We start from the raw sequence: 288,358 nt of genomic DNA, 5'->3' as shown, positions 1-288,358 counted from the left end.
CCTGACCCGAAGTCAGACGCTTAACTGACTGAGTCACCCAGGAGCCCCCCATTTGTTTTATTTTTTAAATTCCACATGAGTGAGATCACGTGGTATTTGTCTTTCTCTTAATGACTCACTTCACTTAGTATTATACTCTCCAACTCTGTATTATTGCAAATAGCAAGATTTCATTTTTTATTATTGAATATTTTATAATTTAATATATATCTATATATTTATATCTATGTCTATATATCTACATGTAGATATGTAGATATATAGACATAGATATAGATATAGGTATAGATATAGATACATAGATGTATCTATATCTATATATCTATATTTATATCTATATCGATATCAATATAAATATAGATACATATCTATGTATCTATATCTATATATCTATATCTATATCTATATCTATATCTATATCTATATCTATATGTATATCTATATCTCCATTCATCTGTCAGTGGCCACTTGGGCTGCTTCCAGAATTTGAATATTCTAAATAACACTGCAATAAACATAGGGGTGCATGTATCCCTTTGAAATAGTGTTTTTGTATTTAGGGGTTAATACCCACTGGTGGGATTGCTGGATCATAGGGTAGTTTTATTTTCAGCTTTTTGAAGAAACTCCATACTGTTTTCCACAGGGGTTGCACCAGTTTGCATTACCAGCAACAGTGTACTAGGGTTCATTTTCTCCACATCCTTGACAACATTTCTTTTTTTTTTTAATGTTTATTTATTTAGTTTGAGAGAGAGAGACCGAGAGAGAGAAAATCCCAAGCTGGCTCCATGCCATCATGCAGAGCTGACACCCAGCTGATCTCACAAACTGTGAGATCATGAGCTGAGACAAAATCAAGAGCAGGAAGCTTATGACCTTCCATGCACATTTGTTGTTTCTTGAAGTTGCTTATTTTCTTATTGTTGTGTTTTAAGAGTTCTTTGTATATTTTAGATAGTAGTTATTATTTTTTTAAGTATTTTTAATGTTTATTTATTTTTGAGTTGGGGAGAGGTGGGGTAGGGAGAGAGGGAGACAGAATTCCAAGCAGGCTCCGTGCTGTCAGTGCAGAGACTGATATGGGGCTTGAAATCGCAAACTGTGAGATCATGACCTGAGCTGAAACTAAGAGTTAGAAGCTTAACTGACCGTGCCACCCAAGTGCCCCTAGGTAATAGTTTTTCATCACATGTGTCCTTTACAAATATTTGCTTCCAGTCTGTGCCTTGTCTTCTCATTATCTTGACACTGTCTGCCGCAGGGCAGTGTCGGAAATAAGTTTAGGAATTCCCTGAGCTTGCATGGGTTAACAAGGCTTAGGGCAGAAAGCCACCACAGGGTGAAAGCGCCTCCAGCATCAAACACAGCTTAAGAGTGGAAAGCTGCTCCCATGGGATGAAAGCATCCGAGAAAGGGGAGAGGCAAAAAACTGCCACAGCAGGTAGAAATGCCCAGAGCTAATTAGCAAGAAAAATGCCTTGTTAACCTTGGGGTAGCATGCTCTATCTGTCTTAGCCCCTAGACAAGTTAAGCTAAACAGACATGGTGCCTGGCACCTGCAGAAAATAGCCATCTGCTCAGAGCCAGGACTTTGATTTGTATATACCTTCAAAACCCCTTTCTCTCACACATATGAGTTAATGATCACTGTTTTATTGTCTCTTTCTGCACGTCCATCACGTTTGTAAGCCTTCTGATCCTAATAAATATAAATCAAGGATCCTTACTCGGGGCTCTTGTCTCATCCCGGATATTAGCCTCTCTTGTATTCAATTCTGCATCCACTCTCTTGCTGGACAAGTGTGAACTCCAGACTCAAAGTTTGCAACAGAGCAGAGGTTTTTAATTTTAATTAAGTCCATTTTATCAAAGCTTTTATTTATTTATTTATTTATTTATTTATTTATTTATTTATTTTTAATTTTTGTGTTTTATCTAAAAAGTTATTGCCAAACCCATGGTCAAGTTAAGATATTCTCATATGTCATCTTTTAGGAGTTTTATACTTTTGCATTTTATAAGTTAGTTCTGTGATCCATTTTGAGTTATTAGTTTTGAAGTGTGTAAGGTCTGTGTCTAGATTTTTTTTTTGCATGTGGATCTATAATTTTTCCATTCCCTTTTTCTTATCATTTAACACTTTGGGACATGTATTATAACCAGGTTCCAGACTCCAAGTAAGTACTTTGTAGTTGTTATCTATTTAATCATTGCAATGATTCTATGCATAAATATATGTATATTCCTATTTTTAAAAATCAGGGCACCTGGGTGGCTCAGTTGGTTGAGCAACCAACTTCGGCTCAGGTCACGATCACAGTCTGTGAGTTTGAGCCCCACATTGGGCTTGCTGCAGTCAACCTGTCAGTGCAGAGCCCTCTTTGGATCTTCTGTCTCCCTCTCTCTGCCCCTTCTTCCACTTGTGCTCTCTCAAAAATAAATAAACATTTAATCAAAAAAAAAAAAAAAAGATTCTCTCTCCCTCTGCCTCTGCCCCTCCCCCACTTACACTCTCTCTTTCTGTCTCAAAAAATAAATTAAAAAAAAATTTTTTTTTAATGAGGAACCCAAGGGTCCCTGGGTGGCTCAGTCGGTTGAGCATCTGACTCTTGATTTTGGCTCAGGTCTTGATCTCACATTTAGTGAGATTGAGCCCCATGTCAAGGGCTCTGCACTGACAGTGTGGAGCCTGCTTGGGATTCTCTCTCTCCCTCTCTCTCTATGTCCATACCCTGCTCATGAGCACATGCATGTACTTGCTCTCTCTCTCAAAATGAATAAGTAAACTTGAAAAAATGAGAAAGCCATTTATTTTACTTTTTAAACAAATGCACAGTGCTTATTAGTGCTAGAAATCATACTAAGCACTTCAGAAATATTAAATTTCTCAACCCTCGTATTAGCCCTCTGAGATTGGGACTATGATTATCCTCAATTTTCAGAGGAGAAAATTGAGAGACAGACAGGTTAATTATTTCACACAAGGTAATACTTTTAGTTTTTGGTGGAGAAGGACTTCAAACCATGTCATTCTGAAGCCAGACAAATCCTTACAGTGGTTCAGTTACTTGTCTAAGAATGAACAGTTAATAATGAATGAAAAAGATTTAAATCAAAGTCTAATTGTAAGTATCACCATTAGACTCAAGTAAGAGAAACTTCTATCCTGGGTCCTGCACTTTGGAGGGCTTCCTCTCTGGTCCTCCGCTGACCAGGCTCCCTTCCATGCACCTTGATCCTACCTCACCTTTCAGAACCATATTACTAGCAACTAGCACCCAGAATTGCCATTTCCAGCCCAAGCATGCCTATTCCTGCTTTTGTGTCTCCTAAGACCTTAATCTCCTGTTAGAAACAAACTCCGAGGTGTGAAAGAATTGGGCACAGCTTGGACATGCAAGCTTAGGACTTCCATATGGGTAGAAAAGACACCTTGCAATTCAGAACACACAGAGGGATGAGAAGAAAAGGGGATAAGCCGTGATCCAGAAGTCTTCATCCTCCTCTCTCCATGCTGCCATGTTTCAATGTAAAACTCCATAGTTTGAGCATTCTAAATTTGAAAATACGGTCTTTCAAGTCGTTATGAGGAATATTTACATAAGAAGATAAGACATGTTTTATAAATCGCTTAATTCTGCAACGTTTACCTATTTAGATACATGACCTACATTTGAATTCTTGCCTGTGCTCTACAAAGTTTTGCAGTGTACCTATCTATATAATTCCAATAAACACACATTTCTAATCCTTATGCTGCTCTGCTTCTCTTTCACAGTTTCACAAAATATTATTTGTGAAGTTTGGTAAATGAAATGCCCTTCCTACAAATTTCTGTGATACTATGTTTTTCTTAAAGGTATCAAAACTTTCTAGTTATTTCACTATGCTAGCAATCCATCTCATTCAAAAACTTTTAGTAATATTAAAGAAATAGTATATAAGTTGATCTGAAAAATGCTTACAATTTGCCACAAAATGTAACTTTAGAGAAAAATCAATATCATATTAGCACAAGGTTTAGCAAGAATATATGAAGGAGTCAAACATACTGAGATTAGCACAAAGAATACGGAAGAAAAGACAATTACGCAAGGTCAAACTACCTTATTAGAGATGGAATTCCCAATAAAAAAAAATTAGTCTTTCCACTGTAAGTTAATATACCTACATTTTGAAAAATGGACTCTGAAAGGGCTGGTCACACATGAGTAAACCGATGCTTATAGCCAACCCAGTAGATTAAAGCTGTACACTTTGGAAAGGAAAAAACAATTATTGGAAAAGTTCAGAAACTTTTACTACTCCATTAAAAAGTTTTCTATCTGGTCATTTTTAATAGCTTTTCTATTGGAAGACTTTTATTTTATGAAGGTCAAATGGAAGTGATGGTCATATCTAGTTCTTTAAAAACATTCCAAATTATATAGGGAGAGGTCAAACAAGAATGCTAAATCAGATTTCAGCTTATTCTCTCCTTACAGTCTGTTTTCTGGGCATGCTTCTATTTCAGGGTCCAACTAAACTGCCTCGTTAGGGCCAGATGCAATGATATTGAACAACACCTGTCTTCCTAAGTCTGGGTCTTTGCAACAAGAGATCATCATCTATCCCTATTCTATTGGGTAAGTTCAGGTTATTGAGTTTGAAAGGCATCCCTGGACTTGGGCCCACTGATTCCAATTTCACTTTCACTATTCCATTCATTATGGAAGTTAACAGCATTATCATAGTATCCAATATTCGTGCTCCACTGATAGATTCCAAAGCCACTTTGGACCAAGCTTGAAACAAAGATCATAGACGTATAAAGCAGGTTACATTCATACCTCTCAGTTAAGTTCTTGCCACCCAGCAGCATCCTTAAGTCTAATTCCCTATGATATCTACATTGGGATGCGGTGATATTTCTCAACGTCCCAGCTCACTGTATTTACTGCTAATAGTAATAGCTAACACTTACATAAAACTTGTTGTGTGCTGGACATTACTTAAGCATTTTTAACTCCTTTAAATTATGATAATCCTATGAGGTGGACAGGATTCTTCATTTTTACAGATGGGCTCTTTGTTCTGTTGTCCTTATCAGGTCTTTCACATTTTATTCAATTATGCATTCATTCAGCAAATACTTAATGAGCCTCTGCTCTGTGCAAGGCACTGTACTGGACACTAAAGGAAAAATAATAACAAATATGTATATACATTCTCTATCCTTGTAACCAAAGGTGTTCACTTCTTGGGGTGCATTAGACTGAACACAACCCAAGGAAGTATTGAAAACAACAAATTGTATTACTTGTTATAAGTAAGGAGTCAGGGAGATAGCTCTCAAAGCACTGTCTCCCCTTAGGGTTAGAGCAGAAAACTTCTACTCAGGGTGCTAGGGAGCTTGTATATACATTAAGATGCTTACAAACATTCTATTACTTAGGAACTTAAGTTTAGCCATGCATGCTTAGCATGTCTACATGCCAGTGCATACCTCCTATGTCCAAAACCTGGCATTAAATCCCGCCCATATGAGGAGATCTTAGTATTATAACGGCCAGAAGGTAACTTTAGGGCAACTCAGGGGGCTTCTGTACAGGCCTTATGCTCCAATCCTGCCCAAACTGTCTCACCCAAGGGGATATCTGGTGGAACACTTGGCCCTACCTCTCCTTGTTGGGAACTGCTTCTTCTGCAAAACCAACACATTCTTCTCTTGCTTCTGGCCCTTCCCTCTCCTCCCTTTTGCTGATACCTTTTAGTCCTCTGATCTGAGTAACTCTGTTCCAACCTAAGTTAACACCTGCAAAGAGTAAAATCTAGTGGGGGAGGCAGACAAATAAACCACCAGCCACAGGGTAAGTTCCAATAGATAGGTGCAGAGGGTTCTTTAGGGTCAAATCTGACCATCTGAATCATACCAGGAGAGTTTTACATAAGAAACACCTAACGTGAATTTAGAAGGACCAAACACTAGTTAATTGGATAAAAATGTTTATAAGGACAGAATTTGTGTGGGGGTGTGGGTGCAGTACTTGGCATTTAAGGAAACAGAGGAAACAATATGTGCAGCAAAGACTTTGGTTATTGGTAAGGAAAAGTTTTATCTATGGCAAAATTTGTTTTGATGAGATGGACTTTTAATCAAAAAGCAGGTGGGAGGTTTGGGTGTTGGGGAGAGGGGTGTGCAGAGGTGGGGAGTGGCAGTTACTTAGCTAGCAGGAGAATCCATCTTACTGCCCAACAGCCATATCTCCAAGAGGTTACTTTTGTCCATACTTATCTAGTTGATCATACATTTCTTTGTGAAATAAAAATACATTTGGGGGTTTATAATAAACATAATAAAAGTTATGATTATTGATTTTGTAAGTACATACCTGGAAGTATAACCCTTGAAGAGAAAGAACATGAGAAGGAGAGACAGTGGGGCAGGGTGCGGGGGGGGGGGGGGGGTAGAAATAGATTCCCGAGAAACATAGGGAGGTTTGCAATCATTTATGAATTAAGGGATACATAAAGGTCTTCTCACCACTCATCTTGGAGATTCTTGTTGAGAGTAAACTCTCTTCTCAATCCACTAGCTTGTTAGCATCTAATTCACTCAAGTTTGAAGAAATGTATTGTTTTCCTAACTGTCTAGTTTTGTTACCAATAGCAGATACAAATATGGCCCCACTGTCTGACAAAACCTGTTACTTTGTATAATTTACATTCATTTTTACTTAATCCATCTATGAACAGTATTATTTCACATGGAGTTAAGTATAAGTATACTATATCGTACAGCATTCAGGATCACAAGCTTGGTAATCAGAGAGACCTGGTCCCATTCATTCAGACAGTTCAGGCTAATCTCAACACAGCCATCATCTCCATGAACATCCCCAACAAAGCTCTTGGTAATCCCCTGTCTTGTGGTTTTGTTTTCCCAGGAGTAGAAGTCACATCAGGCTGGCTTCCTCAAGTGTGAGTCAGGCATCAATTCTCTGTGACTCTCACTACAGTAAACATATTTTAAAGTTCTCCAAGAGGAACTTTTGATCAAACGTGGAGTCAGAAAACAGCCCACCCCTACCCACCACCATATGGACACTTGTAATACACCCACAGCTCTCCAGAGAAAGCTCTTCACCAATAACCTCTCCTCTCTTGATCTTTTTCAATCTTAGAAGTGCATGAAGGGTTTCACAGGTTATAGAACAGCTTGTCTCCATTCCCTTTGTAAAATATCTATGGGTGAAGGGGATGTGTTTGATCTGACACTCACTTTTGTGTCCTTAAAATATCTAAAAATGAGCCAAGAAGAATGCATTCTTAGCATGTTATTACATAAGAATTTGACATTAAATCCAAACTATGAATTTAAACATTTATTTTAGAAATTTCTGACATCGTTAAATTATTCAAACAATACTAAAGTTAAAATAAAAAATTTTCAAGATACCTTTTAAATATCAGCACTGGGCTCTAGACCCCTCCCCCCCCCATATTTTTATACACAGTAGCATAAAAAAATCCAAGTAATTGTTTGAAATCAATTGAATAAAAAACTTAAAGCAAAAGCATGTTTATAGGAGAATCATAGGTCAGGAAGAGACCCAGGAAATCATCTTTTCTTAGTATAGTTTTGCTCAGATTGTCTTATAATAGTTTCTAGTGAAGGCTGGTCCATGTTATTTAAAGTCATCATAAGTCACCTAACAGTGACACTGAAATAGTTGAGCACTAACACTCATATATAGCCATTAAGGTACTTAATCATTCTATGGTTCCTCAACAGGAGGTATAATCTGATTTGAAAAACAGAGGTTCTTTCTTTGATGGATTCATAATCCCCTATCTGACATTCTCGAGGGCACATTGTTCTGGAGTCCGGAACTGTATGATTTTGGAAAAGCAGTAAAGTGCATAATCTGGGTATTACATTCTACCCCAGACGGGTCTAAGGCAGGATCGTCCACCAAACACATTAATATTACTGCAGTGAGATGTGTGACCATTCATACAAGTGGGAAAAGTAAAGACCATTAATAGATTCAGACCAAATCATTTCATGTTTTGCCACGAAATCTTACAATTTTCTGATACTTTTCAAAATTGTAGAGATGGGGCTGTGAAGGCATACCACCTTGCAACAGAATACTTAATCAGCTGACCACAAAACACAGAACACTTAGTTAAACAGACATAGGAAATTTCGGGGTCCTATAAAAAGAAAATGAAGTCGCTCTCCCATAATAAGTAATGATTTGCTCATTGAAAGTAACTTAAACCTCTTGTCAATAAAACTATAAAAGATAATTTCTCTTCCTAAAGAGAATCCTGAGCAAATTGCACAGAATGCCCTAGGACTAACATAGCAAGGGACACACACAAGACAATAAGCAAAATCTAGAAAACTGACGGAAAAATAATTTTCTTAACCACTTTAGTGAATGAATGGATTCCATCAATTTTTCAGGGCAGAAGAATGAATCGGAATTAAAATTATTACCCTATTGTATATGTTATAGTTCTGAATGTATGAATATTTATAAGTTCACTCTCTAGGAACTAATGTGGTGTCTTCAGTCTAGAGCGGGAGTTAAGCCAATCATTAGGAAAGCCTGAACTGAAGAACCTTTACGTTTACGTGGATCATGCAGAATCCCTCTCGATTCGGCAGCTAAACGTTTAATGCCAGAATAGGCAGATCTGGGGGGTATAATTCTGAAATGGGTGCTGCCTACCGTCCTGCCAGACTTCCTGTGTGCATGTGTCTCTTATTTCAAGAGCATGAAGGTGTAAAACAACACGTAGAATTAGATAATTCATTAGCAATAAAGTGATTTTTATCCTTTCCAATTCCAAGAGATTGATGTTCGAGATAAAAGCACAGTTATGGCAGACCTAAACAATGGATATAAAAAAATAAGGAATATAAAACTGGGGGTGGAAAGATGTGGAGAAAAACAATATTAATTTCTTCTTTTTCTAGGATAAAGTAATTGTGTGCAAAATTTTAACCATAAGCTTCCAAAAATGATGAATATAATCATGTGCTTTCAGGGAAGTGAGGCCAGATGCATCGATAGAGTTTAGAAATTCCCCTTATTTTATAATGAATATTGTGATTTGTTTAATACTATTTTGGCATAAGAGTTTTAACTCTATCCTTTGAAATATCTATGAGTACTACACAGAGGTGTAATAAATTTGGGGAGGTCCATGTAGATTTTAATGATTTCTATTCTGTCTTTATTTTGCCAAAAAATTTCAGAGGTAAGTTTCTTTGTTTTACAATTTTTTTTTAAGTTTAGTTATCTGTTTTTGAGAGAGACAGAGAGAGTGTGAGTTGGGAGGGGCAGAGAGAGAGGGAGAGAGAGAATCCCAAGCAGGTTCCACACTGCTAGCACAGGGCCCAACACAGATCGAACTCACGAAACTATGAGATCATGACCTGAGCTGATACCAAGAGTCAGACACTTACCCGACTCAGCCACCCAGGGGCCCCAAGTTTCTTTTTTTTTTTTAAATAAATCTTGAGATGCAGAATTTGAGATCACTAGTCTAAGTAGAAAGTGAGGCCAATTAGTTAAAATTTTACTGAAATGGAGAACATTCATAAGGCAAGACCATTTCCATGCTCCTTTGAAAAAAGTGTTTCATTGAGTGGTTGCCAAAATTTTGTACGATATGAAAAATGAAAAGCACTGAAACACGTACTTTCTGTGATTCTTTTACATCAAGGTAATTTTAACAAAAGTACTTTTCTCAATATGATGAATTAATGAAGGATAGACCACTTCAAATTGACTTATATCATTGAATAGCCTTCATATTTCCATGTTCCCACTGCCTGAGTTTCTCAAGCTAGTGTCCAAACACCCCACAAGACGCAGGATACACGAAGCAAAAACAAAACCATGAAATATACCTGAAGAATACATTTTTCTGGAAAATTTCAGGACAGTTAATTTTATATTAAAACAAGATATATTTTAAAGGAAAATGAAAAATCTACATAATCTTCTAAAATAGAATTCTAGACTTCAAAGGACAACTGCGGCGTGGATGGGGCAACTCAAATCACATCCCAGAGAATGGTAGCCTAGAGCAATGACACAGGAGGACTTGAGATCTTTCCACAATGGCATAATGTCTCTTTCCGCCATTGCCAAACAGAGAAAATAAAAACAATGTTCCTATTTAGGAAAGATTATATATTAAAGATGAAAGGAAAACTGCTGTTTTCAGTGTCTTTAACATGCAGTTGAAGTGAAAACGAGAAGTATCTTCTAAACTTGTTCCAACTAAGAGTGTTTCTCTAAGCCCCCCATTTATGGACATTATGGAGAAGTCCCTGCTCCCAGGAGTCCTGAGATTACACATTTACTTTTCTCTACAAAAAAAAAAAATTTTTTTTTGGACAGAACATTTAAGATACATGACCTTAGATTACATGATCTTCAAGGATAAGGAATCTGATTTCTCTGTATGTTCCCAGAGCCCACATGGTGTCTGAGCTCAACAAATGTTTAATTACAGTGAATTTTCTTCACTTCTCTCTATTTAAATATCGCAAAACCCAAAAATACATAAATCCATTTGCAAACTTTTCACAAAAGCTCACACAGAGATCTGGTATTCAAATGATTTTCTTTCTTACTGGCTTTTTCTAAATGTTTTATTTATTTCTGAGGGAGAGTATAAGAGCAAGCAAGGGGCAGAGAGAGAGTGGGAAGGGTTGGGGGCAGAAGATCTGAAGTGGGCTCTATGCTGACAACAGAGAGCCTGATGTGGGGCTCGAACTCATGAATGGTGAGATCATGACCTGAGCCGAAGTCCAATGCTCAACTAACTGAGCCACCCAGGCACCCCTCTTATTGGCTTATTGGCTTTTTCAAAACTGAATTTTCTTCAAAATTTTGCCCCTCTGCGAAGCAGCTACAGTGGCCTGAAGTAGTTGAGGGTTTCTTGATGGCCCCAGAATTTTCTTGTCAGAGAGGCTCTGGGGTGGCAATCAGGTGACACAGGAAATGCAAAACTTAGAAGAGCAAGCCCTTCATTCTATTCTGTTTCTTTGGACGATTCCACTATAAATGTAAATTTCTAGTACTTTGTATGTAGCAATACTGAAGACTTTTTCTAATAATTAACTAGAAAAGCTGGGAATTTAGAAGAAAATCACAATGAAGAAGGAAGCCTTAGAATAAAAACTTATTTTTTCTAAAATATTCAAACTATTAAAATCAAAATAACACACTAATTATAATTAGTAACATTAACACTTCAAATAAAAACTAAGTAAGGTAAAATATTTTTCTTTTAATTTAAAGTAAACCTTACTAAATAGTTTTTAAAAATAAAACTATTCACAATTATAGCATTCATTTTCTTGTTGCCAATGTAACAAATACATATATGTGATTGCATGTGCATTGTTTCTATATACATATATATCTATATGCAAATTTAAGAGTGATGTGAACTCCTGAGTACTGTAAAATGATTCTTAGTTTCCGTGTACAATGGTTTTCAATACTGTGCTAGGTTGTAAGTAATCATAAATTGGAATACAAACAGAAGCAAAAGAAAAATGGACATTCAGCACTACCATGAAACGGTACTTACGCATGCAAGAACTGTCTACATTCATCCTATCTTAGAAAAGTAATATGACATATTAGTTAATTTGTCTTTTCTCTTAAACAAGCATTTCTGCACCTCAAATCATCCTTGCCCTCCAAAACAACGTGTTCTTAATGGAAGCAGTGGCACGAGGTATGTATCTACACAGTAGGAATGCTATTATCTTATTCCAAGGACATAAGGCAACTGATTTTTTAAAAATTCCATAGGATCTGGATAAGGTTATTCACAAGTGTCTGGCATATGAACACCTCTTGCAATACTCTAAGGGTGTCTGTAAATATTCTTTCACTGGATATTGGAGTCCTGCTGAATAGAATGATATTCTTTTTTAACCAGGTCTTCCTTCACATTGAAGACTTTCTAGAATTCCTAAAACCTACCAACTCAATGACAGAGGCATCTCCAATCATTTGTGCAACCATATAGACTCCCACAGATTTCCTAAAGACTCCCACACTTGGTTTTACAGTCTGCATTGAAAAACGCTATCTCCTACAGTGAGTCAAGTTAGAGCTAAGAACTATCAAAATTTAGACACTACCATCGAGTGACTTAACTGAAACTGAAGCCAGTAGACAAAGTATTTAAGTTATAACTCGATGAATGTCAGAAATAGTTAATGCTTTTGCACAGTAAAGGAGATACCAGCGATCAGTGGTGGACATGATTCCCTCTGACCAAGCAGAACTTCATTTTCAGGGGGATTGCAAAGCACCAACGGTTCATTAATCATTATTAGTATTGTTGCTTTCACTCATTAATAGATGTTGACTACCGTGAAGTCATGTAGATCCAGGAAGGCAAGCACATGGAATCTATATACCACAACTCTCCCAAGGGACATGTGACAAACTATTTAGTCCACATGTTAAGTCTTCAACGCCTTTACAAGAAACACTACCTCAGGTCTAGGCATTCTGGAATCACTACAATGTGAATGAAGAGCAACAGCACCACGGGCTTTATTCCCTGGCAGAAAGAGACTGACTGCAACGTATCTGACAGGTATGAATTTAATTACCCAGTCTACTCTAAGGACCTACTTCGGAAAGGTTATTTACATCAAAATTACTGAGGTAACATGTGCTCCTGCTCCAAGCAAGGTGGAGTAAGCATGCCCCATCGTATCACTCACACTGACTGTAATTATAAAGTGTGTACAGAATGCATGGAGCAGCTCTTTGAGGACTCTGAAAAGGAAATGGTAGCAGGAGGACCGAGAAAGATCAGCATTTAAAGGGCGATTGAACCATGAGGCGGTTTACCATTTTTTTCCCTCTTTGGTATATCCTCAACCTAGACTCAACAGAGCCTTAAACATGGACATGGGCAACGATATGGGTAGTAAGAGCTCCATAGGGAACCCTCTGTGAGCTGGAACAGGGTTTCTTCATGCTGGTGGGAAAGGGGGTATACAGGTGGAGGTGGGGGTGGGGGTGAGGATCCCGTATTTGTTTGTTTATTTTCTCATCTTCTAGGGTCTCCCAACTCCCAAGCAATCCTGAAGTAATCTTGGTGACAACAGGGCCCACAAGACTAAATCTTTAAGGAAAGGGGAATTTTCTCTCTGACTGGAGGTCCTAAGGGGATGGGACAAGCCCCCATTCCTATCTTCCTGCTGTTTGGTCCTGAACGAGGGCATAGCTATGGAAAGTGTATAGCGTGATAAGGTAAATAAAGCGCAGATTTCTAGCCAGAGGACAGAGAAAGGAAGCCCAGAGAAACAGAAAGGACTGGAAAGATCACTGAGAGGGAGAAGTTCAGGAAAGCACCTCATACAGCTGTGAGATGTGCATGCATGGATTGGATACTAAATAGCATGCCAAAGATGTTAAGAGTTGAATTACAGGATAGATCACTACCAAGATCCCAACTAGTTGCTGGATGGTGCATACATGAGACAGATCACAATAATATTGTTGCAGGATTTTTTTTTTACCTCAGTACCTGCGGTTGGTTGTCTCACCACTTTGAAGAATGAAGAGGGGGACACAAAATAAAATGAGCAGCAGGCAAAAGTTTATTAGAGTATAAGATCAGAAAGTAAGAGTAGTATGAAAGCTCTCTTTACAGAGAGGGGGTATTCGAAAGTGAATACCCCCAACAATAGGCAAAGGACTTTGTTTTATAGGGTTTTGGTCGCCTGCTCCCTTCCCCCTTGTTCCTTCTCAGGTTCTATTCTTACTGGCTTGATAGCTCTAGGTGCTTGGTTGTCCTGATTGGCTCGATTCCATTGTGTGAGGGATCACACTATGGTCATACTGTCCTTCGTATAACATAAGTTTTATGCTTTCTCTATTTTAGTTAGGTATTGTGATGGTCAACCTCCTGAGGGAAACCCGAGGGGGAGTGGGTGGTGACTGTTACATTCCTAAGAGGAACCTTATGCCGGAGGGAGTTTGCTCAAATGCTCCCGACATTGTTTTAAAATATGTGTTTTTCAGGGCTCCTGGGGAGGATCAGTTGGTTGAGCTTCCAAGTTTGGCTCAGGTCATAATCTCACAGTTCATGGGTTGGAGCCCCTCGACGGGCTCTGCCCTGACAGCTCAGAGCCTGAAGCCTGCTTCAGATTCTGTATCTACCTCTCTCTCTTTCTCTCTCTCTCTCTCTTTCTCTGCCCGCACCCAGCTTGTGCGCGCTCTCTCTCTCTCAAAAATAAATAAACATTTAAAAAATATATGTGTTTTTCCCCATTCAGGGACCTCAGGTCCTAACCTTTTCCCCTCTGCCTATTATATCCTACCTTTCCCTATCATAATATTACTAAAGCTTTGAAAATATAAACGACATTGACTCACAGAAAGCTGATTAGAACTTGTAGCCTTAATCCAACTGGGTCAATTACCTGCTAAAACAAAAATATCCACATTGCTCATAGGATATAAACATAAACCTGAGTTCCATATACATATATTTAAAATGTCCAAGATACAACTCAAAATCACTTGCCATACCAAGAGCAATGAAAGTGACATTTCACATGGAAAAGACAATAGACACCAATGTCTTGATGACAGCAATATTGAAATTACTACAGAGACTTTAAAGTCGCTTTTATTAAAAAATTCTCTAAGAAGTAAAGGTAAAGGTTTTGAAATAGAAAAGAAAGAGAAAATAGAAAATACCAGCAATAAAAATTGGGTGTAAAAAGCCAAGTGAAGGGCACCCAGGTGGTTCAGTTGGTTGGTCGACTGACTTCAGCTCAGGTCATGATCCCACGGTCCCTGAGTTCCAGCCCCACATCTGGCTTACTGCTTCAGATCCTCTGTCCCCCTCCCCCTTCTCTCTGCCCCACCCCCACTCTGGCGTGCTCTCTGTATCTCTTTTTCAAAAATAAATATTTTTTAATAACACCAAATAAAAATTTTAGAATACTAAATACAATAACTGAAATTAAAAAAAAAAAAACTCATTCAGTAGTCTCAGTAGCAGAATGGAGATTACAGAGGAAACAGTGAGCTTGAAGATAGATAAATGGAAATTGTGCAATCTGAACAACAAGGCGAAAAAAAAACAGTGAAAAAAAATTTTTAAAGACTCAGGAACCTGTGAGAAAGTAACAGAAGATTTAACATCCATGTTATTGGAGTCCCAGGAGACTACAGAGTGTAGAAAAACAGACTTTAGATTTTAAGGAATAATTTGTGAAAACTGCCCAAATTTGGCCATAGATAAGAAAAAAAAAAAAGCTCAGCAAATCCAAACAGGGAAGGCAAAAACAAAACTCCATGTCCAGACACACAGCAATCAAACTGCTAAAAACCAAAGACAGAGAAAAAAAGTGTTTTAAAGTCACCAGATGAATGACATACTATGTAAAGAGCAGTGGTGATTTTTTCCCCACAGGGTACATTTGGCAAAGTCTAGAGCCAGGTTTAGTCACGACAGAGGGAGAGGTGCTACTGACATCTAGTGGGTAAAGGCAAGGTATGCTACTAAACTCCTTGCAATACACAGGACTGTCTCCCAAAACAAAGAAGAGTTGGGCCCCAAATATCAATAATACTAAAGTTGAGAAACGCTGCTTACAGGGGAAAACCTATTCAAGTGACTCAGAATTTCTTATCAGAGTCCATGGAGGCCAGAAGGGAGTAAAACAATTTTAAATGCAAAGAACTGTCAACCTCGAATCTATATACAGTGAAACATCCACCATAAGTGAAGATGAAATAAAGATATTCCCAAATGAAAAAATAGTAAGACTTGTTCCCAGCAGACCTGCTCTTAAAAAGCTGTGTTGAAATATGTATCAAATATACTAATGACAAATTTAAATGTGATATTCAAGATGTTCAAATTGGAAGACGGAAGGAAGGAAGGAAGGAAGGAAGGAAGGAAGGAAGGAAGGAAGAAAGGAAGGAAGGAAGGAGGAAGGAAGGAAGGAAGGAAGGAAGGAAGGAAGGAAGGAAAAGAGATATGGAGGAAAGAAGGAAGGAAAGGAAGGAAGGAAGGAAGGAAGGAAGGAAGGAAGGAAGGGGATACAGACAAATGAAATAGGGAAAAAACAGGAAATCTAATGCTGAATAAAAGAAATCAGTCTCAAAGGTTACATATCATATAATTACATTTTTATTATATTCTTGAGCTAACAAAACTCTGCCAGAGAGCACCTCAGTCATGGTCTAGAGTTAAAGTTGGCAGGCAAGTGCATAGCACAAGGACATTTGGAAAGGAGATGGCATTTTCCTGTATCCTGATAGTGGTTGTAGTTATACAAATCTATATATGTAGTGAAATTTCGAGAACTATACACCCCAAAAGATCACTTTTACTGTATATAAATTTCTAAAAATATAAAATTTAAAACTCTTGAAAAAGAAGATAATATAATCTATAGTAATATATTTAAAGCACATTTTTTTTAGTCAGGAGAAATTTTTGTTCCAAATTTGTGAATCAGTCCACAGAGATATTGCCTAACTACTGCAAATGCCTCCAGGGCTTAAATCTTTTTTTTTAAACTGTTACAATTAACAATAAAATAACATTAATATTAACAACATGAATATGGAAACAAATGAAAATGAAAACAGGACAGTCCAAACCTTCTGGGATATAGCAAAGGCAGTCCTAAGAAGAAAATACATTGCAATCCAGGCCGATCTTAAGAAACAAGAAAAAGCCCAAATACAAAATCTAACAGCACACCTACAGGAACTAGAAGCAGAACAGCAAAGACACCCCAAGGCCAGCAAAAGAAGAGAAATAATAAAGATTAGAGCAGAAATAAACAATATAGAATAAAAAAAAAACCAGTAGAACAGATAAATGAAACTAAGAGATGGTTTTTGAAAAACTAAACACAATTGATAAACCCCTGGCCAGACTTCTCAAAAAGAAAAGAGAGAGGACCCAAATAGATAAAATCACGAATGAAATTGGACTTATCACAACCAATCCCTCAGAAATACAAACAACTATCAGAGAATACTATGAAAAATTATATGCCAACAAACTGGACAACTTGGAAGAAATGGACAAATTCCTAGACACCCACACATTACCAAAACTCAAACAGGAAAAAACAGAAAATTTTAACAGACCCATAACTAGTGAAGAAATTGAATCAGTTATCAAAAATCTCCCAACAAATGAGAGTCCTGGGCCAGATGACTTCCCAGAGGAATTCTACTAGACATTTAAAGCAGAGTTAATACCTATCCTTCTCAAGCTGTTCCAAAAAATAGAAATGGAAGGAAAGATTCCAGACTCATTCTATGAAGCCAGCATTACCTTGATTCCCAAACCAGACAGAGACCTCATTAAAAAGGAGAATTACAGGCCAATATCCCTGATGAACATGGGTGCAAAAATTCTCAACAAGATACTAGCAAATCGAATTCAACAGCATATAAAAATAATTATTCACCATGATCAAGTGGGATTCATCCCCGAGCTGAAGGGCTGCTTCAATATTTGCAAATCAATCAATGTGATATATCACATTAATAAAAGAAAGGATAAGAACCATATGATCCTGTCAATAGATACTGAAGAAGCATTTGACAAAATACAGCATCCTTTCTTAATAAAAGCCCTTAAGAAAGCTGGGAGAGAAGGAACATTACTAAACATCATAAAAGCCATACATGAAAAGCCCACAGCTAATATCATCCTCAATGCGGAAAAGCTGACAGCTTTCCCCCTGAGCTCAGGAACACAACAGGGATGTCCACTCTCACCACCGTTGTTTAACATAGTGTTGGAAGTCCTTGCATCAGCAATCAGACAACAAAATGAAATAAAAGGCATCAAAATTGGCAAAGAAGAAGTCAAATTTTCACTTTTCGCAGACAACATGATCATCTACATGGAAAACCCGAAAGACTCCACCAAAAGGCTGCTAGAACTGATACATGAATTAAGCAAAGTTGCAGCGTACAAAATCAATGTACAGAAATCCGTTGCATTTCTATACACCAATAATGAAGCAACAGAAAGAGAAATCAATAAATTGATCCCATTTATAATTGCACCAAGAACCATAAAATACATAAGAATAAACCTAACCAAAGATATAAAAGATCTGTATGTTGAAAACTATAGAAAACTTATGAAGCAAATTGAAGAAGACACAAAGAAATGGAAAAACTTTCCATGCTCATGGGTTGGAAGAATAAATATTGTTAAAATGTTAATACTACCCGAAGCAATCTACACATTCAATGCAATCCCAATCAAAACTGCACCGGCATCCTCAAAGCTAGAACAAACAATCCTAAATTTGTATGGAACCACAAAAGACCCTGAATACCAAAGTAATATTGAAAAAGAGGGGTGCCTGAGTGGCTCAGTTGATTAAGTGTCCGACTTCGGCTCAGGTCATGATCTCATGGTTCGTAAGTTCAAGCTCGGAGTCAGGCTCTGGGCTGAGAGCTCAGAGCCTGGAGCCTGCTTCAGATTCTGTGTCTCCCTCTGTCTGCCCCTCCACTGCTTGCACTTTGTCTCTTGCATTGTCTCAAAAATAAATAAATATTTTAAAAAAAATTTTTAAAGAAAAAGAAAAACAAAGTGGGATGCATCACAATCCCAGACTTTAACTTCTACTACAAAGTTGTAATCATCAAGACAGTATGGTATTGGCACAAAAACAGACACACAGGCCAATGATATAGAATAGAGAACCCAGAATTGGACCCACAAATGTAAGGCCAACTAATCTTTGACAAAGCAGGAAAGAATATCCAATGGAAAAAAGATAGTCTTGTTAACAAATAGTGCTGGGAGAACTAGACAGAAACATTCAGAAGAATGAAACTAGACCACTTTCTTACACCATTCACAAAAATAGACTCAAAATGGATGAAGGACCTGAATGTGAGACAGGAAACCATCACAACCCTAGAGAAGAAAGCAGGAAAAAAACCTCTCTGACCTCAGTTGCAGTAATTTCTTGCTCAACACATCTCCAAAGGCAAAGGAATTAAAAGCCAAAATGAACTGTTGGAATCTCATCAAGATAAAAACTTCTGCTCTGCAAAGGAAACAATCAACAAAACTAAAAGGCAACCAACAGAATGGGAAAAGATATTTGCAAATGACATATCAGATAAAGGGTTAGTATCCAAAATCTATAAAGAACTTACTAAACTCAACACCTGATAAACAACTAATCCAGTGAAGAAATGGGCAGAAAACAAGAATAGACACTTTTCCAAAGAAGACACCCAGATGGCCAACAGACACATGAGAGGACGCTCAATGTCACTCCTTATCAGGGAAATACAAATCAAAGCCACACTGAGATACCACCTCATGCCAGTCAGAGTGGCTAAAATGAACAAATCAGGAGACTATAGATGCTGGAGAGGATGTGGAGAAACGGGAACCCTCTTGCACTGTTGGTGGGAATGCAAATTGGTACAGCCGCTCTAGACAACAGTGTGGAGGTTCCTCAAAATATTAAAAATAGAACTACCCTATGGCCCAGCAATAGCACTACTAGGAATATATCTAAGGGATACAGGAGTGCTGATGCATAGGAGCAAGTGTACCCAATGTTTATAGCAGTGCTTTCAACAATAGCCAAATTATGGAAAGAGCCTAAATGCCTATCAATTGATAAATGGATAAAGAGGTTTTCATATATTTTCACTCATACATGGAACTTGAGAAACTTAACAGAAGACCATGGGGGAAAAGAAGGAAAAAAAATAGTTACAAACAGAGAGGGAGGGAGGCAAACGAGAAGAGACTCTTGAATACAGAGAACAAACTGAGGGTTGATGGGGAGGGGGGAGAGGGAAAAATGGGTAATGGGCATTGATCAGGGCACTTGTTGGGATGAGCACTGGGCGTTATAGGTAAAGCGATGAACCACTGGAATCTACCCCCAAAACAAAGAGTACACTATACACACAGTAAGTTAGCCAATTTGACAATAAATTATATTTTAAAAAAGAATAAAAATTGTTGTAGCATTGACGTGGATGACCAGCACTTTGTGAGTTTCTTATTTGCTGACATGTGAGCCAAACTAGCACATTAGACATGAAAACTAAGACTATTTCTGTATACTCACTGGACTCTCCAAACTTAAAAGTTTTTCAAAAGCACTATTCCTAGTTTAGAAAAAAATATGGCAAAACACAGAAAGAACCATGTAGGCATTCAAACTCTTTGATGCTATAATTCTACTCATAAGATTTCTTCATAAGGTGCCATATATAGACTAAATGTGTTCCCTCCCCAAATTCATATATTGAAATTGAATCCCCAAGTGATGGTATTTGGAGGTGGGGCCTTTCAGGGGGTTATTAGGTCATGAGGGTGGAGCCCTCAAGAATGGGATCATGGCCCTATAACAAAAGCCCCAGAGAGCTCTCTCAATCCCTTCTGCCATGTGAGGACACAGCAACAAGGCAGCTGCCTATGAACCAAGAAGCAGGTTCTCAGAAGACACTGAATCTGCCAATGCCTTGATCTTGGACTTCCCAGCCTCCATAACTGCGAGAAAGAAATTTCTGTTGATTATAACCCTCCCAGTATATGGTATTTTTTGAAAGCACTGTATGTATTCATTGATTAACTGACAGAAGGAAGGGGAGAGGGAGGGAGGAAAGAAAACAAAAAGACACATAAATATCCCATAAAAAAGTAAAAGTTGATATGCTAAGTCAACAGAGTGTAATATAACATAATCTTTCATAATTATCAAGTCTCTTAAGACACAGGAGAAAGTTTATTAAAATTTCAAAATCAGAAATGCTGTCAACATAATGACTACAACTATTTAAAATATGCACATGTATGTTGAATACAAATCAAATTTCTTCTGTGAAAGTGAGACTGTCATCAGGAGAGCAAAATTATGGAAGCTTTTTTCTTCTTTTTGAAAATATTATTCAATTTTCTATACTTCTAACTGCAATGATAAAGGAAAGCACTTCAGTTTAGAGCATATATGGCTAACTAATTTATAAACTTGCATACACAAAGATATTTTCTTTGCTGATTAAAATAGTTTACTTTAAAATAAATCTTTGGGGTGCCTGGGTGGATCAGCTGGGTAAGCACCGACTTCGGTTCAGGTCATGATCTCTCAGTTCTGGGTTTGAGCCCCATGTCAGGCTCTGTACTGACAGTTCAGAGCCTGGAGCCTGCCTAGGATTCTGTGTCTCCCTCTCTCTCTGGCCCTCCCTGCTCATGCTCGGTCTCTCTCTCAAAAATAAATAAACGTAAGTTTTTATTTTTTTTTTATTTTTTTTAAATTTTTTTTTCAACGTTTTTTATTTATTTTTGGGACAGAGAGAGACAGAGCATGAACGGGGGAGGGGCAGAGAGAGAGGGAGACACAGAATCGGAAACAGGCTCCAGGCTCTGAGCCATCAGCCCAGAGCCCGACGCGGGGCTCGAACTCACGGACCGCGAGATCGTGACCTGGCTGAAGTCGGACGCTTAACCGACTGCGCCACCCAGGCGCCCCAAACGTAAGTTTTTAAAAATAAATCCTTAAAAACAAGTGCCTTAGTAGTATACAAATAGGCAGAAGAGTCATTTTTAGTAAAAAGAAAATAAATTTAAATAGTATAAGTTATATATAATTGACTTAGTTTAAAAAACATTTGCCCATGATAGGTTACAGTCAATAGCATGTTTGACAGCAAGATAAAATAGGCAGTAAAAGGCTAGCTAGCCTTAATAAATGAATAACATTCAAGTTTAGCTACTTTTACTCAAGATCTATCTCAATAGACTATAAATGTATAGAAAAATCGAAGAATATGCATTTCTAAGGTTTTGGGAAGTGACTTTTATACATGTGAAAGTAGAAAGTGATATACAGATTAGCCAAACTTTGTGATATAAAAAGATTAAAATATACAGCAGACAAGACTGCAATTAAATATATGTGTATTCATGAAGAAGGAACATGAGAACTCAATGGAAACTCAGAATCCTCTCTATATATCCAGTTATACTCAATCTCTCTACTTCTCTCCCCCCCCCATGCTCTCTCTCTCTCTCTCTCTCTCTCTCTCTCTCTTGTTATTATGTGTTAATCATGTGTATTGCCAGAAGCTGTATTAGTCATGCAAACCAAAAAGTGGTAAAGCTTTAGGCCTAAAATAGAAACAGCCTCACAGTCTGAACCTGATTATACACAGCCCAGTGACACAGCTGAACACTGGGGCACTTCAGGTCACCTAGAATACACCCCCTCCGTAGTTGAGGAAGCTGAAACCAAAGGAGGGGTTTAAAAAAATCATTTTTTTATTTAAAAAATATCAATTTTATAACAAACACTCTGAGATATTATATTCTCCATTTCTCAAATGAGGATAGTGAGGCTCAATTTATCACGATTCCCAAGATCACTTGCTCATAAGAGAATGAAACTGGCTCTCTTCCTCGTAATTATTTCATTGTTCTTTCCCTCTTTCTCTTTCTTTGTCTCGGTCTCCTTCTCCCCCTTTTGGTTCTCCTGCTTTACATAAAAATGATGAAGATATGAAAAACCAAATCCATTTAAAGGAATAAAATAATATTGCCATTCAAGCTTCAATTTCCATCAGGTATTTGTTACCAGAATCCCCCAAAAGACCAGAATGTGATGCCTGGGTTTCTACTGGACAAAACCAAAAAGGCAGCCGTATATTACAACTATGGTAAACAATGGAGCAGTGAAAATGGCAAGGAGCCATAGGATGTAGGCCACAACATAGTCATTCTGTAGAAAAAACCTATCCAACTGTGCAACATACTCATATTTGGAGATAGGAGGCAAAGTGAAAGGTATAAACTATACTTAAAGTCAAAGAGAATCATTTCTATTCCCATATTCCCTCCTATCTTGGCAGCTGCGTGAAGCTGCTGAATGTGCAACATATCCTGGCTGTACACGATTGAGACCTCCATAGCAGGTGCAGCACAGATCTGCTATTCGTTATCTGTTCATTATTTTGTTTAATGCTCATTTATTTATTTTGAGAGAGAGAGAAAGCACACAAGCTGGGGAGGGGCAAAAAGATAAGGAGAAAGAGAATCTCAATTAGGCTCCATGCCGAGGCTCAATCCCACAACCGAGAGATCATGACCTGTGCTGAAATCAAGAGTCAGATGCATAACCAACTGAGCCACCCAGATGTTGCCTTATCTGTTCATTATTGAACAAAATGTAAATAAAAGATGGAGAAATAACTTTAAATACACTAATGATCAAAATATTCTAATCATTTATTTTATTTTTAACATACTGTTTGGGAAATGGTGCCTTTGTTGTTGGCACAGGTCAATAAAATGTCATAATTAAATTATGTACTCCAATATCTGATTAATTAAAACCAAAGCACTCAAATGACCAGAGAGTCCAACCAGTTGTAGTCCGTCATTTTACTATGTACCACAATGGCCAGATGCATAATGCATTGATACCCAAAATAGCAACCTTCAAATCAATGATGAATATTAGACTTTTTTCCTTTTTAGATTTTTGTCTCTCAATCCCCATATGCCTAGGGATTATGTCTCTATTCACTTCCTTATCAAGGATGTGTTTCTTGGGTGCTTCTAACTTTGTTTTGGTAAACTTTACAGTTAAATTTATTATCATTTTATTCATTCATAAGGGGGTACATATCAATGAAATTTCCAAAATATGCCTTTGTAAAGATTTTTAGTGTGGTCTTTTATCAGTTGAGAGAGTTTGAGATATCTTTAATACCAAAAAAAACCCCAAAACTTCGATAAGAATTGTCAATTACATTGATACTTATCAATGAAATATTTTTTTTTGGTTAGTAGAAGTGACCATTTTGGGTCCACAATCATCTTTATGTGACTTTTTAAGGTAAAGAACAAGAGATCTTCAGAGTCTCATGGAAATTTAAGAATTTATTTACCTATAGAAAACTGAAAATTTAACAAATAATGACTTAACATAACAGGTGTTTGATCTCAAACTTCCAGCCTCAAAAACTGTGAGAAAGGCATTTTTGTCATAGTTAACTTCTCACTATTGTTTCTGAGCTACCCAGTCTAGGGTATTTTGTTATATCAGCCAAAATATAATGCTGGTCCAGAATGCTGGTCCTGAGAAGTTGGGGTGGTTTTGTAAGGTTCTTCCTCTCTGAACTTTCCTGATAGATCACCTCCTCTGGGTTAAATGGTTCCTTTCCTGTTTCTGACCAGATATAGTGCTACTGGTTTTAATGAGCAGAGTTATGTCCTTGAGGGACTGGAGCCAGGCGAGATGTCCATAATACCTAAGAGCTGGGAGTCTGAGATGGAAGGCAGAGCAGAGAATTCTTCTTGGTTCAGTATCCCTCCAAGAGTTAACTACAGAGGGCCTGGTTTCAGGGGAATGGATACCTTACCTTTACAGCCACCTCAACCAACAAATTCCCTGACACCCTCAATTCAGCGGCAAAGTTCTCTCATAACTTATTTAACAAGTTAACATGCACATCCATTAATGACCATTTTGAAAACTCAAAAATGTTGAAAGCTTCAGGGACAGTAAAGTTGAATTCACTGTAATGATGTAACTTCTGAAACTTAGACCCCTTTAGCAGGAACCTTGAAAATCTCCTTTAATGCAAACCCGCAGCTATATATACATGATATCCAGAAAGAAACACATTTTTTTCTCAGCCTTAGGGACCATGTGCTTGAATTCCCTTGGAAGTGCACTTAAATTAGCTGGACTACTCATGATAAGAATATATCATGGTTCACTATACAGCTAGACCTACTGTAGATCACTAAAGTTAATATGTAGAATAAAAATGTATCCAATCTATGCAACAGGTATGGGTTGGTCTGAAAAGCATCCATGCTGAAGGACTAAAGGGATAATATATTTCTGATCATTTGCTCCAGTACCTATGACTGACAGCTTTAATTATGCTATTACAAAAATTGTCTCTTGGGGGACTAATGAGATTTTTGTTCTGCAGTTTCATCTGATACAAGTATTTGCAAATGTTGAGAAGTAAATTAGCTTACTTTTCAATTTTTCTAGCTGGCTGATTTAGAGTTATAACAAAGTGCAATGAAATACAAGAAACTTTTTGCCAAGGCCAGCTCCACTGATAATAAAAAATTCCGTCATTGTAGCCAAGGAGTGAATTTTGCACCCTAACTGGCATGAAGTGGATTTTCATTAAGTGTGTATTTCTGTGTGTTTATGTGCACGTGCACACATTTCTTCATTCTTTCTACTTTTTACCCATCTTCTTCTTGATTGCTGCCTTCAGAGGCTGACTTGCATGATCTACATCAATAGCTTTTAGTACCTTCTGGCTTCCACTTGGATTTACCCAAAGGGTACTCCTGAGCAGTTTTCAAAGAGTAAGATCATGGTACTGCTTCCACTAGCTAGCTCCTTTCAAGTAATTTGTGTATCTTAATGAAAGATCTTTTCTCCTATCACAATGAACATCTTATTTGACTCTGTCCATGGTCCTGCAACAATTTCTTCCAATTGTCCCTTCAGGCCTGGATCAGGGAGATAGTAAACAGTCATACTTTGTGATCTTTATGATGCAGTAAGTCTGGAAATTTCTTTCCTGCCACCTAAGTAGCAGCAGGAAGGAGGAACAAAGGAAAAACAGTGCCTTCTCCTGACAAGTTTCCAGATATCAGTGGGAAATAGAACACAAGATGGCAGCACCTAAGAATAAAAAAGTTGCTTCCTGCTGAAGGATTCATTATAGAAAGGAGATAAATGATTATCAAGAGGACTACCAGGAAAACATCTACTCTGAGCAGGAGATTGCCCATCACCAGATATCATAAAGGTTCTGGCTGTCAGACAAGTAGAAATTTCTCCACATAGGAGTTTCCAGTAGCTTTTTGTGAATTTTATGATTCTGAACATTGACCCAAAGAAATAAGCATCAATAATATTTTGCCCTTCTAAACTAATCTGAGCGTTTTATTGCTTCTTTGTTAATTAGCTATCTTTTTAATAATCATGCATAGTATTTGTTTCACTTCCATACCTAATAGTTATACTCATCCCAGTGAATTCAGCTTCTTTGGATTCATATCTCACATAACTTAATACAGTAGAGATTCCCAAATTCATATAAAAAAGTGTTCTCCTAATTGATTCCTGGGTAATACCCAGGAGTCCAACCAATATTTCATCACTGCAAGAAGCAAGAATGGCCCAATTCATCTATAATTGTGTTAAAACCAGGCACCTGATCCACAAGGGTAGGCAGCGCAATGAGTTGGTTAAGAATATTTGATTCAGGGCCATCAGGCAGATTTGGCTCCAGTCTTGACTTTGACAGTTACTGGATATGTGACTCCTTGCAAGTTATTAACATTCAAAAAGCCTCAGTCTCATCACCTATAAATAAGTAAATCTGTATATGGAGACAATACTTACTTAACAGGGTCATTGTACTTATCACATGAAAAAAATGCAAGCCAACTGAGCACAGAACCTGGTACACGGTAAAAGTTTGACAAATATGAACTATTGTCATCTACCGGCGATGCCTTAAAGGAAGCCTGAGACTGAGTGAAATGAGGACTCCCATCTTACTTACCAAAGCAGCTCTGCTATTATTCAGTTTCCATTCATTTCTGGCTTTCCGTTAAGATTCCATCTGAAGTGATATTTTCACTATGAAAAAAAATGAAAATCAGTACTTCAAGAAAGTAATAATAATCTACACTCTTTGAGTTTTTATCACATTCTAGGCACTATTCTGAGTGCTTCCTGTGCATTAATTAATTTAATTTTCACAGCAAAACTCTGTGAGAAGTACATTTATCTACACTTTATAGATGAGCAAAATGAGACACAAAGATGGGTAATTTGATCAAATCTACCCCCTTAATCACCTGAAGAGCCAGGATTAGAAACCAAGAATACTAGCACCAGAGCCTGCACAATTAGCAGGCTCTATTCTTTCTTTCTGAGTATAAGCCATTCTCTAGCAGCCCCACATGCTTCTTTTTTCCCAGTGTTTTAAAGGGAACAATTACATCATTCACTTTATTACCTAGAACAGGATACGGACTGGCAATTAAAGATTTGAAAATTCAGCAATCCAGGAATAAACTATGGTGGCCAAAATATTTCCAGCAGCCTATATACATGTAAAATACTATGAACTATTCCAGTGAGTAGTCATAAACTTTAAAGTCAGGCAGATTTGGTTCAAATCCAAGATGTGGCCACAGTAGCTGCATATCCTCTAATAGAACTCTTAAAGTGACCAGCACTCAGCTATTTACTGGCATAAGAATTTAGAGATTGACTGGAAAAAATACCAGAGGCTTTAGAAGCCAAAGCATAAACAATAAAAAGTGTCTACAGACATGGCTAAATGCCTCCCCAAATCACTGGTTTAGCAAACCCCTACCTGATGAGACAAATCCCATTTTCTATTATAAAAGAAGAATATTCCAAATGCTTGTTTTCCTGGTCTTTCTTCCAACTGAAGCTCAGGGATGTAGTCCAGTCTCCGGTCTCCTCTAATCACATATACATCCTAGCTTTTGAATCTTATGTTAATAGTGCAAAAACCAGTAACTACATAGAGTCTATTCTGCAAAGGGTGCCATCAGTAGAAGGGTTCCATCCCTGGTAAGCCACACTGCATATCTAAAGATAGTGCCATGGATCGGTTTTGATGGTGTGGGAAGAGTAAACTGTGGTAACTATGACCAAGTCAGTGCTGTGGCATCTAGACCAGTTCTTCAGTGTCATTTGGGGAATTGTTATTGGCTACATAGTTTCTAGCCTTGGTTTTGTACCATTTAGAGATTCTGACAGCTGGCAATAAGCTTTTGATATGTCTTCTGCTTGGAGTAGTTATTACCGTTGCTTGTACTTAATAATGCTGACTGATACAGCACCTAATGCTGATTCAGATGTTTCAGGAAGATTTGACAAATGATTATGAAATACATATAACTTGTTTCCAGGTGGGTGTTCTTGCTCTGTTCTCTACAGAGGCTGGCCAACCCCTTATTGATGTCTACTTATTGGAAGAGAAACGTCATAGATAGGTATTTCATGTTGTATTAGAGAAACAGATTCTACTGATTCTGATAGATAAAGATTGTCTTTAAAGAGAAAAACTAACTTGATAGAAAAAGAAATTGTGCTCTTTGCTATATTTTGTTGTGAATTTTATAAGGTTCCTGTACAATATGGCACTGTTATTCCTGAAAGATGGTAACTAGTCCAGTGCCAAACTCATAAAAGGCTCTGGGGAAAGGCTTCTTAATTTGACTATATGAAGCACAGTATATGAACATTCCCTAAGCATATTTTTACCACTTTCTGAGCAGAATGTTGCTTTGGCTGGTGATTTTAGAATAGGAGCTATTCTGTAGAAAATCACAGAGCATAACTTTTCATTCAGAAACCTACAAATCCGCTTCTTACCACAAGATGCCTTCTGTGGTTCAGAGCTTAGGGAAAGGGGAATGTGAAAGATGCTAGGATGTTAGAAAGAAGACTCATTTATCTCTCTGAAGTTGTGCTTTTAAGCCAGGATCACACACTCCTTAGGGGGCAAGAGAGCATCCAATAACTATCAGCCTTGGGCATCCTATCTTTTTCATGGAAATACACTTAATTATCTCACTTGACCCATACTCTTACTTCTGCTGTCCCACCCAGGGAATTGTGATCTTTTGTGTTTCATGTTTTATTATCAGCTTTGGGTATACTTGGACATTAGGATTCCTTGGCTTTGAATCTCTAAGCTTCTTAGAAATTGATTTGCACTAGTGTGAAGACTTTTTCCTCATCTGGATGCTTCAGATGCCCATCCCTCCTGACTCCATTTTATTCCACTACATCCTGGCACAAATTCAGGGAAAGGATGACTCAGCCTGCTCCAAAAATCAAAAAGGACATCAAGTACCATGCTCATCAATGAGAAAGCCTGCCACTGAAAGAACAAAATCTCCAATTAAAACCAGTTAAAACAACACTGGCACTTTCTATCATACCAAATCAGAAGTCTAGAGGTAGGACATGCTAGTGTTGGAGAAGCCTTTCGACATTGTTATCGAAGATCCAAACTCTTTCTGAATTTTCCCTCTGCCATCCCTGTGCTGGCAATGAATCCCAACATGACAGGGAGATTGCTGCCACAGCTTGGGGCACAACAGCTTTTCAAGCAGAAAAAAGGAAGCATGGGTGAATTGGTGGCAGGGAAGATGATGGAGTAGGAGGACCCTAAGCCCACACCATCCCAAAGATACAACTAGATAACACACACATCAGTGTAAATAACCCAGAAAACAACCTGAAGGATAGCAGAACAAACTCCACAACTAAATTTAGAGGCCACATCAAAGAGGATAGGAAGGGAAGAGACACAGTGGGGAGTTAAACAGACCATGGGACTGTCTGCTGGATGGAGGGACCCACAGGCACAGAGAAGGGAGAGAAAAAGAGGATCACATGGAGAGCCCACACAAGGAAGATTAATCTCCATAGCATTTGGCTTTGAAAACTAGAGGGGCTGAATTTTGAATTCTGTGAGTTCTTTCAACATTCTTAAAGCTTAGAATGTTAAAAATCAGTGGACTCAGTTCTGGAAGAGCAGGAAGGGCATAGGAAGCTAAGTCCCCACCCTTAAAGAGACAACACAACAAATAGTCTGTGGAGATACAGCATAGAAGAAGCAGTTTGAAAATGTTTGGGGCATATAGGAGGGAGAGTTATTTACTAATCTCAGAGAATGTCCTAGAGGGACAGAGATCCCTGGGAGACTCTTCCAGGAAAAAAGGAGCTGGCTGGCACCATTTACCTCCCCCATCCCCCAACATAAACACATTGCCACCTGCAAAACCCAGCCTGGTGCTGACACTCACTACCTAACTTGCTACGAGTACTGCACTCACCGCCCCTGCCTCAGTGAATTTGCCCTTTCCACTCATACTTGCCTCAGTCCCAGCTCTATGAGCCCCCTCCCTCTGAAGACCTCCATAACCATTGTGAACAACATAACTTCTGACCCACACACTTTTTGAAGCTTCATTCTGGCTGCTGCGGCAGTTGTTGCTGCTGTGGCGGATCCCCTCCCATGGAGGACAGGCATGCACCTTGTTAAAATTGCATGCCTTGCCCATGCACATTTTATGGATCCAGTCAGCTGGCCCTGGTCTCAGCAATGGTGGCACATCCCCTCTCAGTAGTGCACAAACTTTGCAGGCACTATGTGACCCATCCCCCCAGCACATTTGGATCTGTCCCCTCCAATATACCCTTGGCCAGAGTCCATTCAAACCAGGATCGCAAGCCTGGCAGTATGCAAGTAGTGCCAACAGGGGCCAGCACCACCAGTCTAAAGTGACTCCTGTTATGGGGAGAAAAAAAGATAACCATTATACACCAGTTAGATTGTGGCCTCAGCAGCAGGGTGGGGCAGACAGCTTTTCTGATTATAGGCCCTGCCCACCAATAAAGGGGACAACACAAGGGAAGTGTCCTGCAGTTTGGTGCTACTGCATGTCTGGTAAATTACTCATCTGACTCAACTCAAGACCAAGGCAGCCCCAGATTGATCCACTAACAATTCAGGGATGAAACAGTTATCACAACAGGCACTGCAGATCACGGCAAAGACGGCTCAGCCTTTGTGCACACAACACTCATAGGAGACACCCATGAAGTGCTAAGTTTTGGTAAGAAAGAACAGGACAAAACCATAGCAAGAGACTTAAATCAAACAGAGATTAGTAATATGGCTGATAGAAAATTAAAAGTAATGATCATAAAGACATTCCTTGAACTTGAGAAAAGAGTGGAGAACGTCAGTAAAGTCCTTAAAAAAGAAACAGAAAAAGAATCAATCAGAGATGAACAACACAATAAATGAAATTAAAAATATACTAGATGGAATAAAGAGCAGACCAGAGGAAGTAGAAGAACAAATCAGCAACCTGAGGACAGAGTAATGGAAAGTAATCAAGCTGAGCAGGTGAGAGAAAAAAATTATTCAAAATGAGAATAGACTTAGGGAACTCACCGAATCCATCAAGCATAATAATATTTGCATAATAGGGATCATAGAAGAAGAGAGAGAAAAGGGAACAGAAAATTTATTTAAAGAAATAAAAGCTGAAAACTTCCCAAATCTAGGGAAGGAAGCAAATATTCAGATTGTGTCAGGAGACACAAACCTCCCCAAACAAAATCAGGAGGTCCACACCAAGATACATAGTAATTAAAATGGCAAAAAGTAGTGATAATGAGGGAATTGTAAAAGAAGAAATAGAAAAGAAGACAGTTACATAAAAGGGAAACCTCATAAGGCTATAAGGAGACTTTTTAACAGAAACTTCAAAGCCAGAAGGGAGTGGCATGATATATTCAAAGTGCTGAAAGGGAAAAAAAAAAAGTGCAACCAAGAATACTGTATCCATCAAGGCTATCACTCAGAATAGAAGGAGGGATAAAGAGTTTCCCAGACAAACAAAGCTAAAGGAATTCATGACCATTAAACCAGCCCTACAAGAAATATTAGAGGACTCTCTCAGTGGAGAGCAAAGACCATAAGTAAGAATAAGAAAAGAAACTAAAAGCAGTAAAAACAAGTATATCTTTAAAAATTAGTCAAGGGACTCACAAAATAAAATGACATAAAGTATGACACCATATACCTAAAATGTGGCAAGGAGAGGAGTAAGCAACCATCAACTCAAGGTAGACTGCTATATAGAGAAGATGTTACATACAAACTTAATGTTAACCACAAATCAAAATCCAGTAATAGATACGCAAAAAAATAAAGAGAAAAAAACCGCAACTATATCACTAAAGGAAGCCAATGTATCATGGGAGAAGAGAGCAAGGGAAGAAAGTAACAGAACTACAAACACAACACAAAACGGGTAACAAAATGGCAATAAATACATACCTGTCAATGGTTACTTTGAATGTCAATGGACTAAATGCTCCAATTAAAAGACAAAGGGTGATGGAATGGATTAAAAAAAACAAGAACCATCTAAATGCTGCCTATAAGAGACTCACACCTAAAGACACACGTAGATTGAAAGTGATGAGATGGAAAAACATTTATTTTGCAGACAGATATCAAAAGAAAGCCAGAATAGCAATACTTATATCACACAAAATAGACTTTAATACAAAGACTGGGATAAGAGATAAAGGACACTATATAATAATAAAGGGGACAATCCAACAAGAAGATATAAAAATTATGAATATTTATGCACCCAATGTGAGACCACCCAAATACATAAAACAGAATAAAAAACATAAAGGAACTAACCAACAGTAATACAATAACTGTAGGGGACTTTAACACCCCACTTACATCAATGGACAGATCATTCAAATAGAAAATCAACAAGGAAACAGTGGCTTTGAATGACACACTGGACCAGATGGATTTCACAGATATGTTCAGAACATTCCATCCTAATGCAGAAGAATACAATTTCTTTTCAAGTGTACATGAAACAGTCTCCAGAATATACCACATATTACACCACAAAACAAGTCTCAACAAATTCAAAAAGACTGAAAACATACCATAATTTTTTTTCTGACAACAGTGTTGTGAAACTAGAAATCAACCACAAGAAAAAAATATGGAAAAGGCACAAATACATGGAGATTAAATAACATGCTACTAAACAATGAATTGGTCATTCAAAAACTCAAAGAACAAGTTAAAAAATACATGGAAACAAATGCAAATGAAAACACAACAGTCCAAGAACTTCAGGATATGGCAACAATAATTCTAAGAGAGAAATTTATAGCAACACAGTCCTACCTCAAGAAGCAAGAAAAATCTCAAATAAACAACCTAACCTTACCTAAAGCAGCTAGGAAAAGAGGACAAACAAAACCCCAAAACAGTAGAAATAAATGATATAGGAACTAAAAACATAGCTACAACAACAACAACAACAACAACAGCAACAACAAACCAGTACAACACATCAATGAAACCAGGAACTGGTTCTTTAAAAAGATCAACAATATTGATAAACCTGTAGCCAGACTCATAAAAGAGGTAGAGGACTCAAATAAACAAAATTAGAAATGAAACAGGAGAAATAACAACCAACACCACAGAAATGCAAACAATTGTTAAAGAATATTATGAAAGATTATTTGCCAAAAATTTGAACAACCTAGAAGAAATGGAAAATACCTAGAAACATATATCCTACCAAAACTGAAGCAGGAAGAAATAGAAAATTTGAACAGACTGAATATCAGCAATGAAATTGAATCAGAAATCAACAAACTCACAACAAACAAAAGTCTAGCACAAGATGGCTTCATAGGCGAATTCTACCAAATATTTAAAGAAGAGTTAATAACTATTCTTCTCAAACTTTTTTGAAAAATAGAAGAGGAAACAAAACTTCCAAAGTTATTTTATGAGACCAGCACTAACTTGATACCAAGACCAGATAAAGACACCACATACAAAGAGAACTACAGGGGCACCTGGGTGGCCCAGTACGTTAAGCTCCCAACTCTTGATCTCAGTTCAGGTCCTGATCTCACAGTTTGTGAGAATGAGCCCCGAATCAGGCTCTGCACTGACAGCAGGGACCCTGCTTGGGATTCTCCCTCTCCCTCTCTCTGCCCTTTCCCTGCTCACACATGCTCTCTCTCACTCAAAATAAATATATAAACTTAAAAATATAAAAAATAAAAAAAGAGAACTACAGGACAACATCTCTGATAAACATAGACGCAAAAATTCCCAACAAAGTATTAGCAAACCAAATCCAACAATACATTAAAAAAAATCATTCACAGTGATCAAGTGGGATTTATTCTTGAGAAGCAAGAGTAATTCAATATTTGCAAAGCAATCAACATGAGACATCACATCAATAAGAGAAAGGATAAAAGCCATATCATCATTTCAAAAGATACAGAAAAAGCATTTGACAGAGTATAAATCTATTCATGATAAAAATCCTCAATAAAGTATGTTTAGAAGAAACAGCTGTGTGTAATGCCTTCATGAAAAGCTCACAACTAACATCAGACACCATGAGAAAAATGACAGCTTTTCCTGCAAAGTCAGAAACAAGGCATGGATGTCCACTCTCACCACTTTTATGCAACATAGCACTGGAAATCTTAGCCATGGCAATCAGACAAGACAAAGGAACAAAAGTCATCCAAATTGGTAAACAAGTAAAACTTTTACTATTTGTAGATGACATAATACTATATGTAGAAAACCCTCAAGACTCCACCAAAAAACTACTAGAACTGATAAATGAATTCAGTAAGGTCACAGGATACAGAATCAATGTACAGAAATCTGTTGTATTTCTATACACTAAAAATGAAGCAACAAAAAGTGAAATTAAGAAAACAATCCCATTTAGGGGCACCTGGGTGGCTCAGTTGGTTACGCATCCAAGTTTAAGCTCAGGTCATGAGCTCACATTCTGTGAGTTTGAGCCCCATGTTGGGCTCTGTGCTGACAGCTCAGAGCCTGGAGCCCGCTTCAGATTCTGTGTCTCCCTCTTTCTGCCCCTCCCCTGTTTGCACTCTGTCTCTCTTTCTCTCAAAAATAATAAATAAAGATTTTTTTAAAATTAAAAAAAGAAAGCAATCCCATTTACAAAAATCCCATTGCACCAAAAAGAATAAAACACATAGAAATAAACTTAATCAAGGAGGTGAACTTGTACTTTGAAAACTATAAAACACTGATGAAAGAAATTGAAGACAACACAAAGAAATGGAAAGATTTACCATGCTAATGGATTAAAAGAACAAATATTGGTAAAATGTCTATACTATCCAAAGCAATCTACATATTTAATGCAATCCCTATCAAAATACCAACAACATTTTCACAGAACAGGAATAAACAATCCTAAAATTTGTATGGAACCAATAAAGACCCAGAATAACGAACATAATCTTGAAAAACAAAAACAAAACTGGAGGTATCACAATTCCAGACTTCAAGTTATATTACAAATCTGTAGTAATCAAAACCATATAGTACTGACACAAAAAGAGACACATATATCAGTGGAACAGAGTAGAAAGCCCAGAAATAAACCCACAATATATGGCCAACTAATCTTCAACAAAGGAGAAAAGAAAATGCAATGAGAAAAAGACAGTCTCTTCAACAAATGGGTTGGGAAAACTGGACAACTACACGCAAAAGAGTGAAATACCACTTTTTTACACTATACACAAAAATAAACTGAAAATGGATTGAGGACCTAAATGTGAAACCCGAAACCATAAAAATCCTAGAAGAGAGCACAGGCAGGCATTTCTCTGACATTAGCCATAACAACATCTTTCTAGATAATGTTTCCTGAGGCAAGGGAAACAAAAGGAAAAAAATAAACTATTGGGACTACATCAAAATAAAAAGCTTCTGCACAGCAAAGGAAAAAACCAACACAACTAAAAGAAAACCTAAGAAATGGGAGAAGATATTTGCAAATGACATATCAGATAAAGGGTTAGTATCCAAAATATATAAAGAACTTATAAAACACAATACCCAAAACCTCAAATAATCCCATTTAAAAAATAGGGAAATGAACAAACATTTCTCCAAAGAAGACATACAGATGGCCAAAAGACACATGAAACATCACTCAACATCACTCAACGTCAGGGAAGTGCAAATCAAAACCACTATGATATACCACCTCACACCTGTCAGAATAGCTAAAATCAAAAACTGATGAAATGAAGTGTTGGTGAGGACGTGGAGAAAAAAAGAACCCTCGTTCACTGTTTGGGAATGTAAACTGGTAAAGTCACTTGGAAAACAGTGTGGAGTTTCCTCAAAAAGTTAAAAATAGAACTACCCTAAGATCCAGTAACTGCACTACTGGGCATTTACCCAAAGAATACAAAAACACAAATTCGAAGGGATATGTGTACCCCTATGTTTATTGGAGCTTTATTTGCTATAGCCAAATTATGGAAACAGCCCAAGTACCCATCGATAGATGAATGGATAAGGAAGAGGTGATATATGTGGTACATGGGTACACACACACACACACACACACACACACACAGTGGAATATTATTCAACCATAAAAAGGAATAAAATCTTGCCATTTTTGCAATTGCATGGATTGACTTACAGTATATAATTCTAAGTGAAATAAGCAGTCAAATAAAGATAAACACCACATGATTTCACTCTTCTGTGGAATTTAAGACACAAAACAAATGAACAACGGAAAAAAAGAGAGACAAACCAAAAAATAAACTCTTAGCTATAGCAAACCGAGGGTTACCAGGGGGCAGGTGGCTGGGGGAAATGGTTGAAATAGGTGAAGGAGATCAAGAGTACACTTAGCTTGATAAGCACTAAGTAACATACAGAATTGTTGAAATACTGTATTGTACTAATATATCAACGCTAGTTAAGTACATTGTTAATTAAAATTAATTAAAAAAAACCATGTTTCGACACTGACATAAAAAGAAAAAAGAAGCATGGACAAAACAGGTTTCTGCTTGCATGCTTTTCCCAGGAAGGCAAATTATTTCTAGGATATCCCCCACTGGGATTACCTTACATCTCATTGGCCTCCAACTCCCAGACAAAAAAATATCACGATACTGGGCACCCTACAGACCCATCTGGAATCCCTTTAGCAAGAAAGGAAGAGACACATTTGGATGTGCAACCACCCTAGCCCTGAGCAGGAGTAGAGAAAAGCATGGTGGTGTATGCGCTATCCTTGTTCTTTCCACCCTTTTCTCAAAAAGTAACCAGGAAAAAAAGTCAGAAGTTTGGAAACAGAATTCAAGTTTTATTCAAAAGGGTTAGTTAGTATTCGTTCCTTTGCAAAGTGCAGTATGCAGTCTAAAATTGCAATCTGCTGCTTACAGGAGGAGCCCTTTGGTTACTCTCCCCTGAGAAATCATCTTCAGGTACTATAAGCAACATCTCTGCTCTTGTTTCCTCTCATCATTCTTGGGCTGCAATGTAAGGCAGGGGTGACAAAGCAGCTGAGACATCCACAGGAAGGAGATGAATCACACCAGCGCTTTTTCTGCAGGATGCTGGAGCACAGCGCAGCCCATTATGGGGTGAATGCTGCATGTGGAGAGAAATGAGCCAAAGGCGGATGTAAACCTTGTCTCGTATGGGCTGCACAACCCCGAGGAACCCACGGTGATAAATGTTAAAGAAGAAAGAGGGACTCAGCTGAAAACTATTCTGACTGCACCACAAAAAAAAAAAAAAAAATGCTGCTGACTTGCTGGGATCTCTGCTAAAATACAAGGCTTTAGGATAGACATCTAAAACAGAATTTATCGCAGCACAGACAGTCCTCAGTCAATATCCGTACCCACATAACACATTTTGCCATTGTCTATGTGAATAGAATAGGTCGGGCTGAAATCATCGCCACACAATAGACACTTCTCTGTGAAGCTTTACTTTTCTTGGTATCATCTACTCCAGAAAACAATCCTCAACCTGAATCACCAGCCTTATTTCATCTCAAATAACTACGTTTTATAAATCTTTTTTTTTTAATTTTTTTTTTCAACGTTTATTTATTTTTGGGACAGAGAGAGACAGAGCATGAACGAGGGAGGGGCAGAGAGAGAGGGAGACACAGAATCGGAAACAGGCTCCAGGCTCTGAGCCATCAGCCCAGAGCCTGACGCGGGGCTCGAACTCACGGACCGTGAGATCGTGACCTGGCTGAAGTTGGACGCTTAACCGACTGCGCCACCCAGGCGCCCCTATAAATCTTTATTAAAAAAAAAAAACAGCTCAGCATTGTGACAGCAATTGCTTAAGATAGAAAATAGTAATAGTATAACAATGTACAGGAAAAGCTTTCATTATTGTTTTATTCATCAGACTGCAGAAAATGGATACTAATCATATTGACAATTTGTCTTTGTAATGTTAATTTCCTATGTGCTAAACACCTTGCTTTTATATATTATCTCTGTAAAAATCCTTACAAATAACAAAATAAAGTTCAAAGAGATTTTCCCAGGATTAGGCAACTAATAATAGATGGAGCTGGACTTCAAACCCAAGTTTGTCTGATGCTAAAGCTTTTTTAATTGCTATCTTTTAATATACTGTTTCATATGTGCTAGTAATTCCCATAAAACCAATGATACTTCAGGCCATCAAAAATGCCAAACAGGAGGAAGACAGAAAGAGGACAAAGCCACAAAAAAGAGGACGCAAATCTTGTCCTGTGAGGAGCACGGAAAGGGGCAGGAGTAAAAGACTGTTAAAAAGTCCCTATAACATGAGGACTGACTGCTGAGAAATGCTTCTTTAAATAGTGGGGGAAAGTACATAAGAAAATGAAAACAACATGTGATCTTAATAGTGGCAGTATTCATCAAGCAATTCATATCATTACCTTGAAGTTCTAGATTTTCGTCAGCCCAATAACTAATAGGAATATCTCAACAATATTTCCAGATGTGTCTATGAGGGTGTTTTCAGATGAAGGCAGCACTTGAATAAGTGGACTCAGTCAAGTAGATCAGGCTCTTCAGGGAGGATGGGCATCATCCAATCTATTGAGGGACTGGATAGAACAAAAAGTGAAGGAAGAAGGAATTGACCCCTTTTTGTTTCCTGCTGCCTGCTTGAGTTTGGGATATCTCATTTCATCTTTGCTGGCCCTCAGACTGGGATTTAAACCATTGGCCCCTAGTTCTTAGGCCTTCAGACTAGGACTGAATTATGCCACCAACTCTTCTGAGTCTATAGCTTACAGATCACAGATCTAGGAAATTCTCAGCTTCCATAATCACGTGAGCCAATTCTTCGTAATAAACCCTTCTCTCTCTCCCCACTCCTTTCTGTCTCTTTCTTCTCTCTCTCTCTCTTTCTCTCTCTCTCTCTTGCTCCATATTTATACATGAAAAACACAGGTTGCAAAGTATGTCCTATTCTATGATACACAAATACACATCACATATCAGGAGTTGTCACATATCAGATACCACTGACAAAAACTGAGGTGAATAATGATTAGGGAAAAAAGGAACTTTTTGGTTCCTATAACCTGTAAGTTAGACTTCAGGGTACTAGGGTTGGAGGTGATAAGGTTTGTTGGCCAGAAAAAGGTGAATGGATTGAGGTACTGAAGAAGGGTAGGAAGGTCTGCTCAACAAGCTAGAAAAATAATAACTACTTCCAATTGAATAGATGAAATAGATATTTGGTTAGAGAGATAAGTAGATGGACTAACACAGATGGAAAAAATAATAGATATGTAACTGAATATTAACAGCTATTTTACCTGGATGGTGATATTATCAGTGAGAGTCTTCCTACTTGGAAGTTCTCTATGTATGGAGGATACTTTGCCTGTCAACCCCCATTCTACTCTTCTTTGATTCGTAGGGTCTGGAAAGCTATCATCTAGATCCCCCAATATTCTTGCAGCTAGCATTCTGGATGCAGATTATGTGCCACCAGTACTTGAGAGAGATTTGGAAGGCAGAATGCAAAGGTGACCGTTTCCCTACCTCTCTTGGCTGTTGTTGCTGGTGATATAGAAATGTGAGACTTTCCTGCAGCTGCGCTCATGTCCTTGCTCCACTACTGTGGGCATGAAAACACCAAGTGACTCCTAGTCTAACTTCCTAACATCTGGATCACAGCTTCAGCTGCTCTTTCTCCAGGGTGGGAGGCAGTTGTGACAGCATGTAGCAGTGTGGCTGCTTCAGAGATAGGAGCTTCCCTTGTGGATCAGCTCTGAATTATTCCAGAAACCAGTCCAGAAAGTCAGGCCCAGAAACTGTTCTTTCAGCCCTTCCAACAACTGTGAAAGTACTTAATATCTTGTATTAAATCCCTTTCCGCTGAATATACTTAATTTCTGTTTCCTGCACACAACCCTACCGAGTCACCTATATTTCACTTTATTGTGACGGTAAGCATAGCTACCTTGTATAACAAAACTATTTCTTTTACATCTCATTCCATTTCTTTCCAACACAAATTTCTCACTTAAGTTGGCCTTTTTACCACTCCTAGAAATGCCCTTTGTTTGTTCTTCCGTGTATGCATTTGTACTGTCTGTGTCTCCCTTTTGTCTGCTCAAGCCTGAGAGAAACCAGGACACATAGTGCAGCAGCGAAGAGTTCTCACATTCCTGCCACAGCCCCCCACGCCCGGCAAAGCAACAGCAATCTGTGTAGAGAAACTGCAGTGGGCTATCTGACAGGACAAAAACATGGTGAGATGGTGTGCTAGGAAATCCCCGAGCCCATAAAAATGTTAGGTGGATGGGGCTCCTGGATGGCTCGGTCAGTTCAGTGTCTGACTCCTGATTTTAGCTCAGGTCATGATCTCCCAGTTCGTGGGATCAAGCCCCACACTGGGCTCTGCGCTTACAGCACAGAGCCTTCTTGGGATTCTCTCCCTCTCTCTCTGCCCCTCACCCACTCATTCTCTCTCTCTCTCTCTCTCTCTCTCTCTCTCTGAATGGATAATAAACTTTAAAAAAAGATTTTCAAAAAGTTTAGGTGGAAAGAGACTTTTCAGAAGTCTAGAACTTCTTCTTGAGCTGGCAGACACAAGAGCAAGGATGATTCAGAAGTGTATGTTTGTATAGTCTGATCTCTATGTATGATTTCATTATTATTCTTCTCCCAACACAACTGTGAATTTGAACAGTGCACACTGGAAATGAAAATCTTCTATGTCTCTTTGGCTATGATTCATTTCCTCCTCTTTGTTCTTATAGAAGAAAGCTAACATTAGATTGTATTATTTTGCATCCTTCTTAGTTTTGTTTTTTTTTTAAGGTAAATGCATGTAGGAAAAATACAATCCACCTTACAAAGTATATCAAACATGTAAAAACAAAGGAGCGTCTGAATGGCTCAGTTGATTAAGCTTCTGACTCTTGATTTCAGCTCAGGTCATGACCTCATGGTTTATGGGATTGAGCCCTACATCAGGTTCCATGCTGATAGCCTGGAGCCTACTTATGATTCTCTCTATCACCCTCTCTCTCTGCCACTCCCCTGCTTATTCTCTCTCTCTCTCTCTCAAAGTAAATAAAAGGTATTTAAAAAAAAACATATAAAAAGGGAGTTTCTGACCTCTTATCTTTTTGGCCATCCCAGTATGCAATCCCTCTGCCCAGGGATAACCACTGTTGCCAATTGGGACAAAACTTTTGTGACCTCTTTTGATGCATTTACATACATTACTTTTTTTTTTTTTTTAATATGCCCACACTGTACATACTCTCTGCTACTTGATATTTTCTTCTCACAATATATCATGGACATATTTCCATATCAGTACTTATTACACTACCTCATTCTTTCAAAAGGCCTCATGTGGCCCACTTTATGTAGTTTATTTAACCTTTATCCTATTAATCAACTTTGAGATCACTTCCTCATTTTGATTAAACAATGAGGTAATGTGTGTCTTAGTACAGCTGGAATTCACTTGACTGAAAAAACTATGTAAATGCAGGTTTCATGTGCCATCTACCAAAAAAAAGTTGTTAAGAACTACTTAATTTATGTATTATGAGGCTTGAGGATGAATTATTATTTTTGTTTGTAGTTTGATCTAAAATCTGGGTAGGCAGCAAAGTGATGATTTAGTATATTAAGTGTAAAGATCTTGAACCTTTTTCCTCCAGTAGACTAAAAATAGATTCATGGTACAAAGAGCTCATTAACTACTTATGTTCACAGATGAAATTAAGAAGATTAATGTACTTGAAATACAGAATGTGTCCCACGCCCTGAAAGCAAATATTATCAGTGATTCAGTAAAAAGATCAAAAATGTAATTTGAAATAGATGATTTCAGTTATCAGAGAAAGTAGTACATCTGAAACAAGTTCTAGGTATATCCTGTTTCAAGTGTATCCCAAGAAGGGGTTGGAAATAAGAGTTTAAGCTGAAATTAATGGTACAGATAATGCTAGGCAATCACCATTCTTTAAAGTCCTAAACATAATGAAACTTAATTCCCAAAACTCTAAGGAGAACTCTAATCCCCACCTCATTCATCATTGACCTCAGAATACAACCAGCATGGGAAAGAAAGACAGATCTTTTTTTTTTTTTTTATAACAAATCATACTTCCATAGAATCCCAAAGCTCAAAGAGACTTCAAAAGCCACCTAACTGCCCTGTTGGTCTTGTAATTCCCTTTTCTTCTCCCCACCAAGAAACTACGAACTTAGGATGCAGGCAGTTCCTTACCTACTACAGAAATTTACTCTATTTTCAGATACTGTGTTTTTAAAATCTTGGATTTAATTTCTCCTGTAAGCTGTTGGTTTTAGATCAGCTCTTTGGAGCCCCTCCTCCACATGACAGCCTTGTAGATACCTGATGGCAGCTATCACCTGCATCCTGACATTCTCTTAAGGGTAAACAGCTCACCAATGGAAAATACTCTGGACTTTTCAGAAGCCTCTGATTTTTATCGTTGATCATTCACTCTATCAATCTACTAAAATTGATAGAGAGCTTCCCACATGTCAAGCGTGACACTCTTCTCTGGAAATACAATAGTGAGAAAAGCAAACACTCCTCTGTCTTCATAAGGCTTATGTGAGTTAGGGCAAAAAAAGACACTGATTGATATGTCCGCCATAAATCATGTCCAGTTACAGAGGGGAGTGCCATTAAGGAGAGGCACTCAGTGCTGTGTGAGCACATAGTATAGAGCCTTGATCTAAACCTCGGTGATAGATCGGGCTTCCTGGAAAAGGTGATGTTTGAGTTCGATCCGAAGAACACGTATGAGACACAAAGGTGGAGACATGAGAGAACAGCTTTCCTGACTGAAAGAAGACTTGTACCAGACTTCTAGGAGGAGGGAGCAGAGAGTCTGAGGAAGGTGGTGTAGCAAGTGTGTAGAAAATGATTAGAAAGAATGGTATGAGTACGCCTGGAGAAGTGCCTTTTGGGTGTGGTTAAGGTTTGTTTGGGTATTTAGAAGCCATGGGAGGTTATCGAAGGGTTTTAAGAACAGGAGTGAAATAACCAAATTTGCACTTATAAAATATGGCTCTTATCCTGTGAGAGAAAACACATGGAGGGAAAGCAAGAAGGAAGGAAAGTCAACTATTGGCAGGCTACCGTGATGGTCCAGTAGCAAAGAGTAGATGATGAAGGAGATGGGCTGGCTGGTGAGAAAGAAATAGATGCTTTAGGAGATATTTAACTGGCAAGTGTTTGGAATGCCAAATCAACCAGCAACAATTTTTAGAAAATAATTTTTTCTAATACAATTTTGCTTGGTTTTATAAAACAAAGTTACAAAGCAGTTTAATTTTAATTTCCTATTATTTTGCAAGATGAAAGGCTTGAATACTGAATGTACAAAGATACTAAAACTAAACAGCAGTTTTTGGAAGTCCACAAAGCACAATAAATAAATAAATAAATAAATAAATAAATAAATAAATATTTTTAAGTCCACAAAGTACAGCAAAAGAAGCGTTTCAACACATTTCTTTTTTCTTTTTTTCAAAAGTTTTTTGATGTTTAGTTTTGAGAGAGAGCGCAGGGAGAGCGGGGGAGGGGCGAAGAGAGAGGGAGAGAGGGAGACACAGAATCTGAAGCGGGCTCCAGGCTCTGAGCTATCAGCACAGAGCCCAACAAGGGGCTCGAACTCAGGAACCAGGAGATCATGACCGGAGCTGAAGTCAGACGCCCAACTGACTGAGCCACCAAAGCGCCCCTACACATTTCTTTTTTATTATTTGGATACATCAGAAACTGTATCTGTGGGTTTCTAGGTATGTTAATTTACTATCTCATCTTCTTGAGAGAATCTTAGAGAAAGAATAAAAGGAAAGGAGCAAGGAATTTGAGGTGAGTAGTGCTTATATATTTTTTAGAAGTATAATCATGAAACATATGAGGATAGAGGGACAGCAAAATAAAACATTTTAAATATAATCTTTCTTTGTAAAAGCTGTGAATGATAAAAAGTAGAGTCAGAAAGCATTTCTTTCTTTCATGTGCTGGTCAGGTTCTTTTATTGTACAAGCAATACACTGGAAGTTTAAAATTAAAGCTCCTGAAGTTACTGAAGAATCCCAAACAATGGTGTCAACAATACCCTTATTATAAATTCTCAGGTTCGGTAAAATTGAAGTTGCCTATTTGAAATGCAGACGTTGTTTTTTAAAGATTGGTCATCTAGCACCATCTTCTGGCTATGTGATAATTTTCTGTTTTCTTTCTCACTTCAAATCGTTACTGTGTAAATATTATGATGGAGGCGCCACCTGCTGGATTTTTTTTGTCTAAAAACAAACACCCTGAAGAGCTGCTGAGACATTAGATGATTATCTGCAAGGGCAAGACTTCTACTTGCCCTAGAAAAAAAAATGATATTTGCAAAACAGCTAGACCTCCTGATTCTAAGAAGTATTCTAAAGTACCCACACATAATATTCTAATAATCCAAAGAGTTATTATGTATTTTACTTATTCTTACGGAGAAAGAAGCTATATATTCCTTTGGCAACCCATTCTCAGCTCTTTTGTTATCCACATGAAACCTTTAGACACATGAGAAATTACCCACCCATTAGTTAAAGAGGAAAATAAAATAATACTGGAGCATACTTGAATACATTATTCCTTAAATTTTACAACTCTAAGAAATAGTATTATCCCTATTAGCCCCACTGGAAAACTGAAATGTAGTTTAGCTGCATAAAATACCTTATATCAAAATGGAACACAGAGAATTTTGAACCAAGGTATTTTTAGAAGAAGCCTCTTTTTCTTCTACCCTGTTTTCATTGCTACTTAATAAGATTTAAGTGAATGTAGACTCTCTATAAATATGATTATTTAAAGCCTATTAAAGGATTTTCTTAATGTTTATTTATTTTTGAGAGAGATAGAGACAGAGTGCAAGCGAGGGAGGGGCAGAGAGAGAGGGAGACACAGAATCCAAAGCAGGCTCCAAGCTGTCAGCACAGAGCCCGACACGGAACTCAAACTCACGAACTGTGAGATCATGACCTGAGCTGAAATCGGACGCTCAACCAACTGAGCCACCCAGGCGCCCCTAAAGCCTATTAAAGGATTTTCTAATCTCAATGGATATGTTTCCTTGTCAGAACTTTCTAGCTTTCGGTCAACATCATTTTATACTCTTTATTAACTTTTTTACAGGTTGAATTCCACACTTTGTATTTGTCATCCTGGGCTTCTTTCTGCCTGGATATCTTTAAAAACAACGATGAATTTACATCTTCCATATTGGTATCTGGACAAAAAAGACCAAAGAAGGAAAAAATAATTTGTCACTTTTTCTAAAGTGTTGATTAGATTCAACTTAAAATAAGAATGCTAAAATTTCTGAGTTAAAAAAAAAAAAAGAGATGCTCCGTTAATTTGCAACACTAGTCATATTTAATGTGATTCCACTTGAGTTTTTTAATTATGCATTTTATATGTCCGCTTAACTGGTAATATGTGCCAATCAGAATCCTCCCCAAAAGCTGTGAGTGAGGACTTTCTCCCAGGTTGTGGGTCAAACTGCAAAGGATGATAGTTTAGCAGGATAGAGGAGGTGCTAGAGGTCCCCATTAGCTACAGAAAAATCTATTTTCAGCAAGACAAAGGCCAACCTGAAGAGTGAAGCATAGCTCACAGAAATGAGTAATTATTATTTGACCGAATGAAATTTCCTCCTGTATTTCCTACTCATGCAAACCGAAAAAGAATCCCTTTCAGTTTGTCACTTCCTCAATGTTTCTGTTCTCGCCACTGAAAGAATACTACCTAACACAAAACTCCAGAAATATTTATTGACTTAAGAAATGTTGAATGGGATGACCTTCATTAGTTCTCCTAAGTTCTCCGAGCTTCCTCTTTTTAAATTCCATTATAAAATCCATGGATTCATACTTTACTTCCCTCCCAAGGTTTACGGAGTTCAGATGAAATGAAGACCACATGAAATGAAAGATTTCTCATTATAAAATTTGGAAACTTATTATAAATGTGTTATATAAATATAAACCTATCATACTGTTGAAGAAATCAATCCATGCGCCCAGCAGAGCGCTTTTTAAATATGGTATATGTTCAATAAAGTTTAATCTGTACGCTGTCAGTTCTAACACATGAAGATAGGAATGGGGAGCTTTCCAAAGGACTTATTATTTAATACAGCACTGTCATTCAATGTTATGACAAAGAAAGTTGATTAAGTTAGTGTATCAGTATAATGATCACTGACATCTGTATTTGACATACAGTAGGCACTTGAAAGAAAATGCTTCCTAAGAAACATTGCATTTACATTTTTTTTTCTCTTTTGTAGCAAAGTAAAGTCATTGTGTCTGGCACTGCAAAGTGAGGATCATTTCCCACACTGATTTTTCAGTTCCTGCTAACTGGACAACATCTTCTATGAAATATTGATTCAACCTTTAATGTTCTTGTGATTGTATAAAAAGAATTACCAAAGCAATTCATATTTATTTCTATGTTGTTAAGTACCCAAGGCAGTCTTGGTAGACTAATTAAAGATCAAAGATAAGATGGAATCAGATATCTTAAAAGAATTACTTCTTCAAGTAAAGATGAGCATAACTTAAATAAGGTTATATATTTCTCGCTTAACAAACAGGTCTGTGTTCTATGTGAATCTCCTATTCTGTACTATGTATTTTCATGTGTTCTCAAAATAGCAACTTAGTGCAGAAAATTGCATGATAGCCAAAACTAGAGAATATATGAAGAAGAGATTTGTGATCCCTGTGAACCTGAATATATCTTACAGAGGACAACAGTTTTAGCATATTTACCTCTCTCATCCAACTTTCTCCATCAAATGAAATTTTAAGACTTTTATATACTGTTAGAGGAGCTCTCTCCATCACTACAGCTTAACTCTTAAATCTTTTCTCTGAAAATAGTTTGTGGTTTTTTATTCAACAAGTATAAACTCAATAATCCAAAGTCGCAAAAAAAACAAATTGAATAAGAAAAGTTTTCAAATGAGTCTTTTATTTTTTGTCCCCGTAAATTCAAATAGAACAGTGTGAACATAGAGGAAAATGGAGAGTAAAGGGAAGCTAGGACTTACTATAACTGACCATGAGTCTTGAACATTACTGACTCTAATATCAAGTTACTTTTAATAGACAATTCCTAGAAATGCATTCTGTCTAATAAAGATACATCCAGTATAGCCATTTAAGGCATGCCCTACCCAGATCTAAAGCTAAATAGGGGCGCCTGGGTAGCTCAGTTGGTTAAGCGTCCAACTTCAGCTCAGGTCCCAGGTTCTCCCAGTTCGTGGGTTTGAGCTCCTTGTCAGGCTCTGTGCTGACAGCTCAGAGCCTAGAGTCTGCTTCAGATTCTGTGTCTCCCTCTCTCTCTGTCCCTACCTCTCTCGTGCTCTGTCTCTGTCTCTTAAAAATGAATAAACATTAAAAATATATAAAGTTAAATACTCAACAATTATGAAGTGTGACTATAAATCATTCATTTCATCTTTGCTTTGATGATTACCTAAAAAATAATGTAAGATTCTTAAATTTGGGGTTGTTTTTCCCAACAGAGAATTAATTGCCAATGCAGATGAGTAACTTATTAATATGTCATCTTTAGATTCATAACATTTCCAAGAGGAATCATGAAGCTATCAGCACTTTTGGAAGATTTCTCCAGATAGAAATTAGGCCACAAGGGGGTTTTCTTCCCCTTTCTTAAGTTCACCCCTTGTGGGGAAAAGATCATTTAAATTTGGCTGTGAAAGCTGATCATCATTAGCAGAACAAGTCTTTTTTGTGTTGTTGATACTCCGTTCAGAAAACACTGAAGATCCAGCCTACCCTTCAGTGTAAAGATCTGCCTTTCAGGGTAATGGAGGCAAGGACTAAGGATCATATAACCTAGACTTCCCCAAACCAGAGCACAGATGACAAACCAAGAAGAGGGGGCTCCTACATTTTTCTCCAGGCTGACTGTATGTCACGAAAGGTAAGTCTGCTCATACACTTGAGGGATGCAAAAACGTTACGCTCTGTTAAATTAATTAAACAAGGAAGCCATGAGCCTGATGTGGCTCTCATGCCATGGCGGCCTATATAAGCAAACCAAAATCTAAACCGTAAATGCCTCAAGGTTACAAAGTCAAGACTCTAAAGACAACCAATCACAAACCGCCAACTAAGCTCTAAGCTATAACCAAACAAATGATTTCCTTTCTTTGCTTCTGCATTTTCTCTAGAAAAGTCTTTCCTCTTTGCTCCTGTGAGCTGGCAATCCTACTAACCACTTCCTAACCACTGTCCCATTTGAATTGATTCTTGCTCAAATGAAGTTTAAACAATTTTAATATGCCTCAGTTTCTTTTAACAACAACATTATTTGGAGAGAGAGAGACAGAAAGAGAGAGAGAGAGAGGGAGAGAGAGAATGTGTGTGTGCGTGTGAGTGAGTGTGTGTGTGTGTGTGTGTGTGTGTGTGTGTGTGTGTCTGATGATCAATAATTAAGACTGGGTTCTTTCTGATAAGAAATTGTGCTTACACTGCTAGGAATTTATCCAAGGGGATACAGGAGTACTGATGCATAGGGGCACTTGTACCCCAATGTTCATAGCAGCACTCTCAACAATAGCCAAATTATGGAAAGAGCCTAAATGTCCATCAACTGATGAATGGATAAAGAAATTGTGGTATATATACACAATGGAATACTATGTGGCAATGAGAAAAAATGAAATATGGCCTTTTGTAGCAACGTGGATGGAACTGGAGAGTGTGATGCTAAGTGAAATAAGCCATACAGAGAAAGACAGATACCATATGGTTTCACTCTTATGTGTATCCTGAGAAACTTAACAGGAACCCATGGGGGAGGGGAAGGAAAAAAAAAAAAAAAGAGGTTAGAGTGGGAGAGAGCCAAAGCATAAGAGACTGTTAAAAACTGAGAACAAACTGAGGGTTGATGGGGGGTGGGAGGGAGGGGAGGGTGGGTGATGGGTATTGAGGAGGGCACCTTTTGGGATGAGCACTGGGTGTTGTATGGAAACCAATTTGTCAATAAATTTCATATATAAAAAAAAATCATTAAAAGAAAAAAAAAAGAAATTGTGCTTACAGTCTTTTTCAAACATTTTGAATTATAATATAGGATTGATAAAAAATTAAACTATTTCAATTAAGAGAAAGAGACATTTTAGAAGGGCAAATAAACCCAAGTTGTTTGTTTTGGCCAACGTGACCATTTAAACTTTTAGAGATGTAGCTATAATAGCCAAATGTCTACTTGTAATATTTAATTTAATTTTTTTACACATCCACATTTGAAACCACATTACATAAACAATATATTAGTTTAAAAATATTGTTTATTTCTGTCCCCACATTTCATTAGACAGTTTTATTCAACCTCTTTGCATGCATTTTTAACGTCACTGTCTTAATTGTTGCCAAAGCCACTTTTTGAGCAGTTTTTAAAGATATTAACTTTTCATTCCCATCTCAGTGCCTTGAAATACAGCCCTTTCTAAATTCTAGTTTGATCCTATTACATGTTACTGGAAATTTATCCAAAGCCTAAGTACTCTTTCACGTAACATTAGAAGTTGTTTGTTCTGTTCATTTGTGCTGTAAGTGTATATTAAAGATCTCCAAAATACAGCCACTTATTTATTCAATTGATCTTTAAAGTGATCTTTAAAAGACTTGCTTACGACTTTTAAAAGAGATAATTACTAAATTACTTTGTTTTGCCAATTCATATAGGGGACCTTGATAAGTATCCAAAGCTGGCATTCAAGTCCATTCCCAACCAATACATTTTTCTGAAGAACTCTGTTTTTTCAAACTAAAGGGGTCTGAAATACCAAGACTTCATAAAGATTCTGGCATAAAGCAACTTACTCTTTTCTGAGGAATAATTTTTTTAATTCTTTTATCTTGACTCAATTTAGGGATATATATATATATTTTTTTTAAGTTTATTCATTTTTCAGAGAGAGAAAGAGAGAGTGTGAGCGGGGGAGGGGCAGAGAGAGAGGGAGACACAGAATCTGAAGCAGGCTCCAGGCTCCAAGCTATCAGCACAGTGCCCGACGCAGGGCTCAAACTCAGGAGCCCAGCCGTGAGATCATGACCTGAGCCTAAGTTGGATTCTTAACCAACTGAGCCACCGGGGCGCCCCTCTGAGGAATAATTTCGAGGACAGATCTGGCTTTATATTGGGGCAGTCATGATAGGTGCAGAGTCAGCAAAGGTAAGGAGGCTGAAATGCAGACCAAATGTAAAACTACTTAGGAGAAAGTTTAATTGAATGGCAGCAAGGTTCATGGCATAAGACACGAAGGTGTGCTATAGAAAAGAAAAAAAAAACTGTTCTTGACAGGTTGGAAAAAGTTGAATCTAAAAAGATGTAACTTACTATATGGACAAACTTAAAGTCTATAACCTACATTTCACAATATAATTGCCTAGGTACAGAAAAAAAAGAACATCTGTTATAAACTCAGTACAGACAGGCAGAAAGATAGACAATTTCTCACAAACTTCGGAGGCTAGGTTTAAGACCATTTAGCGCAATTTGCAGGTCGTAGGGCCAAAGAAAAATGCAGGGCTGCTTAAAAATTAAGTGTTTTAAGACAGCAAGAACAGAGCATTAATCTTTTGAAGCATGACTCCCTGGGTGACTGCATAGACCCTGCAACCGTGAAGTTGGCCCTGCCCTGGCTATTATTTTAAAGAGGACTTATTCAGACAGGACTCCTATCTACCTGCTCAGCACAAAAACTTCAGCACAAGCACAGAGCCTGGAACAAAAGAGCACTCAGTGGGTACAGATATCTGTTGAATGAAAGAACAGTCCAGAAGAAAGAGTGGTGACCCTGTACACATCTCCTTACTAAATAAAAAATAGCACTCTGTCATCAAAAGAGAACAGACTTTAATCGTAAGACATATTTTCAGTATTCAAAGAATATTATGACTTGAAGAGGATTTACTCCCTCAAACTTTATTTTAAAAAATAAAGTCATTAGATAACCCTAAATACCCAAATTAGGCAAAGTTCTTCCATTTACTTTGTAAAACAGTTTCACATCAAAAGGTAAACAGTTGCATTGAAATCAAAGTAAATAATTAAAGTTTCTTAATGCCCCAAAATAGATTCCATGACCCACTGTAAACCCAGAAAATGAACAAAACCGAAAATCTGTGAATAATGGTACAAATTAGATCAATGTTGATATTCTATCTATATTTCTGCATAAGTTGTTTCATTTATGTGGAAAAGCCTACAAGTTAATTCTTTAAGAACTTGCTCTGGTTTTGTATAAATTTACAAAAATAAAACCTAATTATGGAAACATCAAACAAAGAGGATGAGCTGTTTTTTAAGATGTGAATGAAATATTTACATCTTTCTATAAATTCTGTTTTATGGAAACACTATAACAGTGAATCTTACTTGCATTAAGAAACTGCATTTAAAATCTAAAACAAAAATCAGCAAATGTTCCTTAGGAAGAAAATGAGGAAAATAATTGGAACGTGAAAAAATTGTGATTTAAATATGGATACCCAGGGTTGTCAGTTTGTGACATTATTAATATGTCATGCTTGAAGTAATATAAAATAATACTTAGTTATTCAGAAATAACTACTATCTTTAATATAGAATCCTCCATTATGAATGGCACATTAAAAAAGAGGGTCTGGTCCCACAAGTAAATAAGTTGGAGAAACATTGTATACTATACCTTTGTATAGTATATTCATAATTACTTCAGCATATTACCAGTTCTGAGTGGCCCTGCAGTAAAGTTAGGTGTTTACCTTTGTTTAACCTTTGTTAGAATGCCCCAAACTTATTTGAACTTGGTACCTATTTTTATGTAAGGGGAAAAGGTGGCTTATTTACTTGTTTTATTTTTCACATAAAATTATAAACACTTTGAAACGGTAGTTTCTGGAGTTTACTTTGAGAATTATAGCTCTATACCGATCAAACATGAACAAACAGGAATATTGACTATGCTTGCATTTAGTATTCAGGAGTTTTCATAATTTATTTTACAGTTAAATTTTATCCATTTCTACAAAGGTAATGTTTATGCAAATGTACTGCCTGAACTTGGGAAGTTAATGCTCTTGCCCTTCTGGCTCTGCCTTATACCACACTTTGAGTTTTGTGTCTGATGCAGGACATTGGCTGACTGTAGTGTAATACAAGTTATCAACCTGGATAATGGGGAGGCTTGAAACTGTTCTCGAAGATGTATAATCCAAGGACTGCAGGTGATGTGGGGCACGATGGTCGCTGTGCCACATTAACCTGTTGTCTTTCGGCTCCAAACCTGCCCTTCCATATCCTACCTTGTAAATAAAGCCTGGGCTAGGACTCTGCATATTTTATTTCTCTTTAGAAATAAAAAGTTGGAGATCTGGCCAGCTGGAGTCCTGGTAGGTTTAGCCAATCAGGGGGTGAGGATGCTGGAGGGAGATAGGAAGGTGAGTGGAGTGGAGAAGGATCTCACTTGTGCCTGTTTTCTTGCCCTCAGTTGTCACCTCAGCAGTGACACTTCACCTGGCAGTAGCCTTTGTTTACAGCAACAGTTGTTTCCAGTTTCTATCTTTTCTATACAATCAGAGTTGGTCTTACAGCACCTGCCAGATAGTGGCTCCTAAGAGATCTCTGATCCCCAGCTGTGAAGGATCCCCCCACCAAACCAACATCCAGGGGTACCAGTTCAGCCTGTCGATATTCCCCTCCTCAGAGGTCTGATTCCCAATTTGTGGGCTCCCTCCTCAAAGCCTGTAGAGTCTGACAACCTCAGCCTCTTCGCCAACCTTATCATCATGTAGAGGAGAATGAGTTTATTTTATGAGGCCCATGAGGACAGAACTAGAAATAGTGGATTGAAGTAAGAGGGTTACAATAATTAGAGGCGCCAAAAACCTGAAGGGACTGCACTGAATTCCCTATCCATTAATCACAAGGATTTGCCACAAAATTAACATATTAACAGAACATGTGTCCTTATTACTACTCCCAACACACTGTTTTACTTTTTTATTGTTGCTAGTTTGTCGACTTTCCTTGAGGGCAGCGAATGAGTTTATTTATCTTTGTATTCCCAGGACCTAGTGAGATCTGTAATAGTAAGTACCCAAAACATATGTTCTTGAGGCAACATGGCATATTAGAAAAATCACAGGATTTCCAATCAGTTTCTGGAGCGTGATCATGAGCAAGATCACACAATTTTTCTAAGTTGTATTCTTCCCAGAGAGGAGAGTTGCAGGAAGGAAGTGGCCAATGGTTTTCAGCACCCTGGGTGAGTAAGATTATTTAATTTTCCCAAGCCTAACTCTTCCAAGAGAAATCTCTGCAGCTTCTAACACGAAGCAAATGTCATGTAATAGAAAATGCCCACTGGATTCAGTAGGAAGATCACCAGAGACCTACTTTGAAACAAGTACCAATGGGGGTTGAAGGTTGCAGTAAGCCAAATATTGCATTAGACGTAAAGAAGAGGAACGGGAATCCGATCTCATCCAGCAGCTTTTAGGATTATTTATTGTAAATAGAGGGGATGGGCAATAGTTACAATTAGCTGTTGTTCAAAGGGCTTTGGTTTATTACCTTAAATAGGGGATGAGTTGAGCATCTTGCATTTAATTGTTTAAAGAAAACAGGCAAGATACAGATGTTAGCAAGGGGAGGGAATAATCTAGAGCAAGGTCTCTGAGGAGGCTTCTAAGAGGAAAATGGCATGGGAACAAAAATGAACAGATTTGTTCGAGACAAAAACAGAAGGGCAACAACTTTTTCAATTTAATGGGGTTACAGGGGAAAAAAGAATAATGTGGATACAGACAATGTTACAGACTTACAGGTGGGAAGGAATTGAGGTAGCCCCAGTCTGGGCTTTTAAAAGCAATTGGCGGCCCAGCACCATGATCAAACAGCACAGGTCCCGTTAGTGGACTCTGTGTATTTAAGTCCCAATGCCTAACCTCGGGCAAGTTGTTTAACCTACTAACGCCTTCTTTTCCCAGATGACAATAACCATGCTCTTGTTCTCTCGGGTTGTTGCAAGAAGTTGATGATTTAATATATATGCACTCATCTAACAGTGCTGAACATAAGCTCTACTGAAGCTTTAGCCACTCTCGGTGTGTGAAGCAAGAGTTGTCCTACCTCTGCTGAAAGTGTCTGGAGGACAGTGGGCTCAGAGATTTCAACAGAGGAGAGACAGTTTGAAGGAACACTGCCGAAGGCAAACATAAAAGAGGTGGGAAGCAGTGGTGAAGACCCAGTTTAAGTTGGAGATGATGTCTAGGCAATTGTGACAATTCTCAAATTTCCCCCTCTTTAGCCCGGTGATTGACAGGGATGAGGCAGATAGCTGGATAGACCCAACTGGAAGTCATGACGGAAGAACAACCAGGAGATGGAACTGAGAACCTGATGACAGGCTGAAGTGAAGGACCATGGAAGTAAGTTAGAGGTCCACAGAAAGAGGGCAGAGTTGAGGACTAAACTCTGTTTATTGTATCATGTGCTTGTCTGAGCAAGAGTACTGGCAGAACAGGCAATTATGGTAACCCAGCAGCTCTGATCCCACAGTGGCACTGGGGGGTGGGGGGAGGGGGCCGCAGGGGAGGACAAAGAGAATTGTGACGCTGCCGGGCGGGGCTCCGGGGTGTCACGTGGTGTTCCCCTCAGTGACTTGGTCCTGGTCAGGACCAGGGGCTTTTGCCTAGCGGGGGATGCTCCAAAGCTCAGCAGCATGTGTCTGTGCTGTAGGGGGGACGAAGCCATCCAAGTGAACCCCGTGAGTTCTCCAAGACCCCAAACCCAACTTGTCTGCCCCTTTCCCGGGCCATGTGCCTTGGACACTTGGGATTACTGATCACTGGCGATTACGCCCAGTGTGGGCACTTTGGTGCTGGGGGCTGAGAACCCCGGGTGAGGTAGACAGGCTAGATCCTGAGCCGGTTCCTGAAGGAGGAAAAGCCTCCCTTTGTGCCCACTAGAAACCAGGCACCCTCAGTCGTTTGTCCCGGAGGTGGGATGGGGCTTACAGAAGTGGGGGTGGGGCAGAATAAGTTTCTCAATATTGAGATGGGGAGGAGATTGCTTTTGGGTCTTTGGGCTAAACAACTGGAGCAAAATGAGGGGAGCGGAAGGTATTTAAAGCACAATTTAGAAATTAGTGGAAGGTGTGGGAACCCCAGAAAGTAAAGCCAAGCTCCCTGTGTCTCAGAAAACCATACTACTTGCTGGGGTTCCTTAATCATCCTGAGGACCAGCAGAAACATAATTTTCTGATTGCTCATACCTGTCTTTCCTTCCATGATAAATCGCAGTATGCTACGTGGTCTTTGTGGTATGATTCAGAGCTGACTCTTTTTTCTCGTGATATTATTGCCATCTTCCACTCTGATTTTCATCTTCATGTTCTTATTCTGATCCTGCCTTTTGCAAATTGAGATAATAAGCATATATTACATAAATAAAAAACAGTAGCATAGGCTTCCCATTATAATAACTGAATAGTTGTTTGCTCATGATTTTTATGGTTTTGTTTTAATTTTACATATTATGTAGGAAGGGCCAAGACAGCAACACCCTTCAGATGTCACCGCACGGCAGGTAATGTTTAAATAAATAACTCTGGGGACATTGGGTGGCTCGGTTTGTTGAGTGTCCAGCTTCAGCTCAGGTCATGGTCTCACGGTTCCTGAGATCGAGCCCCACAGCAGGCTCACTGCTGTCAGTGCAGAGCCCGCTTCAGATCCTCTGTCTCCCTCTCCCTCTGTGCCTTCCCCACTCATGCTGTCACTCTGAAAAATAAAAAATAAATAATTCTGGGTACTTCAAGATTGTGACTTTATCTTGTTCCTTTACGTACAGGGGTCTCTAATATGATAGAACTTTTACTAGCTAGATACTTCTGGGTTATCTTTCACAGACTGTGACTACTATTAAAGTGAGAATAACCTAAATGCTTTGTATTCTTGGTTTTTTTAACATAATAGGAATAGAATGGCTGGATAATAGGACAAGACAATGTTTCATTGTTATAAAGTAATACCGTGTAGGTTTCAAAGCAATTATACCAATTGCACTCCCACTGGAAGTGGATAAAATTTTTAGTACGCATATACTCTGCATCCTAATACTCTTCCTCATCTTCAAAGTGTTCTAGTTTGATCCCTTAAGGTCTCTGTTACTTAAAGATGGCATAAAATGGGAACATAAAAATTTCTGCTTGGCATATGCAGTGTTTAAGGTAACTAAAGAATGTGCATAAATTTTGTTTTCTTATTTCTATAAAGGAAATTCCTTTGGGGGTTTTAATGACATTATTTTCATTTTATTGTTTTTAAGTTTTTTTGTTTGTTTTGAGAGAAAGAGAGAGTCAGAAGCAGAGAGAGAGGGTGAGAGAGAATCCTAAGAGTTGGGCACTTAACCCAACTGACTGAACCAACCTGACTGAACCAGCCCCATGCCCCAAATGAACAACACTTCAAAATAAAACACACACACACACACACACACACACATATATGTGTATATATATATACGTGTATATGTGTGTGTGTGTATATATATATATATATATATATATATATATATATATATGAGTCTGGGATCCCATAGTTGGTGAAATGGGAATCGAGAGTAAATAGTCTCGGGCCCCTGGGTGACTCAGTCAGTGAGCACTCGACTCTTGATTTCAGTTCAGGTCATGATCTCACAGTTTGTGAGAGAGAGCTCCACGTGAGGCTCCATGCTGACAGAGCAAGGCCTGCTTGGGATTCTCTCTCTCTCTCTCTCTCTCTCACTTTCTCTCTCTGCCCCTCCTCCATTCTTCCTCTCAAAATAAATAAACTTTAAAAAAGAGAGAGAAAGAGAGAGAGAGACGAAACAGGCTCATTTGAAAACTCTAGGGATGCTCTAGGGTGTTTTCTTCATCTAGGAACCACACATTTGAAAAAGGATTTTTTTCCTACTTTTACATAGCTATGTACTGGTTGTATTTATATTTTTTACTGACATTAAAAATATACAATCAGCATGTTAACTTTTTGTTATAAAAAGTATTATTTGTTTTCCTTCCTTTTAATTTTCCAAAAGTTCAGAGATAAACGTATTGAGAATATGCAAAACCTAAGGAAACAGAAGAGGAAACTTAGTAAATGGTTTACAAGACCTGCTCCTATTCCAGAACCAGGACTCCTAGTAAGTACAACATAGAGACTTCACTGAAATCAACAGCTCCTTAAATGCAAAAACACATCCTTATTTTTAATTTATGCAGTACTCTAAATTTTGTGTTTCCCCTTTCCTTTGAGAAATGTGTAATAGTAGTCTGGGAAGTCGCCTTAAAACTCCTCTAATCAAATTCTCATCTATTATTTAAATCTCTTTCTCTCTCTCTCTCTCTCTCTCTCTCTCTCTCTCTCTGGCTGGGTAAAGTGTACTTTATTGATGGTACATGACAAGGTAGGGCTCTTTAAGCCCCTCTCCTTCTTCAGGGGCTCGACGATGGATTTCAGCCCAGGAGATTTTCAGTGTGTCGGCGGATGAGTTGGGGCAAGGACTCCCCGGCAGCTGAGGGCTTCTCTCTTCCTCTTGTCCTCTCCCTGGGTCTGGGGGGTTCTCATTCTTTGGAGGACATGTGGACCATAAGGTCTACCACCCGGATGCTGTAGCTGAGTTCACTGTTGTACCAGGAAATGAGCTTGACAAAGTGGTCCCTGAGAGCAATGCCAGCCCCAGCATCAAAGGTGGAAGAGTGGCTGTCACTATTAAAGTTGCAGGAGACAACCAGGTCAGTGTAGCCCACCCTCTTGATGTCATCATATTTGACAGCTTTCCCCAGGCAGATCAGATTCATGACTGACACACTGGGGGTGTGGACACGGATCATGCCAGTGAGCTTCCCATTCAGCTCAAGGATGACCTTGCACACAGTCTTGGTGATGCCAATAGAAGCTCCTCAGCCATCATGCCACAGCTTCCCAGAGGTCCAAGGTCTTTTGGATGGCAGTTATGGCATGGACTGTGGTCATAAGTCCCTCCATGACATGAAAGTTGTCATGGATGACATTGGCCCAAGGGGCCCAGCAGCTGGTGATGCAGGAGGCATTGCCAATAACCTTGAAGGAGTTGTCATACTTCTCATGGTTCACACCCATCATAAACATGGAGGCATTAGCAGAAGAGACAGATATGATGACCTTCTTGGCTCCACCCTTCAAGCACGCCCCAGCCTTCTCCATGGTAGTGAAGACACCAGTGAACTCCACAACATATTCAGCAAGAGCATCACCCCATTTGATGTTGGTGGGATCTTGCTCCTGCAAGATGGAGATGGGCTTTCCATCAATAACACATTTCAGTTCTCAGCCTTGACTGTGCCATTGAATTTGCCAGGGTAGAATCATCATACTGGAACATGTAGAACATGTAGTTGAGATCAATGAAGCAGTAATAGATGGTGATGATATCTGGTTTTTCAGAGTTAAAAGCAGCGCTGATGACCAGGAACCCATTATGTCCAAATACATTTATTTTAACCTTCACCATTGTATCTCAGGGACCTAGCTGGCACTTCACAAAAAGAAGTGGCTCTCTGTCCAATGGGGAGAAGTAGAGAGCCTATTTAAATCTCCTTTGCAGATTGTTTCCTGGAGATGATGAGGTTTACTGAAAAGACTAAAATCTTATATACCACATCACTCTGGTTTTCAGTTTTTGCTTTACCATATATGGCCTTGACTTCCCCAAATCATTACTTAAATCTTTTGGATTGTATTATTTAGAAAATAAATTACAAAATCTTCTGCCAAATAGTTATTCAGCCTAGGCTTGATCACTTGCAACATCAGAACAACCTACACCAATTACAGCTTATTCCATTTTTGCATATATTTGACGTGGATTTATTTATTTATTTACTTACTTACTTATTTACTTACTTATTTATATATTTTTTTAGTTTTTTTTTTTAAGTTTATTTTACTTATTTTGAGAGAGAGAGAGCATGGGAGGGGCAGAGAGAGAGGGAGAGAGAGAGAGAATTCCAAGTAGGCTCCACACTGTCAGCGTGGGGTCTGGTGTGGAGCGCAAACTCACAAGATCATGACCTGAGCTGAAATCAAGAGTTGGATGCTTAACTGACTGAGCCCCTATTCTTGACAAGAATTCAAAAGTGCTTCCACATAACATGTCATAATGCCTCCATGAGACTTTTACATGTAGTATTAATTATATTTCTTGTACCCAGACATGAATCCAATTGCCCTCCATTTTAAAGCCCTTCAGATACTTGAGAACAACTGTTACCTTCCTTCATATTTAGGCTTTTTTTCAGGGTGAAAATCCCCATTTTCCTCATACATTCCTCTTTCAACTTAGTAGTGAGCCCTGGCCTTATTCAGGCAATCTCCAGGATTAGGATTATATTATATTTTATTATAGAAAAAATTGGGAAAAATGTTATTTCCAATAATTATGATTTTTTTCCTGTTGGTTTTCTTTTTGAAAGAAAATATTTTACAAGCACAACTAATGAATAATTATGTAAAATAGGAATTGCTAACTTTAGCTCTTTATAACAGAAACTCAACTTCAGTGGTTTAATCATATTAGAGTATATGTTGTCTCCAAAGAAGAACTCCTGACCTAGGCAGTCTACAACTGACATGTTGGCTCCAAAAATCACGAAAGAAGTCCCAGGTTCCCTCTGTCTTTATGATCCTTCAAACTTCTCATATGATTTTTATTCTCATGGTCTCAAAAAGGCTTCCACAATGGTAGACACAGTGTCTACATTCCAAGAGAAAAAATTATAGGACAGAGGACAAAAAGCTCATACCAGCAGTTGAGTCAACTATAATAAATTTTATCAATAAAATTAAATTACTAAATTCTAAAATAGAAAGCACCAGGCCCAGATAGGTTCCCTGGTGAACTCTACCAGACATTTAAAAGGGAAATTACGCGAGTTCTCTACAATCTCTTGCAGAAAATAGAAGCACAGAGAAAACTTCCTCACTTATTATGTGAGGCCAGCATTACTTACTCTAATACCTAAACCAAAGACATTACAAGAAAAGAAATGACAGACTACTGTCTCTCAAAGCACAGATACAAAAATCTTCAATAAAATATTAATAACTTATATATATTGTTGGATTTAATTTGTTTTTATAGTTTTTAATTGTCCCACAGTTCTTAGGTATTCTATTCCCTTTTTTTTCCTCTCATCCTTTTTTCTCTTTTCTTTTTAGTTTGGATAGGTTTTTTTAACATAGTGTCAAGCTCCAATTCTTTTCTCTACTGTGTCAGTCTACTGATGAGAGCCCATCAATGGCATTCTTAATGTATGCCAGTGTTTTAGATTTATAGCATTTGCTTTTAATTCTCTCTTAGAATTTTCTTTTTTTTCCTTACATTACTCATCTGTTTTTGCATCTTGTCCATTTTGCCAGTAGAGTCCTTAGTGTATTGATCATTTTTATTTCATTTTTAAATTCTTTTTAATGTTTATTTTTGAGAGACAGCAAGTGGAGGAGGGGAAGAGAGAGGGGGAGGGACAGAGAATCCCAAGCAGGCTATGCTGTTACAGAGCCCAATGTGGGCTCACATGAACTGTGAGATCATGGCTTAAGCTGAAATCAAGAGTTGGATGCTTAACTGAGCCACTCAGGCACCCCTGGTCATAATCAAACCTGATCATTCCAAAATCTCTACTATATCTGAGTCTGGATCTGATGCTTGCTTTATCTCTTCAGGCTGTTTTTTGTTTGTTTTTGTTTTTACTTTTTGGCATGTCTTATATTTTGTTGTTGTTGTTGTTAAGGGCCAGACATGATACATTGAGTAAGTTAGAAACTGAGATAGACAAACCTTTAGTGTGAGATTTTGTGTTTATCTGGCTAGGATTTAGGCTATGTTTTCTGTGTGCTGTACCTGTAGTGTCAGAGGTGAAAGTTTACTCTGGTGTCCTTATTTTTGTGTCTCCTCTTGTATTTGAGTTCCCCTGGAGACTCTTTCTAAGCAGGAACTGAAGCTTGCAGCACTTTACGTTGGACTTTTCTGATACTGTATAGGAGTCTTACTAATGTGGTGGTAAACTGTGGGGGAAAGAGAAGCCTATTATGGCCTATGATTAGGTCTCAGGCTTTTAGTGAGTCTGTGTCCTTAGAACTATTGAGCTACATTTACCCTTAAGTGAAACAGGGAGTCTATAGGGAACTGGAGTTGGGTATTTCTCTCTGCCATGTAGAAGAGTCTGGATTCAGCTATTCCCCTTCCCCAGGTCAGTGAGGGTTTAACAAAGCCCAAATTGTTTAGGTTCTGATAAAATAGTTTCCCTTGAGGGCCCTATTAAGGAGAAGAGAGAGCCCTGGAGAATTTCAAAATAGTTGCTTTTCCCCTCCTACTGCTGGATGCGAAAGGAGGTTTTCCCCTGATTATCACAGTAAGACCTGGTGGGGCTCCTGCAGGCAAAACTCAAGGAAATATGGGGGCCTCCCTAAGACTGGCCCCCCACCTTGAGTTTTTAACTTTGAAGCTTATCCATACTGAGGTGCAGCAATTTGTCCATTAAAGTTTGAGTGTTCCTATTGGGATAGTGTTGGCTCCAGGAGCATCATTGGTCTCTCCAGGTTCCAGGACAGCAGTGTGTCCCATGACCTCAATTCTCTGATGGATGTAGAAGAGTTGTTGATTTTCAGTTGGTTCAACTTTTTTCTAATGAGGATGGGACTGATGATTTCCAAGTTCTTTTACATGTCAGTCTGGAAACCCCCACTTATATTTCTTTTGTCCAAATGGAGTCACTGGCCACCCCTAGCTGCAAGTATGTTTAGAGTGGTGAAAAATTCAACTGGCTTCTTTGATGCTCTGAAGAGAATCAAGACTCCATTAGCATGGAGGAAAGTGCCTTCCTTTTCCAGGCTGTGATGGTCTTCGTTCTAAAATTCACCCTCCTCTTTAGTTTTGGACTAACTACAAATTATTAGTAACAGTTTAACCCTTCAGCATCCCCGCCCTTTCATTTGTCTTTGCACAGTCAAAGGAGCTTTCGGTTGCCACCTACAAATCCAGGATCCTCAACCTTACAGAGTTACTGCACTGTCTTAAATATCCACAGAGCTCTTTCCTTGCTGATAGGCTAGTGTTTGTAATACCGCCACATAATCATGGCCTCTTAGATATGCATTGAAATATGCTCGCACAACGTATTTTACATCGGAACAGTTATGCCTTGGGAAAGTATAATAATAAGGGATGTGAGGGAGAAGGCAGCAGTGATTCTTGCAACCACCTTCCTAGAGGGTCTGGCAATTGCCACTACTTCCGAGCCTTTTAACTTTTAATTTATGTACACACATTAGTTTGGTTAATTTTTCCAATCTCATTGCCAGTTCAGATATCTCCTGCCAGGAATCTTCTCTCCTTGTGACTTGCCCCTCAACAACACACCGTTTAGGATTTCTCCATTAAAAAACTCTTTTTTTTTCTCCCTGAGCTGCCAGATTTTTTTTTATAGAAGCATCTACAAAATTGTTCTATATCAATTATCCAACCAACTTACTTGAGCTTTCAGAGACAACTAAAATGTCTCCAAGTAAATAAAAATATAGAATATAAAATGTATGACATATGAGAAGCCTGAGTTCAATCTAGTACTTATTCTCCTTACTACAAGGATTCTGGAATTGTCTTCAAAGAATCTAGATATTTTCCTTCGGCAGTATTAGGTAGTCATGAGAGCTCTTATATCCTGTAAGAGAGAAAATGCACCCTTCTACCAAGAAAGAACATCAGGGGCCTCAAAGCCCCAAAGTACACCCTAGGCTAAAGGGCCTCTCCCCACTCCCCACAGGGTAATAATAGCAGGGAGGTACTGTGAAAACCCTGTTCTAGTGTTTCTTCTATATGTTGACCAAGAGGTTTACTGTATCATATTAAGGCTTGAACTCTCAGTGCTTCTCAAATGTGGTCAGGCCCAATTTTGTCTGATTTGGCTTGGTTTCGTCTAATTTCCAAATCATTGTGGACACGTGATCATTTTGTAACACATGGTCAAAATGTCACAGCATTTTCAAATTGTTTCAAGTGAACGTAAATGTTTACTCTCAATTTGTCTAACTGATCTTGTTGCAAAGCTGTAATGACAATAAGCAAACCAGACCACACAGGGTAACACGGCATTCAACTGTACTGATCCTTGCACTTTTTCTTCTCTTACATCTTCTGCAAATTGCCGGGTTGTCAACGGCATCCCTACTAATACCCTCTCCTCTTTTTCTTTATTCTTAAATTGACCTTTGGCTTCAGGAAAATATATAACAACAGTATTTGTACAACTTAAATGGTTCGGGATGAAAATAAAAACCTGAGTCCATACAGGTAAGTATTTTCAACATATGGGGTGTGCCCAGGCGAAGAGAGGATATGCCTGATAAGGCTAGAGCACCTAGATGTAAAAAGTTTGAAAGGTGTTTTTGTTTTGGTTTTTGTCTGTCTAAAGTCTCTATAACAAAATTATCTCTTAATTATATCATTACTAATCATAATCATGGATATTAAAATAATCCTGAAATAGTATTTGATGGTTAAATTCCTGCCAATACTGGTATATGAACTCTATTTTCACTTATTTGTCCCTGTTGTTCACTGTAAGTCATTTCAAGACTGAAAACACTCTCAACGGATACCAATAATATGCTTTCGCAACCACAAGCCATAAGACTGGAAAAGAAAAAAAAAAAAAAAAACCCTATGCTTAACATCTCCATCATATCCATTATGTTTAGAAACGACTTTAACCCTTCCTCCAAACTGTTATTTTTCATTTCTACAAATTCTTCCTGCTTAGAGTTAGTGTTTGTTACCTGACTCATAGGGGAAAAAAAATATTTATATCATATTCATTCCTTGTAATGAGTTATTTGATAATAGTGCCTTTCATATTTGGTTATTATCTGAATGTGACATTGCTATAATTTAGAATAGCATTTCCAGTTCTTTATAAAATTCTTTTTGTATAAGAAAGTATACTCCCTCTCGAGGCCTTTCCCAAATAATTTATAGCTTTATATAAAATTTTCTTTGTATACATTTTAATTGAATCTATTTTTCTTTATGTATTTTAATTTCTTCTAGTGGTCATAAAGCTGGAATCTGTACAGAAGAAATCATGCCAGACCATAACATGCAGATTTATAACATCAAGTGGCATCTCATAATTTGACTTCATTTGAAAAATAAAGGCAATACTCTGTCATTTCAGCAAAATAAATGCAGTGCAACCATGTAACATCCAAACCACAGGGTCTAGAATTTTATTAAATACCATAATTCATTATCACCATTTTTTTCCTGTGGTAAATTTGGGATTTTCTGCTTTTTCAACGAATAATAAAATATACAGGTCCTTAAAAATTATATACTCCTGTTTAAATTTCTGCATGGAAATATATCACCTATCTAAAGATTTAGAATTATGCTTTAACAAAAGGGGAAAAGATATTTTCTCTGCTGTATATATAACGACTTGTGTTTAAATAAAACGTTTAAAATCTTTACACAGTCCCTAAGTTTATTTATTTTGAGAAAGAGAGAGTAGAGGAGGGGTAGAGAGAGGAGAGAGAGGCTCCCAACCAGACTCCACACTGCGAGGGCAGATCCCGATGTGGGGCCTGAACCCATGAACTGTGAGATCATGACCTGAGCTGAAACCACGAGTTGGATGCTTAACTGCCTGAGCCACTCAGACTCCCCAGAAAGAGTTTTAATATAACTAAAGCCTATACTATATCTCCATACTGCAAATGAGCTATCATGTGATTAAAATTTTCATTTAAGGTAAAATTTAAATACTGAATTAAATTTTACTTTTATGTATAATAATCACATCTATCTTTGTAAAATGCTGTCTTAATTTCATAAGTAATTTCTAACATGCAAATAGAATTATCACAATTATTTTATAAACAAAGTACTGACTGCTGAATTAATAAACATTATATTTGATAACTGATTTGCAGTTTCCAAAATAAAATTTAAAGTAAAGTACAGGGAGGGGTCACCTGGGTGGCTCAGTCAGTTGAGTGTCTGACCTCAGCTCAGGTCATGATCTCGCAGTTCAAAGGTTCCAGCCCCACATCAGGCTCTGTGTTGACAGCTCAGAGTCTGGAGCTTGCTTCAGATTCCGTGTGTGCGTGTGTGTGTGTGTGTGTGTCTCTCTCTCTCAAAAATAAATAAACATTAAAAAAAATAAATACATAAAGTACAGGGAATTCTTATTCTGGGTTAAAGGAAGTTATTGGAATTATGCTTTCACAGTAACAACTAGAAAACAGGACAAAAGACTAAAAACAAAATTTCAGAAATTAGGCAAAAGTCAAAAAGGGCTGTGATCTCTAAGAGAGCAGAAACAAAATGAATCCCATTTACTGCCTAGAGAAGTGTTCCAGATCTTGATGCAGAGAAGAGGACCATAAGCAGAGCACAGTAGTTTTCCTGAGGTAAAGATGAACTCTGAGGAACAAAGATAAGAATTCAGGAATCCTGGGGTAACTGGAAGTTGTAAGGCCAAATTCCAGAAAGTAAGGAACTACTCAAAGTACTTTGTAGATCTGCAATGGCTTGTATTGAGTCTTTGTTGAATGTTAAACTGCATATGCATACGGTGAAACTCAAAAAGATCATACCTGTTTACTCTCTGTCTACTATCAGTGTCCAATGTCTATTATCCAATCAAAATTTCTAGGCATGCCAAGAAACAGGAAATTGTAACACATAATCAAAAGGAAATCAGGCCATTGGAAACAGACACAAAATGTAAAGAGATGACAGAATTAGAAGAATTAAACATCTATTATAAATATGTTGGCTGTGTTCAGCAATTTAAAGAAAAACATGAATATAACAAGAATGAAATGAAAGATATCATATTATATTATATTTTACTATTTTATTTTATTTTATTTTATTTTATTTTATTTTATTTTATTGAGAGAAAGACATAGCACAAGCAGGGGAAGAGCAGAGACAGAGGGAGACACAGAATTTGAAGCAGACTCCAGGCTCCAAGCTCTCAGCATGGAGCCCAACATGGGGCTTGAACTCACAAATGGTGAGATCATGACCCAAGCCAAAGTCAGATGCCCAAATGACTGACCCACCCAGGCGCTCCAAATGAAAGATATTATAAAGAACTAAATAGAACTTTCATAAATGAGAAATATCTGAAATTTTAAAATTCACTGAGTGATATTAACAGTATATTATAATTTTTTTTTTTAACGTTTATTTATTTTTGGGACAGAGAGAGACAGAGCATGAACGGGGGAGGGGCAGAGAGAGAGGGAGACACAGAATCGGAAACAGGCTCCAGGCTCTGAGCCATCAGCCCAGAGCCCGATGCGGGGCTCGAACTCACGGACCGCGAGATCGTGACCTGGCTGAAGTCGGACGCTTAACCGACTGCGCCACCCAGGCGCCCCAACAGTATATTAGATGTAAAAAAGAAGTCACTGAAATTGAAGATATAGCAGATATAGCAATAGCATAGTTCAAACTGAGGTAAAGGAAAAAAAAAAAAACTAGGAAAATGATTAGCTCCTTGTTGAACTTTGAGACAATTTCAAGTGGTCTAACATATGAATAACTGGGAAGGTCTGAATGCGGGACGATGGGAGTGAAAAAATTCCCAAGAAGTTTCCAAATTTGATGAAAATGAATTTCATGGATCCAAAAAGTTTAATAGAAACCAAGATAAAAACCAAGAATTACCAAATTACCTGATATAATCAAACTGCTGAAAAGCATTGAAAAGAGAAAGGAAAGCATCAGGGGGGACTGGGGCACATTAAATATGGAGAAACAAGTTTAAGAAAACCACAAACCTAATTAGAAACCAGGTAAATCAAAAGGACATCTTTAAAGGAAAAAAAAAGTCAACTTCAAGTTTTATATGGAACAAAAATATCCTTTAAAACTGAAAGCAAAAGTACAGCATATTTTCTCCAGAAAAGAAGAGCCAAAAAAAAAAAAAAAATTATTACCCACAGATGCAGGAGACAGTTCTTCAGGTAGAAGAAAAATTATATCAGATAAATTTTTGGATCTTCACAAAACAGTGAAGAGCTCTGGGAATGATACATACGTGAGTAAGCATAAGAGAAATTTATTCTAATTTTTAATTAAAAAATAATTGTTTTAAGCAAAATTAATGCATTGTGATATTAATAACATGCAGGGATAAGATGTATAACAATAACAAAGGGTGGGAGAGGATTAATGGAAATACAATTCAATGAAAGCTTCTTATATTTTACACAAATAAGTACATTGTTTGAAGGGAGACTCAGATGTGTTAAGGAAATGTATTGTAAATACTAGAGAAACTACACACACACAAAGACATATAGCCATTAGTGAAGATAAAAATGGAATGCTGAAAATCCATCCAAAGAAGATAGAAAAATAAGCAAAAAAGAAAAAAGAGCAGATTTGAAAATAAAGAAAACAAATGGCAAGATTATCAATCCCAAATTGATTATTAGCTACATTAAATGTAAATGGTCTAAGCATTCCAACTAAAAGAAAGTAGCAAGAACTGTGAAGGAGTTGAGACTTTATTTTCATAAGATAAGAGGTCAGACTGTCATACCTTCAAAGATGTTGGCAGAAAACAAAGGACTTTGTTACCTCAAGAACATGCTTACATGGGTTTCCCTTGGTAAGAGGTATGCCCAGGTGAATGCTGTGCACACAGTGGGTTTGTGTCACGGCTAAAGTAACCCCAATCTTATATAAAGAGTTACTAGCAAATCTATCCAACTTTTGTTCTGGAAGGAGACATCATCTCTATTATATCGGAAAGTAAACAAATCTGCTCTAGAGGAGACTATATCTTCCAAGTTTGCTTACTATACAAACATCCTTGAAAAGATAGTCTAGAACAAATTATATTAAAATCTTTGCTTAGAAAACAGATACATGAAAGACCCATGGAGAATTTTCTTCCAATAGACAGAGATTGTCAAACTGAGTTTTTAAAATGCAAGAACAACTACAAACTATTAGAAACACACTATGTATATAAATATTAAAAGGTTTAAAAATTAAATATATACAATGAAAACAAAAATCTTAAGAAAACTCGAATGACTATATTAACATAAATTGGTTGTCAGAACAAATAATATTATCAGTGCATAGATGAACATTTTATAATGATAAAACGTTCACACAAAGACATAATCATCATAAACACATGCACCCAATATCAGAGCATCAAAATATGTTAAGCAAAAACTGGAAGAATTCAAAGAATAGACAAATCCACAATTATAACTGAAATAGAAACATTCGTCGCTTAGGCAAATGATGTGACAAATAGAAAATCAGCAAAGACACAGAAGACTTAAATCACACTACCAGCCAATAATCTTACTGATATTCATAGAATATTCCACAAACATAAACAGAACACATATTCTTTCAAGTACACCACAGAACACTAAAATAGACCATCTGCTGGGCCATAAAGGAACTCTTAGTGCATTTCATAGGATTGAAGTGATAAAGAATATGTTCTTTGACCAGAAAATTAAAAAAACAAAAAACTTTTACAATTAAATTACAGAATATAAACATACCATAATACGGACAAAAGATTTGAACTATTTCTAAAAAGATACACAAATAGCCAAGTTGTACATGAAAAGGTGAGAAATGCAAACTAATACCACTCTACACACCCATTTGAATTGGTAAAATTTTAAAAGCTGACTGTACCAACTTTGGCTAGGATAAGAAACAACTGGTATTTTCTTATACCATTGCTATGAACGTAAATGGAACAAGCACTGTAAAATTTCTAACAGTTTTCCATACATGTGAAATATGACCCAGTTATCCCACCCACATGTTCACTAAAGAGAAATAAACATGTTCACACAAGGAATTGCACAGGAATATTTATAGAGCTTTGTTCATGACAGCCTCAAAATGTACATAGCCCATTAAGTCCATGGATAGGAAAACTGATTGTTAAAATGTGGTATATCTACTTATCTTGATGAGCACTGAGTAATGTACAGAATTGTTGAATCACTTCATGGTACACTTGAAACTATTACACTGTATGTTAACTAAACTGGATATAAATGGAATGAAATGAAATGAAATGAAATGAAATGAAATGAAATGAAAAAGATATGTCTACAACACTGGAATATTATTGAAGGAACTTACACACACATAACATTGATGAGCTTTAAAAACTTTATCTGAATGGAAAGAAGTTAAAGCACATATGATATTCTATTTATCTGGAACTCTAGAAAATATAGTTAACCTATAGGGAGAGAAAGCAGTGTTTACCGCAGACATAAATGGGAGAATATCCCATGTTCATAGATCAGAATTAATACTGTTAACATGTCCATACTACCAAAAGCAATCTACAGATCCAATGCAATCCCTATCAAAATTCCAATGTCATTTTTCACAGAAATAGAAAAAAAATCTTAAAAATTTGAATGAAACCACAAAGAACCTGAATTGTCAAAGCAATCTTGAGAAAGAACAAGGCTAGAGTCATCATATTTCCTGATTTCAAACTATATTACAAAGCTATTGCAATCAAAACAGCATGGTTTGTCATAAAAATAGATGTAAAGATCAAGGGAGCAGAATAGAAAGCCCCAAAATAAACCCACATACATACTATCAGTTAATTTTTGACAAAGGACCCAATAACATATAAAGGATAGTCTCTTTAAACTTTTTTTTTCTTCTTTCAGAGAGAAAGAGAGCATGGCAGGGCGGGGGAGAGGAGCTCAAGGCAAGAGAGAGAATGAATCCCAAGCAGGCTCCACACACAGCTCAGAACCCCATGTGGGACTCAGTCCAAGAAACCTGGGATCATGACCCGAGCAGAAATCAAGAGTTGGCCATTCAACTGACTGAGCCAACTAGGTACCCCAATGATAGTCTTTAATAAATGGTGTTTGGAAAACTGCACAGCTACATGCAAAAGAACAAAAATGGACTTTTTAACACTGCACACAAATATGAAGTCAAAATGGATTAAAGACTTGAACATAAGACCTGAAACCAAAAAACTCCTTAAAATAAAAAACATAAGCAGTAAGCTCCCTGACTTTGGTCTTGGTGATATTTTAGATTTGACACCAAAAGCAAGGGCAACAAAAGCAAAAATAAGTGTAACTACATCAAACTAAAAAGCCGCCTGCACAGCAAAGGAAACTAGAAACAAAATGAAAAGGCAAGCTATGGAATGGGGGAAATATTTGCAAATTACATATCTGATAATGAGTTAGTATCTAAAATACATAAGTTAAGTCCAACTCAACAGCAAAACGCAAATGACCCAATTAAAAAAAGGTCAAAGAACCTAAAAGGACACTTTCCCCACAACATACAAATGGCCAACACGTCCATGAAATGGTGCCCAACTCACTAATTATCAGGGAAATGCAAATTAAAACCACAATGAGGTATGAACTCACACCTGCTACTATATCTATTTCCCAAAAGACAAGTTATAATTGCTGGCAAGGATGTGGAGAAAAGGGAACCCTTGTATGCTGTTGCTGGGATTGTCAACCGGTAGAGTAACCAAGGAAAACATGATGGAAATTCTTTGGAAATTAAAATTAAAATTACCATATATATGATACAGGAATCCCACTTTTGGATCTATAGACTACAGAAACCAAAGCATCGTCTGGAAGAGGAATCTGTAATCCCATGTTCATTGCAGTAGTACTCACAATAGCAACGTAGGGAAACAACTTAATCTGTCCATTGACAAGGGAGTAAAGAAAAGGTAGTTTTTCTATTTTTCTCTCTCCCTCTAGCTGCCCAAACTCAGCAAGCTTTTCCTGGCGTGGAGGCCTTGCCTGCTTGCCTGCCACCCTGGCACTCGCCAGGAGGAGCTGTGCTGAGCGCGGTGGGGAATTGCCTCTAGAGGGCGGTAGGGAGAGGCGGGGTGGTGGAGTGACAGGCGGGGGGGGGGCGTTGTAGCGGAGGAGGGGTGGGGCGGGGCGTTGCCGCAGAGGGGCGGGGCGGAGCCGAGGCGCCGGGCAGGGGTGGGGGCGGGGCGAGCGCCGCGAACCTGGGAAGCGGATCTGTCCGCGCAGTTCGTACCGTCAGGTCTGGGCGGGCCCAGCGAGGGACCCCCTAGCCGCTCTCCCCATGGGGATGTGTTTTCCCTGTCCGGGGGAGTCCGCGCCTCCCTCGCCGGACCTGGTGAGTAAGGCCGCGTCCCCGCGTCCCCGGGTTCCCGTGTCCGCCGACCCGCGCCGCGCGCACCTGTTCTCCGGAGGTGCGCGTCTGAGGCCGCGAGCTGGGGGGCTCCCGGGCTGGCCGTTGGGCGCGGAGGCGCGGACCGGACAGCTCGCCGGTGGGTCTCTGCTGGCGAAGACGTGTGGACACGCTCCGAGGGACCTTGGGTCTGGCCGCGGGACCACAGCCGCCGCCTCCTTGTCGGTCTCTCCACTTCCGTTACAAAAAATTGCCCCAAGGCGGCTCCGGAGTCTGTTTACCTTTCGCAGACTTGGGGGAAATTGGGAGTTCTTAAGGACGCAGGCGTACGCAGACGGTGCGGTGTGTGGGCCATTCTTGGCGATGCGGTGGATGAAGTCAGGGTGCAACTGAAGTTCTTAATCTAGGCGATGTGCGTTTTCTTGTGTCTGTACCAACTGTATAAAGAAGGTGCTTAATAAAATCTCTTACGCTCCTGTGCTCTGTTGGATATTGTAATAATCAGCTATTTCCCATTACCATTTTATCTCTTTATTAATTTCTTCTTTTTAAACAATAAGGATTTTACGTAGTACGGAATGTAGAGTTTGTAACTTTGCCACATCTAGTAAATAGAAATACAGAAGGCCCAGTTAAATTTGAATTTGTAGATCAAAAAAATATATATTTTAAGAATAGGTGTATCTCATGCAATATTTGGGACATATACTAGAAATTATTCATTGTTTAGCTGAAATTCGTATTTAAGTGGTTTGTGGTACAAGTCATTTATACCTTTTGTAGCTTTCTATTTATAACAGTATCTTTACATTAATAGTCCTTACAGGTTGTTGATAATAGAAAACCTAAATTACTCTCTTCTTCTACCTAAAAATTCATTGAAGGAAGTAAGGTGTTTGGGGAAGTACATTAACTCTTCAGCCATTTGATTATAGGTACTAAAAATGATCTGGAAGTTGATATGGGAAAATTTACCTTGTCTTTCTTGCTAGTGTTGCTTTTAAATGTTGTTAATTTTGTTTATTTGGCTGTTGGTAAAATACCAATATGCCAGCATTTGTTAAGCCCTCCCCGCTATCCCCACAGATAAACACATGGCTCACTACTGGAATGTCACTTTATCTTTGGGGTTTATCCAGGACCTCCCAAAGTAAGATAGATCTCCCACTATACCGCCCACCCACCCTTCCAATTCTTAATCACCATACTCTTCTTTGTATTTTCTCAAAGCACAACTATTTAACAGACATGTTAAACAGACTTGATTATATTTAACTGTGTGCCTTCACTGGAATGTAAGTTCCATGTGGTTGGAAACATTTGTCAGGTTTTTTTACCACTGCATCCTCAGCACCTAGAAAAGTTCCTGGGGGATGATGGTTGCTCAATAAGTATTTGTCCAATGAATGAATGAATATATGTATTGTGGTAGGGTAAACAAAGAAATTATTAACACAGCTGCCAAGGGAATGCTGCTTACTGTCTTATATATTTAATGAATTTATAATTTATAATTAATAATAGTAATACATGATATAAAAAGTAATGTTCAGTGTGTCCCAACATGGAGCAGTACCTCTTAAAATTTCCTTCAGGGCTTCATGTCCTACACAATAAGATTAGCCCACTTCATTCATGACTGTTTCCTGAAAATACCACCTACCTCAAACCACATGTTTCCTTTCTTGCCTTATTAAATGCCATTTGTTTTATTATTATACTGACTAGCTTGTAAGCCTTAAAAAAAAAAAGCAACTATATTATTTTATAGCACAACCTGAATATATATAATATATATGCGTTTATAATACATGTTACGTATATGTGTCTTATGTGCTTATTTGAGGGTATATCGGTTTGGAGAATGAATTTCAGGAAGTTAAGTATTTCATAAATATTGCAAATAGTGGCAGTCTTGGTGGGACGTTTTGAACGAGTACTAAATATTTTTGTAAATTGGTTTTATATATATTGGTTTATAATGTATAAATTATCCATGATGTTTGGTTTTATTTTACAACATATTTTTACCCACAATTTCTTTAGGAAGAGAAAAGAGCAAAGCTTGCAGAGGCTGCAGAGAGAAGACAGAAGGAGGTAAGAGTAGAAATAAAATTCTGCCCACATAGGGGTGCTGGGGTGGCTCAGTCAGTTAAGCATATGAGTTCGGTTCAGGTCTTGATCTAATGGTTTGTGAGCTCAAGCCCTGCATTGGATTCTGTGCTGACACCTGAGAGCTTGGAGCCTGCTCTGGATTCTGTGTCTCCCTCTCTCCCTGCCCCTCCCCTGCTCATGCTCTGTCTCTCAAAAAATAAATAGTAAAAAAAAATTTTTTTAATAAAATTCTGCCCACATAGATAATTGTGTTCTTTATTCTCAATAGATGCTTATTACTAGTATTCTGTAATGAAAATTGTGTCTGATATCCTATAAATTTATATATAATCATTTTTTAAATGATTTCTGTATTTCCATAACATACATTAATGCATTTATATCATTTAATGCATGAAAATTACAGATGTCTTCTGTAATGTGAGATGCCCCTTTAATAAAACCTTCTTCTTTGGGATAAAGTGACCATACTTTATAAAGCACTGACAGATGTCAAGTTAAGTTTAGGGGAAAAATACCCAGTGAAGAAATGATGCTTTATGCAAAGCTTCTATAGAAGTAGTCTAATTCTTTGTTACCACAAATAAAACTCTCTTCCAAAGAAAAACCTAAAAAGCAACAAACAAATACCTTTTGGACACTGGATGCTAATTTTTGTTGTTCTTCTAAACCATTTAATACATTTTCTAAAGGCTGCATCTCGGGGCATTTTGGATGTTCGGTCTGTGGAAGAAAAGAGAAAGAAAAAGGAAAAAATAGAAAAACAAATTGCTACATCTGGGCCCCCACCAGAAGGTGGACTTAGGGTAAGTATTAAAATTTACTTACAGTTTAATTTATATGGAATGTTAAAAAATGTCAGTAGCAATCTATTCAATAGTTTCTTCTTGAAATGGATTATCAGCAAATTTTAAATTAATTTAAAAGCATAAATAAATAGATTGGAAGAAGTGCCAATTTATGTGGACATTCCAGCATTTCCAAAAATGAAAATAGATTGTTTTTCCTGATTACCTTAGCACTATATTTTAATATTTTGTATTTATATGATTAATAACAATATATAGGAAACTTAACATGGAAGAGTATAAAGAAGAACATAAAATTCACCCCAATTCAGTGTCATTTTGACAGACCTCATTTCTAATCTCCATTTGTACATCAATCTTAATTGAATTGGATTACACTGTAGATTCCTTTTTTTTTTTTTAAATAACCTACATTTTTTTCACTGAGTGATTTGAGGATTTTGAGCTTTTCATGGTCACTCATTATCATAGTTCAGTAAATGTCAGTTTGGACAATAGACTATACAGGGTGAGTGTGACATACACACCTCCCACCTCCCAATGTAGCAATTGCAGCTCTTGACATGGAAATACAATGATGGACAAGTTAAACAGGACCCTGAACTTGAGGATCTTTACAGTTTTCTATAAAGGTTTTCTAGAAAGGTTTTATTTTACATGTTAAAGCACAAGAAAATATTGTTCAGATACTAAGATTTTATTCTTGGGGCGCCTGGGTGGCTCAGTCGGTTGAGCGTCCGACTTCAGCTCAGGTCATGATCTCCCAGTGTGTGGGTTCGAGCCCCGTGTCAGGCTCTGTGCTGACAGCTCAGAGCCTGGAACCTGTTTCCAAACCTGTGTCTCCCTCTCTCTCTGCCCCTCCCCCAAGTCTCACTTTGTCTCACTCTGTCTCTCAAAAATAAATAAATATTTTAAAAAATTTAAAAAAAAAAGATTTTATTCTTTGGTCCATTTTTAAAGGAAATAAATTTTTCAAGTAAGTGTTTTTGTGACAAGGACAATGTCCTGAATTTCAGTCATTTATATCTAACTTGTCAATGATTTATTAGCACTTATTTAGCTGATTTACTGTCTTTGCAATTCAGTTTTTTTTATTTTTAATTTTTTTAAGTCTAGTTAATATAGTGTTACATTAGTTTCAGGTGTACAACATAGCGATTCAACATCTCTATACATTTTGCTGTGCTCATCACAAGTGTAGATACCATCTGTCACCATACAATGTTATTACAATAGCACTGACTTTTTTGGGGGAGCTCTTAAAACTATATATAAATACATACATGTATATATCCTCCTATCCTGTGGGGCCGGCAGTTTAGAAGCATCCTGAGAAGAGGTGCTTCTGGCTCAGGAATATCATGCAGAAGTAAGATTTATCTGTGTGTATTTTACCATTGTATATTAATTCATCTAGTTTTGTTTAGTCAATGAAAGTAAAAGAAAATATGATTTTATCAACTTTTAACAGTGTATAGAATAATTGGTTTCAATCTTAAGGTAAATAGCTGTGACTGTTGTGCTTATGTTTTTTATATACCTGCACAATAGAAGAGAATAAATTTTCTGGTAAGTGAAACAGTTGGTTGATGCAAAGTCAGGATATTTATCAGAAGTATAGATGTTTGCGTTCATTACTCTACTGAGATATAGGTGTATGCCACCAGGTTTATTTCATAGAAGTTTCTCAAAAACAGTAACAAAAATTGTGAAAATTAAAGTGTGTGGCCAGAAATTATGCTGAATTTCAGTGTTTCATAATAGAAGAAATGGGGGTATTGAGTGACAATCAAAATCACATATAATGTTATAAGAAAAAGATACTTTATATATAGTCAGAGTTAAGAAGGTATTTATTTGACATATTCTAATCTAATAAATTTAACATCAGATTTTAAACTCTAAGAAAGAAAGTAGCTTTCTTAATTAAATCTGAAGCCTAGCCTGAAGCCTATACTTTAGAAATAAATTAGGCCAGGTACTGCTTTTGGTCCCTTCAGCAGTGTTCAGAATTAAAATCATCCCAATTTTAAATTTTTTGCCTGTTTTTCTTTGTGTACTGTTCTTACAAGAAAGCTCTCTGGTTCCATTAATAAAAATCACCCTCAAGGCCATCAAGGTGGACAGTGGCTCATTGTGATAAGCCACTCCTGCTGTACTCTGGGTCATTTTCCCTTGGAATATTCCTAATCACTTCTACCATTGACACACTAGCTTTAAGAGACATGCTCCTTTCCCCTCCACCACCTGTGTAGATCATTGAGAGCATACAGTGAAGTTCAAAATAAGTTTTTAGAGATTCAATGCTAATAGAAGGGGAAACAGAAGGCAGAGAGTAACTTTAATCTTCAAACCTGTTGGCCTAAGGTCCTTTAAGGGCTGCTGCCAGGCCTGTTCTGCAGGCTGGCCTGGTGTGGCCTCTACCGTGTAGCTAGATTTTTCCTCACCAGACTTCACAGTATGAGGAAAACATGGCCTCTCTCTGTCTTCATGTACTCCACATATTCATCTCCTGACCAGTGCTGCCTCTTCCCAGGATGATTGGCATTGGCAATGCTCACTGTCTTCTGGGAAGGCAACCTCATTTTTTTTTCTTCTTAATTTCTTTTCATTGTCACATAATTTTACATTAGTTTAGTTTCAAGTGTAGAGCATAGCGATTCCACAAGTCTATACATTATGCTATGCTCACTAGAACCACCATCTGTCACCATACAACCCTATTGCGATACCCTTGACTGTATTTTCTATGCTGTACCTTTTTCCCCTCTGACTTACTCATTCCATAACTGGAAGCCTGTATCTCCCACTCTCCTTAACCCATTTTGACCATCCTCCCGCCTGCCTCCCCACTAGCAACCATCAGTTTGTTCTCTGTATTTATGACCCTGTTTCTGCTTTTTAAAATTTGTTTTGTTTTGTCTGTTTTTGCATATAAGTGAAATCATATGATATTTGTCTTTCTCTGTCTGACTTATTTCACTCAGCATAAAACCCTCTAGGTCCATCCATGTTGTTGCAAATGGCAAGATCTCATCTTTTTTATGGCTAAGTGATGTGTGTGTGTGTGTGTGTGTGTGTGTGTGTGTGTATACATACACCACATATTCTTTATCTATCTATCAATGGATACTTGGACTGCTTCCCTAACTTGGTTATTGTAAATAATGTTGCAATAAATATACTGGTGCATGTATCTTTTCAAATTAGTGTTTTCATTTTCTTTGGGTAAATACCCAATAGTGGAATTACTGGGTCATGTAAATGATTTAATTTTTGAGGACCCCACCCCCACTCTCTTCTAGAGTGGCAAGGGAGCTTTATTTTAAGAGCTCAGTGTGATGATGACATGGTACAAACTAATATCAGTACAGGATATGACAGTACAGGAGTAGTGGCAGACCTCTAATGCAGTGGCTCGGAACCCTGGCTATATGTTAGAATCTCATGAGAAGCTTTCAAAAAAGGCTGACCCTGGGGGCGCCTGGGTGGCTCAGTCGGTTAAGCCGCCGACTTCAGCTCAGGTCATGATCTCGAGGTCCGTGAGTTCGGGCCCCGCGTCGGGCTCTGTGCTGACAGCTCAGAGCCTGGAGCCTGTTTCAGATTCTGTGTCTCCCTCTCTCTGACCCTCCCCCGTTCATGCTCTGTCTCTCTCTGTCTCAAAAATAAATAAACGTTAAAAAAAAAAAATTAAAAAAAAAAAAAAGGCTGACCCTTGGCTCCCACCTTATGCTAATCAGAATCTCTGAGAGTGGAGTTTAGTCATCAGGACTTTCTTAAGCTCCTCGAGGTAGCCTAATGCGCCAAACCAGATTGAGAATCACTGCTCTGGTCTTTTTAACACTAATCTTCAAAGATATATTGTGGGAAATAGAGTCCCGTGGTAAAAAATAAAATATTTTAAATTCCTGGACACGATATTGTATACTGAATCCCTTTCTTAGAGTTCAAAAGTGCACAGTGTTCCAAGTCTCTAAGAAGTCCTAAAATGAAAGCAAATTTACTTGGATTAACCCTTAATTTTCAAAACTGAAATACAGATTTAAAAAATATATATAACACCCAATAATATTGCTTGGATGTACATGAAAACCACTACTCAAGAGACTGGTAAGTACCTGGTACTATCCCAGTGACTTTTTCAGAATTTACTCCTGCAGATGTAGTAGACTTGATTGAACAGAACAACAAAGTTTCTCAAGTCAAGCAAGAAAAAGACTTTGCCAAACCATTACTTAACAATTTCTGCCATTCTGTGGCTCCCTGCCTCAAACAAGAATTCCTGTATTTTTATTTTACAGTTTCATTGTTTTTATTTTGTGGTACTTTCTTTTGGTTTTCCTGAGTTAATTATTGGTTATTTGGGATTTAGCTACCCATTAATCTGCCCAGGTATTTTGTTTTACTTCTTTATGTCTTTAAACAATCGTTTGTCTTATTTCAGAAGTTGACCATCATGTAAAATTATACTAATCACTGCTATGCACAGAAATCACTTCACATTTGTATAGCCCATACTTCTATTTTTGTTCACTAGGATATTTTTACATTGACTTTAAATAAAATTTACTTGTCTCCATGTGTTTTTATCTTTTCTAGTGGACAGTTTCATAAGCGTAACGTGAGTAGAAAAGTCTACTGCCAGTAACTAATATCTGCAATCAAGTGGACGTCCGCAGCCTAATGTCTTCTCTTTGAATAAATAAAATAATTTATTGTAATTGTAGTGCCATTAAATGCAGTCAGTGCTTTTCCAGTATTGATAGACCGAAACTGTTTTTGATGTTCAAACTTAGAAAATGGCCAGACCCTTCAGCAAATACTTATTTTCTTACATTTGCTCTTGTGCAGGTAGTGGGTGATTTGCCATTTTTTAGTAATTAAAACATGGACCTAAATAGTGAATATATATATATATATATATGTCGCATGCAAAAAGTCTGCATACACCTCAGACATTAAAGTTTGCCATTGTATTTTATCTCCTTTATACGATGACCTAGCAATCTATATTTTTCTGCTTAGCCTTGTATCTGTTTTTATTTCATTATCTATGAAGGCTTTTGCTTAAAAGTATGGACTTTGTGCCTTTAAACTGATCATCAGGGAAAATGTTGAAAAATCATTTGAAGGGCTTATGTGAAGGGACACTGTAAATTTTTGTATCTTACCAATGAATGAGTAATGAAAATTTGTAGAAACTGTTGAATTTCTCCTAATTTATTTTCTATTTCTGTGGCTTATAAAATTAACATGTAGGGTTTTACATTGCAATAAAAGTGTTTTTTTGCTTGCTGAATTTAAAATTATATATTAATAGTACCATCAGAGGGCAGTGATCTATTACACGATGTCAGACTCAGCTCTAAAGATATTTGTAGTAACTGAATGAGTTAAACTAAGAATCTGATGGGCTATACTGAGTGATAATAGATTTGTCCAAATTTCATAGGTGTTTTTATTCTTTTGTATTTATTAAAGAATGATCTCAAGATTTATACACATGCGAAATTGCCAAGGCAAATGTGAATGTATGAAATAGAAACATGTAGGTACTGTATTTAAAAGGTCTACTTTAAACATAAACATACTATGAGGTAACTCTATGTGATGCATAGTCATAAACTTTTCTAGTTTTTGTTCATTAGTAACATGAGCATTAGTAACATTATAGCATTTTTGTTTTTTGAATTTTCCTTTTTAGTATATAATAAGCTAAAATAGGAGAATTCCTGTATCTTTTAATTTGGTTGCTAACTCTTTTGGATGACAAGGCCACAATCTGAGCCCTAAATTAGAATTTGTAAGACAGTTAAGTGCCAATGGAGACTATAAATTAGACCAGCTTATTTGATTTACAAAAAGAAAACTGAGCCATCATTGTGCTCATCCCTCCCACAAGACCTGTATTACATAGCAGTATATCATATATGATAATTTTAGAGTTTGAACTATATTATAGGTCTCTTGACTCTTCATTGGAAAAATTATTTTTTCTATTATGGCATAAAATAGTTTATGAATATCCAGGCAAGACATATATTTAGACAGGCTCAGTTTTTCTTCATCCTTTAGAAGGTCAGTGGTATTTTTGTTGATAAAGGATAGTGAAATCATTGAATTTTATTTTAGAAATAAAATTTTTGACTTTATGAACATGATTAATTTCTCCAAGGCAGAAAGGAAGAAAAACATCATCAGTAGGTAAATAGATATAAAGCCAGAATGTACTAACCTTGAACTGTGTAAATCCTTCCTTCTGCTTTAATATAGAAAGAACAATTTTATCTGTACTATGTCTTAAGAATTACAACTTGAGTTGGTGTAAACAAAGGTTTACATCCAGGGGATAATGCCCTGTTTCTAATAGAGTTTATATCCAGAGACCATGTGTATTTACTGTTGAACCATGAATGATATGCTGGTGTATTGCTTTCTGGGAACAATGGGATATCCTGCTCCAGCCAATCATGCATGGCCTGCTTCCATGGGTATAATCAGCTTTCTGCAAAAAGATATGGGTTGCTTGGGCTAAGGGGTGATACTCAAATGTTAAGAATAGTTTTAGGAAGGGGAAGGGAAAAGAGGAGACTAGATGCCTGATAGGAAACCATTAAGTGACTACTAAAAAAAGCACATATATATCCAACCTCTCTCTCATCAAGTTATGAATCAGTTCCTGATGAAAACTTAACTTGGAGCCAATTTCCCATAAATCATAATTCAAGTAGGAAAACATGGTAATGCTTAATATGTCACCCAAACCCTCCAACAAATGACTAAAATATAACTGAAACAGTGAAATACTTTTATGTAACTATCATATTAAGATGGAAAATGCTAAAACCACTGCTTCTTAATTTTAATCATCCGACAATATGACTGGTAACAAAAAGTTGTATATTATCATATAGCCCCTTTGTTAACATGCTGCATGTTTTTTAAAACATCTATATGTGATACTGTGGTTCACCAATTGTATTTGGAATGTAATTAATAGTTTTCACATACATAGTTTGTTATAAATTCTGTATTGCCTTATGGGGACATAATATACATTTTTCTTATATAAAAATTGAGTTTGGCCATCTCTTTAACAAAATTGTATCTTCACGGCGTATTGAATAATTAGAACTTGGGTGAATGGTTAGGGAAACCATGACGCTCTTATCTCTGGCATGAATGAGAACAACAGAGCTAAAGGCTATTTGGTATGTTCATACAATCCCTGAATTTACAGATAGGCATGTTTCTTTTTCTATACTCTAAAGGAGAAATGGTAATAGTCTCCTGTTGCCTTAGAGAAATACAATAATGTAAAAGTTCTAGGTATCATCCTTTGTACCCCAGGAGAATTGACATAAGCTTTGAGGTTTTTTTTCCAACAGTCCGATTTGTAAATCTTCACTAGGAATTATAGTACACCCTTAGAAGAAAAAGTAACTTGTCAGTTTTAGGTTTGAATAATATCTGCATAAATAGGTTAGTAAGAGAGAGGTAGGTAGGCACGCCTATCTGCGTTGACATTTAAGGTGTGTGTGGTTATTTTGTTTTGTTTTTAACACTTTCAAACAAGCATCTCAAATTCCCCTACTACATGTGCTCTAAGCTGATTCAACTGTGACACCATAGCCATTTTCTTTGATTTTCTCAAAAGCCACTAGGAAGGCATCTGTGTATTTCATAGACTTTGAACAAGTTTTGGTTTGATTCAGAGAAGTTTGTTTCGAAAACCCAGTTAAAATTTCTCATATGACATGGCTTTTTGTTTTTCTATTCTTCCAGATATGTTTCATCTTGCAAATATTACCTCTAAATATGACTATTATGGTCTGACCTGAACATGATACTTTTATTATAGCCCAGATTGCATTGCCTATTTTTTTTTAAGTTTATTTATTTTGAGGTGGGGTCCAGGGGAGACATGCACGAGTTGGAGAGGTACAGAGAGAGATAGGGAGAGAGAGAATCCCAAGCAGGTTCCACACTGTCAGCACGGAACCTGCTGCAGGGCTCGAATTCATGAACCGTGAGATCATGACCTGAGCTGATGTCATGATTCACCCAGGCTGCATGCATTGCCTATTTTTATAGCACATACTTGGTTTGGGTTTCAAATCAATGTCCTCTAGTCACAGGTTTGAGCCAACTTTTGCAAGTACTTCAAACTTAACCTCAAATGGAACTAAGTAGTTTTGCATACAAACTCTTTCTAGGCTATTTCTCTGAAATCTGTTTTTCTTACATCAGTCAGAAGTCAAGGAGTTATCCTAAACTTCCTATACTACCTAATTCCTAGGGTGCCCTTTTCTTATCCTACATTTCTCAGGTAGGTTATTAGTAACAGACATACTTAAAGTAGGTTAAAAAAATACCAAGTGTCTCGTGTAGATAATTCTTAAGTATCTACACACAAATTTGTAGAACTAATGAGTTTAGCAAGGCTGCAGAATACCAAGTCCATATATGAAAATGTCAATGCTATTTCTACAGGCAAGTAATAAGTAATCTGAAAATTAAGAAAATTCAATTACAGCATCATCACATAGAATAAAATACTTAGGAAAAAATAAAAGAAGTAAAAGATCTGAACTAAAAGCTACAAGACATAGTTGAGAAGTTAAAAAAAAAAAACCCTAAATGTTTGGTACCATTGCATGTTCATGGTTTAGGAGACTCAGTATTGTCAAAATTGCATTCTGAAATTGATCAATAAATTCAGTGCAAAATCCAAGCAAACTTTTTCAGAGAAATTGACAAAATGACCCTAAAATTTACATGGAAATGCAAGATTTATAATAGTGAAAACAATTTAGGAAAAAGAACATAGTAATTTTCACTAAGGAGTCAATGAGTAAGAGCAATCTACATTTGGTCATTTCCTTCTGAATGTAGTCTCGTTTTTCCATATCCTTGTTGAATTCCATTCAGCTAGCAGCTAGACCTCAAGGTCAATTGTGACCACATTCTTAGCAACACCTAAGAGACCATCATAGATGTTGTATAAGCAGAAAGAATGATGCCACCCTACCCCAAATATGTTCACATACTGATCACTAGACCCTGGAAATAAGTTGCGTTACATGGCAAAAGGTATTTTGCAGATGTGATTCATCTAATGACCTTAAAATGGAGAGATTGCATTATGTTATCTAGGTGGACCCATTCTGATCACATGGATTATTTTTTTTAATTATGTTTTTTAATGTTTGTTTTTGAGAGAGAGCAAGCAAGGGAGGGGCAGGGAAAGGGAGACACAGAATCTGAAGCAGGCCCCAGGCTCTGAGCTGTCAGCACAGAGCCCAACGTGGGGCTTGAACTCATGAACTCTGAGATCATGACCTGAGCCAAACGACTTTGGCCAAACGCTTAACCAACTGAGCCACCCCAGCGCCCCTCGCATGGGTTCTTAAAAGCAGAAAATCTTTCTACCTGTGGTCAGAGAGATGTAAAGAAAGAAGCCTCATTGAGATACTCTACTGCTGGCTTTGAAGATAGAGGAAAGAGAACATGAGCAAAGGAAATCAGCCTCTAGAACGTGGAAAAAGCAGGGAAACGAATTCTCTCCTAGACTCCTCAGAAGAAGCACAGCCCTGCTGACATCTTTATGTTAGCCCAGTGAGACCATCTCAAATTTCTGGCCCATAGAACAATAACATAATAAATTTGTGTTGTTTAAGCCACTACGCTTCTGGTAATTTAGTACATCAGCATAGAACATCCAATAAAATAGATGAAGGGATTAATATGATTTTTGTTTACCTATACATATTTTAACTAAATGAAATTAATTTTAATTTTTAAGGACATAGATACGTTTGTGGGAAGAAATTAAGCACAGGAGAAAGTTTTGAGGAAAATACTATTGCCAATTACTATATAGAGAAATTCAGTGCTAACGTTAGTTTAGTAATATAAAAAATCACTCAATGTCTGTATTTTAAAAGATATTACAATTATTACTGTTCCAAGGTGATTTTATCTCTGATAAAACTTTAATTTTAATTGTTTTTTCCCAGCATAATTACAACCCCATTTCTAGTACCACTAAACTTCACAATGAACAGGTTGTGTGTACTTTGACTAAATCAGTCATGTGACAAATTGAGGTATTTCCTGACTTTCTGGAGCAGGACAGGTGGATTTTTTTATCATAGAAGAATGAGGGAATGACAAATTAACTCTGCCTATACTTATTAAACTCAAGGTGGCAGTTAAGGGATTACCTATGATAATATTTTGTTTTTCTGCTAAGGGGAGCAAACAATACTAACACTCAAAAGTGAAGAAGCACTAGGTAACCCTAATGCGACTCTTTCTAGAACTCTGAGGGAAAGTTGCCATTTGAAGATTATTTTTATTTCAGAATGAAGCACTAATATAGAGACATAATTTTTTTTAATTTATCTTTTTAATTCTTGAATCAGTGAGGACAATAGTTTGCTGTTTATGGGTACACAACAGCCCTGTCCTAGGTATACAAGGGTATACATACGTCTGTAACATCAGCTACAGTGAATTTACTTTACTAGACAGCATAGCAAAGTAGGATTAACTAAAGGTATATTTTCATAAGAAAATGCTTTAAAATAACATGAAGTCAATGAACATTGGACTGTACAATTTATCCTGTCAAAATATAAACGTATGTCAGCTTATGTGTGTGAAATACACTAAGTCGGTCTCAACACAGCCATGTGCTTAGGAATGTGTGAAACACTTCATAAGCAATTCTCTAAGGGGTGTACTGAAAACTTCCAAAAGTACCCCAGATATTTGGTCATAGATAAGGAATAAACTTTAAGGCAATCTTCCAAGTGAATGTAAACTTTTCTGAAGTGGCCTTTCTAGTAAAGTGTTACGGTTATGAACACTCTGTACTTATTTGTAGTGCTGTTGAATATTTTTAGTAGCACGTTATCACACTAATTGTCACTTTTTAAAAATTAGCTTAAAAATCCTGCAATTATAAAAATGTCTGGGGTGCTTTTACTTTGTAGACATAAAGCAGGCACTTTCTGTTGACTTATCTATAAATCCTAAGTATTTTCTTCTAATAGTTTTTATCTCTAGCTAGAATTGTACTTCTAGTACTGTGTACTAAATCCTGTGTTCACATATCAAGAAATAATAATTTGCCTACAATTTTTCTAGTTTAAATCTGAGCCTAGAATTTCTTTTAATTGGTCATGTTCTACAGAAGCATCAAAATAAATAGTGCTACTCTTTGAACATTTTTCAATAATAATGACATTTTTCTGGCTGTTACGCCTTTTTCCAAAGTAATTGTCAGAGCATGTGAACTAAACTAACTACACTGGAGAAATGGGTACAGGCCATTAGGAGAGTCCCCTTGTAGTGACCAACTAGTTTTACTTAATCTCCTTCTTAGCCTTATAATTGGCAGAGACGACCAGGTAATTATCTGGATTCATGTCCTTAAGAGTTGGAGATTTGCTCTGGATGGGGGATGTTTTGCCATCCACACGGGAGATCTGCAGCATCCGGCAGGGGTCGTGTTTCAACAAATACCCTGCAAAAGTTTCCCATCCTCCTCCCACACGGACCATGACATGTTTGTTGTGCAGCATCTGAAATGAAAGAAGAGCAAAAGGATTAAATTCTGAGAATTCTTACAGTATCTTAAACCAACTTTCATTTTTAGCACTGTTACTGTTTTCTGTCTTGTTTTTTTATGCCCCATTGTTTTCCTACTTGGTGCACAGTGCCTGAGTTAGCATACAGTATATGAAAGAAGCTTTGTTTTTCCCATGCAAGTGGATCATGGGTACACATCCCCAGGACCCAGCTTTGCCCTGCTATGGGAATCCGGGTTTATGTATAATCCCTTGTTTGGCTGGATGTGTATAGAGGCTTCTGTCTGACATCTGATGTTCCATTACAGCCTCATCACTTCCCCCGTTTTCTGCCCACTGTCTCCGATAAGTGCTTCATTCTTCCCACCAAGTTATTCCCCTCTGAATGAGGACTCAAAAGACCATGGAAATGTCTCTCTTGAAAATAACTGTTAATAATCACACAAATGCTCAATGCGAAATGGAAAGGAAATGCACTCAGAAAAACTGAAGTCTTCTCCAGTCACTGAGCCCTTCAAGGCAAGATGCTGAATGGCCAAACATTTATATTTTCCTTTACTCTTATTCTTTCTAATTACTTTAGAATACATCTTTAAAAAAAAAAAAAAAACTTACCTTCAGGCCTATGTCACATCTAGATTTCCAGGTAACAGGCTACATATTGAAAAAGTGAAGAATGTATGGTTCTTTTTATCAATAAAAACATGTCAGAGCTGTAGACGTCTGGCATGAAGAGCCAAAGACGTTTATCTTGGCTTTTTTCAAATATCAGAAAATGTAAGATAAAGGGGAGATGTTGCTCCATAATCAGAGATCCTGCTGACTCTGTTCCATGCCCGTGATGTTAAGAATACATACTGGCAGTGTAGTCTTGGGAAGGACAGATAGTTGGGTGAGGAGATTTGGGGAGTCACTTACATTGCAGAGCCTGTAAAATCTATTTGGATTCCTCTTGCTGTGTCAGTTTGAGATCTGGAGTTTTTTTGACTCCCATCAAGTGAAAGATGACATATACTTACTGCTTTCATTCACCTGTTGAGAATCTGATGGAAATTCTGGACTCTCTTTTCAGATGTCTGTATCCACAAAATTTTGCATGTGTGTTTAGGAGGTTCACAGACTCCCAGAAATCCATCCATGGACTCCAGCTAAGAAATCCTGATTCATGTGGTTGACATGAAGCAGTTTCAAATATTGTGGAAAGTAACAAAAATGTGCTGGATATCCATAGAAACCATAAGACTCATAAGAAAATGAAGTTAAATGTAACTCTACTGGTTATTCTCATTTAGAGAATTAGAATTACAATTAAGAATAGAATTAGAATAGAAAGGACCTTCAGAAACATCTAGCTAGAAGTTTTAAACCTATTTTAGCATCAGAATCTATTCATTAAAAACCCAATGGGAATCCCCGTAACATAAAGCAGACAAAAGGAGTCACGATTCAGCTGTAACCATTTTGCCTTCCCCGGTCCTGCCAGTGGTACCGTGTTCTTGTTTTTCTGATGAAGATCCTGAGGCCCAGATCTTTGGTGTGATTTGCTTAGACTAGAATCTGGATTTCCTGACTCCAGTCTAACACTTGTCCCACCAACAGTTCTTTGTAAAGCAAAATCCATCAAGGCCTTTATAATTTGACTGACCTAGTTCCATTCCCACAAACTCCTGTGTGTGCCTCTACCGCCTGCTTCCAAAACTTGGAGTTGCTGGGACAAAAATTACAAAGGCGGGCATCAAAACAGTACTCTGACCCTTTCTGCCACTGTTCTAGAGAACAGCTTGGCATATTGTTGAAGTTCTGGCATACCCCGCCCCCCAGCCCTACAAATTACATTTAAGAGTTTTCCTCTAAACATCCTTGGTATGAATGCCTGGCAGAATGCCCAAATTCACTTGACTGTGAGCTGACTATTTCAACCAGAAAGAGCTACCAGTCAGTATAGTTTTTAAACAATTAGCTAACGCTGGAAAACAGTGAAAGAAATGGTTTTCCGCCTGGCATATAAGGTCATTTAGGTACAAACCCTTCTCGCAGATTCCTTAATAAATCCACGCATGCGTAGTGGATCCAACATAAAGCAGAGTTATACTGAATGTGACTAACATAGGGATTAAATTTCTGCCCACCCCCTCCCTCATATCATTTCAATAACTAATCAGCAAGCTGTAATTCTCCAAGAAGGCCAGTGGTCAAACTGAACAACAGTTTCAGGCATGGGGTTAAGATTTCATGGCCATAAGCATTTACATCCTTGATTATAGAGATTTAAATTCCATGCCTTACCTTAGTTTGTGCTAAGTCTCAAGAAAAAAAAAAAAAAAGGAAAGAAAACACCCATGCCCATCTCCATAAACCAAACCCCTACTGTTTAACCTAAAAGCAAATTAACCTGCTATAAACCAAACTACTCTCAGCTCCTCCCTCCCTCCCCACCCAGTGCTTGCCCTACAAAACCCCAGCCTTGGTTGAAGTGTATAATCTTCCTTCAGAATCAGGGCAGAGCCACTGAGCTCCTTCTGGAAGAACTCTTTTCATCTCAGGAATGGGTGACATTAGGTCAGTTGCAGTCAATTGATCCTTTTGCTTTTTGGTTTTGGTCAGCGGCATTTCCTGTTCCTCCTAATATTATCAAACGTGCCACTCATCTCTGTCCTCATTATTCTATGGATGGCATCTAGCATGTCATCAGACATGGTTTTCTCTCTCAGCACCTCCACCGGCTTATTTACTCCAGCCTGTATTTACCCTTTTCTCCACTTTCCTCATCACAGAAAGAAGTCCCTCTGTCCAAAGTCAACTCCTCCCCATATATCCTAATTCCCGTTACCACTATGCAGAAGCTCCTATCAGACATCACATCACTCACCTCTCTCTCCAGCTTATTGTATAATGGTCCTTATCCCCAAGCCTCTACTACTCTCATACAAAGCAAAACTCTGCTCCTTCCATCCCAGGCTACTTTGTTCTCCTATCTTTGCCTTACTTCTGAGCTTTCTGGTAAGTTTACACGTGATGTCTTCATTTCCAACTTCCTAGTCACTGTCTGACCCACTACACGTTGCTTCTGCCCCCACCTCTTAACTGACTGCACAGTGAAGAGAATCATGGCTTCCGGGATTGTTGAATCCAATGGATGGTCCTTAATCCTTATCTGTCTTGATCTTATCAGATACTGAGGTATCTGATAGTATTGACCATTCCTTCCAGGAAGCTCCCTACTCCTTTATTCTCTGTGACAAGACTCTTTACTGGACCTCCTGTTACCTCTCTCGTACTTTCTCTGCCTCTTTTCAGGGTTCTGTTTTCTTCTGCCTACTTTTAAGCTTTGCTGCATGCAGAGGATTCACTGTCTCTAGCCTTGGGGGAGTCTGATCCATTTAGTAAATCCATTCCCACCAAAGGGACTTCCATAAATGCCTGTTTGATTGTCTTCTGCCTAAATGCCTTCACTAGCTCCCTCTCTCCTATAGGCTAATATTCAATTCCCTTTGTTTGCATACATTATTCACCAAGACCACTCCTGTCAGCCTCACCTGTCCTTCCCTGAGCTCTGGGACTCGTGAATTATTTTAGTTATATGTTCCCAGACAACACAGCCTTTCTTCCATGCTTTTGCATATTTGCCCCTAAATATGGAGTGTCTTTTCTGTCTTGCCCTCCCTACTTACCTGGACCGCAAACATCAATTCAAACGTCACCTCCACCTGAAAAATTTCCAACAATCATCCACCTTACCAGATAAGTGAATGCTTCCTTGCTGTATGCTGTTTAGATGACACATGATTTCAATTGTTTTAGTCTACTTTAATTGCTAATTTACCTGTGTGCTTCTTTTAATAACATGCGAGCTCTCCAAAAAGAGTGATGATGTGCTTCTCATTTTTTTTAATCTCCCATATGTAAGCTCAGAACAGTATCAATATTGTGATATTAATACTCTTTTTCATATATACTTCCACAGGCTCTACTTAACTTTGCCTAACTGATGACGTCATTTTCAGCATTACTCCATTTTACAGATGGCAACACTGATGCTCTGAGAAGTGCTGCTCTTAAACCACCTGGGCAAGATCACAGCACAAATCTGGGACTAGACCCATTTTCCCATTCTGCCACACCCACTGACTCCGTTAAGCTCTTCAATGTGGATTTTCATACCTGCTTAGTTACTTACAAGTGAAATTTAGCACAAACAAGGAATTATCAGTGTCAGAAATAGTAACAAGCAGCTTAAGCAAATCAAATGCTCACATAAAATGATTTATGGGGCTATGTTCTAATAAACCCTATATAAACACAAATTTAATTTCAGAAGATTATACTGTAGTGGCCCTAATTACTTTAGCAATAAACATGTGTCAAGTGCAGGTAATAGGATAGAATACACTTATAGCCAGGCATCTGTCGGCATAAGTAGGACTAGACTTTGATTCTCTGTTCGGTTACAGCTCTTTTACTTATGATGCTTCACAATGTTGAACAATTTTGTGTTCTCCGTTCCAAAAGATAACTCCTCTTGACTGGTAGCATCACAAGTGAACTGAGTACTTAATAGTGGTTATCCATGCTGCTGTTTGTGGCCTTTCTTCTCAAGCAAAGAAAAAGAATTGCTACAAATCTCCAATACTATATGTTGCAAAGCCGTATGTTGCCCCATCAGGCCTATTCTGGCTCCTCCTAGTTTTTACAACCTGCCTCATTCCTCACGGTGCCTATGATCCTACCAAAAGTGAAGAAGGTGAAGAAGATTCATCACCAACGTAGCACAACTTAGCAACATCTCTCAATGCTGAAGGGGGCGGGGGGAAAGACCCCAAAACAGTAACAAAAATCTGTCTCAACATTTCTCCCAGTGGCCTTCATGAAGTTGAAGCAGATCTGGACTGTTGCAGATACTGTAAATATTTTATTTATTTATTTTTTTTAATGTTTGTTTATTTTTGAGAGAGAGGGTGGGGGAGGGGCAGAGAAAGAGGGAGACACAGAATCCAAAGCAAGCTCCAGGCTTCGAGCTCTGACCTGTCAGCACAGAACCCAATGCAGGGCTCAAACGCACAAAATGAGATCATGACCTGAGCTGAAGTCAGACCCTTAACTGACTGAGCCACCCAGGTGCCCTGAATATTTTCTTCTTTGATGTCTATGAGTGACATACATTCCTTGCCCAAGAAAAGAGCCAGAATGCCTCAAAGGTATGTTTTTGTTTTTGTTTTTAATAATTTGGTAATGGGAGAAAACATTTCCATTCGTGTCAAGGGCATTTTGCTTTATGCCTTTTCCCATCATAATGCTTAATTATGTGTTGTTTTCTAATGAGGCCTCTTCCTACGTGCCAGCAAAAGGGAACTTTTTCTCCTTAGATGACACAGTCATAATAGTAGAGCACCCACTGTGTGCCAGGTAATCTACAGATATGCCTTGTTAAAATAAGAAAGATAAAAAGAAACACTGAGGTCACTGGCAATGCTCTCATTTCACAGGCAGACAGAGGGTCACCCAGGAGGCTCCCCAGGGCCACACTAGAAATCACTTCTTTATTCCCCATCTCGTACACAGCCTGACAGTTGGAGAGCTATACTCCTCCCCAAACTATTACTCTAAAGATGAATCCTATATTTAAAGGTGGGTGAATCACTTAACATATTGACCCAGCAATGGTTCGTGACACGTCAGGTAAGTCCTCGCTTTGTTTTTTCGGATGCAATGCACGTTTTGTTAGGTTACAATATGCAGCCTAAAGCCTGCTTTCTAGCACCACCTTTCAATCTTACTTTCCTAACACTGTAGGGAAAAAAAATTATAACCAAAAAGTTCTGTGGTTCATCCACATACCAATTCAAAGGAAAAAAATGGGTTAAAAGGAAACACATTAATTCTCCCATATTAAGTTAGATCACAATGGAAAATTTTAAAGTTGTAGAAATGATTAATCAACCGCTCCCTACAAACGCTGTGATCACCGCGGTATAAGGGGTCCAGTGCTCTGGCTCTTATGATGTAATAGGATTTCAGAAAGGAGATTTTCTTTTCCCTAATCTTATAGCTTGGAGAGACATTCTGGAATCACATCATGTATAGGTCTTAAGGAGCTTAAAGCAAGAAAAGTATGTTTTTTTCTTCCTTCGGACACTAGTCTTTCGAAACAGAAATACATCAACTCACGTTTTGCGGATAAGGCACAGCTGATATCTATGTAAATCACAGAAAATCATACGTTTGACTAAATGAAAAAGAAATGGCCATGTAACAGAGCCAGAAAATAATATGGATTTATTGGTGATGCATTTGTTGTCAAGATGGCCAAGCTATCTATAGCTATATTATATAAATCATAAACAAAAATAAACAAGAGCAGGACATGTCTTTTAATAAACATAATTTAAAGTTAAATGCTTCTGGGGCGCCTGGGTGGCTCAGTCGGTTGAGCGTCCGACTTCAGCTTAGGTCATGATCTCACCATCCATGAGTTCGAGCCCCGAGTCAGGCTCTGTGCTGACAGCTCAGAGTCTGGAGCCTGCTTCGGATTCTGTGTCTCCCTCTCTCTCTGCCTTCCCCCTGCTCATGCTCTGTCTCTCTCTGTCCCAAAAATAAATTTAAAACACATTTAAAAATTTTAAATAAATAAATAAAGGTAAATGTTTCATATTCATATTTGGTAGCTTGATTTCATCAATTCCCCAGCACAGATCTGCGTGAATGTTCACATCTGTCCTAAATCATAATTCCTATGAAAAGTTTCAGGCGTCTCCACCTTCTCAGCAAAACACTGACAAATCTCTTTCATTCAGATTTGAATCTTGTGTTTGTGACCTTGAAAACTCGGGGAGAGGAATATATGTCATATTCTCTGTGTACCAAGGTCATCAGCCCCTGAGGATGTGAAAGCTTCCCAGCAGGATGCCCTCATCCTCTCTCACACTTCGCCAGTCTAGCCTTTACTTCAGGGCCAGAGTGGCCATTCCAAAGGGAAAATCTGATCATGCTACGGCCTTGCTTAAGAACCTGTGCATGGGTCTCCATTGTCTGTAGTGTTTCTCAGCCATTTTTAGCTCCAGCTCACCTGAAGAATATGACTCATTCTCATGAGTACAAGAAGTCTGTGGCAAAGATTCTGAAAGAGCAGTGGTGTGAATGCAGGTGTGTGTGTGTACAGGTGTGTGGGACCAGGGCAGAATCTGCATCTTGAGGGTGGGCAGAAGCATACATAATTTGAAGAAACCATTTGTCAGCAATTCTGATACCCCCTGTCCTACCTCTGCCCCTCCCCATCCCGCTATGAGAACAACTAGCCTGACACACAAAGCACTTCATGGTTCAGCTCCTGTTCCTTCCCCACCTTCTTTCTCATTCTGCCTCAAAGACCACATACCGTTGTGTAGGTTGTGCAATGCACAATGATGCAGCTACTGTGTGGCCCTACTTGTCTGTGCCCATACCTACACTCCAAATTGCATAACCCGCAAAATTTCTGGACTCCTTGGAATCCCCTAAAGATTTCATGCCTTTCTACATCCACATTCACCAGGTGAATTAAAGTGAGTCCCTTCCTATGGCCATTCAATAAATATGTGTTGAGTGCCCGGCAAGGTTATTCCTTACTAAATTCATGCCCTGAGGGCTGAGTACAGTGCCAACAACACAATGGGCACTCAATAAATGTTTGTTTAATGAATGCATAAGCAATGTTAATGCCTACTAATGCTCCACCCGGGCATCACTGCCTTTATGGAATATTTTTGCACTCTCCAACCTTTAGATTACTTCTTTTGGACCTTGAGATTTTCCTTTACAAACTTCAAGCATAGAACCTGTCATATTTTGTTGCCTATTTTCTTGTCCATATTTCTCTAATTCCCTGTGACCTCTCTAAAAGGTCACATCCTATTCAGCTTTGTACACCGGACAACAATTGTAGTGTGTGATATGTAGAACACATTACTTATTTACAGAAAAGAAAAAAAGGAAAAGATGAAAATGATTGGTCTTTATGAGGGAGAGTCTGAAAAACACCAGGATGTGAATGATAATCCACCTTAACCACTGCTTAGAGAATTCCTTTGAGAGAAAGATACATTTTGGGTCAAAGACCCAAAGTAACAGGAATCATACAGGAGAGAGGGAGGGTGAACTGAGAATCAGAGCAATGGAAGGAGAGAGAGAAAGGAGAAGGGGAATGGAGGAGAGAAGAAGAAAATCTCCCAAATGATTCCAAAATCAAGTATACCATTGTCTTCATTATCGCCCTTCACAAGTTCTCATTACATTTGGAATGCATGTTTTAGAAATATCACACACTATAGTAACAAATTACTCACTACAAATTGCAGCCCCTCCTTTTTCTCTATTCATGCTTAAGTGTTAAAATGCTTGGGTCTCTCAGCATAACTCTAGCTCTCATTAAGCCCTTCCCCACGTAACTGACCACAATGGCTCCTATTTCTGCCCAATCTGTTAACTGCTCTTCTCCACCACAGCCATCCCTTTAAGAGACAACCATCTCTGACACTGACTGCCTAGAGGAGTAAGCCACCTAAATTCAAATCAGTTCAGCCTCCTGGGATATCATATGCTTCCTAATACCTCCTTGTCAACCCCGTTCACTGTGTGTTTTTACAAGCCATCATAACTTGAGTGAAAATATTGTGTTTAGAACGCAGTCATCTGCTCTCCAGAGAAAGAGTGTTAAATTAATTTATAGGACAACAGACTCTGTCATCGACTGGTATTATCCTGAAATGGCATATGCTCAAAATTGGGCGACTGGGAATTCAGCTGGCTGCCTAAGGTACATGGACACATGGAGGAGAAAAGTAGCAGGTGTTCAGTCGCTAGTCCGCCATGTTGAAAGCCTGCTACCTGCATCTTCAAGGTAAGTGATAAGGTCACCTGGTAATAGGGCGAGTGAGACTCTGTTTACCACAGATGCCCTATGTAGACTTCTTTGTCAAAGGTTGGGGATTCATCTCAACCTCTCTAGCTATTTGAAATTATAAATGGTTAAATACTCTTCAAATAGACAAGCTTCTGGAATTACCACTTTGTTGTTCACAACACATTTTTCATAGGTGTTATCTCACTTCTATCTTCCTAATAATCTTTTATGCCTTTTTCTTAGATTAAGCTTCAGAGAGATGTGGTCACCACCAACTATATGTATAACTCTAAGATATTATTTAATCTCTCTGTGCCTCCCTTGCTCATCTGTAGAATGTTTCTAATATAGAGTTTTTTGGATAAATACATGTTAGCATGTAGCAACATCGCCTGGCACATGATATTCAATAGTAGCCTGCCATTGCTTTTGTTATTAAAATTATTATTAAAATAATAATAATGTTATTGCAATGATGATGGTGAACTTCTTACAGGCTTCATTTCAGTTAATTCCTGCAACAGCTCTAAGTGGTTTGCATTACTATCCACACCTACAGATGAGAAAATGGCAGTTCCAGAAAGGTTAAGTAAATCTCCCAAAGTCACCTAGCTAGGAGTTGACAAAGTTTAGATTGGAACCTGAGTCTCTTTGACCGCAAAGATAATACACATTACCACTTAACTATATGCCCTAAAGGGGCTTTGCCAGGGGTCATGACTGTCTGGCTTCTTATCTAGACTATTTCCATGGACAACACTTCTTTTTTCTAAGAATATGTGTTATGGTGTCTCCATTGATGATCATATCGCTCAACTCTAAATGTACCTGGCACCAGAAAAGAGAAGGTGTTTTAATATGTGGTTAGGAGAATTTATTCACATTTGAACCTGATGTTTCACCCATACAAAAATGTTGAAATTAGGTACACCAGAGTGCTTGGCTGTTGGTTCCACACTGTAAAAGGAAACTCTATGGGAGAGACCCCTGACAGTCTGCAAAGTACTTTCTCTTAAGTTATTTCATTTTATCACACCCTGCCCAGTTGTTCTGCAGGCTAGTATTACTGTTCCCATTGCACAAATGGAACCTCAGAGAGGTTAGGTAGGTGACTCACAGACACACAGCAAGAACACAGCCCTAGTCTCTAGAGTCCCAGTTTTGTGATCTGTTGTCTTCAGTAACAAAATCATGCATTAAGGAGAATACAATCCTCAAACCCTCATTTGAAGGCTAAACCACTCAGTGACAATGGTGACAAACCATCCTCCAACATGAACGGGGCCTTGAGTCTGGCTATTGGGGCTGGCCAGAAAAAAATTCTTGGCTTGCTTTTGTTGTTTCCCTCTGGGAGAAGGAAAGTGAATAGTTCACTTCCCAGGCTCGTTGTAGACAAATGAGACTCAGTAGCTTCTTTCTGGAAGCAAACATGAGAAAAGCAGCTTGCAGATGAATGTAATGATCAACTGGCAGAATGTTCCATTTGCATCTGCTTGGAAATATGTGTAGGAGTACTTACTGCCAACTGCCTGTCAGTTCTTATCGACTGGTTATGTAAGGTCTCCATTTTCCCAGATCTGCACCAAATGAAATTAAGAAGGCTTAGCTGCAATCTAATTACCAGTCTACGGCACCATTTCAGACAGGAAAGGCAAAGTTATGATAAATATTTTATGGAACACTCAGCACAATGAAAGCAACGAGGCAAAAATGCTGGTGGTGGAAAGGAAAGAGCTGGCTACAGGAAGGATTCATAGCTGGTATGTGCCCAACTGAAACTAGACTTCATCCACCCCAAAGACCCAACACCTTCGGCAAGGGGAGCTGGGCTCCAAGGGGCAATGAAAACCCATTCCTTCCACTGATCAAACAGGTTCAAGTCTGTCTGACTCAATCTGAGTTCTCATTCTTTCATCGAAACACTGATACCAAAACCCAACAGCACCAAGACAGCAAAAGACAGCACAGTCTTTTTCGTGACAATGATACACTTCAGTGGTTCCCAACCTGGTGTCCTCCTGGGTCCTGAAAGGCAACAACAGCGTCTGTAATGCAGACACTGGAAAAACTATTACTTTGCTACTGTTTTTAATGGATCTTTAGTATATTGGTAGAAAAATGGAAAACAAAGTATTAATAAATACAGTTAGATCTTTTATATCGACAAAATATTTGAAAACATGAGTCTCTTTCTTCTCAAAGCCCCATTCAAATGAAAGGCAAGGAATAAAAATGTGCTAAAGTCACAGGACAAAGGGAAATTGAGAGGATATTACAGTAGAGAAGAAAGGCCAACACATTTTTAGAGGATGGAAAACAGAGGGATGAATTGTAACCAACTAAGAGTGGAGAGAGTTGAAACTCAAAGCCTGAAATGACAGCTTGCCCAAAAGAAGCAAGTCAAACCATGCCTTGAAAGTATAGGAAATTCAGGTTTTAGAATCACCAGGTACTTCCATCAGGTGAGGAGAGATGTGCAGCTGAAAAAAGGAGAATTGGTTGAACGCCAGTCTAAGGACTGGTTAGATTTACTGCACCCCACCTCAGATTTGCTTATGCCTGTGACAGTATCCCATAGTGTAAATGACTGTGTCATCTCAGCAGGACACTGAAGGTTTATCTTTGCAGAAATTGAATCAGAGATGCTCAGGCTAGGGAATGTTACAGGAACCAAATGGAGAGATGGGTAAATACATGATAAAGCAAAGGCAGCAAAGTGCTCATTATAGAACCCAGATGGTCGTTCTGTGGGTATTCTAGGTATGTTTGAAATTTCTCACAATATAATGTTAGAGGAAAACTTCATCCTGAACCCAACTGTTCTCCCCATCTCCATTCCTAAATCCAAATTTCCTCCATCTTACCTGGATTACTGTAATAACCCTCCAACTGCTCCTCCTGCTTCTGCCCTTGCCCCTCAGTATGCTCTCAACAGAGAAACTAGAGGCATCTTGTTAAAACAGAAGTTACTGTATGTTACAACTCCACTCAAAACGCTGTGTGGCTCCCCATTTCACTGGGCGTAAACTCCAGAGTGCTTCCAATGCCGTCTACGTTCCCATGTGATTTGGACTCCTGTTATCTCTCTGACTTCATGTCCTCCCACAGGCCGCTCCCATGCTCTGTCACAGCCTATTGGCCTCCTTGCTATTTCTCAAACACTAGAAGGCCACTTAAGGCATGCTCTTGACTTGGTGTTCCTTCTGTTCAGAAGACATTTTTCCCAGATAACTGCAAAGCTAACCCCTCACCTCCTTCACGCCCTTGACACTGTCTCACCTCCTCAAAGAGGCTTACCCTAACCACCCTTTTAACATTGTAGTCTCTGCTCCTGGCACCCTCAATCTGCCTTACCCTGCCCTACTCTTCCTTCCCCACCCGAGCGTGGCACTAATCACTTTCTAGCAAGCTCCATAACTTACATATTTATTATGTTTATTGTCTATAAATTATTATCTATACAATATAAAGATTCCCAATCAAAGTTGCCAGATTTGTGATATAAAAATACAACAAACCCAGTTAAATTTGAGAGTCAGATAAACAACAAACATTCTCTAGATATAAGTATGTCCCTTACAATATTTGGAAAATAATATATTAAAAAATATTTGTTGTTTGCCTGATATTAAGTAGATTATCTGTATTTAATCTGGCAACCCTAAACTTCCCCCAACCACACACACACAAGCACTCACAGAGTAACATAAAGGTCTTCGAGGGAGTCAGGGTTCATCTGTGTTTTTCTCTGATATATCTTTAGCTCTTTGAATAGTGCTTATTTCATAATATATGTTCAATAAATATATATGTTCAATCAATATGTGAATGACTATACATTTTCTCATGATGACCCCTAAGAAAATAAGGGAGTAATCCACAAAAGACATGTGGTCCAGGAAACAGGGAATCCAACATAAGAGCAAATTAAAATCTCAGAGGACACTGTGAGGTCAACGTGGGGCAGGAGAAACATGGAGGGACCAGAAATGAAACCCCTAGCTTAGCCAGTATATCTGCCTATGACACCATTGTGACAGGTTTTACAATTCTCTAAGGGGATCTGGTAAGGGCTCCTTAGTCCTACTTAGGAAAAGAGAAATGGTTAAGTAAAAAAGAAAAGGAAAAGTAATCACAGCACACTACTATATTTACATGATTATTGTTTTGTTTTGTTTTGTTTTGAGAGAGAGAGAGTGAGAGAGCACATGTGAGTGGGGGAGAGGGGCGGAGAGAGAGAGAGAGAGAGAGAGAGAGAGAGAGAGAATCTTAAGTAGGCTCAGGTGGAGCCTAACATGGGGCTCAATCTCAGGACCCTGGGATCATGACCTGAGCTGAAATCAAGAGTCAGACGTTCAACCGGCTGAGCCACCCAGACACCCCCATGATTGTTATAAGGTAAATACTGAATACTGATTTGACCAATACTGGTATCATCGATGATGCCTGGCAAACAAGAGGAAGGGGAGTCCATATGTGTGTGGTGGGGTGAGGGGAAGGCATGCGACTACTAAATCATCGTCTTCCTACTCTTGCTTTGCTGGGTTTGTGAGTATTCCATAGAAAAATGCTGACAATGTAAAAACTAAGACAGACCAGCATAATTTTATAATTTAGAAACTTGGAGATAAATAAAAGAAGAAACAGCTAGAAAGGGTGAAACGAGTTGCCTCTGGGAGAACTCAGGAGAAAAAAATGAGTGGAAAGAGGGGACACGGGAAGGGGCAGGCTTGCAATTTGGGATCATAAATCTTACAGCACCATTTTGTTGCCTATATACCTGTATTTCTTTATAAAAATGAAAATTCAACTTGAAATATTCAGTTCTGGTACTCAAGAAAACAAAAGCAAAAAGAAAAAAAAATTCCAAAGCATAGGACAAAATATGTCCTTAAGCATCCAGAAAATTATTTTATTGCTATGAAAACCTTCTTCTTTGCAAAATAGCTGGCAGGCTCTCATACACGTCCTGATATAAGGATGTAATTTGACCTGAAATCACTGCAAAATGAATGATTACATTTTTTTCTGAACATTCAGACCTTAGGCACAAACTGGCTACCTGATCTCAAATATGTTTTCTAACATTTTAATAGTCCTTTGTAGTTTACAAAATCCTTTCCAACATCAATTCATTTTATCCTCTAAAGTCACTGTTCAAATTATTTTCGTATCATGCATATCTGGATCTCTCCCAACATCACATAAAATCATCACAATATCCTCAGATAAGACCATGACATGAACTTAGGAGTGCAAAGCTCTGCTATTTGCTTTGTTTTCTTTTAGTTTGTTTTATCCTCTCCTTTCCCATATTTCTGAGTCTTGAACAATTATAAATCTCAGCATTTCTCTTCCAGAAACTTTCATTCCAAGATCATGACTGTTTGTTCTTCCTATTTCTCGCTACACTCTAATAAAATGCCAGACACTTTCCATAGCTTAATCGCTGAATTCTCTATAATCCTAATTGGCTCCCAAAATCTTCTCTAAGGCACAGAAATGTTCCTCTTCCTCTAAGTCAGTTTCTTATGCTATTTAAACAGTTCAAGAATATAGAAGAATAATATAAACCAATCCCACTTATCAATATATACATAAAAATTACTTGTGTAGGGGCGCCTGAGTGGCTCAGTTAAGCATCCAACTTCAGCTCAGGTCACGATCTCATGGTTTGTGAGTTCAAGCCCCGTGTTGGGCCCTCTGCCTACGGCCTGGAGCCCAGAGCCTGCTTCAGATTCTGTCTCCCTTGCTCTCTGCTCCTCCCCCGCTCACGATCTGTCTCTCTCTGTCTCAAAAATAAATGAACATTAAAATAAAATTTTAAAACATTACTTTTGTATATGGCATTTATCTTTATTTTTTAAATACAATTTATTGTCAAGTTAGTTGACATACAGTATATACAGTGTGCTCTTGGCGTCGGGGCTAGATTCCCGTGATTCATCGTTTACATACAACACCCCGTGCTCATCCCAACAAGCACCCTCCTCAATTCCCATCACGCATTTCCCCCTCCCCTCGACCCTCCTATCAACCCTCAGTTTGCTCTCTGTATTTAAAAGTCTCTTAAAGAGTCTCTCTGTTTGAAACTGGTTTTTCCCCTTCCCTCCCTCCATGGTCCTCTGTTAAGTTTCTCAAGTTCTACATATGAGTGAAAACATATGACATCTGTCTTTCGCTGACTGACTTATTTCACTCAAAATAATACCCTCCAGTTCCATCCACGTTGTTGCAAATGGCAGGATTTCATCTTTTCTCATTACCAAGTAGTATATGGCTTAAAAAACAAAACAAAACAACTTTGTCTTTATCTTTCACACAGCCATACTCTTTGCACATCTTTCAAATAGATGGTGCTTTTTCTGATCCAAAAATCTTTCTTTGCTGAATATTCTATTTCTTTCTTTCATTTTCCACAACGAGTAGATGAAGTTTGGAGGTCACTTCCGATTATCCAGTCTCCTTAAATAAGTCCAGAAAAATGAAACAATTCATCACAGACTGTCTACCCATTCCTGCTTCAGGGACAGGTCACATGCTCCCTTGCAAATGAGTCTGTTGTTCCAAGGGGCGACCCAGAGGTCCCAGTAGGGAGGAAGGCACAAACTCTTTTGATAAAAGCCACACATAACTAATGCCTTAAAAATTATCACCAGAAACTGCTAGCTCAAATTCACCGTTTTCAAACATGAATTCCTCAAATTTCCACATTGACCTTCTTTGCTTTTAAATTTACTTTCATCTCCAAGAATGTTGGTTCCTTTCATGTGAAAGTTTACACTAAAATTTTCACCAGTTCATCTTCTACTTTTATGTTTCTATAATTTTATATCCCTGTTTTCTCATTTCTGCAATTTTGCTTTTTAAAGTCTTTAATAAGTGCCCATTATGGGGGAGTGGGTGTGTTATGTACACATAAATAGAGAAATAATTTACATAAGTATATTCCATCTCATATAAATATATACACATCTATTCCCATTTTCCCATGTATTTATTTCCATCAACTCTTACTAGAGGGATATCATTTGCCTAATGAGGGCCTGGCTGCCACAATGGAGCAACTATCTTTTTGTTTAGTCCTACTGCCACAATGGAGTAACTATCTTTTTGTTTAGTCCTACTCTAAGAATGTGAATTTTCTCATGACAGAGTTCACAGAACACATCTTCAGCCATGTGGGTCCCTCGGCCACGTCCTTTTCTCTCTTCAACCACCCAATGCACGTGATGTGATGATATGTTCATATATTTCAGGAACTTTCCAGCATCTATATATCTCTGCATGTCAACAAGAAACCATGCTTTTTTGGATACGCACTTTCCTGTGTCCCTTAGACTCTAACTTCAATGATAGAGGAGCAACAGTATCTACTCCTCACCGACAAGCAGAATCTATACTTCCTAATACTCTGATTCAAATTCAGCTAAATCTCCAGTGTGCTTGTTTATGTCAGGGCCTTGCATGCAGACTCCATTCCGACTTGCTAACAACAGATGTCACCGGGTTGACAGCCTGAAGCCATTCCCTTATCTGACGTATGGGTCCTCTGCAGGCAAGCTGACAGTAGTGTAACTGGCCCTGATTCTGCTCCTTCCTTCTTTTGTCTTCAGTGTCCTCTTTTGCTGCTTCCGATATCTTTTGAGGCCACCCAAAGCTCTTTCCTGTCCTTTCTGATTTGTGCTCCCTAGCGTCTAACAAACTTCTATGGCAAGATAAAAACGAAAATTTTGAAATTAATATTAAAGTCATATTAGCGGCCTCGAGATTTTAGATCTCCCCTCTCTCCTTTGGCACATGATTAATACAAATCATTTAATGGAGGTGGATACTCATATTTTGCCCATTAGCTTCTAAAGTACTTATTAGAAGCATGACCATCTGACGTCTTGAAGCCTCAGCACGGGGTCTTCCAGCTGAGGTGTACTATCCATCAACACCAAGCTGGCAGTGATCTTGGAAGAGCAACATCGCACCTAAAACCCTCGCCTCTTCCCTCCTTGCCTAGTTCGTTTAGTGAATGCTCCTTCTCCATCTTTTCTAGCCCTTTGCACAGCTGCACAAAACTCCATTACCCAGCCTCTCAGACCTTCACCATCTCAAACCATTCTTCACCTTCCCCATTCTTAAATCTCAAACCTTCCCTTTTGCTTCTGTGTCTCTCCGAAATTGGTAAGAGGTCTTCAGGAAGGGGGTTTAATCTCACCTGATCTGTCTTTGCTTTTCATTCAGAGACTATGTGACCTCTGATGGAAGCTATTTCTGTTAGGATGTCGTCTCACCTTTGTTGCAGCCTTGTTGTTGTCTAGGTTCCCATGTTATTTTTACTCCTCCCTTGGGGTACATTTGTAGAGGCTGTTTTATTTCTGTGTTCTTTGACACTCTGGAGCAAAAATAAGTCTCCTCTGTGTGTACCATGTCTTATCTTAAATTTCTTTTATTCTAACATAATTTCAACCATCTCCCACATACCTTTCTCAAGCTTGCTCTGGTAAAGGTTTCTAAAGGATGCTATGAACGCCTACTGGAAATACCTTCAGCCTAGTCTTTGAGGGGCAAGTGTTCTTGTGAATATTTCTTGGAGAAGTAATCTGAGTCTCAACGAGCACTCTCTTGAGATTTTTCTAGATAAAGAAGGGATGGAAGGACCTCCCAGTGTCAGGAAAAGCAGTGCAAAGGGACAGAAACATAAAGCAGCATGATCTGTATATAACACCGAGTAGTTCACAACTCCCATAGCTGAGTGTGAGAGAGATGAGAAAGAGACTGCTAGGAGATACAGCCAGTGAGGTAAGAAGTGACCAAGGGTAAGAGGAACCGGAATCCCTCTCTATGCACATGAGATAACAAAGGTCACTGACAGGTTCTAAGCAAGGGATTGGCATGACAAGATTTTTACTGCAAAACCATTCCTGGGGAAAACACACACACACACACACACACACACACACACACACACACACATTAATCATTTAATTACACACTCAACCTCAGCCATAATTTCTTATTTCTCCTGATACTTAGGCTCTCTTTTTACTGCTGCTTTTACTCACATGAGATTAATATGCAAGGCACACAAAATAGTATTTACTGTAGGAATAATACAGGACATAATAGTGGTGGCAACATTAATTTTTCCTGCAGGGAAGCAATCCCTTGTTAAAATGCAGAATTGAGGGGCGCCTGGGTGGCGCAGTCGGTTAAGCGTCCGACTTCAGCCAGGTCTCGCGGTCCGTGAGTTCGAGCCCCGCGTCAGGCTCTGGGCTGATGGCTCGGAGCCTGGAGCCTGTTTCCGATTCTGTGTCTCCCTCTCTCTCTGCCCCTCCCCCGTTCATGCTCTGTCTCTCTCTGTCCCAAAAATAAATAAACGTTGAAAAAAAAATTTTAAAATGCAGAATTGAGGCAACATAAACCCTTTCATATTGTAGAGGCACTCTGACACTTTAAAGACAGACAAATCACATGACCAGCAAGAAGTCGGTAGCCCATTCCGCTTGGGCCAGCAGCTCTTCACAATTACATACTTAAAAAGGGAAGGGGAACAACTAAATCCCCACAGACACATCTCAACATTATTTAACATCTGTTTCAAAATGACTAGCAAGGAACCAAACTGTTTTCGAATCTCAAATACCAGTCAATGAAACAAGTAGCAAAAATTGCAGTTATGGAATCTAGACACTAGGTGGCAGCAGCATATAAGCACATGATCATCCCACATTAAAATTATAGTGCTGCAGTGCTTAAATCTATTGGAACAACAGGGTAAACATGTTTTCTCCCAATGTTTCTCACCATTGCCTTTTTTTTTCACTTATTGGGCTTAAAATTATGAAATTGCTTTTTTTCTAATAAATCTACTTTTCACTCTAGAATATTTGTTTCTCTACGTGATAGTAACAAATGTTAGGTGTACATGTGGACATTCCATATACATACACTATATACATATTGTTATATGGTATGTACATAAGTTGCATTTATTGCATATTATTGCATGAGTGATATACGTGCAGTTTATAATAGTCAGTGGACATGCAAAAATGCCAGTCATTTTCTATTGAGCACTTTATCTCATTTAATACTTTTAACAACCTTGTGGGAAGGTATTAGCTTTCTCCCTTTGCAGTTTAACTGTTAAGGATCAGAGAGGTTGGACAACTTGGCCAGACTCACACAGTGTAATAAGCTATGGAAGTGGGATTCATGTTATATATTTCAGAGAGCTCAAAGTCTGTGAGTTTTTTGACATGAGGAATCTCATCTTAATTTCTATTCTCTCTCACCAAAGACAGATATGTGCTACAAATATATTCTATAAATTGTAAGAATAGCTTATGCTCATTTGATGGTGTTAAGTAAATATAATTCATGTGGGAAAATGAAAGCAATTACCTTGATGCATTAAAGTGCAGATTACTAAGCACGGTCCCTATTTAAACCAGAATTTCTTACAAGAGTAGTTTTCTTTCTTTTCTTAAAATTTAAACTTTAGTTAGTTAACATACAGTGTAATATTGGTTTCAGGGGTAAAATTCAGTGATTCATCACTTACATACAACACCCAGTACTCATCGTAACAAGTGCCCTCCTTAGTACCCATCACCCATCTAGCCTACCTCCCAATCCACCTCCCTCCATCAATCCTTAATTTGTTCTCTGTTGTTAAGGGTCTCATGTGGTTTGTTTCCCTCTCTTCTCTTCCCCCACCTTCCTATATGTTCATCTGTTTTGTTTCTTAAATTCCACATATGAATGAAATCATATAGTATTTGTCTTCCTCTGACTGACCTATTTAGTTTAGCAAAATACATTCTAGCTCTATCCACATCATTGCAAATGGCAAGATTTCATTATTTTTGATGGCTGAGTAATATTCCATATATATATATATATATATATATATATATATATATATATATATCACATTTTTTTTAACGTTTATCTATTTTTGGGACAGAGAGAGACAGAGCATGAACGGGGGAGGGGCAGAGAGAGAGGGAGACACAGAATCAGAAACAGGCTCCAGGCTCCAAGCCATCAGCCCACAGCCCGATGCGGGGCTTGAACTCACGGACCGCGAGATCGTGACCTGAGCTGAAGTCGTACGCTCAACCGACTGAGCCACCCAGGCGCCCCTATACCACATCTTTTTTATCTATTCACCAATCAATGGATATTTGGGCTCTCCCCACAGTTTGGCTATTAGTTGATAGTGCTGCTATAAACATCAGGATGCATGTATCCCTTCAAATCTGAATTTTTGTATCCTTTGGGCAAATACCTAATGTGCAATTGCTGGATCATAAGGTAGTTCTATTTTTAGTTTCTTGAGGAACCTCCATACTGTTCTCCAGAGTGGCTGCACCAGTTTGCATCCACACCAACAGTGCAAGAGAGCTCCCCTTTCTCTACATCCTCAACAACTATTGTTTCTTGTGTTGTTAGTAATTTTAGCCATTCTGACAGGCGTCAGGTGGTATCTCATTGTGGTTTTGATTTGTAATTCTCTGATGATGAGTGATGTTGAACATCTTTTCATGTGTCTATTAGCCATCTAGATGTCTTCTTTGGAAAAGTATCTGTTCATGTCTTCTGCCCATTTCTTAACTGGGTTCTTTTTTGGGGGGGTGTTGAGTTTGATAAGTTCTTTATAGATTTTGGATGTTAACCCTTTATCAGATATGACATTTGCAAATATCTTCCCCCATTCTTTAGCTGCCTTTTACTTTTGTTGATTGTTTCCTTTGCTGTGCAGATTTTTATCTTGATGAAGTCTCAACAGTTCATGTTTGCTTTTGTTTCCCTTTCCTTTGGTGACCTATCTAGTAAAAAGTCAAGTCTCTCTGGCCAAGGTCAAAGAGGTTGCTGCCTGTGTTCTCCTCTAGGATTTTGATGGCTTCCTGGGTCACATTTAGATCTTTCACCCACTTTGAATTTATTTTTGTGTATGGTGTAAGAAAGTGGTCCAGTTTCATTCTTCTGCATGTCACTGTCCAGTTTTCCCAACACCATTTGTTGAAGAGAGGGTCTTTTTTCCATCGGATATTCTTCCCTGCTTTGTTGAGGATTAGTTGACCATATAGTTGTCGGGCCGTTTCTGAATTTTCTATTCTGTTCCATTGATCTAGAGACTAGTTTTCTTAAAGGTCCCCAGGTGATTCTAATATTCAGCTATAGTTGAGAATCTGTAGGGTCATGACTATGAGAATAAAGTTTTGAGTAGTTTTAGAAGACTTTTCTCACTTCTTTTCGATAAGCACTCAAAGACAGAATGGAAAATGCCAAAGAGCTATGGAGAAGGCTATTCAATGATGTCTGGCACTAAAGGCGATACAAGTTTGCAGCCTACCAACCCTGAGAACACATTTGTGTTCTATTATGTGATCAATTTTGTGACTTCAGTGAGAAAGGTGGGAATCTATTTTTGTCTATTTTCATGAACAATATTTCCATGCAAAGCCAATATTCATAGAAATTAGTGGTACATACAGTTAGAATCATCATTGTCCTATATTACTGATTATCTTCTAGCACCTCAGCAAGATGTTCAAGATATATCTAGAGATGTGATTATTATTAACACCAACTCTAAATTACTATTATTGAACACAGATCCTTTCACATAATAGACAAGTGATAACCTACTGCTATATGAGTACACAGAGAAATGGACATACCGTGACTTATTAAGTGATGAGATCTATGGCCAGTCTTCTTGGTTAATCTTCAAAACCCAGTTCAGGGCATTCACAGTAATCTTTACCAGTATTTCTATCCAGCAAATTATTTAAAAAATAATAAAGATTGATGGTGACACCTCAGATAAAATTCTCCTTTTCACATTTTTTTTAAACCAACTGATTTAAATGCAATTGGTTTTCAGAAATGAGGTTCTGGCAAGACAATGTGATTGTCTTAACATAACTATGAGACACAATCAGGAATACTTTATGCTATTTTGAGATGGCTGCAGCAACAGTGGGTTTGTTGTTTGGTTGGTTGTTGGTTTGCTTTGCTTTAGTTTTTAACCAACACTTTCATGGAAAATTAAGTCCTTTTGCAGGACTTACCTGAGAGGAGGTCTGCCTTGTTATGTATTGTACTTCTTTATGTGCAGAATCAACTCACATCACTTCATATAACTCATAGCATAACAGCAACCCCCAGATGTGCTAGCACGTTGACATCTTCCAGAACTATAATGCCAATTCCTCCATAAAAGTAAAATCATCTATGTTGATAGCTTGTTTGTTTTTGTAGTTATGTTCCTATAGACTCCATCCTGAAGAGCGGCACTCGGCACTCGGGAGGCTAACAACCCTTCCAGTGAAAGTGACACATCATCCAGTACTTTGAATGGTGGAAAGCTCAGAGCTAAAACTCCCAAGTTCCGCAGGTACAGTAGCAAAAGTAAAGGTGGAGACACAGCAGCAAACAGTCCCCAGAGAAGCTGGTAATCCATACAAATTGTCAAGGCACAGCTGTGGAGGTGACTGGGGCATTCCCTGATTCCCAAGACATTAGCAAAGTCCTTTAATCAGCACGTACATTGTTCTGCTCTGTATATAATATTGTTCTCGAATATTAAGCAGCTGGTGATTCAGTACCATCTGGCACTTTCTGGTGATGCACAGACCTGATACAGTGTGAATGTGTCGGGCGTACGGGAAAATAGTTTCCAATGAGGATAATGTGTCAGAATGAGTCAGGGAAGCTAGGTGAGAGTCTAAAAGAAGGTGGAAGATCCACCCACTCAGGATGAAGGGAAACAGAGGAGACGGTAGAGTTCCAAATGCTTTGTGCCACTGACCTTCTTTGTTCATGCAGCCCATGAGGATGTACTTTCTGCATGCTGTGGGTTTTTTTTTGTTTGTTTGTTTTGCTTTGTTTTTTCCCTCAGCAATGGTGTTGTGAATCATGAACCTATGATACATGGAGTAGGTTGGACTCAGATGACAATACAGCAGTGGCTCACACAGGTCAAACAAGCTGTCCTTGGCATTCATAATTCATGGAGATGAAGCATTTGGAGTGTGGTAGAGAAACTTTGGAGTTTTCACTACTTTTCCCCCTTTTTGTTCTCTAAGAGTGAGGATGTCTTCGCAATGGAAGCGTGGGCTTTTGCCTGTTATGTCAGGTTTACAGAGCTTTCTGTGGCCGTGCCAGAAGACGGAAACTGGTCTACAAATGAATCTAACCCATGACTTCAGACCTTACAGAGTCAACAACTAGGTGAGAAAACCAGGTAGAAAGACTATCAAGAGAGAGGTGTCAGAAATGAAGGTTAAAGGTCCTTACATAAGAGTAGAGATCGAAGATAGGCAGAGAATCTAGGCCACTTATGAGAACATGTGTGCAGGACTGGTTTGGTTTCCAAGCCATAGAGGAAGGATATGGACAATGTGGCATGTACCCAGAGAGTATGACCAGGATGGTGAAGAACCCTGAAAACCTTGCGTGTAGTGTAGGAAGAGTTGAATGGACTGCTTTGAGCTGCCATTGAGTCTAAACAATTTTTCATATATGCCAGGCACTTTCCGTATACTCTGGAAAGCAGATATTTCTATATCCATTTTATAGACAAGGAAATAGACAAGACCGGTGTCATGACAGACGACACTATTTGTGTATACATGTATGTTCATGCATGTTCATATATGGCAGGGGAAGTCTCGACTGGGTGGTAAGGAATAGAAACTATCTAACCTAGAGAGTGTCTTAGAGATGAGCAATCCAGTGCTTTCCCCTTTTTTTCACAGACGAGTCAGGAGCTCTGAAATGATGTCATGGCTCGCCCAAGCTGGCTTGACCCAGATTGACCGAGTCTTGACTTTGTTGAGCTTTCAAACAGAGGCTACTGTATGCTAGTTACTGGGCCAGGTGCGCTCTTTAGTTCTCCCAACAAATCTGTCACAGATGTCACTGATCCCCTTTGTACAGACGAGAAAATTCATTCTCACAGTACTTGCATGGCTTACTCAAAATGACATAACAGTACCAGGGCTGCATTGTGTATATTATTCTAAAGTCAACATCCTTTTACATCTCTTGCTGAGAAAGTCTGTCTTCAAACTTCACTCATTAAGAAATAACTTCATCCCATTCTAGTTAATCAAAAACAAAGCTGTTCTACTTAGGACATGAACTGGTTAGTATAAAGAAACAGGGGCACCTGGGTGGCTCAGTCGGTTGAGCGTCCGACTTCAGGTGGGGTCACCATCTTGCAGTCTGTGAGTTTGAGCCCTGTGTCGGGCTCTGTGCTGACAGCTCAGAGCCTGGAGCCTGGAGCCTGCTTCAGATTCGGTGTCTCCCTCTCTCTCTGCCCCTCCCCTGTTCACGCTGTGTGTGTGTGTGTGTGTGTGTGTGTGTGTGTGTGTGTGTCAAAATAATAAACGTTGAAAAAATAGTTTAAAAATAAAAAACAGAAACAATTATTATACTAATTTGACCTGAGGCCTGATAATTTGGTAAGCCCATGTGCCCCTGCTATTGGGGGAGATATATAACTGAAATTAGCCTATGAACCCCCATTTCTACAAGCAAAGACCTGGGGATCTAGACATCTCAAGGTAGTAACTACTTTGTTACATTATTTTATAAAATAATTCCCGACGACATTATATTTTATAATATATGACACTGAGTTAAATAGTAAACCCCAGGGACTTTACCCACACATCTTTAATTAAAAGCACAGACCAACAAGTATGATTGCCTTTCCATTAATGCTCCCAGTGAAAATCTATGAATTGTTAAAGGGGTTATGAATCTCTTCCTATAGAAACATGGGCAGTATAAACACACAAGAGGTAATGAGCACTACGCTTTTCTCTCTGAGAGAGAAAAATTACAAAAGAGAAATGATAGATGGTGCTCGCTAGAAATTTTAATTAAACCTGTGAGTGAAAAATTCTGAATCAGGCCAAGTGGCAGCTGCACTCATACGTGACCTGCTGCGATAGCAGAGGCGGGACACACGTCAGGAAATGGATATCCCGTGAGAACAGCCATAATATCCTCGAATTTCATTTAATCTAGCTCTCCATAAGGTCCAGCTCTGAAGGGCCTTCTGGGAGCACCCCCCCCCCAGCTCGGTGAATAACTCCGAATACAAAGAAATCTGCTCTCGTTGCTTAGTGACAGCAGAGTGTAGACCACAGCATCTTTCCTGTGCGTGTGCTGTCCCTTGTTTGTCGAGAGACCGTAGACCCTGGCAGTCTGCTGCCTCTGCTGACTCTGCTGCAGTAATTAAGTAATGAAAAGCCCTCACCATGGAAGATTCCATAAAAGATTTCTCTAAGAACTATGATCAAAGAATAATAGCTATAAACATCATAATGTATGCTCCCCTCCTATGGCCTGCTTTACCAAAAAGGCACTTAGGAGGTATATCTTTTCTTACCCATACTCCAACGTGCTCCCTCACCCAGTATGATAAGTCTCTGGGGACAGGAGAAAGTACTTGGACTTGCTGTGACATGGGCATAGTCCAGTCTTAACTCCATCTCTTAAAAGTTGCCTGACACTGGCTCGGTCTGTTAATTTCTCAGGTTCTTATCCATAAATCTGTCTAGCTTTGGGGGCTGCTATGAGGTCAAATATCCCTAACTCAAAGTGTTTTGTCAATACTCATGCATTAAATAAACATAAAGTAGTGAGAATATTTTTCTCCTTTATTTCCCAACTTATTCTCCTTTATCTTACTTTTTGAAAGTTAGAGACTCACATGGTTGACTGAATTTAACCTTGAACCCACGTTAGAATTAAACTGCTTGCCAGTCAACCGATTTCATGAGAAAAGCATGCTGTTTCTTCTTAAAAATGTTCCTTGATGGGGCACCTGGGTGGCTCAGTCGGTTAAGTGTCCGACATCAGCTCAGGTCATGATCTCACAACTCATGAGTTTGAGCCCTGCGTCGGGCTCTGTGCTGAGAGCTCAGAGCCTGGAACCTGCTTAGGATTCTGTGTCTACCTCTCTCTACCCCTCCTCCACTCATGCTCTCTCTCTCAATTATAAATAAACATTAAAAAAAAATTTTTTTTAAAGCATTCCTTGATGTGCACGTCTCCTGTACAGATTACAGTGAAACAAACACATAAGCGACTACTCAAAATACATCCTTTACTATCAGTAACTCTTGTCTTGTGCCTTTAATTTTTGTTATAAATTATGGAATCAAAGTCTTAAATCCAAGGCCACAATTAATTCTTGACTATATGCCATGTGGTCATTCAGCTTATACCTGCTCTCTGTGATGTTTACTCAGATCTCCTGGGGAAGATATAGTCCATCTGTAGTACCTTGTGTCTTCCTTCAGAGTAGTCGAAATGTAACTGGGCACATGTTTACCTAGTATAAAGGCTGCCTATCTAGTCTCCGCTGCAGGGAGATGAGTCAAGTGCATCGGGAGCTTTCCTTAAATGGTACAGGCTCTTTGTCTTTTCTCTCCTCTGTGTTTCTGCCTGAGGCACAGACACATCTTAGACCATGTGTCCGAGACCCACCACTAGTAATGGCAGAGTGTCAAGCTAGAGAAACCCTGTGTCCCTGAGGACTTGGAGGAGCAGAGCCACCAAACCAGCCCCGGACATTTATGGTAGACAGACACACATCCATCTTCAAGTTACTGATGTTTTGTTTGTTCCTATTACTCACGGCCAACTAATGAAATTACTTTTCCACATCCTTGTTTTCAGAGTCCCTCAACTTTCCAGAATTCTGCATTATGTCTCAACAATATCTGTTTATTTCAGTGCAATACAGTTGAGAATATTATGCAACTCTCATATGCAAGGCAGAGTACTGGAGAGTATGTTGTACTGAGAGAAATCAATGAACAACTACAACACGAGTCATACCCCCAAGGTCCTTTGTAGTAAAGAGAGAGAGAAGGATAGGGTGCTTGGGATCCATGCACCTTAACCGAGAAACCTAATTTAAACAGGGGCCCAACGTGGGGAGGAAGGAAGTTTTTCTGGACAACAGGCCATTGGGAGTAATGACTAAACAAGAGACGTTAGGCAATGGAGAGAGGAGGTGCATCCAGAACAAAGAACAGTATTTCCAAAGACCTTTAAGGAAACAACACAATGTGTCGTGAGAAGAGAAGTCCAATGTGGCTGGAGCAGAGCAAGAAAGACACCAGATGTAAGTGTAGAGGAAGTCAGGGTCCAAAACCTTTTACGTTATTCTCTATGGTCTCCCCATCACCTTCTAAACCAGGTGGCGCCGGGGGTGGGACCAAAAAAAAATGAGAAAGAGGACAAGAGTTCATGAAGAAGAAAAATTCTATGGCCCATTTTTCTGAATTTTCTTGTGGGTGAGGAGTTAGAATTTACACCCACACCACAGAATCAAAGTATTCCCTGATTCTAGTTTTATCCCCCGCCCAAAAGGAAAAACACTGATGTGAGAAAAGACAGCGCTTAATGGGATCATTGTTTTGCCCTAGTTTATATAAGAATGAACAGACCAGACCAAAATATGCAAGTTGTCCCTCTCAACAGAACACTTCTTGTTCCCCTCTGTCTCCAACCCTTCTCATTTGCAAAAATAAATAAATAAATATAAATCTGCTCTTTGACAGAATCTGGCTTCTCAGAATTTTTTTTTCCCTTTGTTTCCTGCATACATTAATGCATTTCACGGAACCCGTGAACGCATACCCACCCGTAACAGCCTCCATAGTACTGAGAAGAGGTGGGGAAAAACCTATTAATGGATTAAATAACCCAGGGAGGACACTAGAGGGCAGGTGTCTCCTTTAAATCTGCTGCAATTTCCACCCACTACACAACCACCACACCGCTAGGATTGTCGGTACGCACGCTTAAATTGGTCTCATTTTCCAGAATTGTTCAAATAGAAGGCAAAAAAAAAAAAAAAATCTGCTACACTGCTCCTCAAATAAGCTGTGCTTTGTACTTGCTGTCTGTCATCTTTGCCTGCTGTTTTTGAGCCCGGCTCCTTCTCACCGTTTAGGTCTTACTTCAAAGATCACCTCCCTGGAGAGGCCATCCTTTAGAACTTTACCTAAGTAACCCCTTCTGACTTCCATTATTCTTTATTACATAAAATGTTTCCGTTTAACATTTGCCAGAACCCCAAATTACCTTGTATATTTGCCTACTTGAAAATAATCTATCTGTACTACAAAGCATACTCCTTAAAGGCAGTAAATGGCTTTGTCTTATTTGACTACCCTACTCTCAGGAGATAGAAAATAATTTGTGTCACATCTGTTGAATGAATGAATGAATGAATGCTCAGTTCTTTAAAATGAGTATTATTATAATTCACATTGCAGATGGATCATAGAGACGTTAAATAACTTGATCAAGGTTACACAGCAAGTTGATGATGGCAGAATCAATCACATTGACCACAGAGATTCTTGTAAACTATAATGTTTGTTCTTATGAATTTTTCGGGAAAAAGGTAATGTCTCGTATGAAAATCACCATTTTCAAATTCTAGTTTCTTCTTTGCCTCCTTCCTCTATTCTATTAATATCCAAACAAGCCTACCCTCAAAATACTATTCATATTTTTCTTTCCATTCTTTCTGCCACCATTTTAATTAATACTCCTATATTATGAATAACTGGAATAGCCTCTTACTTATTAGTCTCTCCCTGCTCCAATTGATAATTCTATATCTAAGCCTCTCCCAAATTTATTGCCTTACATTTCAATTTATCATGCTGTTGATCAACACCTTCAGTGGCTGTCTAACACCTTCAGGTCAAAATGGACATTTTTTGGCTTTATTTTCAGGGACCTCCACAGTTGTCCCTAGCATCCTTTATTACATTATTCCCTACTTAAACTCCCTACATGATCTCCAGGTAACCTGGCCCATTCACTTTAAACATCTCTTGAGTTCTTCCTCTTCTTCCACCATGCTGACCCATTATCCTCCCCAAATGCTCTCCCACATCCAAATCCCATTCATTTCTCAAAACCCTGGTGAATTTCCATCTTCTCTTTGAAAGCTTTCCAGATAAATCCAATGCACATGGATCCACCTGTTCCTAAACTCATCAGTGCCTAGAATAGTGTTTAGCTCACTGTTTATGCTCAGCAAATTTTTGTCAAAGGAATTGCTGAATCTGTAATTGAAATCATGTCCTGTCTTTTGGCAACCTTTATCTTGTCTTTTTAAATTTTATTTGTGTTATCAATTCTTGGATCCCTTCCCAACTGGATCTTCGAGGTCTGAGGTCATAATTTCTATTCAGCTCCTTAGACACAGGATGTAATACCTGTTGTTTAAAAGATTACTCCACATGCTTTAACCACAAATAAAATTATTGGTAAGCTTGTGCTCTCTGATTTCTTGTATGGCTCAGAATTTAACAATAACTTCACCCAAAACAACAAGACCTGCAGACCTTATCAGAGAGACCACTTGAGATTCAAAAGTATATTCCTCCTTTTCCTTCAGTTAATGTTTTAACATCATTGATATGCTGTGAAAGCAAATTCAAGTGTAGCCATTTTTCGTTGGAATCCTAGCTGCACTCTTTTTTAACTTTTCTGATCCTCATGATATGATAACCCAATAGCTATCACGTGTCAACAACATAAGGACACCAAACTAGGCACTTTGGATAGAAACTAGTATAAAACAGGGCCCATACACTTCAGGGTAGCAAAAGGTAACATACACAAAAGACATACTACTGACCAATGCCATATTTTCTCAATGCTAAGTGAGTATCGTCATTTAATAAATGCCATAGAAATTCAGAGGAAATGTGAATCAGTGACGACTGAGACATTATGGGAAGATAATCTCAAACTCTCTTCAAGAAGAGTGTAACAATTATGAAGTCCCCATACATGTCAGGCTGTTCTATATGGTCCCTACCTTCTATAACTTTGTGATCTGTCACTTAGCTTTAATAGCTTTATGCATATTTTAAGTGAAAGACAGATGATATTAACAACTTTCTCTTTAATCCTTTGGACACTGATTTAGTCCAATCACAAAGAAGTCTTCTAACTGCTGATGCCAAAGCAGACACATCCATTACCTTGCTTCTATATGATCCTGTTCTGTCCTCTTTCATAACAGTACATGAGAACAGCCTACTCAGTTCTTGATATATGTTGGGGTCAGCAAAATATGGCCCATAGGACAAATCTAGCACTCATTCTTTTTTTATAAATAAAGTTTTACTGGAACAAAGCCATGTGCTCATTCATCCTACATTGTCTAAGACTGCTTTTGTGCTAAAACAACAGAGTTGAGTAGCTGTGACAGAAACCATATGGCCCACAAAGCCTAAAATACTTATATCTGGCCTTTTACTATCTGACCCATGCCCTGTTTATTGTCTGTCTCCTCACAATCAGAATATGAAGGGAGACAGTTTTGTTCACTGTTCTAACCATGAAACTTGTATTTGGGATATTGTAGATGCTTAATATCTGCTGCTAACCACTCGTAGACTTAACAGAAGAGGATAAGTTGCATTAACAGGTACCTCTGAAGGCTCGGAACTTGGCCACACATCTGGAATCACTGCTTTCTGGGTATATACGTAACGAACTCATGTAAAGAAATTTGTAAGTGGCCAAAGAATACTCAGGGGAGGATTCTTGGCCCAAAGAACAGTTTTCATTGAAAATGCCTTGGTCTCGCCATGGAGCTTATTGGGGGCAGAGCACTGTATTTTTTATAGCCCTGCTATGCTAAATGAAATATGTACTAAATCACCAGGCAGATCTGGAACTGAGAAACTGGGTAACATCTGGAAAATAAGAGCTTAGGGTAACAAATTTCTAAAAACCTGTTGATAGGAGCACTAACCTGTGCCTTTTTATTAATTTATTTGACTCCTGTCAATTGACATTACCCAGAGGTTTAAAATAAAAAAAAAAAAACACCACAGTTGTAAAATATAAAAACACCGTTTCCCACCATTCTTTTTTAGTTTCTATGAGTAACTTACAATTGTATCGTATGTAAAATTCTCACCAAAGAAACTCCTTATTAACAAGCAGAAATTCTGACCTACTGAAACCCAGCCAATTCCTCTATGCCAGGCAGATGTGTCAGAACAAGCCAAAATCAACATGCCGGTTTTTATATATTCTGTTTAAGGGACAAACAGTGTTTCAATTCTGAATAAACTATATGCCAAGATAGCCTCACCCAGTAGATCATAATATGTGGTATATTTCAGATTTTTATCAGACAACACTCCAGGCTGGGCTGCCACTGTCATGACCCACGTACTTCCCAAGCCAACATGGTTGAAAGGTATTCCTCCAGTGCTCTACCTTTTCTATTCATTCTCTGTACTACAGCCTGAGTGAGTTAAAATGCAATCTATTCATATCTCTCCGCTTCTGAAAATGCTTCAAATCTCTGTACTACCTTCAGGAGAAAGCCAAAGCTCTTCTAGCACAGGAGGATCTTCAGGAGTTGACTCATGTACCTGCCTACCTCACATCTCCCCTTGCCTCACACCTCTCTTCACCCTCTCCTCCCCTTGAGCCTTCTGGTCTGATGGCTGCACTTCTAGGAGTTTTGACAATGCCTCATTCTGTCTTTCCCCTTTATGCCCCTTTCTCTTTCTCCTTTTTTCTCCCCTCTGGTGATCTGAGCCTTTGTGCATGTTGTTTCCTTCCTGATTCTGCTTGAAACACTCTTCCTTCTAATCTTGGCTGGCTAACCTCAGCTTATTCCCTGAGTCTCATCTCAGACTTCTCTTTCCCTTGATAGCCTTTCTTGATTCCTGAGATCCAGATTAACAGGAAAACCCTAGGATAGGTAACACTCTATCTTTTGGGAACTCTAACCCCCAACTAACGCCAAGAAATGTATCACATGAAAGATTAGTGAAAGATAGGGCTCTAATTTGATTTTAATGTCTCCCCCAGCATGGCCTAAATTCTTAAAGTCAATGTACAAGCTCTGCCTTAAGCACTTTCCCAAGGCAATTCAACTATGGGTCTCTTAGATAAATATTCCAATGCTTTGCTATCAAACAAACAAAAAGTCCAGGAATTGTTCTTCTAAAATATGGTAAAAATGTTCTGTTCAAAATGGCATACCAAATATACTTTAATCAAAGACATAACTCTTGGTTTGAAACCCTTCACTTTAAAGAAATCAGAGAGAGAATGTGGATGAAGATGAGCCACTTATAGTAGCTCCAACACCTGGTAATACAAGAAAGCACTGGGTTATTCTGGGAAGATACTTGTTACACAGTAAATAGGTTTGAAGATCATTGACTATGAAATTGCACATAGGGGCACCTGGGTGGCTCAGTTGATTAAGCATCCAACTCTTGGTTTCAGCTCAGGTCTTGATCATGTGGTTTGTGCGTTTGAGCCCCGCATCGGGCTCTGCAATGACAGCATGTAGCTTGCTTGGGATTCTCTCTCTCCCTCTCTCTCTGTCTCTCCTCCACTCACAATCCCTGTCTCTCTCTCTCAAAAATAAATTTATTTTTTTTCAATATATGAAGTTTATTGTCAAATTGGTTTCCATACAACACCCAGTGCTCATCCCAAAAGGTGCCCTCCTCCATACCCATCTCCCACCCCCCATCAACCTTCAGTTTGTTCTGTTTTTAAGAGTCTCTTATGCTTTGGCTCTCTTCCACTCTAACCTCTTTCAAAAATAAATTTAAAACATTGCACGTGAATGGAACTTTGATGTATTTAACTAGTAATGTCCAGGCAGCAAACACTGGGTGGAGGCATTTTAAGTACCTCAACACCTCCTGCACCAGCCACTGGTTATGTAGAAACTGCTGTAATCGAAATGGTTAAAATGGTGCGTGCCATCTTTTTTATAACCTGCTGTGGCAAGTGACATATTGGGGATAAAAAGAATTGATCTAACGGGTGTCAACAACAGCAGGCAGAAAAGGTAATCTTGCTTCAGAGAGAGCAACAGTTCATACCAACAAATCCCAAGGCAGGTGGCCAATTCTAGGCCTATACAGGTCTGGCAAGATCTGAAGGTGGTCTAAATTGGGGAGACTAGGATTGGATATAGAGTAAAGAGGGGTAGGGCATAAGTCCCACCTGTGGAAAGGTGTATGAAACGACGCAGGGAAAACTGAAAACTGGGTACAGACATGGATAATGAAACTCACAGATGAAGATAGCTTGACAGTCTCTCCAGCAAAAGTCAGAAAGGCCACAGGCCTGAGCTTTCTGTAGGGAACAGTGTGAGATCAGGGTGGAATCACAGGAGGCAGACTGCAGCCTCCAGGAGGAGAAAGAATGAGGGCACTGGCCTCTGCTGGCCCCCAGGTAGGTTGACTCACGGGTCCAAGCTGTGAGAAATCTTCCTAAATCATGTCTGCCACTGTCTAGGAAATTCTTGGTACTCTCCCAAAAGCTCCTGAGTTCAAGAGTAAAAGGAGAAATAACTCCTGAAAGGACCATACCTACCGAACAATAAAACTTAGCTCCAGGAACTCTTTCTCTAGGCATTACGGGGTCTCCAAGCAATGCCCCCCAGGAAGCAAGCCTAGATGTTGATTTTGGTGCATTTGACTCCAGTTAGGACAATGCCAGTGTTGTTGTTCTATGTCCATACTTAGAGCACACATGCTTCGAAAGAAAGAACAACAACCAGGAAAGGGATGTCACCTTAAAAAACTTGGCGACGTATACTCCCTTCCTCTAAACTTCTCTGGGGAAAGAGGAGAAGGCAGAGAAAAAGGGAGAAGAGAACTCTGCACAGTTTTGGGCCTCCCCAAAGGGAGATGTGTACTACCCGCAAAGAACTGGCACACCAGCTTCGTTACAAAGCTCCCCTCTAAGATCCACAATACTTACAGGGATCACACTAACATCAAAGTCTTTCTACAGAGACTCACCCTTACAATATGAAGAAAAGTGATAAGGGTCATTAGGTAGCCACCTGCCTGACATTCTAGTGCAACAATGCATGCCCTCTTTAAAAATCTTTGACGTTAGTGTGATTGCAATAGGCATCATGGACTTTTAAACTTTAAGAACAAATAACTTTCAGAAAAGCAGGGAGAGGTGTGGTCATTTTGGTGGTGAAAAGAACATAGCCACTTGTATACTTTAAACAAGGAAAACCTGTAGGGCAGCCTCTTCTTCTTTAACCAAGTGACACCTGAACAGTGACAAGGGAAACTGCACACCCAGACAGCAGGAGTGGTTCAGTCAGCTCTGGTGACACATGGGGGTCAAGGCGGTCACAGCCAGAGTAGACCAACTGATTGAGATTTCACCTTCATTTAATAATCACTTGCTTCCCAAGACCACGCAATGTCTTTCAACAGGTCCAAGCAAAGTTACGCCCAGTGTTTCTGCCACCCGAGTCGGTCATGCACTCTGATGTTCTATGACATTCTCAGGTTCAGAGAAGATTTTAGAAGTGAATTTAAGGGGACTCATCTCTCTTTCCTGCTTGCCAATTATTCATATGGATAACCAATGACATCATATTTCATTGTCAGAATTATTAGCAGTGTATGACCCATTATCTACATTGCTAAGCACAATCTTTATAAAGAAACAGAGCTTACTGAGAAACTGTATCCTCAGGCTTTCTGGTAGCTCTCTGCACACAGTATACACTCATGTATTTGCCAAATGAATAACAGAGCAGATTACGGATAAAGAAATAAATGTAACAATACTTTAGAAATCTAAACGAATTCTCATAATTAGCTTCAAGATACAGTCATCCTGTTTAAAGGAGAATTTACACAATGGGGCTTTTCTAACAACCATTTTGTAGTTATGTGGAATAGATAAGACCTACTCGAGTAGGCTACTTTTTTCTAAATCATAACTATTGATATTTAAAAACAAAAAAAAATGATCCAATGTTTCTACTTACACTGGCAACCTCAAGGCCTCAAATTCAGGTCTTATTCCATTCTCAACCTCTTTAACTTTTATTGTACTAAAGTGGTAAGTCACATGTGTTAGTTAAAGCACTGCTGATACATTGAGAGGTTAGGTGTGGTGTCAGAAGCAGAAATTTGGCAGGGGTTCATGAGGTTCCATGTGTTAAACCCCAAAGGCAATTTGTGCAATGGGAACGGTATGGAGATATTGTGAAATTATATCGTGTTTCATTTTTATTCCACAAGGGTATTGTTTTTAAATATTTTAAAGCAAAGACTAAGCTGATACTGCATACAGAAGCCAAAAGCAGGTTTATACTTCCAAATAATTCTAATAACAAGCTCAGGGAAGGAACACACGAGGAACATGGAAATTGTACTAAGAAAAGACAGAAATCACTAGGTTACTGCCTGCCACCCACACACAGTAAGCCCCACCTTGCTGTTTTTACAAAGAATGATGGGAAAACCAAAGAAGAAACAGCATTTTAATACCTCGCTGAAATTTTTAAAACAGGTACAATATTCACGTTTAGGTGCCCAACTTTCCTCATTTGACTGGAGGCCAAGGTTCCACAGTGAAAGCAAAGTGGAGAGGTTTTCCCCTTAATTATCTAAGTAATTACCTTAAATGTCTGCTTTGCTTTGGCTGTGGAGACATAGTCACAACCATGAAGACCCTACTGAAACAAGAAGATAGGAAGTTCATAAAATGTTCTTCGTAGCCATTGCAGAGAGGTACACGAACATCACCTGAAAATGCAAATTGTGATCTCTTGCGATAAGATTAGAGAAAACTTTGTCAAGTTACAGTAAGAACTGTTCCCATATTCCTTTTTATCCGATAGTGATAACTGTATCTTACAGTGATCCTAAGTGATAACTGAGGTATACACAGACTGAGAATTGTAGACAGTGTTGGCTGTTGACATTTTAAAACACAAATGTTGGAACTACCTATTTTCTGGGGTCCTTTGGTCTTCTGCTCCTTGCTCAGAGCTTTTATCATAAACATGAGATATGGAAGAAAGTAATTTTACCAGGGAAAGAGACATCAAGTCTGTGTCTCGATTCCACAAGAAAAACAAACCACACTCTAGAGAAGGTCTAATGAAATCCTGGAGAAAATTGTTAAGTTAAACAAAGTGTTTATTTTCTGTATGACATTTCCTGTTTTAGGGGAAAATCCTGCCATCTTGTTCTAACTTTGCTGATGCCTATTCTGCTCATTCATTTTGGCCCTTTGCTCTTTACTCAAGGTCCTACCATTATATTCACCCTCAGAAAGTTGTGTGACACACAAGATACTCCACCATTTCCTTCTGTTGTAAGTTAAAATGTATGCAGAATCCTAATCTCACAATTGTCACATACTCACAAGGAGACACCTAGATTATTGGAAAAGAGATTTATTGTAAATTCTTTAATCAGAACTGAAGGATGTGTCCCAGATTCTCTGCCTAAGCATCAGAGTTCCAAAGTAAAGTCATTCTTAGGAAACATTTCTTTCCCTTCCCATGATTAGATACTATCATGGCTGTAATTTTTTTTTTTAGTCAAAGAGGAAACTCTCATGCTAAGAATATTCCATCCTTATCTTTCCTCAAGTTGATATATGTCAAAGTGTTATCCATCAGATATATGAATGCTGTATATGAAGAAAGATCCTATTCAATCTTTGGTGCCAAGGTGTCAACTGAAATCCAGGTTTCTCTGGAATTCTTTCAGTGCTCAATGGAAATTTCCTTTTTGTTGTAAGATACTGAGTAAATACAGGAGATAGATAAGATTCTCAAGGTTGATTATGAGAGACATTCCTCTCTTTGCCTCTGAAAACACTTCCAGTTCTTTGGCATGTTGGCTGCAGATAGGGAAATAGAGGAGGTAGAAAGGTATTTTGTAGACATCATGATGGGAGAGGAATTTGGTGACATATACTTTGTGGTCCAAAGTGCCTCTTTGTGCAAGGTTGAAGCCCACCTTAGCCTTAGTCCTATCAGATGGGCAGGGAATGAGACTTTAACAATACTCCTAATGTTCTCTGTGCCATATGAGCTCCCATAATTTTTCTATTAACCCAGGACTTCAAACACCATGATTATTTTTTAAAAAATCCCAGACTGGATAACATTATAATGACTAACACACTGGTAGATGATGACAAATGAATCTGTTACTATTTGGATATTGCTGTTTGAGAATGTGACCCTTGGAGACTTTATGCCTAATGCCAAGGTTAGAAGACAGATTTGAAATCAGCCCTGCCCTTTACCTGCCTTCAAATGAGGCTTCAGACAATTTAATTATCTCTGCCCCACATATTCTATGAGGCTGGATTTCAAGAAAAAGAAGACAAATGGAATGTTCAGAGTAAAAGAGACTGTTAACCAAGGGAAAATGAAGAGTCAAACATTGGGATGGGTTGGTTTAAAAACAAAAGGATAAAAAGCCCTTTACATGGTGATAGCTCAAGAAATTATAATCTTTTTTTCCCATGGAATTTCCAGGCCCTTCAAATTTGTCTGTAACACATAGTAGATTAGAAAAACTCTGGGGTAAAAACAAGGCATTTCTTTATAATAGCCAAGAACATTAGAACAATGTGTGAGTGTAGTGAAGTGAATGTGTGTAAGAAATGACAATGTGAAAAGAAAGCTACAACTAGAAGACTAATGTAATGTAGTGATTTTTTTTCTGGTGTTCCTTTTAGGGAAACAGGGAGAATGTCACCAAATAACTCACTGGGATTGGGATTTTTTTTGTAACATCAAGATTTTTATTATAAAGCAATTTGAGTATATATCCTAAGGCTAACATGAAATCAAATATGATTAGTTATGCCTTGTTCCTCCCAAAATCTACACAAAGATTTCCTTAAGATCTTAGTATGCTTCTAACAAGATGGCAGGAATTGGCAGAATATACTCTGAAACAACACACAACCCAGCTTCAAATGAAAATGTTAATACTAATAAAATTTTGAACACACCATTCTAGTGAACTAAAATTTGATGTGAATCAGTAAGGCTCTTGCAACAAAAGGCTGGGCAGTTAGGTGATGGTGGCACTTACTGGGTCCAGGACTGAGAGTCCATGTTTTTACTGAGGAACTGAAATTCAAAATGCCAAGTATTAGAGGGAAATGCAAGGCAAAGTCTAAATTGACCAAGTCATGCAGACACTTAACCAACTGATTTTAATAAACAAGTCCTAAATTGCTATAATCAATGCTGTAATGATAAAACTTCCACCATTTTGACTACATTCATACAAACTCAGGATGGCCACATTTGCAAAGTGTGTTTCTTCATGAATCGTGCTACAATCTGCTTATGCAACTTGAGCCCATGGGATAATTATGATTATTTATTTATTTACTTTTAGGTAGGCTCCACGCCCAAAGTGGGGCTTGAACTCACAACCATGAGGTTAAGAGTTGCATGCTCTACTCACCAAGCTAGCCAGGTACCCCTAATTATGTACAATTTACAATGACAGATATTTCACTGGTTTGCTCTTTGGCTTCTAGAAGACTCATCAATAATTCAAGAACATGACACGTTGTGCATAATTGTTTCTTTCCCTTTTGCAAAATAAATCACTGATATTTTAATCACTAAAAGTGACTCACATTTATATCAGCATAGGACATATAAACCCAGAAATGTTCGTGTTGGGATGATGACAAATGGAAGGAAGATAAAAATCTTGTAAACTTTACAATCTCATTACTGTGAAATATCTACTTTGCAAGCAAGGCCAATGATCCTTAATAAAAAACACAGTGAACAACTAAGGGTTTTCATTTATGTTAAGGTAAAAAAACAAAAAAACAAAAACCTTCAAAGGGAAATTTTATTGTGTGAAACTTAAAATATGTGGAATTTAATATATAAAAAACCATAATATGATTTAAACCTAGATCAAGCACTTGCTAGTTGGATTACCTTGGGAAAGTTGTTAAATCTCTATTATCTGCAGTTTCCTCATCAGTAAAATGTGTAAATTAACAATCACACTGCTTTTTCTCACAGAGTAGTAATGAAAATAAAATGAGTTCATGTATAAGTGAATGTATTTTACAAATCAGATAAAACTAAGATATACTTTACCACCATGAAGTACCAGCAGAAAAACAGTTAAGAAAAAAATGTTATTTAAAATTACTTGACATCCGTTTTTAGGGAACTTGCTTTCAAAAGCATCAATTGCTATGCCAAAAGCGTTCAGGTTGCATTTTGTCCTAAGTCTAATTTAGACCCTTTCATAAAAGTATAAAAAGGTCTAAAAGACAATGTCACCTCCCTACTGTAACCATAGCATGTACAGAAAATCCTTTCATATATAATCAGATTAAAGAGATTTAATCTTAACTGCACAAAAGCAAATTGGAAATAGGTAATTACAGTAACTGTAATTATAGTAGCTTGAGAATATTCCTTAGATTCCAGAGTAAACTTTTACCTCTGGAAGACTTTTCAAATCTGGTCAATATATTGAAAAGAAAAATCAATGAATATATTGAACACTGTGAATGCCATTCTGGCTGGTTTTTCTGATTTTTTTTTTTATGGGGGTGGGGAGTGCTATTGTTTTACAAGATTCTTTGTTTCCTGGGTACTCTTCTTGTCTGACACCCCAACAGGGATTAGCCGTTCAATTCCATTTGTCAGAACCAACAAAGGCCTAGGCAAATTAGGAGCTACACTTTAAGTATGGATCACTTCTTTACGGATGCTGGAAGGTTGAACAGTAAGACTCACAACATGACCCGCCAAAAGACTAGACGGTCTGAAATAGAAGGAATAATGTATAGTTAAAACCCTATCCCTGAAATCGGATATGTTGATTTCAAAGAGGGTTGACTCTTCCAGCTTTATGACTTTTGGCAAGTAATTAACTCACTAACGTTTGGTTTCCTTACTTTTAAAGCAGAGATAATAACAGTGCCTATCTCAAACAGTGGTGAGGGCTAAATAAAAGAATCCAAGGAAGTTCTTAGAAAAGCATCTGACACACAAAAACATTTGGCAAGTGTTATATAGTATATGTAAAGAAATACAGACATAATAGGCACAGATTAATCAACTTGAGAATTTTTTGACAACTGAAATGCCCAATCATTGAACTAATTTTACTCTAATATTGTACCTTTTCATTACATATACATATACATACATGTATGTGTATATACACACATACACACACATATTACTATATAAGATATGCACACACACATGCAAATTTATCTTAATGGCAGGAAGGTTGTAGCAATGGAGAAATTGGAAATGCAGATCATAGGACCTGTGCTTTTCTTCAGCGAAGCCATTTAATTTCTCAATGCTTCTGTAAGTTAAATAATTTTGATTTGTGGCTATTGAAAAAAAAATTGTCCATTTATTTAGATGCAGTGCAATGGCAAAAGAAAATGATTGAAGGTGAAATAGAGTCAGACATGTATTGTACAATATGGTAGGTAAATCCTGCTAATCCAGTTAGAGATGGATAAAAATGTTTCTCAGGTCAGCTGAAAATAGATACAATTCTTGAAAATCTTCTCAATGCTAAGTGGTCAATAGTGACAAATTCTCAGGGAAGAGGGATGTTTGGTGTTGAGTTTTCATTTATTCATTGTTCTTCACACTTGATACATTTGTTAACAATTCAATGGAAGACGAAGTGAATTCTCCAATAAGAACATAAAGAACTGTCCTGATATATTAGCTAATCTTTCCATTCTTTTAAGAGATATCAAACTGCATTTTTTCCCTTGCTTTCAAAAGTGGTGTCAGGTGTAGTAGTGGGTACAATCTTGGACAAAGTCAACTTTCAGTTTCTCCCTGGTTAAAGGTTTTCAGACTCAAGAGATGAATCTATCGGAAAGATAGTACTTCATCAGCTAAAATTTTACAGCAATGGTTAATCACTATTTTGCATTCATCCAAGATCTATGCCTTTCTCAGAAAAAAAAAAAAAAGGTGAAGAGGACTTATTAACATTTGCAAAGTCCTTTGAGAGATGTATTACCAAATTGTAAATTATATCCATGTTATTAGCCCAGCCTCACTGAACATGAATAAGTTACAAACAAATGAGAGTGTTTTTAATGGAGCAAAACCATTATAAAAAATAATTTAAAATCTGAAATTAAAGTGTTTGGATACATTTTTAATGCCGTTGCTTGCTTTTCCCGAATTAGCATTCAGTTTTGAGGCAGTTGGGCAAAGAAAGGGATCCAATTTTAAAACATTCACGTTCTAATAACAGCCATGTTTCTCTCACCATGGATTAGAGCACTATGAATGCTGCCTGAGATTTTACATCTATCAGAGGCAAAAATGGCCATATTTTTTCATAGAAGTGAATATAAGCCATTAGATAGTTTTGAAATCATAACCACTGCTCCCATAAATTGCTAAATGAGATGAAGGGTTTATATTCATGTTACTCAAAACATGAATTTTTAACATTCAGCTGCTGAGTAATGGCTGTTTGTGCAATGTTTCCACTAAGATAAATGAAAGTTTTATTTTCCCTGCCAGTTGTTTAAAACTCCTTTGCATTTTTACACAACAGCCCATTTTTCATTACCAGGAAAGGTATGCAATTGGAACCATGCTACTTTTTACTCACAGTAAATCAATATGTGTCATAAGAGCAGAAAAGAAACTAATATCCCTCGCTATCATTGGACCTTCGCTTAGAGCTAGTCCCAGAAGATACTGCCAGGTTGGGTTGCTATAGTAACAGAGCTCTTGTGCCTCTCTTGCTTGGTTTGTTACAGTGAATTGATCTTTATCACACAGGTATAAACCTGGAGAATTTTTATGGTAAATAAGAAATTACAAAGAATCAATAACAAGGTGTTTGACCTTTCCATTGATCTGAGATGATTTAATTCAAAAGTAGTATTAAGAAGGTAACTCCCTAAGATTTCAAATTCCTTTGCTGACTTCCAATTAAATTATTCATTGTCTTTTCTTTAGGCTCCTTAAGCAGTCCCATTTCTTAAAATGTAGGGGAAAAATACCTTGACCTATTAGAGTGTTAGCATGGAACCTCATACGATTTTACCCAGCTGTGAAGGTCTGGTATAAAAATGTCTTGAAATGATATTAATCTACTTTAAAAATATCTACAATTAGCAAGAAGATTCAACAACACCCTACTGGCAATACAGAAGAATTAAATTCTGACTTCTATAAAAAAAATCACAGTGCAGAAAATATATTTTGTAATACATAGAGTTCTACTTTGTTTTGCCTAATCAACAAGATAGGCTATATAAAGCATTTAGAACAGCATCTGGCATACAAGTAAACACCTAATCCTAATAAATATTATTATAATTTTTATCACTATCATAATACAGTCAAACACATTATATCCCTTTCTATACAGTAGGCACTACTGATTATGCAACTGTAATGACCTTTTCAATCCAAATATTTTTAAAGTAAAGATGATATAAGGAATACACTACTACGTGTTTGAGCTTTAAATATATTATAAAAAGCTGCAGGTCCTTTTTAGAGGACCAGCCTGGTGGAATAGCATACTTGTATTTGATGGACATGCCCTAGGGAGACAGCTTCAAGAGGAGTGTAGTATTATGTGTTTGGGAGCTGGGACTTCAAATTGTTTATCATACTACCTACTTGAGACCTTAAACTCCCTAAGACTTTGTATTTTCATCTGTAACAAAAAGATAAAAGCAATTTCAAATCCAGCTGTGAGATGGAGAGAATCTAGTGAGGCAATATATACAAGGTACCTGCTGAAATGGCTGCTATAAATGACACTTGTTACATTTTAGCCCTCTTTCCTTTAGCCCTCTTTCCTTTCCTCTTTAGCCAGTCATTCCCTATGTCATAATTTCCAAATGGAACTTGAAAGTAAAAATGAGCATAAATTCAGTATTTCTTAGTAGTACTTCAATATATATGGGTTGCAACTCTGGCAAATGGTAGAAAACTTTCATTTCAATAGAATTCTATGTTACAAATTATTTTTCTTAATTTGCTTCAGTTGACAATGTCTTCCCCGAAGTATGTTTTCATGACCTCCTATCCCAGGATGATGCGATGCTGGGAGTGGAGGGGGGGGGGTGGGGGGGAATGCGGGGGGCAGGGTGGGAGGGGAAGGGCTGGAGAGAGAAACTTTCCATGGTGGGATACATTTTAGAAAATGTTAAATAGTACATCTCACTGTAGGAATTAATAGATCATATGAGTATATTCAACCCCTGGAGAAATCCCAGATAATCTCAGATAAAAAAAAATTAGTATTGCTTTGTGGTAAAGAGTGTAAATTTGGGAGTTAGGCCTGTGAATGCCACTTTTATCTCTCATGAGCTTATCAGTCTGAGAAGTTATTCAACCTCCATGTTTCAGTTTCCTCATCTGTAAAGTAAGAATAGCAACAGTATGTTCCATCAGGAGGAGAGGTTGAAATGAGATCTACCATGTGAGCAGACAGAGGCCAATAGAGTCAGTTCAATAAAAGGAGTCCTGTTTAAACTCTTTAGCATGATAACTGTTCTTTACAAATAATATCTTTGAACATCTTCTGGAGCTGTTTTTCCTTGGAACACTCTTTGAACAATGCTAAAGTACGATGTTAAGAGTAGTGACAAAGTGTAATTAAGTAAAAGACTATTCAGCATATTAGTGCCCAAATCAAGTAGCACACACAAAAAAAGTCAACTACCTCACAACACGTGATTCCGTGATTCCGCTGGCTTGTATTTTTTGCCAGAGATTCCTACAACCAGGACATTAGAGCAACTATGTGGTGTAAAGATCTTACCCAGGGATGTTCTACTCATTAGAGCCATTTACGCCTATTTCATGCATTGGCAGAGATCAGTTTATCATATTGGACCATTTGCATGTCACTGAAAGTTGAGCCTTAAAAGGAAAGGGGTATCAAATGATTAAAGCTTTAATGACTAAGAGAGAGAAAACTGAGTGTATGGCTCACTGATGGCATCTGCAACGAGAAGGGACATTATTCAGATGTTTGCATGTTTGCTAGTGCTAACCCAAAACAATCTGAGCCGGTTTTCCAAATGGAGATATAAAATAGTAAAGGAAGTGAATAAAAGGTGAGAGTTTCATCCAAGGAAACAATATGCTGCAAGTATACAGCAAAATGTGAAGTCCTCCCTCATCTAAATAACACCACGATTCCAATAAACCTCTGTACCCTTTTTCAGAAGATGGGAAGCTTAGCCAGTGACCAGAAAAATGAGCAGTCAGCTAATTAACCTGATGCCTTTTACAAGTCTCTTTAGTTATTCTCAAATTTGCAACGGTATCAGGTTGCTGATTTTTCTTCTTCTAAAGAGTTCATATTTTTAATGTCATCATTGGAAATAAATGCAGAACAACAACAAAGAAGCTCACTCATAATTCTATGCCCTCAACAATTAAAAACTTTTGAATTATTTCTCTTCTCTTCAAGTCTTAACCAGAATTATATATAATTTCTATATTATGTATATAATATAGAAATATTTATATAATATATAAGTATTTCAGAGAGATATTTTATATGTGAGTACGGTTTCAAAATCTGGATTTTTTTCTACTTAACATTGTATCTTCAGTATTTCCCCACAATGATACACAAAAGTTTCCAAAATGATCATTTCTAGTATCTGAATGGTTATATTTTTCCATCATCAGACATGCAAATTATTTCTAATTGTGTTGTTGTACAACAAATCTCTTCCTTCACGTAGTGGTTTCTTTCCTTTAGATTAGAGGTTTCAAGTTTCAGCACACATCAGAATTACCCGGAGGGCTTGTTAAAACAGATGGCTAGCTGCCACCCAGGTGAGGCCCAAGAATTTGCGATTCCACCAACTTTCTAGATGATGCCAATGCTGCTTATCTGGGACATCACTTTTTTTTTTTTTTTTTTTTTTTTTTTTTTGTAGTCTTTCTTTTTTTTAAAAAAGCAAGCTCTATGCTCAACATGGGGCTTGAACTCATGACTCCAAGATCAAGAGTTGCATGCTCTACTGACTGAGTCAACCATGCACCCCGCAGGGAGATCACTTTAAAAGTTACTATCATTTATATAGAATATTATCATCATTGAATTGGGACTGACAAATTGAATAGTACATTTTCATGGCATCTAAGAAATATTTCGGAAAACCCTTCCTACAAGCTTATACAGATTTCTATTGGCACCTGACTTCTTGATACTAGAAGCCTGTGTAGAAACCAAGTAACTGAATGAACGAAAACACTGGAAAATGTGCATGTTTCTCATCCTCAAAATCACAACTTTAGGCCTCAGATCCATGTATTTATATTCCAGAGATACATAGCATGGCCAAATGGTAACATCCAAACATCTGCCACCACAGAAGTCAACAAGGAGCTTTTTGGCATCATTGTCCAATTTCAAGTCAGTGAAACATAACTGAAATACCTCGGAGGAGAGAAAGCACTTAGCTTGCTTGTCCACCAGATAGTTCAAAAACAATGTCACCCACTGGAAGATGTAAGGCAAAAATCTGGCTTCAAGAAATTGTTTTTACATTTAGAAACAAGAGCATTGTGACTTTGTCAGGGGACTACTTGCATGCTTGCCTAAAAGACACAGTCAAAAATCTCAGACATTCTTTATATTTGGGTAGACATTAGTCTCTCAACCTTAAATGCAGATATATATGTGTATAAACAAACATGCCCACATAAGCATACAGATGTGTGTACATAAGTACACATGCATAGCCAGATATGCAAAGTAGTTATTCATACCTTGCTTTCTAGAAACTCACAGATAAGACATATGCTTAGCAAAGACAACATCTGCCAAAAATGTCTTCTGGGCTCTTTCTTTCTACTGTGCAAACATTCTTGTATTTTTCATTCTGATTTTTTCTTATTATATCTTTTTGAATGTATAAGGAGAAGCTGCGTTCATATACATAATAATCATAAAACCATACGTAGGTAAGGTGACTGGGTGTTATCAACAAACCTTGAAATCAGTTAGCAATGAACTTGTTAACTCTGGCTTATGTTGAGAAGCGTAGATCAAGAGTAAACGTACGAGGTACAGACTTATTCAGAGAATCTTGTATTTATGACTTTCTAAGGGGTAGAAAGTCTGTGTTTTGGCAATTGTATTACCTTTAAGTAAATGCTAAGTCAACAGTCTTAACAGACCTAAATGACTCTAAATTGTTCTTTGGATGGACAAGTTCACTATGGCCATATGAAAATACTGCTGCTCTCAGGATGGACAGAACACTAGGGGATAAATGATAATATACCATGTATATTTCACCGTTTGTACATGTTACATAATAATATGCATAAATGTATTGACTTATAATGTAGTAAATATGACCATACCTTGCAGCCTCAAAAGAGATACGGCAAAGTTTAAAATATGCCCATGTTAAAAGTGCAAAAATAAAAACCACAGAACCGCAATTCAGGGACAGGGAGGCAATCCCCCCTAGTGTGTTTGAGATTTTGACTCTAGGCACTTAGTACTTAATCCTGGTGTTCAGAGCAACTTAAAGTTAAGATGTTAGCAGCAACAACTAATTGATCATTTGAAAACCAATACCCTAGGTATTTTTGAGTAGTAACTGTCAGCTCCTTACAATAAGTGAGTGCAAAATGACAATCAATTAAATATGGTCTGCGCCACAAATCAAAAAGTATTAGCCAAAGTGCATACACATCAATGAGACTTTTTTAGCTCATGAATTCAGTGTAGAAGAAGAAATAGGGAGACAGCATATAATGAAAGGTGGATATAGTCTTCATGTGAAATTTCAGCTCCTAGACGCAACAGAATGGGAGGTAAAGGGAAAGCAGAGACAAGAAGAAGGGTGTTTTTAAAATCAACTTACTCCATGGTGGGGGTGGGGTGGAGAATAGACTCCTAGCAAGCTGAGGGATAAGAATTTCAATGAATACATATTAATATAATTTCCTTTTTGGCAAACAGTTTTAGTTTCCAATTTATGCAATGATAGTAAGTTTCCTTTTAAAAGGATTTGAAAAAAAAATGGACCAATTTTAAAGTGAAACCTGTTGTAAAAAAAAAAAAAAAACAGTATAAATTACCTGTGGACGTTGCAAAAAGAGAAAGGGGAGGACTACGGGTCATTATAACACTGTTCTACAGCACTTGTCATAGCTGAGTGATGCCCTAACTTGCGGGGCCAGTCAGGGAATGACCATATCCCAGTTAACCCTCTTAGTGCGCTTGGAACATCAAAAGCATGAAACTGAATGTGTGCGATATGTTCTGCTTTGTTAACTGACATTAAATTCAAACACTATCACTCAGGACTTGGAGGCAACTGTTTTCAGTAAAGCAAATCTCAATACCTCTAGAAACAAGCCATGAAAAGATTTCACTTGAAAGGAAACCATTTTCTGAACACAAAAACAGAGCATCAAAAAATACCTTATCTGTCCAATATGGTATAAATTCAGGTTATTTATAAACGTGGGTATTAAATTCTCAGACCACTGACTCAATATGGAAGACCAGACAGAAATAGACATATGTGATATATATTTTTGCCTAAAGATATTGGGTTACATTATAGGGAAAAGCATCTAATTTACTGATCATGTGTTTGTTAACATTTCTAAATAAATGAAGCCCTATGTTTTGATTCCAGGCACTAAGGCCTAATGTTCTCAAGAAGCATGAGTTTCAATTGAGAAAGATCAACCTAGTCAAATGTAAACACATTTGCTAAATCCTTATTTTTTAATGTACTAAAGCAAAAGAAGGCAGCTTGGCAAAAATAAACATGTAGGTAATCTTTGTAATAAGGAATTAGAGAACAATAAGCAATTACTAAGGCAACTCTCTATCTGGGCGAGGACATTCTTGCAGATTTGTTCTCAAACCTCTAATGGTCACATATCATTATATTTTTTTCATTGCCATTACAAAGCAAAATAGCAATTATTAGCTGGAAGTTTTTTAAAAAATCAATAACATGGCTCTAAAATTAGATTAAAATACAAAATGATTGACATTATTTTTGAGGATGAATTATGATTAAACTTTTCTTCTAATTATATGCTGTAGAGCCTTAAAAAATTCTCACGTGAATAATTTTCAGTCAAAAGTTGAAATTAAGAAAACTTTACAGTGACAAAATTGCTACTGGGTCATCACTGACTTTGAGTATTGTTAGGAATTTTCATTGATGGTACTTGATGTACACATTCATTCTGCTCTACAAAACAGAATAACAAGCAAGATACTTCAACTTATTCATATGAGAGAATACAGTTCCTCTGAATCATAACCTCTGTTCTTTAGGAAATGACTAAAAAATATGGTAGAAAAATACTTATGAATTGCAGATTTCTAGGTATAGGTCAGTACTATATTTTCATCTTCTCGTTTTTGAAAAGAAGAATCTTGGTCTTAGGAAAAGTCACAAACTTATTCTGAGATTAAATGATTTTGATTATTAACAAAACAGATCAAATGAAAGGCATGAAATGTTACTTTGAGCCCCTAGTAACAGCCTAAAACCTCTTGTGGTATCTAGTCAGATTTTTCATTAGTAAAATGGACATTAATGATTGTAAATGATTGTAAAACGGACAGAGACCACCAGAACGTTCATTGGCACACATCCACGTTTCTTTATTCTAACCCAGAACACTAAGTGAGAAATGGCGGTCACTACTTAACCATGCCATTGGAATGAGCTTTCATTCTTCTCGCTCTGGTTCATTACCCAAACTTCTGAACCCAAATCATGTTCAAATCATTTGAAAGTTACCAGAACCAATAGGATGATCATGTCCTAAACTTGGACTATGGAAGACTAGGACAGAACACTATTCCTGTTTCCCATGGGGATGGGAGGTGGAGGTCGGTGGATAGTGGTGGTGGTGGGGGTTAGTTCCTTTGAAACTAAATGTGTAAACAGAAAAGGAGTTTGATTTTTCTTTTTCTCATTCTACTCGATCTCTATGATTTGTTTGGTGTGTGTGTTTGTATCTATGTAAAAAGAGAAAGATAGTTCTATTTATTTAGCCCTCAGTAGTAATTATGTATAATACATTTAAAAACATGTTCATACCTGGTATCTTCCAATCCAACTGTAAACACCATAAGGGAAGTTCTTGCTTAGTTACAGGTCATATTTCCCCTATAACCACCAACTCCAGCCCTGAATATTCTCATAAAGGACAAGATACCAAGTAAAAAGTAAAACTTTACCCTAATGAAGAGGATCTTTTCTCCCACTCGGTATCTTCCTTGGGAGAGCCTCTCCACACAGAATTTGTTCGGGCATTTGCAAGGAGGATCTTCAGAAATTCGCTTCACCTGAAAGAGAAAAGCAAGCAAGTTCATTTTCCTTAATCAGGTTCCATTTAGATCGATTTGTTCCATGGGTTCAAAGGCCCTGGACCATTAATGTTTTCAAATTTGTTCTATATTAAACTATGGACATGATATGAGCACAGAAATATCACATTACACCCTAATATGTAAAAGTCAGGCCCTGAAGGCATTTTCTGAAGGCCAAATAAGTGCACTAAGGCATAAGTTGGATGATGACAATAATAATGATGCTGGAGGATAATGATGAGCAAATCCCTTGGCAGTGGAGGAATAATGAGTAAGGTTCTCACTGGGGAGAATTAAAAAGATAGTGTACATCCGGTTGCCAAGATAAACAGATTGAAAGCTAGAACAGAATGTATGCTAACAGAGTAAAATTTCCTTACTATAATTGTGATGATATTAATTTTACCATTTTAAAAATAAATGAGAATTAAATTATTATTTTTTAAAAATGAACCCATTGTTTCATATTATTTTGAACTCTAAGATTTCCTTTAGGAAGTTGTCTCTATTTCACCCAGTCACCCAGAAATTCACTCCACCTCAGTAAACCTCACCTACCAAAACCTATTTGTGTGGCAGTATCTTACAATTTACATGTTATAGAATTCATGTCTGAATATCGGAGTCCATCTCTATTTTCTCTATCTCGCTACTCTTTAAAAAATACATAATCTAAGTGATATGCACACAACACTTATAAACAGTTGTGGCTCTTAGATGATAATGGATAGTCCATGATTTAAAAAAAAATTTTTTTAATGTTTATTTTTGAGAGAGAGAGACAGACAGAGCATGAGCAGGGGAGGGGCAGAGAGAGAGGAAGACACACAATGTGAAGCAGGCTTCAGGCTCTGAGCTGTCTGCACAGAGCCCAATGCGGGGCTCGAACTCACGAACTGTGAGATCATCACCTGAGCCGAAGCCAGATGCTTAACCAACTGAGCCACGCAGGTGCCCCTGGATAGTCCAAGATTTTAGGAACAAGTTTATACTTATGTTTTCCTTGACTGGGAAGATGCCATGCTGTATCTCATAACTGTCCTCTCTCCAACTAACCAACCGAACAAACAAACCAGAACAATAATTTCCTGTGTTTTGAGCCAAGGTCACCATGGAAGAAAGAAAAGAAAGGCTGCCATGTGCCGCCTGCATTTGAGAAGCTAGATAGAACAAATTTAGATCCTAAAGGAATTCACTCGGGCTCCCCTCACCCAAATTCTTTCTACCACAAAGATATGGTTCCTGGAGCTTTGTCATTTTACATTTATTTATTTTGAGAGAGAAAGAGTACAAGCAAGGGAGGGTCAGAGAGAGAGGGAGAGAGAGAAAATCCCAAGCAGGCTCTGCACTGACAGTACAGAGCCCAATGCAAGGGTTGAACTCAAGAACTATGAGATCATGACCTGAGCCAAAACCAAGAGTCAGACACCTAACCGACTGAGCCACAGAGGTGCCCCAGGAGTTTTTTCATTAAAGAAACTCAAATAGTCCCTCAACTCAATGTCTGACTTTAATCAGCCTTCCACTAGGTAAAAAACATGGGAAGAGTGACACACGAACACACGTGCACATTGGTGTGAAGGACTCAAACAGCTTGGTTTCCCTAGAATAAGAGAGGTTTTAGAAAGAATGGAAGCATAAGACACTAGAGGGAAAACTAGAAAGGGTGGAGGAATCCTGAAGCAAAACTTACCTTAAGAACTATACAATATGCCTCAGTGAAGACCTATAAAGAATTAAGACTATTGCTGAGGGGAAAGAGAATCAACCTCAGGATGAATGTTTTCATCAGCCCCCTCCAGAATCCCTGATTTTACCAACATACAAACCTATAACTCTTGGTACTTATTTTTACCATAGCAAATTGTGTCTCAGTTATTGGTTAACCTTAATGTCTCTTTGCTTGATTGTGAGTTACATTGGGTTAAGATAATATCTCATTACAGTTTTAACTTCTTGAAATAAAGCATGATGCCTTAATGGAATATGTGTTCAATAAATGCATATTGAATAATAAATGAATGGTAAATAAGACATGTACCTATATAGGACACAGGGGGAAATTAATGCAATAAATCAAGACTGGATTCAAAGAATAGTAGAAATGGTTTTCACTGAAAAATGAGGAAGCTACCTAACAATCATTAAGTTAGTGATTGGGCCCATGTCTTTGAGTTATGAATTTTTTGTACTGTATAAAACTTGGCTCACAGCTATATACACCCACCCACCCCAGTATTAAGAGAATTCTGCCCCTAGGGATTTTTTTTGAAGGGATATTCTTGAACAAGATGGAAATTATCGAACAAGAAGTACAAAAATTGGGTAATACAAGTGTCATTCCCTTCCATAATGAGGAACCACATTCTGGGGTATGGAGGTGTCAATGAACGTAGGCTGTTTTCAGAGTCCCTCTATGTGTATCTCTTTCTATACATGTTTCTTAAAATGTGTTTAAAATAAAGATGTATACATAGTACAACTACATATAAATTATGTTGAATTTATACCACTACTAATTTATACCATAACTTTTCACCCCAATAAGGGCTTCCTTAAGAAAGGAAGGAAGGAAAGAAGGGAGAGATGAAAAGAAGGGAGGGAGGGAGAAGGACTTTGGCCATCCAGAAGAAAATCAGGCAGTAAGCATTGTAAAAACACATGGCCCAAACTTTAGGAGAGCCATACTTGGCACAGCTTCACTGCCACATAGTAACTGGACAAAACAGTAGACTGGTGTCCAAGTGGTTCCTCTGCTAAGACAATACAATCACAATTATATATGGAAAGTATTTCCGCCTTGAAATGCTCTTATACAAAACAAAGAAACTATTGGGATGAAATGAAGTAAAACACAAGGAACATTTTCTCAAGTGACCTGCCCTTCTCCAATGCCTTCCTAGCTTTGAAAATGGACTTGTTTTTTTAAAACCAAGGGCTTTTTTGTAGTTGTGTGAGGGGTGGAGGCAGAAATGGAAGAGACAAGGCCAGACTGTGGGTAGTGGAAATATATTGTTAAGTCAACAGTTACTGATGACATCTGTGCTTCTAATATTACCTTGGGATAAGTCAGTCTGGCAGGTGTTCTGTTTTTGGCCAGGAACCCAGCCAATTTTCTGCTGAAATAGGATTTCAAGAGGAGCCTGATTACTCAGAATTATACTATCTCTCATCCCCAGACTGAGGAAGTTGATGGAGAAGAGGAAGAAAGTAAGAATGGTTTCTTAGAACTGTATTCAATTCATTGTGTGGGAATGCGCTCACCATGAGGGGAGGCAAACAGAGAACTCAACCTAACCCCACTGTTTTATCACAGCTGATTCCCTCTATCAGGACATCTGGAGAATATATTCATCTGAATGGACTCCACTGTGTTTCTCTGATGATATCTTGATTAAAGAAGGTGGCACGGATTATCTGCATAAAGGTCACCAATTTTTTTTTCAATTTTCCACAATTTCTCAAAAGAAATGTGAGGAAACATTGAAAGTTTCAAACTGGCAGTTATTGCTGGAACTGTTCATTGGAATATGATATCTTAGCACAGGTCAGCTTCTCTTTCTTTTTCTTTACTCTTTTCTCTTCCCTCTCCCCTCTTTTTTCTTCTTTTGCTCCCCGTCTTTCTTCTCCTTCCTTTCCTTTTTTTTTAGTAAAATAATAACTTCTCCAGAGTAAAAATAGCCAATATTATTAAATAAACACAGGAACTTTGCAAGCAATTTCTATCTTATACCTTATTCTACAGTGCATTCTGCAGTTCATGACTTTCAACTCCCCAATGGCTATATATGCCTTACATACAGTGAAGCAGTTGCCATAGGAACTCTATCTATTTGACAGATGAAGCTCGGATTTAAACCATTAGTGAATCTCAGATTATTTTTTGTCTTTGTTCCACTGTCCCTGAAATAAAATACGCCAATGAGAAACTATCACTTAAGCAGAATGTGAATATTTCAACGCAATTTCCCCAATGTAGCATGAAGGAGACTGTAAGAAACTCCTGTGGCCAAATAAGTTTGGAAAATTCCAGATTAAACAAGACCGTATTATAGAACTCACTACTGCCTTTGACATGCCAAAGAGCACTGCCAAACTCCAGATAGGGACTGTAGTAAGCTGCATTTCTCAAACTAACATAACCATAGAATTGTTTTCCCCATGGGGCATCTGGCAGTGTGTTTGATTAAACATTATTTGAGAAAGGCTGGTTTAAAGACTTTTAAAACATAGTATTCTAGCTGGCAACAATACAGAAATATCCACTTTACACATTTCCTACATTCAGTTAAAACCCCTTAACTAAATAGATGGTTATGTTCCCAAACTCCATTTGGTAAATGTTAAAGGGTGTTTAAAGCTCTTCTGAAATCCCCTTCTTTGTTTGCAGTGGAGTGAGCAGAGCCTGGAGTAGAGAGAACCACCACAGAGTGACAATCTGGCCATCTTAAAGACAGTGCCCATCTCATTCTACTCAGCTGGAATATTGGCAAAACTTTTCAAAAGTCCCTTTCATACTTATTGCACCACCTTCTCCCTCCTGTCATTGTTCTCCTCTACTCAAGATGAGGATGATCACACACTGGACAAGCTGGTGAAAAAAATGGACCCTTTCTGGCTACTTCTCCCAGGTTCACGTAAATGGCTTCAAGTGGCAATGTCTCCACCCTCTGCAAAGCTACAGCACGGTTGAGTAGTACACATATCCCCAGAACACATGGCTTTTCTTCATAAGTAGAAAAAAGGCAGAAGCTTTTTTAAACATTTTTTACCTACGTTGTTAATTTATCCAGTGTGATAGAGATGAATAAAATATGGTCCTGTCACTGAGAACGAGAATTACACCCAGAGAAGAATGGGCATTTATGCCCAATAAGGCACATCCCTCATTAAATATACACAAAACTTTGGGGGCATCAAGGACTAATTTGTCCATTTTGCCTGGGATAAGAGATGCCAACAAAGTTTACAGGAGGCTGTGCAAACTGAATTTTAAAAGATGAAAGAGTACTTAAATGAACATTCAAAGGGTGAGTAAGCAGAATTCTGGTGAGGAAAGCAAGTGAGGAAAAACACAGAATGTAAAATTTCCTTAGAAATTTGGGATTAGCAGACATGCTTACAATGGATATATCAGAATGCAAGAATAAGTCCAGAGGATAAAAAGTCAAGGAAAGACAAAATGGGCCAGAACATGGAGGGCTCATGTAGCATATAAATGAGTTTGGGCATTACCTTGGAATGTCACAGGGAACCCCTATATAATTTTAATCAAGTCTGAGTTGCATTTTTTGCTAATCATTCTGGTAGCAATAATGTTCAGGGGAGAAAATTATAAGAACAGAAAACAGTATCAAACACCAGAAAGTGGTCTCATAATTTGAGAACTAAAAAAAAAAATTCATTTGGTTCAGAAATTTACTCATTAAAAGTCTAAGCATTGACTTGGCCAGAACTCTACATATAACGCACTGGAGAAAGTCAACAGAGGTCAGAGCTAAGACAAAAAGGGAAAAAAAAAACCAAGTGCAATAGCCCCAGAGAAACACTTTATAAGAAAGACTAAAGGAACATCTTATTCTAAAATAAGTTGAATCCAAGAAGTATAGCTAGGAAAGGAAAAAAAAAATGTTCTCATCATTTTATAAATAACACACCATTATCTACTATTAATACAATATTTTATTTAATTTCCTTTATTTCTAATAAAAATGATAATTATGAGAAGCAAGCAAGGCATGTGACCAAACCTAGAAACAGTCCTGTGGTTATAAAGTCCTTTTAGATGGCATTGTATTAACATGCCCTGCTTAGTCTTTAATTCCTGAGTGGATTGAACAAAAGAAAACTCAATTAAATTGGTATTGGCTAAGATACCCTGACAAGCTAAGGTGAAGCTTGTTGCCCTTAGAAATGGAAATTCTCAATCTGTCAAACTGTTGCACTTCTGCTAATCTGAATCTGCAATATAGGCCATTGTGTCACATGGGGAAAAGCAAAAGATGAGGCAATGTGTCTGCAGCCTATAGTGTCAGTCAGCCATTTTCCCAGCTCTTTGCAGCTCAGACCCTAGAGAAGGAAACCAAGCTATGGGCCAGCACTGCTTTGCAGTCCTGCCTAGCCCACATAACTGGTGTTATGGTTGTTGCTAGTTTCTAAGGACTTTGCCCATGTCGGAGACATACTTCAGTCTCACATCCCTAAGGTAACCAGTTTTTTGAAAAGTTGCATCAGTACTTTTTAGATTTGCACTCAAATTAGATGTGCTGGGAGATGAATGCTTGCACATCATCAAACACACTTCCTATAACCAAAAGCTACTTTTAACAGACAACAGAGGTAGCCAGAGCATTTTAATTCATCCAGTTTGCTGTTACTCCCAGAATCTGTTTTGTGTGATTATGAGGGTATAATGAAACTATTCCCTAATCTGCCAAAGACTGTGACTCTGGGACTTTGCTAAGTAGAAGGGTGGGGACCCCAGACAGTTCGCAAAACCAGGTTGGGATCTAAGCTCCTCTCCCCTCAGCAGATGATTGAACCCCAAAGTTTCAGCTTCTTCAACAAGAAACGCATCCTCTGATAACAACAGCACTTGAAAAACAATGATGGATCCTGACCCTTAGCAGGCAGGCACCAAAGGGCCATTATGTTCCCTGTGGTATGTTTGTGTTCTCTTCTTTAACAAAGCTCAAGATCTCATGCCTCAGGCTCCTTATCTGTGAAATGAAGAACCGTGAACCAAAACTATCAACGTTGAACTGTTTGTAAAGGTAACTTTTAGGAAGCCAACTTAATTAGCCTAAAATTTTAGATACTGCTCAGTAGAATTAAGTGATACTTTATTGCAAATGACTGGCTCAGTTTTGAATCACAGATTAGCTACTTCAACTGTTGTAGGACTACAAACTTTTTCATAGGATTTCAAAATGAATTTCAAAGGTTAGACTGATAAGAAATTATACAGAATGAGTTCTGAAGTTCAAAAAAGACAAAGTGCTAGTAAGAAGTCCAACCAATTCTACTTACTGCATCATCCAGTAAGTTCCCCGTACTCTTTTTTCCAGAAGACTTTGATGAAGGAGAAGGTGAAGGAGAAGGGGCAGAAAGTGTTTCTTCTTGTTCAATCTCTTTTTCCAATTTTATCAAACCAGGAGGTTCCACACCATACCTTTTAAAAGACACCAGATCAATACACATGCATAACTTATAAAGATAGACTTGCCATATGTTACGTTTGATCATGAACTGCATAGGACCAAATTGCTGACTTTAAAACTAACTTTCTCTGGCATTGAAATGGTAAGTTCTTAAATTGGCATCCTTTAAAGCAGGAAAAAACACATATATCTGATTTAGATATATGCATCTATAGATGTGTGTTTTGAAGATATGGGTCTGTAAATAAAGATACACACACATACACACTTATGTTTAGATATGTGTACACACACACTAATAGACATCTGACATATTAAGAATAAAAATACCCCATGTAATATATTGAGGCGATAACATGAATTAGCATGTAAAGTTTAGTCTTCAGCTTTTAGATTTACTAGCTTTGAGATTAATGTTATAACTGAATTTCTATTTTGAACACAAACTTGTTAAAGACAAAAATAGCAATCCCCAAGGTAAACATCCTTATTCGCTGCTAATTGTACAACTCCTATGAGCCCAGAACTATGGGTTATACTGTGTCATATGTTATACTCTTAAAAACAACACAAGGAGGAGCACTTGGGTGGCTCATTTGGTTAAGTGTCTGACTTTGGCTCAGGTCATAATCTCATGGTTCATGAGTTCGAGCCCAGTATCGGGCTCTGTGCTGACAGCTCAGAGCCTGGAGCCTGCTTCACATTCTGTGTCTCCCTCTCTCTGCCCCTCTCCCACTCATGCTCTGTCTCTCTCTGGCTCTCTGGCTCTCTCTCTCTCAAAAAAAAAAAAAAACAAAGTAACATTTAATAAAATTTAAAAAACAGGGACATCTGGGGGGCTCAGTCAGCTAAGCGTCTGACTCTTGGTTTTGGCTCAGGTCATGATCTCACAGGCGTGGGATGGAGCCCTGTATCAGGCTCTGTACTAACAGTGTGGAGCCTGCTTGGGATTCTCTGTCTCCCTCTCTCCCTGCCCCTCCCTCACTTGTGCTGTCTCTCAAAATAAATGTCTCTCAAAATAAATAAACAAAAAAATTAAAAACAACATAATGAAGGCATATATAGGGGTATGGTGAAAGAAAATGAATAGGGAGGAAATAGAGTAGCAATTTAGAATAATAATATATTAAAAATTCTGTGTTATAAATTATCAGTGCCATAGGAGTTCAAGGAAAACAGAGATGTAGTTGTTATCAGCATTCTTATCTCCCATAATTATATTTTTCTTAGGCTAAATTTAAAATTGGTTTGGTTTCTTAGATGCATATCAGTTTATTTAGGTGGAGAAGACCAAAGATAATTCCAGAATTTGGGAGTTGTGAAGGACCTTTGGGATCATCTAGTTATATTCTTACATTTTTACAGAATAACAATCCAGACAGCGTACAGAACTAGCTAGGAGCAAGACAAGAAAATCCAAATTTTTTAAGTGCAGGGCTGAGCCTCTTTTTCTCTGAGATTTTAATCAGGTGATTACATGGAGAGGAAAGGAGAGGGGGAAAAAAGGAGAGAAAACAAGAAAGAAAGAAGAGGAAAAAGTCCCTTGGAAATATTAAAAAATTGGTTACTAATAACCTACAAAGTAATCTATATAGAGAGACTATGTAGAAGGTATGTCTACTACTTTAGTATGAATAGTATATTAAAAAGATCATTAAATGCAAAAGCTTAGATTATTGTCCTGTTCTAACAGCTTGTTACCTTAACTAATATCATCACATGTGTTCAGTACATACTTGTAAAGGAAGCAATTTCTCCACTCTCGATGTTTTGTTCTGTTGAGGGTGTTCAGTTAGTTTAATTCCTGGCCTCTCTCTTTCATTACTCACTCTTCTCCATCAAGATGAAGGAATTTATCAAATTGTAAAATCTAAGAATCAACTGAGCATGCTTGACTCAGTTCCCCCTTCTTCTAGGGAAGAGGCTGCCTTCAAAAAGGCCCCATTGGAAAACTCCACCTTGGGGCACTTGGGTGGCTCAGTCGGTAAGTGTCCGACTTCAGCTCAGGTCATGATCTTGAGATTCATGAGTTCGAACCCCATGTCGGGCTCTGTGCTGACAGCTCAGAGCCTGGAGCCTGCTTCGGATTCTGTGTCTCCCTCTCTCTCTGCTCCTCCCCCACTCACACTCTGTCTCTCTCTCAAAAATAAATAAACATTAAAAAAATTTTTTTAAAGAAAACTCCACCCTGACTCATCTTTGTAATTAGGTAGTTAAACTGGCCAACTTCTGGAGGTCAGTTAAAGATGCTGAGCATGCCTGTCAACATGGATCTTATCAGTAATAAAGGTGCTATTTGATGTTCCATTTGCAACGCTCTTATTTCAATTTCTGATTTTTTTCAGAATTTAGAGGCTGAGGATGTATGATGTGTCAGAGGCTCTTTGAAAGCTGAAAACCTGGAATTTAGTACAAAACAGTTTAAGCTGCCACAACTCAACCGAACAATAGCCATTTGGGGAAATGTCTCTAATGAGCATAACAATTTTTAGTTACCTAAATCATTAGCTAAAAGACCTAGGCACCATTTACTGCATTTTTAATGCTTTACATATATTATTCAGTTCATGGGACATAAGGACAGCATGCACTAGCCTGCAAATCTGTCACAGTGGAGCCCACAGTCTGATTCACGGCATCCCCAGGAGCTGGCATAGATCTTGGCACACAGCAGGTACTCGATGGCTACTATGTGAATGGAAAATAAAAACCTCATAGTGTCATATAACAATGATCGGGGTTCCAAATATGAATGTGGTTTCATTATTCTGGATCTTTGATTGCCTATCATTGTAATAAAACGTGTCAGTAGTAAGTGCATAGAAATGATTTACCAAAAGTTTTTCCAGATTTAAAACCCCGTCCAAAACCAACCCAAATACATCTTTTGTTTTTCCTTTCTGCTACTTCATTAATTACACTGAACCCAACCCAGCATCTCATTACTGTTGACAAGTACCAACAACACTCACGTGGAGATTTGTGTATCATTTTTCCCTGAGGTAGACTTGAGCTAACTGTGCCATTGACCTATTCTTTAAATTTAGCAAGTCACTTAACCTCTGGAAGTCTGTTTTCTATCAGGAAAGTAGAAATGAAAATGGCCTGCCCTAGAGGTCCTGTGGAACAGTGCAGGGAGGGAGGGAGAATGCTGGAAAAACAACTACTGCTGACCATCTTTAATGTATCCAGCACATTTGGGCATCTTGACGTACATTATTTCTGAGGCTCCTTTTAAGTTCAATGGAAAATGGAAATTCTGACTCCTGCGTTTTAATAATGTTAGAAGGAATTTTAAAGGAGTATCCATTATATGCTCGGTACAGGGTCTAATACATGGCATAGCCTCTGAAAATGTGTTGGTAATTGACATATCAAAGGTTGTACCACTAGGAAACTGCAGCACTAAGGTACTTTGGGCAAAGCTTTTGAAAAATATATTACACCACCAGATGAAATAATGTAACAGCCTGAATACTAAGATGTAAAGTAGTATTATCACTACTGTTTATATTATTACTATTGTTTGTATCCTTTACAAAAGAACTAATTACAGGCTTTCTTTATACCAGTTTCAACAGCAGAAAATATCTCAGTGCTGGAGTGTCACACAGCAAGTTATAAATTCAGCTTTGCTACTACCTCACCCTTTTTAATCTCCCTGGATTTCTTTGAATTCTTAGTCCATCAAGGCATAAAATTGTGTTATGTTTTAATGTTCTTAAGAGAATAACACAAACTGGGCAGTGAAGCTAGAGGAATTTAACACACTAGAATTCGCAGCCAATTAAAAGTCAGTCATAAGTAAAAGCATCATATTTCAAAGTACAAATTAAGCCAATTGGAAAATATGATTTCATTTGTAATTGTTGGTGGAATCAGGCCACCTTTCAGGAATAGGCTGCATAATTTTTTCTTTCTTTCTTTCTTTCTTTTCTTTCTTTTTTTCTTTCTTTCTTGCTTTCTTGCTTTCTTTCTTGCTTGCTTTCTCTTTCTCTCTTTCTTCCTTCCTTCCTCCCTTCCTCTTTTCCCTTTCTTCCTTTCCTCCCTCCCTCCCTCTCTCTCTCTCTTTTTTTCAAAGAAAAATAAAAAATATGTTACTAGAGTAACAACAGCCTTCACCATATCCGATACAAAGTAGACTTAGTTTGAATGAAGTTGGTAACAAAGTCTTATGTAGAAAACCTTGCCCTGGAGGCTTTTCTTTATCTGGGAATGTTGAAAATTAGCTCTGCCACTGAACATAGAAAATCAACACTAAGCTCCAAATCTCTGCTTATATTGGCTTTTAAATACTTCAAGCTGCCTAAGGTAGAGTCAGCTAGTCCCAAAATGCACACTTAAATACGGTTCATTGGCTTCCTGTCTGTCTGGAGATGTCAACAGGCTGTAAATCATGACATTCCCCTGGGGCTGGGGGCCCGCACCTGCAAGCCAACTTAGTCACCAAATAGGTCTTTTTTTTTCTACTCTCCAAAAGGCTGCTCCGTTCTGGTTTCCATGATTAATTCTATACCACTTCACATTTCTACTTTGTGAGGCTTTCACAAATCTATACTCTTTTGTATTCCTTTTTGGCTATAAGATTTTAGGGTTTTGGAAAAGAGAGTTTGTTGCTTTCCCACTGAATAAGGGTCAAACTAAAGATAGCAAGAAGGTTGAAGGCACAAAAATCTTCTGTATACTCCAGTTATAGAGGACTAGAGTGAGTAATGAAAGGGCAATGAATTTGGTTTTGTCTCATTGAAAAAACAATGCAAAGGGCTAGGAGAAGGCTCTTCTGGTTAACGGATTTTATGAAGAGGTTCTAGGAATGGTGTTTTTATTTTTCTGGCATATGACACAATTTTTGAGATTAGTCTAGATGACATGGTTTAGCTTCCAAACTGAGCCCTGAATGAGAGAATTCATTCAAACTATTAACTAGACTAGAATTTCCTAACAAAAGACATCCGGGGCCTATTTCACTAGAGTTAGGGGGAGACATTTTAAAAACTCCCCCTTTTTAGGGCAGATAAGTTTAGAGATAAATGAATAAGTTTCTGGTTAACAGTTTATAGGTTCTTGCAGTTTTGCCCATTTTTATTCTGTTTTGAAGTAATTTAAAGATAGATTTACATTTGGAAGGAAATTTCACCTACATGAACACATGTGATGTTCTTAGTAGTCAGAGTCAAGTGCTTTAATTAGGATGCATTAATTAATAAATTTTGTATAAGAGTATATTTACTTTAAGCAACATTTAATTAGGCCACGGATTGAAATAAGAGACTAATGAAAATATTCACCAAGTATGTTTCTTTCAAATGGTCATAAATTTTGTTCAAAATTAAGGAAGTACTCAAAAATAAAAATATAAAAAGCTCCACTAAGACATTAATTATTGATTATGGCCCCAAACCAAAATATAAAAAAAAAGTTCACTTTTAGCATAAAGCTAATCTTAACTCTGCAGTCTGTAAGAGGGTGAATTTACAGGAGCATTTTTCAGCAATGAATATCAAAGCATTGTCATTAAAAAGATCTTTCAGGGGCGCCTGGGTGGCGCAGTCGGTTAAGCGTCCGACTTCAGCCAGGTCACGATCTCGCGGTCCGTGAGTTCGAGCCCCGAGTCAGGCTCTGGGCTGATGGCTCAGAGCCTGGAGCCTGTTTCCGATTCTGTGTCTCCCTCTCTCTCTGCCCCTCCCCCGTTCATGCTCTGTCTCTCTCTGTCCCAAAAATAAAAAAAAAATAAAAAAATAAAAAAAAAATTAAAAAAAAAGATCTTTCAGTGTTTATTGACCTGTTTTTGCTGAGTGTTTTACTTTTCAAAAGAAAAACATGTATATTTTACACTCAGAAACTGACTTGGTTTCTGAAATATTAACAGCGGGATTTCACTCTCCAGTGATGATAGCTCTATTTAGCTGAAAATAAAAGGAAATTTTACCCATGAGAACAAAAACAAGTGGTCTCATTCTCCCATCTCAGAACTCAGAGAAGCCCAGCTCCAATGGGGCTTAGCTGAGTGTTCCCAGGCAAAAGAACATGGCAGAGAATCAGAAGCATCCTGAGAATCATATCTGAAGTGATGTTGATGCTTTTAAGATAACATCTGTGTAATTTTAAGATGTAAGTGTTCACAATCAAATGTAAAAAAAAGCATCATCTATCAGTGATTTTTTTAAATGCACACAAACTCACAAGATTGTACTAGAGACTTTGTTAGGGTCACAACTCATCTACTGTGTGTGCAAATTCATGTATTGACTTTTAAGAGCAAAACTGCCAGTTTTGGCTAAATCTGCTTTAACTCAATAATTTATGTAATCCTCTGGAGAAGTGGGGAGAGGAGGAAGCACAAAATAAAGATGTAGACATGGGTTTTAATACGTCTACAGAAAAATTGAGGAGTAAAATTAGATCACGTAGATGAATTTTCCTTTTTTTTTCCTTTAACTAATATGCTCCAACTTAGGGCTTAGGTAATGAGATTTGGGTTTATTGGGTTGTTGACTGTAAAACACAACTGACCTTCTATTAAAATAAAAATAAAAAGGTCTTCAAATGTGTGCAGATAAAATGCGCATACATTTATATTTATTTTTTTTATTTTTTTAATGTTTGTATTTATTTTTGAGAGAGAGAGAGAGACAGACAGAGCACAAGCAAGGGAAGGGCAGAGAGAGAGAGGGAGACACAGAATATGTAGCAGGCTCCAGGCTCTGAGCTGTCAGCACAGAGCCCGACATGGGGCTCGAACTCACAAACCGGAGGTCATGACCTGTGCGGAAGTCAGATGCTTAATCGACTGAGCCACCCAGGCGCCCTGTTTATACATTTATATTTTAATGTTTAATCTATCCAGTTGGCATTCGACTGTTTTACCTTATCCTGCACACAACAAAAGTAACACCCTGAATAACCCCAACACATTTCTGGTTTTCAGTGTAGGTGTGCAATACTTCACATCACCTAAATAGGTGAATAAAATAGCAATGTTTACAAATCAAGCATTGTAACATAAAGGTTATCTTAATCCTTAGATAACTGCTTTGTGAAATTAGTAATATTTTTTTGTGAATAATTTTGTGAATAATTACTGCTTTCACCAGCTCACATGGTCATAGCGTGGTGAGAAATTTAGCCACCCCATTTCTATCACAGATGCTGCTGCTGCTGATGGCAGGATGAAAATTTGGGGGCGTGATGGTTAGATTTATGGCATAGACTGCAGGGAGGCTTCAAAGATGTATACTTATCTCTAAACTCATCAACTTGTATACATTAAATATATACAGCTTTTTCTTTGCCAATCGTAGGCAATAAAGTACTTTAAAAAAAAAAAAAAAGGAAAGAAAGAAATGGAGCAACCCAGAATCTCAATTTTGAAAGATTTGGGGAAAAAAACCCATAACACTTGACATGATCCTTCATCATGAAATTCACCATGCCATTATGATCCTCTTTCATTAAAATTAAAATTTTAATTTGTTTTATATACTATGGCAAGGGGCAATTTACACCAGACATGGAGATTTCTAAAGGGATTTTGTCATTGGGAAGCATGTCTTCTCCTTTGATGACTCAGTCATAGAAAGTTTACTTCAGCAGGATTCCTAATCAGAGTGTTCTGGTCATAAAAAGTGTAATTACAAAAAATAAAACAAACCCAAAACACAGGCAACTAATACAAATTAAAGAGGAAAATGACAACTCACAGCTAATTCTGCAGATGGTGCAACTCCTTCTCTTTACCTCCGTATCACAGCTTTCAGAACCATGATGCTTATTTCATTCATATATTTAGATTATGAAAGCAACAAAATGGAATCTGGCATTGTAGAATATTCTAGCAGTATAATTAAAATAAACAACTGAAGGACGCCTGGGTGGCTCCGCCAATTAGGTGTCTGACTTCGGCTCAGGTCATGATCTCACAGCTCGTGGGTTCGGGCCCCACGTCAGGCTCTGTGCTGACAGCTCAGAGCCGGGAGCCTGCTTCACATTCTGTGTCTCCCTCTCGCTCTGCCCCTCCCCCACTGTGCTGTATCTCTCTCTCTCTCTCTCTCTCTCTCTCTCTCTCAAATAAATAAACTTAAAAAAAATTTTTTTTTAATAAATAACTGAACAAAAAGTGTTCTGCCTACCCTTCTATTAAGCAGGAACTCTAGACCATCCATGTTTCTCTCACTTTACCATTTCAGGGACAGTTGCTCATTTACTGAGATTTTACTTGGTGTATTTTCCTCCTGCCTGAGTATTTAACTTCCCCCCTTTTAGAGGACATCTGTAGAGTCCTTGGTAGCCCTTTGACTCAAGGTTGTTTGCCCTACAGGTCAGAAGCCCCAAGACTGGTGGAGGAGTAGTTTAGCAGAGTCCTAGAAGCAACTAATAGCTTGGTCTTAACTCCTTCATAGAAACCAAGAAGGTGACAGTGCTGTAGGGGAGTGGGGTTCCAGGAAACAGCTGGACACTACAAGCTCAAACTAAGCCCTAGTGGTAGAGAGATAGAGGCCTAGGGGACCCTCTCCCAAGGCCTTCACACAGTATCTGGGAACAGAGTGGGAGAGAATAGGGAAACCTCCAAATGTCTCAAATTGACTTTTTCACTTTGAGTGGAGCCTCAGTCAGATTTACTTTGAATTCTTTAAAAATAAAAAAGGGGTGCCTGGGTGGCTCAGTCAGTCAAGCGGCCGACTTCGGCTCAGGTCATGGTCTCGCGGTCCGTGAGTTCGAGCCCTGCGTCAGGCTCTGTGCTGACAGCTCAGAGCCTGGAGCCTGTTTCAGATTCTGTGTCTCCCTCTCTCTGACCCTCCCCCGTTCATGCTTTGTCTCTCTCTGTCTCAAAACCAAATAAACATTAAAAAAAATTTTTTTTAATAAAAAAGAAAAAATCTTTCTCATACCCACTTATTGCGGTAAAGCAAAATTCACAGCTGATGTCCAACTGTTTGAGATTACGTTGCTATCACATTTTACAGAACTTGGAGTTATTTCTGATTGCAGGTTAGTTTCCCGTCGGATCAAAACAAAACAAAACATAGGTCTATTCACTGCAGCAAGCTTTCTACCCACTGCTGTAGTCTGATGTGCACACCTTGTATTTTCTTTACCTTGATTTTCTTTATAAATTTCTTTGAGAATTTTCACCCAGAGCCAGCTCTCACTTTATTGGTTCATCTGATCTCTGTCTTAAAAGTATACCCAGATCTAGATGAAAACAACATCTTGCAATCAATTCCTAAGTTTTATTTTGAATCAAGACTTCTTCAACCACTTGTATCCTCATTTCTAATTCTTTGGCTTCATAGAACTGTCAGAGGTTCCATTTGGTCATTTGCCAGATAATAAAAGAGAAGACGTGAAACCAAAGCAGATTAGCTGAGGTAATAAAGTCCCTTTCTCTGCCTACTTAGCTAGGATTATGACTTTTACAATTACTCCTTTTTTCCTAGAAGAAAAGGATTCCAAACATCTCTCCCCTTATGAAGGATAATATTCTAGGATTGTCTCTAACCAAAATATGGAGAATAATTTAAAAACTATCCCCCTACTCAGAAGTAGAAGCTAAAAGAGCTGACAGGTGCCCGGGTGGCTCAGTCAGTTGAGAGAAAATGTATTCGATGGGAGGATATGCTGTTAGTAAATGCTTATCAGACATAGTGGCTTCGACAAGCTCATGGTGCTAAGAATATTAGTGGCATGCTTTATTTTGAACAACTGCTCTTGAGCTGTTCGGACGGATTATATTGGAAAAAGTAGCTTCTCAAAACCCAGGTTAAATTAGCAACGAAAAACCAGCAAGCTTCTCAATCGCTTCGATGCTGAGGATGGTCCATGTCTTGACATAGTGGCAGCAGTTTGACCTACCTGGCTGCAATCCGGCCAAGCTCTAGCAAACAGAGACACACTTCTCTGGGTTGCTTGTGGAGGACTGAAAGACAAGACAGAGGTGGACACCTTTACAATAGAAGGGATTGTAAAGCAGCTCAATAGCGAACAGGCTTGCCAATGACCTCTCTTCTCTCATGCTTCCAGTAAATGAGCTAGTCTTCATTCTGACATTCACAGAAACCATCCTATCCCACGATACACTTAGCTCTACTAAAGTCTTAAAGCCCTTTCAAAACTCTGCCCAATATCCCTCCTCCAAGCCATGAGTCTCAGGAAATCTCATCCTGAGTAAATCTCCCCCGGAAAATGCTTTATTAGTTAATATTAGTAAGTCAATATCGGAAACACAAGTAGCTGTATTGTGATATAAATAGTTGATATTTTAAAATACATAGTACATGAGGCAACTGAGTGGCTCAGGAGGTTAAGCATCCAAATCTTGATTTCAGTTCAGGTCATGATCTTACGGTTCATGAGATCGAGCCCTGCATTGGGCTCTTCACTGATAGCACAAAGCCTGCCTGGGATATTCTCTCTCTCTCTCTCTCTCTCTCTCTCTCTCTCTTTCTCTCTCTCAAAATAAATAAATAAATAAACTTTACAGGGGGACCTGGGTGGCTCAGTCGATTAAGTGTCCAACATCGGCTCAGGTCACGATCTCATGGTTCATGAGTTCAAGACCTGTGTTGGGCTCTGTGCTGACAGCTCAGAGCCTGGATCCTGCTTCAGATTCTGTGTCTCCCTTTCTCTCTGCCTCTCCCCTTCTTGCTCGCTCTCTCTCTCTCTCTCTCTCTCTCAAATATAAACATTTTAAATAATTAAAAAAGAAATAAATAAATGTTACAAAAATGATTTAAATTTTTTTTTCCTAAAATACACAGTACACAGAAGACAGTGGAGCAAAGACTAGACTTTGCAAAATCCTGAGTCTATGTTCACCAGTGATTTGGGCAGAAATAATGCAATGAATAAGGAGAAAAATTATATAAGAAAAAATATCCTTTGTTATCTGCCAAGCAATAACATCAAGTGAGATTCTGAAATTTGATGTCCCTTCCTGATCAAGTCTGGTTAAATGGTACTTTAGAATAATATACTTTAAAATGAATGGATTTGCAAATACATACATGTATATATATATATATATATATATATATATATATATATGTATACATATATATACATATATATGTGTATATATACTATCAGCCAGCTTTGCCCATAAAATGAGAAAATTAGAAGACTGTTCTTTGTTTGGATCAAATTCTAATATAATCTCATGTTTTAATAAAATTTGCTTACTAATTGCTTTGGACACATTCAGTAATGCTGTCCAATCACGCTTGCATTTGTTGAGTCTACCAAAAGAGTATTTCCTGCTTGTATTGCTTTCTTTTAAACAAAGATGAGAGAATTTTAAAAATATTATTATATATATCACCTAATAAAGTCAACAGATACTGAAAAAAATATATTGACTTGAGAATGGTCTTTACATAGACAATATCCTGATAAAAGAACATACTGGCTTATTGATAGCTTATTGATCTATTTTTAGAAAGTAATCTTGCTTTAATTCTTAAACACAGAATTTTATAATTCCATTTCCCAGCATTATTCTATTCCTTTAATTTAAATATCTAATTGTTTCTCTCCACAGATTATGGTAGGGGCAACATTTGGTTCACTGATGCCAGAGTGGAATTTGTTTGTGATGAGTATAAAACAAACATTTACTTGGATTGTAAACGTATATAATTTCACTTGGCTTTAGACGGACACAATTTTGTCATCTTGACATAAAATGTCACCTTTAAAGCTTTTAAATTAAATTCTATTCCCACCAACAATGCTCCTTAAGACAGAATTATGGAAAAATCTCAATTATAGACTATTACAATTCTTGGTCATATAAAAGTTTTAGCTGACCATCAGTGAATTCCCCTAATCAAGAAACCTAAAATTATTTCTAATTAAAAGATCTTAAAATAAGGATATTTACTAGTTCCAATTTCAAATGCACTACTGGTTGACCCTGGCAGGAATGATACAAACATCACAACTTTTGACATATTAAATCGACTTCAGTGCAATATAACATATGGACTGTAATATCACATAGGCATCAATTTCAAAAAGAGAACAATAACAAACATTGGAAAGCAGAATCTAACAAATAAATCAATCTTCCTGTCTAGATAATCAATTCTTTCTGATTCAGTCTTTAAAAAAATACGCTGTCCATAGAACAAAATAATAAACAGGAGTTTTGAGTGGAAAAAGGAATATACAAAAACTGAGGAGAGGAAGATTTTCAAGGCTCTGTTAATACCCTCATCTTCGGTGAAAGCTGTGTGAAGCAAATGGCTACTGCACCAGGAGATGTGGATAAAATCTCATGCGTTTCTTAATGGAAATGGTGTCAAAATATATAAATTACTAGTGAACTGACAAAATTGTGTCAATGTGCAGTCAACACCCAGATATAAAAAGTAATACCAGACCCAACTATACTGATTCCTTAACCAACTCATTATACATATTTTGAGGACTATGTAAGCACTGGGATAGATACACTTTATGGAAAATAAAATTCATCCTGAAAAGAACAATCATGTGCTAGTAAAGGAAAAACAGTGTGATATATAAGACACTTTTCAAGGGCACCTGGCTGGCTCAGTCGGTTAAGCGTCCGACTTTGGCTCAGGTCATGATCTCACACTTGGTGAGTTCAAGCCCCACATTGGGCTCTGTGCTGACAGCTCGGACCCTGGAGCCTGCTTCAGATTCTGTGTCTCCCTTTCTCTCTGCCCCTCCCACTCTCTCTCTCTGTCTCTCTCTCTCTCAAAAATAAACAATAAAAAAAAAAATTTAAAGGAAAGACAGATTACTGTTGTGTACTTCTTTGCTTCCTCAACTGAGCTAATCAATTTAAAACAGGTTTAGCATGCCCAAACTCAGATGTTGAATCTACCATGGACTCATCAGAAAATTAATTTTGGAAAACTAAAAAGTAACTGCATGATTCTTCGTATCCTTAACAGATTCAGCCTATACAATTTAAGACAAATGAACCTCTTCTTCAGCATCATTTCTTAGGAAAAACTAGTAGAATGATAATATTTTACTGCCCAGTTTTCTTGGAAATATATTTTATAAAGGAAAACATTGCTTCAAAACCACACTTGTGCTATTGTCTCACATATTAATGGCTTTTTTAATTGGCATATTATAACTGGCTCATAATGGCCAACCGCCCCCCCCCCAAAAAAAACAGTATCTGATGACTAATAAGCAATGAATGAGATGAAGCTGTACAGGTGCAAAATTTAACACAAAACAGTAATGACTCAATAAATAATATATCTCAAAACTCAAGGATGATGACAATCATCTGGCGATGATAGTGGTTTTGACAGTGAACTAAATAAAGACTAAAACTTTACCTGGTGTCTTGAGAAAATGCAAATTATGGCAATGTTTGTTTAATTGTAAAAGCAAATATTCTTCCCCTATTGCTATAAAATTAAATTCAAGAGTCTTTAAATAGTATCTAAATTTTCCAAAGAGGTGACTTTATTTGGTTTTTGCACTGAAACAAGTTCTAAACTAAGTTAATAGAAAGAGATTCAAATCACAAAGATCTGAATGTGAGTGTTCATGCTTACTGGCTGTATTCTCTTGGGCAGTTATTCTGTAAAATCTCATTTTGGGAAACACAACAGTTTACACCTTGCAATATTTTTGTGAGGGTTAAGCCAAATAATATTTATTGTTATTCTTACCACAGTGTTTGGCACATAGGAAAGATTTTCCCAAGGTTAGTTTTATTATTTTTTAAATCTTTGTTATAAATTCTTTGTTTAAAGATTAACTTCATTTAGCTTAGCCAACAATAATTCACTTATTTTTTCCCCTAAAAACATGTTTTTGTGTGTGCACCAGTCAGATATTAGTCACTACACTAAGCACTGTAAAAACTCTGGGATAGGGGTGCCTGGGTGGCTCAGTTGGTTAAGCGTTGGACTTCAGCTCACATCATGATCACATGGCTCGTGGGTTCGAACCCCGCATCAGGCTCTATGCTGACAGCTCAGAGCCTGGAGCTGCTTCAGATTCCGTGTCTCCCTCTCTCTCTCTGCCCTCTCCCACTCACACTCCGTCTCTCTCTCTCTCTCAAAAATAAATAAACATTAAAAAAAAAACTTTGGAATAAAAAATTACTAGTGGTAAAATGTGTATAATTTAAAGTGGTCCCATTATAATGAGTGTATTTTGAATATTTTATCATTTATTTTATATCAGAAATAATTAAAAATTAACCAATCTAAATCAAATGCCAGGTTAAGTAGGTCAATTTGGTCAGCATATAAAGAAATTTAAAACAGATATCCTATACCTATTACAAGTTTGTGCTCAATACAGAGCTTAAGTAACAATTGTATTAAAATACGTGATTTTGTGAAACAGCAAACACCTTACATTAATTTTCCTGTATCTGTGAATGAAATAATTTAGATGAGTCCATGTTTAGTAAATTACCTAAGTTGATTATGTATTACTGAAGGCATGTCTTTGTCACAATGATTAAAAATATCGCTTTTAGTATATTGTATTTGAACTAAAGACTTTGTATTGAGTCCTAAGTATATTTATGTTAAATCACTTTACTGATTCATCTTTTCAAAAAAACCAAGAAAACTTCTACTTATGCTGAAGTTTAGAGTAGAAAACATTTTTTTTCAGTCTGTCATCAAAACATTTACATGGTCTTTTCCTTTAAGTTAGAAGAGGGGATCACTACTTTTTTCTGTCCTCTAAAAAATTCTTTTTAAAACAAATCAAAAGCTCTCTGGTCAATGGTCATTATTATGCCAAAGGTTTTATCATTGAGGTTTTTCTTTTAATAATCAAAACCATCTCAAAGAAAAGCAGAATGCAGAACACCTCTGGGGAAAGTAACACAGATCCCTATTCAAAAATATGTGGCAAGAGACTCAGTCTTATAACCTAGATTCTATAAAAATCTCATGGGCATCAAATGTCAAATGGAGTGCTGCTACCTCCAGGAATAGAAATGAGGCCTTCCACTAAAGCAAAGGGTAGAGTTTCAATGTCACAGAATCTGCAAGTATAAAATGCATTCAACCATAAATGTATAGTTTAGCTAAATGTATTAAGTTTCAACACATGGGCAAAGAAACGAAAGCATGAAAAATTGTGTTGTCTATTTGGTGTCTGTACATTAGAGACTACAATATTTACACATTGGCTTTGAGGGAAACCGGTTTTTAGATTTATATTTAGGAAGGAAATTTGAAATACAATTATGTTTTTGACTGAATATTGTTTAGTCATGAAAATATCATAAATTAATAGCTGTCCACCTTCCCAGAATAGGGAAGGCTCTAATACTCAGAAAAGTGGTATAACAGGAAATACAGTTAACTAGAAGTCAGAAGGATGAAGTTCTAGCCCAGGCTGCATAATTTTTTCATCTCTCAAACAGGCATTTTGCCTTCTACTTGTTCTTCCTGATGAGGTGAAGGGCACTTGGTACATATAGCAAGTACTCAATAAATGTGACTCCCTTGCTACTTGATTGGGGTCCACAAACCAGAAGCATTGGCATCAGCTGGGAGCTGAATAAAACTACAAATTATTGGGCCCCACCCCAAACTTACTGATCAGAATCTACAATTAAACAAGTTCTCCGGGGGATGAGTAAGCACTTTAAGGTTGGAAAGGCACTGTATTAGCCAATGCTGTGATTATTATAATAAACATCAGTCAGGGGTTCCTAGATGGCTCAGTAGGTTGAGCATCTGACTTCAGCTCAGGTCATGATCTCACAGTTCATGAGTTCCAGCCCCACATCAGGCTCTGTGCTGAGAGCCTGGAGCCTGCTTCAGATTCTGTGTCTCCCTCTTTCTCTGCCCTTCCCCTGCTCACTCTGTCTATCTCTCTCTCTCTCAAAAATAAACATTAAACATCAGTTATAATTCCTCTATTTTGTTAAAAAGATTCCAATGTGCTTTGCTATATATAATATGCTCTACAAATGTTTCAGATAGCAGTGATGATGATGATGGATGGAGGGAAAGTAATTCATGCATTGAATTAGCCCTTAATGGGTACTATGGGCATTTCTCTCCTGCCAGGATTAATAAAGTACTAAAAATGTTTTTCTAGAAATTCTAGAAATTTAAGGGCTCGTCACAAACTGCTCCCTGTATCATGTCACTCCTGGTAAGACCCATGCAGAAACCTTTCAGCTTAAAGGTAGGGGGCAATTAGGGATAGTACAGCAATTTAGGTGCCTTGAAACTGATCTCAGGAAAGCTAAAGAAAAAGCAAAGAATCTCACCAACTCATAAACGCTGGGTGTGCGTGTACCCAGATTTCTCAGAATCATTATTCACATTTAGAAAGGCCATGACATCCACATAATTCACAGAAACAAGAATATTCCATTCATAATCTCATCAGTTATGGAATATGTATAGAATGAAATGTAGTTAAGTGCCTTTGCCACTGAGTCAAGAAATGTCCTGCACCAAGTGATGTCCTTCCTTTCTTTAGTACTGGACTTCATGTGAAATTAATGGCTTTAGTCACTAACACTCAGAATAGCAATTAGAGGCAATTTGGTTTGTAGTTACACTTTATTTTTCCTCTTTAAATAATCATATGAACTTCTAAAATTAACTCAGAGCATAACTTTCTATAACACAGGGGCATGATCTTTGGAGGTAAATGGAGCTGAATTCAAATTCCACCTGGGCCATTGAGAAGGTATGTACATTGGGCAAGTTATTTAATTCTCTGGGCCCCAGGATCTCATTTATAAAATGAAGGTTGTTGGAGAAGTAGATATGGTAAGACGTGCACTGCCTAGCTACCATTATTGAGCATATAGTTATTAGTAATGAATATTGTACAGCAAAAATTTGATCCTGGAAAAGCTAGAAAGCTGTTCATTTCCCTAATTTAACCTTGACTTTGCTGAGTCTTGATGTAATTATCATTCTAGGGAGACATTTAGTTCTCAATCAGATTCTGTACTCTTTTCTCATACCTTTGCCCTGGCATACGGCAAATAGCTAAATTTGGAAAGAATTTCTGAGTTCAAAAATAAAAATGTGAACTGAGATGCTAATAAATTAAAATTAAAAAAACAAAAGTCTAAAATAATTGTCTCTGGGAAAGAAACTGAATATAAATAACCCAAATGCTGAATGGATGTCTTGAAACTGTCATCCTAACAAAAGGATATTTTATACTAATAAAACTAATATAACTTTTTTCCATAGAAATGTTCCTAGAGTCCATAATAACAAGATAATAACAAGAGATGATTTATCAAACACTGGAAGGTAGGCATAGATTCCTTTTCTGATGTTAACAAGTGACTTTAAACTATAAAATGGAGAACAATATTTATAAGTCCACACGTAATCCTTTTTAGTTTTCTGCAGCAACATCAAACCAATACTGTGAATAGAACAGTGCTTGACCAAGGTTCAGTAAAAGAAAGGATTTTGTAAAACTACTCACTGGGGTCATGCATCCACAGAAGACAACGCCACACAGCCAACACAAACACAGAAAATAAAAATAAAGAACAAATCACACACATTTGCATGCTAGCACAACAGATAGCAAACCCTTTTCTTGCTGAGTAGATTCTTTCTCTGAGAAATAGATGAAGGATAGTCACTGGCTTCCAAATCCTATAATCATCCAATGACATAATGATATAGACACAATTACTGCAAACACAACATTATGCATTTTTAAAGTATTCCCCACCCCCTCCCCCCCCCCCCCCCCATCTCACAGCTCCCTGGAATGTATACATATTGAGCAACGTAAATAAGGCTCTGGGAAAAATAATTACACTTGAAAATTTCTAAATTAGTATAGTAAAATAAATTACAAATAATAAATCCCCTATACAAGAACATTGCTAATGAATGAAAAAATTTCTTACTTAAAATATCTTAGAGAAATTCATATAAGAGCATCAATATTGGGAATTCATAACTTAAAACTTTTTAAGACTGAGAGTATATCATAGATTTTTGGTCTTAATTTAAATGATAAAAAATGAACCATATCAAAATATCCAGCACTGGGTTACAAAAGGTTGTTAAAATATTTAACCTTTGAAAATTATTATATTTATTATTAGGGAGAATATTAATACATTCTATTAACTTCTATAGACTGAAAACCGAAATGCTTTCACACCTAGAATCTTCTAAACATTTTTTCTTTACTCCACCATTAAAAGAAAAGTTCATTTCTTTTAAAATAATTATTGGTGGGAGTATTTAGTCTTTAGAATGATAAACTACATACTATTAAATTTAAGGAAGCATTCATGTTCATCTTTTGAATCTAAAGCACAATCCTAAATATTTTTAAAGAATCCAATGAAACCAATTGTGAGACATGAAAAAAAAAAAAAAAAAAAAACAAATCTCCTCTAGCCACTGACCTATATGTCAGCGTGGTTTGAACAGTGGGGGTTGTAGCTGAGCATTATATGCAGACCTGTAAGGGTAAAGCCTGCCCCGCAGAGCACACAAAGATCCACGTGATCTATTCTTAGAGCAGTATAAAATTCGCCAAACACTTGAAATGTCACTTTAACTTCGACAATGGGAAATAGCCCTTACAATTCTCAGTGTGTACAATTCTAGGCCAACAAATAATTCTCTATGCAAATTGTTTCCAATGATATCTTAATATAAATAACATTAATTGCTCATACTTCAGATGGCATGCCACCTCTATTGACTGATGTTTGTTAACAGACAATAAGAAGAAAATAATATCGTTTATAACCTGATTTCTGTTTGTCTTTCTTTCAAATTCTGAAAATACTTTAATGGTCATTTACTATATATGTGTGACCTCATGTTCATAGCAGATTGTAGGCTTTCTATATCCTTAAATAGTCTCAGCAATATTTTTGGTTCGTATCTACAGATGTCTCTAGTTTGTTTAAGATATCACTAAATGTCATAGAGTCAGTTCATTTCCCTTTGTTTTACTATTATTAAAAAAAAAGCATTTCGGTGGGCATTCTGGTGCCTACTTCTACTTATTTCCTTTGGATAAACTTTTAGAAGTAGAACAATTTGCTGAAAACAAATAAATAAATAAATACTTGTGAGGTCTTTAATACATAAGGCCAAATTGCCCTCTAAAGAAGGCATGCCTATTTCCAATTTTCTTCAGCAATGTATAGAAGATCCTATTTTCCCACATACTCAACCTAAATATATAATTTTCTTCTATTTTGCTAACTTTCCATAGATTTATTTGCATTTACCTTATTGCTAAGGTTTTGTATCTTTATTAGATTTTTTTATGTCTTCTATGACGAGGCTGTTCATGACTTTTGTCCGTTTTTCTATTGCCTCATTTCTGAAACACTATTTAGGATAGAGTGAATTTATGATCTGAGAGTTGACATTTCACAGAGGAATAATTATCAAGAATTTCATAGAAGATAAACTGCAGGTTATACCCTGTATGTGATTATATCGGGTGGCATAAAAAGCTATCTGCCAAGAATCAAAAAGACAAGAAGCATGAGAGAAGCATATGGAGTCAGCTGCTATCCATACACCCCAGTTCATCCCTGGCATACCTTCCCCACCACTGAGATTTCTTGTCATTAGCTGTTGTGGAAAGAGAACAGATTGAGTGAGTTGGGAATCTAGATCCCCTTGCAAATAACTGTACAAAGAAACACTGCAACAGAGGGTAGCATATCAGTTGCCACAAAGATAAGAATGCTTTATGCAGGCAAAGACCTTTGAACAGCTAAAGACAGAAGCCTCTTGATACACACTCAGGACAGTGATCTACTTTATCATTCATTCAAACAGATTTTTCCCCTTCATCAGGGCATCTTTTCATTTATTTGCTGTTCAAAACACCAGGACACAAAGGATGCACTTCATCTTGTGTGTCACTGAAATGAAATCTTGAGGTAGGAAAAAAGAAAAACGCTTGCCCTAAATTCTCTTTCAAAAGTGAAGTGTGAAAAGACATCAAGCAGAGTACACAGCGTTATTGTTGCAAGAAAGTCAATTCTGCAATCCGGAGTCCAAGGCCATCGGCAGTGACTCAATCGCTTCCTTACCCACAGTGAATAATAAGAAAAATCTAAGAAGAAAGGGTTCCACTTGGGGAAATGGAATTTCTCATTGTCCTTCTCTTGATTATCATTAGCATCTATGGGCACAGCTGTTTCCTTTCTCTGAATAATCCTAAAGTCAACGCTATAATATTGGCTCCCTTCTGTCTCCACAGGGTCTATTATACCTCACCTCATGTCCTATTTTGAGCAGCAGAAATTTCAAATTTGTCTTTCATTGAGCAACAAACCAGAAAGCCCAACTATCTGATTTAGTTTGCTACCGAGGGGCTTAAAAATTACTCGAAAACTTGGTGTCATTAAACTTTCTTAGATACATAAATACATTTTAATTGCAAGTTATAATATAGAAGATATTCAAAATGAAAGAGGTTTTAATAAAATACTCAGTAGCTATTATGCATAAATTATCTTGGATTTTCTTTTTATAAAGTCAGCGTTTTTTTTTCTTTTTCAAGCAGAGTGAAGAACTAAGTCATCACAAAATTCAACTTGACATAATTTTATATGCTGCAGAGTATGTATTTATATACCAGAACCTTTATTATACAGTTGCTTTAGGCTTTATTGTTTCAAGATAAAATGTATTACTTATTATCTGAATGGGGTTTTAAAAAGCCATCCAAGCTTCTTGGCTTCCAACCAAAAGTTTTATTACTTCAATTAACAAAAGGAACTCAGAGGCAGTGAGAAAACTGAGACAACATCACACTCCCATTCCGAGCTCCTCCTCATCCTAGGGTAGTCACTGAAAAAGATGTTTCTTAAATGAAAACCAGTACAACAAACAAATGCTCAAGTAATAGAGGAGTTTCCCCACGTGGTAGTTCCTTTCATAACGCAGGGGCACTGCAGAATTTTAAATCGTGATGTTGTTTGTCCACATAGGAAGAGTATACTCCTTGTGACTAAGATCTGAATTTTTTAACTTATCGTTCATTCACTTGCTCTTTCAAACATTTTTGTGTGTGTGTGTGAACAATTCCACCACGATCCCCTCCTATAATTCCTCACTCGTATAGTTTCCCATAAACATGAAAGTTAAAATCTATTTGTAAAATTAGCAGAAGACTGAAGAAGAGCGATATACGTACACACATCTACCAAGGTTGGTTTACTTTAATGTGTGGAAACAGTAGTCAAAGCCCATTTATATAACGATCATTCAAGAAGCACATGATTGTGTATGGTAGGCTACTGTGCAATTCTTCCAGTTTATTTTTTCTTTCAGGTATAGTATAAAATATTCTCCTAATCTAAATTCATATAATTTTCCTCTCTGCTGAGAGAATTCTCAGAAATTTGATGGCAATCTTTTCCACATCACCTTCCCTCCTCTTAGTACAAACACAAATTTCCATAAGCATATAAAATGGGTAAGATTTTAGCTGTTAACCATCAATTTTCCTGGGTTCAGCAGGGAAATGTTTTGTGAGGCTTCGGGGCAAAAGTTTATTCTCACCGTTTGGAAGGCAATTTGTATACCTGTTCTCTCTAAAGGATGCTCTGCTTACTTTGATGCTAATATTTGGTATTATGTGATTTTGTGAATTGATTTTTAAAGCCTCAGGCAAAAGAACCAAAGCTCCCATCCTTCCCCCACAGATGTCTCCATTCTTCACTCAGTTCTATTTCATTATAATGGGACTTTAATTCCGATACTTTACATGCGAGAGCTATACTGGGCAGAGCTGACACAGGAGGGTTCAACATTTAACAGCAGCCAATCAAGTGATGTCAAAACACTGAACCATTCAATGTATGTTTCCTCCCAAGGAAATACAAAAGCTTGCTCTATGGTCTGGAAGTGGATTTGCCAAAATTCAATTATAAAGTAAAACAAGTCAAAAACCCCATAATTATCTGGGTAGGTTTAGACACTAAAGTATCTTTTATTTCATCATCTTCAATTATCCCAAGCTCCTGCTTGCTTACCTGATTTTTAACTCACTAAAAATAGATACATAAATAAACTTCCATTTCAACAAAGATAGAGTTTACAGGAAATGGTGTTTCATCCTTTTGTAGAGGTGAAAAGACATGGTGCCTTTATGGCTGTAGCAGACATATAGAGCTACTGTTCTAGTCCAGGTTAGAGCCTGGTGGTAAAATTGAAGCCTACGTTTTCCAAATACCTGAATTTTGCATTGTATATACATGATTTTAGCTTGGAAAGAATGGCACTGTTCATATTCCTATCTTTTCATGCATAAAGTGACAAACAGTAAAAGGGCATGCATATTTTTCTACCTTCAAAGATTCAAGTTTACAGCAAAACTGCAAGTTTACATGAAGTTTTTCAATTAACCTGTGAAATGACCACACAAACAAGTTTTGATAGCTATACAAAGTCTTTGATAGTTATGACAAAGATACATAATAATCTTATCAGCTAAAATTCTGAAGGAAATACATACCCAAACCTTCAGATTCAAACAGACAGGTTTCATCTACCCCTAAATCTCGGCACCAGGATAAGAAATTTGCTGTGTTGTCTCTGGCAAAAAAGGAGCCTGAGGGTGCAGAGGCTTTGCATGGAATCTTCTTCAAAGGCAGACGCTGAAAAAAAAAACAAAAAAAATCTCACTCTGGTGGAAAGTCTGGCAAAGTCATCACAGCAGCACATTAAGTAAACATTTATGTTTTCAACAAAATGTTTTAGGATAACCTCATGTAATAAATAGGTTAGTGAAGAGCTATAGAAAAGGAAGTGAAATGCACATGACATTTAGATGCCATTAAGAAACTATAGGGGTGCCTGGGTGGCTCAGTTGGTTAAGCGTCCTACTCTTAATTTCAACTCAGGTATGATCTCACGGTTTGTGAGTCCAAGCCCTGCATCAGGCTCTACACTGACAGTGCAGGGCCCTCTTGGCATTCACAGATCTCTCTCTCTCTTTTTGCCCCTCTCCTCCACTCACTCTCTCTCTCTCTCTCAAAATAAACTTAAAAAAAAAAATTCTAAAAAACTGTCCATATAAACAAATCCTTGCCTTTTCTACTATCTAGTAGAAATACACATAAGTCCCTTCCCTGGCTCAGATTGCCTCTTTTCTTTCTCTTGTATTAATTTTTTTTTTTTTTGGCTTTATCTTTCATCCAAGTACTCTATCATTACTTTTCACAAATTATTTACAAATGTATTTTCCATTTGTGAAAGAATGAAACACAAATATACTATATGAAGATAGATAATATGTAATACACAAACCTGCATTCTTATGTGCCTACATACATACACATATATCAATATATTATATTATTAATATTTTACATTATAATATAAAAACAATTCTGGTTGGATTTCTGCTATCTGACCCTGAAACATATTGACATTCTTCTGGGATAAGAAAATTCTTAAGATAAAGGGAGGGTGTGAACCTGGACAGACTTTTTTATTAACAGTCTGTCATAAAATTTTAGCCAGGAAATCTCCACCGGTACCATAACAAGTGTTATAAAGAACTGTGTGGGCTTTCTTTCTTTAATAGAACATAACCAATTTCCATGGCATTCCAGGAAGTCACAGAATGCAATTCTATGTGATGGGAAAGAGTGAACAATGCATTTGCATGGTGGAGGCTACACAGAGCTTTGCCTCAAGGAGAGAAATTCACTTTGTGATTTAAATTCATAAATAAATGTTTCCACCATTCATTGTAAATGAAAAAATAGAAGCAAAATGTTGTTGATTGTTGAGTTCATTTGCAGGAACAGCTATAAAAAAATGAGATAGTGGCCTTAGTAGATTGGTGAAGTCCTGCTAACATAATACTAGAGTTCTTCCTGTCCAAAGATTTTATAGCCACATACCTAAAACATTCAGTTACTACCTCACTTAAAGTCTGTGTCTGTCCAATCACAAAGGTCTATCTTTTTCTTGCCGACTGAATTTAACTTAGAGGAGACATGATCAAGACTTTTTCACACAAATATGTCTATAGTTATATATTTTAAGCATTACTGCCATATACATAAATCATGTATGGGGCTACTTATGTAGCAATAACCCCTTAACGATTTTGGGTAAGTAATGGTTTTGAAATAAATGATTTTCTTTTTTTTTAAGTTTATTTATTGATTTTGAGAGACAGAGAGAGAGAGAGCAGACAGGTGCATGTGCACAGGGTGGGGAAGGGGCAGACAGAGTGGGAGAGAATCTCAAGTGCAGAGCCTGACATGGGACTCAATCTCACAAACCATGAGATCGTGATGTGAGTGGAAATCAAGAGTCAAATGCTTAACCAACTGAGCCACCCAGGCATCCCAAAGAAATGATTTTCTATATGAATTGTAAAAATAATCAGAAATAGCATAGTTTAATATTTCCTCTAAAAAATATTCACAACCATCAATCACTACTTATTAAAGTTAAAATATATATATCCTAAATCTAGCAATTCACTTCTAAGTATATATCCTAAAGATATAATAGCATTTGGGCTTAAAAATATATATACAAGTATATGTTGAACAGAAAATATAGAAACAAGAATATGTCAAAAGAGGGTTGGTTGGTGGAATAATACATAGTATACATACAATGGAATGCAAAGCAATTATTTTTAAAAAGTAAGGAAAAAATGTATGTATATTGAACTATACAGATATTCACTATGTACTTGAAAATAATTTGCCAACAGATATGTATACCACAGTTTCATTTAAGATTGTGTATACATGTGTGTATACATACACACACTATATACAGAGAGATACAGATGGCCATATATAAGGCTAAGTTGCATATAAATATGTTGTATGATAAATATGAATATCATACTAACTTAAATAATGTTAGTTTAGGAAAAATTAAAGAATGACATGCATTAAATTGATCGTAATTATCACTGAGGAAGGTGATTGATGCATATAGTTTCATTTACTTCATTACATATTTCCAAACTGAGTAGGATGATTTTAAATGACTTTAACTATTTTATCAATATTTTCAGATTAAATCGTCAAAATCAGCCAATTGTATCATTCAAAGATAAAAGAGGATTGTCTGGGAAAAAAAATCTCTAAGAGATGACTATAAAGTTTTTTATGATGTGACTAAGGCAAAGATCATCTCTAAAGAAAGAATATCAACAGATTCAAACACAACCACATTAAGATTTACCACCTCAAAAAAAAAAAAAAAAAGATTTACCACCTCTATCCCTGGGTGGGGAAAGAACACGTAAAGCTATTTAAAACATAGGAATGAGTTTTCATATAGGAAGTATAACCTAGAAATTATAAACTATTTGACACAGTTAAGGGCACATTAAGGACATAACGGCTCACAGCTTGTATAGCAGAAAGGAATACAATATCCATATTGCACTCGAGAAGCTAGAGATTGATTTGACACTTAATCTACCAAGGGACACATTTTGAGAGAATACTCACAAGAAACAAGCCCTCAAATATCATTCAGCCTACTCTTGAAGAACTTACAAGGACAAGCACTGAGCACAGAAATGAAAATAGCATTTTTCCCCTATAAGCTTGTAACCTTACAAAGTCATTTACATAACATATACCTGAATGTAAGTTTTATTTAAAATTCATTCATATTTGAAGACATGAAAGTTATTGTAGGCTAAATAAAATGAAAGCTGGCTACTGATACTCCATAACTTGGGAATTTCCAGTGCAAGGAATTCAATAGTAATAGCAATCTAACAAGGTGTTATTTAAGTGATTTATAGGGTGTTTGTTTCTGTTCTGGAGCTGTCAGATTTAGTGCTTCCGTATCACCTGAAGACTTAGGAAACTTCCAATCTCCATCTAGATGAAATGTTTTATTTGGCAAAATTTGAAAAAGTCATCCTCATTGGTCCAAATGGCTAACTAATTGAGCCCTCACACACAGTACCTATAAAGGTCATAACACATAACCAGGAATAAGGATCTCTGTGCACTGGCTAAGAGAAGTAGCATACTTACAGAATCTAATATTCTTCCTGGTTGAACACCACCCCCAAATCAAAGGTCTTTCCAGGGTTACTGTGTCATTTATAATTAAGAGTCCTAGGGCAGAGGTTTGATTTCATTTGAATTACAGAACAAATGATTTAATAATATCAGCCCTCAATCCTTTTGAACTTAAAATTGTTTTTGACATATTTTATACCAAAGTATTTATAAAGTTCTGAACACCTTGGCAATTATATCTCTTCCAGTTCTGTGATTTTCTTTCTTTTTTTTTTTAATGTTTATTCATTTTTGAGATAGACAGAGAAAGAGGGACAGGGTGCGAGTGGGACAGGGGCAGAGACAGAGGGAGACACACAATCCAAAGCAGGCTCCAGGCTCTGAGCTGTCAGCACAGAGCCCAACGCATGGCTCCAACTCACAAACCACAAGATCATGACCTGGGCTGAAGTCAGATGCTCAACGGACTGAGCCACCCAGGTTCTCCCTGTTATTTTCTTAATTGTTAATTTCTTTAGGTTTTCATGAAAATCCTGGGGTGGGGGGTGGGGAACCAACTCTGGATCTCTTCTTTAATATCAGTAAACAAAATAAAAACTAATAAATTGGATAAAATCGAACTATTTCCTTGCCTAGAAAATCTTGAAGAAGAGTTTTATTACAGAGAACTGCTATAAGTAATCATGGATGTGTACACTTGAAAAGCTGAAAATGGACTACAGATATGGAGAGAAATACTTCTGCCCTAAAGAACTGGAGATTTGAAAGGGAACCTCCCCACATGGCTCATCATATTGTCCATATTAATTTTCCCTTTACTGCTCACCTCTTCAAACAACTCCTACAACATTTAAATTATAGACCATCTCAATTATTTACTGATGTAAGTTTTTCCAGGCAGTGTTGTTACTCATTATGTCCCCAAAACCTGACTGATGACTGGTAAGACTTGCATGAATGCTAAGACTTGACCCCTCAAACTAGATTGGAATCAATGTAGGGCAGGATCAAAGTTTTTACATCAGAGTTTTTTCATTCCCAGGGGGCACATTTCCAGGGCCTTTATAATTCATTAAATTCATAGGATAACTTATATATTACATTATTTCTGTAAACTAAGAAATGTATAACTGAAAAATCAAAGTAACACCTTTGAACTGTTTTTGAAAATTACTGAATATAGAAGGTTGAGTACAGAATAATCACCACACTGAACCGAGACTGGGTCAAAATTTAGGCTCACTGACTCACTAGCAAGAGTCATGCTACTGTATCCCAGCCTCCATAGCATGGGATTCGGTATTTTGTGTTAGCAAAATGAGAAGTGACTCTCAATCACTGGGATCACATGCAAGTAGTCAACGGGGTGCACATTAATTTTTCTAGTATCAAGTTAAATGTTTATATTTTTTCTTTCAGTGGGATTAACTCAGGATATGTACTCATGGCCCCCAAAATACTTACAGACAGGATGATTAACATACAAAAGAATGGTTTCAATTCCAAAGTGTCTTCCCATCCCCTTCTGGCAACAAACAAGTTAGGTTGCAATAAAAAGAATTTAAATTTACTTCTAAAGGCTTTTAATTTTTTCCATTATCTGCTAGGGCTTTAGAGGCCAAAGTCAGTTATCTCACCTTCTTGGGATGATACTCTGGGCAAATGACTTAATGTTTCAGTGCCTCAGCCTCCTGTTCAAATGCACATAGAAGACAACGCATCTGATCGGGTATACGTGTGTGAATGTGAGTTCAATAATATAATTCGAGTGCAGAAGCAAGTGTTTCATAAAGTTTACTCCACTACCATGGGAGTACCCACTAGTGACATGGGGCTAGTAAACACTTTGAACTGTGGTGCAACTAGAGAACTAATTTGTCAATTTTACTTCATTTTAATCTCTGTGAGATGGTGGATGTTAGCTGAACCTATGATGGATTCATTTTATAATATATGTAAATCAAACCATAACGCTGCATGTCTTAAACCTAAACACTGATGTATGTCAAGTATTTCTCAATAAAACTGGGAAAATCCATTTAAATTTCAAAAGTCACATGTGGCTTATGGCTATCCTGTTAGCACATTCATAATAGAGAAAGGACAGCCGCTTTTGGGGTTTGAGGGTCCAATATTTGGCCACTTGACTAGTTTCCTTTGAACTAATACCATTTTCATTTCTTTCAACTACCCTCAAAACCAATAGTTCCCCTGGATATAGTTACATGAGACACACAATTATATTGGTCACCTACAAAGAGTTAACTTATATGCTGCAGAGCTCAACTTGTGTATGTCCTAGTTAAGGTTGTGAGTGTTGTAGCTTCAAACGGGCAGCGTGATTACATATAGTACTTATAGATCTATTTATAATTCTTACAATAGCCTACACCTAGAGAACCAGAATCTTACTTAGTGCCTTACTTACAAGCAGTAAGTATTTATTTATTTATGACTTATTTATTTTGGTCTGAATCATATGGTGGGTGGGAAAAGAGAGGATTAAAACTGTGAGTGACAACCATGCTTCAGGCACACAAAACTTACTTTCATATAGATTATCCTATTTCATTCTTTAAAAAAAATGATGCCTTGAATTAGGTAGGTAACAGTTTCTACATTTTCCAAGATGAAAAAATTGAGCTCATACATAGTTTAAATCAAATTATTCAATCTCTTATACCCATATGCTTCTAACTGTTCTATAATAGCTCACCAATGCTTGGAATTTAATATATTTCAGCAGTTGATTTATTTTCCCATTTTTTGGCCAGGTAACATTAAAATGAAGAATATGTATTCTCTCTCCCCTGTCAAACTAAAAAGAGAATAGAGAGAATGGCATCTCTGGTCCTCTGCACGCAGAGAACTGAAAATTTAATACTAGTAGTTTAAATAATCCATTCTTCACCAAAGTTTGATTGCATCTAGTAGACATTTCAGATATAAAACAGAAGACATACATAAAAGAAGATGTGGAAATTGCCAAGAACTAATATCTTTCCTTTTCCAAAGAGTATATAGAATGTACTGTTCAAACACACAGGCAATAAAGTCACTCTTTCCATGATGGAATTAATGTCTCCACTTGTATCCCCTTGTTGCTTTTAGTTTCACTGATATATTTTATGGAAGAAAACCTCTCAATAAAATTATTTGAACATTCACAGTATCAAGGTGTCTAAACAGAACTACCAAGTGGCTTTGGAAAGGATGAAACTGTATCCTTTAAGATCACAATTATTAAAATGAAAAATAGGAGAAACTTCTTTCTGGTGCCACCAACCTCTCCTGGGAATTCTGCAATAGGACTTTATGCCTCAGGCAGAGTGAGCTATGATTTAGTACAGTCACAACTGAACTCACTGGATTTAACTCAAAATGAACCTCTTCTCTCCTTTCCTTCTCCAGATATATTCTACCCTAGAGAGAATAGGTCTTAGAGCAAAATTTGGTGTAATCTCCATGCTGTATGGCATACAAATATTCACACAAATTTTTAAAATATTTTTTAAAAGGTTTCTCACATCAGAATTCTGGTATACCCAGTAAATCCTGAGGAAATCACTTAAATTAATGTAGAAAATATGTTAAGATTTTGAATCATCTAAAATTGAATCATCAGAAATATACTTCTGGCATAACGTAAACTGATGCTGGCAATGAAGTCCAAGCCTAGTGCTCAAACTTCAGGCTGAAAGGATGAGATGGATAATGGAAAGTTAAGATGGAAATGAGCTGAAAACTTGCATCCACACAAAAACCTGCACATGGATATTTATAGCAGTTTTGCTTTATTCATAAATGCCCAAACTTGGAGGCAACCAAGATGCCCTTCAATAGGTGAATGGAACTGCTCTACAAACATCCAGACAATGGAATATTATTCAGTACTAAGAAGACATGAGCTATTGGGATGTCTGGGTAGCTCCGTGGATTAAGCATCCGACTTCAGCTCAGGTCATGATCTCACGACTCATGGGGTTGAGCCCCACGTTGGGCTCTGTGCTGACAGCTCAGAGCATGGAGCCTGCTTCAGATTCTGTGTCTCCCTCTCTCTCTGCCCCTCCCCTGCTCATGCTCTCTCTCTCTCTCTCTCTCTCTCTCTCTCAAAAATAAATAATAAAAACATCAAAAAAGTTAAAAAAAAAAAAGACATGAGCTATCCAGCCTTAAAAGACATGTTGGAGCCTTAACTGTATATTACTAAGCGAAAGAAGCCAATGTGAAAAGGCTACGTATTGCATGATTCTAATTATATACAAAAGGTAAAACTATGGAAACGGTAAAATAATTAAAGGATAGGGAAAAGGGAAGGATGCATAGGTGATTCACCATGAGATTCATCACATGGGATTTTTAAGACATGAAACTAACTTTAAAAAAAATGTTTTTTGAGTTTATTTATTTTGAGGGAGAGAGAGAGGGCAAGCATGAGCAGAGGAGGGGCAGAGAGAGGGAGAGAGAGAATACCAAGCAGGCTCTGCACTGTCAGTGCAGAGCTTGATATGGGCCTTGAACCCACAAACCATGAGATCATGACCTGAGCAGAAATCAAGAGTCAGATACTTGAACAACTGAAACTATTCTGTAAGATACTATAATGGTGGATATACATCATTACACATTTGTGAAAACCCGCAGAATTCACAACCAGGAGACTGAATCTTATTATAACCATGGACTTTGAGTGATATTGACGTGTCAATATAGGTTCATTATTTGTAACAAATGTACCATCCAGTTGTATGTCCTGCTCAAGTATGCCTTGAATCTAAAACTGCTCTAAAAATTAAAGTATATAAAAAAGTTATTATGTTATTGATAGGTGTTTAAAAGCACCAAATGCTTCACAAAGGAGAAAAAAAACCTTGGTGTTAAACAAAAAAAAATGCCTTGTTTCCATTGTTATGTACATTGTGCCTAATTTTACATATACACCCACATGGGAATCATTATATAAATGCTATGCTACTATGAAAAGCTTCTGTTCTCCGAAATAATTATTTACATATGACCAGATGGAGATTAGCTTCTTAAAAATTTCAAAAGTCTAGTCCTACCCTTTAAAATTCAGTTAACTGGCACAGCTACTAATTCTGAATAGAAATAATTTAATCTGAATCAACTCAAGCAATCATTATTAAATCATAGCTCCACATCAGTTGCAACGGTTGGCACTGCAGACAGAAATACAAAAAAGATAAAGCCGAGGCTGCTTTTCAGAGACCCTCAGTGACTTTGAGAAAAAGACTTTAAAATCATCATTTCTTGCGGCACCTGGGTGGCTCAGTCGGCTAAATGTCCAACATCAACCCAGGTCATGATCTCGGGGTCCGCGAGTTCGAGCCCCACGTCGGGCTCTGTGCTGACAGCTCAGAGTCTGGAGCCTCCTTTGGATTCTGTGTCTCCCTCTCTCTCTCTGCACTGCCCCCCCCCCAACCCTGCTCATGTTCTGTCTCTCTCTCAAAAATAAACATTAAAAAATCATCAAAAATAAATAAATTAAATAAATAAATAAATAAATAAATAAATAAATAAAATCATCACTTCTTATGATAAGAAATACAATAGAAGTTTAAGTATTTAATTAGAAGTTAAAATTTAGCTCTTTGGGAAATTTCAACCTGAATGGGGAGGGGCTGATTGAACATCATGATAGCAAAGCCTCAGAAAGGGGCAGTAATTTACACAATTGAAGGATCTCAAGTGCTCAAGGCATATAAGGACAGTACTGTCCAGAAAGTGAAACATGGGACAAAGCCTGAACCAGGATGGCTGCTATGGGTGAGCATAAAATGCACGTAGAAGAGAAAATGAGACCGGAAAAGTCAACTGGGTTTGAGTCACAAAAGGTATAATTATACCTTGTGAGAATTGCCAATATTATAATCTCAACCAGGGTTACAAACTCAAAGGCCCAGAAGTGGCCAGGCAGATCAAATAAAAGAATGAAGCAGCTAGTTCCCAGAGATTATAAGGAGCGGTGGGGATTGTGGAAATCTGAAGAACTCATACCAGTCCAGGAGGGGCCGACATATTTATTTAAGTCTAAGACATCACCATGAAAAATACAGTCTCAATGTTGTTAGACATTTCAATTTTTTAGAAGAATTTGGAAATCTAGACACTTTGATGTGCAAACTCCTTGACTCTGAACAATTGAATCTATAGACAGATGCATGTGTTTGCCTGCAGGAAACGATTTTAACATATAAACTAATAAGTAATCCAACTACACATATCCTCTGGAAAAATAATTATGTTATTTATTGTCAACAGTGACTTAAAGGACTGAATAAAAAAAATTAGATAATTCTATGGAAGTAAAAAATAACTGATTTCTTTTTCTTCTGCCATCTCCATCTTCATAGCTAGAGTACCAAGACTTCACGAGTCGGGCATCAATCAGAAGAAGAGAAACTTACTCTGTGAACCGGAAAGATTTCACAGAGAAAAAAAAGGGCTGTTGGATACTAGGCAGAGCAGTCCTTCAGATTTCTTAATTATTAATTAATTATAGGAGCTCAAACAAATTGATGATAGTTTCAAACATGTTCTTGAGAATGTATGTTAGTTTTCTGTGTCCCTTCTAAAATTAAGAAATTATATTAAGGAAACAAGCAAGAAAAGTCTTATCAGATGTATCTTGTGACGAAGTTTTGGGATGATTTGGGGTTCATGGGGTTTGGAGCTGACGACCAAAAAAGAATTCTTGAAGATGTCTTTGGTGCAAAAAGGTGATGTTGATAAAGCACAGAGACAGGACCCATGGGCAGGAAGAGGTGCACTGGGGTTGTGGGAGGGGTGACCATTTAATGGAGTCAGGGAGAAAGGGTTTCCAAAAAAGCTTTCATATGCTAAAGACTTACTGGAGGCCTAGCTATTGTCAAGCTGAGGTTGTTTTTCCCTCTAGCAAAGCATTAACATTAAGACAGTAGGAAGTTCCTGGACTTTAGGCTATGATGGGATTGCCTTTTTCTGGTAAACTGGTGGAGACTCTTATCTGTTTAACCAGTTGTATTTTGTTTTGTTTTGTTTTTGTTTTTGTCCTTTCCTGTTTTTGGATAGCCTGGAGTATTCAAGGAGTATCATACGTGTCCCATGGGGGGTGAGGGTGGGGTGCTGTTAGCCTGCACTTTGCCCTCAGCTTACCCCCTACCCTCATCATCTTGAATTTTTCGTTTCCCACTAACATTTTGTACATTTTAAGACATAATAATTTAAAATGATTGGCAGCAAATTTTGAGTTCACAGAGTCACTGATGCTAATATTTTAGCTAAAACTACTTTTTGGTAGGCATCTCTAAAATATCCAACAAAGAAAAGCATTGTCAGAAGTCCAAGGATTGTTTCCTGAATGGATTCCAGAAAACCCAATTTATTTTAGTGGCTAGCATACTTCCAAACACTTTTTGAGCAAAGACTCTCTCTCTCTCTCTCTCTCTCTCTCTCTCTCTCTCTCTCTCACTTTGTTTTGGTAACTTCACTGCACTACAGATTTTAGGCACACTACAAGTGTTCACCAATAGGGATAGCTCCCTAGACTTTCAGTAAATTTGAATGATGGAAATGTTAAACTTTTAGTAAATCAAAGAGAAAAGGCTTAAGCCTTGAAACTACAACTCATCAGCAATAAGACTGAGTCATCAAGAAGTTAGTTAATCTATTTAACCTTTTGGAACTTCAGATCTATCATTTGTAACATGTTTTGAGAATTAAATAAGATGTTTTGGAAAGTGTCTATCCTAGACCACAGCTTATCTTCGATGAATGTTATTTTTTTTTTTCAAATATGTGTCTACTTTCAGTTCTTTTTACAAAGAATGCCCTGAGGAGAAGTGAAAAATAGTTACGTCGTCACATCTGTAATTAGGGGAAAAAATTTAAAGCAGATGCTCTACATTAGTATGGTGATTTAATCACAATTTGTTTTTATCCATCTTCTAATTTCTTTTCATTATTATGTTGTGCATTCATATCTGTTCTCCACATTCCAATTAGAGTAGACTTTTAAAAAGGCAAATTTAGCGTCCCAGTGCTTTTAGGATAAAGCAAAGCTCCTTCTAGTACAGCTTCCACGATTTGTATTAGCCCCACTCCTACCTGCAGACCTAGCAGAGGACCTCAATGCTCCCTACAGGCTCACCAGCCTCTACTCCCACTCTTGATGCTCCCCGTGCTCCCTCCCACCACACAGCCCTGACACAAAGGTTCTCTCTGTCCTTCCCTTACCTCTTTGCCCAAGTAAGTTTGCCAACTCATTTGCTTATTTCTTTTCTTGAGCAGAAATGTAAGGAGTGGTGTGAGATGAGCCCACAGGGCTCATAACTCTTGGATACCCATGAGGGTATATGGCACAGACACCCATGATTTTTCCCCAAACTTTTCTTCCCCTGATTTTCCAATTGTAAAATAAAGCACCGCCATCCATTTCTTCACATATGAAACCCAATCTCCCTTACCTTTTGGCATATTATTTTGAATTAGAGATACTTGAGAAACAGCCAGAGCAAGAAAGGCGCTCTGACCTTACTTGGTCTCTCAACAAGCAGGGGATAAATCTCCCATGTGAAAGGTACCAGGAGGGAAGACAGCATCCTTATCACCAGAGAATGGGAATTTAGGGCCAAGAAGTCTACGTAAACAAGCTTTATGCGTCTTCTTCTTCACTAATTTACTACTCCAAGTCCAAACCCCTTTGTCTTGTCAATTCTTCACAAATGTATTGTTTCTTTGTCTACAAGCTATAAGAGCTTCCTGCTTTGGTCACTTCTTTGGGTCATATATTTTTATGGGACTCGCAAACATATGAAATTAAATTTGTTTTCTGTTAATCTGTCTTGGGTCAGTTTAATTATTAGACTAGCCAAAGACCCTAGAAAGGAAGAAGGGAAACATTTTCCAACCCTGTCCCACCAAGTTTCAAAAGATCTCAAAACCATGTGCTTCTTTCCAGTACCACTGCTAGCACCTCAGGTTGATGGTCATTATCTCTCTCCTAAGCAGGGCAATATCTTCCTATGAGAGGTCCTTACTTCCATATTCACTTCTCCCTTCCAACCCATTCACCACACTGCAAATGTCATCTTTTTAAAAGATTTTATCAAGCCCCCATTTAAAATACTTCAATGGCATAATGTTCTTTTTTTTTAATTTTTTTTAACATTTATTTATTTTTGAGAGAGAGAGAGAGAGAGAGAGAGAGTTAGAGTGAGTGGGGTAGGGAAAGAGAGAGAAGGAGACACAGAATCCGAAGCAGGCTCCAGGCTCTGAGCTGTCAACACAGAGCTTGACATGGGGCTCAAACCCATGAACAGTGAGATCACTACCTGAGTCAAAGTGGGAAGCTTATTTGTTGTTCTTAATATACGGGCCAACATTCAACAAATTTGGCTCTGGTCTCATTCTGGACACTAATAATACATGCTAGTATCCAAACACTTGCTTGACTTTTAGTTTCTTAAAGTCATCATGCACCTCCACAACTGAGGGCTTTTCCCATGAGCTATTTTCCATATTTGGAACATTCTAGATCCCCTTTCTGTCTGGCTAATTCCCATTCCTGCTTCAAAATAATATAAAAGTCCTTTCGACAAGACTGCCCTTTCTACAATGTTGCCCTTTTAAAGTTACCATATACTTGGATTTTCCCATACTTACACATCACACAGTTGTAATTCACTGTTAGCTTAACTATTTGCTTAATGTTATTATTCCTAACAATCTGCTACTCTACAAGGTAGCATATTTTAGGTGTTCAATAAATGTTTTTTGAATAATTGATTGAATGGCATCAATATAATGGATGGCATGGTGATACAAACTGCTGATATATGTCATTTATTGAACATTTATTTATATCTGTATTCTTACATGTTCGTATTTTATTAACTTAACTAGAATCTAAGCCCTTTGAGAGGGGACAGGAATGTTTTACACTTTTTTTTATTTATAAGTATCTTGAATACAGCACTCAAAACGTATCTATCAATTGAAAATTCTAGATCATCTGTGAAAGACTTTATATAGGGAAGTCAGAGAAGGCATCAGCCAAAAGACAACATTTGAACACAGACCTAAAGGGAGTGAGGAGCGAGTCATATATATTTCTGAAGAAAAAATATTCTGAGAAGATAGAAGAGCAATTGCAAAGGCCTTGTGGTAGTTGGGACCTGTTTGTTGGGTTCAAAGACCAAGGAGGTCATGACTGCAGCAAAGCAGAGTTTGGGGAAAGTCACATGAAACGAGATCAGATAGTTAGCTAGGAAATTGAGTATGTAGGGCCTTGTATGTAATCATAAAGATTTAGGCTTTTAGTTGAAGTGAGTCATGATGCCATTAGAGAATTGTCAGCTAAGAAATAGCATGATATGATATAAGTTTTAAATTATTTGATGATTTAATCTATGTTAAAAGTTTACTCTGACAAAGAATAAGTACTTAGTAAAAGCTTACTTTATTATCATATCTCATGGTATTCAGTAAGTCTGAAAAAAAAGATCAGATAGTCACTTCTCAAACTTTAAAAAATATTTAAACATAGCAAATATGATAAATAGAACAAAATATGGGGTGGTTCCTCATTTATGATTTTCAATACATACACATGTTTTTTATACGTTTGTACATGCATTTATCATATACATACAAATACAGAGATTAATCTTTCCTGTCTTAATGTTCCCACTGTACCTGTGTAAAATATGTTTATTCTGAGTTTTGTATGTCTATAACACTATTCTTCACTAGATTGTGATCATCCAGAATAAGTTCTTGGTCTGGGAAGACCATGAACTTGAGGTGAGCAAAATATTATGTTTATTTTTACTCTCCTCTAATTTTTTTTTTTTTTTTTGAGAAAGAGAGAGAGTGTGAGAGTGGGGGAGAGGGGCAGAGTGAGAGAGAATCTTAAGCAGGCTCCACACTCAGTGCAGAGCCCAATGGGAGGCTTGATCCCATGACCATGAGATCATGACTTAAGCCAAAATTCAGAGTCAGACGCTCAACTGACTGAGCCACCCAGGCTGCCCTCTCCCCTGATTTTCAATATACTTTTATTATGAATGTAATGTCTAGAATGTATACCTGAAATATTAAGTTTACTTTCTCTTTTACTTTAAAACTACAGTATTTTTCAGAACCCTTGTTCACTGTTGGTGGGAATGCAAACTGGTGTAACCACTGTGGAACACAGAATGGAAGTTCCTCAAAAAATTAAAAATATAAGTACCCCTCTGATCTAATGATTTTCAATGTCAATTCAAAAACACAAGAAACAATAAATGTTGTTAAGGATGTGGAGAAAAAGGAACCCTTATGCACTGTTTGGGAATGCAAACTGGTGCAGCCACTGAGGACCAGTATGGAGTTTCCTCAAAAAGTTAAAAATAGAACTCCCCTAAGATCCAGTAATTGCACTAGTAGGTATTTACTCAAAGAATACAAAAACAGTAATTTGAAAAGATATATGAACTCCTGTGTTTATTGCAGCATTATTTACAATACCCAAATTATGGAGGCAGCCTCAGTGTCCACTGATAGATAAATAGATGAAACAATGTGGTATATATATATATATATATTATATATATATATTATATATATATAATATAAATATGATAGATATATATTTATCTATCAGTGGACACTGAGGCTGCCTCCATAATTTGGGTATTGTAAATAATATATATATATATATATACACACACACACACAATATAATATATTGTATATAGTATATATTGTATAATATAATATTATATAATATATAAATTTTTATATATATATATATATACATATATATATATATATATATACACACAATGGAATCTTATTACTCAGCCATAAAAGGAATGAAATCTTGTCATTTGCAACAACACAGATGGATCTAGAGGATATAATGGTGAGTGAAATACGCTAGTCAGAGAAAGATAGATACCATATAATTTCACTCATATATGAAATTTAAGAAACAAAATAAATGAACAAAGGGGGGAAAAGAAAGGCAACCCAAAAACAAGACTCTTAACTAGAGTGAACCAACTGATGGTTAACAGAGGGGAGGTGGGGGGTGGGGGATGGGTGAAATAGTGAAAGGGATTAAATAGTACACTTGTCATGATGAGAACTGAGTAATGGATGGAACTGTTGAATCACTACATGGTACACCTGAAACTAATATAACAGTGTATGTTAACTACAATAGAATTGAAATACATTTTTTAAAAAAACTACAGTATTTTCAAAACCAATGCCAGATTAATAAAAATAAGCAAACACATTGCTTATTTTTTAGCTTGTGCTTTAATATTTATTTTTAATAATGTAGTAACCATATTTCAAAAAATGTTGATACCCTCTGCTTTGTGTTTTATAATCCTTAATGTCATGCGTTTAAAAACATCATCATGAAAAAGGATCGGCAGGCCTCACCCAATGGTTAAATAAGACAGGATACAAAAATAATTGTCTCTGATCTAGAAGGCAGAGTCGGTGACTTATTGGCCTTTATAACACCTAGTACAAAACTGCCTCTCAAGAAATTCCCTAGACTTATTCAGAATTTAGTCAGTTCACTCCCATTTTAAGATTCCCTTCTTGGGCCACCTGGGGGGCTCAGTCGTTTAGGCGTCCAACTTCAGCTCAGGTCATGACCTTGTGGTTTGTTGAGTTCAAGCCCTGTGTCAGGTTCTGTGATGACAGCTCAGAGCCTGGAGCCTGCTTTGGTTCTGTGTCTCCCTCTCTCTCTCCCCTCCCCTACTCACACTCTGTCTCTCTCAATCTTCCTCTCTCTTTCAAAATTAAATAAACCTTTAAAAAAAAAAAAAAGATTCCTGGGGCGCCTGGGTGGCTCAGTCAGTTAAGTGTCCGACTTCTGCTCAGGTCGTGATCTCAAAGTTTGTGAGTTCGAGCCCCGCGCTGGGCTCTGTGCTGAGAGCTGGGAGCCTGGAGCCTGCTTTGGATTCTGTGTCTCCTCTCTCTGCCCCTCCCCCACTTGTGCTCTGTATCTCTCTAGCAAAAATAAATAAATGTAAAAAGAAAAAAAGATTCGTTTCTTCCTTTTTACTTCAGAGGTTTCGTTCTTTTTAACAATTGTAGATAGAGCTAAGTTCTTTGTTTTGTTTCTATTTTAGTTTTGGCTTCAAGATACAGGAATTGCTGCATTATTACTTCTTACAGGGAGCATCCATTAGACAAACAGCCTGTGGGAAATCAGACATGACCAGCAAAGCGGTATAATTACAAAACACATACGAGACAGCTCCATGCATGATATATAATGCATTTTCAAACTGCTAAGCAAAACAATAGCAGGTATTCATGTAGGCAGCTCCTAAAAGCTTATACAGTTGGAGAGCTCTACATACTATAAACTCAATTACCTCATCTAGAAAACATTACGCCATTACTCTGCAATGCACCAGTACCACATACCTTGGACCACACACACACATATGGTGAGTACTTACATTTTAAATCATCTAGCAATCCTCAGACATTTTCAAATTAAAAAAGAACATTTTTCCTCGAATTTACAGCCCCTTAAAAATGTTCTTGTTATAAAACCTGTAAATGGTCTGCTTTAAGAAATGGCATGCATATTCATTATTGATTTGTTTAAAGGACCAGAATTTCTCCAAAGCATTTAGCAACAGCTCATTTTAAAGTAATTAATTTTCTATTTTCCATATGGTGAGAGTGACTTTTCCTGACATAGTATTCTATATCCACAGTGCTTTGAAAGAGCAGTGGCCACAGTCAGTGCTATCAAATATCAGAAAAACAGTTCCCCAGTTACACGCCTTGCCCATGTGCCTGCATGCGGTTAAATGCAGGATGTGAGCCTATAAGTGGAAAAGATGATGTCACTGTGGAAAAATTCGATCAGGTTTACTTTTACGCTCGGGGGCAATGTTCTGCTGATGTTACGAAATTATGTAGATGAAAAATGTGTGTGTGTGTGTGTGTACTGCTTCTTCTAAGCCAGATCTGTTTTGTTTTTTTTTCATGCTTTTGGAACTTCAATTCGACATGTTTTATTTTTAGTCTTATGCTTCGTATGCTTTTAATGCAACCATTATTTACACTACCAAACAATAGCTGACAATTTTAACTTTTGAGAGGAAAGAACCGCTGAGCAGTTTTGAAGGAGGGCGATTTATCAGCAGATTCACATAAACATATAGCTTCTGAAACCTGGCAAATTTCTAAGTTCAGTGCTGCCACCTTGTCTTTCTCTTCTCCCCCTCACTCTGGAATGTGGAGATTCTTGGCAGGGTACTGAATAGGGCTAGAAATACCCCTTCACATCTCTTAGCTCATCAGAAGCAAACTCCAATAAGAAAAGAAGCTTAGGATTTGGGAAAGTGACTCACTCTTGCTCATTAAGAGGTTGGCAACTACTGGTTTAGAACAAACAAGTAGGGAGCCAAATATGATAATGGTAGGGTATATTTTACTCTCTTGTAATTTGAGGGAAATTCTAAAATAATTCTGATTCTTTTCATTTGCTTCTTTGTACATAAAAAGAAAACCATCTCAAACATGAGTGTTGTCACAAAGGTTAATTCCATGCTTTGCACCTGGTTATATTCCATTTAGCGAGCCCTGTATGCTTGTCCAAATAATTTTAAGTATGTAAACCCATAATATCGTTCCACTTCTAATTTCATCATACAGACAACTCAACAAACTTTATACTGTTTTAGGTAATTCCCAAAAAACTCCAGCCCACCTGGCTTAGACATTGGCTGTCTTTGCCACCCACCGAAGGAGTTATATATATATAAGGGAAAGTGGCAATTTCTTCTATGATTTACTGAGGACAACCAAATGAGAATAGTTTAAATTTTGACTCTGTGATAATAAAAGAGGAAAAAGCTGTAATAATAATGTATGGGTAGTAGGAACAATCAAATTAATATACTGAAATCCACTTAAAATCATTGCAGTAGGCTTAAGCACAACGGCCATTCTATTTTATAAAGCAGATATGGTTTTTAATTGGTATACCTTTTGATTTAGAAAGCAGATGAGACACACTCAAAATAAAAATTTTAAACAACTCTGTGCATGAAAACTTTTCAATGTATACTACTATATGCTTTAAGTTCTGTTCTAAATTCAGTCACATGATAAATATTGCCTTTCTTTTATTTAAACTGTGGCTGCTTAAAATTAATTTGTTTTCAAATCATTTTGTGAGCTTGATCTCAAAAATCTATATAATACCGCATGCATCTTATTTCTCCCTAATAGGTAGTAAGTTCCTTGAGAAGACTGTCTACCTTTACATCACAACCATTATTACCAATGACACATATGCACAGAAATATTCACAGTAAATAATGTCATCTCTTGTTTCTAACAAGAGCTCTTATACTCATCAATCATATATCAACTTTTAAAATAACATATATAAATAGGGGCGCCCGGGTGGCTCAGTCAGTTAGGGGTCTAACTTTGGCTCAGGTCATGATCTGGTCAGTGAGTTGGAGCCCCATGTTGGGCTCTGTGCTGACAGCTCAGAGCCTGGAGCCTGCTTCGGATTCTGTGTCTCCCTCTCTCCCTCTGCTCCTCCCTTGCTCTCTCTCTCTCTCTCTCTCTCTCTCTCTCTCTCTCACTGTCTCAAAGATAAATAAACATTAAAAAAGAAAAAGAAAAAAAGAAATAGGACTCAGTTATTGTAAAATATTTGTAGTTCATACTATTCTCTATTATTTAAGGTTGTTAAAATGATGAACTTGCTCTGCTCCATGATCATTTTTATCTCCTTTTTGAGTTAACCCTTAGTTAATAAAATAACACATTTTTTTGGAAAGCTGACACCAGCGTTTATTGCTCGTTGTTCTTACGCACTGGAATTCTCTGACTCCCTCCTGCAGTTTTACAGAAACTGTATTTTTACCTTGGTTGTTAAAGAGTGTTTTGGTAGATGGCTAATTAGGGCTCTGAAAAGAAACAATGGTTCTTATATTCCCATTTCACTCACCAACTATTTTATTGGACAAAAGGGGCAGTTATTGAGAAAAAGATGCAAAAAAAAAAAAAAAAAAACCCACCTCCACAGGGATTATATCTTTACAGCTCCTCAGTCATTGAAAGACACAACCCTTAATTATTCTAGTAGTACCTTATTTCAGGTCAAAAGTACCCCTTGAGAACTTAGTCCATGAAAGATCCTAAAATTATTCTTTTTCTTAATTATCAATGATAAGCAAGTTCATAAAGCCATTAGTTATCACTCATCTGATCCTTTTATTATCCTTTTATATTTTATATTTTATTCAAACCACAGCAAACACTATAAACAGGTCTTAAAAAGTAATCCTTCAATGGAATAAAACATTGGGATATTAATATGCTCATTTTTTGTCATCATTTTTATCTTTAGATAATGTTCTGAACTCAAATAATATAACATAGTGTGTGACTACATAATCTCATTTGCAATTAACTTAAATGACCCATCTCCTCCAGAACTTCCTTACTAACTTAGACCTCTATGGTCTATTACTTCACCAATATCTTGTCAGCACTTTTAATGTCCTCAGATCCTTTTTCTTTCCCTGAACCACCCCAAAACTCTCCGATTCTCTGTTTTCCCCATTACTTAAAACGTCAGCTTTGTGCCTTATGATTTTGAACATCAAAGTGTTTGAGTGAAGCAAAACCAGCAGAGGGAGGAATTTCAAACTTGGTGACAAAAGTCTTCGGGTTAAAAATCAAGAATTGCTAAAACCCACTGACAACAGCATTCTGGATCTACAAGTAAATATCTACATTGGCCCATTCATTCATTTATTCATTCATCTAAAAACAGATCTACTGAAGACCTATATGCCAGATTTTATGATAGACCTACATACAAATAAGACATTAACCAAGTTCTCAAGGATCTTAGGGTCTAGTAAAGGGATAAAGGTAAGCAAAAAACTAAGTATGACAATATAGTACAGGTACTCCGACAGATGGGGAAACCATAAATATTAAAAACATCTCTACTTTTCCAAGATCCCTCTACCTTTTCTTTAGGAAATATTCCCTATCTCATTTTATTCAGTCTGAGAACACATCAATCAAGGTGAAGCCATGACCTGGTCAGACAGCTGACTGTTCATCACACTAAACAAACTCCCTCTTGCTAACATTTGAAACTTGAGAGAAATGATAAATGGATTTAATAGTTTAATGTTACTGAGCACCCATGTATACTAGGTATTACTCAGTGCTTATGTATATTAAATTTAGCCTCCATAACAACTGATACGTTAGGTACTATTATTAGCTACATGGTTACAAATGAGGATGTTACGGCACAGAGAAATTAAGTAGTTTTCCCAAGCTAATTAACAGTGGAGTTAGGATTTAAACCCAGAAAGTATGCCTGTTGAGTCCACACAATTAACCACTCTATTTAGCTGAGCTCTCTAAAAGTGTTTAAAATGATTCATTCTAATAATGGTACTCTGAAGTGAATGCCCATGTATCCACGCTTTATAACCTTCAGAGTTGGTATAAATCCTAGGTCCTCCAAAGCCATCGGTTTTTATTTCTTTAGTCTCAGAGAGTAAAGTTCAGGCATTTGGCATTAGAAAACTATGGGATATTTGGAATTGGTGTTGAGGCTAATACTGGAATGGAAAACTAGCATTCTCTTTATGGAGAATAAACTGTTTTTGTGGGCTTTTAAGCTTACACTATTTTGGCATCCTCTTAATGAAAAAGAATACAGGGTTATGAACAAAAACTTAGATAGGGAATTAGATGTTTAGTTAGGGTAATAAAATAAGGCCCAACAAACAAACAACTTTTAAAGAGGATAAACACTGGAACCATCAAAGAAAAAGAATATAATATCTTAATCAATTAACTGCCTGACAGAACACTATTTTACTTTTCCTTATAGATTTTGGCTTTATTTATACTTTCTGGTTGCTCCTTCACAAACAGTAACTTGGAAATCTTTTCACAGAGAGAATAGAAAGATAACCCGGTCTTTCTTTTAGCATGATTAAGCGAAACAAAATCTTTTTTAACAGTTTAGAATAATCTTTCAGTCTCATAACTCATTATTAATAAATGCCATAAATTTTGAAAACTACTAAAATTCTGTTGTCCCACTTACAGAAATTTATCGAGTTTCTTTTACATGTGAGCTTTTGCATGCAGAATAATTTTCCACAGGATAGTTGTGATAGAAATAATTCAAGTAATATGACTTGCATTTGGTATTGGCTCTTGTCCTTTGCTTAATTCCTGTCCCCTGACCAGTTTTCTGTTTCCAAATGGGACACAGCTAGACATTCTTATCTTGGGAGAGTGGCAGAGACATAAAGAGTGGGGGTAAGCTGGGATGAAACAGCAAGCACTCCTTCTCAGGAACTGGGGAAGGTACATGGTGGATTCCCCTACCTCTGGTATTCTCCCGGACCAGGCTAAGAAAGGACTACGAATTAACCTGGACATTCCTGGTACCATTGCTCTGTTCTTCGAATCTCAGCTAGCCATAGTCAGAGCTGATGATCTCTATCAGGTATCAAAATACTGCAGTCTGGATCAGGATGGAGTTAGATCCCTCTCACAGCATAACTCCTAGCCAACACAGGAATCCCTGGCCAACCGGTTATGTATCTCAACATACATTTAAAATCTTGAGTGCCACTAAGTGTATTATGGCAGGGTTTTTCTTTATTAATGTAATAGACTTGGAGTGTTAGTCTGAGGAGAACAGGATGTAAATTGAGATTTGGCAGAATTAATGCACTTTAACTGCACTAAATAGAATTCGGTGTGCTAACGTGGACAGCCACAGATGATCCCGTTAATAGTCTGCTAGATTTGCTGACACAAACGTAGATGTGATGCTAGCCCACACTAAATGACAATAAAAGGCCAGAAATCACTTAGTAAAATACAGGGGAAGGGATTCAAACCTTGGAAAAGAAATGCAGCATGCAATTTGTAATGTGGACCTCATCGAAGCAAACTTTTTACAGTGTCACTCAGTGGGGCCCAAAGATGCTCTATTTTTCGCTAAGATATGAAGAACAGGTTGGTGAGGAGAGTTCCCTAATTTCCTAATGTGATTTTTCGCTTCAGAGAGAGGATGCTGGTGACAGGAGCTTTCTCTTATTAATGTGAATGGGGATTCTCAGGGTGGCAGAAATACATGGTAGCACTTTCATAGGCAAGGTGGATATGGTTGCTAGCATACAAAGTAGGCCAATCAAATCTCTTAGAATAACCTGCCCCACAGGAGATCTGAATGTGGTTTATTAATCATGAGGCCTTTAGCTGAAAATTGAAAGGCAACTTCCTAAGTTCTTGCGTTGTATAACAGAAACAGCAACAGCAACACAATAAGAGAATCTTTCTGATGGCCTAGTTCTTAGACTACAGCCAATTTATAGACCCAGGGCCCATTGAATGAAAGGAGTAATGATCTCAAGTCTTTCCTATAAAGCTTCCTTCTAATCTTTAAAGGGACCTGAAGAGTTTGCTATGCATTAGGGAAAGGGAAATACCTTATGGGGATCAAGTGACAGATGGATTTTGACCTAAGCCTAAATTACACTATGACTATTATGCCTTTGAACATATAGAAGCTATTTTTACATTTTTCCATGAATATATAATTGGCAAGGATATTCTCAGCAACTTTCATAATTTTTGTTCCCTAACATATGGGATAAAATGTCACAACTTAGAAAAAGTCAGAGATTCATGCTACTATCAGTGACCTGAACATTGCCAGAAAAGTGATTTCTATCACACCTCCATTCAATTCAAGCCAATATGAAAGATGGATGGGACATGGGGAACAGCAGGGATATTATAATGAATCAATAGTGTCAATCGAGTTGCTGTTCCAGATTTGGTCTTTCCATTGAAGTATACATATTAGAAAATATCCTAGTACTTAGCATGCATCTCTTGGTCTGGAAATGCAATTTTCTTAATCCTGAAACATAGAAAATTCCAGAAGCTGTTTGCATACACTTGACAAAAATAACAGAAGTGTTTTACTATCCTGTACATCGGCTCAGGCTCTGAAACCTAAACTATAGGAACATTTCAACATCACACAACACATTCTTCTACTAGGTCCACGGTATTTGGCTGACTTGACGTTACAGAGCAGGAATAGCAGGCAAACTAGATGGCTTCATAAAATACATGCGCTCTAGGGGATAAATTACGTGACAATTCAGGATGGGGTTTTGTTAACTAAATGAAGTTTCTGGATCCAGCAGTCGGAGCCATGTCGGAACACTGCCTTCTATGTAAAGGATACTATGCACATGTTCCTAACTTGCTATTGTTGTCTTATGGAGGTCGAATCTCCATCTTGGGACACCAGGGACCATAGAACTTGAAATGTTTACTATGAACTTAGTGCCAGATAATCAACTTGGCCACATTTTCGGTGGTGCCCACCAATATTCTATCACTTACAGATATTCTCTCACATATGGCATTCGTTCAATTAGGCCTTAAGATACAGGTAAATTCCATAAGTACATCATTCACTCCCAATTATACCCATTCTTTCATATTGTTGCTTTTGTTTTCCTTAGTCCATACATACAGCAACCCAGATCAAGTTGAGTATCAAGTCTCTTATGACTATTTGACTATGGGTAGAAAAAAAAGTTGAGCTTCTTTTCCTAACATTCTATATGATTCATCAACACTTACTGCTATGGCAGTGAAACCTGACTTAGACATAACCCTGTAAGATGGTCTAGAACAGAAATACCCCCAATGAGAAAAAAAAAAAAAAAAAACTCAGCAAGATATTTCATGGCCTCTGATTAAGATTTTCCTGGTGATCAAGGACTTAGAAAATTGGTGACAAGGAATTAATTTTATATTGGTAAATAATTCACCTTTATATATTTAAAATTTGAAGATATTTGTATTTTTTTTAAATCCTGAGTAATTGGATTTTATCCCTGACTTTTTTTTTCCTTTTCCTCTCAGTCCCAGACAGCAAAATAACTCAAAAGAAAAAAAACATTTATGTCCACATCATTACACCTTTAGTCCCTCCATTTATCATGACTCACTCTGTTGGTTTAGTCCTAGTCCTAGCATTACATTTGTATTTAAAAACCATGAATTTCTTAAGAAATACACAATTATTTTAGTTGTACAGCCAGATATAGATGACTCTATATTAATCACAGCTGAGATTTTCTTTTCAAGAAAAACCTTTGATCATTTCTATCATACTTCCTTGTTCTGTCAGAGGCTTCAGCAGTAAACACACTTTTCTGGATTTCTCTGAAATCAATCTTGATAAGTAAGATGTTCTCCAAACAAAACATGCTATCGATTTTGAAGGGAAAAACTCAAATCTCTATGTTTTATCTAATTCCTTGATGGTTAGACATCCTGAGGTAGTGTTATCTTACAGCTCAGAGAACTAGATATTCTTCTTTTTTTTAAATGTTTATTCATTTTTGAGAGACAGAGACAGAGTGCGAGTGGGGGAGGGGGCAGAGAGAGTCAGAGACACAGAACTCAAAGCAGGCTCCAGGCTCTGAGCTGTCAGCACAGAGCCCGACGTGGGGCTCGGGCTCACGAACTGTGAGATCATGACCTGAGCTGAAGTCAGACGCTTAACCAACTGAGCCACCCAGGCGCCCTGAGAACTAGATATTCTTGATGGGCAAATGTACTATGGACATTCTATCTGACTAGGATGTTCTTTCCCTCAAACAAGGCCTGGATTCTACATTTAGATGGTGAATGTTCAGTTCCTTCCTTGGAGCATAATGTAGCATTCTACTAGCTAACAGAACTTCTTTTTTTTTTTTTTTCTTTTTTTTTTCTTTTCTTTTCTTTTCCCTTCTTGTGCTTCAAAACTGATCTAACCATTCAGGGCTCTTTGAAGTCAAAGAAAGCTCTTAACCCAGGAAAACTCTGATGCCTGGGGCAGAGACTGTCAAGATAAATGAGACAAATGGAAAGGAATGTTAGGAGAAAAAGAGAGGTTGAACCCTTTGAATGACTGGCACCATATTGATGCCCCAGTCGTTGAGAATCTTGTATACAAATCAGCAAGTATACAAGATGGCTGGTGTTAAAAGAAAAGTAAATACACAATAAGAAGGGGTTCCTACAGTTGAATACTATCCGGACCAGGAAGTGAAAGTTCATATATCAAGGTAACAATTATTCTGTCCTGATTGGAGATGCTAACTTTGAGTCAGGTAACTAAGGGTCAAAAAACATAAAATATGACCTTGGACTTATCACTTATTTTGGTTTTCTTACCCCGATATGATATTGGAAAGATTTGTTTTGGTTAGATTTTTGCCTTTTAAGGTCCTCAGCTCCAGGAATATTAACATTTATAGTTAGACTTAATTAATCATATTGTGGTATATATGAGTTAATCAAAACCAAATTATACATTAAACTGATGCACGTGAGTCTCAAATACTTCTACCTACCTATTGCTTAATTCTATGAAATTTCTGCATTGCTTCCATGCAAAGTGAAAAAATGCAAAGGCTAGGATTTACTACTTATAGCTAACAAACAGAGAGAGGCTACTTTTATTGATCTATTATTGATGCCTAGAAAGAAAGAATCATAGGATATCATTTACTTTCATTGAGATATGTTATCAAGCCAGAATAGGATATAACTCATGGATTTATAACTCAAATATTAAAGATGTAAACTGTCTAACATATTTATTAAATAGGCTTGCAAGTATTAGGATTGTTTAAGTCACTCTTAACACAGACATACTTCACATGTACCAAGTATAACTTACTCATCTGAATGTGTTTACATAGCTATAAAATCTCCAAATTAAATATCAATTAGGAAAAGTAAAAATATTGCTATGAGAACGAACATGTGAGATTTAAGTGCTAGGAGAAAATTACAAAGGACTTCCTGTGACATGACTTAAGAAGGGATCAAGTTTGTGGTTGATTTTTTTAAAAGTAATTATGTTTTAATATCTCCCTAAATGTAACAGTTTCACTAATTCAGCAAAGGTATTAACCAACTTATCAGTCTTTACCACTATTGTTTTTCCTAGATTCTAAAGTGCCAAGGTGGAAAATAATTACACACACATACAATCAGGTAATATTGTAACCCATAGGTTATTTATATGCAATTTGAAAGCCTCCTTGTTTTTCTATGGGAAATATTCAATGTCAACCTAACTACCTGGGTCTTAGTGAATTTATTCTTGTTTAAATTTAGATTTAATAACAGCAAAATACTGTACAATTTCATATAACATCTATTCCTGTTTTAGACAAAAGATGGATTGAAAACAAAATTATATTTGATTTTTGAAAGTGCTCATATCAAACTTGGATAGGTTGACAAAATTATATTTATGAACAGTAATAGCAATGAAGTATTAGCCATGTGGTTTCTCATCTTTTGAAAAATATTTCATAAAATGTAAAAAAGGAAAACTAACCTTCTTTGCACTTTTTTCATATAGTAAGACATATGCTATTTTGATTTAAGCTGCATATTGTTGGAAGTAAGTTGTAAAATATATAAATTCTGCCAAGGACACAGAAGGTAATTCAGTCAAGAGTAATTGTGTCGACTTCTAACTCAAATTAAATTTGATTTTTTGAGCACTGAAAGTGAGATCATAAAGGGTATTTTTAAATCTACACTTGTTCAATTACCAGTTGAGTTTTTATACTAAAATATATTTATTATAATCAGAATAAATTTCAACTTTATATTTAATTAAACAAATTGCTTAGAGTCAAGGAAGTATTTCAAGTTTAATAAGACCTTGCTTTATTTTTACTCACTTTGAAAGGAAAACTTAATTTGTTTCTTTTTTTATGTTTTATAGTTGTATTATAAAAATGATATAATTTGAAATGAATGTTTCAAAGGAGAAACAGCTATCAAAATCCTGATCCATAACTATTCTATTACATATTCTCATGGAGATTTACAGAAAAGATACACCTATTTGTATATATCGTGTTAACTATGAGTAGTTATATTTACAAAGTACTCATCTTTTTCTTCTAGTTTCTTCTAGCAAATCAAAAATTCTCATCAGGATCTCTTAACTCTTTCACATAGGGAAGGGAAATAATATTTTTCTAAAGTCTTCCTTGTGCAATGATTTCTGGAACGTATATATGCATAATTATTACTCCTACTTTACAGGTAAGGAAATCAAAGATAGACACGTCCAATTAATAAATAACAAAACTAAAACCCAAGCAAAATGTGCCCAAGAACAAAGCCTTTAAATTATAGGTTAATGCTTTGGGGGTTCTCTTACAGCTGATGGCCGTACAATTCTATTTGGAGATCTCAGCTTCTGTTTTATAAAACATAAGCTTACAAAACAAAACAAGAAAACCTTACACCAACCTTTGTAGAGTTGTTTATTCTTTGTTACTATGAAGGGCTCAAGACCTTAGCATTGAAGTAACGGTCTCTCTTCTCAACAACCAGCAATTTAAATAGAAGTTTCAGGACCAATGCAATATTAACATAATGATCTCAAAACAATCTTGCACCCAGCAGTTTTTTCCTCTTTGTTAATTATTTCACAGTGAACCTTCTATACAAATTGTCCTCCTATTAGGCATTATGTTTTCTGCTCGGTCAGCTGATAGAGTCTCATTACAATGGAAAGCACGGCAAAAGAATTATTGGTTTCCTAACGTCCTCACACTAAGTGTGACATAAGCATGTTCATAAATGATCTATCTCTTCATGTCTATACTACACACAGTGCGCTAAAATGAGAGGCTTAGAAAAAGAAGGTCCACAGCAAATTCTTGCTCTGTCACTTACTAGCCTGGTGATCTTCCACAGATCACTTAGCATCTATCCGATAGAGAAAAAAAAAGATGAACACAGTGGTTCCCAAATTTTGCTGCCCATGAGAATCACCTGCAGAACTTTTGAGACATCCCAATCCCCAGGTTGCACCCCACAGAAATTAAATCAGGATGTTCAGGCACAGGAGCCCAGTCTGAATCATTTTTAAAGACACTCAGGTGATTCCAATGTGCAGCAAGGTTTGGGAACCACTGCGTTAACTAACACTTTCAAAGAGCTGCTTTTAAGATGGAAAATATAATGGAGGGGCTTTGTATATAGCATACAGTACTTCACAGAGTGATGTAAAATATTATCTCCAAAGTAAGTACAGAGCTGTAAAAAAAATGCATTATTTTAGGAAACTTGAGTTTTGTTTGAATTTTAGTTCAGTAATCATAAATAAACTATACATGAGTAATCAGATTTACTTTTTTTTTTGCCACAGTTGCAGAAAATTTAACAATTTTTAAGTTTTTATGTTAAGCTATTTTCAACATTATTTTAAACTTATTTTTTCTTATGCTTTTTCTTTCTCTTTTAAAAATTAAAAAGTGTCATCTATCTTGTTTCTTCCAAAAAATACCAAGCATCAGGGGCACATGGGTGTCTCAGTCGGTTGGATGTCCAACCTCTGCTCAGGTCATTCTCTCACAGTTCGTGCGTTTGAGCCCTGCGTGGGGCTCTGTGCTGACAGCTGAGAGCCTGGAGCCTGCTTCAGATTCTGGATCTCCTTCTCTCTCTGCCTCTCCCCTGCTCATTCTTTTTCCCTCACTCTCTCAAACATAAATAAATAAAACAATGTAAAAATTTTTAAAAAGATAACAAGCATCACACTCTCATTATGAACTCATAATAATCTTAAAAGAATATGTGCACAAAGGAAATCTGAGCAGTCAGAAAAAAGTAATTTGTCTAAAGTTACTTAGTTCAATGCTACTACTTACAAAAAAATTACACACTCCAGATACTTTATTCCAATGATCTATTATAATAATCTATGTGGAAACAAAGACCTATTAAGTAAATCTTTCTTGACCAGATTTTGTTCATCACCTGATTACATAAATTATTTCTGTGCTAAATTTGTAATCAATACATCAGATTCAACCAGCTTATACACAGTACTTGTTCTGTATTAATACCATCAATTTTCATAACCTTCTAGTTAATTAGACTTACTGAAAGGATTATGTAATTTATGTACAGTGCAAATTACATGTTGCCTGATTAAAATGCATCCTCTGTGTTTTGTTAATAGACATATTAATGCACCATTGACAACAAAATACTAAAATTAACCTCTGTTCATAAGCAACTACAAATGTAATCCGCCTCCTGAATGATTTTGCCTGGGGATCTCCTACCTTTGTAGGCTTGTTAGCATCCATGCCCTCTTTGAATTTCTCCTGCATGGTTTCTGCAAGTTGACAGAGCAAGGCACCATTATCCAATTTTTCCATAAAAGTTTCTGCTGTAATCTCCTTCCCTGCAATAACAAAAAGGAGAATTATAAAAGCATAAGCATTCCCCAATGCAAATATGACATTCATGCCAACATATCTGACACACAGCTTTTATCACCAAAACTTCTATTCCAGCTGGGTTGCATATCTGGGATGGGGACACAGGAAAAGAATGTTTCTCTGGAATTTTATGTTTTCCTCTGGTGGCAAGAATCTCAACATTTTAGATGTTCATGACATAATTTCAACTGCATAAAAGTTTTATTTCACATTCAAAATGGCAAAGAGATACCCTATGTGAGAGTCCCTCCACTTGGCAATCCAGAGGAATAAAAACCAACCAGTCAACGAAATTCAAAATGTTTTTCCCATGATTACAGTTTGACCTCTGAGATGCACTCAACTTACCCTCAGGAGCCCATTTGATTACTCTGGCCCACAAGGTGAAGGCAGAAGGCAGAGCCGGCATCCTGTGTTTTGTTTATGTCTTTGACTACAAGAACACCATAAGCTCTCTTTTCTTTAATTTGAAATAGAGTCACAGTGCATTGAAAAGTCAACCACCATTGGCAACCGTAGTGGCACGGCCAATGTGTAAACCACATCTCTAAGTTCTATTGAGTTTGTTTTCCTGATTAAGATGATGAGGTGAAACTAATGCAACCCTGAAAGAAACACTACCCTCTAACCATTCCTCTTCCTACCACCATCCTTGAACTGAGGATTATTGGGTTCAGTTTCTGCTTTTCTCTCTCCTCAAAACCACTCGGCTTCTTCTACTGCTCTTATGACCATCATTTACCATTGTTCATCCCTGGCAGTTAACCAGTTAAAGGTCGTTTGTCTTCATTCTTCTATTCTCCCCAAACAGATTTTGTTTCTTCATTTTCCTTTTATTTTATAATGGCTTCATTGTGATATAATTCACATACCTTACAATTCACCCATGTAAGTGTATAATTCAGTGGCTTTTAGTAGACTTGTGCAATCATCACCATGAACAATTTCAGAATATTTTATCACCCCAAAACGAAACCCTATACCCTAAACCTGTTACTCCTGATTCCTTCTTTCTTTCAGTGTTATAAACCACTATTTTTTTCTTATATGCAACCCAAATTAACCTCTCCCCTTTTCATGCACTCTAAGTCTCTAAGTTTCAACATATTTTATTTTCCTGCCTTAATTTCCTATAACTTATGAGTCACAGCTCCTATAGATCCATACTTCCTTTTATTTCTGGTACCATAATATTAATAAAAATTTTGGGGGTGCATGGGTGGCTCAGTGGGTTGAGCATGTGACTCTTGATTTCAGCTCAGGTCATGATCCCAGGGTCATGGGATTGAGTCCTGTGTCAGGCTCCATGCTGAGTGTGGAGCCTGCTTAAGATTCTTTCTCTCTCTCTGTCTCTCTCTCTGCCCCTCTCCCTCACTGTCTCTATCTAAAATAAATAAAATGAAAAAAAATTCTTTTTTAATTTTCATGATTTGATATTTAAACCTCTAGCAACAAAAACAACGGCTATTCCTTGTATCCTCAACTTCCTTCTCCAATACATATCACACTCATTGCTAAAATTATTGTTGCTAAACACTACCCTTCCTGGGTCATTATTCTTCTTTATTGCATAGTCCCTAATCTTCTGTGCTACCCAAAATATGAAATATATCCACTTTAACATATCCAAAGGATGAGCCTTATGCCTCTAATCCACTTTTCTAACCTAGCATCTTTATAGTCTCCTTGATTCTTGGTCTACACAGTGCCTTCACTGTTTCTCTAGCAAGACCTTCCCATTCCTACCACCAAGCCTTTCTTCCTGGTGGGCCCCTGTCTACAATATCTTCCTACCTTATATCTGCCTGACCAAGTTCTATCTTTCCTTTAATCAGAAATCCACAAAGAGATTCTCCCAGTGTACACTGCTCTCTTTTCTACATGGCCACACTCAAAGGCATCACTCATTTTGGTAACTTTCCAAACTTCTACTGCTAGTAATATGCTTTGTGTAAAGTTCTTGTCTTCCTCAAACTTCTTTTTTTTTCCTTTTTTCTTTAATTTTATTTTTTAAAATTTACATCCAAATTAGTTAGCATATAGTGAAACAATGATTTCAGGGGTAGATTCCTTAGTGCCCCTTACCCATTTAGCCCATCCCCCCTTCAACAACCCCTCCAGCAACCCTCAGTTTGTTCTTCATATTTATGAGTCTCATCTGTTTTGTGCCCCTCCCTGTTTTTATATTATTTTTGTTTCCCTTCCCTTATGTTCATCTGTATTGTCTCTTAAAGTCCTCATATGAGTGAAGTCATATGATTTTTGTCTTTCTCTGACTAATTTCACTTAGCATGATACCCTCCAGTTCCATCCTCGTAGTTGCAAATGGCAAGATTTCATTCTTTTTGATTGCTGAGTAATACTCCATTGTATATATATACCACATCTTCTTTATCCATTCATCCATTGATGGACATCTGGGCTCTTTCCATACTTTGGCTATTGTTGATAATGCTGCTATAAACATGGGGGTGCATGTGTCCCTTCGAAAGAGCACTCTTGTATCCCATGGCTAAATGCCTAGGAGTACAATTGCTGGGTCGTAGGGTAGTTCTATTTTTAGTTTTTTGAGGAACCTCCATCCTGTTTTCCAGAGTGGCTGCACCAGCTTGCATTGCCACCAACAATGCAAAAAGAGATCTTCTTTCTCCGCATCCTCACCAACATCTGTTGTTGCCTGAGTTGTTCATGTTAGCCATTCTGACAGGTGTAAGGTGGTATCTCATTGTAAACCTCTTTTTTTAATGTTTATTTATTTTTGAGAGAGAGAGAGAAAGCAGAGGAGGGGCAGAGAGAGAGGGAGACACAGAATCAGAAGCAGGCTCCAGGCTCCAAGCTGTCCACACAGAGCCCCGCATGGGGCTGAAACTTGTGAACCATGAGATCATGACCTGAGCCAGTCAAATGCTCAACCGCTCAACCGACTGAGCCACCCAGGTGCTCCAAAAGCACCTATTGTCTTCCTCAAACCTCTTGGGGCAATATCGTGTGTGTGTGTGTGTGTGGTCCTACAGAGGGAAGTATAATGATATTACCATAGTAGGCACCTAGATAATGTGTTCAGTGAGCACATAAATTAACAAATAAAGAAACAAACTGCTGGAAAATTTGGAGAAAATGCTGGGTATTATTTCTGTAAAGAGTGGTTAAGTTAAAGCCAAAAAAAGGAAAAAAGGAGTGCTTTAAAGTTTTGTACTGAGACTCTCTTAGGAGCAGCTTTTATCGTAAGGGCAACGCATGCAGCTCAGTTCCATGAACACCTAAAAATAACCCAACTGGAACAACAGATAAAGTCCTGGCTTAAAGTTCAACTCACAACATAGAATATATTTGGATTTCAAGAAACATCTGTTTGGAATTCTTTTTTGTTTGTTTGATTTGGTTTGGGGGGAAGGGCAGGTAAAGAAGGAAAGACAATTAACTTTTTAAAAATGTTCTTTCTTCCCTACTGGATGCTTTGCATTTTAGCCCCCAGATAGGATGATGACTTCTGCAGGTGGCAAAACATCAGGAGCCCTAACTACTCACCACAGAGGTAGCCTACACAACACTACTATTATTTCAAAATTGTATGCAGCTGAACTTCATTCAGGAATGAAAGTAATATTCTGGAGATACAAAAGGCTGGTCCAGCAAAATTTGTGTTATGCAGTCACCATGTTGGCCTGCATTGTCTAGTAAGAAAGTAATTCTGGAAATAAGTAGGAAAAATAAGTATTAGAAATATTTTCAAAATTACCAAATTTACATTTTGATGTAGAGAAGGTAAATTTTACTCCAAATTGTTGAAGGATCCCTTTATAAATTACTTATACGATTATCTTCATTTAAAAGAGCTCTTTAGGTATTCGTCTTTCCGGAAGTTCCATGGCAATGTAAAGATTCTATTCATAATGGTAAGTGGCAAGATGATTACAGTTAATTTAAAAGAACTTGTCAATTATAAAAAGAAAAATGTCTCTCATTAAAAAGTTATTAGCAATTTACCAAAAGGTATGATTTTTACTTTTTATACATTATACCTGAAAAATTTTCATTAGCCTGATTTTCCTGAATACTTAAAGAATGAGTTTACATTAAACATCTGTATCTAATGAAAAATATATTAGGTGTCAGCTTTCAATTCTGTATATTTTATAGCTCCAAAAGGTGGATTTTTTTTTGCTAAAACAGACACTGTTACATACTTTATAGTTGAAATACTGCCTCGGATGAAGGAAAAAATGCAAGATGGAGAAGTTTTTTTTTAATCTTCATGTGTAATATATTTTCCACACAAAGAATCATAAAATATATTTTTAAACATACTTTATAATTATAAGAAATCAATATAAACTTTAGATGGAATGATATATATTATCTTATTACATTAATATTACCAGTTTTTTTTATATCAGTATATGAAGTTAGCTCAATTTAACCATGACAAGTCCATTAGAACAAGGTATGAAATACTAGTTCCAATTCTGAAGTAAACATTATAAAAAATGAAATATCTCTGCTAGGCAAAACCAGATCTTCTTTAATCTGAATTGGGTAACTGTTTTGAGACATTAGATTATAAATACTAGATGCAGTAAGATTCTAGAAGAATAGAATCACTTCTTCCCCAGCTCTGTCTTCCCAGGTTATTGGTATGCTTAGGAAAAAATAGGGTGAGTGCCTGGGTGGCTCAGTCACTTGAGTGTCCAACTCTTGATTTTGGCTCGGGTCATGATCTCACAGCTTGTGAGTTCAAGTCCCAAATCACACTCTGCATGGAGCCTGCTTGGGATTCCCTCTCTCCCTCTCTCTCTCTGTCCCTCCCCCACTCATGTATACACACATGTGTGCACTCTTTCTCTCTCAAAATAAATAAATTTTGAAAAAGAAAAGAAAAGATAGGGCAATGTATAGATATAATCAAATCATCTTGGAGTACCAACTGACCCACACTAGAATGTAAAGACTGTTGACTTGAAGGTTAATCTAAAACAATCTTGTCTAGAAGTAGTATCTTTACTTCTTGCGTTCATAATTGCGGACTTTGATCGTCATACCACCAATTCGGTCATGACTGACAGCTTGCCAATAGACAAAGATCAGGGAGTTTGAGTAAAGATTGTAGTTAATTCACTTCCTCATAAAATGTTAGGGCACAATCATATGAAATGCAGATCTGCCTGAAATTTTTTGTCAAGTAACTAAATCAGCACACACACTTTTACACATCGGTGTATTCCTCCCAGAAATATGCCTTGTCATAATTTCCATAAAGATTAAGTATCAACCTGTGGTGTTTTGGACTAGAGCCACGTGGAAAAAGAATCCCTTTTAACTTCTACCTTGCGAAGAAAGAAAGCTTTCCTCCCAGTCAGTTAGCAGATATGGTAACATCTAATAATGGTATTTAACATTTGAAACCTAACTATATGTCAGGCACTTTACAGGTATTCATGTTTTTTAATCATCTCACCAAACTGTGAAGTTTGGCTATTATTGTATTCACTTTATAGATGATAAAACTGAGGTATTAGATTAAGCAATTTGCTTAAAATTACTCAGTGAATCTGGATTTTTAACCCATGATGTCTACGCCTACAGTCCAATGCTCCTAGCTAGCCACTGTGCTTGGCTACTTAAATAAATATTTGCTGAATACACAAATGACTAGTTTCTATAATAAAGCATTCTCCCTAATTCTTGTTGTCTTTTTCTCTGTAGAAACTCCACCAAAAGCCTTTCAGGAAAAAACAAAAACAAAAACAAACAAACAAAAAGAAAAAACAGAAACAGCTTGGGGATGAAGACAGTGGTGCTAAAAACTGAATAGCAGTCCACTGTGTAGATCAGAGAATAGCTGAGAATGTCATTTAGGCATGTTCTGATGTGAGGCCTGATTCATTGCAGAGAAAACTGGTGTATGTTTTCTCTAGAGCTGATCCAGGCAGGACCAAACTCTACTCCAAGCTCAATGCACCGCTCATTCCCAGCATATTTCACTAATTGCAGAACTCAAAGAAACTCATCTGCTAGCTTAACTCGGGTTAGCCAGTGTTTTGAGATTGAAATTTGAAGGTTGGGAGATAGGAAAGGACTCATTATATCCAGAAACCCTAGATCAGCATCTGGTCCTCTCTGATTCACAGTATCTACCCTGCATGTATATCAAGAAAATACAAAGCTGTTTCTGTTGGAAAAAATGGGTAAAAAAAAATGAGGCAGTATCTTCTCTGAAAGGTGTTAACTCGTGAACATGAATTTGATTCTCTAAACTTTTGAACTAGCATAAGATACCACCTCTCCTAAGGAATTTTTATTGACTATGTCAAGAATATGAAAACTTTGCAGGATACGGATCTGATAAAAGGATTTTAAGAAAAAAGAAAAGAAAGTTGTTCCAAACTCATTATACAGCAGTTGTATTTGACAGAAGCAGCTTCAATAAACAGGTGCTTAATTTTTTAATGTTGAAATATGGTTAATTTTAGAAATAACTGAAAATTGTAAAATATTCTATATTGATCATATTAAGCATATAATAACTGGATTTTCTTTCCTGTGCATGTAGGAAAGTCAGGCAAAGGGTAAATCACCATACTATCAATTACTATAATGCATTTTTAAATTTAAGTGAAACAATTCAGCATAATGTAATTTGTAATATATCTTATGATTTACTCAAAGTCCCTGCATATATCCAAATACTTATACACTTACATCCTAAAGATCTACAATCTTTAAAAACAATGTCAATTTCTTGGATGCTTAACAACTAAAATCTTTTCTCAAAAATATATTACCATATGGTTCATACAATGTTATCAACCAAATACTAATTGAAGGTAAAGGTAGACCATTATTTTTAAATGATTAAAGAAACACAAGTGAAATAAACAACTTGAGAACATTTACATTAGTATATTCATTTCAAAGTTAAGCCAACAGCAATATTCAATACTCCATCAGCAATCATGAAATTCATAGAATCTGCCTCATCTATTTCAAGGAGGGGTGGGTGCTATAATCTGGGACTGTTAATTTAATAACATGCTGTTTATTCAAAGTGATAATTGTTTCCCCAAGATTTATTTGTATAATCACTTGAAGTTCAAATGTGTCCTAAGGACACAGTTAAATAACAAATGGGCAATAACTAGTTCATGAAAAAAAGTAACAAAACAGAAGGCCTAAAATAAAGATGAAATGGGGGCGCCTGGGTGGCGCAGTCGGTTAAGCGTCCGACTTCAGCCAGGTCACGATCTCGCGGTCCGTGAGTTCGAGCCCCGCGTCAGGCTCTGGGCTGATGGCTCAGAGCCTGTTTCTGATTCTGTGTCTCCCTCTCTCTCTGCCCCTCCCCCGTTCATGCTCTGTCTCTCTCTGTCCCAAAAATAAATAAACGTTGAAAAAAAAAATTTTTTTTAAAAATAAAATAAAATAAAGATGAAATGTATATATTTAATGTGTAACAGGACACAATGGCCAAAGAAATGTTTTATAGGGAAGAATAAAGGGGTCTTTGGGGTTCTTCTGCTGTCTTTTCTGAATGTTGCTCATAAAACGCTCCATGGTGCCAGGTACTAGAAACATACTTGGACTACAAAGACTATTTTCAATAAGATGGGTAGATATTTCCAAGAATGTGTGAGTAGTCAATAAACATTACACGATGATCTTTTCATGAATCAAGTTGGTATGCTATCTCATAAACAAATCCCAACTACCATAACTATTTATTCACCATAACTAGTTAATTTGTCATAAGATAGCTGGCATTTAATATTCTAATATATAAATTTCCATATAAAAATTCACTATTGTTGCTTTAATTTTATGCCTAAGAATGTAAAGTGCTATTTATTATTGTTACCAATTAATAAGTACCTATTAAGTACCTGGAAATTACGGTATTATATAACTCCATATATGGCATGAATGTGAATATTGGTCTCTGAACCAACAAAGTAATTATTTTCTCTAACAAACATTTTTATATACCAAAAAATCTGAATACATTTTGAGTGTTCTTTAAGAAACTATATCTTATATTTTACATTTTATATATAGGAGCAGAAATATATGAATCTAAACAACCATTAATACTCCTTTTGAAAGACAAAAAAAGTCATATTTTAATCAATTACTTAAAAGAAGCAGAAAGCCTTTCCACAAGTAAGGTCCACATCACAATGGCACCATCTAATTGAAAGGTTTAATTTAGTATATAAATTTCTACATTGACAAAAAATGCAGAAACTTTATATGGAGACAGTATCAACTTTGAAACTACTTTCAAAACATTTCTAACTTTCAAGTAGATGAAAAACAAGAATTGAAAGAGAACTACACAATATAAATTTGCAAATATCTGAGGTAACAAAATGGTCAGTAATAAATAATTTTAAAATTTAATTTAAGGACTCCATTTCCAAAATATGTGAATTCTAAATGTATCTATTATGTGTAATAAAAATACCCTCTTTTTTTAAATTTTTTAAATGTTTATTTATTTTTGAGAGAGACAGAGACAGAATGCAAGTGGGTTAGGGGCAGAGAGAGAGGGAGACACAGAATCCAAAGCAAGCTCCAGGCTCTGAGCTCAGTACAGAGTCCGACATGGGGCTCGAACTCACGAGCTGTGAGTTCATGACCTGAGCTGAAGTCGGATGCTCAACCGACTGAACCACCAAGGCACCCCATAAAAGTATCTTCTAACATAGCCATACATTTTCTTCTCCCTTCTTCATTACCATTCTAGTACATAATGCATTTTCTTAACTCCAAATGCTTCACCACTTTAAAATAATCTCAAGTTATGAGTTTACTTTCTAAGTTACCATGTGAATATTCACTTGAAAGCTATTATCTCTCTACTTCTACAAATATAAGTCAATGCGAGGTGGTATGTTATTGTACCTTGAGATTAAGATTCCCTTTCTGAGAAAATTTCACAAACCATCAGTTGCATGTTTGTTACCAAATACTAGCATTAAAAAAATTATTCTTATTCTCTAAAAGAAAGATTATTCATTTATGAAAATTGTTTTCACTTTGTTTATGCATATTGATGATCTCAAACTGGGTCTCAAGAGATGGATTTCTTGGAAACCTAGACTTTTGGAACTGGAAAGGACATTAGAGATCATCCACTCCAAGCCCTTCATTTTCTGGTTGAGGACACTGAGCCCAGAACAGATAGCTGAGTGACTTTGGGCAAATTTCCTACCGAGTGGCAGGGCCAGAATCAGAAGCCAGGTCTCCTGACACCCAGTTAGGAGCCAGGTCTCCTGACTTTTAATCCAAGGATCTTTCCATTACACACACAGTGAGTCTCTATTCTTTGAGGATATCTTGGGCTGCTCACCCTGATCAATCTGCTTTGTAAATGATCACATTCACCAAATAAAATGTCTTTGATGACAAGTCACCGGACCTTGGAACATGCTTATACAAACAGGCTATACTCTAATCATTATCTTTCCCTGACTTTTCCTTCACCCTACAAAAAATTATAAAGCCCCTTAACATGGTCTTCAAAGCAGTATGTGATCTAGCCCCAACAAGTCACATGAACCTCTCTCCTTCTTGGTCTGTGCCACTGATGCCAGCCTTCATTGAGTTCTTCCAAGGTACCAAATTCCTTCCTGTCTCAGCCTATGCCATTCCCTCCACTCAGGTTATTCTCCCATGCTTTCTCCGGCTAGCTGTTAACTATTCTTCAGTTTTCAGTTTGAATATAAGAACTTTAAAAACATTTTTTTATGTTTATTTATTTTTGAGACAGAGACAGAGAGACAGAGAGACAGAGCACAAGCAGGGAAGGGACAGAGAGAGAGAGGGAGACACAGAATCCGAAGCAGGCTCCAGGCTCTGAACTGTCAGAACAGAGCCTGACGTGGGACCCGAACTCATTAACTGAGAGATCATGACCTGAGCTGAAATCAGATGCTTAACCAACTGAGCCACTCAGGCGCCCCAAATATAAGACCTTTTAAAGAGGATCCCCCCTACAAGCCCCCTGAGCTTTGCCCATTCACACTTCCTTCTTTTTACATTCTTATTGCAACCTGTATCTTTTAGTGTTTACAACAAGCTCAGTTAATGAATTATTTATTCACTTACTTCTTTAAAATGTTTCTTTTTCAATTTACTCCAAACTCTTATAAGAGCCGGTACTCTATTCCTAATCACTATTCTATCCTCCAGACTTAGCAGACTGTGTCTAAAACACAGTTAACTACAAGAATTAGTATTTCCTAGCTAGTTGATTACTATGTGCCAGATCTATTTCTAAAGCTGGTGATGTCATTCTAATTTCCAACAATCTTATGAGGTTGGTATTGATATTATACTTATTTTATAGATGAGAAAACTGAGGCACATTGCATTAAGACACTTGCCTAGTATCACAGGGCTGGTAACTCATGGAATTGAGATTTGAATTCAAGCACTCTGATTCCAGAGTTCATTTTTTAAACTAATATATATTATACATATAATATATATATTTTTAGATTTATTTCTTTATTTTGAGAGGGACAGAGATGGTGTGAGTGGGAGAGGGGCAGATAGAGAGGGAGACAGAGAATCCCAAGCAGGCTCTGCACTGTCATTGTGGAGCCAGATGTGGGGCTGAAACTCACAAAACCATGAGATCATGACCTGAGCCGAAATCAAGACTCGGAAGCTTAACCAACAGAGCTACCCAGGGGCCCCTAAACTGATATATGATTCTGTAGCACACTCAAATATTTGTTGAATATATTAACTTATCCACAAAATCAAATTAACACTATCACCAAACTATATAAATGGAATAACAATGACAAACCATATAGCATTTAGAAGATGCCCAGTACTAATTAGCATATGTATTTTCATCATTTACTCCCACAGCAACCCTGTGGAATAACACTACTATTATTACCACTTTACAGATGAAGAAACTGAGAGACAGACAGCATAAGTAACTTGCCCAAGATCACATTGCTAGTTAAGTGGCCGATCTGGGGTTCAAGCACAATAGGCAGTCTACTTCAAATCTGTGCTCTTAATTTCTCTTCTATGCTGCTACACTTGCAATAGCCTGTGTATCTGAGGACAGCTCAAAGTTAATGATAAAGTACTAATGTAACAATCATTAGTAAACCCTTGAAGGATGAGAGAGAGAGAAAGAGAGAGGGAAATCCATCTGCCTAGACAAACTTGACTCCCTGTATGTGATGGTGATAAAACCTCTACCTTTGTATGGATGTCTTACTAAAAGGGGACAGCCCCTTCCTTCCAGGGGATATAGTGTCATAGCATAATAAAGGGTCTTCCTGGGAATGCCTTTGGTACTCCTGTCCTTACCCTGTGGCTGGGCACGCTGAAAACCGACACGTAGCCCTGCTACACCACATAGAGTCATATGTACACACTGAGGAAAAAGGAGACATCTCACCTTAGGATAAAGGCTTAAAAAACGTAAAAGCCCTGCAAAACTCCAGAGCCATGGTGAGCAAAAGGAAACGTTTGCGAAAATGTGCTAAAATCTTGCCAAACCCTGCCAAAACCTTGCTACGTTTTTAGATAAACAGGGCACTCTCACTAAGCTCCTCATTTTCATCAGCTGGAAAATGAAGATAAAAAATGTGCCTTGACGGATCCTTTAAATAAGAAAATAATGTTGTGAAATCCCTTCTGCAAATGATAAAGCACCACATGCTTTCTATGTTTACTCTGTATTCAACTCTTCTTTCATATATCTATAAAGGTCCTTTCTTCAGGTTTTAATTCTATCCTCTGTGAAAAGCTACTGGTGAAAACATGATGATCCTTTAAATGCACGATTCCATTGTGCACATGGTTGAAATTTTATCCTATGAATATGCTGGAAGAACAGAAAAAAAAAAAGGCAGCCTTAGCATGAGGTAGCATTTTTCTCAGAGACAAATTTTGGAAGAGCACTTACAAACAAAAATGAAATGCAAAGAAAACTTTAGTTCAAGGTTGGACGACTCCAGCCTGCTCATTTAGACAAAGGATAGACAATTTTGTTCTAGAGTCTGGGTATTCAGCAGTTTTGGAACGTGTGCTACAAAAGTAGGACGAAGAAATCTAGTTTTAGAAGTCAGATTTTCACAGACTGTGGCCCGCGTGCAGTATCAAAAGAACAGGTCAAATTGATCAGCTGCATGAAAGAAAAGTAAAAAATAAATCAGACCGGCCTATAGACAAAACCAGAGATTTGACCACACATTTCCACATTTCAATGCATGATACTGGTATTACTAAGCACAGTTCATGTGAGAGATATTGAGAAATTCATTTAAAATTTCCACCTGCCTCAGGTTTCCCAGATGCAAAATCCAAATAATGAAATCTTTCTTCCCAAGGTGCCGTCACATGCTTAGGTGAAGGACACTACATGAGGGGGGGAGAAAAAACAGCCTGTTACCTTGGCTCACAAAATAAGATCTTATAACCTTACCTAATAGATTGGTTAACCACAAGGCCAGATCTTCTTTCATTGGTAGCAAATTCGCTTCATGTCTGCTGGCCAGCCATTGGCTATACTGATGCATATCAGAAAGGCCAGGTCCACTGCGTACCTTTGGGCTCAGAGCAGTGCACATCATTTATCCACTTGTAATACCTGTTTTGAAAACAAAAAAAAAGAGGAGTTGCTTTTTGTATAGACTTGTCTCGTGAAAATCTTTCTGCCAATGACACAGGAAGGAACCAGATCCATGGACGTTTTGATGATGGGTGAGGTTTTTAATTATTAAACCCCACAAAACACTACTTGCTTTATCTGCACTGGCCCTATCACTTTTGACCAATCACTTGGTAGGAAACAGCAGCAATCTGAGGTCAAATAGAAAAATCAAACACTAAGCTCTAAGCTCATGTGACACACCATACTAGAAAAAGTCAGCATCTAAGGCAAGAAATTCCACTATTCAAAAGCAATGAAAAGGGCTTGATTAAAATTTTAGAATCTCAATTGTACACTCCCAATGTTTGGGTTCATATTTGAAACCACAGATTTCCACAAAATTTTAGAACTGAGTGCAAGCAATGATATAATTTGCACAATTTATTGTAAACATGGTCAGCTCTCTCAAAACTTTTACCTATACAATTAAGTATAGCACTTGGCTCTTTCAGCTGGGTAAGTTAATATGAACTCACAGTTTAGATAATTGGTGGGGAGACAGGGTAGAAGATGCTTTCAAAGAGACCCTACCACACTTTTCTCATTTTACAGTTAATGGAAAAAAAAAAAAGGCAAAACAAAAATGAAAAACAAAAACCAGAGAGGATAAGTGACTCAACCAAGATCATATATACAAGATCATGGCAGAGTCAGGCTTGAACCTAGGTCTTCATACTCTAAGACCATTATTCTTGCCAGAATGATACATTTTTACAAAATAGATTCATCGAGAACCCACACTATAACCCAAGAATTGAACAGAATTCTAATAAATACTACCATAGGGTTTTCTTTTAACTTACTTTGTATCTTCCCACTTTATATATTTTACACACTAGGTTTTGCTTGTGATCATTTTTAGAGTAGAAGTAATTAAATGTCTTAGGTCTATAAAATAAAAGATGATTTCATTACCCCAGTCCCTTATGGGCTTATGAGCAGCCCAGTCCCCTGTATGGGCTGTAGAAGAGATGTTTGAATATATACTTGGCCTTGAATGTAGCACTTTGTATGCATTATTTATAGGACCTAAGACTATAGAAGTAATATTGAAGTAGCTGGAGTAAATAAACTCATCACTTCAACAACGTGCAGGACTCTATTCTGTACACAAATAGTGCATATGAAATAACCAAGTATGGTATGACTAATGAAAATGAAAATATTTGCAGCTGGCAAGAAGTATGGTAAGATATAATGGGGTTTTCAGCTATATTTCATTATTTATGGTATTTTAAATTTACCAATATAAGTTGTATACACTTTTGTCAGTTCTATTCTTTGAAACTTTACGTAATAATCCTTTCTACTTAATGTCCAACTCTAATTCTTTTATCATAGGCTAATTTTTTGCCTTTTAAAGACTGCTTTTGAAAGAAAAACAAGACAGCATTGGTGTTTAGAAAATTCTAAAACATGACTGCTTCCCAAACATTCTGCCATAGTATTAGAAAAAACTGCTAATGTGAATAAACACCTAAAAAGTGTCATAGATGCATAATTTAAAAACACAGACAATTGCATTTCCAAAGCAATTATGCTTTGGAATAACTTTTTGCAAAAAAAAAAAAAATTCCCATAAATTGTCTTTGAAAACATTTTTTTTATAAATCTCTATATATCTAATTATCTAAAGTGAACCAGTGCAAATGTGAAATAATTTTAATACATATGTCCTATGTTTCTAAATTATCATTACAGAAGCCAGAATATCATTATTGCCTTTTTTTTTTTTGCAGTTAATCATCATACTATTCATACAATGTCCTGAAGCTTTCTCCAAACCCTGTGATTAAATATCAGAAACCTAAAAGAGTTTTGCTCCAATTCTTTTAAAAATAGGTCCAGTCCCAGGAAAACAAAACGTCTACCTGTGGCTGGTTAGGATTGGTAAAGGCTAGCTAGCCTCAGAAACAAACATTTAAGTAATAATACATTTAAGCACATGATTGATACATTTAAATAACTCATTGAAATCTTAAAAGGGTTACTTCTAAAATGCCTTTCTTCTCAAGACACAATCTCTCCCACTACTTTCCTGAAAGTGAGATGTTGTACTTCAGTAACTTTACCTACATCCTATTATGTGCTGTGCAACTTCCATTTAAGCATCAGAAGCCTACTTTGCTCGGTAAAAGGAAGAAGACACCTCAGATTCTTAAGCTCATTGTTCAGCAAAGAATTCATCAAGGGATAGTTTACAGTAAGCCCAAAGGCATGTAACAGTTTCAATGAGCCAAAGGGACACAATCCTTCCCCTCAATCCTTCCAAACAGTGAAGTTTTTATTTTCCTTGACAGTGGCACATTTATTTCTCATGTAGTCTGTCCTGTATTTTGCCAGAAATGTAATTCAAACTATCTTCTAATATTTATAGATGATCATTAAGTAAAAATAAGAAGAGTAACTAAGCAATTTTTGTTATGCTGCTTCAGGTATAATCAAAATTATATACAAAGGGGGAAAAAAAGCAATAATAGGATTATATTTCCCCAGGAAGCAAAAGGGGGGAGAAAGATGGCTTAGTGGGTAATTAGCATATAATGGAAATTAATTAAACATGTATCAAATACATAGACACCTAAGGTCACTGTCATAGACAAGGGCTCCTCTGTTTATGTGCCTTGGGAAAAAATCGTGATTTCAATCCATGTTCTCCTGATCCATTTTTCATATTTCAAATCACCATCAAACCTAGCATGCCTTTGTGGTTTAGTTGAAAGTACACGGAAGTCTAGGATTTAAATATGGCAGAGACATGAATAGGAAACATGGAAATGAATTCAGCTCGGATCGAAATTTGGAATGTGGAAGAATTACTGCATCGTGAAGTAGTTTCTAATTGAAATGATTAAACTGGTGTAGGTAACAACCAAATGAATTTATATCACTCAGATAAAAAGATCACTGCAGGATTGTAATCTTTTTATATTTTCAACTTTAACCAAGTGGATGAGTTGAATTATATCACAAAGAACAAATTATAACAAAAAGATAATTTCTGATCCTTTGAATCCATTCAAAAGTTTTCAAAAACCAAAAAAGATGCCAAGGAGTAGCTTTTAAAGATGGGAAATAAAATGATTAATGGTCGATTAGACTTGAAGCAAAAAGTTAGGTTTGGGGGAAAGAAAAATGTTTTGTATCAGGTATGTAAGCACTGAAAGATGTTACCATGAAAATTCATGTAATCTAAATATTTTAAAAGCTTGATAAGTGACTTTGGTAAGTACTAGGCAAAGCCAATCGCCTTGGAAACACAAGTAAGGATTCAAATGCTTCCATGACTCTCTGAGCTATGGCTTCTTCAAGCTATATAGGTCTATCTAAAAATGGATAATGCAACCCTCAGGATTTGGAATTCAGAAAAATAAAACTTAAAGGGAAAAACATGCAGAAACTTAATACAGAATTCTTCAAAGAATGTGTGTGTGTATTATTTTTTCTTTCTTTCCATAGTAGAACTGATTCTGGAATAACCATTATGAATATGATGAGACTGAACTAGCCCAGGGGAAGAAGAAAAAATTAATGACTCCATAAGTAAAATCTCACATGTTTAAAGACTGTTTAGTCTGTTGCTCCACAATCCCAGTTGAAGACATCATAGTTTTGACTCTGAAAAAAAGTATTCTTTCACGCCACCTAGAGGTGTGCTTTATGACCAAGATGGTTTCCAGACTATCTCTAGAAGTTGCTGACATGTTATTAAAAATGTATTGCATAGAAAATAAAGTGGAAGGAAAGAAAAATAAGAATAAAATGATAAACATTATATCACTACTGTCTGCTATGAGATCCACTAAGAAGCTTACTTAATGGATTAGAATATTAGAATTGGAATCAGAAGTGCTGGGGTCAAATACTGGTTCCACTACCTCAACACTGAATAGCTATTCTTCTCCAGTTAGATGACTTTTTCTCTTTGTACTGGAGCTCCCCAGTGTATACAATGGAGACAAAGACCTCAAAGATAGTTCTGAAGATTAAATATTTGTGCCAGTTTGAGGTATATACTTTATATCCAATAAATACTAGCGAAGCCTAAATCACCCTCATAAAAAATGTGCCAAAATAAAACTCCTGTAAGACAATAGATTTTATAGAACTAAATCACAAAGAAAAGCCAAAAAAAAGGAGAAATGAAAACCAAGTATTGATGGAATAAAGCCATAAATAATGGAAAATCCAAAGTTTTCTTATTGACAGGGATGAAACCCCAAGGTGAAGAATGACATGTTAAGTTCTAAAATGAGAAGTTACAAGTATTTTTAAAAACAAATTTTGGTAACAAATTATACTTCATTTTTGGCACCAGTTGAAGACTCAGAAGCTATTAATTAAGATGGGGGGAATGCTATACCTCCCAAAATAAATGAGGAAAGATCTCACAACACACCCCCACCCCAACACATCACATCACACCACACACACACACACACACACACACACACACACACACTCCTTAACTGTAGCCATTTAAAACAGTGCTAATGAACCCACAGTTAAGGGCTCCCATCCCTAAAGGCCAATTTTGTTCTGATCTAACAGCACTGACCTCACCTCTTTTCAATTTTGTGTGTTATGAGTGTGAAGCATTGCAGAAACAAAGTTTATAGGCCAACAGCACTATTTTTTTTAAATTTTTTTTAATGTTTATTTATTTTTGAGACAGAGAGAGGCAGAGCATGAACGGGAGAAGGTCAGAGAGAGAGGGAGACACAGAATCTGAAGCAGGCTCCAGGCTCCGAGCCGTCAGCACAGAGCCCGACGCGGGGCTCAAACTCATGGACCGTGAGATCATGACCTGAGCCAAAGTCAGACGCCCAACCGACTGAGCCACCCAGGCGCCCAGCACTATTTTTTTTTTAATTAAGCAAACAAAAAACACCCCACGCCAAACACTCTTTCAAAATTTGGAAGGAGAAACTGCTATCTTCCAACTGAGATTCGAAGAACTAATGACCAAGGACCACTCTAGATGTGCTGTTCCATCATTCTGAGTTCTTTCCTCCTATGTGATCCATTTTGGCTAACCAATAGTATCTCTACAAAGCTACACCTTCCCAACCAAGTCATGAATGCTAAACTGTAACCTAAGGGTCTAATTAGAAAATAAAAGTCCAAAATTTAATCAGAAATGTCACTGTAGATCTTAGAAATGGACGCACATTTCGGCTAAGAAGCACAACTTGTCCACACACACACACACACACACACACACCAAGAGTAAAGGCAAAATGACATTCATTATTAATTTTTCTAATTATGTAACAAAATCTTTAAACTCAAAAGGACCATAGAAGATGTAACAGTCAAATTTCTGGTTTTTAATAAGAGACTGGAGACCTAAGATACTTTGGCCAAAGCAACAAAGCTATTTAGTCACAGAATCATTAAAAATATCCTACTCAGCTCTCCTGGCCTCCAATTTCAAGTAATGCTAACTTTTTTTCCAGGAATCTCTTTCTCTTCTTGCAGCCCCATGATGATTTGTCCTGAACTAAATGATGGTATACCTGTAATAATAATTCTTTCTCAAATCATGACCCAAAAAATAACAGAGTAGACACCGATTCTTGTATTTTCATGGCACTTGAAAAATTTTTTTCAAGTTTTTAAAAGCCCTATTAATCCATTTTTCCAAACAACTTAGCACAGGTTTTTGGACCCCTACCAGCTTAACTTAAAACATAATTTGAATAGAAAACCATCTGAAAGTAATTAATCAATTAGACTAAAGACTTACCTCAAAACTTCATCTAAGTTGAGTAAGTAAACCTTAATTCATGAGGACACTTTGGGGCTTTGGATGTTGTCTGTGATGCAAAGATTGCTATAATGTAATTGAGGGCTAGCAGAGTTCTACACTCCATTGAATACATACATCTGTTGTGCAGAATAGTCTCATATAAGGGGAAAACAGTAGTAAAAACTCCACTGACCCTGAAAACACTTAGGTCAGAAAGATTACACAAGCATTACTCATTTTGACAAGGGATATTTTGTATCTTCTCTCCAGTTCTTTTCTCTAGTCCAAAAACACTGAGTGGAAAATCTTGATTGTTGGTCAGGAGAAATGAAAAGAAATACTGCCATCCTGTTTGTGCCCCAACATCAAAACCACAAAGCTATCAAAACAGCCTTAACATCAACTGCAGTTTTAACAAAACTCGGCAAACAAATTGCCAGCACCTCATTATTTGCTTTCACCCAAGGTAACTTTGGCCTTCCAAAGGCTCCAAAAGTCTAGAATACAGACTTGCAGCCTTGAATCAAAATTCTAAAATTCTACATAACACACTTGGATTAATGCAAGACCCACCATTTCACCACACCTGCAAGTTTAAGTAAGATTTCTTACCAAGATACTAGAAATAAATTGTGCCATATGACTTTATATCCCAGTAAAGCGCAGTCCACATCACAAAAAGTAGGGTGAAGAAACAAGCCCAAAGTTTAGTAACACACGGGCTGAAATTCAAGCTACCTTTCCATTCCAGAGCCCATTCAGGGGGCCATGTGTGAAGGCTTCAGTGTGCATTGCAAAGGCCGCCTGCCCCATGCCTCAGACATCTGCCCCTTACCTTCTCTTAGGCAGTCAGAACCAGGACGCCCATGTTGGAGAAGACCACCACAGCCACCCCCCTCTCCTCCGCAGTTAAGGGGGAGCATTCCTCGAGAGGGAACTCATTGATCGATTTCAAAGGCTGGGTAAACTAGACCCCAGCTGCAGCTAATCAGTGTCCACCCCGGGAAGAGGTTGGGGGCAGGAATCAATAACCGACACGGGCTTGTTTCCAGCCCTGCGGCGGTGAACCTCAGGGCTCGGTGAGGGGGAAAGGTGGATTTCTCTGCCTGGTTGGCACATCCGACCTGTCTGCACCTTTATTTTAACACTAGGAGGCCAAATGGGTGTTCCTGTGCACACGCAGATCTTATTTCCCCCACAAAAGATCTCCCCTACACAGCTGATTTAGCTTTGTTGGAGAGGCTTCTTGGGGGGAGGGAGGAGTTTACAAGAGAGACGGTAAAGTTTTGCAAAATCTTAACTAGAAGTGGATGGAAGTGAAGGAGGTGTGAGAATGAAGACGAGGAAGGTGGGGAAGCGAAGGCTTTGATTTCCGGAGGGAAGTACTGAACAACCCACCCCCCACCCCCCACCCCTTACCCCAATTGTACTGGAATGCAGAAAACAGAATCTGTTAACCCCTGCTTTTGCTCCCTCTCTATTCAAGGCCGTGGAAACTTCGGGTGTCTGGGCCGGGTTAATGACAATTTACCCTACTGGGCTGATAGAATTTAATTTTGCCGGAATAACTAATGCCTCCAAAGCAAAGTTGGCTCCTCTGCTCCCCAAACAATTGCGGATTCCAAAGCTCCGCTCTTTGGATGAAAAGAACAATACTACTATGCAAAATCTCCCCAAAGGGGTTGGTTCATAGTTTAGCGTTTTTGTTATTCACGTAAAAGAACTCAACTCTGTGAAACCCATCAGTTGAAAACAAGGAGTATCTCCCCAAATCACAAGTGTCGTCCCTTTACCTCCCATCCCCGCCTCCCCCACTCAAGTGAAACACCCAACTTCAATCCATGAAGACCGCCCTCGCTCCGCTCGCCTCTTCCCGGGAACCGACCACGCTGAGCTTGCATCACAGAGACCCCTGTGCACGCATGCAGAAGTGTGCGTGTATAATCGATGTGCTGATTAGAAACCCTCACTTCCGTCCCTGGTTGGCTGAGCCGCCCCAGTGGGCTCTCGTTGACGCGGTCATCTGGGCTGCTCCACAATAGGGATGGTTGCGTCCAGGGAACCCAAATCACCCACTGCAGTGCCCACCCACCCAGCGCCAGAGCCCGTCCGCCTGGCCGCGGCTCCTAGCCCTTCCCGGCCGCGCCCCCGAGGTCACCGTCAGGCGCGCCCCTCCCCCGCCGCCCCGCGCGCACCAGCGGGCAGGGCCCCCCAGCGACCCGGCTGCGGAGCGCGCGCTGCGGCTGCGGCGGCGCCGGCGGGAAGCCGGCCGGCCCGCCTTGCTCACCCCGCGTCCGGAGCTGGCTGCTGGCGGCTCTCAGGGGCGCCGGGGCTCCCGGCTGGGCTCCCGCAGCGTCTCGGGGCCGGCCCCCTGCCGGCGCAGGTCCTGCAGCAGCCGCGCTCCGCACCCCAGCAGCCCGGCGGCAGCGGCAGCAGCTACAGCCGCACTGCCCCTCTTCATACTTCTCTGATGGCTCCTCTCGGTGCTGTTTGGGAAAACGATTTTCCCCCCTGCCAGAAACAGATTTCCTACATTTCATCAGTCCACATAGACCGAGCGGAAGTAAAATGCTTACTTTTTCTGGTGGACGGCAAACCCAATTGACACTGATTTACCCTTCAAATGGGGAGAGATTGTATTACAAGCCCTTGGCAGCAATTCCGAGGTTGGGGCCAAGCTCCAGCCCCCTTGTCCCCCAAACACGAACCTAAGAGAGAAAAGGCGGGGGTGCAGTGGGGAGGGGATCCTATTTAACTCCAGGGTTTTAACAGAGTCAATGGCGTTAGCACAATATTCAAATTGGGTGTTGGAAAAGTTTTGCTCTCCTGGCCCGCGGTTTTGCAGACTCAGAGGCATGAGCTTTCCAGTAACTTCAGCCACTCTTCGTCCCAAATTGAACAATTTGATTTCTTACAATTCTTCTTAAATATCAGATTTTAGAAGAGGCCGCGCTCAACGGCTGTTTTCGCTTTGCAAAGGGAAGTACAATTCCACCCTTCCTTCTCTCAGTTAAAGCTCAGCTTCATGTTGAATGTCGTGGACAATTTTCTCCAACTGTTGTTTATTAATACGTGTATTCTGAGATGAAAAGCCTTCCCATGAAGCGGACAGATGTTCAAGCGTCTGCTTCACCTCTACTCTACATGTGACTCTTGCTGAGTGTCCTCATAGCGGCAGGTTACCCCTCTCCACGGAGGGTAGATGAAAACCATCACACTTTTGTGTTGTGATTGTGTTTACATGCTCATCAGTGGCCTGTACAGCTCCATCCCATGTATGTGGTTGCAGGACACACGTATTCTGATCCTCTGTTGAACATCATATTCTTACCTGGTGAGTAACTTAGACCACCTGCCCCCGCTCCCGGTAGTAACTACCTGTAGGTCCACATAGCTAAGTGATGTGCATAACTTTAGATATAATGGGAAAAAAGGCATTTTGCGTGTATTACTGCTTTCATCTGGAAGTGGTTATTTGCTCTACGACATCTAGAAACTGCATCAGTTATTTGCTTGTTGTAGCAGTACAAAGAATGAAGAAAGATTGGAAAGCTGGGCGTCATTGAACTCCAAGGTTTTTATTTTAATTCGGCTTGATGTCGCAGCTGTCAGCTCCATAGTCCTCCTTGGCTTCCCACAAGAAGGGGAAAAGAGCCATTCCTCATTTCAAGGAGAAATAGCATTATAAAAAGCTTATATTATTGCTTAGACACACATAAACAACAAAACATACCGAGCAGCTTACTGATGAATTTGAGTGAATGATGCTGAATAATAAAAATTTCTCAGAATGTAACCAGATCTGGGTATTCCAAGAGCCCCAATAAAGTATCTGGAGTTTCTGAATCTGTGCAATTTAAGTAGAAGATCAAACATCCTTGATACTTTTTTGTGATCAAAATATCATCAGCCAATAGATGTTAATTTAAGTATCATCAGGGTATATAATAAGAGTTCAAAGAATCTAATACCATGCATTTTGAAAATCTTTTATCCTATTTCTCTCCAGATACCAATATTCTTGTCATATTGTTCAATATTGATAATATAAAAAGCAAAGCTTAAGGCAGTATTATTGTTGATTCAAGAGCAATGCTCAACCCAATCTGGGACAATAAAGAAGCTTACAGAGGCATTGGGAAAGCATAGTCATTCAAATTACTCCCTCCAAGGCCTTTCCATCCAGGTATTTTTAGTTTTAATATCTGCATTATAGCACATCCTCTGTCCTTTTAGCAAGAGCCAAAAGGAAAATGCTAGGAGAAATATGCATTTTCTCCCTTCAGGTCTGAGCATTGTGCTAAATATTCTTTTAGTGACAAAAGAGAAATAATACAAAAGAGCTCTGATGAGGCATCAAAATAATGTTTTCATTTAACAATTTTTCAGCATTTCTAACAACTCCTGTTTGCTTTTTATTTTGTGACTTTCAAAATCAAACTTGTTTATGTATTCTGATTGGCCACTGATATATTTGTCAGACACTCTTTTCACCCAAGAATTTTCTTGATTTGGTCTCAACCTAAATGTGTTCATCTTAGAAAACCATGGCCCAACAGACCCAACTATAACCTCCCCAACGTGACGGTGCAGGAAACAAGTGCCTCATCTAATGAGGTAAAAAACAATGTCTAAATACATTCCTGAAGCTTGACAGCAGAAAAAAGGAAAAGTCAAGCCAGATTTAAAGAAAGCATAGTTTAGTTTTCCTTTTCAAGTTATCACAATTTAGAGGATCTCCATATTGAAAGTTTTGGGGTTAATATGTGTTTCGGGCATTCTAAACCTTCGATACCATCTCGTATATGAACTGTGCCTTTTCTTTTTTTTTAATTTTTTTTTAACGTTTATTTATTTTTGAGACAGAGAGAGACAGAGCATGAACGGGGGAGGGGCAGAGAGAGAGGGAGACACAGAATCGGAAGCAGGCTCCAGGCTCTGAGCCATCAGCCCAGAGGCTGACGCGGGGCTCAAACCCACGGACCGCGAGATCGTGACCTGAGTTGAAGTCGGAGGCTTAACCGACTGAGCCACCCAGGCGCCCCTGTGTGCCTTTTCTTTTAATATATACATAGAGAAAATGAGCAATAAATTCTTTACTTTTTCCTCATCTATAGGCCAGCCTCTCCTCCTTCCCATTCCCCTCTCTCTCTTCTCCCTCATTTCTCTCCCTCATGGAAATAATCAATACTCACTTATTCTGAAAAGTGGGGCAAACCTTCACTAGATGATGGGGATCAGAAAGCGTGTTGGAATACATTAAATAACATGGAAAGATATACTGGGTAAGATAAATGTGCAAAGGTAACCAAGACACTCTTATATTGCCAAATAACTTCAAAAAGGCACTTAAAGACGGCAAGTGATAGCTGTAAAAGCAGGTGAGAATAATGATACAGAAAGCAACATGCAGACACATGCAGTGATGCTGGAGAATCACAGGAAGACATGGAATAAGTGAAACACTTACATTTTATTGAAATACTTTATCCGTGATGTAAAACATGTTTATATTTCCCTACCTAGCATCTTGGCCCATGGTGCAGGCCTTCAACTGATATGTATTGAAATAAATGTTTTCTAAATATCATAAGGCAAACAAAAGTCCTGTCGTGGTAATTACAAATACTGTTAGGGATAAAAAGTGGAGGCTGTGACTTTTCATCACCATTCATGTATAAAACTACAAAGAATAAACGAGAGAAGTTTCATGGGAAAAGCTCAAGGTTTACTCAGTTTGACATGCAACTTAAAAAAAAAATCTATTGCCTTTACTCTCAATGGAGAACTTTAAACTTTATAAGCACAGCACAACAGTAGCAGAGATGTTCATTCCCTACTGTTCAAGACTCATATTTTTGCAAAATGTGTGCTATATATAAGCCTATGTCTTCTCACTTTTACACAGGGGATAGATTAAAATCATTTCATGAAATATGCCATTTATCTCATCTGGTTTTAAATACCCTATACAATGTAGACTGTTGTGTGATTTTCCTTGTCTAGGTTGGAGGTGGGTTTTTTTAACTTGTCTTTCATTAAACTTTTTTGTGGTTTGTTTCTAAACCTTTTGTTAAAATATCATGGTGTCCTAATTGCAAGAAGCTCAAATTTCATGAGTGCTTAATATAAATTATTTCTATTTCAATAACCTTGTCTTTCTTTTACACCACTGTTATCTCCAGCATTTAGAATGCCAATGGGTATATAGTAGGCACTCAATAAATGTTGAATGAATAAATGACTATTACAGTAAAAGCCAGTCTCTTAGGAAACTTACTACTAATTGGTTAGATTTTTATATATTGTCTTTAATTTAGTAGTTTGGAACTCAGAATAGAAAACTAATGTTAAAATAACATTGTAAATGATGGTTTCATTCCCAAGCTAGAATCGTTTCATCTGGTAAAATGTAACTAGCGTTCAGTAAAACAGATGCTTGCCTGCGTGCCAGGCTTATAAATGAGGTCAGTCTGTGTCACTTGTCACTTCATGAAAAACCAAGGTTGATTTGGACTCAAGGTTTAATCATAACCAATATAATATGATTGCAGTGAAAAGTAATAGAAAAAATTACTACTTCAGTGGCTTTCAAACTTTTTTTATTGTGACCCACGATAAAAAATACATTATGGACCAGACCCATAGACACACACTCAGACACCCAGGACCAAACCAGGTTTCACATAACAGTACTTACCTTCCTCCATTAGTGCACTCTGATATTTAAAAACAATTTTTTTGGTGATATTTTTCTATTTGGCTTTTTTCTAGTCTTCCTATGCCACTCATTTGAACAGAAATGCTGTTGAAGAACTGCTAAATACATTTCACAACCCACAGTTTGAAAAAAAAAATCTGACCTAGAAACTAAACTAAGGAGGGAATCAGTCAAAATGAAGATAGGGTATCAGTGAACAGATGGTTTCATTATAAACTACAAAACAGATGTTCCTATATATTGTTAGCGGTAGACTTGACATGATGTAATGTCACAATATTCCAAACATTGTACACCATCACACCTCCATGCCTTTGCTCATGCTGACTAGAATGATCTTTTACCTTTTACTTTCTCCCTCAGAAGAAATCAGATTCATTCTTCTAGGAGTGGCTTCATCTTCTTTGTGGTTCTCTTGCTCTCTCTGGCAGAAATACTGCTGTGTCTCTCTGTCTGGTGCTCTGAGAATTTTTCCATCTCTTGTGTATCTTATTTATAATGTAACATCACAGTGATTTTCTTATGCATCTATATCTCCACCACCCCACCCCACCCCCACTAAACTGTGAGTCCCTTGAGAACAGGGACTAGGTTATACATCTTTGCATAGCTGGTCCTCAGCATGGTACCAAACCAAAGGTTGTTGAATGAATGAATAAATAGTGATGGAACTGATACAAGAAGGGAAGAACTGTGTGCATCAAAAAAGAACTAAATGGAAATTCTTCTGCAAAGATGGCACCAGCTGCCGATTTTGCATCATTGTGGGTAGAACAATTTACATTATAAGTGACATTCTACTGTCACATTTCTTGGGACTCAAGGCAGACCGTGGTCCATCTGTCCATTACATTTTAAGAACACTGATAATGACAAACTTAGGATTACTTTGTTGAAGAATGAGAAAACTTGCTGAAACTTCCATTATTGGAACTATAACCTAGTTTATAATCAGGGAAACTTTGCCGACCGCTGATTTACATGAAACATTTAGAGAAATAGCTCTTCATCAAAGGGCTTTTCTAGACCAGGCAACTTGCCACGAAATGTGGCACACTTGGCCCAAAGTGAGAGAGCAATACAGGAAGTGACCAGGGGCTTCCTTTGGCAGAGGAAAGTACAGCTGCTTTCACAGTAGCCACTCAGACTCGAGATTTGCAAAGAGATGTCACCAGCCATTGTCCCCACTGAAGCTGTCAAAGAATAAACATATTAAATTGTAAAAAATAATAGTCATTACAGTTAGCATAATGATTAAGAATCCAGATTTGGAGAAAGACAAACCCAAGGTCAAGTTCTAGTTTCTTCACTTAGTTGCTAAAAATTACGTGTAAATTACTTAACCTTTCCAGCTATCCCTTTCCACATCTGTGAAGTGAAATTAACAAATGTCTCTTCTCTCATAGGCATGACTTGAGTGCTATATAATATAATACCTGTAAAATATTTAGTTTACTCTCTGGCAGATAGCAAGTGTGAAATGCATATTAGGTATTTTATTACTAATTGAGCACCTAAATCATCTCATTGTCTCATTACAGTAATTCCTCATCCCAACCCCAGGGATAAGGACATTACCATCATTAAATGTACTGAAGATCAGCGAATTTTATTCATCTTTTCTCTGAACTTTCTCTCCTCCCCACTTTATGGCATTCCATTTTATACCCTTTTACATCAATGGCTTCATGATTCATTCATTCATTCATTTATTCATTCATTCTCCAGCCTTGTCTGTGTACTTCTTATATAAAAATGAGGCCATATGCCCTGCTCTCTGGGAGCTCACAATATAATAGGAAAAATGGTCTGTTGAATGGCACAGAGGTGGGATTCAGACTCATGTTTTCTTTCCTTCCTTCCTCACTTCCTTCCTTCCTTTCTTCCTTCCTTGCTTCCTTCCTTCCTTCCTTCTGACTTTGCTTTCTTTTTACTTTCTTTTTAAGCAGAGGGAAGAGCCTATACATTAACAGTTTTTACTTCTGAGATAAAACTAAAATGAATTTATGTTCAAAGTTTAAAATATGGTAATGCAATACTCTGAGAGAAAAATAATAGAATCATTTTGAAAAGAGAAGACCATTTGTGTCAGGTATCCTCACTCAAGGCCCGATACACTGCCCCAGGTGCCAAGGGCTCCATGTCATGTAAAATTAATCAAATGCCTTATAGCGGTATGAAAAAAGAGCTCACAGAAAGAAACACAGCAGAAGGTTTGATGACAGATTTTCTGACCAGGAAAAGTCAAGAAGAAATAGTTTCCTTCCTTAAGGGGTTTGGCTGCAGGAAAGGCTAGTTGGGAGTCAGGAAAGGCTTCTTGTTAATTAGCTCCCACTGCATAAGCAGGCCAAATAGCCCAGAAACCAAAAGAGATTATTATAAGAAATTGGCTCTTGTGTTTAGCAAGTCCCAAGATCTGCAGGGTGAGTTGACAAGCTGAAGACTCAGGAGAGCTGATGTAGTTCCAGTCTGAAGGCCGGAAGGCTTAAGACAGAGGAAGGGCCAATGTTTCAGTCTGAGCCTGAAGGTGGGAAAAAAGGCCATGTTCTGGTTCAAAATTAGTCAAGCATTGCCTCTCACTCAACGGAGAGTCAGTCTTTTTAGCCTACCAGGCCTTCAACTGATTAGATGAGGCCCACCCACACTAGGGAAGTCAGTAGACCAATTTAAATGTTAATCTAAAAACATCCTCATGGCAACACTCAGAATAGTGTTTGACCAAATATTTGGGCCTAGTCAGGCTGATACATAAACTTAAGCACCACAGGAGAAAGAGGTGACAAGGAGCTATTTACCCACAACCACTCTAATTTTCCTGAAGCCAGGTATCAACAATTGGGGGAGCCCCTTTGCCCTATGTCTGCAAAGCTATTCAAATTATTCAGTCCACAGGGAACTCTGAAAAACTGTGTAAACCCACTGAGCTTGCCATATAAAAGCTGTCCCCTACAGCTCCTGTTTGCTGTTACCCTGTTCCAGGATGCAATACTTTACATGACTCTGCCTGGCACCCTTCTCTCATCTGGAGCTGTAACAAAGAGTTCTGACTTTCAACTCCTAGGGTCACTATGTTTTGATGTGTCCTGCCATGAAAAGAATCTTTAAATTTATAAAATAAGAAGGAAGAGATGGAGAACTCTGTTTTTATCCTACTGCTCTTTCTTCACCTTATTCACATTTCCAGAGTTCTTCCCCTCTTACAGGGTCACTGGATTCTTCCTGCTTCATTGTTCTTCTCTCTTAGAATATTCCTTCCTTCCCACTATCCCCTTGCTATAGAAATACAGTAGTCATTCTTCCCTGTGCTCATAAATTTTTGAAAGTTATCTCAAAATACTATGTGAAAGAGAAAACTAAAGAAGAGTGAAAAATATTAAAATTTTAAGAGAGTAAAAATGAAAATATCCAGCACAGAGTACAAAAATAGGTGTTATAAGTGACATACACACAGTCATGACAGACACGACCAGTGGGAAAGTAATAAGCAATACTTCTGTGTGATATCCACCGTAACTTGAACTACCTTTGACTATTTCCACTGTCAGCAATTTTCTTTAGCTCATATATCTTGTAGCTTGTGAATAAAGTATGGGGATGATTTTCATTTGTTCATATTGCTTTACCACTTGGTTGTGGATTCGTTGAAGCATAGGATTTACTTCTCAGTGATTTTGTTTTTATTTTTTAATTTCCCATAATTCTTTATAGTTTACCTGGATTACACATTGTTTTTCTTCTCCAACACATGGACATACTCTTCGCATTCATTCAATTTCTTCTTTACCCAGTCCTGTTCTATTTTTTTTTTCTTTTTCTTAGATCATCCTCTTTGCTTCATCAGATACTTATTTTCAACATTCTGTGCCTAAGGCAGATCTCCCTAATTGATGGTTGGTGTCTGTCATGTGCTGAATTAAGAACAAGAGCAGGGAGGTTACCCAACTCCCTTCATTAATGACATATGTTGCTGTAACTCATAAGGAGACTAGGGAAAGCTTCAAGTTTCAGGAAATGTGGCCAAGTTGAAGACCGGAATTCTAAGGCAAGAATCAGAAGACACATCAACAAACTAGGATACGCTCTGGTGTAAGGTTTGTAGAAATTATGATTGTGATTGAAATAAGAAATTTCCAATTCGTTTAGAAATACTTTTTGTTTCTTGTTCATGAATAATGTTGGTCTGCAGTTTTAGTCAGACAATATGACGCCATGTAAAGATATTTTTACTTTTTATTAAATAATATTTCTATGAAATAACAGGGATAAAGTACGATCCAAGAGGCACAGAAAATACAAAAACATACTATCAACAAAAAACTTATTTAACACTCTTCCTCAGAATTATTAAATAACTTTAAAAATCTCATATACTCACCCTTAATCATTGCACTAATCTTGCTAATTAAAATTTAATATTTAACCCTAAATATTTGTGCTACACACATAGAAGGTAAGGGAATAAAGCTAAGCTCTGTATCAAGAAAGAATACTACTTACATTTTATGGTTTGGTTTAATTTTTTTTTTCCAGCAGATGAGGCATGTATGAGGCCTGCCAAACCATACATTAATTTTTTTCATTGAGACAGAGTTTATAAGTAGAACTAAATTATGTATGGGAATTATACAGACAGATGTCTTCATCAATAGAGACACTAATTTTTTCCAAAACAAACTGGCAATTTTCTACTATTTGGAATTTATGATTTCGACAAAGTACAGTAATTTTTTTGTTACTCTTGTTTTTCAAGTTCTTTGAACAAATTTTGGAATTAAAGAATAGATGGAGACCCTGATAGTGTTTTTGGAATGCTTCTTGCCATGTTACACACTTACCTCAGAGTGTGTTCTGTATTTTTTTTTATCATTTAGGAAATCTTTATTAAGTACCGAAGATAGATCCTGTGGGAATATAAAGATAAATTAGACACAGTCTTTCCCTTGAAATATCTTCCATTGGTGGAGGAAACAGGCATGAAGAATTAGCCTAACGCAAAATGAAATAAATGTTAAATATCAGTACAAAAGGCCATCCACAGAAGAACAAAGTGATGCAGAGTCAGCATGTCCCTGGGAATCAGGGCAGGTGGCAAGGTGGGGTGACCCTTCCTTAGATGGTACCTTAGGGGAGGTGAGCCCGGGAGTGGAGGTGTGAACATGTCCGGTCTTCAGGGAATGCGAGGCAGTCTGGAGAGCCTGGGCTTTCAGATCATAGAGGCTAGTACAGGGGATGAGGCTCTGACCAGATTTTAGATAGTGTTGGATACAATATTAAGAAGTTTGGACCCTTGGGGTGCCTGAGTGACTCAGTCGGTTAAGTGTCTGACTCTTGGTTTCGGCTCAGGTCATGGTCTCATGGTTGGTGAGTTCAAGCCCCACATCAGGTTCTGTGCTGGTGGCACAGAGCCTGCTTGGGATACTCTCTCTCCCTTTCTCTCTGCCCCTCCCTGACTCTCTCTCTCTCTCTCAAAATAAATAAACTTAAAAAACAGAAGTTTGGACCCTTAACAGTATAACTCAAGCTTTCAATTAATTTTCTAACAGAGTTGGTTATCAATTCAGATGTAAGCATCACACAGTATATTTTTTTCTCTAATGAAAACTGTGTTTCTAACCATGAGCAATAGTATAGTTAACCATTTAACTCTTTATGGTCTTTTAGTTTCATAATAAAGATCCAGGTAGACACTACACAATAGGAAGGAATGTCTCTTTTTATCAGGAAAAAAGCGGTAAGTTTTATATTATTTATTATTTATTTCCCATCACTTGGACCTATGAGTTACTTTACAAGTTATTTTACACTTACCTAGGAAGAAAAGTATTTAAATAATTCCGACTGGAGGAATTTAAAAATAGTAGCGAACCATTAAGTGATAATGACCTCATAGTCTTTAACTTCGTTTTTGAATTCAGCACCTTCACCCAGGTATCCCCTCGTGCTCTAGTTTCTACTGCTGTGCAACAAAGCACTCCAGATTTAGCAATGGAAAACAGCTACCACATAGTTTTGCTTACAAACTCGATGGGAAATAGCAAACAGAGCAGTGCAGGACGGCTCATCTCTGTTCCAAGACATCTCAGGTGGGAAAGCTCAGTTAGGAACTGGAATAATCTGCAGACTTTGCCACTCACACATCTGGTGTCTGGGCTTGGATAACAGAAGGCTTCTTCATGTGAATTGGCCTTCTCACAGCAGGGTGGCCAGATTCCTAGAGAGAGTGTTCCTGGAGGAATGTCCTGAGAGCAGGCAGTCTGAGAGAACCATGGAAGCCTCAGGCCCTTTTCGGATCTAGCCTCAGGAATCCTGTAGCATGCCTTCTGTTGTGCAATGTTAGTCTATCCTTTCAATAGGAGGAGTGTCAACTATTTCTGTTACCCTATTTATTTATTTATTTATTTATTTATTTTAATTTATTTTTTAACGTTTATTTATTACTGAGAGACAGAGAGACACGGAGCATGAACAGGGGAGGGGCTGGCAGATGGAGAGACACAGAATCCGGAGCAGGTTCCAGGCTCCGAGCTGTCAGCACAGAGCCTGACTCGGGGCTCGAACTCACAAACGGCGATATCATGACCAGAGCCGAAGTGGGACGCTTAACCTACTGAGCCACCCAGGCGCCCCAATTATTATTATTATTATTTAAATGTTTATTCCTTTATTTCAACAGAGAGAGAGAAAGAGTGCGAGCAGGGGAAGGGCAGAAAGAGAGGGAGAGGGAAAATCCCAAACAGGTTCAGTACTGTCAGAGCACAGCCTGATGCAGGGCTAGAACTCACAAACCTTGAGATCTGACCTGAGCCAGAATCAAGAATCAGGCACTTAACCGACTGAGTCACCCTGGCACCCTGCTAGGACCCTGTTTAAAACTGCCAGACCCAGTAACCCAATCACAACTATGACTGTTGACTATTTGAAGTTTTCTTCTCTCTTAGACTGGGTCTGCTGATGCAGGCTCTATTGTATTCATTAGCATATATCTAGCACATAATAGGGTACGTGATATGGGTTCAAAAAGTATTAGTTGAAAAAATGAATAAACTATTTTTCAAATGCATCTTGCTCACCTGATTTTTTCATATTGCCAGTCCTTGTAGCTAGAATACCCTTCTCAATCTCCCGTCTGCCAATTAACATCTCTATCTATTGTCTATATATCCTTAATGAGAAAAAGAACTCTCTAATATGAATTGTACATGATGATGTACTAGTAACTGTGCTACATGCCTTACAAACATGATTTCACGGAGTCTTTACAACAAATATTATTATGTCTTCTTTACGGATGAAGGAACAGGCTCAGAAAAGTTAAGTAAGTTGTCCAAGGTAAAACTTAAAAGCAACACTGATATTAATCCCAGGTCTGTCTGATTCCAAGCTTTGGTTGAGCTCAACACTTACTAACCACCAACTATGTAACAGTGATTATTCAAAGAACCGAAAGTTCAAAGCCTTAGTCCCTCCCCTCTAGAAGTTCAACGTCTGTTGAAAAGAAGTCTTACCATCTAAGAAGACAAATATCCTTTCCAGTCCATCATCTTGCATTCCTGCATCCTGTAAGTTACTGTAAAAAGTATTGTGGACTTTAAAAATACTCTTAAGAACACAGCCATCCCATTGAAAAATGTGAAGTCAGACCTAAGATGCACATATCCACTTGAAAATGTAATTAACTTGTGTATTCTTGCCATTTTTATGGAGGAGAGACCCTGCACAATGAACCTGGACTATTGGATCTCATAGTAGCAATATACCTACCTTGGTGACGGATCCAGTAGGTTCATGTCATTAAACTATTATGCTGTGTGCATCATAAAAAGAACCTAACTTGTAGTAAAAGGCAGTAAATAGTAAATGACAAATTAACAGTCCAGCCACAAGCGTTATTGGAATCTGGACGCGAAACAGATTACTTTCAGCTGGGGTTATCAGGAAAGACTCATAAAAAAGGTAGGACTTGACTTAGGTTTTGTAGCGTGGAAGTAAGAGTCTCATGTAAAGCAGAAGGGAAGACAATGGTTCCAGATGCAAGAATCATTAGTCCCAACATGGTTGAGAAAAGAAAACACAAGACTGTTCTGGAATAGAAATGAAACTACTTTAGTCAGATTAGAGGTAAGGTGCATATTTAAAAAAAAAAAAAACATCATAAAATAAAGCCTGCATATATTTCTTGCTACTTTTTCAGCTGTTATACGCACAAAATAATATTAGCTCCCTTTTCCTTAGGGCTTTGTATCCTGCAAAGCTGTTGAGTCTTATTCTGACCATATATATTTAAAAAAAAAAAAAAAAAAGGAGTGAACAGAAAGACAAAAAAAAAACAAAAAAGAAAGATAAAAAGAATGGAAGGAAGGAAGGAAGAAAGGGAGGGAGGGAGGAGGAAGAAGGGAGGGAGGAAAGTTCAGAAATAGAAAACAAACTTGGCAGTGTGCTAATTCTACTTCATTAAGCCGCTGACATGACTGGTGTGTGAAGGAGGTTTTTGATTTCTGGATTACCTTCTAAAAAACATGCCATATAAAAACAATTTAACATAGTCAAAGGTCTTATGATTCTGTTTCCAAAACACTCCACCTTTCTCAAAATAGAGTTTTATTTTGTAGTTCCAGTGGTCCATTTCCTTTAACGATGTGCGTGGGGTGTCCTTCCAATTTCCTGTCATTTAGTTGTCAGATTAATATTCATAGATCATGCTCCTCGCCTATATACCTAATGAGATTACAAAATTCAAGAACACATAGATGGATTTAAAGTTGAAAATGCAGGGAGCCTGGGTGGCTCAGTTGGTTGAGCCTCTGACTTCCACTCAGGTCGATCTCACGGTTGGGTTCCAGCGTTTGAGCCCCGCCTATGGTTCTGTGCTGACAACTCAGAGCCTGGAGCCTACTTCGGATTCTGTGTCTGCCTCTCTCTGCCTCTCCCCTGCTCATGCTCTCTCTCTGTGTCTCTCAAATAATGAATAAACATTAAAAAAAATTTTGTTTTAAGTTGAAAATGCTTGAACTGCTGGAACTTGAGCGCTAGCTTCAGTGTACTTTAAGTTTGAAAAATCAGAGGAAAGTAAGGGAAAATCTGGCAGCTAATATAGGCAATGAAAGGTAAATTCATCATAATCCACACTGTAGAGATACTCAGTCATCTTGTTTAAAGTAAGCTATTTTTTCCTTTTTACTAAAATCTGTAAAAAAAAAAAAGAGAGAAAAAGAAAACTAATTAAAATTTCCACATTGCAAAGCTAGAGGAGAACAGTGTTCACTTTAATCATTTTTCATTATACACAATTGCAGATATTAATTGATATTCTCCTGGTTGGGCAGAGGATAAAAATACAAAATTGTTTTTTCTCAGTTAAATGAATAAAACCAAACGCATTTTATATTTTTACAACCAAGAACCCTAAGAGCAGAAAATTCTATTTGAACTAGGAAAAGTTAGAATATTACACTGGTGAAAGAATTTCAATCTATAACGGAACCCAGGAAATAGGAAATAGAGAATCTCATGAATGCACCCTCAGAAGAACCGAACTTAAGATCTGGAGAAACTGATTTCCCATAAACACCTGGTTTACAGAAGAGAGAGAGACATCTCTTAACCAGCTAACATCTGCTAAGAATCCCTCTCCATCCTCAAGCCCATGAGCTTGCAGCTTGGATTGGGGGTGAACTCCCCACTCTTCGCACTTCTGGACCATAAACGCAGCCCACCCCAAACCCTCAATGGACTCACTCATATGTAGCTTGCTACAGTATGCATTTCTCAAATTGCTATTCCCAAATAGACTCAATTTCTGGTAATTTGATGTTGCCTCAGTTTACCTGTTTATTTAGGTTGACATACTTTAAAAAATACATTTTTTAATACACAAAGCTTCTTACTATAAAATCTGACATTTTCAAATTTGCTTAAAATTATATTGTTGATTGTAATATCCCTAACTTTGTAATATCTCAATAACATTATTTGGCACATATCTCTCTGAAAAACAATTTTCTCAGTGTTTCGCATTATACAGTCAAATTTAACTTGCTACATACCTTTTTTAAATCTTTCCTTTATTATTATAACTGCTTTTTTTCCTTCTACCTTACAATTCCCTCAATAATTTTGTCTTGTTCTGAACTCTTGGCATTTTCTGAGATGTCCAAGGAAAACTGAAATGTCTTTAAATGGATCCAGGTACTATGAACATCCTGGAAAAAGAGATATTGCTCAGTTGTATGTATCTCCTCCTCTATGTCCAGCATCAATAAAACAGATGAATACCAAAATATATCAACTAGAGGAAGGTGAAGACTCATCATATTCTAAGATAACAAGAAATAGGGGCTTTTACTCGCTAGGTCAGCTGAAGTAAAGACACACAAACTGGTAGGTAGAAAGTTACAACTTTCATTATCCCACTCAAAAGAATAAAGGAAAAAGAAATATTAACTATGGCACTTTTGCTTCAAACATCTCTCCCTCCCCTCAAATGCAGTGTTTCCCTCACATCTGACAGTGAAATATTCCCTTTAAAGCCTCCCTTTATACTTAAAATTCTGTAACTTACTGATAAAAACATTACCAGAAAGAATTTTTACATTCCAATAAAATGTCTCTGTGATACCGTGAATTTTGTTTTAATCACTTATTTGGCTTATTTCGGTCCGTTTATTTTGCAATGTTAGGAATCTTTGGGGAAAACACTTCTTGACATTAATGATATTAACAGACTAGCCCAATCTAAGAACTAAGATTAGGTCTGGAAGTTATTAAAAACAAGAAAGCTTCTCGAGAACTTTTCTACCATATTTGCTATTTTGTAAGAGAATATTAATAAGGAAAATTAGATTCATCTATTGCTTTTTCAAGGAAAATTTGAAATGAATTGACGTATCTATATACATGTATTATACATGCATACTTTGCTTTCCATTTCCTTAGTTTTATTTTTTTATATATTAATTCTCTCAGGACATTTCAGGTTATATGTCTGGAAACTTCAGCCATCCAGAAAAAAAAGAAGGTTGGGAAATAATGAAAAAAATGTGCTGAAAGAATTCACATAAAAGTTTTTGGAGACTTGAAAATGGGAACAACAGACACTTAAAAAGTTATTGAACCAGAAAAAAAAAAAGCCCTTCCTGGCAGGTAGTTATATAGCAATATACTGATAACTGTGGGATAAAAATAAAGGCATCCAGACATTATTACAGAGCTCTCCTCCATGGAAATCAAACTCCTAATTCAAAGGTAAAGAGAGAAACTGATTCATCTTATTTTTTTCTTTCTGGTATGAATGTTAGGAAAAAAGAAAAAAAAACACCAACTGTGAAAGAAAAATGAAATCTTAAAAATAAGTGTAGTTCAATTATTTAGTTCCAGTGTCTTATCAGAAATTTCATGTCATTTACTTCTGTACAAATACACACATATAAATAGAGAAAGGTGTTAATCCGTGTATTGATATATAGTGATAAAACTATATATAATATATTCTATTAATGTCAACATGAATTTCATCATTGTCCTTTTTATATAGAATTAAAAAAAAAAAACATGTGCCAAGCAGTGGAAAATACATAAAAATGATAAAAGTCAGAACAGCTTCTTCAAGTGTGATTAATTCAAGTATTTAAATAGTTTCTGAATATCATCAATCCAAGAGGTATCAACTTAAATGCTCAGATTCTGGGAATTGAATCTGAGATTATTTAAGGAACTGGAGAGATTCTTGCTTAAATTCTTCCCTTTGCATAATTCAATCCATATTTTTAATAACTCAATCCTCATGCAGGCAAGATGTCTTCTCAAGTTAGCATACGATCCACGAATTATTTGTTCTACTATCTAACATGCTAATCCAGAGGACCCTAAAGAGGGTAAGGGATGACAGTAGTCTGGGATTAAACAAATTCATTAAAACGTCTACTTAGCCATGTTTTGCTATGAGCTTTTTTTTTTCTTTTTCCCAAATACTGCTATGAATCAAAATCAATACCAATCCAAGCATTCCATTCCAAAGGTAAAGAGACTTCACCAGGGGCACCTGGGTGGCTCAGGTGGTGAAACAACCCACTTCGCTTGGGTTGTGACAGCTCTGAGCCTGGAGCCTGCTTCGGATTCTGTGTCTCCTTCTCTCCCTGCCCCTCCCCCACTTGCACTCTGTGTGTGTGTCTCTCTCTCTTTCAAAAATAAATAAACATTAAAAAAAATTAAAAACAAAGAGATTTCACCAATCACTTAAAGAGAATATGCTAGGTAATTTTGATTCTCCTCTCCATTAAGATATTGATTCTCGTTCACAAAGAATTTTCCTATCAATTTACCACAACTTCTACCCACACGTCCTTAATGTTTCCTCTGCTACTCCCTTAATGAAACTGTCATTTTATGCACTTCAACTATTGCAATATTTTCCTACTGGACCTCCATTCTAGCCATTTTCCCCAGCTGGCTACAACCAATTCTCTACCTTGCATTCTAGCAGATATAATCATGTCATTCTTGTGCTCCAAAGTTGTCAGTAGCATTTGATTGCCAATTGAGCACAGACCCAGTTACTTAGTACAATCTTCCAAGGTCTTCATAAACACTTCTACAGTAGACAGGAGATTTTCAGAGTTGTGGATTTCATAGATTTATAAGCTATCTATATATCTAGATAGAAACATATATCTATATACACACATATATATTCTTTTTTTTACGTTGGTTTGTTTATTTAGAGAGAGACAGTGAGTGTGCAAGTGGGGTAGGGGCAGAGAGAGAGAGAGAGAGAGAGAGAGAGAGAGAGAATCCCAAGCAGGCTCCACACTGTCAGTACAGAGCCCTATCCAGGGCTCGAACCCACGAACCGAGAGATCATGACCTGAGCTGAAGTCAGACACTTAACCGACTGAGCCACCCAGGCGCCCCACACACATAGGTATTTTAAAGCAGGCATCTAAGATAATACTTGCAGACTCTCATTTTTCCAAATAATGAAAACACAAAATTACCATTTAATATCACCATGGCTTTATAAAGAAATGCTTTTTTCCCTTTGCTTAAATTAATTATGTTTATGAAAACATTTCACATTGTGCTGTCGTCTATCTTTCATGTATCACTGTAATAATGATGACTTTGTAATAGATTGGCAGCAGTGTATGGCAATGAAAGGTATTTGGGAATCGTACTAGACTACCCAGCATTCCCTAAACATATACTGATTGATAATATTATGACTCACAGACTTGTGTTAATTATAGGAGTGGCTGAGAATTCAAATAACTGTGTCAAGGTCTTGGCAGGAAATAGGCTCAGTCAGCAGGGATTTTGAAAATAATTTAGCAGAGCAATATTTACAGAGGTATGGCCAGGGTTAAGGAAATCAATAGGTGTGTTAAGGTATCCAGGGTTAGCAACAGCAGGAAGTCCCCAGGACTGCAGGGAGTAATAGTTGCTATCAAAAGCTCAAGGGGGCCTGATAGAACTTTTAGAGGAAGGAACAAGAATCCTGAGGTCTTAGCTGAGAGCAGAGAAAGAAAAACCCTACGACTCTCTCCTTCTGATTGCTTGCTAATGCCTCTGGCTGGTTAATTAAGCAGCATGCAAGAGGGTAAGAGAAGAGATGGACACAGTCAAGGATGAGGCCAGTCCTCTGTGCAGAGCAGGGGAGAGAAGGGAGAAAATGGATGAAATAAAATGGGAGGTACAAAAAGAGAATAATTAACCACTTAACTTTCTGCCTCATCATATTTATAAAAACCTCAGGCAGGCTAATTTGAATTGCAATGCCCTTTATTTTTTCCCCTTTCCTTAGCTGTGCTAATGCCTATGTTAGAGCAGTATTTTCCACCCTTCTCACATGGTGGCACCTGGCAGTCAACAAAGAGGAGTTGGGAACCATGGTGAAAAAAACTTTTTTTTTTTGCACTTTCCTGTTATGCTAGTATGAATAGAGATGAATCTACATATTAAATTTATAATAAACTTCTTAACGACATTTGAAACTCTGAGATTTTTTAGAGGGAAATTCTTGAGTCCATGATTTTTTATAGATACTAGTTTTATGTTTGGTATGGTCCATCACAATTCTTGATCATCATTGAGAGTCACCATTGACTAGAAATATTGTTAATAAAACAGATACAACCAGTTTTGTGCCAATTAAAATTTATAGGAAATGAGATTATATTTAAATTTTTTTAACATTTATTCATTTTTGAGAATGAGAGAGACAGAGCATGAACAGGGGAGGGGCACAGAGAGAAGGAGACACAGAATCCAAAGCAGGCTCCAGGCTCCGAGCTGTCAGCACAGGGCCCGACACGGGGCAGGGCTCAAACACACAGAGCGCGAGATCATGACCTGAGCTGAAGTCGGACGTCTAACCGACTGAGCCACCCAGGTGCCCCAAGAAATGAGATTATATTTAAAAGAAAAGCTCTTCTTTCCTTATAAAGGCAACATAATGTTAAACCTTATCAATAATGTTGCAAATGAATTTTGAATCCAAAAATTTCTAATACCAAGAATTTAAAAGTTTTCGTGAAAGCTCTGATTTTCAGAATATATGTGCATTGTTAGAGCAGCCTTTCTGCTACTAAAAGACCACTTAAAGCCACATATAGTTGCAAATGGAAAGGAGTGTCTCAAATTTGTAAAAACAGAGATTTGGGGTGGACATCTACACCTGTGCCTACATGGAGAGTCTCACCTTTAATCCCTTCTTCCTCTATGCCCTGTCCTTCTTGGACATCTGGAACTCTTCCACTAACTTCCTGGGCCCCTTTCCCATGACGAGTTTCTCAGAAAGATAGATTGCATTGTTGCAAAAAACAAAAAAAAAATCCGAAAGTGTCTGCAAAGTTTTTATGAGAAATCTGTCTTCAAAAGTTGTGCCAACTTGACAGATGGTAACTATACTTATTGTGGTGAGCGCTGCTTAATGTACGGAATTGTCAGATCTCTATGCTGCACATCTGAAACTAATATAACTTATATGTCAACTATATTTCAATAATAAAATTCTTTAAAAGGTGTACCAGCTTGTTATTCATTGTTGTTACTGAAGAATACAGACAGACCTATTCTTACCCCTGTTTTGAATGAGGTAATGGAGTCAGGATCCGGTGTTATCATTGCCCATAATATTTGCTCTCAGAGGGACTATAAAAAAGTCAAAACACTTTCCTTTCATGAAGGCATTCCTGGATGAAAGGAAAACCCTCTGTGTCCACCTTGCCTGAAGATGGGGAGTCCAGGTCTGCTTGTTCATATAGAAAGATATTATTTCAACAACCAGGTAGCTGAAATTAATGTAGTGATATGTGACTATGACATTGTTCAGAGTAGAATAAAGGGATACCAGCATGTTTTGTTTCCGGTGGTCTCTCAGATGGATAGTGTCCTATAATTTCCGGCTGATGGTATATCTTAAAATAATCAGAAATTTAGACCTAACCTAGAGAATAAAATCAGTTTGATTTCTCTAGTCTTTATAGTCCATTGAACAAGAGTGTATTAGAAAACTCGCAGAACCATGAGTAAATACTTCAGCAGCAAGCTGCATCTTTCTTCAATAAAATTTTCTTCACCATCACCCATAACAATGTTGGTGGTTGCTCTTTTATATTTGGGAGGAGTGGAATTTAGAGCAGATGTGAGAAAATGTATGCTTTGGAGGCTTATATAATAACAACAACAACAGCCAATGCTTATTGTTTACAAGTGCTGTACAGTGTTCTAAAGGGCTTGTACTAGTTGGGTGCATTTAGCTGAAAGTGACAAAAATGAAACTGAAACTGGCACACACACACACACACACACACACACAAGAAAACCCACCATCAGCCAAACAAATAAGACACACACCCACCACAACTGGGAATATATCGGGCTATAATCCTAAACAGGGTTAGTTTGAGGGTTGTCTTAATTCAATGGATTCTTTGTGATTCTGAGATTCTCTTGGCTCTGGGGAAGGAGATGGCTGTGGCAGCTGCGGACTTCATATAAACGTATAACAATATCAAGAGGAAGACAGAAACTAGCTCTTAAGCATGACTGATACTCCTCTTGTGTACGCGCTTGGGGCTCCACGCTGACAGCTCAGCGCCTGCTTTGGATTCTGTCTCTCTCTCTCTCTGCCCCTCCCCCACTCGTGCTGTTTCTGTCTGTCTCTCTCTTTCAAAAACAAAAACAAAAAAAACTTAAGAAAGTAAATAAAAGACTGGGTTCCTAAATTAATTACTGAATTAAGAGCGGGGTGGATTAAAATGGTTCGCTCAAAATTCCCAGGTACTACCCCTTGGGCTGAGCTGAGTCAGTATCCCCAATTGCATTGTTATCTTTCAAAGTGGGGGGAGTGATGACAGCATGGTTATTGAAAGACAGTCACAATATCAAGTATGGCATTTTACATTTATTATCTCATTTGCTCTTCACCAGGACCCTATGAGGTATGTATTTTGTAAAAGCCTTTTTTTTTTGGAAAAGCCTTAACCTTTGCTTAACAGCCATGGTTTGAATAATTATCATATTTTAACAAAAATCTCCTGAAATTTGGCCTTCAGTTCACTCTTTTTTTTTAAATTTTTTAATGCTTATTTATTTTTGAGAGACAGACATGAGCGGGAGAGGGGCAGAGAGCAAGGGAGACACAGGCTCCAGGCTCTGAGCTGTCAGCCTTCCATTCACTGTCTTAATTTACTGTCTCCCAGGAATTTAGGGATCATAACCAAGAAATGGGAGATTGCTCCTGGTACGTGTAGTCCACATGGTACATGGTCACGTTATTATATGTTTTACTGTGTTATTCCTCTCGTTTCAATCTTCCTTTATTCCCTGATTGCTCAGTTTAAGGCCTAAATAAAGTACTGGTCCTTTATAAAGCTCCTGTAGAACTCTCCAGATTACAACTGGTCTCTCATAGAATCATTCTTACAGTTTTTAAAACATATAACAACCGATTTGCATTACAGTTAAGTATTTTTGTGCCCCTCCCCACCCCTGCTTCAAGATTGTTAGACACCTTTTTTTAAAGCTTATTTATTTATTTTTGAGAGAGAGGTGAGGGTCAAGGGACAGAGAGAGAGAGAAGCCTCAGAAGGCTCCAATGCGGGGCTCAAACTCACAAACTGTGAGATCATGACCTGAGCCAAAATCAAGAGTCAGATGCTTAACTGAGTGAGCCACCCAGGTGCCCCGAGATTGTAGATTTCTTGAAGTGAAAGCCCTGTCATAATTAGCTTTCAGTCTCTAACACTTTACATAGAGTAGAAGCTTAATAAATGCTCATTGAATGTTATTGAATTAAATGGAACACTGAGAAGAAGCTCTAAACCCTAGGCTTTTCCTTTTTTTCTTCTAAGGGGGAAAACTTCACAGACATTGTTTAAGGAAAATAGGCTGGGGCACCTGAATGAGTTCCAGCACTGCACTGCACCCTGCCCCCCCTCTCCCAGCCATTGGGCTTTGTGCTGACAGCTCAGAGCCTGGAGCCTGCTTTGGATTCTGTGTCTCCCTCTCTCTCTGCCCCTCCTCTGTTCACACTCTGTCTTTCTCTCTGTCAAAAATAAGTAAACATATAAAAAAAAAAAAGGAAAATGGGCTAATGTGAAATATGCATACATTTATGCATTATAATGCTCAAGGATTTAAAATAAAATAGCTTTTTAAAAAATGTTTATTTATTTATTTATTTATTTTGAGGGAGAGAGAGAGACAGAGAGAGAGCACATGCACAGGCAGGGAAGGGCAGAGAGAGAAGAAGAGAGAGAATCCCAAGCAGGCTTCACGCTGTCAGTGCAGAGCAGACACGGGGTTCGCATTCATGAACTTATGAGATCATGACCTGAGCCAAAATCAAGTGTTGGAAGCTTAACCAACTGAGCCAACAAGATGCCCCTAAAGTAGCATTTTATAGAGGTAAGTGGAAAGATATGAAGCTGGAAAAGTTATGAACCATTCTTGCCATAAGGTCTCACCCCATCCTGAATAGAAGATGTCTCACCTTCTTGAATGGATTGACTTTCTCATCTCAGGTATCTGCAACTTAACTGTTCCCTTGGTCATGAAAACTTTTCTCAACACTCATCTTTGAACTTCCCAGGGAAAAGCCAGTTTCTTTAAAAAAATTTTTTTAATGTTTATTTATCCTTGAGAGAGAGACAGAGCACGAGCAGGGGAGGGGCAGAGAGAGAGGGGGAAACACAGAATTGGAAGCAGGCTCCAGGCTCCAGCTCCAAGCTGTCAGCACAGAGTCCAGTGCGGGGCTCCAACTCACCAACTGTGAGATCATGACCTGAGCTAAAGTCGACACCTAACCTAACCTAACCTAACCGACTGAGCCATCCAGGTGCCCCGGAAAAGTCAGTTTCTTAAAGAGGCCTCCTTATCACCTAAGTCTTGCTGACCTATCTCCATTATATCTTCCTTACCACATTTGAGGCTATTTGTTTAATGTCACTCTCAAAAGTGAGGAGATGAACTCCTCCACCAGGACAAGGGTCACATTTATTTTCTTTAGCACTAAATCCTTAGTATCTTACAGGATGTGATGTAATAAGTACTCTTCATAAAAGCATGAATAAATGAGTGAATTAGTGAAGTCTGTACATTTTCTAAAGGCAGCCTGCACACTGGGCTCAAAGTTTCTAGTAGCCAATACAAAGAATTTCAGGATACGGTATCCTTAGCATAAAATCAAATAATACTTCAAGACCAAAAGAATGTGGGCTGAAAAATATCAAAAAAATAAAACTGAATTAACAGCATAAGCACCACTGCTTTATTTATTCATTAAAAAAAAAGTGTGGGAATGCTCATCTTAATAAAACATGACTCTTCCCCCTCTTAAATTTGTTTCTCTTCCCCTTTTTGTTAAAACAAAAGAAAAGGAAACATCAGTTCTGCCTACTTAAATTAAAAGTGTTGGCTAGTGTCTTTAGGACTGTAAAGAAATTCAGCTTAAATGAATTATGTCACCAACATCAGTAAGTTAGAAACTGTCATATTTAGACAATGCAACCTCTAGAAGTTTTCAAGTAAGTATTTTTTGAATGCATAAATGAGTGAATAATCCAGATGACATTCCAGAATTGAATCCTTCTTCCTCTCCCCTCTCTTCCCACAATCTTAGTCAAATATATTTCTGTCATAGTGTCTTAACTGTCATTTTGCTCAGGTATTTGTGTGAAATGAAAGTCAACTAAGCTATTTTGCCATGGGAATAACGAAAACAAAAAAAAAGTGCAATTTTCTAATAAAAATTTAAATTCCTTTAAAAAATTTAGAAGTACTAGTATTGAAGTTTTTTGTTTGCTTCAGTTAATCTGGGCTTCAGCTCTAATAGCAAAATAACAATGTGAAGGCCCAGAATTTAAGAATGTGCCTGGCATTAATTAATTGGTGGTCAGTACATTTTTTACTAAGCTGAATTGAACTAAAGATTTCATTTAATATTTAACAGCATTACCCAATTGGCATTACCCAATAAACGTCAGCACAGACCATCTCAGGCCAAGCTCAAGAAATTTCTACTTGGGCTTATTTCCAAAGTGAAAGAAGCATGGAGACTCTCGCGACTAACAGTATCTCGCACGTGACGCACAGAACTCTGTTTTGAACACCCCACATTTGCCCCCCCTCCCTCCTTAACTTTAGTGGCAAAAGTTAAAACCGCGGGGCCTTTTCTGCAGTTTAAATTTCCCAGGGTCAAAGTACCCGGATGAACGTCCTTGTCATAGCGACAGGGACTTTATCCAATAGCATTGTAGAGAGGCGTATCCTTACACAGACGCTCCAATCGGCACGCAGAGAGTCGGCGTCTCCAAGGTGAACGCGGAAGTAAGCACGCCCCCATGGAATCGCTCCTGCAGCACTTTGAGCGCTTCTCCGAGGTGCTGGCGGTCTCCCGCACGACCCACGTCAGGACCTGGGACCCCGCGACAGTGCGCAGGGCCTTGCAGTGGGCTCGCTACCTGCGCCACGTCCATAGGCGCTTTGGACGCCATGTCCGCATTCGCATGGCTCTGGAACGGCGGTTGCAAAACCAGTGGAGACTGGAGGGCGGCTCTGGGTCCTCTCCGGTCCCCGGGTTGACGAACTTCCAGGCCTTGGAGCGCTGTGACCTCCTGCTGTCTCTGCGCCTGCTAGAGAACCAGGCCCTGGGGGATGCCGCCTATCACTACCTGCTGCAGGAGCTCTTTCCGGGCCCTGGCGTCCCGGACGCCGACCCGGAGACGCTCCAAGGCAGCCTGGCCCGCCTCGCCCGCCGCCGATCCGCTGTCCACTTGCTGCGCTTCAGCGGCTACGGAGAGAACTCGGTGCTTGAGGAGGACTCAGTGCTGAAGACCCAGGCGGAGCTGCTGCTGGCGCGTCTGCGAGAGGTGCCGAAGGCCGAAGCCGAGGGCCCTAGCCGGTTTCTCAGCATCCTGTGGGAGCGCTTGCCTCAGAACAACTTTCTGAAGGTGATAGCGGCCGCGCTGTTGCTCCCCCCGTCGTCTCCCCGGCCCCAAGAAGAGGAGCTGGACCCGGGAACCCCCAAAACACTCGCAGACGGGGATCAGGAGCTGGTCCGTTGGCTTTTGACGAAGTCGGATGCCATGGCCGCCTTTTGCCGTAACCTCCCAGCCGGGCTTTTAACTTCGGTGGCAGGCCGCCACCCAGAGCTCTCCCGGGTCTATCTGGGTCTGCTCGCAGACTGGGCCCGACATCTGCACTACGACCTTCAGAAAGGCATTTGGATTGGAACTGAGTCCCAACATGTGCCCTGGGAGGAGTTGTATGGCAAATTTCAAAGCCTCTGTCAGGCCCCCCCACCTCTGAAAGATGACGTTCTAGCTGCCCTGGAGTCCTGTAAGGCGAAGGATGGAGATTTTCAAGTCCGTGGTCTCAGCATCTGGACAGACCTGTTGTTAGCTCTTGGGTGTGGGTCATGATACTGCACTTAGGAAAAAAGAAGTTTTAGGGCTCAGACCGGGCCCCAGTTCACTTTGGGCCATGTTTTGTTATTACTTGAATGTATGGTTTACCAAATTAAAATTCCAGTGCTTGCACCAGATCTGTACTTTCATGTGTACAAAATAGTATTTTAGGTGCTAATTTGTAATAGACGGAATTATAATTTACAATTACAATTGTGCAAAGTAACTGCCTCGTGTTGTCATGGATTTTATGGATAGAGGAGTGACATTGCAAGTACCTTAAAGCCATGAGGTTAACAATAGTTTGCATATTAGAAGGCTCACTTCTGGGACGCCTGGGTGGCTCAGTCTGTTAAGCCTCCGACTTGAGCTCAGGTCGTGACCTTGCTGTCTGAGTTTGAGCCCCTCCTCGTGCTCTGTGCTAACAGCTCAGAGCCTGGAGCCCACTTCCACTTCTGTGTCTCTCTCTGTGCTCTCGTGCTCTCTCTCTCAAAAATAAGCATTAAAAAAAAAGTTTTATTAAAGGCTCATTTCTACGAATGCTGAAAAGATAATGTAGTTTTCAAAGTGACAAAACACTTTTTTTTCCTATCAGTATAATTTACTTTTTTAGGTTCCCCTGCCCCCCAAGTAGTGAAAAGCTTTCTTTAATCTTTAACCAACAACATGTGTTGGTGTGTGTGTGTGTGTGTGTGTGTATGTATATGTATGTGTGTGTGTGTGTGTGTGTGTGTATATATATATATATATGTATGTATTCATTTTAAAAGCTAACTGGGCTATTTGGAGTTTAAACCCTGGACTTTGGCCTTTTTAACTTAATATTCTAACCAATTAATCAGCCTCAACCTGTACTGAAATTGTGTTGTTCAGCAAGTTTGTTTCTCATTTCTGCAAATCACTACTCCCTGAAATTCAAAGACCAAACAGTACTTTAAAGCGCTGACTTCAGGATGAGGAAAAACTTTGCTTAAAGTATAGTAAATACGAATATATGCCCATGGGTTTAATATAGCATTTGATGGTAAAAGAATCAAACAAAACATGAATTAGAAGACCCAGATTTTAGAGCAGCTTCTGTCACCAACTAGATTAATAAATCACAACTTTGGTGTTACAGTTGCCTCATGTTAAATGAAGTACTTAAAATAGTTAAACTTCCTCATTTTTCCCTTGGTGGCGGCCCTTTGGGGACAGTTTAGAATATTTGTCTAGTGTTTGTAGGAACCTAATTTCGTGAGTTTACCCAGATGCTCCACAGCTGGCACAGTGGTTCCCAGTCACTCAGTTTAAGAGCAATTTGTTAATTTTTGTTAGGGGGATATAGCTTTGCATTCATCAAGAAAATTTTGTCCCTATCCAAGTTAGTTGGTAGCAACATTTTCTTGGAAAACATATGAAGCTTCAGAAAGTTAATTTCTAATTTCAGAAATGGAATTAGAATGAGGAGTTGTGTAATCTTGTAGAATTTTTAATTCTATAGTAGAATCTGGAGTAAACTACTGTTCCCCTACCGTGTACACTTTTTTTTTAATTATCTGGGTTAACAGTATCCAGTTTTTATTTCCTGTGGTCCGATTCCTTTTTCTAGCTCTCATCCATATCTTGTAGATTGCTTGCCATAGAAAGGCAATTCCTTTTATCAGTTACACGAAAGTCTTGTTTCAGGAAACAACCCTGAGAAGTTTTACGGGGGTAGGTCCTAATTGTGACCCATAACTCTAAGTTCCATAATTCTAAGCTTTAGTTTTAGAGAATGACAGTTTGTAAACTTATTTCCCTAGTTCTACAGCTACATTGAAAACTCTTATTTAAAATGATAAAAATGGACATAGACCTAAGTAAAGAAAATTTTAAAATCATTTTTATACTTCCCATACCTTATTTTAGGCTCTCTGTTATGTTCATTACACAGATAATCTTGTTTAATTTTCACACCAAGACTGTATTCTTTAAATCAGGGTATAGGCTGAAAGAGATCAGGTAGAATACTCAAGGGCACACAAAATAAGCGACATGGGAGCAGAAGCCCTATCTTGTTTTTTTCTATTTCCCCCAGAGCCTAGCACAGTGCTTGGCATGTGGTAGGTACTCCAAATGTTTCAATAAATGAAGCTAAGATTAGAACCTTAATCTGTATTTTTTATCTTATTTTAAGCAACATTAAATACTTGAAAATATGCTATTGAATATAGCAATCTTATTCCTCTAGGAATCTATAAGAAAAAGTGAGAGGAAAGAATGGGAAATGGAGTAAATAGCTTCAAGCTTCTCATGAGTCAGCAAATAAAACAACTTCATGTCTGTTGTGTTGCTGTTAGTATTATTTAACGACATCTATCTCAATGTTCTCTTAGAACTTCTATTAGGCTAGTTGTACATTTATTAAGTATATTAAAATATTTCAAATTTAAATACTGTTGTCTATATGCTGGCTACTTGTAACATTTTAATGGAAAACGTATAAGGTTTGGCTTTTGGAGAATAAGTAAGGCATATGTGTGGTGTCCTATGTATGGTGTCTTATAGTTCACAAAGTTCTACAATTAAATCATCTAGCAGAACCTCTGTAAAACAAGGCAATGTCCTATGAGCTTCCAATTTTATTGAGACTCAGGAATTGAGGCTCAGGGTAGCGATTTGTCCAACACCACATGGCTCTTAGGTGGTAAAGTCAACATAGATCTGGATCTTTTCTAACTTGAATTGCTCCACATATCTTTTTGGTAATCTTAGGTGACTGGTAACTTGAAAACCGATGTTCAATTAAAAGGTCTGTGTCATCATTGTATACTTCAAATTGACACAGGGTCTGGCACAGGGGAAGCATTACATTTTTTCAATATTCTTTACGTTTGGGTTGTCACCTGCTATAACTTTTACCAAGTTATTTTACTCTCTGAGAGTTTATTCATCTTAAAATGGAAAAATGCCACTTTCTCTACTAATTAGCATAATTAAAAGATAAAATGATAATGCCTATGAAAATGATGTCACAAGTTATAAATAGGCAGATTCACTTATTTTCTCTTCTTTAAGCTGATAAATATAAGTACATGTTTGTAAATTATGATCTACACTTAATCCTTTAGTATTAGTATGAAAAGCAACCATACAGACAAGTATAATGAGAACTAAGAATGAAACTTATTTAGATTTGCCCATTAAAATAAATATAAAAATAAAATAAATTTTAAAATAAAATAGTTTAATATTTTAAACACATTTCTGTTGTATAAATAATATAATGACAATATTAAAGGGATAGCCTGTCACCTTGGCACTATTTACATGTCTGTGTATTCCTTCCCATCTTTTGGTCATAAGTCTATTATTTCCATAGCTATAATAAATGTACATACCATTCCTAAATTTTATAAAGTTATCAAATGTTTTCATATTTAGTCTCTAAAATTAGGAAAACCTGCACTGACTATAGACTAAGCCCTAAATAAATTTTAGTTGAATGCTTTTCCTACATTTAATGAGATGAAAATGTTGAGGTATTTTTCCACCTTTATTATGTTAACTTTTCTAATGATAATTTGTCATTGCATTTCTGGGATACTCAACTTGGTCAAATGTATAAACTTTTTAATATTCTGTTCAATTTCATGTATATTTTGCTTAGATTTTTGATTCTCAATTCTTGAGTGAAATTAGCCTATAATTTTTTATTCTTATTTTTGTATGAAATTAAGATTATATTGTCCATACAGTTTGAATTATGGACTATTTCTGTTTTTCTTACCATATGGAAGAATTTTATAAAATTGGAATGATCGATTCCTTGATAGCTCAGAGAATTATTCTCTAATACAATATGAGCTTGATGGTTTTTAATTGAATTGCTTAACTAAAATTCAAATTTTGTTAGTGGTTACAATAGCTATTCACACTTTCTATTTCTTCTTAAGTCAGTTTTGGTAGGTTACACTTATCTAAAAATTTATTTCATCTAACTTTTCAAATTTATTGGAACAAAGTAGTTTCTTATTTTTTTAATCAGTAGTATCTTCTCAGCTTTTTCATCATTAGTTATCTGTAGTTCTGTCTCTTTTTTTTTTTTTCTTACATAGCCTGTCTTTTCTTTCTTTTCAGTTAGTCTCTTCAGATGTTAAATGTTACATAATTTTTACCAGCAAACTAACACTTTATCATACATTTTTTTTCCTTTTCAAAAGTTCATTTTTTTTGCTTTATTCTATTCTTTCCTTCTTGAACAAAGACATTTAGCTTATTTGTAACTCTTCTTTTTATGTTTATTTATTTTTTTAATGTTTGTTTATTTTTGAGAGAGAGACAGAGACAGCTCCAGCAGGGGAGGAACAGAGAGAGGGGGAGACACAGAATCTAAAGCAGGTTCCAGGCTCTGAGCTGTCCTCACAAAGCCTGATGTGGGGTTGAACTCACTAACTGGGAGATCATGACCGGAGTCTAAGTTGAAGGCTTAACTGAGTAAGCCACCCAGGCACCCTCTTTTTGTATCATTATATAACATTTAAAGTGACTTCTGAATTCTGCTTTCACTGAAAGTCTTGTGTTTTGATGTACTACATATCTTTTTTGAAATATAAAACTATCTCACCCCACATTTCAGCTAGAAATGGCCACCCAGTTAGTAAATATCCAATTTTCTTTTGCAGTTGGGTATGGTCCTCACACTAGGTTTTGACCAATTACATATAAGCAGAATTGATAGGAACAGCTTAGGATTCACACTCTAGGATCATGAAATTATTTTTCCTTATGCCCTTTCTCCCTTCAAATGTATTGGAATGTTAGTATACTGCTAGTGAGCTACTTTGAATCATATCGCTGAAGTCAGCTGGAACTTCTGTAGCCCCAAACATGAAGCCACACGTTTGCATGCTACTCACATCTCCCTGTCTTTGGACATATATGTTTGGCAGGGGGTGGAGGGGTAGGGTGGTGAAGTGTGAGAGAGGCGGCTAGGAAATTTCCTTTATTTCCTAAAATTCCAATGAAGCATTAAAAGTATGTTTTGTTGAGAATTGAAATGTTTGTAGCAGTTGAGCCCAATGGGACATACAGTTATAGCTTCGCCAGAGTGGAAGTCCTCATTCTCCCTTTAACCCACACCAATTTAACTTCTGCCCTCAATACCTGATGCCAAATTCAAAGGATAGCTTTCTGATGTCAAGTTATTTGTCCTCTCCATAGCATTAGACATACTGGCATGATAAGTAGTTGATAAGTATTTATGAGTGTGTGGGAATGGACTCAACAAAAAATAGGAGTGTCACCTATTCATTAGAGTGTCACCCTTTGGGTCATATCTTTAAGAAACACAAGTCATTTTCCTAGTAGGTCCAAGGAATACAAATCCAAACAAAGAGAGTGGAGCCCTCAATATGTGGTAGCTATTTCAAACTGTAAGCCAACAATCTGAAAAACCTTCTAAAGCTTATTTGTTGTGTTTGATATGGATCCACCTTCATCAATGTCAAGATTTAGTTGCTGTCATTAAATTGCTTAATTTCATTTGGTTTTATAGCTCTTTTACACATTTTTGGAGCTCTGAAACAATGCTCTAAAGTTATAAATTCCTGGGCCAGTTATAAATAGAATGGCCCATCTTCCCTAGATAATTGTGGATATAGAAATTTATATTAACATAAATTAGTTAACATAAATGCTCTAGGAAGGAAGCATTGATTTCTCTCAGGAATTAATTGGAAATGATCAATCACTATCTTAGAAGTGTGGCAGTAGCATCATTTATCAGGTACTAATTGTCCTGGTGGGCTAAGAATGCCCTTTCAGCTTAGAAATCTGGTGGCCCTAAGGGAAAGCAGCTTGAATAATTACAATAATTAATGTGTATACAACTGTCTTTTGAAGCTTCATTACTCTTAATATTGGGGTAAAGGTTTGGGTTCAAAAGAGCTTACAGTGTTTTAAAGTCTCATTGTGGTTTTATCTTTTTATCTCATGGATGATCAGGACTTAAATCTTAGAAAATTTGTTATGCAGTAATTCAGAAGTATAAGCATAGGGTTATAAAATGTGAATAATCAGTGTACATTTCACATTTATGCATATATTACAGGTAGCATTATCAAGTTCTGAATAAGGTCTATTATAATCTTAATGTTAGGGACATATTTGAAATTTGTACTGAAATATTTAAAATAAATATTTAAAATATATATCACATAAATATTTAAAATAAATTTATTCTAAAGACAAATTTATTTGTTTCTCACCACGAGTAAAGCCTCCTCACTATAACCTTTCAGTTTCATATTTGTGTTGCAAATGTTTACTCATTTATTCAAATAGCACTTGATCACCTACTTATACACCAGTCTGTGATTTAATACACTAAAACTTATTACAAACCAATTTATTTAGTGTATATATTTTTATGTTATGAACCAATTTTTTTATTTCTTAAAAGTACATCTGGAAAGAAATATATAAAATATAGATATGTGTGTAAATCAGTATTGGATATTTTACCTTCTATAATTGTTCAAAACTCTATGGGATAGCTGTTGAAATATTCATTATTATACCAACCATCTGACATATTATCAATACTTATTTTGTAAGATATTCTGTTTGAGGCTATGCATACATTTATGAGCATTGACAATATGCCAGAATGGAACAAGAAAATAGCACACTGTTAGCTTCCACTGAATATAGATGCAGCCATGGACAAGAATGGGTAAAAGGTTTTTGCTAACCTTACACACATTAGGTACCTTAAAAATATTCCCTGAATTTGAATCCACAGTGGATGTTAAGATAAAATTTCAAAAAATCTATTACTGATAAAGACTATCAGAATGCAGAATGGGGAAAACAATGCAGACTGTAAGTTATTTTACAGTCTCTTTTAGAGATTCTCATATGCTATGCAATCTCATAGTTTTGCAATATTCTGGCCAAAAGGAAGTATGTTTTCTGTCTTGTATTAAAAAAAATATGTTCACGATGATTTTATTATCTTCAAAAATATTCAGTAGTTTGCATGAATATTGATAGCCAATAGTGGGGATGAGGTTGAGGGTGCACATTCTCTGGTCTGTTTTTCCAATAATTGCAAAAACATGTGTTCCTGACAATGCTGGTTTAAAATTGTTGTTGGAAACATAAAATAAATTGCAAGTGACTAACAAGAGCAATTTACAAAAGATACACGATCTAGTTCACTAGTCAGCAGGCATAGGTTGCATATGGAATTACTATAGTAACCGAAACTAATCGAGAGCAGGCGCCATTTTCTAATTATAGCTGGAAGCACTGGACCTTGTGCGCTGCACCAGTAAATTGGCCCCAGTAGATTCAAAATAATTTCACTGTTTGTCATTATAGACGTTAGCTAAGGCAGGATATTTGAAGAACATAGTTTCTGTAATTTGTTAAAGGTATTATACCCATTTTTATAGTCTAGTTATATGAATGGAATATTACACCTTATATTACAATTAAAAGGCATTTATAATTCCATTAAAGAGTTTTAAAAGATTAAAGAAAACAATCACTTTTTATGGTGGAGGAACTAAAGTGTAACTAAGGACCCAAAAAGGAGGAAATAAAACATGTTAAATAGCTTTTTCTTTATGACTGATTTTTATCATAAAACACTATCTCTGGACAACTTTGAATAATGTTTTTCATAGCTTTAAGCTTCCAACTTTTCCTTTATATAATTTGGATAAGAATACTAACTACACCTTTCTTCAGTGAAACAATCAAGTGCATGAATATTCAGGAACTTCTTTTAGGCATTCTTTTAGGGTAGGTGTATTGGCCATACATTCTCTTCATTTTCCTTTATCTGAGAATGTCTTGATTTCCCCCTTAACTTCTGAAGGATAATTGAAGCCAGATATAGAATTTGGGGCTGACATGTCTTTTCTTTCAGCATTTGAAAACGTGCCATTTCCTTCTGGTATCTGGTTTATGATGACAAATCTGTCATTTGAAGTTTTACCTCTAGTGGGAAAATGTCATTTCTCTGTTTCTGCTTTAAGATTTTTTTCTTTGTCTATAGTTTATGGAAGTTTGATTATGGTATATCTTTGTGGATTTCTTTGGCTTTACCCCATTTGGAATTTACTCAGCTTCTTTTAAAAAAAAATATTGGAGTATAGTTGACACACAATATTACATCAGTTCTAGGTGTACAATATAATGATTCTACTTTGTATACATTATGCTATGCTCACACAAGTATAGCTACCATCTGTCACCATACAACACTATTACAATATCATTAACTATACTCCTTATGCTGTGCATTTTATTTTCAACACTTGCTCATTCCATAACTGGAAGCCTATATCTCCTACCCACTTTCACCCATTTCATCCATCCCCCAAACCCTTCCCTCTGGCAACTATCAGTTCTCTGTATTTATAGATCTGATTCTGCTTGTTGTTTATTCATTCATTTGTTTTGTTTTTTAGATTCCACATGTGAGTGAAATCATATGATGTTTGCTTTTCTCAGTCTGATTTATTTCACTTGGCATAATTCCCTCAAGGTCCATCCATGTTTGAATCTATAGGCTTATGTCTTTTGCCAAATATGGAAACACTTCAGCCATTAGGTCTTAGAATATTTTTCAGTCCCACTCTTTTTCTCCTCTCTTTCCTTGAGTCCAATGACATGATGTTAACTATTTTGTTTTACTTAAATAAGTCACTGAGCTCTGCTCATAATTTCCCCCCCTGCAATTTATTTTCTTTCTTTTGTTCATGTTGGGTAATACCTAGAATTCTATATTTGAGTTCACTAATTCTTTTTCTGCCCTCCTCCACCCCCTGCCATTCTGTTGTTGAGCTCTTCCTTTGAATTTCTATTTCTATTGAATTTTGTAGTTCTAAGATATTCACATGGTTCTTCTTTATATTTTTTATTTCTTTATTGGGGCCTTTCCTTTGTTTTTATTTTTTCCTACTTATTTCAAGTGCTTGTAATTGTTTATTGAATCATTTGTATGATTGTTGCTTTAAAACCCTTGTCAGACAATTCCAACATTCATGTCATTTTAGTGTTACTATCTACTGATGGTTTTTCTCATTCTTCAATAATGTGTTTTGATGAAACAGATTTATTTTTTCTATCTAAGAGAAAGAAAAATCTAGCTTGAAAATTAAGTGCCTCAGCAGAAGATATTATTTGCAATGTTAACATCAGGGACTGTTAGCATAGGGTCCATCAATTTTTAGTGTTAAATCCAATTTTTGTAATGTTATTTTCTGTAATGTTATATTGTATGTCAGTTAAAATTCAATAAAAGTCACTTAATAAACGTATTTACTTTCTTATACCTACATACTTCTCTACTACATAGTAGATACTATCTATTTATCTGCTTGTGTATTTACTATCTACTTACCTGAATCCCTAGACAGATGTGGCTATGGATCCAGCTATCAACATGGATGTAGACATAGATCTATGCATAGAAAAGTATCTGGCAGTTCAGCTGAATTTAATGATTGTTATTGCTAAATAGAATAAAGAAAGATTTTCCTACATTTTTATTGGTACTTTTGTTGAATTATTGTAGTAAGCATATAGAATTTTTATAGACAATAAGAGTGCCAAATATTTTTCTTAAAATGATCTTTATGAAGGCTATTAAGGAAGTATGTCAACATAGCCACCATCTAATTGATTTGGTAACCACTGCCAAGCTGACCAGACATGTAAACTTTATACTCATCAGTGGGCCATGGATTTGATAAATTTTAAATGTGGATCTGTAGACCCTGTGGAACTGATTTATATCTTTTTTGAGAGCAGTTGAGCAGCAATCAGATACATTTTCTCCCTGAACTACTAATATATATGATTACAACAGAAGGCACAAAGATGAAAGAAGCCAGAGAAAAGAGGCAATTGTCTAACTGATAAAACAAAATGTGTGTGTGTTACTATAAACAATTATACATACTTCACAACCAAATGTATTTATTTATTTATTTATTTATTTATTTATTATTTTACTTATTTTGCTAGAAGTTGTTTTTCTTTTTATAAAGGAAGAATAACATACTTTGTTTATAATTAGATCTGTTCATTGAAAATGATTTGTCTGGGGGCATCTGGGTGGCTCAGTCGGTTGAGCGTCCGACTTTGACTCAGGTCATGATCTCACAGTTCGTGGGTTCGAGCCCCGCATCGGGCTGTGTGCTGACAGCTCAGAGCCTGGAACCTGCTTTGGATTCTGTGTCTCCCTGTCTCCCTGCCCCTCCCTCACTTGCCCTCTGTCTCTCAAAAATGAATAAACATTAAAAACAATAAAAAACAAAAAACAAAAAAGAAAGTGATTTGTTTGTAACTTTGAGATGGAAGTACGAAATCAGTGCCTTTCAGAATTTCTTTTGAGTCAGAAAAGATTGGTAGAAAGGGAGAAATGATTATGACCCTTCTGTTGCAGACTATTGGCATGTCTTAAAAGATAACATATTGGTTAACAATGTTTATTAGTTATCAAGCAAATCTCTACCTTTTTTGATATCCTAATTACGAAAAAATACATAAAGATACACAGTGTTAAGATTAGAAGAAGGGGGGCGGGGCGCCTGTGTGGCTCAGTCAGTTGAGCATCCAGCTCTTGATTTCAGCTCAGGTCATGATCTCAAGGTCATGATCTCCCAGTTGTGAGATTGAGTCCTGTTCCGTGCCCAGCGAGGAGACTGCTTAAGTTTCTCTCTCTTTCCCTCTGCCCCCCTCCTCTGCTTGCACAGTCTCTCTCTCTCAAATTAAAAAAAGATGTTTAATTTTTTTTTTTAAATTAGAAGAAAGAAAAGAGAGAGTACAATAATTATGCGAGTGCCTTATTTTATATTAATTGAATTAACAGAAATTCGTTTATCATGCTTCAAATATTCTATTCTGAAATTCTGCTGTCAGTAAAAATATTTGCTTTACAATGGCGCCTTGGAGATGTAATTACGCATGGTGAATAATTTAAATGATAACTCAGTTTAGAATAACTTTCAAGAAAATGGGCTCATATAACTGTTTGAAGACAGGATATTATTTGAGTGTTTGTCACCATAATGGTTTCTTCATCTTATTCCAAAGGGCAGATGTTGCTAAGCTTTAATTGAGGTCAGAAATTGCTAAGAAGGGATTTTTTTTTTTAAATCACTGACAATCGTGTCATTTATTCAGTTCATAGCCAGCCATCACTCATTTAGATTCTTTTTGTTTTTAATTTGCAACCCATGTTATGTCATAGAGAAATTAATAACTAAAATGGGTGACTTCAAATTGACAAACACTCTCTCTTCAGCTAACTTTAGTTAGGCTCTCCTGAAACTTCTTTTCAACCAACCGTCAAATTTGGCCCCTATCCAGTTCTGTCTTTGGCCTGCTCAGTCCAGTTTTAGCAAATAATCCTTCTAAGTAGTCCCACCCTTGATATTTGATCACCCTTGATATCTGATAAAGTTCTTCAACTCCTACTTTAAATGTTAGGTCCTTGGTCTCTCTTTAGCAAGAATCCTGTAAGGCCAGTTTAGCAAGAATCCCCCTGTGTTTGATGTCTCTTCTTAGTAATTTTCCACCCACTACCCCCTCAACCTACTGGTTGTCTACAGATCCTTGTTTGTCTTTGTCTTTTCTTTCTTTAACAGAGTCACAATATTGAGATAAATCAAACTTAAAGATATAGCTTTCTAGGGTTTTCTATATAATCTGCTCACTGGTGAGAAAACAAACAAACATGGAAACAAGCATTATGCTGTTTACTTTAAAATTCATAACCAATTACTGAACAGATGATTTGGTGAGCACCGACAAAAGCAGAAAGTAACTGGAGGCAGCCAGCAAGGAACTCACTAAGAACAAGTCATGAAAGCAAAAATTATTGAATTTATGTGAAATTTACTAGGCTGCTATTCTTGGAAATGCCATAGACAAAACTTATCACAATTTGAGCAAGATATTTGACAAAATATTTCATGATATCTGTGTGTGCCACATGGAGGAATATGAGCTGGGTAGTTTATTTTTTTTTTATTTATTTTTTAATGTTTATGTATTTTTGACAGGGAGAGACAGAGAATGAGCGGGGGAGGGGCAGACAGAGAGGGAGACACAGAATCTGAAGCAGGCTCCAGGCTCTGAGCTGTCAACACAGAGGCCGATGCGGGGCTTGAAATCACAGACCACAAGATCATGACCTGAGCCTAATTCAGACGTTCAACAGACTGAGCCACCCAGGCGCCCCTAAGTTGGGTAGTTGTTAGTTGGATACATTGATTGTATGAAGTAACCCTCCCTCCCCCACCACCCTTTACGTGCTTGATTTACTCTATTACATAAGTCTGTTTTATTTTTATCATAGCACTTACTCTGCTTGGGATTACTTGTTCATTTATTTGATTAGTCATTTATTTCTTCACAGCACCATGTAAAGTAAGTGACCTTATCCTCTTCATTTTACAGTTGAGGAAACTGAAGAATAGAAAGTTAAACAACTCAGTCAAAGGTATATATCTATGACTGCTGCATGATACCATCTTCCTTAGCAGGGTTTGAAGATACTAAGTTTTTATGGGCATATGGGTGGATGTTCATGACTCAAAAAGGTATAGCAGATACTACTGGGTTTATGACCGCGAAAATCTCTTCTAAGCTCTGCCCCATGGTGAGGATTGGCTGGGGAAGTGAGCAAAGTGGAGTATGCTATTTAGATGTATTCAGTTCTGGAGATCAGAGTGACTGGGGAAAATCTAAGGCTAATATATTTTTTTAAATTTTTAAATGTTTTTACTTATTTTTGAGAGAAAGGGAGAGATAGTGCGTGTGCAAGCAGGGGAGGGGCAGAGAGAGAACACAGAATCTGAAGCAGGCTCCAGGCTCCAAGCTATCAGCACAGAGCCTGATGCGGGGCTCGAACCTACAAACCATGAGATCATGACCTGAGCAGAAGTTGGATGCTTAACCGACTGAGCCACCCAGGCTCCTCCTAAGACTAATATCAATTAAGCAATCATCATTCCATTATATTTAAAGGGCAGTTTCAGTGATCCAGGCAAAAATCCTAAAATAATTTAAATAGTTGGCAGGATTTAGTGGCCTAATTGTTCTAATACAGAAATAGAGATGTTCCAAAGGATGGCCAATTAAGATACATTTTATAAATAAGCTGGAAAGGCTAGTGGCCTGCAGATAGCTGCAAATATGAAATTAGAATTTAAAGAGTTAGAAATTGGTATACATCATTTGACATAAATAGCACTGAGTAATGATGGCCACAAGACTTGATTAGCTCTCTAAGAAAGTTGGCATAAACGTTCTGTCCTTGGCCTTGTTTTGTTTTTTTTTTTTTTTGTCTTTGGCATTTATGGCTTATACTCTAAGTAAGTCATCCAGGGTTCTGAAACAAAAGGAGGAAGAACAATCTTTGGAGCTGACATACAGGAAGATGAGAGGAGAGCAAGAGGAACATGGTGTCACAAAAACTGAAGAACATTTTTTGTTTGTTTTATTTTGAGAAAGAGAGAGCTGGAGCAAGGGAGGGGCAAAGAGAGAAGGAGAGAGAGAATCCCAAGCAGGCTCTGAGCTCAGTGCAGAGCCCAACATGGGGCTTGATTCCGTGACCCTGGGATCATGACCTGAGCCGAAATCAAGAGCTGGACACTCAACCAACTGAACTACCCAGGTGCCTCAAAACTGAAGAACATTTTGAGAAAAGGATGGTTCATGGTGTTATCTGGAAACAGAAGTCTGAGAGGCTGAAAGAAATTGCCTTGCATTTGACTAAGAGAAAATTTTTGATAAACTGAGATTTAGTAGTGTCTCAGGGCTTGAAAGAAACAGAAGACCATTTTTAGAGGACTAAAGAAAATTATGAATGCAATCAAAACATACAAAACAGACCACAGACTCCTTACTTGAAAAACTCATTGCAAATAGAAATATTCCAGCATATTTGCTTAGAATCCAGTATTTGGAATCAGGAAGATGCAAGTTGGACCCTATTGAGCAACAGACTTGGTTTCTTCATTTGAAAGAAATGAGGATCATAATAGCACCTACCAACAACGTACTTGTAGAAATAAATAATATAGCGTATGAAAATAGTTAGAACAGTGTTTGCATATAACACTCAATGTTCAATGAATGCCCAGTGAATAATATATATTATTATGGAATGATAATTGTAGGAGGCCAATGATATAATATTTTAGGGGGTGCATTTGTGTGTACATGTGAATATAAAGTGGTTTTGTGTATGTTTGAAAGGGAAGTATAATGCAGATTTGTAGTTCATGCATTCTAGCATGCAGTGTCTCTTCAAGCAACAACACCCTGCTCTTGCTTTAGGAAAACTACTCTGTCCCTTTGTACACAGCCAGGTGGCACTCTGGTTAAGGTGCTCTGCTCTCTCCTAGGCCAAAATGTGAGAAAAATGGTTAGAGTTGATCCACCTTAATCGTGGTGTCTTGCCTGACTTGAGCTCATTGTCTGGATCCTTAGAGCTCCTCTGATTTCTGGCCCTTTCCTGTTTTTTCCAACTCTTCCTGTAAGTCTGTGAGGAATTTATGTGCTTCTAATAAATTTTCTTTTTCATAGTTGGCCAGGGATAATCTCTGTTGTTTGTGACCATATAATCCTATGCAATATAAAGAGGAACCAGGAAGGAGTTAGAGATTTAAGACATTACAGAAAGACAAGAGCGGGTAGAATTTAAAGACAATGGATGGAAAAGTTTTTTTGGAACAGAAGCTAGGCTCTCTTTCCCAGAAGATTACAACATCAGGGAAGGGAGAGAACAGAGATGTAGACAAGAGTGTGGAAGCAAAAAGTACGAGAGAACTTACATGTAAAAGCACAGGTCGGTAGCCTTGATCGCAAGACTACACTGTATGCTAACTCCAATTTAAATTAAAAAAAAAAAAATATTACATAGTCACTTGCTCTAAGTGAGGATAAAGGGAAGTAAATGGAACCTTAAGAAGAAAGAAGATATGAAATAGCTATAATGAAGGGTCTTTTGGAAAGAAAGAACTCATAAAACTAGAAGGAACTTTCAGGCCTTGATAAGAAAACTTTATATTAAATTATAGGGGAGAGAGCACTGAGTATGCTATCTTTTTTTTTCTCATGATAAAGTCATCCAGTATCAGTAAGCCTCAACTAACCCAGGATCTTTGGCAGCAAAATGATGGTGAAGAATAATTACTTTACATCAACTAAACTGAAAAATTAGAGTTTTCGGTCACAGTAAAATGTTTGAGTGCACAAAGGAATGAAATTCTGGGAATTAGTAGCATAGTACCATGGGGAACTCCAAGTGTGACGTGCCCTCAAGAAACAGAAAAATAATCACATCCATGTCACATCTGTGAGAAAGGTGAAGGAAACATTACTTACTGGCTGCCCGTGTCACTGAAATATTGAGGATATTAAAAGGGAAATCTTGAATTATTTATATGCAAGACTATGACTTCAGAAAAAATACCTTCTAGTTTCTTACAGCTGATTTGATCTCACCTCACCAGACCAGAGCTGAACAATAGAACTTTCCTGATAATGAAATGTTATAATGGCAAAAATAACTTTAACCTATAATCTGTGCAGTCCAATATGGCAGCCACAAGTGTCTATTGAGTACTTGAAGTATGCTAATGTAACTGAAGAACTGAATTTTTAATTTTGTTAAAGTTAATTTTAATTAAATTACATTTAAATAGTCATACGTGACCAGTGGCTACTGTATTGGACAGAACACCTCTAGATCATATTTTTTTATTCATCTAGTGATATTTTAAAATTATATATGTAATCTCCAAGATAATCCAAATAGATGGTATAGATAATAATCTAAGAACAGGTAAAATAGGATTTGATTAAAATTTCGATTTGTTTGCAAAGGTGCACTTATTTTTGTTACATATACTAATGCTATCATATATTTCCAGTTTAAATTAAAATGATAAATCTCTGAGGGGCGCCTAGGTGGCTCAGTCTGACTTCAGCTCAGGTCACAATCTAGTGGTTTGTGAGTTCGCTCCCCACAACGGGCTCTGTGCTGACAGCTCAAAGCCTGCTTCAGAATCTGTGACTCCCTCTCTCTCTGCCCCTCTCCCACTCACGCTATGTTTCTCTCTGTCTCTCAAAAAATACACAAATGTTAAAAAATTTTTTTAAATGATAAATCTCTGATTTAAAGTAGACAACTATTATTAAAACCATTACAATCACAAGAGATAACTTAGCACATGTATAATATTTTTTAATTGTGTGGCATATATTGATGTTTAAGAAATAGCTTCAGTGTAAGATATGAGAGATTTGGGGAGAGTGAGGGTCAGAGAAAAAATATTCAGATATTTCTATCCTGGTACATATACCTATCAATGCAACTATAATGTTTGAGATTTTCTTGCTTCCAGAAACACCTAATCAAATGAGCAAAATAGTATAAGAAATTTTAAGGAAACATAGTAAAAGGCATATAAGAAAGTAAGGAGGAAGAGAAGATTAATTTGAGACATCCTGATAAAATGTTAGGTGGTGAACAGAAAGATATATTCTTGATCCATGTAGATATTATACAAATTATCATGCTAGAATTATAAACATGGAAAGATAAAATTCATATCTGCTGAGACTCTTATGTAGAAGGAAATTTAGTAGTCCATTAACTTCCATTTTCTTCCACTCATGAAAAAAGAATCAAAGATGTAGTTTCTTATATGAAACTTTATAATGGACAAATAAGCCTTAATTTTTATTGAGATACAAAGTATACATTTTCTGCATTTCTATAATATTTTTCATGCAAATAGAAAAGAATATATTTCCTCAAGGTACAGAGAATTTTCATATTGAATTTTACTTAACTTACGCTTAATGATTTTGGGGGAAGTGATTCTTATCTTTGGAGGATTTACTGATTTGACTGACATACCCATTGAATAGATTTTGATGAAACATTGAAACTATTCACAATAGCTGTGCATTATCTTTCAGAATTTTACTCCTGGAATTTTACTTTAAACAGTACAGATAAATATATCTTTTACTAATAGTAGTTTTGGCTAGAAAATAGAAAAATGTGTAAAAGACACTGCAGGTATGAAAAAATTAAAATGCAAAAGATTACATCTATTATGATGTATATATATTTTCATATATAATTGCATGCATAATGTATTTAAAATGGCTTTCTCTCAAAGTCTAGAATATTGAGACTATGGCTGAATCTACATAAAAATAAATTTTTCAATTTTTTTTGCACTGCAGATTAGCTTTATTTATTTATTTCTTAAATATAATTTATTGTCAAGTTAGCTAACATACAGTGTATACAGTGTGCTCGTGGCTTTGGAAGTAGATTCCCATGATTCATCGCTTACATACAACACCCAGTGCTTGTCCAAGCAAGTGTCCTCCTCAATGCCCATCACCCATTTCCCCCTCTCCCCACCCATCCCATCAACCCTCAGTTTGTTCTCTGTATTTAAGAGTCTCTTATAGTTTGTCCCCCTCTCTGACACTATTTTTCCCTTTTTCTTCCCCCATCATCCTCTGTTAAGTTTCTCATATTCCACATATGAACGAAAACATATGGTATCTGTCTTTCTCTGAGTGACTTATTTAACTTAGCATAATACCCCCAGTTCCATCCATGTTGTTGCAAATGGCAAGATTTCATTCTTTCTCATTGCCAAATAGTATTCCATCGTATATATAAATCACATCTTCTTTATCCATTCATCAGTTAATGGACATTTGGGCTCTTTCCATAATTTGGCTATTGTTGATAGCACTGCTATAAACATTGGGGTACATGCACCCTTATAAATCAGCACTCCTGTATCCTTTGGATAAATTCCTAGTAGTGCTATTTCTGGGTCATAGGGTAATTCTATTTTTCATTTTTTGAGGAACTCCACACCATTGAAAAATGTAACTAACTTTCAGTCAATAATATGGATGTGTTAACTCTTTAAAAAATGTTTCTGTATTTATTTTGAGAGTGAGACAGAGAGAGAAAGAGAGTGAGGGAGGGGCAAAGAGACAGGGAGAGAAAGAATCTCAAGCAGGCTCCTCACTGTCAGCACAGAGCCCAATGGGAGGCTCAGTCTCAAACCATGGGATCATGACCTGAGCTGAAATCAAGAGTCAGACGTTCAACCAACTGAGCCATCCAAGCACCCCAATGTATTAATTTTATACAAGAAAGTTATTATCATATCTACATATCAGTTATCATATTGATGCTACTAATATTATAGGAAAGCGCAACCTAAAGCGTTACTTTAGGTTAACATATGCATGGGAAAAATATACAAGTAAAGATAGTATTAAGGCAGTATCTTGCTCATGTTACATAGCATTGTGTATGGGATTCAAATAACTAAAAACCAAGTTCAATCCTTGGAATATAGTAATCATAGGTAGCAAAACTTGCTTAATGTCCAAATAGTTTACAAAATGAGTTCTGCCTTAAACATATGTTTCAACTTGGATACCTATCCTCATAGCCATTTTTTTCTTGTCTTATCTTTATATTTATTTTGACTACATTACATGCCAGAATTGGAAAGCTACAATTAGCCTAGCATTTCAGTTTCCCAAAATGAATTTTTCTGTTGCAAAACAGAAATTTAAAAATTAAATAGTTTCCATTACTGAAGAGTCACTTAAAACTTCTAAAAATTTTTTTTATGTTTATTTATTTTTGAGAGAGAAAGAGAGCACAAGCGGGGGAGGAGTAGAGAGAGAGGGAGGCACAGAATCCGAAACAGGCTCCAGGCTCTGAGCTGTCAGCACAGAGCCCAATGCGGGGCTGAAACTCACAAACTGTGAGATCATGACCTGAGCTGAAGCCAGACGGAAGCTCAACCGACTGAGCCACCCAGGCGCCCCAAAACTTCTAATATACTAGTACACATCATTAATTTCCAACTGAGAGACATTTTAATGTTATTGTATTTTTAAAAAAAAATCTGAGGGCATACTCTTAGTCATGTTAAGGACAAAAATTATTCATGGCACTTGGTGAAGGCAGTAAGGCAGACTTTCATCAGGGCCATCACAGTAGGTGTTAAGAACGACTGCAAAGGACTTTTGTAGTAGGGAAGGAGACTGGAGACAGCTCCTACTTACAACAAAGAAGAGTAAAGATTTTATTTCATACCCAAGGTGCAGGTGCAGATGCGGATGCAGGGAGTGGGGGTGGGGGGGGTGGGGCGCAGTCAGTGGATGGAAAATCACTAAGAGGAAACAACAGGACTGAGGAGGACTCTGGCTTAACCAACCAGTAACCAGGCTTCCTACTGAAGGCAGGCCAGGGCCATCAGACATCTCCTGAGGGGTGGTTTGGAAGATGAGCAACCAGATCAGATTTGAGTGTGATCAGATACTGATAGAGAATGGGGGATCCTGGTTAAACTGACTTTGCAGGATTCTTGCTACAATTGGACTCTGCAGAGTCCGAACAAGGAAGCCTGAGTCAGGGTCTAGTTGAGAAACAAATTCAGAGAAGTCTGACTAAAACTTGGTCAAGTAGAGAGTCTTTGTCATTTAGGCTGGACGTAATAACTGTGAGTCCCACTGTCATGGAATTTGTTGACTAATGGGGAAGACAGATTGAAATAAGCATGCAAACACACATGTACATGTAGGCAAACATTGATAGAAGTAAAAGATTCTCAGAGAAAATGTGGTATTTCTCCCAAGACTACATGACGCTTTTTTGCTCAGAGCATTTCCTGGTAATAGTAGTATTAGGGACATCTTGGGTAGACTTTAATTATGAATTTCTTAATCTGGTCATTTTCCTTTATGTGATTCAGACTATTTGTCTTTTGTAACCGATAAGTAACATCTTCTCAGATGTAACTTTTACTTTTTAGGGCAATGATTTTTGTGTTCCGATTCCTCTGATATTCTTATGGTCCTTTTGTGGGAACAACTGTGGTAAAGAATTGAGAATTTTGAAATATAAGGTTTTTTCCTTCTTGATTTACAAGTCTTATGAAATAGCATTTCACTGAAGTCATTCATTTAAATTCCAGCAATAAAATAATGCAGTATTTTGTGTAACTTTGTTAAAATATACTGACATGTATTATGTATATTTTATTACATGGAATATGTACAATATAATCAACATATTAACTCAATAATAATTGAATCAAATTATGTTTCCATAGGTCATGTGCAAAAGAAGTAATGAGTAATACTTCAATGCCCCTTTGAGGATATACATTTATTAATTAAAACAAGACTGCTGTGTTTTTGTTCATCTTAATATGATAAATATCCTTGATTACATATGAAGTACATTTTTGTAGATTGATGTATTATCTTTTACATTTTACCTTTTATAACATTTTTACTTAAATTCATGGCAGTAAATTTCCACTGCAATGGTTTCCTTGTGCTCCTAATGTGCCTATCAGTCTGGAAAAGATTACCAAGCCATTTTAACACTGTAAATGATAACATTTAAAATGAAGCTTGAGGGCTTATTAAAATATATCCAACATAATAGATCGTTTGGATATATATCCTTATTTTTAAAGATATAATTAAGAAAACTTGTTTTTCTATTCCATACATATTTTGGTTTCGAGTTGGTTTTCTGGTTAATCTGTTTTTATAGGAAAGAACAATGATTACATGAGAGATGATATGTTTCTACTGAGCATATATGAGTAATGCACAATGTAGAATATGAGACAACTTTTTGGACCCAAATTTCTAGTGATATATGCCACTCGTCAAATTTCTTCATGTTTTAACTGCTGGAACAGCTCTTTGGTACAGCCATGCAGACCATTCATCACTATAATTCAGTGTTGAGTGTGAGTGTTGTTTACACATAATTCTGGCCACATCTTTATGTTTCTAAGATAAAGAGGTGGCTAAAGAGGAGTATGTTGAAGTATTATAAGTTAGAGACAGGTTGTATAGCTCATCTATTTCCTGACCTACATAAGACATTAATTGAAAGGTTCACCATCACATTACACGTGGGAAACATGTACTTTAAATCAAGGAAATACAGTTAGCACTTCCCAGAATTTATTTATAATTAACTGTATTTATAGTATTTATTTCACTAATAAGATGGTTAAGTTTCTCTAAACTGCTGTGTGTCTGTATTGGCAACAAAGGAGAGGTACAACTCCATCAATGCACACTGAGTACACACAATACATTTTATATTATATGCATGATATGCGTAATCTTCCTTTAAGTTAAGTGACTATCAATGTTTACCTCAATACATAGCATCTGTTTATCAAAAGAACCAGATCTTCTTTATTTATTTTCTAATTCACGCATTTAGTTCTTCATTCAGTCGGTTAACACCTTACCATAACTCCCATAAGGTAAGGTTCTGATCATGATAAGAAATGTGCAAACACATAAGATAAACACTTCTGTTGTATAGTTTGAGACTGGTCCACTTACAAAAGCTATGTTAACACTTAAATCACCCTAAATTGCAACATGGATACAAAATTATGAAAGTTAGAGTTGCTTGTGACAACAAGTGATAAAAAGCCATTTCATCCACTTCTGACCTTCTTAAAACTAACCCTTTGTTGGCTTGCACCGTGCAAACACCCAATGCTGTGCTTCTGCGGATCCGTCCCTCCAGCGGGTCTGACTCCCTCCCGGTGCCGCAGGGTCCCTCTGGAAGCGGATCTCCGAAGGAAAAGTGAACTGAGGCTGCCCCTCCCGCCCCTATGCACCTTGCCGATCCACCCCAGCTAATACGCCAGATCCCCAGCATCACAAGCCTGGCAGTGTGCAAGTAGCCCAGACGGGCCACGCCACCCCACAGTGAATCCCGTCCCTAGGAGAGGGGAAGAGAAGGCACACACCAGTCTGACTGTGGCCCCAGAGGTGGGCTGGGGGCAGACATCAGGTCTGACTGTGGCCCCGCCCACCAGCGCAAGTTATTCAAGACAGCACAGGGGAAGTGCCCCACAGTTCCGCACCACTCCAGGGACTATCCAAAATGACTGAACGGAAGAATTTCCCTCAAAAAAAACTCCGGGAAATAATGACAGCTAACGAACTGATCAAAAATGATTTAAACAATATAACAGAAAGTGAATTTAGAATAATAGTCATAAAATTAATGGCTGGGCTTAAAAACAGTATAAAGGACAGCAGAGAATCTCTTGCTACGGAGATCAAGGGACTAAGGAACACCCAGGAGGAGCTAAAAAAAATGCTATTAATGAGCTGCAAAATAAAATGGAGACAACCATGGCTCGGATGGAAGAGGCAGAGGAGAGAATAGGTGAACTAGAAGATAAAATTATGGAAAAAGAAGAAGCTGAGAAAAAGAGAGATAAAAAAATCCAGGAGTATGAGGGGAAAATTAGAGAACTAAGTGATGCACTAAAGAGAAATAATCTATGCATAATTGGTATTCCAGAGAAGGAAGAGAGAGGGAAAGGTGCTGAAGGTGTATTTGAAGAAATAATAGCTGAGAACTTCCCTGATCTGGGGAAGGAAAAAGGCATTGAAATCCAAGAGGCACAGAGAACTCCCTTCAGACATAACTTGAATCAATCTTCTGCACGACATATCATAGTGAAACTGGCAAAATACAAGGATAAAAAAAAAAACTAACCCTTTGTTAACTAAGCTTAACAGAATTTAATAAATAATTAGTTTTTACAATGGAAATGTAACTAGGACTCTAAGTTTTAAATTAGCTAAGCTTAAGTGTTACATAAATAAGGTCTTATTTGATCTATTCCTTTTCTTAAAATTTGACTTAACATATTTGTTATTGCATAAGTAATAAATAGAATGCACTGAAATCTTTATCATTTTTTCTATTCAGAAATACTGAGAATGAAGGAACCATAAGCATAAATACTACTATAAGAGCAAAGAAAAAAAGAATGAAAGAGTGGGGGCCCCTAAGGGCCAGCTCTGAAATGATAAAATCTAGAAGTTGAAGCCGCATATTAAACTTTGCCTTTTGTACTGAGGTATTCACAAATAATGTTTCCCTGTCAAGAGCCTTGGAAAGCAGATGATATTCCATGCTAAATATTTACTAATGATTCGTTTCAGTATAGTGAGGGAGAGACTGATCTTTCCGGCTTTGTAAGTATAAATAAAAAAAAATTTTTTTAAAGAAATTAACTTAAAAGAAATTTCTTGAAAGAAATTAGTGTTTTTTTTTTCTTTTTCAATGTAGAGTACTAAAAAATATGGGGTGAATCATTAAATTCTTAACAATCTACTTGATAGAGTAGGTGTAAGGACAAAATCCTATGAGAATTACGATGAACATATTTCCTTGTTGAATCAGATCCTCTTTTTTTTTTTTTTTTTTTACATTTATTTATTTTTGAGCAACAGAGCGAGACAGATTGCGAGCAGGGTAGGGGCAGAGAAAGAAGGGGACACAGAAGCCAAAGCAGGCTCCAGGCTCTGAGCTGTGAGCACAGATCCTGATGAGGGGCTCGAACCCACGAACTGTGTGGGATCATGACCTGAACCAAAGTTGGAGGCTTAACTGACTGAGCCACCCATGTGCCCCCAATCAGATACTCTTATTACCCCCATAAACTATCACAATTATCACAAGTATTAAACTATCAAAATCAACAGCAGAACCAAATATCTTAACCAACGAGAGAGAAAGATTCAAATGGAAAACTGAAAATTTTCAACTTTCACCTGGATTGGTGATAATTCTGGTTGATTGATAATGACAGCATTTGCTGATTACCTTCTCCTCACCCCACTGGGATGGGGAATAGGGACTTTTACACCAGGTCTTTATCATGGGCTGTATCCGACTTTTCAGTACGAATATTTCTGTGTGTGGCTTCTCAGGTGACGGAATCAGGAACAGAAAGTCCCTCCACTTAGCTGTTCCCCTGATTCACATCCTAAGTAAAGATTACTGTATGTCATTATGTAAAATGGATGGTTGGGTTCAGCTGTTTACTGTGACTGAGCAAGGACAGAGGTTCAGACAGAGCATTGGTGGATTTGATCATTTTCCTTTCTACGTGGCATATGGTTCTTTTATTGAGGGAAAGAAGTCCCTCCTGCTGATTTAGTTATTTTTTTTTCATGTTTATAAGGTGTAAGTATAGGCTCATATGGTAGATTCATATAAAGCAGTCAGTTGCAAATAACTTGTAAAACATGATTTATTTATATTAGTTCCACATTTTCCTTTTTACATAAAATGTATTATATATATATATATATATATATAGCCAAGGTTACCACATTTCATCATTTAAAGATTGCAAAGATTGTGGCTATGTTTTCTTTGTTTTTTAGTTTAACATGAGATTTATGACTTCGAGCTGAAAAGGTACTTTTAAAATGGGAATACCACATGTACCGGCAAAGGTAGTCAGCCTTCCTGCCTGTGCTGGTGTTGGCTAGCTGTCATCCTTGTGGATTTACCTTTTTATCTGTTGCAGTCCGTAACCTCCACCTTAGGATCTCAGAGTCTGCCACGCAAAGGACTTTAGAGCTGACTTTTCATAGCGAGTTCACCCATGCCCCTGCCTCTCACAACTCAGGTAGCACTCTTAACATTTTCATTTTGTAATTTAAAAACTGATTCAATTCCAGACATACAGCAAAAATAATGAAATTCCTCTTCACATTGTCCCATCCCCTCTATTCTGTGTCTCTTCATTTTTTTCAGAGACCATCACTTTTAACAACTTGGTGTGTATCCTTTCAGACACAAGAGATATTAAAACAACAACAACAACAAATCATATGATACATATTGTTCAGTCACTTGCTTTTTCACTTAATTAAATACCTCTTGGAGATATTTCCATCTTTGTTCATATGGACCTAACTCATTTTTTCTAATAGCTGCATGTTATTTTGGGAGGTGAAGACATGATTATATGTTTTATAAATATACAAAACCATTCCCATAGTAGGGACATTTAGATTTCCAGTTTATTGCGATCCTTGCAGAGAACATTTTTTTAACGTGAAAAGTGCTTTTACCCAGGATAGGCTCCAAATTTCCTCCTCAAAAGGCTGCACTTATTTACAAATGCACAGATATTATTTGACCCACAATTATACTCCTAGGAATTTATCCTGCATGTATATTCACATCTATGTGATACAATTTATGTGTAGTGTTTTTTTTTATTGTAGCACTGTAATCAACCTATCTATCCATTAATTATGTCATATCTGTACAATGGAATACTATAAAGCCATAAAAAAGAATGAGAAAGCTCTTTGTATGCTTATGTGAAAATTAAAGTGCAAGTATTGTGTATTGGCTTATATGCATACAATATTTTTGTAAAAATACATAGAAAATTAATTAGATTAATTGCCTGTAAGAGATAAACTGCTGGCAGGGAACTGGGTAGGAAGGAGATTTTTATTATATAGTATTTGTACTTGTGCATTTGGGCCCACAGGAAATATTACCTATTCAAATATTAATTAAAAATATACAATTTGCCCTACCAAGTTTTGTATGAATGTATTCTTATCTTACATGCTAGCTTCCCATTTTATAATGTATTTGCCTGATTATTAGTGACATTGAGTATCTTTTATATGGTAATTGGCCATTGGTGTTTCTTCTTTAGTGAAATATCTGTTTACCTATAGGTTTTTAGCCTCCTTATATATTTGAGACATTGGTATTTTATGTTAAAAATGTTACAAATACTCTCTCTCTGAACTGACCCTTATATTTTAACTGTTTTTACAGCATCTTTAATCATTATGATGTTTTAAGTGTTTAAAAGACCCTTCTGATTTTTTTTTTTTTTGTCTCTGATTTGCTTGCTTAGGAGAGTTCCCCCTACGTTAATATTATCAAAGCCACCTCCTTCTATTTTCTTTTAAAATTTTATAGTTTTTGTGTTTCTCATGTGTACTTTTTGTTTATATTTAATTCATTTAAAGTTGATCTCTAGTCCATATGGAATTTATTTTTGCCTTTAGTAGATACAAATGGAGATCCCATTATCCAAACACCACTTAGTTTTTAAAAAATTTTTTTAATGTTTATTCATTTTTTAGAGAGAGAGAGAGACAGAGCGTGAGCCGGGGAGGGGCAAGAAGACAGGGAGGCACAGAATCCAAAGTAGGCTCCAGGCTCTGAGCTGTCAGCACAGAGCCTGACGTGGGGCTCACTATCACGAACTGTGAGATCGTGACCCAAGCTGAAGTCGGACACTTAACTGACTGAACCACCCAGGCACCACATCCAAACACCACTTATCAAGTAGCATATATTTTTCCCACTGATTTGCAATGTTAACTTTTTAATACTAAAATCCCTATGCAAATACTTATAGATTCTCTATTCTGTTTGACTGATCTATCTTTTCACTTACAACAATCCTGTTTTAATTTCTGTATCTTTATAGATTTGAGATCTGATAAGTTTGCTTCCATTATTTTTACCAAGAATATCTCCATTATTCTGTCACATTTTCCACTTCAGGTGAACTTTAGAATTACCATGCCAAATTCCATCTGAAAATTTAATGACTTTCTCATGAGATTATATAGAATTTACATATTATTGGGGCTGACAATCTCTATAATTTTTGAGTCTTACCATATGGGAAAATTGTATGTTTCTTATTTGGGGTTTTTACTTGTATTTTTTTCATTTGTATTGTTTAATTTGCTCTTCATAGGTCTCGGAAGTTTCTTATTAAGTTTCTTCCTAGGTATTTGATAGTTTTTGTTGCTCTTTTGAAATATGTTTTGTTTCTAAAGTACTTGAAAGGGGGTTCCTGGGTGGCTCAGTCAGTTGAGCATCTGACTTCGGCTCAGGTCATGATCTAGTGGTTGGTGAGTTCAAGCCTTGCCTCCGGTTCTGTGCTGACAGCTTGGAGCCTGGAGCCTGCTTCAGATTCTGTGTCCCCCCCCATCCCTTCTCTCTCTGCCGCACCCCACCCCTGCTTATGCTCTGTCTCCCTCTGTCTTTCAAAAATGAATAAACATAAAAAATTTTTTTAAATAAAAAAATAAATAAAGTACTTGAAAGGACCCTAGATACTTTGCTAGTCTATTCTTATAACGAATATTTTAATTCAATAACTATATGTAAAATAATTTATTTGAGAAATATGATTTATATATGTATATACAACAAATATATATATTATACATACACACACATATACACACATACTTGTGTTTGTTGTTCTCTTACACTTCAGTTATTTGAGCGTTAACCTAAAGCTTGCCTTATCTAACAGAACTCTCAAATTTTAGAAGAAAATATTCTAAATTTCTTGTCTTTGGAGAAAAGCAATTCCTCTTTTTCTTCTAGTTTCAGTATTTTTGGTAGCAAGTGCAAAAAATACATTCAAGTATTTTTAGTTTTCACCTCAGATTCAGTTTGTGTGCAATGGGATATATGAGACTAGATTGGAGTGAATATATATATTGGAGTGAATGAACCGAACATTTCAGTTTATTTTTACCCTAAGACACTTCATTCTATGTTCAACTTCTAAGTTTCTGCCAGTCAATTAATGAAATTTAAAATTGCACAGCTATTTTGGACATCATTCATTGTATCACTGATTCAGCACTATAGTTTTTATGATAGTTTATTCATCTCAGAAAGTGAGACAAACACAAGAGGGAAACAAATTTTAAAGTCATATAGATTAATTGCATTTTTGGTGCCATATTTTGTTTCCTTGTCGCATATAATTTTTGGACATTTTCCTTTCTGATCTACAACACTAGGTTTCAAGCAACTTGACTATAGCTAATCTTCAATCTAAATTTTATAAGTGATATATATATTTATCCCAATTTCCTTTTTTATAAATGTTTATTTATTTATTTGGAGAGAGAGAGCCAGAGAGGTCACACAATTGGGGGGGGTGCAGACAGGGAGAGAGGGAGAGAGAATCCCAAGCAGGTACCTTGCTGTCAGTGCAGAGCCCAACTGGAGGCTCAATCATGACCTGAGTCAAAATCAAGAGTCTGACATTTAACTGACCGAGACACCTAGGCATCCCTTCCTAATTTCTATATACGATAGTGCTTACTAACATTCCCTTCATCTTGCTTATTTTCACTGGTTCTGGTACTGAAGAGTGAGTTTTTTAAAACAATGAAACAAACAATAAAATAAGACAAGACCTCACATTGAAAAATCAACCTGACTTGCAGGGAACATTGGCATTTCTCTTTAATGTCTCACAATCAGAAGCCGTAGGCACTGAAAGAATCACAGAGATAAATAACTACTTTCATTGTTTGCAGTTGTCCTGGGAAGGTATAAACAATAATGTTTCCTTTGTAATTTAATTTTCATTAGTCTGGCATCTATCATTTTGTGTCCTCTCCCTTCTTTCTGTAGGGATTGTCTTCTCACCTCAAGGCCCTGTGGCTCTTTATTGAAAGACTCCTTCAGGCACTGGGGCCTGCTTTGCTTTGTGGAGAATAAAAAGTGTGTGGAGACTTAACTTTATGTCTCTCCCACTTCTCTGGGGTAGCTTGAAACCAGTGAATAAAACACCAGCTCTCTTTCCTCAAGTCAAGACATCTTGGAGGCAAATTTACACTCCGGGGATTCCCCCAAAGGTCTGGCTGAAGCTTCGTTGTGAGACTTTGCCTGAGAGCCAGTCCACCTCTGTTGAGTGTTCTCTCTTTCCCTTGTCAGCTTCCCACACTCTTACTGGTTTTCCTTGAGAAAACTTCCAAACTAAACCACTTACCATGAATCCTTGCTTCACCGTCTTTCTGGTGGGCAACCTGACATAAGACATAGAAAATAAAAACATTCTGAATGACATTTTTGTATTTTGTACACATTTTCCATTTATCCTGTGAAAACAGGTCGTCTCTCTACATATTCTTCTTTAACCCCCTTTCCTTCTTTTTTTTTTTAATTTTTTAAATGTTTGTTTATTTTTGAGAGAGAGAGAGAGAGAGAGAAAGAGAGAGAGAGAGAGAGAGAGGGAACACGAGTGGGGGAGGGGCAGAAAGAGAGAGAGACACACAGTATCTGAAACAGGCTCCAGGCTCTGAGCTGTCAGCACAGAACCCAACATGGGGCTCGAACTCAGCAACAACGAGTTCATGACCTAAGACGAAGTCAGACACTTAACTGACTGAGCCACCTAGCCGCCCCTCCTTTATTTCACTATAAAAACTCTGCTTTTTCAGTAACTATCTCCACATTACTATCTGATGTCTCTAAGTCTCTGCTTTTCATTAGTCTTGCCTTCTGACTCAGACCTACCTTGCAACCCTGGGCCTCTTGCATTTCCTATCAATTTCTGCAGCAGGTCAAGGGAATCAAATTTGGCAAGACTGGCTTGAGGTTTAACCTCATGTAGCCTACAAAGACATTTTTTGAATGTCTCAGTCACAGGCAGGGAGAAAAATTATAGAATGCATAGCTCCACTTACTGAGTGCTTGCCATATGCTAGGTATTCTGCTAAATATTTTCAGTCATTATTTCATTAAAACATCATGATACCCACAATATCTGATACATTTGTCCAATTTTTATATATAAGGAAATTAAAGCACGGGGAGATTAATAATTTTCCTAATCACTTAATTAGTAAGTATAGGAGCAAAATCTGAGTCAAGTCTCTCTGGCGCCATTTCATGATTTTAACCACTGTGCGGCATTGCCCCACAGAAATAAGACCTTTTTGGAGGGAGTTAGATCCCTGTTTCTGAAAGTGTGGGCAGAAGAACAGAAGCATCTAAGTAGCTCGGGAGCTTCTCAGAAGTGCAGAATCTCGAGATCTCCTCAATCTAGAATCTAAATTGTAACAACATTCAGATAACCATTCACGTTTGTTTTGAGAAGCACTTGGCTAGAGCTCTTGGTGCCATCAACCGACGTGAAATCCTACGTGCAAATGGTTAATTCATTCCACCAACTTTCACTGAAATTTTGCTGGGGGTGAACAGAGCTTTGTATTTGGTAGAGTGCTAAAATTGATCCCTGTCTTTCAGGTGTTTATAGCTGAGTCGGGATTCAGATGCGTTAACCAATGAAATAGATCAAGATTCTCAGCCAGTGTGCAAAGCACTGTAAACTATCGAGTCAGTCACGGTGAGTGGAGAAGTCTACCATCTAGAGAAGTTTAAACCTGATTTTCATTAGTCTTGCTTTCTTATTCAGAGCTGCCTCTCAATCCTGGGCCTCCTGCATTTGCTATCAATTTCTGCAGGGGGTTGGTGAAATCTAACTTAGCAAGGTTAGGCTCAAGATTTAGCCTCACTTCATCTCTCTCTCTCTCTCTATACAATATTTTAAAGCAGCTAATGAATTATATATCTGACCTTGGATTTTAGACCAAATTACTCATGTTTTAAAGGGCTTTAGCATTTTGGCATTTGTTTACAGTTGACAAAATGTACTTGGCTGATTACGTATGTACCATAGTTAAACAGTGGGGGATCTTGTTTTTACCTTGAAGTGCCCACTTAAAAGGGAAATGCAGTATCTATTTTAGAGGAAGAATAGCATTCAACATAATGAGAACTCGATCAAACAGTACTTTTTCCAAGAAGTGATGCAGCCTTGGTTATTTCTGTACTTGCTTTTACTAACTCCCTTGTGGTTTAAGTAGAATACCTGACAGTTCTAAAACCATCTTTACCCAAGTAGGTCAAGGATTTATGCAAATATAATCTTGTTAGGTGTGAATATTTATTTTGGACACCACTAAACTATTTCTTTCCATTTTATAGTTTTAAGGCTTGGGTTGCCAGATGTTCACAAAAATACTAGACTACCAGAAGAGCAATGAAAAAAACTCTACTCCCCACTCCTAAGTCCAGGACTGAAGGTGAGGTTTTTGATATGATCACCATCAACTCAGGAATAACTGACTATTGCCTTATTCATGACCCAAGATGTCTCACAGAAACCTCCACATTCAAATCCCAGCAGAATAGGTATTGTTTTTTATTAACTTGTCAAGGGCCTGGTATCACATAATGTAAGATACTGATAAAGTTAAGTTGGAAAATCAGTTTAGATTCAAAATCGAAACAGAGTTTTTATCTTTTGTCTTAGTTCAGTTGGAAACTTACCCCAGCTGGTCTTGGAGTCAGAAGAAATGACAGTACTGCTGCATTTAGGGAAGAAAAGAGGAGCAAAAAGTGAGACGGTTTAATCTGCAACGAAAAACTAAGACTCTGTTTACCTACCCCTCAGCATAATATGCATATGGGTGCACTTAACTCTGCCAGTAGCCAATCAAGTAGTCAACGAGGCCCAATTAGTCTCTGTGATCCATCTATTTTCGTTTGTGTCTATGTCTATGCCTGTATCTTTATCTATATCTGTATCTGTATATAAAACATTGCTTTGGAAAGAGCAAAGAGGTTTTGTTGGCATGGAAGACAGCTGAGAATTCCCTCCCCATTCAAGGACCACAGCAACCTTTTTCCAGTAGAGTTTTTGACATCTCTATCTGAAGTACTTTCATTTGATCAACTCCACCAAAATCAGGAGCTGAATCAAAGATATTGAGTAGGAACTTAACCATGAAGTTTATGAATCGATCTCTCCCACAATTAAAACAATGATAATAATAATAAAAATAATTACATAAAGAGAAAAATATCTTCTTCTACTCTTAAAGTCATCAACATTTACCAATTTTAAGACTGAATCTCTGCTTTCATCCTTAAAAAGTTCAGGAATATGGAATTCAATTTGCACTAACAGACTTAAACAGAGCTTCCGTCTTTCATATTAGTCTAAATTGAAAATTTACCCCTATCTGATCTCTGAGCAGAAGGATATTTGAAATAGTCTCTTAGGTGCTTATAAAATCACTACAAGGCCTAGAGGAGCCAGTTCTAGCCTTTGTCCCCAAGGAAAGAATCCCAGAATAAACTACAAGAATTGCTTATTATGGGAATTGCTATCTCTTCCACAACAAGGAAGCTGAGGAAGCAGGAAATCATGATACCAGCTATTGGCCCTGGTACTACATTAGCTCATCCACAATCGATTCAGTAAGGTGCTACACCTACTACATCATTGTCTGTAGGAAATCATTACTTAGCAGTGATATGGAGGTCAGGAGGAAACGGCAGGAAAGGTTGGCTTCAGGTACCTGCTCTACCTGCTGACCTGAACCTATAAAACGGTTGCCTCATATCTTGATTCTCTCCTCAGAGTTCACTTTCTTGGCAGAACCAATATCACATTTGGAACCCTAGCTTCAAGGGAGTCTGGGAAATTCCACTTTCACCTTTCCAGACTCTATATACAGGAAAGTGCTGTAAAAGAAGGCTGAAAGAGATGTTGAGTAAAGTCCATCCCTGAATGAATAAACGAATCCTTAGCCAGGTGCTCTTGTTTTCTCTGTGGAAGCTTTATACATACACCTTCATACGCATGAATTATAATATGTCTTCTCCGGGATTATCCTCAGTTAAGCTTCCATGGAAAATTCCATAAGGGCGTTCATTCTAATACCAACTTATATCCTCTGGCTATATTGAATCTACTAAAACCAGTCTATAAAATCTGAAAACTAATAACTTGACACTTCTGGTTAGAGCCAAAGTTGCAAATAAAATATGCCTCATGATTAGATGCTCTGTGAGGGTTTGTGTCACAGCTGTGATTTATTGGATATTGCTAATGAATCAGGTCTTCGTATCAAATCACTCTAGGTCCATTTTACAGAACATATATTTATATAGAAAATAATAGTAACATTATAGATCTTGGCATAAGCCTTGGAAAATTCTCTCCCAGGGTTCTACTTTTCTCATAACAGTGATTATTTTTCCTGCACGATGTTTCTGGCCAAAGCAATGAACATTCCATTTTACCCCAATTGATTCTCCATTGTTGAGTTTAGGTTCCACGTCCATGGCTTCCTCTGCCTATCCATCTCCAGAGTTATGTCTTTATTACTCATCTTTTTATTAAATTTCCAATAGAATAGTTATGCTTTCCAAGTTATGAGGTGTTTTCATTGGGTAGATTTTCTTTTTGATAAAAGGTTGCCTTAGAAAATGTGGGTATATCATTGAATCTTTGATGATGATGATTTTATAGTGCTGAAGGTCATCACTCTGAACATTAACTCCCATTTAAGGTACCTTAGATGCTAAAGGAAATGACATGAAAACTTTCATGAAAGTATTTTTTTAAATGATACCTCAGAAAAGGGGCAACTGACAGGTTGAATAGTTAATTTCTTAGAATAATAGAAAATAGGAGAAAAATCTGATCAATCAAAATGCTGTTACTTTGTAGTCTAAACTACTTTTTACAAAGCAAATTATTTTACAGATCTGGATTCAATTTGGAGGAAAAAAATTATTCTTAACATTTATTCAAAGTAATTCATATTATTAAAGTATTTTATATAATCTGTAAACATCTTTAAAATTTATTTGTAAAACAGACTATCATTCGTCTCATATTGTGAGAATTAAGAGAATCATAAAGTGCCTATCTGAATACTCAATCTAAAAATTATATATTGCTTGTGCAGGTTCAGTGCAGGCAAGTGAGATAGGTATCTTCTAGGTCTTAGAAAGTTCAGATCTTATAGCAATGTTTTAAGAGCTTAGATTTTTATAGTTGGATCAACATGGCTCCAAACCCTACACTTGATAATCAGATTTTGAACACATTGCTTAACTCTGAGTTTTCTCATTTGTAAAATAAGAAAAACTGTAGTATCTACTTCATAAGGATGGTAAAGATTAAATGAGAAACTATTAACACAGTAACTGAAACAGAATAAATTTTCTCTTACATTAGCTATTGTTGATATTGGTTTTATAATTCCTTGTACCCAGAAAAAGTTGCTCCTAGACTATCCTCCCTTGTGACAATGCAATAGCTAAAATCTTTATAATGAGATCTTTATAATAAGATCTGTGGATAAAAGACTAAATATTTGAACCTTGGGCTAATCTCAGCAGTTTAAGATTGTTAGTATAAACTAGTGACTCGTAAATTACCTCTCCCTACAAACTTATTTTGTTTATCTTCTATGTATCCTGAGTCAGTCATTTGTATTACCAAGCAGTCCTAGTCACTCAGGTATATAAAATAAAATATCTGCACTTACAAGCATCTATCTATATACATAGATAGATATAAATATGTGTAATTATACATAATCTAAGAGTATGTTTATATACTTGCATATATACATAGGAGCATATATGTGTGTGTGTATATATATACTCTTAGAAATTCTAAGCTATGTGCATATATTATTTTTTATTTTAAAAATGTTAACAGAGGTTATGTGGATTTTGTGATGTTACGGTTTTTTGTTTTGTTTTGTTTTAATTTTCTTTAATAAAAGAAGTTTACAAATAGAAACATTTAAGAAACTTATCTGATTAAAGTTAAGTTCCTCTCTCTTCCTATCTCTTCTTATTTCCTTCTCCTGGAAAGAATCCATAAATTATGGAATGAAAAGTATGAAAACACTTGTTTCTTATTATCTCAACTCTCATTGGTTTGACAAAGTTCTGCTTATGAAATTGGAGATAAGCAATGCTAATTATAGAATCACATGTTCACTCCTGGTAACCACAGCCAATTGTTAATTTGCCATGGACTTGAGGACACCAGTTTAATTACCGTTTGGGACAAAAGAGAATTTGTGAATGTTAAAACCAGCATTCCTCACAGGACACACAACTGATCCTTGGAAGCTTTGTGTTGCATTGATTGAGCATGCCAAAATTTCTCTGATGGAATCTGGCCTGGTGATGGTGGCTGATGATGAAGAAAATACCCAGGGACTCAACCCAGGTCTCATTCATTTGACATAGGAGTTATGGATGGATATACTTTGAAATATATTGACTGATCCAAAAACTGTAATAAATCTACTCCAGAGACCATCTGGAAGAACTTCCAAAGTACAATGTCATTGAAGGTGAAGACATGTATCATTTTAAGCCATTTGACAAGAACAGATTTTCATTGGGGAAGAAACATTGAAGAAGCCTAAGTTGTAACTAGTTTTAACTTCTTTGAGAAGAGTAGTCTGCTGGAGTGTTAGACATATTTCTTTTCTTTGAGGTACACTTTAATATCGGCTATAAACGGACTCGATATCATTTTTTTAAATTTTTAATATTTTTTTATTTTTGAGAAATAGAGAGAGACAGACAGAGTGAGTGGGGGAGGGGCAGACAGAGAGGGAGACACAGAATCCGAGGCAGGCTCTAGGCTCTGAGCTGTCAGCACGGAGCCGGACACGGGGCTTAAACTCACAAACCGTGAGATCATGACCTGAGGCCAAGTCGGCCACTCAACTGACGGAGCCACCCAGGTGCTCCTCAATATCATTTCTTAAATTATACCATAAATGTATTTTAGAGCTCTATTTGGTACAGGAAACTATTTGGGAAGCATTTATCTAATGGGAAGGGAAGAAGAACTTTGGTTTTTTTACTTATGCAGAAGTGAGCCAGGTAAATTGTTAAGGCAACATAATAGCCTATTGCCCTCATAGCAGTGCATCTCTTGGGATTGTATTGAGTTTTTCTTTGGTCCAGGTAATATGCTACATATTCAATATATCATACCATATTTAATGTCCTTAAAAACTCTGTGAAGCAGGCATTATTAATATCTTCATTTCACACACACACATGCATGTGTATAGTTGAGATTCAGAGAGGTTAAGCAACTTACTGTGAAGCTTATAAGTGGCCAACTGGAATTTGAAGCCAGGAAGTCAAATTTCGTAACACATGCTCTTAATCAGAAAACTATACTGACTTTAACAAATGCAGCGTCTTTAGCTGAAGGATATATTATATACTTTGACAGACCTTTTGAAATGCCTAATAACCTACAAATAACCTGTAGTGATTTATATAGACCTCAAATTAGGACCACTACAGGTGGCTTACCTGGGATTCCCAAATTTTCTTTGAAATGATCACCCTCATGTTTTCTAAAAGACTTTGATCACTCTAAAAAGAATAAAAGGTAAAACACTTGCATGTGGAGGGGCAATTGAGGGGAAATATGCACTTTGAATCATGGGAAGATCCCCTTTAGTAATGGCTGCCACTTGTAGAGTATCTGGGACTAACTTTAGATCTTGTCCTCGTTACAGATTTGAATGGTAGGTATGATTTTATGGATGAGGATTTGAAGTTGAGACTGAGTAAACAGCCTTCACAGAGTCACACAAGACTCTGATCATTTGTCTCTTGTGGTTTTTTCCCCCTCTGTACGATAATGACTATTTATGACCAATCAGGTAAGATTTAGTGATTAAAGAGCTTCTAAGGCATCTTAATTGGCCTTTCCAGGAACCGTCAGCCTTTGAACATCCTAGATATACAAGAAGAAGTGGAAAATTGCTGTACAGTCTAAGAAGATTGTCAATATGATCCAAAACAAACAGGAAATAACTGAGACCAATAAATAAGCACTGCTTATTTATTCCAGCCTATGCTGGAGAACTCATGACCCTAAGGAATGGAAGAATAACCACAAATCAAACACATGAAAGCCCTAGAGTAATATATTCCCCTCCTTCATCTTCTTTAATGTGCTCATAAGAGCCACTCTGACCAAAATGATGGCTGGTGCGATATATGTTCCATGCAAATACGATCCAAGAAAGGCTGGGTAGTGAAAAAGATATAGGTAGATATGACGTTAAAAGTTTAATTTACCTAAATCAGCATAAAAACAAAGAACAGAGGTGAAAATCGTAGTGACTTAGAAGTATTAGCAACAAGATCCAGCAGACAGCTGGTGATATTAATTGGAAATATTCTTTCATAGAGAAATAAATCTAAAAGTTCAAAGATCCTGAAGAAATGGAGTTTCTTCCAGCAGAAAGTAATAAGAAACATGAAGACTGAGATAAGAGACAATGCCTGATTTAAGTCCCCCGTGTCTGTATTGGTTATCTGTGCTGGAATAACACATCCATCCATTAAGTGTCTTAAAGCAATAATAATCACTTATTATTTTCAGTTTCTGTGGGTGGTATATTTGGGAGTAGCTCAATTGGTCAGTTCTGGCTAAGGGTCTGTCATGGGATTATAGACAGATGTCAGTTGGGGCTGCAGAATCTGAAGATTTGGTAGCTGAGGGATTCACTTCCAAAGTGGATTATTCAATGTCTGGCAAATTAGCACTGCCTGTTGGCAGGAGATCTCACCCTGTATCCTTTGCAGGCATCTCCATAGGACTGCTCTATGTTATAATATGTCAGCAGAGTAGAATTCCAAGAAACCAAGGCAGAAGCTATCCTTTTTATGACTTAGCCTTGAAAGTCACACACTGTGACACTTGTCATATTCTATCAATCACACATACCAGCTCTGCTTTATGTGGAAGAAAACCACAGAAGGATACGAACATGAGGAGGGGCACCTGGGTGGCTCAGTCGGTTGAGCGGCTGACTTCGACTCAGGTCATGATCTCACGGCTCATGAGTTCGAGCGTCATGTCAGGCTCTGTGCTGACAGCTCGGAGCCTGGAGCCTGCTTTGGATTCTGTGTCTCCCTCTCTCTCTCTCTCCCCCTCCCCTGCTCATGCTCTGTCTCTGTCTCTCTCAAAAATAAAAGTAAACATTAAAAGAAAAAACATTTTTAAAAAGCTATGAACATGAGGAAGTAAGAATCACTAGAGGCATAAAAGTCTAGCTATCCTAATTTCTAACCTTTCTACAACTTTGAAAAGTGGCTTGTTATCTATTCTTGACTACTAATGTTAGCCAAATACAGAGTTACAAAAATGTAGTGTAAGAGATCTGTAATTGGTTGCATGGGTCTTATGTATATATTCAGCAAATCTTGTCATTATTTTATCCACATTGTGATAAAATGAGATAACATTATTTTCATTTAACAATTTTTCATTATTAAGAAGCTTATTATTCTATTTCATTAAACATATCTGAATAATGATATTTACCAAGTGTACCATTTACTGAGCTCTTAACTATGTACCAGTCACATGCCAAACACTCAGAAGCATTACCTAATTTAGTTCTCACAATAATTATGCTATCCTCATTTTGCAGGTAAACAGCCAGAAGCAGAAGAATTTCAGGAAGCTACATAAGGCACTAGAAGTAAGATTTGAATTTAGATTGATCTGGATCTAAAAGTAGTTCTATTAACATCTGGACCATCCTTTTAGGTTCCTGCAATACTCTGATCATCAAATTTGCGCCCTATCATTAGCCTTGGGAAAAGGGTTATCAAATTAATATCAAAAGAGAGATAGTGGGACACCTGGGTGGCTCAGTCAATTGAATGTCTGACTCTGGATTTCAGATCAGGTCATGATCCCAAGGTCGTGGGATCCAGGCTAGTCAGGCTCCACATTGACCATAGAGACTGCTTACGATTCTCTCTCTTTCCCTCTGCCCCTTTCCCCTGCTCACGCTCTCTCTCTCTCTCTCTCTCAAATAATAATAATAATAATAATAATAATAATAAAAAGAGGAATAGTCACCAGTTACCAGTTATAAGCAATAAAAAGGAAGATTGAGGTGTACTAGAGTTATTGGAAGAAATGTAATAGAGCTAGAGAGAGTTCAAGCAGGGTTGGAGACATCAAGGTAGATATGTAGCAAAGGAAAGCATGGTAAGTATAACGATCAGGTCCGCAGGCCCTTGAAACATCTGGACAGAAATAAAAGTGAATATCTAGGGGGCGCCTGAATGGCTCAGTCGGTTGAGCATTCGACTCTTGATTTCGTTTCAGGTCATGATCTCATGGTTAGTGGTTTCGAGCCTGCATCTGGCTCCACGCTGATGGTGTGGAGTCTGCTTGGGATTCTCTCTCCCTCTCTCTGCCATCCCCCTCTCAAAAGTAAATAAATAAACTTTAAAAAGTAAAAAAGATATTTAAAAAGTGAATATTTAGGAATATCTAGGCTGCTAAGGAGATAGTGCAGATAGCAGAGTGCAATAGAAAAAGCAGACATGTACTTAATATTCAGACTGACCAAGGTTCAGATCTTCACTGCACTAGTACAAATTTCTTGGTGATCTGAGACCAGTTACTTGAACTCTGAGCCCTGGTGTTCTGGTCGTTAAAATGGGAATTATAGTGATAATAGTTACCTTATTGGGTAGTTGTAAGGACTAAACAAATGGCCTTTGTTAATGTACCTAGGAGAACACGTGGCACATGGAAGGCCAATGAGAACAACATTTACTGTGGCCCTGGTACCCTGCTAAGTGCTTTATATATGTTATTTTATTTAATCATTAATATAAGCTTGGGCTGTCCAATTTGTAAGTTCGTAGGGGATGAAAGGGAAGGTATCTATAATGCCAGAACAATTTAAAAATGAGCTTAGTTAAACTAATTGGTAACAGAAAATAACCACAAGAATTTTTTTCATTAGAAAAGTATAGGAGCATCTGGGTGGCTCAGTCTGTTTACTGTCCAACTTCAGCTCAGACCATGATCTCATGGTTTAAGAGTTTGAGCCCCATATCAGGCTCTGTGCTGACAGCTCAGAGCCTGGAGCCTGTTTCAGATTCTGTGTCTCCCTTTCTCTCTGCTCCTCCCCTGCTCACACTCTGTCTCTCTGTCTCTCAAAAATAAATAAGCATTTTAAAATTTTTTTTTTAAAAAAAGGAAAAGAAAATGAGTATAGATAGAAATTCTTGTTTTCTGGATTAAAGACTCTTAAATATACTCCTTTAGCATTGTTATAATTCCAAAATTATAGCACTTAATTTTCTATTTGATAAATATTTGTTAACTAATCCATATTCCTTTAGCTTCCCTCACTGACTCATAAACTTTGTGAAGACAGACATTTTTCTTTCTTTATTTTGGTAATTTTTAAAATGTTTATTAACTTTTGAGAGACAGAGTGAATGGGGGAGGGGCAGAGACAGAGAGGGAGATAGAGAATACGAAGCAGGCTCCAGGCTCTGAGCTGTCAGCACAGAGCCTGATGTGGGGCTTCAACTCGTGAACCGCAAAATCATGACCTGAGTCGAAGTCGGACACTTAACCGACTGAGCCACCCAAGCGCCCCTACAGATGTTTTTCTTTCTCTTTGTTTTTGTATCTACAGCACTTGGTATAATACCTGGCAGAGTGAGGCTTCAAATATTTACTTAATTAAATAAAAGAAGTTTAAAGGGTTATGCTGAAGAACAGACATGAATTAGCTTTGGAGTTACAAAACAATGCACATAAACAGGGGGTTTCATTACAAGTAATTTTTTGCATTATTATATTCAGGCATCACTTAAGCTTTAATCCTGGCTTATAAGATGGATTTGGGTACTTCTCCAGAGGAGCATTAGGTAAGAGTCAGATGATAAATACTATCTTTCATGAATGAAGCCTTTTTTTTTCTTTTTAAAACTAGCATTCTCTTTATCAGATTTTTTTCCAGCCTCATTGACATATAATTGACAAGTAAAATTGTAAGATATTTATTTTTTTATTTTATTTAAAAAAAATTTTTTTCAACGTTTATTTATTTTTGGGACAGAGAGAGACAGAGCATGAATGGGGGAGGGGCAGAGAAAGAGGGAGACACAGAATCAGAAACAGGCTCCAGGCTCTGAGCCATCAGCCCAGAGCCTGATGCGGGGCTCGAACTCCCGGACCGGGAGATCGTGACCTGGCTGAAGTCGGACGCTTAACTGACTGCGCCACCCAGGCGCCCCTAAAATTGTAAGATATTTAAAGTGTACATTGTGATGATTTGATATATGCATACAAGCCAATTGTGTTTTATCATCATAGTGATGTTATATTCATTGGAGATATTGCAAGGATGGGAAATTGGTCTTTAAGCCTGATGTATTTTAAGCAAATGTTGGTGGAGCGTGCTGTATCCATGCTAGTCCGTGAGTCCATCCACAAACTAGGAAAAGCAATGGAGTAGTTACCATTTAACTCTCAAGAAACCCACCTGTATTAAACACTGTCTAGCCATTGTGCTACACAAAGAGATACAAAGATGAACACACACAGGCCTTGCCTGCCCTCAGGAAACTTAAAATCCAGTGCGAGAGAAAGCATTACTGTAATTCAGCTTAGATCATGATAAGCAAATGCTATAAGGGCTCATAAGGGGAAGAATACTTTCACATAAAGGACTGAAGGCAGCCAACAGAATAACTCCGATTTTGAACACCGGAAAAAAGACAAGGAAGGAACATTTATTTTTATGCTTATTACTTGTTACCCTATTTTAAGTAAAGTAATTCTTAGTGCTGAGCAGTTTATGCTGAGAGTTGATATGGAGAAGACTACCCTCCAGGCTTTTAGCACTGAGAAGCCATATATGCCTTCAAACCCCTTGAAATAGGATGTGTCATTTTATCTTCCTAGAACAACGTGCTTTAAGTTAATGTTGGGATATTTATTTTTATGTACAGAAAAATGAACCAGGTTTACATAGCCCAGGTTGGTTGCAAGCTCTTTAACAGTTGTTTTTTCAAGATTCACAGCGTGAATGAATTTTTTTAAAAAAAAATAACATTTGTATTTCTGACTATAAAAGCAGTAAACCCATTTGCTCATGACAGATCTTCCTCCACTTACAATGGGGTTATATCCAGATAAATCCATCATAAGATGAAAATATTGGAAAATAGACTTGACACACCTAACCTAGGAACCTCATAGTTTAGCCTCACCTTCCTTAAAAGGGCTCAGAACACTTATGTTAGCCCAAGGTTGGGCAGATCTTCTAACACAAAGCCTGCCTTATAATAAAGTGCTGAATATTTCATGTAATTTGTTGAACACTGCACTGGAAGTGGAAAACAGAATGGTTGTATGGGTATGGAATGATAGAATGAGTCCATTCTAACAATGGGTATCATTGTTTATCTCTGTGACTGCATGGCTGACGGGGAGTGGAGCTGCTCTTTTCTGCTCTGCCCAGCATCCCGGAGACCGTCCTACCACATACCGCTAGCCCAGGAAAAGATCAAAGTCCAGACTTCAAAGTGAGGTTTCTACTGAATGCATTTGGCTTTTGCACCATCATAAAGTTGAACAACTGTCAGTTGAACAGCCATAAGTGGGGGACTTGTGTCTGGACTCATTTTTCTGAGGATTTACTATGTCACCTCCACCAGAAGCAGCAATGTAAACACAACCATCAAGAGTGCTCACAGCAGAAAGAAGGGATGTGAAGATCTGGTTCATCAAAGTAAGAAGAGTGGACATCATGGGGTGAAGTGTCAAGATAACCATGGACATCCTGGGTTATGAAGGAGTGTGGAAGAGAGACCCTAGACATCCTTTAGGGAATTGTCCTGATGAAGGAATGAGCTTGACTATTTTTCCTTTCCATCATTGGGACCCAGGTTTATCAACTAACTGCAAACTTATTCTGGTATGGCCAGGATAAACTGTGTTCTAACTTGCTTCAGTTGCTTAACTGTGCTTTTATAGTCCTGTCCATTTTCTGCTGCTGATTCCATTATATATTCAACAAATAGTCATTAAACCCCTACCACGTATGGGTGGCATGGAAATATAGTGGTAAACAAGAAAAAGTGCCTCTTTCATGGAATTTACAGTGTTACTGAATTTCCAAATAAACATATATTTCTAGTTTGAAACAATGTTTTCGCATGAGAGATTTAAAAGGAAAATATAGACAGTTATGCTGGGTCTACCTAGAACCAGCAATGAGTGAATGTCTTTGACTTGAGTTGAATTCGTTAATCTATAGAACAAACAGGCATTATTATGACTGGTTCTATTAAGGTGATTTTTTTTCCATTGCAGCCCTTGTAAATAAGTTTTCACAGAATATCGTTAAGTAATGATAAAATGATATTTTTCAAACTATTTTTTTCTATCAGCCTTCCTCCTCCTGACAAATGTACATTTGAAGTGGACTTTAAATGCAAATGTTAGACCAACTGCTCAGCACGGACGTAACTCTTATATGCTTGCATTCACATAAAACTATAGGAGAGTGAGGCATGGAAAGTTATTATAATAAAATGATTTGGTGATGAGAAGAAAATGAAACAGCTGGGACAAGATGAAGCCATGGACTCCAGGGAAAATCAAATTCATGTCCACACTAATGCTCCTACTAGCTGACTCGTTGCAAAACAAATACAATTTATTAGATAAATTTGCTGTAGTGAATGTTTCTGCAGATCACTGGTGTACCAGTGCTGAATATTATAGCAATGGACAAAATAACAAAGATTTTAATCATGTTGATTACTGATTTTTTTTCCATCCACTTCAGAAGCTGTTAAAAAAGAAGCAATTACTTGTTTCAATTGAACTGATGAAAAAGTGAAATCCAATATATAAAGAATTATGAGTTCATTTTCTTTCTTTTTTTGGTGTAGACTTTCAACACATAATAATTTATAATACATTTCCTTCTAATTAGACTGAACTAAAATTTCAGCTAAAGCAGGCATGAGTCCTCTATTGTTTTATTTAATAATGAGTGGATGGAAACTCAACTTTTCATCCAATGCAGAATGGGAAGCAGGTCTAGAAGGTTGCCATTGAGAAGGACAATGATTGTTTTTATTTAAATGGAAAGTAAGCATTTTGTGACCTTGCTGAATATATATATATATATTTTTTGTAATGTGTGAGTGGAATTTTTATTTTTTCACCGGGAGGTGAGACTGTGTGCTCTGGGGTTTTCTCTGGAGGTCTATTCTCCTGGCTGGATGTGTATGACAGGTTTAGACATTAAATGGCTTTAAGCTTGTCAAAGAAAGGTTATTAAAAATGTCCCTGCCTTTCAGGCTCCGTGCTCAGTAGGAGCCAGAATGCAGTCCTATGGGGCTGTCTTTCTATTTAGTCATGTCATTTGGATCTTTGCCTATAGCAAAAAATGAGACACCATCTGTTATTTCTTCACTAATGGCTGTCGGTCCCGTGCTTGCCTGGCTCACTAGGCTTATCCGTTTCCCACCAGCGGCTGGACACAGCTTTGCTAACAGGATTCTATTGAGAAGCGTGCTTTATTATCAAATGAGCTTAGCTACGTGGAATCGCTCATATACTCTGAAACAGTGTTCAATCTAAGGGATTGTCATTATTTTGTTACCACTGTGAAATCCAGCTAATTTTTTTCTGAATTAGGGTGATCCAGATTATATGCAGAAATCGCCTTTTTGCTGATAATAATAGTTCATCTTAATTGAGGATTCTGTGAATTATTGTCTTAATTTTCACAAAACCCTAGACCAAGGCATTGTTACCTCCATGTTACAGTTGAGAAAACAAGAGAAACAAGCTTATGTAACTTGCTCAGTTCCATAGCAATAAAGAGCAGAATCAGGACTCACCCAGTTTAAACCTTCCTCTCAATTGCCATACTATTCCATCTCCAGGTAACATACTGGGCTCTTTGGGGTTATAATCAGAAATTTGAAGCTTAAAAAACACTATACGCTGGAAGCAAATTATTTTCTCTTGGGTAGGATTCAGTGTCTGCATTTATTTACAGGTGCAGAAACACCTTCTGTTTAGCTTCAGGAACCATAGTGGATTTCCAGCTTTGCAGTGAGCTCTGCTCCAAACTCTCCACACTTTAGGAGTGGGGCTTCGGACCGATCACAATCCTGTGATGTCAGCCTATTGTCAGTTTCTCGTAAGCAGCACTCACTTAAAGCACACTGGCTGACACACCACTTGTCACCCGGGCCATGAAGTCCTTTTCATTTCGAAACCTCAACATGGGGCAGCGCTTGGGGGTGGGGGTGGGGCAAACATTTGTTATATAGCAACAGGTAACTATTGTATTGGACTAAAAACTTGGTCTATTTTTTAGCCGGGAAGAATTTTTATTCCCCGAAGTACAATTTTTTTCTTTGCGTGGTTTTAAAAAACCTTATTGGGTGTTAGTTCTGATAGAGGGAACTGCAAATACTGAAATAGCTAAAAGAATAAAACCCAATTTGATTTTCTTTATAAATTAAAATCAAAATTAGTTCCTAAAGACTTTACCATGACTAATGTGAGGCTCAAAAAATTGGTAACTACTTCGTTGCAATGTCATTTTTGGCAATTTTTGTTGGATATTTACTGATGAGTTGAGCAAACTGTAAATTGTTATGAAGTATAAATTGTTACCCAGAATGCTAGATTTGCAGTATGTTAATAGAGGTTGAGTAAAAGGTTTCATTGTCAAATATTTTTTTGAAACATTACCTTGAAAATATATGGGTCTCTTTATTGGAAAAAAAAACAACAAAAAACTTTCGTCTTTAATGTATTGATTGTGCATTGTAAATCTCCAATGGCATAAGACTCATGTATTTTTTAAACCTAATTTTCCATGGAAACTTATTTTTTGAAGTTTTCAACTGCGTGGTTTTCAGTGGATATGAATTGGACAATACTTATCAGATATCTCAAAAGCTGATAGTTATGTTTTGTCACCTCCCCAGATAGAGCCTCTTCTGACAGTTGTCCAGAGGGAAAGCTCATAAGCTTCAGTCATGTCTTATTTTCTTTCATCTCCCACATCAGTTGATTGCCAATTGCTATACATTTTACCTCCTAACAAACCCTTGGAAATGAACTCTCCATGCCATTCCCACTGTACATGGCCCAGCTCATGTCATTATTGTGTCTTGTCTCCATACCAGTGTAAGAGCTTCCAGACTGAACTCTTTACTTTCCATCTTTAATTAATGGACAGAACAATCTTTCTAAAATATAAATTGGGTTTTGTAAATCAGGTCCTTACATGACTTCACAGGTTCTCCACAATGAACAATAAAAGTCATCCTTGCTGGCATGGCTTTTAAAGTCTTCTGTGACCTGACCCCAGGCTTATGTCTCTCACTTTTCCTATTCTTTAGGCATTTTGGGTGTCTTGTAGTTTCCCAAATATAGGGAGAATTTTGTCATATCTGTGTGCTCTTCCTGCCTAATCTGCCTGGAATATCCACCTTCCTGTCAATCCCACCCGCTGATGAAAGCATCACTTTGCAAGGCTATGATTAAGCTCATACCTTTTGCAAAAGCTCTTGGGCTTATCCAGGCATATTTGGCCATTAGTATAACATTTCTTAGCCCAGGGTTTATAATATATTTTCTGGAAAGTGGTAATCAACTCTACAGATGGCCCCCAAAGTTCTCTGCGTCCTCATACTCATGCCCTTTTATAGTCTTCTTCCAAATTTTATCAAGATTTGGCTATAGACCAATAGATGGGAGGCCTGGGTGGCTCAGTCAGTTGAGCATCCAACTCTTGATTTCAACTCGGGGCATGATCTGAGGGTTGTGGGATTAAGCCTTACATTAGGCTCTGCACTGAGTGTGGAGTCTAAGACTCTGTCTCTCTCTCCCTCTGACCCTCTCCCCTACTTGTGTGTTCTCTCTCTAAAAAGAAAACAAAAACGAAAATGAAAAAGAAAAAGATTGGTCTATAGACCAATAGAATGCTATATAAGTGATGGTATGTCACTTCTGATACTAGGTCATAAAAAGCATCAGGGTTTTCTTTTCTTTCTCTTTCATGGATCACTTGCTCTGAAGAAAGCCAGCTACCATGTCATGATCAATCTTGTGAAGAGGCTCATGTGGCTGGGAATGAGGTTTTTCTAACACAGCCTATGGAGGACTCCTTGATGCCTCCTTCCAATGGGCATGTAGAATGAGCCATATTGAAAACAGATCCTCCAGCCCCAGTCAAGGTTTCAGCTGACAGCAACCCCAACAGAAAGCTTGACTGAAATGTCATGAGAGACCCTAAGCCAGAACAATCCAGCTAAGTTACTTCCGAATTCTTGAACTTTAGTAATTGTGTGAGATAATAAATGTTGTTTTAAGCTGCTAAGCATTCAGACAGAAATGTATTGTATAACAACAGGTAACTAATACAGACCATTATGTTCTCAGAAGGGTCCATGACCCAAAAGAGGAATAAGAACCCTGGTATGCATAATGTTCATATTTCTATTAGCATTTATCACTGTGTATCATTATTTGCTTGTCAGGTTCCCCTCGATATAAGCCACTTCAAAACTACAAAATTGCATTCATCATTATATCTTCAGCACCTACCACAGAGCTGGAAATATAATAGACAGGTTAAAAAAATATATTTTTTTTACTAAATGAAAGTTTACCTTTTATCTGGAGCTTGATGCAAATGCTGGCTTATAGGAAAGATTCAAGTCACTAGACAACCCTCTTAGGGGCTTTAGATGCTGTGGCACATTTACAGAGAAGGACTAGAGAATTCCAAGGTATCTGAGAATTTAAAGTTCTCCTAGTAAAAGAGACATAGAAAAATAACATGTAGATGAAAAACATTGGCATTGAAAGGATGATGGCACTTTCTTTCCCTCTCAACAGAATCTGGATCTATGCCTTCTATGATGTGAGAGTGAGAGAAAAACAACCTACAGTCATTTTGAGATGACTGGGTTATTAATGAAAAAGGACATTGGAAATTATGTATGTCCTCAGCCTACTCTGTGTGTGTGTGTGTGTGTGTGTGTGTGTGTGTGTATTTCAGGTGTGTGTGACTGGGAGACAACTAGAAAGTGTTATGTTTCTGTAAAACTCAACATCTGGCTTGAAGAAATTTTTATGAGAGTCTATAAAGGCACACAGGGCTTTTGCATGTAACCAAAGCATGTATGCATTTAAAAAAGGGTTCTTCATAATTTTCTATAGTCATTGATTAAGATATTTCATATCAATTCTAGTTTATGATAAAAAATAGATGTGCTTTATTATAAAGAATATTTCTTCTTTGCTTTCCTTGTTGTTTTGCAAGAGAAAGAACTCTCTCTCTCTTGCACAAAAA

At 37.4% G+C, this 288,358-nt stretch overlaps 3 protein-coding genes and 1 pseudogene across 3 annotated transcripts; 2 read left to right on the top strand and 2 right to left on the bottom strand.

The window, feature by feature from the left end:
- Window positions 1–57,738: 57,738 nt before the first annotated feature.
- On the bottom strand, window positions 57,739–58,682 carry LOC115525067 (annotated as a pseudogene).
- A 12,551-nt stretch (window positions 58,683–71,233) lies between these two features.
- On the top strand, window positions 71,234–81,398 carry LOC115525068 (small VCP interacting protein). The gene is made up of 4 exons (XM_030332008.1): window positions 71,234–71,384; window positions 73,446–73,496; window positions 74,207–74,320; window positions 78,923–81,398. Exons 1-4 carry the CDS (start codon window positions 71,331–71,333, stop codon window positions 78,935–78,937), a joined length of 234 nt encoding a protein of 77 aa, XP_030187868.1. The 5' UTR covers window positions 71,234–71,330; the 3' UTR covers window positions 78,938–81,398.
- A 3,349-nt stretch (window positions 81,399–84,747) lies between these two features.
- GAS2 (growth arrest specific 2) lies at window positions 84,748–207,241 on the bottom strand. The gene is made up of 7 exons (XM_030333221.1): window positions 207,004–207,241; window positions 194,394–194,515; window positions 164,667–164,808; window positions 152,049–152,112; window positions 142,066–142,207; window positions 134,905–135,012; window positions 84,748–85,914 (listed from the first exon to the last, which is right to left on the bottom strand). The coding sequence occupies exons 1-7, from the start codon at window positions 207,149–207,151 to the stop codon at window positions 85,696–85,698; spliced, it is 945 nt and encodes a 314-aa protein (XP_030189081.1). The 5' UTR covers window positions 207,152–207,241; the 3' UTR covers window positions 84,748–85,695.
- Window positions 207,242–239,466: 32,225 nt separating this feature from the next.
- FANCF (FA complementation group F) lies at window positions 239,467–240,744 on the top strand. Its single transcript, XM_030333349.1, has one exon. The coding sequence runs from the start codon at window positions 239,543–239,545 to the stop codon at window positions 240,620–240,622; it is 1,080 nt and encodes a 359-aa protein (XP_030189209.1). The 5' UTR covers window positions 239,467–239,542; the 3' UTR covers window positions 240,623–240,744.
- Window positions 240,745–288,358: the final 47,614 nt, after the last annotated feature.

The sequence above is a fragment of the Lynx canadensis genome, chromosome D1, assembly GCF_007474595.2.
Source record: "Lynx canadensis isolate LIC74 chromosome D1, mLynCan4.pri.v2, whole genome shotgun sequence".
NCBI classification, from domain to species: domain Eukaryota; kingdom Metazoa; phylum Chordata; class Mammalia; order Carnivora; family Felidae; genus Lynx; species Lynx canadensis.
Note: the sequence above shows the minus strand (reverse complement) of the source record. Positions and strands in the feature narration are given on the sequence as shown.

Bases quoted from the DNA above. Each gene is read 5' to 3' on its own strand.
- LOC115525068 (XM_030332008.1), top strand. From the start codon at position 71,331: ATGGGGATGTGTTTTCCCTGTCCGGGGGAGTCCGCGCCTCCCTCGCCG. The intron at 71,385-73,445 runs GTGAGTAAGGCC...CAATTTCTTTAG, and splicing joins CGCCTCCCTCGCCGGACCTG to GAAGAGAAAAGAGCAAAGCT. The intron at 73,497-74,206 runs GTAAGAGTAGAA...CATTTTCTAAAG, and splicing joins CAGAGAGAAGACAGAAGGAG to GCTGCATCTCGGGGCATTTT.
- GAS2 (XM_030333221.1), bottom strand. From the start codon at position 207,151: ATGATGTGCACTGCTCTGAGCCCAAAGGTACGCAGTGGACCTGGCCTT. The intron at 164,809-194,393 runs GTAGGAGATCCC...TTTTTTTTTCAG, and splicing joins ATGCTAACAAGCCTACAAAG to CGTCTGCCTTTGAAGAAGAT. The intron at 135,013-142,065 runs GTAAGTAGAATT...TTTCTCTTTCAG, and splicing joins GGAACTTACTGGATGATGCA to GTGAAGCGAATTTCTGAAGA.
- FANCF (XM_030333349.1), top strand. From the start codon at position 239,543: ATGGAATCGCTCCTGCAGCACTTTGAGCGCTTCTCCGAGGTGCTGGCG.